Raw genomic sequence first — 288,358 nt, 5'->3', positions numbered from 1 at the left:
ACCCTATGTAAATTTATGATTACACAAATGGTATGCCTTTACGCCATGTACAAATAGAGAAACAACATGTATCCCATTTGTTTACAATAAAAAGAAAAAAAAAAAATAAATTATCCAGTCTCATGTACTCTGTTTCAACAGCACAAAACTAAGGCAGGAAGGAATACAGAATTTCCCATTATCTCTCATTATTATTATGGTAAGCCCACCAGTTGAAGAATCCTAACCCTCTGGAGTGGTGGTTTAAAAAATGATAGAATCAGAATGGGAAAAAGAAATAAGAAATAAAAACTGTGGTCTTGTAACCACATGCAGAGACATCTGTCTCGTTTTCCTTACTGTGTTCAGAATTTAAAACTGTAGCTGTGGTATCTTGCAATATTGTTCCCAAATACTTGCTAGTTCTTCCTGAGGAGAGAAAATGTATTTTTCTACCCTACTAACTTCAGACTTACCAATCTTAGTATCTTTGGCTAGGGAAAAGTGAGCAGAAGTGATATGAATTACTATTAATAGAAATTTATGGCAGAGAGGGTCTCTGTGTCTCTTTTCCTTACACTATGAGATCAGCAATATTCCAGGTAAAGGTTACTCCACTAACATAGATTTCAAAGTGTAGATGATGTGGAGAGTTTAAGCTAACCAACAATAAGCACGTGCTGCAAGTGAGAAATAAATCTTTCTTGTTGGAAACTGCTGAGGTTTTGTGGTTGCTTGTTACTGAAATATAACTTAGTTTATGCTGACTTATATAGTTTCTACTAACCTTAACAAATTTCCATATTAATCTCACTTTTTTTAGATGAGGTTTGTCTTTGTTGCCCAGGCTAACCCTAAACTCCTGGGCTCAAGGGTTTCCCTGCCTCAGCCTCCTGAGTTGCCACCATGTCTGGCTTTCCCAATCTCTATAAAATGTATATTGTTGATAGGTTAACTTTACAATCAAACCAGCGGGTTACAGAGGAATGAAATTGTACCAACTAAACCAAGATTAGGAATAGATGTCATCCAGAGGTCCTGGATTTCACATTGGATACAATAACTGGTAATGTTCATGGGGATAGTTGGTGAACATATTTTTGATCATATAATAGTTAATTGTGTAAGTTAGAAGGGAAAAGTTTGGGAGGTGGAATGTCTTAGTATGAAAAGAAGGATCGATATTGATGTTGGGCAGCCAGAAATGTAGATTGTAATAGACATTTACCATTTTTTTCAGTTGTCTACATATGAGCCCACACTGTTTGTAATTTCCATGATTCCAGTTGAGAAGCAGAGCCTGTCTCCCACCAAAAATGATGAAAATACCATTTGTTACCTTTTCTGGCCTCCTTCAAATCTAGGATATGACCACAAGAGCTAGTTTCCACAAACTAGGTGTATAGCCCTAGACATTTCTTTTTTCTAAGAGTGAGAATTTGACCAGGATTTGAACTTTGATTTTTGTGGTTCTAGTACCCTGGTGATCCTTAAACTAAAACATGTCACTAACAAATAGTAAATAAATGCTTCTGATGCCTGTTGGCTTTTTCATCCTGGCAAGTCATTTAACCTGTTTGAACCTTAGCCCCTTGTCTGCAAATTGATGATAATAAGCGTTGACCACCCCAGAGCCCCTGGGGAGGAATAAACGAGATAATACAAACAAAGTACATCACATGAAGCAATGTGCAAAACAAGGACTAAACATTTGGAAGTTTAGTCATGCAGAGAAACAGAGATTATGGAGAGTGCTCTTTGGGGGTGATGATTGCCAGATATTGGCAGTGATCTCAGCCATAGCCTTTAGTGTCCACGCAGCTCCAGTTGAGGGGCTTCCCCACTAGATGACTTCTGTGGTTTGAGGGAGCTCTGCTCCTGTCTGGGAAACTCCAGTGGGGTTCTTTAGTCTTTCCATTGATTCTGTGAACTGCTTGATCAGCTTTCAGTGAATTCCTTGTCTGTTTATGTCTGCCAAGTCTGGTTTCTGTTACTTGGAACCCTTGCTATTTCAATAGGCCTGGATTTATTCCTAGTAGTCAAAAAAAAAAAAAAAAAAAAAAAAAAAAAAAAAAGCATGAATTTTTAGTCGGACAAATCTGGTTTGAATCCCACTGTACCATTTTTCAGTCCAAGTTAAAATTTCCTGAAATCTTTGAGCTTCCTGCTCCCTTTTCCTTAAATGAAAAGATGATACTTTCTTTACAGGGTACTAATAAAGAGTGTACCTATTACTAAATAATGTGTACCTATTACTAAATCTCATCCTGGATAAGCATGCAGGACAGATACATTTCCCAAATCTAGTATGGATGTCTGTTTCTTTCATGATAGGAATTGGGCTACAAAAATATCATACAAATAACAACTGGCCCTGATATTAAAATGAGTCAATGAGTCTGGGGAAGGAAAATACCTTTGAGAGGACATGGGAAATAATTGGAAAAGGGAATTTCTCCAGCCCTTGGACTGTCTTATCCAAGTAGAAGGAAGGGGGATAGCATAGAATGAAGCGTGCTCTATCTTTGACTGCCTTTTGCCTGAATTCATTGGTAATTGAGTCTGCATTATTTGTAATTTTCTGCATTATTTGTGTCGAGTCCATTAGGCAAGTGCATCATTAGTATCATATTCACAAGTGTTATCATGCAGTTACAGCCATTGGCTACTTAAAGGAAAAATCCACTTGGAATCACATGGACGTTTTCTTTCTCTTTTCCCTATTTCCTTCTTTCATTGTACTGAGTGCACACACACACACACACACACACACCCCACAGGTTAAAACATGTTGTGCATACCCAGCTCTCCCATTTGTTGATAAAAGATCTGGCTGCTAAGTGGTCCCAGGATAATGATTCAGTAAAGGCACATTAACTCACTCACTTCAAATATTAGAAGTATTTTATTTGCTATTTTTTCTATTTAAAAAAATATGACTTTAGAGCAATGGATTTTAAGTTTCAGCGTGAATAAAAATCAAGGAGCTCACTAAACATGCAGATTCCATGACCCACTCAACTGAAGTGGATATTATCAGAACTTCATGCTATAATGTGGAAACTGAGGTACAGAGGGGTTAAATGACTGGGCCACAGTGGTGCACTACTAGGAACTCAAATCCTGCTGTGTCTCATCTGACTGCATACTTCCAACTAAGGACAAGATTAGTTTTCATACATTTTTCATACATGAGCAAATAGCTGCTTAGAGAGACTAACTCTGTTATCACACAGCTAATAATTAGCAGAGCGAATTTATTATTATCTTGCTCCAATTCCATCTCACTCTAAAACCCATGCCCTTAGCTGCCAACACTGCCTGTCTATTTAACAGAATCATAAGTTTTTATGTTCTGGCGACAAGCCAGTAATAAATTCAACAATAACAACAACAAAACTAAACAAACAGATTTTACATTCTCAATTATATTATGGGATTGCTCTGAGGAGCAGAGCTGAACTTCAGTGGAACGAGGAGCTCGGGATCTATTTATGACAGTAACTGCTCTCATGTCAATGACAAAATGGCAGCAAAGCCGCATGCAGGTGACAGGAGCCCCAGCACAGCACTGTTTGTGCAACCTTTATTAAATGGCGCCGTTGGCTACCACCTGTGGTTCTGTAGTTGTGTCTCCCACTGAGCACACATTTGATCTTCCGATTAATTAGGTGCACCTTGGCTGGGAGCCCACGATCAAGCATACATATTTCAAAGCTTAAACTGGGTTCCTCCTAAGATGAAAGCAGAATGTTTCAAAGTGCAGCATAAATCCTCGTGTCATCTTCTTGCAAAATGAATGACATTAACAATATTAATTTATTGATAAAATAAAAAACACTATCAGGGAATGATGCACTTCAACTTTTACTTCTAATTTGTATTTTTATGACAAGATTTTTTTTTTTTTTTATTGGAGAATGGTGGGACTGATCTTTGTGAGATCTTTAATTAGAACAGATGAATTCCATCCTTTCCTGGTTAAGAACACAGGAAAATTGGACTGCCAAAGATGTTTTCTCTAAAATACTTAAAAGTCCACCAACATTCTTCCAGAGATAGGGACACAGTGTTGTATTTTATTTTTTCTTAAATGGATTCAATATTCGATGTGACAAATAGCATTTCCCTATTTAATTGCTATTCTATCCAAGAGAAGTGTCACCGAGTGCTTTCTTTTTTTAAGAGATTCCAACTGTCTCATTGCCAGTTTATTCTCCCTTCCTTTGACTTTCTTCCAAACATGTGTCTTTCATCTCTGCAGTCAACAGTGAATAACCTGCCAAGGCTGTCTCCCCCATCTTCCCCCCTATCTCTGTTCTAAGGTAACCTTAGTGTTCTGAGTTTCCTTTCACTGTAGTGGCTAGAGTACTGCCAGCATGGGAGACACCAACAAGCTCATTTCTAATCTTCGGTCCCATAATTAACAGCAAAGATGAATGGGCACAACAAGGATTCATTTGCAGGGACTTGGTGACTCTGCTTATGCATTATCTAGGATGGATGATCCGTATTTTTATTTTCCTGCTCATTTGCTTACCTTAATAGGGTGCCCTGATAAATGAATAGTAGCAACCAGACACTTGCTCATCAACTTTGTGGTGTAAATCATTCTTTGTTTAAAGAACAAAGTCTGAGGTCATTAGATCCAGTGGGGGTGAGCGAAAAAGATCCATGAACAATATAATAGGGATTGTCCTTTCCATGTCATGTCTTATCAAGTATCTTTAATAAATATTCTAGACTTTTTCCCTTTGGAATTTTTGTGACTATACATAGGCACATATATATATAACATTGCAAAATGTGCATTTCTATATTTTAATATTAAGATTGCAATAATACATTATATATTCTTCTGATTATTCTTCTAAATAACATATGTTCTTATATTTTTCATTTGACTATATATTCATCCAAAAGTAGTCAGTGAATATGTGCTAGGCAGTGTTCCAAGCACTGGGATCATGATGGCCAACAAGTAATTCCTGACCTCATGAAGCACATGAGTGAATCATGGGTCTTCATCATGTTAGTAGACACAGAACCGAGTCATTTAAAAATGACTCAATAATCTTGGAGATTTTCTTTTCTATCAATAGGCATATATGTGTTTTTCACTTTTATTGCTGTAATGTTATATTTAAGCATCCTCATATAGACATTCTTATATGCCAGAACATGTATTTTTATATTTCTATATTTCTTTTATATATTTTTTTCTTTAATAGGGCAGAATTTATTTTAAAAACTGTAATTTCTAGGGAAAACAATCATATACTTTTCATTTAATAGCCGTTGTAAATAACTTTTTAAAGACGGTTGTATCCTGTGCAGCGCTTCCAACATCCACATACCACCAAAGTGTTGGGAGAGTGCTTGTTCCCTCTCATCCTGGAGAGTAATCCTCTTTGCCATTCACAAATTGCTGTTGGTGAGAAATGGAGTGCTATTTTGAATACAATTCACACTTTCCTAATGGCATTGGGATGGAGCTCTTTTTCAGTTTATTAGCCCTTCGCAGGTCTTCTAGACTCTGGTTGCATTTTCTCTCTCCATTTCTTTTCCTTTGTTCTTTGTTACTTTATATATATTAGAGATATCACCCCTGTGTGTCTTTTGTGTTGTAAACGTTTTTCTTAGTTTTTTTGTTTTGGTTTTTGGCACATTTTTTTCACATGTATTTTAAAATTCATTCTGTTGTTGAATGTATTTAATTTTCTGCCTGTGACTTCAAGGTCTCCTGTCTCACTTAAGAAGGTCTTCCTTATGCTAAACTTACTGAAATATTGCGCTAAAATTTCTTCTAGTTTTTTAGATCATTTTACTTTTAGATTCAGATACGTACTGCATTGTGATTTCACTTATATACTTAGTGTGGAGTGGCCTTCAGCTTCATGTTCTTCCAGATTGGTAGTCAATTATGCCAGGGTCAGCTATCACATACTCTGTCTACTCCCCCAGACAGAATTGCCAGCTTGCCATATAGATTCCCGTGTGTACCAGGTCAAGGTCTGCTCCTTCCACCAAGTTATGCAATGTTTTTTATTTCTCTGAGTTCTCCAATATAATCAAGGGAGGACAGTGAACAACTGAGTCTAGAAATGTCATTGTGAATTCATTTTCATTTCTTCCTCTTTAGTAAATAAATGATCACTAAAATGTGATTCTCTGAGGTATAATGAATGTGATTTGAGTACAGTCCCTTCTTTTTACTTGGATGAAATTTCTATATTAACAAACATTGTGTAAAAATCTAAATTCCTTGTAGTTTGCTTCAAACATAGTTAAATTCTTACATTTATCATATGATGATGTTTTATTGCTTTATAAACAAGTGAGGAATATCCAGGTACATTATAGGGTTGCAACTTATTTGCTTCTGACATGTTTTGTAATTGAGTGAATTGACATTAATTTTTTTCAAGTCTATCGTATCATAAAATTCATATAAAATTTAGACCTAGAAAGAGCAAAAAGCCAGAAAATGTCCCCTTCCTGCTATACATTAGCCAGTTCTATATCTCAAAATGTTTGCCCTCACTTTTCTCAAACTGTATGCTGTATAATACTGGATCCCTAGAATATAAATTAACTTTATACATGAAAGAGGTAGTATGTCAAAAGTTTGGTATTAGATCAAAGACATTTAAAAAGGATTTTTTTCCACAAAAGAGTAAATTTTATGATACTACTTGAAGTAATTATTGAAGATAAACAGTTGAAGATTTTTTTATTAATTTAAAAAATTTATTCTAATTAGTTGTACATGACAGTAGAATGCATTTATGCATTCTGATAAATCATACATAAATGGAGAGTAATTTCTTATTTTTCTGATTGTACATATTGTAGGATCACATCTGTCATGCAGTCATACATGTACATGAAGTAATAATTCTGTGTCACTTTACTGTCCTTCCTACCCACAAACCCCTTCCCCTCCCTTCACTTCCTTCTACCTAATTTAAAGTAACTCTATTCTTTCCTAGCCCCACCCCTTTATTGTGAATTAGCATCTGCATATCAGAGAAAATATTCAGTCTTTGGTTTTTTTGGGTTTGACTTATTTCACTTAGCATATTCTCCAACTCTGTCCATTTACCAGAAAATGCCATTATTTCATTCTTCTTTAAAACTGAGTAATATTCCATCATATACATATATACATGTGTATATATATATGTCACATTTTGTTTATCCATTCACCTGTTGAAGGGCAGCTAGTTTGATTCCATAGTTTAGCTATTGTGAGTTGTACCTGTTTAAACTCTAAAAAGAAATAAATTTCTTCCCTCTAAACATTGTACTTCTTTCTTTTCCCCTTGAGGGATCTCTAGACATATGAACATTGAGTGGTTGTGGGAGAAATTTTTTATTAAGGTTTATATTCTGTTATTTGAAACTTATTTGTGCTAAAGTAAGAAAAACTATAGGAGTCTATACATAAAGGACAATTTTATTTCCTTCATTCTCTTAAATCAATATTATAATGAATTCTGTTATCTTTTGAATTTTATCTAATGCAATTTTATTCTATTGGCATCCAGCTGGTTAAAACCAGTGCTTTTTTGGTGAGGATATTCACTGGTTCAGCAATTCAGCACTTTTAATTTTTTATCTAGAGAAATGTGACAAGAATGTTCAAATAATTAACTTGCCTGTCCTGGCTGTCTTACACGCTGGCAAAAGCAAGCTCAGAAGGAGGAGGTGGATTGAGTCTTGATTTTCCCAGGAAAAAATATTAAATTTAAGTATGCCCAAGTATTTTTATGAAAATAAAAATTGAGGTCTAGTAAACATGTAAGCATTTTCTTTTCCTACCTCTATTTCTTCCTTCTCCCTCCCATCTTTTTTTCTTACTCAAACTATTCCATCCATTGAGAGAAGACTTGCATTGCAACTTTAACAGACTTTCTTTTCAGCTAAGAAAGAGAGGGAGGGCAGAATTAGGGAAGTGGTAGCTGTATACAATTGTGTATACAGTTTATTGACACAACTGCTGGAACCTCATTTCATTTTACAAATACTTCAAACGATTTTCTCTATCATTAGTTTTTTCCCCCCAATTTTAGGTGTGTCAGACTACTTATATAATAGCATCCATGATTGGTCTATGCATATCATGTACAAAATGTAGACTTTGACTATTAAAGAACTTAAAATATATAATTTTAGTAAGATTCTAATATAAATCTCACATGCATTAGATAACTCCACAATTGCCTTATTATTCACACAAGTGAATTTGGCACCTGGAATGGGCCAAGCATTGTGCTACCTGTTGTGGAGACAATGATAAATAATACAAATTCTTTTTTTAAGGCAATGTCTACATCAGGAGAATCTGCTATACTTATAAAATCTTACAATTTTTATAAGTTTCTCCCTGCTCTAATTTTGTGAGTTTACCAAAATTCTAGTAGTTTCCAAAGTGTTCGAGTTTATTTGCTTATTTTCCTTTTTGGTGGGATAGAGTAGAAGTTGCATAATTTAAATAATGGACTGAAAATCCAGAAAATGTCTAACTTTCTTACTTTTACATATTCCACCTCACTGTTAATAGTGGCATCAGCTTTATTATTATTATTATTATTTAGCATTTCTGCTTTTCTCTTGAGTATCTTAGCTTGTCCTTTTTGTGTTTCAGACTCACACTTTTGTTTTCCTTGACAAAATTTGATACCTTCGGCTCAAACTGTCTTATTGCCTTTATTTTCTCACTATCACAAATCATATATTTCCTCTGTCTTTAGTTTTGTTTTCAGTGGACAATTTTATTTCCACACAATACCAACTGTTTCCTTCAGGAAATAATTATATATGGTTTTCCTTCTGTACAATAAAGGTACTCCAGGACACGTGAAAGCTACCACCGTATACCCTCATCAGGCTCTTGGTTCCTGCCCTGCCTAGGTCCTGAGCTGCTTTTAGTTTGCTGCAGCCTGTATAGATTGTCTCTAGGGAGTAATATAAGCAAGACAGCAGAGTAAGAGATATTAATCCTTACAAAAAATAACCATTATAGATCTATATACACATGAGAATATCCCTGGGAGATCTCTCTTCTCTTAAGAATCTACAGCAACTTAGTGAAACAAACAAACAAACAAACAAAAAATTGAAAAATAACTACATAGATTGGGATCACCAAGGAGTTTGGAGACCTGAGAAACCTGGAAATGACTAGGAACGAAGAAGAAGGGTGGGGGCTATCATTATCAGACATGCCATGGATTTCCCCAAGGTCCCTGCAGCTTGTTCTGTAAGAGACCCTGGCAACCTTTGCTCCTGAAGGCTTTAACAACCCCCATAGCCCTGCTGCAGCTTTAATAGTGTTCATCAGTGTGGACTCCAGTGGCCAGCTCCACAGAGGACACTTGTAGCTTTCACTACGGGGCTAACCAAGACCTGTCACTGCCATGGATCCACTGGAGAGAGACCCCTGTGCTGCTGTGACCCCTTTCTTAAGAAGGAGTCACTGTTGCAACACCCTGGCACAGGGGTACCCTTACCCCCACCACAATGCATAACCTGGATCCTGCAATCTTAGCTCTGTGCATGTCCTTGCTCCAGACCTTGGTTTTGTGACTTCACTTCATGCACTCGCTCCTCAGACACCAAAAGTACTGCAGCAGCAGGCGTGGAAATGCTCAGATCTCTTACATGTCCATAAGCACCAGAACTTCACATGTCATACCCAGTGCTGCAGTGAAAGCCCAGGCTCTTGGGCTTTGTTACCACTGCCATCTCAGACCCCACTGTTATACTCTATTCATGTAGGCCAATGCTTCAGACCTCAGCTTCTCAGCCATTTCATGCATGCATGCTGCATGTCAGACACTGATGCTACTGCCACCATGTATGTGCACCCACAAACAAGACCTGGAACCAAGAGGAACCATTTGGCCATGATTTCCTCTGTGAGAGAAAAATAAAGCAGTAGGCCCCCAGCAATCTTCACCTGGAAGACCCCAGCAGCCCTCACTGTTGCTAAGGACATCCAGTTTAGGCCACTGAGGATCCCTGTAATCTTCATGAAAGCACACTTTAGCTCACAGACCAAAATGGAGACTCCACCACTGTACTTCACCCAGCCTGTTCCCTCGCACATACCTAAAAGTGAAGGTCTTTCCTTGCTAAAATCAATGTAGGAAGCCTGGGAAAGGTGACTGCTTCCACCAAATGCTCAGATGTCAACACAGGGCAATAATAAAAATGAAAAAAAAATCAACTAAACTTGACCTTACCAAAGGAATCCAGCAGCTTTCCAACAAGTGACCACAGGAAATGGAAAGGTAGGAATTTCTTAACAAAATTCAGAATAAGTGTTTTAAGGATGCTCAGAAAGTTGCAAGGATACAGAGCAAAACAACTCAGTGAAATCAGAAAAAAAAAGGAACAAAATGAAAGTCTAATAAAGAGGAATCATAAAAGCAAACACAAACGGAAAAACAGAAATTCTTGAACTGAAGAATACAGTGAATGAAATGGAAAAATGTAACAGAGTATCTACTGCAGGTTTGATTACAAGAATGAATTCATGAAAGTAAAGACAGGACATTTGAAAATATCTAGTCAGAAGAGGAATGAAAAAGGATGGAAAGAAATGAAGAAAGTCTATAGGATTTTTGGGACACCAAAATTCACCAGAAGGAGATGAAAAATAGGGAGAGAATGCTTATTTAAAGAAATCATGATTGAAATAGCCATAAATCTGGGCAGAAATATGAATAGCCAGGTACAGGAAATTCAATCATCAATTGTTTTCAACCCAAAGAAGTCTTCACTAAGACATATTAAAATAAAAGTATCAAAAAGAAAAGATGAAGATAGGAGTTTGAAAGTTACAAGAAGATGTTCTGTATAAGTGGGTCCCTCATAAAACTATCAGTGGATTCCTTAGCAGACATTTTTCAGTCAAAAGAGGGTGAAATGATATATTCAATACATTAAAAGATAAACACTGTTGACCAAGAATACCGTACCCAGAAAAGTTGCCTTTCAGAAATGAAGAAGTGATAAAGACTTTCCCAAACAGAAGTTGAAGGAGTTGATCATCACCATAACTGCATTCTAAGAAATTCCAAAGGGAGTTTTTCAAGTTGAAATAAAAGGATGTGATTTAATAACATGTAGACGCATGAAATTAACAGTAAAAGTAAGCTCACAAATTCAGTATACTCTACTACTGTAATGGCGTTATGTGGATAATTTATAACTCTAATATAAAGGTTAAAAGACAAAAATATCAAAATAACTGTAGCTAAAATTTTGTTAATAATTATACTATATAAAATATTTACATTGTCATATTAAAACATAATATGTGGACAGGAGGAAAAAATGTAGTTTTTGCATATGAATTAAGTTATTATCAACAGAAAATTCACTTTTATAACCTAATGATTTATGTAAGCCTCATGGTAACCACAAAGCAAAAACTTGTAGCAGTTACACAAAAGATAAAGAAAAAGGAATTAAAATGTATCTCTAAAGAAAATCGCCAAATCACAAAGGATGTTAGCAAGAGAGGAAGAATGGAGCAAAAATCTGTAAATAGCTATAAAAGTTTAACAATAATAATTCTTTACCTGCCAATAATTACCTTGGATATAAAAGTGTTAAATTATTCAACCAAAAGACAGAGAGTGCCTGAATAGATTAACAAACAAGACCCAATATGTTGTAAATGCTTCTGCAAGGGATTTTTCATCTGTATGGACACATATGGACTGAAAGTGAATGGAAGAAATATTCCATGAAATGGCAACAAAGGCAAGCAGAGGTAACCGTGCTTATGTCAGACAAAATAGGCGTTAAGTCAAGAATTATAAAAGGAGCCAGGTGCAGAGGCTCATGCCTGTAATCCGTTTGGCTTGGGAGGCTGAGCAGGAGGATCATTGAGTTCAAAGCCAGCCTCAGCAACAGTGAGGTGCTAAATAGCTCGGTGAGACCCTGACTCTAAATAAATACATAATAGGACTGGGGATGTGGCTCAGTGGCCAAGTGTCCCTGAGTTCAATCCCTGGTACCAAAAAAAAAAAAAAAAAAAAAAATTATAAAAGGAGACAAAGAAGGTCATCATATAATGATAAAAGAGTTAATTCATTAAGTGGGTATAACAATTGTAAATACATACACATACTCCGCAACTAATCCAACACTGGAGTATCTTATTATATAAAGCAAATATTAATAGATCTGAATGGAGAGATAGACAATAGTGTAATAATAGGGGACTTCAATACCCCACTTTCACAAATGGATAGATTTTTTCAGATAACAAAGTCAATAAGGAAATATTGGACTTAACTTCTTTTTTAGATAAAATGAACCTAACAGTCATTCATAGAACACTCCTTTTGACAGTAGCAGAATACACACTTATAAAACACAGAGAAATTCCCATGTCATGTGTTAAATCACAAAACAAATCTTAACAAATTTAAGAACTCTGAAATCATATCAGATATCTTTTCTGACCACAATGGTGGAAAACTATAAATCAGTAACAGGAATAAAACTGAAAAATTCATGTATCTGCAAATTAAACAATAGGTCTTGAGCAACCAATGGGTTAAACAATTATAAAGATACTTAAAATGTCTTGAGACACTGTAAATAGAAATACAGCATAATGAAACTTATGAGATGCAGCAAAAGCAGTTTATAGCAATAAATGTTTGCTTGAACAAAGAAAAAAAAGGAAGATCTTGAGTAAACAACCTTGTTTTATGCATCTAGGAACTAGAGAAAGAAGGCAAAGCTGAGCCCAAAATTAGTAATAAGAAGGAAATAATAAAAACAAATACAGGAATAAAAGAAAGACCTGATAAATAATAGAAAAGATTGACAAACGTAACAGTTGGTTTTTTGAAAAGATAAACAAAATTGTAAACCTTTAGCTATATTGAGAAAATGAAGCAAAAATTCATGGGAATAAAGTCATAAATGAAAGAGGAAACATTACAATGGATAAAGTGGAAATATAAAGGATCATAAGTGACTACTATGAACAATTAAATTTCAAAATTTGAATACCCAAGAATAGAAAAATCTGAACAGAGAAATATCAAGTATTTCTAGAAGATTTAATTAGTAATCAAATATCTCACTTAAAAAATAACATAGGACCTAATGGCTTCACTGATGAATTCTATTAATGTTACGTTTTGGATATCAGATGTCCCCTAAAAATCTCATGTTAGGCAATGCAAGAATGTTCAGAGGAGAAAGATTAGATTATGAGAGCTATAACCTAATTAGTGAATTAATCCATTTGATGCATTAATAATTTGAATGGTTTACTGGGTGGTAACTGTAGGCAGATGGGGCATGGCTGGAAGAAATAGGTCATTGGGACATGATCCCTTGGAGATTATATGTTGTTCCTGGCCTCTCTCTCTCTTTCTCTCTTTCTCTCCCCTCCCCTGCTTCTTGGTTGGGTAAGTTGAGCAGCTTTCCTCTCGCATGCCTTTCTGCCATGATGTTCTGTCTCACTGTGGTCCCAGAGCAATGGAATTGGCCATATTGTGGACTGAGACCTCTGATACCATGAGGGTACAGTAAACTTTTCCTCTTCTAAGTTGATGATATTACCCATTTAGGGAAGCATTAAAATCAATCTTTTTCACACTCTTCAAACAATTTGAATTGGAAAGAATACTTCCAAATTCATTTTATGAGGCCAGCATCACACTGATATCAATGTGAGACAAGGACACTACAAGAAAAGAAAATCACAGGACAAAATTCTTGATTAAAATAGATGCAAAATCCTCAAAAGAGTAGGAAACAAACTTCAGCAGTACATTCAAAGAATTGCATACCACGACCATGAAAGATTCTTCCTGGGATTCAAAGATGTTTCATTGTATGCAAATTGATAGACATCATATATCACATTGACAGAACAAAGGACAAAAATCATATGATTATCTTAACAGATGCAGAAATGCAGAAAAAGCATTGGACAAATTTCAATGTAATTTCAGGATTAAAAACTTAATAAATTAAGTGTAGGAGGAATGTACTCCAACAAAATAAAGGCCATGTATAACAAACTCACAATTAACGTCATATTCAATGATGATGTAAAATTGGAATTTTTTCCTCCTATGACCAGGAACAAGACAAAGATGTCCAAAGTTGCCACTTCTAGTCAATGTAATTCTGATAGTCCTAGCCAAAACAATCAGGCAAAACAAACAAACAAACAAAAAGATAAATAAATAAACCAAAAAATTAGAAGGCATATAATATTATATTATTACAATAATAATAATATATAATTACAATAATATATTATTGTAATAATATAATATTATTATAATAATAAAGGGACATATTATAAGTAGATGATTTTTTGTAACTGTAACTCCTCCAGTGTTAATTGGAATTCTGCTCTGAGGAAGTGTTATCCTTTTGCTCTTATTTATTTATTCAATTATATCAATATGGATTTGTGGGCATTTATTTTATTCTCTGTTTATGACCTACTTCTTTCTTGTTTATTTTGTTATTCAACTTGTCCCAGATTTAACCATTAACTGCTGTTTCAGGTTGATGCCTATCAACATCGTCTTTCATTTTTCTGGATACTTCCTTACATTCTGGTCTCACAAGATTTTCCAGTTTCATTTTGTCTTTTCCCTCTCCAGGACCTTGAGTCAATCCTTTTCTCAAGGATCTCCAGTTTTTATCATAGGTTGGTAATAGAAACCAACATCTTGGACTACAGGTGCTCCTTGCTTTGGGCTGTCATTGTTTCTAGGCTTCTCAAGAAGGAAAACTAGGAAGTATGTGGAGTGTGTGTGAGGATGTGCAGCACACACACACACACACATTTATTTCTACACCTATGTGTTCTGTGTGAATGTATATTAAAAGTCATAATAAGTAAATAAATGTCACAAAAAATAAATCAAAGTTAAAAAATTCTAAGAACTCCATTTAAAATGTTAGAATTAATAAGTGAATTTATTATAGTAATAGTATAAAACATCAACATACAAAATCTATTGCATTTCTCTATAAGAACAACAAATATCTGATTAACCAAGAAAATAATCTTTCTATAATAGCATATAGATAAAGTATTTAGGAATAATTTTAACCAAGGAGGCAAAAGAGCTGAACACTGGAAACTATGACATTGATGAAACAAATTTAAGAAGACATAAATGGAAATGCATCCTGATGTTCATGGATTAGAAGAATTAATATAATCAAAATATCCATATGACTCAAGGCCATGTGCACATTCAAGGCACTCCCTGTCAAATGTTCAATGGAATTTTTCAGAGTTGAAAAAAATCCTAAAATTTGTATGGAACCATTAAGGTCCCTGAAGAGCTAAAACAATTCTGATTATGAAGATCAAAGCTGGAAGCATTATATTTCCTGGATTTAAATTATATCACAAAGCTACCATTTCAAAACAGTATGGTAAAAGTGTGAAGTCAGTTACACACATCAATGTGACAGAACAGAATATCCAGAAATAAACTCATACTTATATGGTCAAATAATTTTTGACAAAAGCTTCAAGAATAAGCAATTGAGAAAGCACAGTCTTTTCAATAAAGTCAATTAAGTCAATAAAGTCAACTAAGTTAATTAAGTCAAACAGCCACATGCAAAACAAGGAAAAAACACTGGATTCCCATTTTCTACCATGCACAAAAATCAACTCAAAATGGGTTAAAGAACTAAACATAGGATCCCAAATCATAACTCTTCTTGTCTAAAACAAGAGAAAAATGACATGATTTTGGTTTTGGTAAATGATTATTTGGATATGACACCAAAAACATAGGCAATGAAAACTAAAGTAAACAATGGAACTACTTCAAAATAAAAAAGTTTCTGAACAATAGAGGAAACAGTATAGGAAAATGAAACAGCAACCCAGAGAATGGAAGAAAATATTTACAAGCCGTATGTCTTGTAAGGGGTTAATATCCAAGCTATATAAAGGGCTCATACAACTCAGTAGTACAAAACCAATGAACTCAACTTGAAAAAGGGTAAAGTATCTCATTAGCAACTTTTACAAAGAAGAGAAACAAATGGCCAACAGGGATGTGAAAAGGTGCTCAGTATCACTAATCAGGAAAATGAAAATGAAAACCATCATGAGATATCACTTCACATCTATTAGAATGGCTATTGTAAAAAATAGTTAAAAAATAACAAATGTTTGTGAGGTTATCAAGAAAAGAGAACCTTTATACATAGTTTGTCAGAATGTAAATTGGTGCAGCAATTATGGCAACAATAGCAATGTTCCTGAAAAAATTAAAAATGAAGTTACCATGTGATCCAGTGATTTCATTTCTGAGTATATAGCCAAAGGAAATAAAAAGAATGCCTTGAAGTGTTATTAGATTTCCTGTGTTCATTGCAGCATTATTTACAACTGCCAATATATGAAAACATCCTTAGCTTCCATTGATAGAATTAAAAAGAAAAGGAAATCCTGCCATTGGTAATGACATGGATGAATCAGGAGGACATTATATCATACGAAATGAGTCAGATACAGAAAGACAGATACTGCATGATTTCAAATATATATAGACTCTAAAAAAGTCAAACTTAGGGAAACAGAGTTCAGGAGAGTTACCAGGGGTAGGGGCTGGAGAAAATGGGAACTTGTTGAGCAATCCATCCAACTTCAAGTTAGAAGATAAAGAAAATTCCATAGACATAACATATAGCATGACAAATAGTTAATGTCTCTGTGACATTTACCAAGAGTGTAGACATTGAATACTCTCATTAAACTAAATGCTAACTGATGGATATGTTAATTTGCTTGATTGCGATAATCATTTTATAATTCGTACGTGTATCGAAGTATCTCATTGTACCCCTTGAATATATATATATATATAATTTTTGTCAATTTGTATTGATAAAATAAAAAAGCTTTGTGATTAAACTTTAGTTAAATATTTATGAAGCTGAATCCAAGTCCATGCAAGCTCCCTTCATTTCTGTGCATATTTGTGTATGTTTGTGTGTGCACATGCATATGCTTGTGTGCACAACTTAGAAGACCCATTTGCTAATATAATCTTGTGATAGATAGTTCCTCAAGATCATGAAGAACATATAAATTAAGTACATCCATCATGGCCTTATTCTATTTGAAAATGCTCCTTGAGACACTTAAAAGAATGTTGTGAATAGTTTGAAAATTACTGCTTTAGGAAATGCACTCATTCAAGAGTCTTCTAAATTATTTCCTTCCCTGTTCCAAAGAGATCATTGACTTTGGTGGTGTTTTTCATTAGAATTGGGACAATTACTCTTAGCTTGCTAAGTGTTTTTGTGAAGACATGGCCGAATCATTGACAAAATAAAAACATTAACTTGCAAAATTAACACCAGAGGAAAAATATCACTTTATGGGAAGAGCAATAGGATAATAATAATGACTGTTGTTTTATTCAGGACTCTTTGATTATAAATGACAGAAATCCAAATGGAAGTAAATTAATCAAAAGTATGATTTATTAAAAAGAATCTTGTATAATTCTCAGAATCAATGGAATTGATTAACTAAGGAAGGGAGGAACATGGGAAAATTCCTTAGAGATTTTATTAGACTGTCATTTGACCTGTTTCAATAGCATGGCTTAAGCCAGTCTATTTCTCATATGTAAAAAGCATGTGTAGGCAATCTAGGGAAAGGAGGTCACCTGATCTATCATCCAAAGTTCAAGTTTCCATCTATCTGGTTGTTTTATCTCCTGCATATTTCATTCTGGGTCACTTCCCATTGCCTACATCCCTGGGCATAGGGAAAAAATGGGGAGGACAAGCTATTCCTTTATAAAAACAGGACATGGAAGTGTGTCACTTCACTTTTGTTCATGTGTCTTTGTTTGAAACTAATTAGTTGTACTGCTGCAAGAGTGTCTGGAAGTATAATGTCTAGCTGGCTCTCTGTGAATCCCACTAAAACTTGGGAGTTCTATTAACAAAAGGAAGAATAGGAGAATAGATACTATTTTAGACAGCTTTTTTTGTTTGTTTTTTTGTTTGATTCTGGGAATTGAACCCAAGGGTGCTTAAACACTGAGCCACATCCCCAGCCCTTTTTATATATCATTTAGAGGCAAGGTCTTGCTAAATTGCTTAGGGTCTCACTAAGTTGCTGAGGCTGACTTTGAACTTGTGATCCTCCTGCCTCAGCCTCCTAAGCCACTGGTGTTACAGGTGTGAGCCATCAACTTTTTTTTTACCACTATGACCAAAAGAACTGACAAGAACAATTACAGGAGAAAAAATGTATTTTAGGGGTTCATGGTTTCAGAGTTCTAAGTTCATAGAAGGCCGGCTCCATTCCTTGGGCTTGAGGTGAGGCAGAACATCCTGGTGGAAGTGTGTGGTAGAGAGAAGCAGCTGGAAACTTGGCAGAGGAAAGCAGAGAGAGAAAGAGAGAGATAGACTAAGTTCAGCTCACCAAATGTGTACCTCAAAGGCAGGTCCCCAGTGACCCACCTCCTCCAGTCATACCCTACCTGCTTACAACTGCCACCCAGTTAAACCCTATCGGGTTCTCATAACCCAATTGTTTCACCTCTAAGATTTCTTGCATTGTATCTCACATTCACTGCATCTCACCTGAGCTTTGGGGGAATACCTCACATCTAAACCATAACAAATACTGAAGACAAATAGTCTCTACCACAGGAATAACAATCCTTGAAACATAGTAAAGTGTTTACTTTTGCTTCTAGTCTCTGTCTCTCTTTACCAGTGGGTTTTATTCTATCTTCCTACAGAGCACAGAGCAAGAGATAGGGCTATCAACAGCTCTGGGTTTACATTTCCCCAGCCTCAAATCTACTTTCCCCATCAAGTAGGTACAATTCTTTTTTTTTTGTTGACCTTATGTATTACTCCAGCAAGGTCATGACTAGAGAGGAAGCAGGAACTAGGTAATGGTAATATTAACTTAAGACATATTTATTAGGTGTGTATATGCCAGGCATTCTAGATCAGAGCCAAATCTTGTCTGCAAATAAAGTTTATTGGAACACAGTTACACCCATTTTTAGACATATGATCTGTGACTTCTTTTGTGATACAGTGGTAAGATTGAATAGTTGTGATAGGAACAGCATGTTCACTGGGCATGGTGGTACACACCTGTCATCTTAGTGAGACTGAGACAGGAACATCACATGTTCAAGTCCAGTCTGGGCTAAGTAGCGAGACCCTGTTTTATAATAAAAAATAGGAAAAATGTGGCTGAGGGTATAGCTGGTGGTAGAGCATCCCTGGGTTAAATCTCTAGTAATGCGCGTGCACACACACACAATACACCATATTCTTGAAGCCCAACATGTTTATTCCTGACCTTTTACTGAAAAAGCATGACAACTTTTGTTCTAGATGTTAGATATGCAAGTATCAAGATGTACAATGTCTCCTTCCTTGAGAAGCAAGTGTATGTGGGACTTGTCTTCTGAGATCCAGTTTTCTTGATGATTTCTATCTCTTCCCAGGGTGTCAGGCAGAGAAAATAATCTGCCTAGTTATTTTTCTAAATGGGTTTAAGATTCCTTTGGAATAGCCCCACACAATGTGGCAAGTCCATAGAAGGAGGATCACACCATCTCAACTTCAGTTCAATGTTTTTATGAATTTATGGAAGATATTTTACAAACATCAAAATGACCTTCATAGCTTTGTCTGTGACTTGTACTTGGCTCCTGGTCCTCTTGGGCCATGGACAACTCAAGCTATCATTTTGTTATGCTATTTGTTCATATTGCTGTTTTTTTTTTTTTGATCCTTACCATTTTCTATATGACTTGCTCCATTTTTTCTTCGTTTATTTTCTCATGTATTTGCATTATTTAGAAAACAAATGTGTCCCCTCTAGCTGAAACAATAGTATCCTTTTTTCTCAATGAAATATCCCCATCCATTCTGTTTTTGTCCATTTTTTTTTCTTAAAATTTTATGGATATGAATTCAGAATGTTGAAATTCTTTCAGTTAGATTGAGGTTACTCATTACAGGTCCCACTCAATCAGCAAAGTAATACAGTACATTAGTTTAATACTCATGCATCCTTTGCTGCAGAATGACACCCCACCAACGTCTGGTTATAAGCATCAAGATTAGAGCCTTTCTGTAACGCAGCCATGGGGAGTTAAGAACTTGTCTTCCTAGAAATATGCTGCCATCAGTAGGTGCATAATTAATATAATGGGAAGTAATGAAGTAGGGGGTAAAGGTATGAGAACCTGATGGCAGGAGAAATTTATGATGGGGAGAACTTTATAATGAGAACATAGCATACAATAGTAAATTTATCAAAAGGTCAGAATTGGAATCTATCAAGTATTGTGCATGTTCATTGACTCCATCTTCAGCCCAATCAGGACTGAGAGGCCTTCTGTGGCCTCATTTAGTTTATTAACTGTGAGCTTCTGATTCTTGACTTTGTGCTTGTCTGGGGTGTGTACTAGTCTCTTCCTTTTTTCCCCTCACTTCTTCCCTTCCTTCTTTGCTTTCTTCATTCTGTAAAAATTATGGACTATTTACTACGTGACAGATTCTGAGTAAGATGCTGGGAATTCAACTGGACAACAGAGACATGGTCCTTATCCTCAGAGAGTTTATCATCTCGCAAGAAAAACAGATAAGGAAAAAGATGATTATTGGAGGATACTGTTGAAGCATGTGGGGAGGGAACCTCAGCCAGGAATAAATAGATTTTTTTTCCCCAAGTTAAAATGCATTGGTAATGATCTAATCTCTTTTTCATTAATGTAAATTTGTTACTTCAGTTTTTTTCTGTAAATGACAATGAACTTTCTAAATGATTAGGTAAATAATTAGTAGCATCACTAGGTGGTGGGGTACAACTGTAATTCCAGCAGCTCGGAAGGTTGAGGCAGGAGGATGGCATGTTCAAAGACAGCCTCAGTAACCTAGTGAGGAACTGAGCAACTCAGTAAGACCCTGTCTCTAAATAAAATATGTTTATATATGGGCTGGAGATGTGGCTCAATGGTTAAGGGCCCCTGGGTTCAACCTCGGGTACAAAAAACAAACAATAACAACAAGAAAAAACACTAGGAGCATCAAAAAACTATAATATGTTAGGGAGAATGTATGATCATGGTCTAAAATCATTAGATTGGTGACTTGACACTGCTAACTACAGATCAAAACAGTTTCTTTTATTAAGGCAACACTGGTTAGCTTTTTGTTATCGTATATAATAAACTTGCATTTCTTTAAAATGTTTGTAGTTCAATATTGTTATTAGTCTTCCTGAAGATGCTCTTGAGCTTTGGCAGTTATAATAGAGAGATGTTTCTTTTACTCCCCGGTGGGATCACTAGAGATGAGGTAGACTAGTAAGTGTGTCACACAGTGTGGATAGGTTCCTAGAAATTGTTGTCACCCTGATTATTTACACCTAAGCCAAGGTGACAGCAGTTCACAGCAATAACAATGGCGGCAGTGATGGTAATAGCTAATACTCATTGTGCCAAGGCCCAAGAGCTTGGCATGGACTAACTCTTCAACTGTCGCAGCAGCTCTACCATGGTATAGGTGGGCTTACTGAGACCCAGCATGGGTCAGTGACTGAGCTGGGAGATTCCAACCAAGACTCTGGATACTCACTGGTATCTTCTATGCTCTCCAGACTTTCATTGCCATTTATCACAGAGCAGTTCTGTGGTGTTGAGACAAGAAGGAAGTCCTAGGAATTAGATTACTTGAGTTCTAATACCAGTTCTCCATTAACAAGTCTTTGCCTTGGTTTGCATAAGACAATTGGGGAAATGGGTTATATTGCTATTCACAAAGTATGTCCCTAGATATGTTCTTCAGAAAAGGGTGCATAGTTGAATAAGTCTAAGAAATGCTGAAAAATATATTCCTCTCTTAGAAAATGTTCAAAAGAAAGTCCTGAAGTAAAGGCAACTGTCTAATCTTGATTGCTATTTCTAAAAATTTGACCAATGGCTGTCCTACAGAGAAGAATGGAAGACATAACACATTTTAACACTCTATATAACTAGTTTGTTATAATTTTAGGAACTCTGAGCCACACAATCTTTAATGTTTTTCAATCTCAAAATTCCTATGACAATAAATGTTAATCACACACACACACATATATGTGTTTGCCAATCTATTTGTATTGACCTCCAACATTGACCCCAAATTGAGAATTCAATGAACCTACACCATGTGTAATGCTATGGGTGGAAAGTATTCTTTACATCCTTCGTAAACACATCCCAGTCGTACCAAATTTACATTTTAAGGCCCTTCCAGCTGGTTTTCTGGAGTGTATTACTTACATTCCCCATCAAGCTAAAGTAAAACCTGCCTGAGCCAGAGCTTATTAGAACCGTTTAATGACAATAATTTTCTGTTGAAGTTAACTGAATTACAGTTTTACTTGCAAATGGGTGTACATTGTAACATCACCGAAGTCTTGGTGTTAATAATAGAAAGTGTTGTTCACAATGTTTGTTTCACCATTCTTTTCTGCAAAGATCTGCCCCTGGAACAACATTCTTTGCTTTTGTTTCTAGTTGTTTCAGGAGTTAAAATTAAAGCTAACATGTAAACTTAATGTTCCTGGGTATTTGTGAAAACACATACAGAGAGGGCTTTCCTGGTTTCATTATACAGTCATAATTGAATGCCTTAAGTGCATCAAGAATTGTTTTTAGAGCAAGTACACTGAAGCCCCTTTATAACACGGGAATCAAGGGTCTTTAGAACCTATGCCAACTTCCCCCACAGTTGAAAAGTTAGAAATTAGAGTTGGCAGGGTACTTCTCCATAAGCATTTAACTTGGTGAAATTTAACTTATGCAACTTATTATCCTAAGTTTTACCCACAATCAAGAAGTAAGAAATTAGACTTGCTAAGTGACAAGATGTCTTCCTGCAAAATTGAACAAATGGCCAATTTGACAAAGTGTCACTGTGATATGATAGGTTAGCTAAGACCGTAAGAAACGAGATCCTCCATAGGGTGAATGAATTCAGCTGGGAAGAAAAGGGGAGAAATACCTTGTGCAGAAACACTAAACTTTCTCTCCTAAAAGAAATTTTATGGTTCTAGCCAACATTGAAAAGAGACTTAATGGGGTAAGTTGGCTTCTTTTATGAAATATTCTGGCTGACACTTCTTCCAATCGTCTGTCAAAATTGCGACTGCTAGTGGTTTAAATTCTTTTTTTTTTTTTTTTTTCAGTATCAGAGATTGAACCCAGGAGTGCTTAGCCACCAAGTCACATCCCCAGTCATTTTTCTTTTTTGTGTTTTGAGATGGGGCTCCCTTAAGTAGCTGAGGCTGGCTTTAACCTTGTAATCCTCCTTCCTCAGCCTCCTGAGCCACTGAGATTACAGGTGTGCATCCCCATGACCAACTTAAATTGAAATTCTTGACAGACAGTTCACCAAGTGTCTTCTCTCTCTTTGTTAAAGACCAAGTGCAGAACTTTGGCTGACCCAGGGGCCCTGTCCCTTTCAGGAAATCCCTTTCACTCACTGCAAGATCTGCCCCAGTGGTGATATTTGGTCTTATGGAGGCTGATATATTAAATTGATCTGAGAAAGATGAGTCACTTGTTAAATATAATCTGAAAGTGATGAGGAGCATGGACATCTGATGCTCAGCCACTATTAAGGGCATTCTTTTCTGTGCTGGTGCAAATAATTAGAGCGTCATCTTCTAGTTCTATCATTGTGTAGTGGCAATTGTGTTGGTATATGTATATACATAGGCCCTTAGCTTCTGTGTTCTCATTTATCAAATAGGGATTATGAAAGTATCCCCCTGGCAGAGATGTTGTAAGAATCAAAAAAAGCAGTAAACATGAGGCACTGGGCATACTACTATCAATCAGAAATGTTAGGTGTGATTGTCAGCAGATGCAGATTCAGATGGTTTTCATGGAATTTGTTAATTCAGGGAAGAATATCCAGCTGGTTCATCAGTAGAGCCTTTGTGGGCACTTGGAAAGAAATACCAAATTGTTTCCTCAAAGCTAAGGCCAATACAATTGTTGAAATTACAGCAGCAGCAATTCTCTTCATGGTTATAATGCTACATTGCACCTAGATTCTTAAATATATCTTTTAGTTCTGCTTATTATGGCCTAAGAACATCAGGAAGAGGAAGAAGAATCAGCATGAGGTTGATGGTCGAGTGACAACTGTAATTTTCCATATAACAGAATCTTTGCTAGTATAACAGCTACCTTCTGGTTATGCAAAAGTTTAATGAAATATAGGCACAAAGTGGTGTTTTCTATCTAACAAAGAACAAGTGTAGTTGCAGAGTTTAGCATGTTGAGTTATTCTTTCCAAAATCAACCACCTAAGGACCAAGGAATAAGATTTAAAGCAGAATTTCTATGCATTCTTTTTTGAGTGAACAAAACAGTTTGTATAGCTAAACTGGGTAGTTACAGTGTAATTTGGTAATGTTTCTATTTGTTGAAGAAATGCCGAATATTTGCAGGAATGGCAAGAAGCAAAACATCGTCCTCATCTGTATGCAACGTAGTCATAACATAAAATTATGAGCTCAGAGATATGATTTCTGAAAAGATTGAATTAACATTGTGAAAATTAGAGCCCCCTCATTTGCATAAACCTGGGGAATGCCGTTGCATGACAAAGCTAGTAATTTATTTGGTAGTATAGGAGAGGAAGTTGCCCAGCTACCCAGTGGAAATCAGCTGTGGGAGTCTGCTCTATATAGAAGGGTCTGGAAATCAGTGTAGTTCAGATATTGCTCCCAGCTCAAAGCTCACCAGAAATAAAAAGGAGGAGCCATGGAAACGCTAATTGAAAAATGACGAGAGTTCTAACATGTACCTATTTGTAGTGAAAATCCCTGTGGGAGAGAAGAATATAATTATCTGATCAACACAAACACTAGTAGCCATCTTAGCTGACGGTAGTTTCCCCCTGGTGACCTCTGATTCCCTAAGCCTTCGAGGAGGAGTATCCAACCTGGAAGGAATCAAAACTTTATCTAGAAACAAGATATTACTGGGATCACATGATCATTTCATATCCAGAAAGTCTTGACTGGAAAAAAGAAATCACTGACATTTACAGAGTCACCACGCTGGTCTCTCTTCTGATATGGCTGATACCTTACACTCAGGAGTAAGATCTTTCCTGTGCATTCACTCTTTTGTTGTTGAACTAATGCATATTGACTGTGAAGGGCATTGGAATACAGGAGTAGTCATGGGTATGGGAGAAAAATATAAAATGGCAGTCACAATGCGACTTTGAAAGGATGGGGGTAAAATGAAATGAACGCATCACAAAGGAACATAAATGTTCTGCTCTATGTTTAAGACAGGGCTGAGATGCATTATACATAAGGGATAATATATCAATGCGTGGCAAGAGGAGTGTCTTTAGATATATGAATCAGAGTTCTCCTGAGAAATAGATCAATAGGAAATATAGATAGATGGATCAATAAAAGGAAATTTATTATGAGAATTTCTCTTGTGATTATGGAAGCTAAGAAGTTCCTATTATACCATCTACACACTGGAAAAGCAGGAAAACTGGAGGTTTAACTCAGGCCAAGACTGAAGGCCTGTGAACCAGAAGCTCCAATATCTGAGGGTGGAAAAAGATGCATATTTCAGTTCAAGAAGAGAAAGCAAATGATCCCTTTCTTCTTTTTGTTCCATGTAGAAGGGCTTTCAATGGATTGGCTAATGCTCACTCACCTGGGGAGGGAGATCTTACATGGAACAAAAAGATCTGACTCAAGTGCTAATCTCTTCTGGAGATACTGTCATGGGCAGATAAACAACGGCTTACTAACTCTCTGGACATCCTTAGTCCAATCAAGTTGACACCTAGAGCTAAGCATTACAGATGGTGGTATCTGAAAAACCAGAAGAGGGAAAAGGACTGGGAGTGAAAAACGCTGAGGTCAAAAGGGACTCTATTTTCTATGTGCTGAGATGATGGTTTCTGCTTCACCTGGGTCTATACTGAAACTTCTCACATCTGGTGAATTACATTTTCCCCACAGATTCCTTTTAGTGCCCAGAGACCTGGGTCAATCTGTGTAACATTCCTTAAAACAAAAGTTAAAAATTGAATTCAATAATTAAAGTAGGTAAAAATTTCTCTTCCTTTCATCCAAACAATTCTCCCTTATTAAAGTCAACAATTTAACAAGTAAACACTGAAACAGAGTGGCATAAAACATATATGGATTCTGAAAATCATATAGAATGGAAGTGGAAATGACTAACTTGTTCACCATATACCAAGTAAAATGGATTATTGGGTTCTAAATCTCTGAATAATTCATAGACCCACATTTTTATGGAGTATGCAATTTATACCAAAGACAATGTGCTGGAAAAGGATAGAATGCTATAGAAGCAAGGAGGATAGGGGAATGAATTTTATCTGGAGGAAGGGACAAGAGGGCAAACTCTACACAGAAGGGGGCATTAAAACTGACAATTGGATATGATTCTGTTCATGAGAGAGAAAAGAAGTGAAAGAGGTCCAGGTGAAGGTCTAGAAGGTCCAAGGAGAGATAGAAGGTTGAGAGTAAATAGCAACAATGTCTTGTGAACATTCATGTCCCATGCAGAAATGGGTGTGGCTAGAACAGAGTATGCAAGAATGAAAAGGGGTGAAGGAGGTAGCTAAAAGGTGAGTTGATTTATACCGTCAAAGGCACTGCAAGTAAGCCACGCTGTTGAGTTTGAATTTCACTAGAGCACAGGGTTTTAATCAGCGCAGGAGTGTGATCAGTCTCTGTAGAGGAAAGAGATATCTGAGATGACTAAATCTGGAGAGAGGGTAATAGGTTAAGAAACTTTAGTTATAGTCCAGATAAGAGAACGGGAAGTCAAAGTATGGTGGGAGGAGGAGAAGGGTCTGAGCAACACTTTAGGAGGACATGGCGACTGACTAGATGTGGAAAGTCAGTTAAAAGCAGTGAATCTAAAAAATATCAAAGATTCCGCAGGTGGGCAGGTTGTTAATGGGTAGGAACATAGGTGAAGGAAACAAGGGGTTTGGGGAAATATTGAATTACTGAATTCATGTTTGGACATGATGAATTTTTATGTTTGTGGGATAGAGGCAAGTGTTCAGTAGGCAACTGGAAGGTGAATTTTGAACTTAGAGAAGATCAGAGGTGGTAGAATAGATTTGGGAGTCACGTTCACACTGGACAATTGAGACATGAAAACTAATGAAACCACAGAGAAAGAGTGGGGAGGGACAGAAGTGAATTAGGGCAGCATGCTGAGGAACACCCAGAATTTGCAGGGAGAGCTAAGGAAGAGGAACCAGGGAAGGAGATTCTAAAAGAGGTGAAAACGACAATAGAAAATTCAGAGTAAAAGTAGAATTTTGGAGTAATGTAGTAAAGCATTTCAAGAAGAGGGCATGCTCCATAGTGTCAGAAATTACAAAAAAATTATAAGGATAAAAGCATCTTTTTATTTATTTAAATTTATTTTATTTATTTATTTTTTGTTTTCAACTGTACTTGGCTACCCTGGGCCATGAATAGCTCATATCGTTCCTGTCTGTGAAACAGAAAACAGGTTGGGAAAGTAAAGATATCTTTGTATGCATCAGGAAAATGAGCCCATCTCTGCAGCTGACGGCACTACTTGGAACTTGGCAAGAAGCACTTTTCTCCCCTCCTTGCCTGGGCAACCTTGCATGAGGCATGTGCTGTAAAATCAAACATGATACTGGGTAACCAGGGAAAGGGGAAGTAAATGAAGATTATAGATAGGACAAAGGTCCAAGAGAAGGATATGAAGGAACTGAGGTGTTGCTTAGTATTTATTTAAAATGGTTGTCCTTAGTCCAAGAGTGGTAGTGTTTGATGTGAAGAGAAGAGTTCAACTGACTTGAATTAATGAGGGAGGAAGTTAGTGGAGAGCTTATGAGAGCAAAGGGCAAAGTTATCAAAGATTCTTAGGGGTGAGAGGATTGATTATAAGATCAATGGGAATAGATCAGGAGCAGAAGTTAGGATTTGAAGTAGAGGATGTCTTGAAATGAGACCAGGATTTGGGGTGTCTCATTAAAATATATGTCAAAATCACTCAGGATGATAATAGGCAATTGGATAGAAAAGGCCACTGATTCTTAAGGAATGTGAGGGGGTGATGAAAGGAGATCACTAAAGAGAGTGAAGTTGAAAATAGGGTCACATACCAGATCTCATAGACGTCTGCTGTTGGCTGAAGAAACAACTTTTTTTTTCCTGAATGAGTGGATTCAATGTATAATTCAACACTTCTTTTGGTAACTAAAAATTTGTAATCTGGCTGTTTTGCCTGGCTATGATGAGAAAAACACAACAGATTAGAGAAAGTAGAGGAAACCCGGGATTTAAAAATGACAACAAGGTAAGTGGGAGGTTTCAGGAGAAATTTAATTTTATTAGTTATAATTAGAGGAATAATCTGTCCAAAGGTGAATATTTTTAACTAATATCCCCTAAGTGGTGAAACTGAATGAGAGTCCAGTGCATTACACTTCGGAAGGTATTTCATGTCAACTAAACTTTTGGTCAAAATGTCCCAATAATAAGAAAATCTGGAATTATCCTGAAGTTTACTAGTGGAAAGATTTGACACTTCATCACCATCATCCTCTAACTTGCTGACTTAATACTTGAAAACTTCTAATACCAATTTGCAATTCTTCCTTGATCAGGATCTTTAATCTGGATCTGTGGTTTACTTGGGAGAGCAGAAAACCCTTAGCTTACCTTGTCTTTCAAGAAGACACACACTTAAGCCAAGTGCTGATAAGAGAGGAAAAGAAGAAGTACAACATATCCTTACAACCAAATGAAATATTGTTTGAAATTCTTTGTCTTTCTCTGCTTCTAAATTCTTAAGTGTGTTAAGTATCAATGAGAAAACAACAACCACCAAAGGAGAGTCAAGGACCTTAATTATTCCCTTATTTACTCTAATACTCAGTGACTTAATAGTTAGACATGGTTCTGGTACAAAATTTGGTGTGGTTCTCTATTGTCAAGTATAGCTCCCTTCCTTTGTCCCTGGAGTCGAGGAAATGGATAGACTTAGCTAAATTAGGTGCAGGTTGTGGTTGCATGGTGGGAAGCTGGCACTTCGGAGAGGCAAGGGTCTAGGAGGGTTTAGGCAGAGAGCTGGAGGGAAGTCTTCCCAGGAACACAATCTCTTTCAAAGATGGGCTGATAAAGGACAGTTGCAAGAATAATTGTGAATTTCTTTGTCTTTATTCCATTGTTTTTGACTAAGTAAAAACAGACTAGGTGTAGGTTTTTGCAAAATTTTCATACTTATTATAGGATTATTTAACTTAATAGATTTTAGGATACTAAAGATCCATTCTTTTTTTTTATTGTAAACAAATGGGGTACAACTTATTTCTCTGTTTGTACATGAAATAGAGGTGTACTATTTGTGTAATCATTCATTTACATAGGGTAAGGTTGTTTGATTCTTTCTGTTATTTTTTCCTTCCCCTCCACCCCTCCCACCCCTCTTTTCCCTCTATACAGTCCCTCCTTCCTCCATTCTTGCCTCCCTCCCACCCCCCATTATGTATCATCATCTGCTTATCAGTGAGATCATTCGTCCTCTGTTTTTTTGAGATTGGCTTATCTCACTAAAGATTCATTCTAACTGAACCAAACTTTCCTATTCACAAAAACACTGCACACCTTACTTCTCTGGAATTAAGTCAGTTTAAGGTTAAGGTACTGGGCTGCGGCTATAGCTCGGGCTAGAGCACATGCTTAGCAAGTGTGAGGCCCTGGATTCAATTCTCAGCACTGCATATAAATAAATAAAATCAAGGTCCATTGACAACTAAAAAATGTTTCTTAAAAAAGGTTAAGTTATCCCCTGTCTAAATGGGTGTTTATTAACCAACTTGTAAGTGTACTTACTTCAGTCATCTTGATGGAGGTGATTTCATAAGCGGCTCTTGTCAGAGTGATGCCACAGACTTGACCTCCAAGAATTTGGAGAGGGGAGAGATACAACCATGTAAACTAGGGATATTATTTTTGAACTCTAACATGTTGTATCTGGACATAGTGTGCATGATTGCTCTGCAACCACCATTCATCTGGCAGTGTATTTTCCACATATGAAAACCCTAATGTCCTAGATCTAAGAATTATAATTCGTTCATTCTATTACTCTCTCCTTTCTTAATCTCTCCTTCTCCAATAGTATATGGTCGGGCTGCTGAGAAGCAGGGAGGTATGGTCATTTTTCCTTGAGCTGGGGTGGGGGAAAGTAGCCTCCAGGCTCTGGCAGCCTCTAGGGAGGGACCCCCAAGAAAAAACACACAGACTTTTTCCAGGAGTTTCTCATTCCACTTTCTCCTACCTGTCCTGCACAACCTAGAGACATGCATGCATGTATTGCTGATTTTGATATTACCTTAACACATGCAGTACAATTTTTTATTTGTCTGGAGAGCAGGCATTCATCTTTGTCTTTTCATCACCCACTACAGTGCTTGGTACCAATCAGTGTTTAGTAACTTTGCTGAATTAAATTTAACCCTTTACCCCACCCCTCGAGAAGATGGAGCTGAAGCAGGGATAAATGATGATAAATTTAAATGCTCGTTACGTTCTAGGAGTGTTCCAAATTCCATACATATTGGCTTATATGAGCCTTGCAACTATCCAACTATCCTATGAAGTAGGATTCTATTTTTCCCATCTTACAGATGAGAAACTTGAGGCTAATTAACTTGTACAAAGTCACTCACCTAGTAAGTATTAGTGGTGGTCTGGCTGTAATGATCTGGCTCCAAAGTCCAAGGTCTATACATAATCTACATTGCTCCTCTCAATTTAAAAAGTGTGGATGCAGAAGGTAGTTTTTGGCACTTTTCTACCCTGTATAGGCTATTTGACTGATGTCTCTTTCCTTCTCCTATGTTTATTAAGTTTTTCTTCTTTAGTATATAACTTTCAGTCCATCTTAACCTAAAAAAAACTAAATAAACTTCTCCTAAGCATATCCGTTCTGTAGTTTCATAGGGTCCACCAAGGCAAAAAATTAAAAACAACAAACAACACCCCCACCTAACACACACCCAAATAACCTGTTGCTAGAGCAGATTTTCCTGAACTGAGACCTACAGAAATGTTTCTGATCAGTCTTCATAAAGAGATACTGTGTGAGGCAGCAGACAACTGCTTTGAGGGCATATTGACAGTGACTGACTGCATTGTAGGACAGTTCCTATAGGACTCCTTATTGTGTTTTGAAGTTACAAAGCATTGCTCATTAAAAGCAATTTTAAGGTGGGATAAAAACACTGTGTTCTGCATTTGTAACTCAAACTCAATCTGATCTGAATGCCTAGTTCTTATGTAACTTACCTGGATATGCTGCATAGTACTGAATACCCCAAACATTTATTATTACCAGGTCCTTATGCAGGTCCTTAAATTCCTGGCTTTAATTAATACAGAGATTAACTTGGAGATTCTATTGACTACGTCACACCCTCTATGCAATAAGACTATAGAAGTACATTAGGGAAATGTGACACAGAAATAGGACTTTTCATTTTTTGTAACTTCCAAACTTAAAATAATAACTGAAATCTCCTCCCACCAATTTCTTCTATGTTCCAACATAATACTAAACCCACATTTGTCTGTCTGCCCAAGGGAAAAGGGGATGGAGGTCAAAAGATGGTATTTACTGTGACTGCTTTTAGGACTTACACAAGTAAACTTTATTTTTCTTATTAAGAAGATATGGGTAACTGATATGGCAGTTAATAAAACAATATTTGTAGGAAAAGGAAAGAAGAAATTGCCAGAGAGAGAGGCTCTGGTGTGATTAAAATTTACATATACATATATATTCCTTTTTAATGAAGTATATAATGAGCTGGTGTGATTTAGACATCCAACTGACTTATAGACTCCTGATTATACAAGTCTGGGAATATTTGATTATATTATTACTTTTTTCAAATAGAATAGATATATGTCTGGGAAGAAAATTGTGTAAACACTGCCTAGAAAGGATCACTAAACTTGGTTTTCCTCCCTGACTTGAAGAAAGTGTAGCTTTTACTTGTAAAGGTTTCCCCAACTGAAAGATGAAATAAGCAAAATTCTGAATTGTCCTATCAAATGTGATGAATATGGTAGATTAAGGTGAGTCTAATGGGTGCTTTCCTTAAACTGAAGAGGGAACCTATGTCAACAACTTATTTGGAAGAACAATGTATGGAAACAGACAATTTTATGTCATTTGTTTAGTTAAAAAGGCATCTAGGAAACAGTTCAAAGTCAACACTAAAGAGTGACATGTCAACTCAATGTCATGGTAGTGAAAACCATTATAAAGCAAAAGACTATATGATGAAGAATAGACTGCAGATTTATAATACTTGGGTTTTAACTTTAACTCTAATTCCTGAGTTTGTGAAGTTGGGTAAGTCACTTGACTTCCCTAAGACTGAATTCTTCATATATAAAATAAAGGTGTTGGGATAGATTGTTTCAAACTATCCTTCCCAATCTAAAATCTCAAGCTTGTTAGAAATATGACTGCATGACCAATGTGATCCTACAATTTGTATAATCAGAAAAATGAGAGATTACACTTCATTTATGTATGATCTATCAAAATGTATAAATGCATTCTACTGTCATGTATAACTAATTGGAACAAAAAAAATAAAAAAAATAAAAAAAACTAAGAAAAAAAGATTATCATAACTTCTACTAGTTAAGCAGCTTATACTTCAATATTCAATCTGTAGAAAATAAAAAATTATAATAAATTAGCTTAAAAAGACAAAATTAGGTAAATTATATGCAGTATAAATAAGCTTTAGTGAGTTGGAAACCCATCTCGTATTACCCAGCTAGCAACTCTGCCACCCATATGTTCATAAAAACACTGCGATTGTTTTATTGTCCTCTCTGGCAATGCCAATCATAGTTAGCACTAATTAATGAAATTCCAGGGCGCTGTTTGCCAGGAGGTTCATGCAATGGGTGAAGCAAACTACAGTGGCAAAGTTTCCATCATTTATATTGCTGTGACAATATTGGCTCAAGTTTCAGAAACAGTAATTCCAGCTCCCAGTCCCTGTGAGAACAAATGTAGATTGATTTATGTTCCGAGCCTCTCTAGCATATTGTCAACACTGAGATGGCTGCCAGAGCTCATCCTACAAAGTGCTGACATTTTCTGGGAATCTGCTTGCCTTTACAGATATTCTCTCCAGTAGCTTACATTTGCACACATTGTTGATTTTTTTTTTTTTTCATTTTTTAAATTTTAAGGCCTAAGGCGTGGGCTATTGATGTTAAAATCAGTCTAACATTATTAACCTGGTTGATGACAATACACAATCTTTTGGGGTTAAGTCATGCTTAGGAATGATCATAAATTTTCTTAATTCATATTAGAATTACCTTAAATAGGGTGACTTTTTTTTTTTAGAAAATTTCCCATCCTACCCTGCTGTTTTTTCCTGGCTGTCTTGTCTACCGACTTTCCTGTTAGTGAAGCTCCGTATTCCTGACCCACAATGTCATTGCTGCAAAGGCTAAGTCTTTTAGGCTCTGTGGTTGCTTTCTGGTTCCAGCAATAGTCTTAAGGAGTTACAGATTTAAAAAACAAAATTCTAGAGAAGAAAAGAGTCCAAATATTGCAATTGATTATCATAGCAAAAGACAGACGTAGTTCAATAATGAAACATCTCTATATGAGTTTGACCAAATAAATTGAGTAGTTCCCTCTATTGTGTTGTGGGAAATCAAGGATATCATGTTGGAGATCTCTAGCATAATTACTTTCTTCAAAACAGGCAGTATTTCAGAGCCTCCTCAAGCAGATCATGGAGATAACTATGGATGCAACATGAAGTTTTATGTCCCATGTTTCCAAATGGGAAAACACTTCTTTTTCATTTTTGAAAAATTGATACGTAATTTAGATAAAGTGCAATCTTAAGGTACAGCTTGGTGAATTTTTACAATCTCACTCCCATCTTGATCAAAATAGAGATCATTTCTCACCACCTGCAGAGTTTCCTCCTCCCCTCTCCTAGTCTCCAGGCTAGTCTGGTTTATGTAGGAGGGTAACAGAAATATTTAGTTTTATAATGGGACATTTTCAAAATTAACATTTATAATAAGCATTTTTATTTTTAAAAATTCCCCCAATTTGTTTGTCAGTAAAATTTCTCTCCCTTTAAAAATACCATTTCAGATTTTTTTCTCTGAAAGATAGTGTAGGAAATGACCCCTGAGCACTGTGTGTTTTGTTACCTGTTAGTCCTGGCTGGATGCATTTTTAGAGCTAAGCATTCTTATTGCCCTTTATTTGATTATTGACAGAGAAGTAGAGGATTTATCATTTTTCTTTTCTCAAGTTTTGGGATTCCTGAATGATTACTTATATGCTTGAAAACAGAATAATTTTACCATTTGTCAGTGGAGATTTTTCCAGTTCATGCACAATTTATTTTTATTGGTCAGCCTTTGGAGGGGGACCAAACTTGACCAAATTTCCTTTGGATCTTCATTTTCTTTGCAGTCAGCCACTAAACTTACAGGTTGCACTCAGATGCTGAGGAAGGGTGATGTGAAAGAGCAATGCTGTATTAGTGGGTCTTTGTAGAGGGATTCTGGAATATGCTTGGGGTTCTATTAAAGAATGAGCCACACTGATAGCAGAAACAACTGGTTATTAGGGGCCATGACTAAGACTATTAATGCTGACCCTTCTACTTCCTTCCATTTTCATTGCAGAACTCTTGGCTCTCCATATTGAATTCCGGTCAGAATCAAACCATAGTTTCCCCTACTTATCACCTTGACAGAATTAGTACTGGACTCTTATACCATACTGTCATAGTTTATAAATTCTATTTCCATATTTTATCATTATTTATTATGACAGCTTTATAAAGTAAGTACTAAAAGCCTATTCTTACTTTTTCATTGAAACTGTGATGTAAAGAGATGAAGGGTCTTTCCCCCCAAGGATAGGCCTTTCCTAAATAGCTTGGTTCTCATGTCAGTCTCTGCAGTCAGAACCCTAAGGGCTTTTGAATTTTATTAATGACTCTGAAGCACATATGAGTTATACCCATATATTCAGGAAATAAGGGAAGGCAGGTAAGATGGCATATGATCCTTTTTGGCTGGAAATTCTAATACAGCATTTATAAAATGGGAGTTAAGAACAGTTCTATCCAGGAGAGGTTCTCACCAACTATTCTTCATGTGATTAGTCTTGAATTACACAGTCAGTGATTTCAGAAATAATTTTTCCATCTAAATATTGTTTTAGTTTAGCTCTCACGACACTCCAGGCTAAGAAAAGCTTTTAAGCCAAAAGTTTTTCAAATTGGGTTCCTTTAAGACTTAAGCCTCTCAGAACTGGATTAATGTATCATTGACTATGATAGGTGACTGATATTTATTGAATAATTGAATGATTCTAACTATGGTTAATTGTTATTTCTTACTATCTTCTAGCAAGAATCAGAGCTTTGCTCATTTCCTAATGCCATTAACACTGGAAAAAATGAATAGGTTCATGATTTTATTCCAGTATTATGGATATGATCAGTAACTACAGCTCTTCCGAATTGTTCTGAAATTCTTGGAATAAACAAAGGCCTATGTTGCCAGGAAATGAAGGTGTGATATTCCTTTCATTAGCAGATTAGCAATGTCAATAGATTATTTTAAAATATTAGTTGAAAAAGAAAGAGTGATGCTTCCTTTCTGCTTTCTCAATTTTATAGAAATGTCATAGTTGGTCTTATTTTCTCTCAGCCACTGGGTATTAAGAACTGTAGATGGCAATCCAACCACAAAAATGACAGGGTTTGCTAAATTTAGTAGTGCGTTTTGCTTTTCCTAGCTGCACAAAATTATGTTGCTCTAGGAGGCCAGCATATCAGAAAAAATAATCATAAAAACAAAAGCAAATTTCAAAGAAATGGAAAACAAGATAATTTTTTTTTGCAGCCTTTTCCTTATAAGTTCCACTACATGTAAGTTTACAAAATGCAATTTTGGGCTCATGAGTTAATCAAGAAATACTGTGAAGGCATTTCAAACTATGGAGAGTAGAAAACCTCTGTTGCCATGGAAACAAGATACCATACATGAGAACAGACCCCATCATATAGAAGATTTAATTACAATGAAATGATAAATGAATAAAGGCATTTTCTTAGCCTATTTGTAGCTAAAGTCCATTAGAAGTCCAGTTTCCAAGGAAACCCATGTCTAAAAACAGTAATAAGAAAAATTATGGAATAAGATGAACTGCATTTGGAAAAGATTTTGAAAAGATAAGAGCAGCTCCTTCAGTTAAGAAGAATATTTCTAATTTTCAAGGAATCACACTGGAATGAACTTAGATTTCTTGAGAGAAGCTTGAGCTATCCATAATAACAATAATGTATGCAATTTCTACACAGAATAATAAAGCACTTGTTTGATTGAAAAGTGTTGAAGAATCTAATTTTTAGAATACAATTAGAATGGCATATTTAGACATGTTTTTATTTTGAAGTGCGTTTTGCTATGATTTAAGAGATCAAAGCATGGCCTGGAAATACAACTTGGTTGTGCCAGTAGATCATTTTGATTTCAAATGTTGTGTTCTATTACCAAATTTGCTGCTGATTTATTCATGTGTTTGGACTGAGTCAACAAGAAATAGACAATCTGGAGGGCCCTTTTGATAGATGAATATGAGCACAAAATATTCACTCCCCAAAGTAGTCTCACTGAGGAGTGGATGGAAGTCCAAGGGGCCCAAATTTTAGACCACCAGTAGTAAGTGGGTCAGCAAAGGACATTAGGGTGGTGGAGAGCATTTATTTTAGGTAGTGAGTTGTATTTTACAGGAGCAGAAAATTACCTCCTCCTTTCTTCTATCCCGGGAAAGGAATACATAAGAAAAGCTGGAATGGGATGGGGGATAAGAGAAACAAGTCTGGTGGGTCCACACCACTCAGGGAGTAGTATGGACAGAGTGGTCAATCTCTGTGCCTTCTGTGTTGCTGCTCCTACTTCAAACGTCACAATAACAGTCCCTGTTGATTTAAACTCTTAGAAAAGATGATTTGAAGGCCAGAAGGTTTGGAGTGAGACCAATATGGATTTAAATCCAAGGTCTATTTTTTAGTAGCTGTGTATCTTTGGTCCAGTTACTTCAACTCTTTGGCCTCCGTATCTCCATCAGGAATAAAATTTCCTGCTGGGTTGTGAGAATTAATATCAATGTAAGTGAAATGAGGTTTCTAAAGTTTGGCACTATCAATACCTGGATCAGATAAATCTTTGTTGAGAAAGCTGTCCTTTGTCTTGTGGATGTGTAGCAGCTTCAATGGCCTTTACCTATTTGATGATAGTAGCAAACAACCTTCCCCTGAACCACCAGTGAGACAACCAGAAACTATCTCCAGACATAGTTAAATGTCTGCTGGGGTTTGAAGTGCAGGGAAGTGAAGTGACATGCTAATAGGAGATGATTAAGAAAAGTGGTAGGTGTACATTATAAGTTGTTGATGTATGCAGTGTGTAGCATCGTGGTTAACTCTGGGGTTAGCCACTCAGTTTCCCTGATAATCCATACCTACCAACACCTTTTTTTTTTTTTTTTTTTCAGTTCTGAAAAGTTCTCAGTCACCATCTTTTCAAATATTTACAGTCTTCCAGTCTCTCAAGTTCATATTCCAATTAAATGTGTTTTGGAAACTCTATCTTCCATGTCCCTTAGCTGATCATTTCTTTCTTTCTGTAACCACCTACATTATGTTCTGGATGTTTTCTACAGTTCTTTTCCATTTAGAAATTCTCTTCTCAGGAGAATCTTTAATTTATTTTAGCCACTGAGGTATTTAAAAAAAATTCAATAACTACAATTTTTATTTTAAAAGTTTGTTTTCCACATTTGCCTTTCATAATATTCTTTCTTTTTTTATGGTTTTGTTTCTTTTTCTCCACCTCATTGGTTGTTATAAAATACAGCTCTGTTAGTGATGGCTTCTGTGCCTCTGGTGGCTTGTCAGAACAATGTATTTTCTTACAATTTTTGTCAACTTACTCTATTTATTGTTGGGGTTTCATAATTCCCTTGATTTGTGGAGCTGACCTTGTTGGAAACGTCATGGTTCACTCTGGAGTAGAACTTCATGTTTGCTCACTCTGGACATGTTAGTAAGCTAGTTTTTCTATCTCTGTGTCCCCATGCAAGTCATGAGAGTTTGGATCTCACACACTTTTGAGATGTAGGCCAGGGACCTTATTTATTGAGGTAGGCTTTTTCCTTTCAAGGATCATTTTCCTGTCATGTCCTTGGTAGGTGGAGCTTTGCCCAGGGGATTTTCTTGTCTGCCTCCTGACTTTATTCAGAGACCCTGAGTGCAGTTTTCTGTTGGAGTATTAATGCCTCAGACACCAACATTTACACTCTATCTATCTGATTTCAATACCCTGTTCCTATAATGTATTCTCTTTTCAGTTTTTGGCATTTACAGAATCACATTTCTTGCTTTGAATTTTTTCTATTTATTTTAGATAAAAAATTCTGCTTTTGATATTTGGACAAAGGACAGAAGTTTTCAATTAGGCAAGAGAAATAAGTTTAAGAGATATGTTGCATATCAGGGTAACTGTGGTTAATAACAATATATTGCATACTGAGAGTAAATTTGAGGTTTTTTTTTCACAAAAATTGGTAAGTATATGAGATAATGCGGATGCTAATTGGCTTAACTTATCCATAAATCCATTATTGTGATTTATCATGTTGTATACCATATACATAATTCTATAAATTAAAAACCTACATATTAAAGGATTGTTTCCCCAAATCTAGTATTTCTATGTTTTGGTGGTAGTAAAGATTTTGGTTTCCTATGTCAGCTTACCATTTTGACTAGAATTTCCCATTTAATCTTTCTTAAACCTCAGTTTTCTTATCTACAATACTCAGATGAAATGACATTTTCATTGTTGGGTTGTAGCAAAGAGTCAATGAAATAATGAATATAAAACACTTATTTAGTGGATACTTAGTAATTGCTTAGTGGATGCTATTATTATGTACATTAGCAGCTGTACTTCTTGTCAATTTTGAGATGCTTGAAACTTTATTTGCTATAATCTATAATTATGCCTATTAGTATAAATCCTCATTTCCTATCTATCCATTCATGATTGGAAACCATATCAAGAACTGTAATAAGAAGTGTCAGAACTATTCAAGTGTCTCTCTAACATACAAGTTGCAGTTGTTTTGAGAATCACCGACATTGGTACTTTGAGTAGCATAGTGGTTTCATATCAGGGGTGATTTTGTCTCTAAAAGAACATTGGGTGTTATATGAAGACATTTTTGATAGCCACGGCATCTGGAGAAGAAAGTTATTAGCATCTAATAGATAGAAGGTAGAAGTATTGCCAAATATCCTATAATACACAGGAGAGCCTCCTTCAACAAAAAATTACCTTCCCAAAATTTCAATAGCCCCTAGACCAAGAAATTCTGAATTAGGCTCTCACACCTCTTCATGTTTCAGATTTGATTTCTTTTTAAACTATTTGACTTGAAAAGGTATTTAAACAGTAATATTTAATGAGTTAATAGTATATAGATTGTTAGTTGGTAACAAAGAACATCAGTCTGATTCAGAGGGATGCTTTACATAACCCAGAATTTCTTTGGCAGTACAGGGTGAAGAGCAGTTACCAAAATCACCTATCTGTGCAGAAAAAAATAAAAAGAAATAATAACAAAAACAATACGATGATATCAGCGATACAATAACAACAACTCACATATAGACACGAACACATACATAAACATGTAGCTACACGCACAAATGCCAGTGGAGTTGGTGTGGGAGAGAGAATGTGAAATCAGCTGGGGATGTCTAGATCCTGGAATAGAGTATCTGACATTTAGACTGCTAACATTTCTGAATTTGTTATAAATACAAAATTGTGCTCCTTCAAAAATCTACCACACTTCCCTAACTGTCTGAAACCTATTTGATATTTTTTTCTTTAGCACTTTTTTTTTCTCTAGTTTTCTGTTTCTTTGTTTCCTTTTGTAGACATCTTTGGGGCATGTACTTAGTTTTATTTATTTTTGTATCCACAGCATCAAGCATGGCTCTTGATGCATAGAAAACACTCAATAAATGTTTCAATTGAAGAATAAAAAGGTGAGTGACCTACACTTCTGCTGAAGTGTACAAATATTTCTAGTGATATTTAAGGATGCACACTCTAAGCAAGGATTCAGAAAATGGATTGGGTCGCTAGTTACAAAGTGGAAGAGAAAAATGAGAGGACTGATGGCAGTCCGCCCTCAAATAATTTGACCAGGTGGCGCAGGGCCAAAACATGATGTCAGCAAATGAAAAAACTTGACATGCAGCAATCCCAAATGAAATTTGAGCAAAGACTGAAATAATTCCTGTTGTCTCAGAATCAGACAAACATCACTAGTCTCTGTAAATAGCAATGGTAGCCCCAAAGCCAAGAACACACTTTGCTTACGTGTGTGCTGATGTTAGGTTTGTGATGATGGGAGCAACCAGCTCATCTTTTCTCAGGCAGAGATCTGCATAGTATCCAGTGTGTTATGTTATACTTTTCATAAAATGGAATATATTCATCTAGCAGCATCCAATCTCAAAAGGACAAATCATTTGTTGCTTTTATGTGTATGTTCAGTTTAGGTAAAGCTGTAACATCATCTCAGATCTAGAGAAATAAACAACTTAGGTGAAATAATTTTTACCTATATGAAGAGTTCTCAACTATTTTTAAAGATTTCTAAAAATCCCAATATTTTCTACTCCTTCTAATGACCCCCATGTAATATATTCTCACAATTCTCTCAAATATTCATCTAGAAATATTTTTTTCCCTCTTCCGGATGAGGAAATTGCAACACCAAGAGATAAAGCAACTGACCTAAGACTTCACAACCTGAAAGAGATGGAACAGAGACTCAGGCCAGGGCTTTCTGCCTGTGTCTTGGCATTGCTGGTCATGGTCAATGATGACCACACTTCCAGTATTTGGTGGACTTCTCCCTGTGGGGATTTTGCCTTTTCTATTTTTAGTTATTCACTATAAAACATATTTGAATATAAAAGTTTCCATTTGAAATCAGAATTATCCAGAAAATTCTTCACACTTTACAGCACTGTAGTGAAGCATTGCAGAATGTGGAAGAATGTGGTATCTTCCTTAAGAAATAATTTTGTTCCATCACTTCTCTGCCTTTTGGCTAAGATCAAGTGAAGAAATAAGTTTGTTCCTTTAATAAATAATTGAATAAATATAAAGATACTTCAGTTGATAATCAGTCTAAATTTTTTTCTTAAACATTTTTTATTTTTAAATTTAAGATTCAAAGGGCATAGGAAAAGCAAAGTCCTCCCTCAGTTTTTAGTCCCATGATCAGGAGTAGCCACTTGAGTTAGTTATTTACCTGGATTCCTCTGCAACAGATTCACCTTCCCTCACTCTGCTTGTGATACCACAGCTGGGGACTCTGAGTCTGCCAAAGGTATCTTCCAGACTGTTTTACCAGATGGCTTCCTGGAAGGTTTTACCAATAGGGAGTGGGAGGAGTGGAGAAGGTACCTCTTAGTTTTTCCCCATTCCTGTCACTATCAGTCATGAGTGGCAATTTTCCCAGCATTCATGCTCTTTGGCAACCCCAGAACGAGCTGCGGGAACTCCATAGAAATGCAACAGAAACAGATGGGGCTTCCTCCACAAATGTCTGAGCACACTCCTCGGAGGCCCTTCCCTGTGTGTGGGTAGATTTGGGTAATGGCATCTCTTCCTTTTTGTTTTCTCACACCTAGGATGGTAGCTCTTTCCTGCAGTTATTATCTCTGGTTTCTCTTAATGTTCCCTCTGCATTTTTTCAGCCTTCTAAATTTTGTTTTGCAATGTAATAAATTATTTTCTATTTTCCTCACTGAAGCCTAATAGATAAACCACCATGATCAGATTGATCTCTATTTTTACAAACACTTGTCTATTTTATTTTTAATACGTTATTGTCATTATCAGTGAACTCTGTACATATAAGAAGAATGTGAAAGGTGACAGTATGGGAAGAGAGTAGCAAGTGCATACCCAGCCGTGAAGGAGAGGACAATCCTGCCACCAACGGAAGCCGCTTTTCAGAAGGAAAGCTGAGTGGCATTTTCAGGTCATAGTCTGGTTGCCACCTTCTCTGACTTCACAGGTGATTCATCTGGGAAGGTAAGTGGGTTCACCCTAGTGGATTATCAGCAGGGTTGTGTGAGCCAGGTACTGGTTATTTAGTAAGAATATGGTTGAGGTTGTGGGTTGCAGCGTATTTTCTGATTATCAGTTTCTTTAGCCTGTCTCCAGGTCTCATAAATGCACCAATGTGTCAAAGCAGAACTTCCTCGAGGGTGTCCCAAGTATCCTCTGCTGATTCGGGGAGAAGGAAATGAAAATGAGAACAGAATTTTGTCAAGACATCTTGGTAACAAGTGCACAATACTGAGCAACTTTAACTTGTGAATGCACATCTCAGATGGATGTGCCCTAGTGCAGCAATCTTCTTGGGAATCTCCATTCACCATTATCCTGGGATTCCCTTTGATTCTTTATTATATTGAGCTTTCTGTGTCCTATGACTCATAACTTTTTTTTTAATTGTAAACAAATGGGATACATGTTGTTTCTCTATTTCTACATGGAGTAAAGGCATACCATTTGTGTAATCATAAATTTACATAGGGTAATGTTGTTTGATTCATTCTGTTATTTTTTTCCCTTTCCCCCACCCCTCCCACCCCTCTTTTCCCTCTATACACTCCTTCCTTCCTCCATTCTTACCACCCTCCTTATCCCTAACCCTAAACCTAACCCTAACCCTAACGCTAACCCCTCCCACCCCCATTATATGTCCTCATCCGCTTATCAGTGAGATCATTCATCCTTTGGTTTTTTGAGATTGGCTTATCTCACTTAGCATGATATTCTCCAATTTCGTCCATTTGCCTGCAAATGCCATAATTTTATCATTCTTCATGGAGGAGTAATATTCCATTGTATATATATGCCACAGTTTCTTTATCCATTCATCAACTGAAGGGCCTCTAGGTTGGTTCCACAATCTGGCTATGGTGAATTGAGCAGCAATGAACATTGATGAGGCTGTATCTCTGTAGTATGCTGATTTTTAAGTCCTTTGGGTATAGGCCAAGGAGTGGGATAGCTGGGTCAAATGGTGGTTCCATTCCAAGCTTTCTGAGGAATCTCCATACTGCTTTCCAGAGTGGCTTCACTAATTTGCAACCCCACCAGCAATGTATGAGTGTACCTTTTTCTCCACATCATCGCCAACACCTATTGTTGCTTGTGTTCTTGATAATTGCCATTCTAATTGGGGTGAGATGAAATCTTAGGGTAGTTTTGATTTGCATTTCTCTTATTACTAGAGATGTTGAACATTTTTTCATATATCTTTTGATTGCTTGTACATCTTCTCCTGTGAAGTGTCCATTTCCTTAGCCCATTTGTTGATTGGATTATTTGTATTCTTGGTGTAGAGTTTTTTTGAGTTTCTTTATAGATTCTGGAAATTAGCGCTCTATCTGAAGTATGAGTGGCAAAGATTTTCTCCCACTCTGTAGGCTCTCTCTTCACATTGCTGATAGTTTCCTTTGCTGAGAGAAAGCTTTTTAGTTTGAATCTATCCCAGTTGTTGATTCTTGCTTTTATTTCTTGTGCTATGGGAGTCCTGTTGAGGAAGTCTGGTCCTAAGCCAACAAGTTAAGATTTGGACCTACTTTTTCTTCTATAAGATGCAGGGTCTCTGGTCTGATTCCGAGGTCCTTGATCCATTTTGAGTTGATTTTTGTGCAGGGTGAGAGATAGGGATTTAGTTTCATTCTGTTGCATATGGTTTTCCAGTTTTCCCAGCACCATTTGTTGAAGAGGCTATCTTTTCTCCATTGCATATTTTTGGACCCTTTGTCTAATATGAGAAAATTGTATTTATTTGGGTTTGTGTCCATGTCCTCTATTCTGTACCATTAATCTACCTATCTATTTTGGTACCAATACCATGCCATTTTTGTTACTATTGCTTTGTAGTAGAGTTGAAGATCTGGTATTGCGATACCCCCTGCTTCACTCTTCCTGCTAAGGATTGCTTTGGCTATTCTGGGTATCTTATTCTTCTAGATGAATTTCATGATTGCTTTCTTTATTTCTGTAAGGTACGTCATTGGGATTTCAATTGGAATTGCATTGAATCTGTATAGCACTTTTGGTAGTATGGTCATTTTGACAATATTTGTTCTGCCTATCCAAGAACATGGGACATCTTTCCATCTTCTAAGGTTTTCTTTAATTTCTTTCTTTAGTGTTCTGTAGTTCTCATTGTAGATGATCTCTTGCTTCCTGTATTTGGTCTTTTAGCTGTTGATTGGTGCGACCATTTAATGCCTGCATTTGCTCTTTCATCTCCTCCTTCAATGTCTGCATTTGCTTTTCATCTCCTCATTTGCTTCCCTGATTGTTTTAATTATGCACATTCTGAACTCCCTTTCTGACATTTCTTCTGCTGTGCTGTCATTGGGTTTTATTGATATAGTATCTAGGTTTGTTTGGGACATTTTCTTCCCTTGTTTTCTCATATTGGTCAGATGTCAGTGGTACTCTGAGATATTGCAGATTTCCTCTATTGACTTATAGTGTCCCTGTAGATTTCCGGTGTATCACCTCCCAGTCTTCAGTAGCCTGAAGTCTTGGAGGAAGTTGAGAATGCAATGCTTCTGAAGAAAGCTGCCCCTAGCCCGCTACTGGTTCCAGGGCTTGGAGCTGGCTCTGTGCGGAAAGGCTCTCACTGGGTGGCCTGCTCCGAGAAGCTGGAGAAGCTGGCCATGTGGGAGGAGCCCACTGCTGGAGTGAACAGGGCTACCTGGGAAAGACTCTAGCTGCCCTGCCCGGCTCTGAGAAGCCGTCCCTATCCAGGCCTGCCATCCAGGCCGAGCTTCACCCGGTGGGGGAGACTCACCCCGTGGCTCTATTTTAGTCTGAGTCTCTCAATGCCTCCCTGTCTTGAATCCTGGGTTCTGGAGCAACTGGAGATGTAGTCACCCTCTAGTCCGCCATCTTGGATCGCCTCATAACTTCTTTATTCTTAGATTATTCCCTCTGTTTAGTGTGCATCCTTTGATAGATTTGAAAAATGGTTAGTGGAAAGTAATTTTCAAACTTCTAATATATAAAAATAATTTTATTCTACTCTCACATTTGATTTATAGTTTCTTGTGTCACTGACATTTCTTCAGATACAGGGAAAACAGGAATCGGTGGACCAACCAAACTCCTAGTTTGGCCAGGAGAGAGACTGGCCACGAGCAGGCTCCACATGTTTATTATATAGGTTTAAACATCAAAAGAATTTACTGTGAGGAAGCTTCTTCTAGATAAACAAAACCAAAGTTGTGAAGGAGAGGGGCCCAATTAAAACTTATCAACTTGTGCCCCTATCTTTTCTACCTCCCGGCAGCTGGTGGTTGAACTCAAGATCATGAACCAATAAATTCTGTGAATTGCACAGAATCCCCTTTGAACAGGGCATCACAGCGGCTGAGCAGTCCCAGCTGGCATGCTTCCACCAAGAGTTCTCAGAAGGGCATCACCTCTGCCTCGGGATGATTCAAAGAAACCGGTAATTCATTCGCTACTCCTGACGTGCTTGCATGTAGAACGACAGATAGGAAGTAATTTTCCTTCACAGTTTTGAAGACAGTTCCCCTCTGTCTCCAGTGTTTCTGTGAGACATCTGAAGGCTTTCTAATTTCTTTTTCATATGAGTTATTTCCTTTTTGTAAAAAACAATTGTAGAGCCTTCTCTTTTTTCTCCCATGTTCTTGAAGGAGAGGCCTTCAAGTCCTGACTAACTAATTTTGTATCCCTCTGACTCCATTTGCCTATTTAACTTCTTTTTTTTTCCATCTGAGTCAGTTTCTTTTGCATTGACCTTGGATTCTAGGAACCATAGGTCTGAATGATAAGTAACTTCATGACAAGAAACCAAAATTACCCCCAAGGTATTGTGAGCCTCACAATCAGGTTGTCCCATATGTGGGAGTAATTACCCCATGATGGTATGGAGGCTGACCCTCTAAGCAGGAACAATTATCTTTCAAATGGGAACCATATCACTCACTTGAGTGATAATGACTTTCCTAGAACTTTGTAGATGCAGATCTAACCAAGATGACCTACTCTGCTGGTTATGCAAACCCCCAACCTTTGCCTTTATTCCCCTTCCCTGGAAAACCTCAAAGTTTCTGTCAGCCTCTTGAAGACAGATCTTTGGTTATTGTACCCTTTTATCTGTTTTTCACAGTGTGGCTACACGGATTAAAGCTCCTTTCCTGCTCTTCAGCACTGCTCATCTCTTTGATTGGCATATTGGGTTTGGTGGCTCAGTTTGCTTTGTTTGATTCCCTGGAATTGTGGTCCTTTCCTTGGGACTCTGGTAAAATTCTGAAATTTCATAATGGGCATCTCGGTGCAAGTCTGTTTGTGTATATTGTAGGTTCTTTCAGTTTGGAGATTCATGTCTTAAAGAGTTCTCAGAAATGTTCCTGAATTATTTATTCAATAATTTCATCCTTACTTTTATCCAATTTCCTCACCTGAAATTCCTATTGCAATATACTTTAATTTCTTACTATTTTCTGACCTATTTTCCATTTGTTTAAAAAATCTATTTGTGTGAGATTTTCTCTGCCTTCTCAATCATTCTTCCTTTTCTCTTAAGTTATTTCTGAAGAGTACATAAGAATACACCATTTTTGGTGCTTGGGGAGTCTTCTTATCTTATTTCCTGCCTCTAAAAAGTTGAGGGTTCTGAAGTTGTTTTACATCTTGAACTGGTTTACTAGCTTTTAGTTTGGGGTGTGGTTCTCTTATCCATTCAGCTCTCATAAACGCTCAGCTGGATTTTTATACATTCGATTCTATTTAATTCCACATGACAAAAACTACACCCACAATTATTTTGAAGACCTGCCTGTCACTCTAGACTTAATTATCAGTACTGTCATATGAGGCTTGTGTGGGACAATAGCCTTAAGTTTCATTATCTTTGAAGTTTGAGTGCTGCTTTTAAGGGAACTAAAGTCATTGTGATTCCTATTCTTTACTTAGAGCCTTCTTTTTTTCCTAAAAGTGTTGTGAAATTTTCTCTTTGTCTCCCAAGTTCTGCAAGTTTTCACTTCTGACACTCCACTGAGAATGAGGCGCAAAAGCAAGTCTTACTGCAGGTCTTACTTAGCTGTTCTATAGTAGGTTAAATCCCATATGTCAAAAACATCCCCTCCCACCAGTTTGCTCCCTGTCCTGCTCCTCTGCCTGAATTCCTGCTTTCCTCTGTTTCTGCCCCTATTTTTCCATTTATCTAGGTCTTGTTAAATCAACACTCTTGGGACTGAGAGATGTCTGAAATCAATGGGATAATTGACACATTACAGATGCCAATGAGAAGAAGGAGCCAGTCCTTGGACAAGTTCTATAACTACCAGCAACAGAACTAGGTAATGGTTAGAAATAAATCTATTGGATCAGAGCTAGGAGTACTTTTTAAGTAGGAAAAATAATGAGTTGTTTACAATGAATGTACATTGGCTACAGATAAGAGGGATAGGATTATGCAAAATGGAGAGAACATAGCAATAGGACTGTAATCCGTGAAGAAGCAATTGCTGCTTCTGGATTAGTCGTGGTTGTAAACTGGATGAGTGATCCTGGAAGTGGTAGTGGAATCAGAGTTAAGGTTTTTAGCGTATGTTTAAAAAATGTGAAGTAATCCTTTGTTTTCAGCCTGTAGATTGTTAACTAATTAACACCCTCCATCTCTGTCTTCCTCCCCTCTGTCTTCCAATCCTGTAGATTACGTTAGGATCATAACTGAGTTTTTCTCTTATCACTCTAACACTCAGGTCTCACTTTTAGTTCTTCTATATCCTCCGCATTGCACATATTATCATCACCATAGTCTTATTATCTTGTTCTATAATTTGTTGCATTTATGTCTCTTCTTTCTTATACCACTATCAGCTGCAAACACCTCTCTCCTCACCTACCACAACAGCCTCCTTCCAGGGGACTGCTGCATGCCCTGTACTCACTTCCAGCAAAATTGCCAGAGTTGTTCATCTGAAGGTCACTCTGACCTTGACCTCTGCTTATAACACTTCAGACTTCTCACTGCTTATAAAGTGAAGTATCTCTTTTTTATTTTTACAGAGTACATTTTGATTTATTGTACACAAATGTGATACATTTTTTCATTTCTATGGTTGTGCATGATGTAGATTCATACCGTTCGTGTAATCACACATGTACATAGGGTAAGGATATCTGTCTCATTCCTCCATCTTTCATATACTTTTGGAAATTTCCATGAATTGATTCCTACTCATCTGTCTCAGTCTACTTGGTCTATAACAAATATACCATGGACCTGGTGACTTAAACAACAGACATTATTTCTCAAAGTTCTAGAGGCTGGAAGTCTGAGATCATGGTGCTAAGGTGATCAGATTCTGGTGAAGGTTCACTTCCCAACTTGTAGATGGCTGTGCCCTTGCCATCTCCTCACATGGTGGAGAAAGGATACTTGGTGTCTTTTGTTCTCTTAACAGGGGCACTAACCCCTCATGGGTGTTAGATATGACAAACCCCAAAATAGTGTGGCCTGGGAAGAGAGAGTGAGGAAGATGGCAACACATTGATAAAATTGATCCTTCCCCGGTATATTCTTTCCCAGTGACAAGACAAACCCTGGGGTGGAGGTATCCATCAAGCTTAGAATGACGATCTCTGGGAAGAGGTCAAAGCATCAATTCATCCCAAAATAAATCCATTTCTAGATACTGACTGCTGACCCCAGACCCTCCATCTTGCCCAGTAAAAACAAATCTCTAATTCCTGAATGCCCAAATTGACACGCTCTGTCATTAAATAAGTCACCTCTCAGTTAACCTATATAAGTACAGACTCCCCCTTTGGTCAGTGGCTCATTTTCCACCAGGAAAGTGGGAGATGTGTGATTTCATCACTCAATAAAGGCTGTGCTGATCATGAAGTTTTCACCTGACTTGTCCTTTGTGCTAACAATGGAGGTTTTTCCCTCACGATGTCATCTAAACCAAAATATTTCCCAAAGGTCCCACATCCTAATACTATTACATTTGAGGTTAAGGCTTTAACATAGGAATTTTGTTGGGCACTAAAACATCCTGTACACCTAATACCTATAGTACATTCCATCAAATATATATTTATACTTATAATATATCATTTATATTTTTATGTCAACTCATAAGCACAGTGCATGGCCCATGAAAGTCACTTAAAAACATTTGTTATTAAACTAACTAAATACAGCATTTTACTTATATTGTTAATCTATGTTGAGTATCTCAAACTCCCTGACTGCTTTGCTGATATCTATGCTTGGAATTTATTTTCAGCATCTGTGTTGAAATACTTCTTGTCCACATTATACTTTCAACACAGTTTTGATATTAGCACTCTTTTTGATAGCCCCACATCACATTATAGCATGCATGGATTTATATGCTAAGACTAAGGGATCTCATTTCAGACATTAAAAGATTGTACTTAAACATTATTTCAGTAGATTCTCAGATGTTGACCAGTGACACAGAAGAACTTTAGATGGGGAGTGTGGTCAGAGAATTTTGTCATAGTTATATCACAGATAAATTGTGTAGATTATAGAGTATGTGTGTCATCTGTATTCTGTAGAATTGGTTTTTGAGAGGCAAAACATAAGACAATGATATTTCTTAAGTAGATCTCTGAAGAGATGACAGCAGGTAAGAGGCCATCTTTTGGCAAGCACCAAAGGAAGTAACACATAGAAAATGATTTCTCAACTATAAAGATGTAAACTATTGCTTATTCTTGAAGTACATATGATTGTTCTTAGAGGCTGTTTGAATGTCTCAGCTCAATGAAATTACTAGGATTGCCCTTTTTGTCTCATGGCTCAAGACCAGAAAATTCCCTGTCATTTGTATTGAACTCTAGTAGCTATTGTTTCTGGCTCAAGAGAACTTCTCATTTTATGATCCTATTTCCCCTTCTGTTTTTTTTTTTTTTAAACAGTCTCCACCATTTGACTATGAGTGTAACTGAGACCTGGCTAAACATAATTCTCCATTCTTATAGTAAGATTAGTTTTGGGGAAAAGAACCCAAGCCAATCAGAGCCTTCCCCTGGGATATACATATGGATGGATATTGGAGATACATATTATCATCATTTCAATGGATTTTTGAGATGTGGTACTTCAAACATGTAATGGGTGTTTTGAGTTGCTTCTGATCAGCTTTTGTGACTGTTGAGGAAATCCATAAGTAATTTTGTAATAACATAGAATTAGACTCAATTCATCTTCTTTCTTGTTTGAATTATGTTTAGTTTCCTTTCCTTTTAACCTGACCATGTTCTCACAAACACATCATTCTGTTCTAAGGTGTTTTGACTACCACTCTCCATTTTGTACTTTTGTCTGGAGCTCAGGTTCACTTGCTTGTGGCTTTGTGGTTAAATATGGGGACACTGAAGCCAGATAGTTTTGAGGGTACAGATTTTGCCTTCTTGGCTTGTATTGACTATGACACCTAGCTTGATCTCATGTTCATGGTAGGCATTCCCTTGGCTTACCTGTTTTCATACCTCACTGGGACATGCCATTTGTGCCTCATTCCTGCCTTATTTTCCTTGATCCATTCTTTGTGCACTTAAATTCTCTTTTGACCTCCTTGTTTGACTCTAGGGTCTTCTTTTCCCCTTCTTGACTATGATTTTTATTCTACTTGGTATGATGCTATTTCAACTCACTGTCCCTCTCCCCAAAACCCTCGGTGAGAACTTTCACTAGTTTTACCTCAGCCCTTTGAACAGAGTTGAATAGTAATTGTTAAAAAATTTACGTTTAAGATATTCCAGAGGGACTGGAGTCATGGTTCAGTGGTAGGGTGCTTTCCTGGCATACATGAAGCCCTGGGTTCGATCCTCAGCATCACATAAAAATAAAATAAAGATATTGTGTCTACCTACAACTAAAGCAAAAATAAAATAAAAAACAAAAAGAAATTCCAGAACGCAATTCAAGAAATAATGTCATAAACTCATAGTGAAGGGGCATTGACAAAGTAATTGTGTGACCTAATACAGGCCTGTTAAACTTGTGCCTCTGAAGCATGGCTCTTCTCTGCCTGTTTTCTCCCTCAACTAATAATTTTCCTTTGTGGCAAGTAAATTGAAAATATTTTTGTATTAAATAAAATGGATATATTCTTGAATACATAGGAAAATTCACATGATACTCACTTCAATTCTTTGACTATTAAGTCTGTAAACTCATATATTTTGGAAAGCTTAAGTAGTGGGACATAAGTGACTATCCTTTGTGATTAAAGATAACTCTGTGGAAACATTTGAGAAGATGATGCCACTGTACATATATTTAGTGTGCTGATGCCAAATGGGGTTAATGTTCACAGCAGCCAATAATATTAGCTATCATTTTGGAATGCTTATATGTCCAAAACTCTCTTCCACACTTTACAGTAACATATATAATATTCATGGCAAGCCAATTTTCAGGAAAGTGAATCTTAAGAAGCTAAATAACTTCAATGAGGTATCAAAATTATTTTGTTTTTGGATTTGGACTCAAATTTGAGTACATAAAACTTTGAAGTGCTCTTAACTACTGTACCTGCACAGCTTATGTAGATTCATTCAGAATAACCTCATTCAAGGTGAGAATTTTATGGACAACTGAAAAGAACAGCTTATATTTATAATATCCAGCATGAAATCATATAGGAATTACAGGGTAAAATAAGGGAGGAGAAAGGAAAGGAGAATAACATTGTGTGTGTGTGTGTGTGTGTGTGTACATATATGTATGTATTTGTACATGTATATAAACATATATATTGTCATTTACATATACATAATGCATATAGTAACTTGCTTGAGTTGAATTGTAAACTGTCCCCATATTTTGAATTCATAGTTATCATTTTACTGTCTGCCAATTCAGTGTTTAAAGCACCAGCCTTTTCAGGAAAGGAAGAAGAGGGATTTTCTTTTTGTAGGTCTTGGTCTATTCAGGTGCATATGATGAATATCAGCATTTTGATGGATACTTTTCCTTCAACATTATCCCTTGGATTACAGTTCTTCAGCTAAAATCATTGAAGAAGGTCAAACAGCCTGCTTTATTGTACATTATTTACAATAGAAAATTCATTAAATACCTTTCTTAAAGACTTATTGCTAGATCTATTTACCACCACCACATTTTCCTTTCCTTTTCTCTTTTGCAAAGGTTGACTTGGCAAGAACCTTATTTCACTTTTCCTTGCTCTGAGTCTTTGGTGCAAATTTTCATTTGTTTTGCAAGTGAACCATTTTGGCTGTTTGGCTTAAAGCAGTTCAGGCTAGCGTTCAATAGGCAACAAGAATGTGCTTTAACATGTTTCTATTGATGCACTTGGACCTCTTGATACACACACATACACACACGAAGCTTAATGCAAACTTATAAGCATAAATTCTCACCCAAGATTCTAATCTTCATATTGATTCCTTTTGTAGGTGTAAGTGCAGAGTCAGGGTGCTTCTCGAAGAGTGGTCCATGAAATATATGTCATTATCACAAAATGTTTGTGAAAATATCTTCAAGTAAGTTATAGAAATGCAGTATAATATACCTTGTCTTAGAGTTTCATACTGTAATCACTATATGGAGGACTCAATTGCAATTAAGAGAAAAACTATTTAACCCAGATTTCCCCAAATATGTCCAAATTTAAGAGTATAGCTTCTTAATTTCTATAGCACTGCTATTTCTTGAAATGTAGTTTGAAAAATACTTATCAATACCCAGGGACTTTTTAAAAAATTAAAAAAAAAATTTTAAAAATTCATTGTACACAAATTTATTGTACACAAATAGGGTACGACTTTCATTTCTCTGGTTGTACGCAAAGTAGAGTCACATCATTTGTGTAATCATACATGTACATAGGGTAATGATGTTTGTCTGATTCCATTATCTTTCCTCTCCCTCCGACCCCTCATTTCCCTCTATGCAATCCCCCAATGGCTTTTAATTCTGAGTGGGCCTGAGTTTAATTTTAGCTCTATTATTTGAGTAGTACATTTGTCTTTAATAAACCCAAACTCCTTTTCTTGGGAATATTTACCTTACAGTGTTGTTAAATATGATAATCCATCTAAAGCAAATAAAATAACATCTAATATAAATTTTAGTACATACTTAATCTCTCTTCCCTCACATTTTCAAGGTCTTGAAATCTCACTTCTTTTATAATTGTTCTAGAAAGATTTCTAGGCCTAAACTTCTTTGAAGTAAATGTACATTTCTCTTGGCTGTATTTTCAGATTTCTAGCACATAGAATGTTTCCTTTTTCAATAAAAACTTTGATTTAAACAATGAAAATGAATTATATCCAGCAGGGCAGAGTTGAAACTCATACCATTCCAGGAAAGGGAGTGCAGAGTATGATTTCTGCTATTTGGTTCCCTTGGTAGCCAAATACTAAGATTATTGGAATAAATCTCAGAAAATATTTTTTTAAAATTTATTTGGTATTTTAAAAATTTATTTATTTTTTTAATTTTTACAGACTACATTTTGATTCATTGTACACAAATGGAGTTCATCATTTCGTTTCCATGGTTGTACACGATGTAGATTCATACCATTTGTGTATCAGAAAATTCTTTGGAGATATTGTGAGTCAATGGAGAAGTGGCCGATAATCCTGGATTTTAATGTTTGCCTTGGCTACTATCATCAGCAAAATATATAGTTATAACTCAAGACCATAAAATACCAGTTTTGCCTCCAGATTAGGATTATGATTGCCAACTACTTTGAACCTTCTGATGTTGTTGGTTCTCAAACTCATCAAACTCTAAAAGTAAAACTGGAAGGCCTATACTTCAAGGGAAATATTTAAGATAAACAAATATAACTTATTCATGATGCTGCTTAAGAGAGAATTCTGAGCGGCCTAAGCAGCAAGCATTGGCCTGTTATTAACCTGTGAGGTCAGAGGTAGTGCAGTCCTGAGAAGAAAAGCAGAATTAGTACTAGAGGGACAGAAACACAGGTGGAGTTCTTTGCATGATCCATCAAGGTGCCCATGGGTTCAGAGAATATGTCTCAGATGCACCAGGTAGTCCCCTTGGTTGCCTCATTGTTTCTTAACTCTGATTTTATCTGTAGTTCCTGACTCCACCCTGCCAAAGTCTTAGTTCAAAATTATCCCAGGAAGGCAGAGATAGACCTCCCAGCTTAGTGCACTTTGGTATTTCAGTTTTCATAAAATGGTGTGTGTGGAGGACACATCTACCTTCCTCTTGCTAAAATTTACTCTATTTTATAGGACAACTTTGGAGTGCTAGTATGCCCAAAGACTCACTTTCTCCTATGGAAGAGGAGAGGAAGTAGTATGAAGTGTGAGAGAGACATGAGTCCTGTTTTCCATCCTTGAATCTTTATGAATTGCCTTAGTGTTTACTTGAGCATTCACTTTTGATCAACTCATTTTTTCAAGAATCTTCTTTAAGGAGAGAAAAGACAGGTATTGTGAGCAGCTTCAGGTGATGTGTGGTAGCTGAGTTGCAGGATGGCTAAAGACGTTGCCTTTGGGCTCAGGGAGACTTTGGAGTATAGACAATACAACTTATTGGCTATGTCACTTTGATCTATGAGATCCAGTTTTCTTGAATTATGTACAGAACAGTAACACATAGTGGCTGTAAGGGCCTTGTGTTTGCTTCTCCAGCATTCATCCCCTGTGTAGGCTTCACACTCCCAGCTCTACACAGGGGCTCTATTCGACAAGAAGGAAACAGAGCCCTTGCTGTAGAGATTGAAGCCAGGATTAGAAATGACCTGGGCCAATGCCAATCAGTTCCTTGCATTACCTTGGCATCTACGATTGGTTATAGCTAGTTCAATCAGAGTGAGGAGCAATTCATTTGCATAAGATACAAACTCTCCTTTGCTTTGAATGGTGAAGTATAAGATGAGAAGTCTTGGAATCTGCAACAGCAGCTTTATTTGTTTTTATTGCCACAAAAGATGACAGTCTATAGATAAAATTAGTATATAGAGGTGGAAATAATAAAGCAAACAATAGGAAATAGAGACTGCGCTTGACCCTGTCCTTCCACAGTTTGCCCTACTTTTGGAATTTCTAGTTTTCTGCATAAATGGATTTCCTTTTGTTTAATCCTGTTTGAGTCTGTGCATTCATTACTTGAAATATAAGGAATCCTAATTAATAGGTGGACTATAAGTATATGCCTTCTGACATATATGTTGCATAGTGAAAAGCAATATAGAGGAAAACTTTTAAAAAGCTGTCCAGAGAAGGAAAGAGAATATTGTAATTAGGGTGATAAATTATTCCAATGGAAGTCAAGAAAGGGCCACTAAGAAAACAAAGACCTGCACTGAAGGCAGAAAGGAGCAAGCTCTCCGGGTGAAGAGTGTTCTTGATAGAAGGAACAAATGCGAGGGCCCTGAGGCAGGACTCTGGCACTTTCTAACACTGGAAAGGAAGCCAGCACAACTAGACTATGATGAACAGGTGGAGAGTATGAGATAAGGGCAGAAAGATAAGATGAGGTGGGTAGACTGAATGGTCTCGAGGCCATTGTAAGGATATTGATTTACGTGACAGGGGAAGCTAATGGAAGGTTAAGAGTAGAGAAGTGGCATGGCATGACCTACAGGGTCTTAAGAGTTATGGTTTTGAGTGTAGACTAAGTGAGGTACTAGGGACAGGTGCAGGAATAGAAGAGGATGGAAACGAGTTGGGAGCTCCAGGATATGAATATTGGGGCCCAAGGACAGAACGCTATAGGCTGAATGGTATTCTTTCCAAGTTCATGTTGAAAACTCTGGTCCCCACAGTCCCTATATTTGGAGATAGAGTCTGGGAGAGGTAATGAAGGTTAAATGAGGTCCTAAGGGTGAGGTTAGGTTTGGTGCCTTTATAAGAAGGGAAAGAGACACAAGGGCTTGTTCTCTCTTGTATAAAGACACAGGGAGACGGTGGTGTCTGTCAGCCTGAACGAGGGCCCTAGTTAGAAACCGACCTTGCCAGCATCCTGATCTTGGACTTCCCAGTCCCCACACCTATGAGAAAATAAAATTCTGCCATTGAAGTCATCCTGTCTGTGATATTTTTTTGTGGCAACCCACCAGATAAGTGCATAAAGTCTCAATGTGGCAATTAGGTGACAGGAAAATTGCACAGATAGTGAACTTGTTTGACATCAGAATGTCCTCGAAGGTAAGCTACAGCAGGGCAAAAAATTTTGCCACCAATTATTAGAAATAATTAAGGATAAAATTCAAGCTACGATCAACATTCCCCAAATTCATGAAATCAGAGTAGCAAGCTGCTGGGAGAGTGGATAATTAAATCTAATGGACTGTAAGCAAAATTGTAAGTGTTCAGTGCCTTTGATTTGTTATTAACCTCTTCCTCTTACTTAGAACCTGAGAATTTTGGTTGAGAGGTAAAGCAGGCTAGATAAGGTATTCTGATAGGGGCAAAACTGGAGGGCAGAGGGAGCAGGGGCTATTTAAAGAATAATTTTGTGCAGGAGCCCTGCCTATCCAGTTATAAAGTACCTCTTTCACATGTCTTTTAGGGTACAGAAATTTCTCCATTTAACCCCTGAAAGCAGCACACAGATTCTCTTACCCTGAACCGATATTAAGAAAAGGCTACTCAATTTTAAAGCAAGAGACCCACTTCTATTTATGGTCACCTCAATTACTTACCAAATAGAGAAGAATGGTAGTGGTTAGACCAATCACAGAATTGGGAAAAATTACTCGTATGTTCAGAATGGTTGTCTGCCGTCTTTATTTTGTTTAATCCAGTCTGTTTAGATTATATTAAAATTTTCTTTCTTATGAACATACTCAGGACAAGGAAAGAAACAAGCTTCAGATGCCACTGGCCACGGGCAGAAGGTGATCTGTTGTGATTACAGTCCAGCCTAGGATAATCCACATTTGGTTTAATTTGTATGTAGAAAATTTTTATACACAAAATTTGAAGCTCCTTTTAATCTAACCACCCCCCATCCCCTTTTAAATTTTATCCAGTAAGCAATAATTAAGCCTCTTCTTGGTTGTTTTCTTTATGGTCTATCTGTGAAATGATCATCAAATTCCCCTTGATTCTGGTCCTCAGAAGACCCCAGTGAGTTGCAGGGTCTCTCAGGTTCTGTTTATTGGACCTTTGTCTCTGACCCCTTCTGTGTAATATCACAGCTCAGTGCCTGTCAATATTCAAACTGAAGCCTTCCATAGAGCTCCCGTTCTTATGTCTCTCCCAGGGATGATTTTCATGGCCCCAGCTCTTTGTGTGACCTCAAAGTCCTGATACTTAAAGAAAGATTGGATGGCATGGTATTGGCTGTGATGATGAAGGTTACTAAAAATGACAAATAACTGACCCTTTAATAAGATTTAAAACAGGTTTATTGAGCTGTGAGGTTGTCAGTGGTAATGAGATTTTATTCTCATTTTCTCACATCTCTTTTAATTTACAGCAGTGTTGGAAAAAATTGTTTTTAAGGGCCACCAAAAATATGATTCATGGCTTCTGCTCATGGGTATCTTAAGCTCATTAGAAAATTATGAAGATGCATAATGCCCAGGGTAAACTAAAGGCTCATAAAACATTTTGCTTAAGGTAAAATTGATTTCAAATGTGCTGGAGGAAGTGAATATTAGTTAGCCTTAGATTAATTCCCTTTAGCTTCAAGCCTACATTGTACAGGGGCAAGGTAGTTCTTTAAATTAAAGATGGCATAATTAAAAGTGCAATAAATTGAGGGAATTACTTTATTTGATATAATTTCTATGCAGCCTGGTCTCACTGTCTGGTTCTGTTATGGCACTATCAATGAGTGGTGACGACTAGGTGCTGATTTTCAACTCTATTATTCTTTACCGTAATCATCCTTTATTATAATACTTATCTGCAAGGGTACATCGATCAGAAAATGCCCATTAATTACACTGCTAATGGTCAGCAAGTGAGAGGATTATGCTAGAATGAATAGGGAAAGAGCTGTAAGCACCTTTGGGATAGCCATGTAACTGTAGTAGTGGTACTAGGGGCGATGCTGAATTGGTAGGCAGAGCTGCCAGCCTGAAGCCAGCAGGTAGCATACATTATTGACCTTTCATTTACTTGGAAAACTGCAGGAGCCTGAAGCCTAATATTAACCAATGATACTCAGTGCTTCTCTGGCATGGCAAGGTACGGGGAATTTAGTCCTCTGATAATGCACAGAGATGAAAATGTTTCTAAATGACTTGGTTTGATTCTACTTCAGGTTTTTGATTTCCTTTCTGCACTGAGTAAAAATGAAATTTGAAACACAAGTCCAAAGTTCTTTATACTTGAATGTAAAATAGGGGGGATAATAGTAATTTTTAGATATGTTGTTTTCAAATATTTTGTAAGTCAATGGGTACATTTTTTAATATACTTATGTATTGAGGTTTTCTTCTAGCAATCCTCATACACTTTAGAATTATAATACTTACTAATATTCAGATGCGGCATATTTTAGGTCATAGAGTCTTAATCCAGTTGTATTGAACCTTGACCCTATTGCCTTTGAAATTAATGCTTGTTTCATGAGAGCTATACTTAAAGTTTAGAATAATCACAAATTTCTCAAATTTTGTGTTATATATGTGTCATGAGGTATGTGGTTGGTATACCTTTTAATTGCCATCGAACTTGAAAGCAGGAATAAGGGGAAATAAAATGATTTTGAACTGACTTTAATAAAGATATGAGGAATACAAAATTCCATAAAATGGAATGATTATGGACAATTCACTGGAGAAATTAGGGCATCAGATGATTTTCATATTTGAAGTAAGAGGGCAGAATAAAAAAGGAGACTGGAAAGCTATGAAAACTCTTGAAAAGCAGTGTAATAACTTTTCCCCTTATTCAACCTCAGGCTAACCCTGAAGGATTGGAACCTTTTTGGACTATTCCTGAGGTCAGTTAGAAGCAGCAGCCATCAGTATGATAAATAAACAAGGAGGTAAGATGCTGATCTTCTTAATATTGCTTTCCAGTGTCTCCTTGATTGAAATGCAAGAAAAACTCACTATATTCATGTTATGACAGTTAATTTCTTTACATGAATAACTTAGTTTTTTAACTCATTCATTTGTGTTCTTTGTTGTACATCTTTTATTTTATTTTATTTTCCAGTTTTGGCACTGAGAAGACAAAGCTTTTGTCTCCTGTGGATGCCAAATGTAGGACAAATTAACATTCAGCATACCTATTAGTGAGAAATTAAAATACTATTACATTTCTTCTGAATGATTTCTTTTATTACAAAGATATATTTAATTAGGCATTTAAAAATGAAGTGTTCCTTGAAATTTGGAAGTAATTTTATTATTTCCATAATTCTCTTGCCAGATTAATTAGATATTGTGGGCCAAATGTGTAGTTTAAAATCATCAGATTAATGCAAATGACACTTTGTATGTAAAATTAAATAGGAGACTTCTAGAGATTTCTTAATTTAATCTGAAAGGCAATTGTGAAAATAGTTCTCTATGCTGAAATTAAAAATGTTATTTAAAATTAATTCTAAAGCTAAAGGACAAGCATTACTTCAGATTAAATGCTAAAGGACAAAGATTAATGGTGAAAAATCTTTAATTAGTAGGAAGGAATTGAGTGGAAAATTATTAACTTGTCCCTTCATAAATCTTTAATACTAATTGATTAGTGCTTTATATTTAAAGATATAATCACCAGAGTGTAAATAAGCAGTGTAACCTTTCTTAATAGTGGGCTAAAATATTCCCCCAGACATTTGAAAGGCATGTCCTTTTTGAAGAGTTTGTCTACTCTATTCCAGGATATTGGGAAGTTCTTTTACTAGGAAAACCAAACTCTTGGGAATTTTGGGAAAAATTGCTAAATTTTAAAGCTCCATCTCTCCCACAAACATAATACTAGCTAGTGCAGAAATAACTAATTTTACCTCTGACACTAAAAAAATGTAATTTCTCAGACTCTCATTAAATAGTCATTTAAATACATCCTTAGGAACTTATTTTTAAACTCTTAACAACTACATTTCTCAGAACTGTCAATACCTTTCCATTTTCATGTTGGCCAGAATGTGAGCACTTTAATAACTAACTGTTTTATTAATGAAGGTTAACTGGGGATAGTTTTCTCATCTTCAGTAGTGATGAAGAAAGCCCAAGAATAAGGACAAAATAAAAACGAGAATATATTTTATTAGCATGTAAAGATTTAAGAAAATTTCTTTATTGGATTTTCTCTTGGGAAAATCATCATCTGAGAGAAGGACTTTAATTCATCAATTTTGGTACATGGGGACACCCCAAGGTCATGTACATGTAATAAAAATTCTCTCACATTGTGGGAATCAAATAAGAAGAACAATTTATCTTGCTTCCAAAAGAGACTCAGGAGGAGGGAGAATAGTTAGAGGGGATGAGTAAACTGTCAGAATGCTGAGCCTTGCAGTGTATGGCCTATTCTTAGGTTCCCCACAGGGCTTCATGTCTCTATTTCCTGTAGGGGTTGAGAAGGTGCTGAAACTTGCAACACCTGTTGATAATAGGTCAGACAGAGATAGTATGCACAGAAATGGAAGGCAAGGGCAGCTTCTAGAACTACAGCTGAAATAGGAGATACAATTTTACAGAATTTTGTTATCAGCACACTAATGAAAAACATTCAATTTGGTTTTTAAAAGCCATGGATGAAATTGAAGAAGAAGGCTGTCCTTAGTTAGAGTGAGCTGCCATAACACATAACACAGTCTGGGTTGTTTAAACAAGGGACATTTATTTCTCACAGTTATGGAGGCTGGCAAGTTCAAGATAAGGGGGCCAGCTGGTTTAGTTCTGGAGAGGACTTTCTTTCATACTATCCTCTAATGGCTAGAGAAATATCATCCCTCTGTGTTTCTTTCTGAAAGTGCTCTGATTCTATCAATGGGCTTCATCTTCAATGTTTAATCCTATTTCACAATCCCCACTCCAAATGTCATCATATTGAAGATTAGAGATTCAATATATAAATCTGAAGGGGCACAAACATCAGTCCATAGAGGAAACATTATTTATAAGAGATGGAAAAGAGTTGATTTTATTATAATGCATTGAAGAACTAAATTTGACAATGCAGTTTCTCATAACCTTTTCTTTAGGAAAATAAACAACGACTTTTAAGAGATCATTTCAAATAAAAATGTGATCATTTCATTGGTCCAAATATTATGGTCATATCTTAGTGATTTCAGGATTGCTATGCAAAATATCATCCATATTAGGAATTATTTCTGGTAGGGAGCTCAACCATGATTGAAAGTGCCCAATTCATTCCAAACAATAACATTGATTGATGTTGTGTTAGCTTTCCATTGCTGTGACAAAATAAACTTATAGAAGAAAATAAACTTATAGAATGAAAGATTTATTTTTGTTTATGGTTTCAGATGTTTTAGTCCATGGTCACTTGGTCCCATCACTTTGGGCCTGTGGTGAGGCAGAACATCATGGCAAGGGCATATGTTGGAGCAAATCTTTCCACTTCATGGTGGCCAGGAAAAAGAGAGAGATCAGGGGAGAAGGGACCAGGATCCCAATGTCTTGTTCAAGGGCATTCCTGTGGTAACCTAACTTACATCTCCTAAAGGTTGTACTCCCTCCCAGTAGTGCCATATGCCTGTGACCACACCTTTAACACATGGACTTTTGGGGGACATTTCTGATCCAAAGCATAACAGTTGTGAATTCAGGCTTAGACAGAATGTCTTGAGGATAAGACAAAGCAGTACTATCATTCTAGTTTCTTCTGTTGATTGATGGACAACCTTAAGGAATTTCCATTTGGTCATGTACAGTTTTAGTTCTTATTTGCGAGCAGTACTATTATGGTCATATAACCTTCTAGCCCAGTGGGCTCTGATTCTTTGAGTGGCTATACAAAATGAAGGGATGGAAAAAGAAAACAAATTCCATTTAATGAATTTGTCACAGGTTAGCTGTTTATCAAAGCCATTTTTTTTCAGGTACATAACTTAGACTATTATTTCCTAGACTCAGTTGAAGTTAGATGTGTCTATGTGACTAAATTCTAAGTAACAGCACATGAACTGAGTGATGTCTTCAATTTCCAGGCCTGTCCCATATAAGCTCACATGCATAATCCTAAATGCTGTTTTGCTTTCTGTTGGCTGGATGATATGAGCACAGATACTTTTATAGCTATGCGCGGAAGATAGTGGAATCATTTATTAGAGATTGGTCATAGATTAGGAATAATTCTTTTGGAATTTAAATGAGGAAGAAATAAACTCTTTCTTTTCCTTTCCTCTTCCCTTCCCTTTCCTTTTAAATAAAATGAAATAAGGAAAGGACATTCTTATTGAATTTGGCTCTATGGATCTTGACATTTATGGAGGTCCTTAGCCAGCTGGAATAGTTTCTGTGGAATGAGAGGAAGATACCAGTTTATAAAGGACTTCACAATGAAAAAGAATTGAGGAATGCTTTTAGGGATTTTAACCATGAAAGGGGACAAAGAAACAAAACCATATTTAAACCAATATATGGGACCTTGAGAATGAATATATATATATATATTTTTTTATGGAATACCTTTATTTTTTATTTATTTATTTATTTATTTATTTTTTAGGCACTGAGGATCGAACCCAGTGCTTCACACATTAGGCAAGTGCTCTGTTTAAACATTTTAAAAATTAAATTATTTATTTCTAAAATCATAGCAGCTACCATAGCACATTGGATATCATGACAGTGTTGCAGTAGAAGGTTGACGATGCAGCAGAATGCTGGTTAAATGATGGATTATGGCTATGAGAAGGAAAGAAGAAATTGGTACCTAAGCATGTGGAACAGGTTACATCTTTATAGGGAGAAAGGACAACACAGTGAGAGAGAAAAGGAAGGATCAAAGTCAATCTGTTTCTAGGAGGAGGGGTGGGTACCTTATGGCTTCAGTTTTCTAGTTCTAGAGGAATTGTTGGAGAAAGGCAGAAAAATGTGGGCAGTATCAAGTGCCAATAGGTCAAGTGCAACCGATCATCGCAGCTAAAATGTTCTTCTCCATTACCAACTAGAATCGATCCTATCAATACTATTAGGAATATGTGACAATAACTTAAGTATAACATAGATTCTGGAGAGAAGACTGACCTTGAATTCTAGGTTAAAATTCTGCCTTTTCCTCTTCCTAGCTGTATGATCTTGGGCAAGTTATTTCACTGCCCTGATCATCAATTATTGTTTCTCTATAACATGATTATTACAACATCTATGTTACTTATGGTAAAAATTAAATGAATCAATGTGTATATGGTTCTGAGCAGCAATAAAATAAAGTACTTAATAATTGGTAGATATTGTCATTATGTATAGATATTTATTCCTATTGTAAAGGTCTCAATGAGTAAGAGGGTTTGTTCACTTGGATCTTTGATAATTTTCATCATCTGTAAGACATTTTGTTTGTTTTTAATTTAGAGCAAACTATGTGGGAGGTTTGGCACCCAAACTCCATGCATTGTCCTGAATTTCTTTATGTCTCCACATCCAAACCCTCAATAACTCCAGGGCATTGCCCTTTCTTACGGGGATAAAAGACAAAATGAATCCCATATTTGGTTTCAATTAATTAAGGAATTTCTGAAGAAATGAGTGATGAGCAGAATTTGGAAAAGAAGCAAGATGTTGATGTAAAGAGCAAGAAATGAATTTGTAGGTCAGTGGGTGGAGGTTTGCATGAGGAGCGATACAGAGATGAAAATGAGCAAATCACATATGGGAGATGGCATGCAGATACTGCTGGTGGCAGTGGAGAGACTGCCATGAGAGGTAATGAGAAATGAAGGTGGGATGGAATCCTGGGGGGTGTGAGATTAGTGGGAAGCCCTGAAGGCCAGAAAAAGCTTGGGCTGTGCATAATAAGTGACACTGCAGCCTTGGAGATTGCTGAGCATGCAGGACATCTGAAGGAAATGAAGTTAGAGGAAAATGAGTGAGGGGTGGGATCTGACGAAAAGAGACTGGAGACACAAAGACCCGCTCAGATGCCACCATTGCCAGTCAGACCTGAGCTCATGGGGACTCTGGACTGGAAGACAATGTGAGTGGAGAGGAGAGGAAAGGGCAAATTAAAACAACGTCATTTACTGTTTGTGGGAGATTGTGTAAAGAAGCACTAAAATGAAAAAGCAATAGGAAAAAATTCAAACTTGACTACCTAGAGTCCTGAGGGAACTTGTACCATACACTGGTTTGGTATTTTGACTGGGAAGCAGGTGGGAACAATGGGAGAAGAGAACAGAAATATTTTAATAAGGTGAAGGACAGGATGACCAATGCATATGTGTGTGAAACTTGCATTTGAATTACAATAATGAAAAACTAGGACTGGGCAACACATTATGGCCTCAAAGAAGAAAAAATAATAAGAAGAAGGACTATCTGGACCCTCTCCAGAATGTGCAGTCTTGGGCAATCCTAGGTCATATAATGTTATTGTTAAATTTTGCATATGGATAGAATAGTATGCCCAAGAGAGATGGTGCATGAGTATGTTTTCCTTGGGTTCATGTGTTCACCTCTCAGTCTTCCCTCTGCAGCATCGCCTTGAATACTTACATTTGGGAATATCAGGATGAGTTTCCATGGCACCTGGTACTCATGAAACAACTTAGAGGTTCCAAGAGTCTCTCTGCAGTTTGTGAACATGGGATGATGCTGGGTCTTCCTGAGACCTGGAATTTTTTGAGGAGATGTCCTAGGTATCAAGGATCCTGAGTTGCCATAGAATCGGTCTCTAAGGACTGACATGATAAATATTTAGCTGCTGGTTCTGTGCTTAATGCTTTATATACAACTGCACTTTATATGTGTGACTTAAACATGGCTACTTTTGCAATTTATGCAAATAGTGCAGTTAATATTGGAAGTGAAATCTTTTTCTTCCAAAAACTCCTGAGAATATCTTAGTTTGAAATACCTTTCTCAACTTTTCTCTATGAATAATAAGAAAAACAATGCCCTTTCAAATTTGATAAGATCACAGAATTATTATTTTTAACACTTTTAAAGGACGTTTAACTTGTGAAGTAAAGTGTAAATTAGAAAGGAAGGTTTGGTTCCCTAAGATAGGAAGGTTTCAACAGTTGATATCCAGCTGGTTTTTAGCTTTGACTAATAAGTGGTCTGTTTTTTAAGTACTGAAAAAACTTTTTAAAAATGATGACATAAATAGTAAACAAAAGGATGCAAGTTCTTGTCACAAAGAATATTGTCTGATTGTTTTAATACACAGTTTAAATACATTATTTTTTATGTAATTTACCAAATAGTATGCGTCTTATATATCTTTTGCACATTGTGGATATAAATATATACCTCTAAAATGTCTGTATCTTTTCTGTTTAATCTATGCAATTTGATGAACTTTAACATTTTATATGCTAACCTTTTTAGCTAAAATATTGTAAATTATGGTTATTTTACTCTAACTTTTAAAACTTCTTTCAGATGGTCTGAAGATATACATTGAATGTGTTTATCATATCAATGTTCAATTAAATGCTTGAGATTTCTATCACTAATGAAAATATTTTACTTTCTTTAGAAATAATTTATAGCAAAAGAAAATAATATGTACTTGGACAAAATGTGTGCAATGAGGGAGTTGATCTTTTTGAAATCGAAATTTGGAAAGAATGTTTCTTTAAAATAATAAAACTCATTAGAAAAAAAATTAATACATTTAATTGGAGAAAAAATGGCTTAAAAATGAGTAAGTCAAAGTATTTTAAAAAATGAGATGCTTTGCTTACCTGACCAACTGTCCATGGAATTAGCTTGGGACTGGAATGCACAGTCATGTGTAGGCAAAAGAAGGCCTTCACTTCAACCTCATTACAGCGTGCCTTCCATTCTTTCAATGGCCATGTGGGCTTGAAAGTGTTTCAAATTGTATTCTACAGTTTTCTAGGGCATCTTTAGAGTAGCTCTTTGGAAAGTAAATGTGATCTTGACAGACCAAGTTCTGTAAAGAAGGGTGAAAACTTTTTGATTCATGAATTTGACATAGACTTCTTTCAAGTCCCCTTTTAAGAGTTTTGTTGCTTGTGAAAGGTCACTGAAGATGCTCCTAGGCCACCAGGAGCTGGTGGTCTCCCAGCTTCAGGAGGGCAGTGGTACCCAGCTTCTCCCTCACCTTCAAGTCTCGCCCAGCTATCACAGCCCTACCCAGCCCCAGCAGCTTTCCTGTCCTTTTGGAAGTTTGGCGAGTCTCCCTGACAAAGAGGGTTCAGCCACTAGCCCTTTACTGCTCAGTTCTTGAAATGACCTTCAGCACATTTCAAACCCAATCCCAGAGTCTTGTGGGTTAAGTTTTCATAAAAGCATTTCTTTCTTTCTTAAAATGATGGGTAATAACCAAAATTAAGGTTCTGAACTGGAAACCCTCACATTTAGGAGCTGAAGTTTGTAGAATACAGGAAATAAAATGATCTTTTAGTAGAGTTGAATTTTTCCAAGGAAGGGAAAGGGTGCTCTGTAGAGAAGTTGAATAAGGAATAAAACCAAGAGGATTAGGAAAATGGAGACGGGATTAACACTATTGACTTGTGGGCTTTACTTCTTGAATTATTATCTCTAAAACCATTCATAGGCAATTTTAAATTTTAGGGCAGAATGGAAACGTTTTAGACTTGTTCATGGAAGAGAAACCCAACTTCTGAGTTATTTTTTTAATACTAGTTTCTTTTATTTTGAATACTTTCTAAAATCTGCTCACCAAGCCCTGGTCAGTCTCATGCTTCTTTCTTATGGTTCTATTTGTCCACTTACATAATAATCAGACAAGGCTTCTCTAAAGAAAAATGGTATTTATTTGGGAATAACAGAGAATTGTAATGGGAATATGTTTGCCATAGTAGACCATGGGTGTATTCAAGAAGGTTGAGTTTTTAAAGGGAAAAAAGGGAGAACTTTAAATTAGCTACTTGGAAAAAGTTTAATGGTCTTGATACCAGGCAGGAGCTGGTATCAGCTGGTTGATGGAAGTGCTGGGCAAGTGTTTTGTCTGGAGCATCTTTTCTGAACTATTGAAGTCTCAAAGAATGGTAAAGACAAACTGTGTTACAGAAATCAATGCATGTGTGCAACCATACAAATCATGCTCATGGGGGCCTTTAGAAAGTCTTTGAGAAGTGTTATCTCAGGCATGCATGAGACCTCCCCCTTCTTTACTTTCAGGCTTGAATATTTTTAGGTCTGACAAGAATGATTTCATCCTGGTATAATATCTCTTTCACTTCTAGACTGGTAGAAGAAGTGACCCAAACCTGCCACCCACCACTTTATGTGTAAAAAGTCATCAGCCTCTTTTAAAGTCAAGCATCAAAACTGTTTCTCCTTCCAGATTAACAATAAAGGCCAATATCTTTACATGTGAGAGATGACTGAACATTAATGCCCAACCACCATTTCTGGATGTCTCTCTTCATTTAATTCACAAATTACGGCTCTTCCTATATTATAACTGATCTTGAAGAATTTGAGTTTGAGTCTTTTGAGGGAATCAGCAATGCTTTTTAGACCTTCTGGAAGGCTGACAAACCTAAGGGAAAGGAGTAGTGGGGGAAACTAGTCAGAGATATTTCAGGAATGAAAATCTCTCTCTAACCCTGTGCTTGGAAACTTTCTAAAACATGGGTAAGGGACCTTAGGATTCCTGGATGGAGACCAAAAAATTCTTAAGAGTTTTTGCCCTTTCTGTTTCTCTCAGGAAAACAAAGGAAGGGAAGAGTCCTCAGTTTCTATAGCATGACTTTTAAAATATCAAGTGCCCAACTCAAAGTAGGCCATTCATTAGCTCATGAAAATGAGAAAAGTCTGGGAATAAGCTCTCTTTGGGCAAAACAGGGCTGAAAAACTTTTCATCAGGACAAGATTTTCTCTCATTTTCTCATTTCTTCTTATAACCTTTCTGGCATTGACTCCATTCACTAATGGACTCCTGCTTTATAGGAAGCATCAGCCTATTACCAAGTATGACATCACTCCTGCTAAGGTTGGGAGGTTGCCTGGAGAGGACCAACTCAACTTCTGTGCTCATACCTGGACTAATCCCTGTCTGTAGGGTGAGGGGAATGGTCTGGTGGAGCAAGCTGGCATCACATGTGGTCCCAGTGAGTGGAAGTGACCTTCACTCCTCAAAAACCATGTGGTCTGTGAATAAAGGGTATGTCCCTATATGAAGATGGGCACACGTCTAGCAAACAAGAATGAGTAGATTCTGGGGAATCAGAAACAGTAGTTGCCACTCTGCTCCTGCAGTAATTTTTCATAAAAGTATATTTAGAGACAGATAGGATATTTCACAAGAACAAGATTCCCAAGTACTAAAGTTATATAATAAAGGACAACTTTTTCCAACTTCCTCTTCATATGCGATTTTTCTACACAAATTAATATACTACCCTGTGCAGCTCAACTCTACTAGATTTATTAATGACGACTCTCAAACACCATGTTTATGTTGTGCTTGGAACAACTGTTGGAAATGTGTGTTAATAAATCTCTTTATAAGAGACGTGGAAGAGCCAACAGTGGTCATTTGAAATTTTTGAAATACTTTGAGGGACTAGACATGGTCTTATGTTTGCTAGCAAAATTTTGAGAAAGGCAGAAAGAACAATAGAAAACAGTAAAGGAAACAAGGGCAATTAAAATAGATATGATTTTACAATCTGTTACTTATCAATTTTTTATTCTTTCAAGATTTCTGCTATTAAAAATGTTTCTGATGTCTAAAGAATATTGTGACATTATTTCTTAATACAGTCCTGAAGCCAAAAAAAAAGGAATTGTAGATTCTGCTGACATCATTTTTATTCTTTAGATTTTACTACTTCAAATAAAAATCTACAACTGCCTATATTTCATCCCTTTTTTCTTTCTTTCTTTCTCAGCTTCTGGGAGCACAAGAACAGGCTTCTATCTCCCCTGTGAATGAGATTTGTATTGTAAACAATTGACCTAGCTTTGTTGACAGCTCAGACAGGCCTTGAAGATTCAGAGGGAAGAAAGAATAGAAAATCACTGCTAAAGTCTATGTGGGTCCAAAAGTGTGAGATATATTTTATGGTGTTGTTTCAGATTAAACATTGCTCTATATCTGGACATCCTAAGTAGGATACACATGTGCATGTGTGTATACATGTATTGTGCTTGATGGAACAACATTAACATTTGAATAATCAGTATTATACAGTTTCCACACGGTTCTGACAAATATTTGTGTAAATGCAAATCTATATTTGTACAGATTTAAACTACTTCTTTATATCCAAATGATCAATTTTATTCCCTTCTTCCAGAGAATTACCATGCAATTAAACTGAACCAACTTAATTGGTCAGTTATTTTGAGGTCATCCAAGACTATTATGCCCTCTTCCATGAAATGATGTGGGTTTGAAGATTCCTCCATTCAAAGAGATGGGTCCTAGACTTTTAAATTTTTGTCAGGGACAATTGGGTCAAAATAGGAATTCAGTTGAAGCAATGACAATAGAAACCAAGGTATCAAAATGGCATTGAGGTAACAAAGCCAGAACTGGAGACAGGCAGTTAGTGTAGAATAGGGAATTGGGTCGAATTGGGTGGAACTGAGAAAATGGAGGGCATCTTGAGGCTGGGAAGTTGGAGACTGCCCCTGGGAGAATAGAATGTCAATGCCTTCAGACCCCTCTGATCACCAAGTTTACCTGCCTATACTACCCCCACAAAAGACTGCAGGCAGGGAATTGCTAATTAATGCCCCCTGGGGCCCTACCTACCTGAATCACTCCATTTGGCCCTTCCCCTGCCAATCTGTTTCTCACCTCTCTCCAGCATCTCCTGGGCCTAGTCATGTAGGCAGGAAGGAGAAAGATAAGGGGTGGGAAGAGAGAAGGAGAACAAAGGAAACTTTTTAATCTAAAACAGGGCAGGGCACTTCTTGGGATACCAGAATACCAGCCATGGCCCCCTTCTCCCTCCTGGGAGAAGCCTGTGTTACTATCTTTAAATAAAACTTGATTCCTATGCTTGTCTGGGCGTGCTTCTGTGACATTATACTTCAACATTTGAGGAAGCAGAACTTTTCACCGATAACCGGTGGTATCAGTACCTCTCAGTTCAAGAGTATGAGGAGGATGAGAAATCACTTCTGGGAAATACTCAAGTAGGTATTAGCAAATGGTCAACTCTTTTTTAAGAGGAGACAATAAGCATCTTCTGCAATTAAGACTATAATTAACATAGACTGTTGCTTTTTCCCTTTCTCTCAGCTGGACCAGGATAAGCCATGTGCTCCTCTATACCTGTTCTCTTTATCCCTAACAAGTCTCTATTGAGTGTCAGCTACGTAAAAAATTGTGCTACGTCAGAATATTAGAAAATAGCAGAAAGCTTTCTTTCTTTCTTTCTTTCTTTCTTTCTTTCTTTCTTTCTTTCTTTCTATTTATTTATTATTTTTTGATGGTACTGGGGATTGTGGTACAGGGGCATGGGTACCACTGAACTACATCCCTAGGCCTTTTTATTTTTCATTTTGATACAGGGTTTTGCTAAGTTACTTAGGGTATCACTAAGTTACTGAGGCTAGTCTTGAACTTGTGATCCTCCTGTCTCAGCCTCCCAAGTTGCTGGGATTACAGGCATGTGCCACTGTATTCTCCTAAGGTTTCTATTCTTGAAGGGCTTCAGAGAAAATTGAGGAAATAGGAAATACATAAAAGCATAAATATCAATACTAAGTAGTACTAGTTAAGTTCATGCTTAATAGTATAATCAAGGGTCAGCTAATAAATATCTTAGACTTTCTGGGGCCTATGATCTTGTTTTAACAGCTCAGATTTTACTGTTGTAACACAAAAGCTGATGCTTGATGTGAATGAGTATGGTGATGATCCACTAAAATTTTATTTGTGGACATCAGAATCTAAATTTCATATACTGTTCATATTTTATGACATACTATTCTTTGTTTGATTTTTTTCAATGATTTAAAGATGTAAAACTTATTCTTAACTTAAAGGCTATACAAAAATGACAGTGAGATTTGGCCTGTGGGTCGTAGTTTGCTGATCCATAGCATAGATAATAAGTGATCTGATTTATTGGGGTATTAGTGTGCAGCATATTCATTGTTGATGTTTCTCTTCTTGAGGAAAGTCAAATATCCAAAGTAATGTACTTGATTTTTAGGTAAGTAGTTTCTGTCTCTAAATTTTTTTTTTTTTTTGGCGATTTCTGATAGAAACTTGCTTGATTAGGGATGAAGCTCAGATGTGCTTGTACCCACTGTTTAGTTTGGCTATGCATAAGCGTTATACATAAGACAGCAAAAGAACTTTAAATGGAAACTAGAGACTTGGATGCTGAACTGAGTAGGCCATACTTCAAGAAAGTGGTGTCTTTGAAGGAGAATGGTCTGATCAGAATTGTGTTTTAGGTGGCTTACGGTGTAACCTGACAGTTGAGAGAAAAGCAGAGTAAGGGCGCGAACGTTGCTGATCTTCTCTTCTATGTCAGACCCTTTTCAGAGATGCATTCAATCATTTATCCATATAGTGGAATGTAGAGAAGGGCCAGTTTGTGAAGTATGACAGGAATGAGAAGAAAAGGGAAATGTTCTAGGAAAATCCCAAGCTCTTTTGCTTCAGATTGAGTGTGGAAAAATAAAGGAAAGGAGGAATCAAATATAATTCAAAGTTTCTGAGCCAGGTGTCTGAAAGAACGATAATAGGGAGTAATGAGGGGTTGATTTTTGGAATGGAGCTTCTGTTGAGAAGCAGTTAAAGAAATTAGGCCACTAGACTTGGATTCTAAAAACTCATGAGTCTCTTAGTAAGTACTATCTAAAAATGACTCAAATGATCTCTACATGACTTAAATTAATTATCCTTGCATAATGGGGTTTGTCACTTCTTTGAGAATACTGGAGTGTGGGACAGATTATTTACATTTTGTAGTTCAGTAAAAATAATCAAATAATTAAAGACAGATTTTTATGAAAACATATTATATATATACATACATATTTGTGTGTGCAAATATACATAAAAGCATAAATATCAATAATAAGTGGTACTAGTTAAGATTATACTTAGATCAATAGTCTATTAATAGACTATTAATTTGCACACACACACATATACAGAGAAATATTGAGACTAAGCTTAGTAGTTTCAGAAATTGTTACATTACAAGTGGCAGTTGTTTTCGTTCCAATTTAAATATGCCAAAATCCATATGTTTAACACCTTTGTTTAACATATGCCTCAAACATATTTTGCTTTTTATTCCCCTAACATTTGGTTTGTGAATAGTAAAATACAGAAGTTAGTATTTGATTCAGAGAAGCTTCATTGTTTTAATTTTCTGAATTGTAGCACCTCTTAGTTTTATTTGGAATAGGAGATTCTTCAAAAGAGCAATAGGCTTTGCCTATCTGTGCCCTTCCCGGGAGCTCCTGTGGAATTAGATGCAGGCACTCATTGCTCCACCCGCCTCCCCTCTGGGTGGCCCCATGATTCTGTCAACTTTGATTATCAATCTGCCAATTCGCTCACATTTTCTAATTTAGAGAATTAGTAGCAATTTCTTGTGATGCCAGTCTTCAGTGATTTGCTTTGTTTGTGTCCACAGATGCTGAAGGAGACTGACTTTCGGTCACAGTTCCTGGTATTTTAATATACCAAAGTCCTGAAGGACTCCTGAGGAGATGCTCACAGAATCAGGAAAAGGCTTAATCATGGCTCTGGTGTGGACTGCATTCAGCCAAGCAGTTACTTTTTAGCTCTCTTCCTTTCTCTCCTCTCATTTCCTTCTTTTCTTCCTTCCTTCTTTTCTTTCTTTCTTTCTTTCTTTCTTTCTTTCTTTCTTTCTTTCTTTCTTTCTTTCTTTCTCTTTCTCTCTCTCTCTCTCTTTTCTTTCTTTCTAGTAAAGACTCATTTCATTTAGGCAAAGGTAAGGAAAACAGAAACCATTTTATCTCCTCCAATTAAGAAGAATGTTAATACAGGGAAATAGAGGCTTTTGCCCTTGTTGGAAGGGCAGAGGAAAGAAGCCAGGGAAGCCATTGCCCCTGGCGTGTCCCCTGAGGTGGAAGACTCTCAAGTCTTTGCCTGGAATCCCCGCAGGGTTGCCTCTGGCAGGGTCCTCTGCAGTTGCCATAATAATAGCTGCTTCCTCAGTTTCCAAGACATGCAATGTCTCACTGGCAGGTTCTAGCTAGGACAATGTGGGAAAAGGAATTCTGGGAGTTAAGAGTTTCAGGCTTTTCTGTAATACAGAGTGCAATATGGATGGGAATGACAATGACAATGAATGCACCACACTCTTGACACATTTGCTGAGCCTTTGTCAAGCCAGACCAAGATGAATGTGACGTTTTTGTCTTCAGGACACTGACAGTCTGAGTAAGTTGACCATATATTCCTTTTCTAAGATGGTAAATTTTGTTGAGCAACGATCCCAGGGCAAGACTGTAGAATCCTGTCACAAATGGATTATTAATGCTAAAGTTGGTCATATCATAACTCATCTCAGGTCCTCGGATCTTCACCACTACTTATAGGAAAGCTTGACACACAGCAATTACTATAGTATGAACACTAGTCCCTAATGTAACCAGGGAAGAGTGTCACTAAATATTTAATGTACACTTTCAAGTATAATATGACTAGTACATCCTCTGAGATAAAATTTGGAGATAAATTATTCTTAGGTTAAATGGGTAAAACTTCCCATTTGTAAGAGGGCTGAAATCTTAAATAGGAATAACTTCATGAAACTTTAGAGCAGCTCTGTTTAGTTTAGCCCCATGTATTCTTACATTACAGAGAGACTTTCAGCAGAATTTAGTGCCTAGAAATTACTGAAAATTCAGAGGAATTGATAAGTTTCCCATCCTAGTCCTGTCAAGTGTGGGTTACCTTGGCATAATGGCATAGGATAGATAGGAGAGATGGGCATCACATGCAATGAGAAATGAAATGTAAAAAGTTACACTAGTCATTTCATTAAATTATGTACTATCTCTGCAAGTTTTGGTTTTCTCAACAGGCTCCACTGAATCTTTGGGGAGAGAGAATTCAGTAGTGGAAAGTTATATTTAAATGGTGCACTTTTGGTAATAGTGAATGATCACCCCTCTCTGTAGCCTCCTCTGTGGTTCCTACTTAGTCAGCAAGGGTTGCCACACAAAATACCATAGAATGAGTGGCTTAACATAAATTTATCTTCCTGTAGTGCTGGTGGGTGGGAAGTCCAAATCGAGGTTTCAGTAGTTTTCAGTTTCTGGTGAAGCCTGTTTTCCTGATTTGCAGAAAGGTGCCTGCTTACTGTGACCTTACAGAGGAGAGGGAAAGGGGAGAGGAAACACTTCCTTTTCTTATAAGACTTTAGCCCCACAGGATTAGGGCCTCACACTGTGACCTCATTCAGCCTTAATTGCCTCAGATAGATCCAAACACCAGATATATAAACACAGCGGCCTACAGCTTTTACTTATGAATTAGGAGCAGGGGTGTTGTGGGAAACAGTGATGGAGAAGCAGCAAGCAGCACTCAGAGAGGGGGAGAACTTTATATTACGCCAGCAGGCCCAGAGGAAAGCAAAAACTCCAAATTCTGAGCCCTGATCCAGTTTCTCACAATATGTATAGGTTATTTGACATCATCTTAGAGCCATCGTATCATTAGGACTTTTTCCTCTTTAAAAAAAAAAAAAAATTACTAGTCTATGTGGCTGAAGGTCTTATGCAGGGTATCTAACATAAAGGCTCACAGGACAGATAAGGAGAAACAGCTCTTTTCACAGAGATCTATTACGCGCAGGAGGGAGTGGTCAGACTCTAAGGGGTTAATTAGGCTTCCTGGAGAAAGACTGGGAGAGGGGAAGCAGAACTGACCATAACGTTTTTGTAATTTCATTTCACAGCCAGGTCAGGTTTTGCCATCTCAGGGGGAACAGGCTTTTACATATGAATTAGGAGCAGGGGGAGCAAAATCAGTCCTTAGCAGTCCCATTGCCACATGCAGGATAAACTCTTAGCTCCACATCATGGCCCCAAACCTGGCCTCTCCAGCCTCAAAATTCGGGGCTTCCTTATGTGACCCTTTTTTGCCTTAGAGATTCCTTAATTTCGTCTTGCCATTTCCCACCTGGAAAGACTTAGACAGTGCTACTTGCTCAAGTTGGAACCCTGTCCTCCCCTTCTGCTCTCCTTCTCCTGTGGTGATACCCAAACCAAGATGATTTCTATTCATTTTTCAGAACTCTGAGTCCTGCCAAGAGCCGTGTCCTCTGTGTTCCTGTGGGACTCAGTTGTGTGCCCCTGCTTGTTCACTGAAATTTTTATTTTCATGATTTGATTGTTTGTAAGTTTTCTGTAAGAGACCAAAAAACTCTTCAAAGACAGAGACTGTTCTTAAGAACTTGGTATTCTGAGCCAGCCAGAAGTCCCAGGACATAGTAAATGCTCATTAGCTGATAAATGAATGAAGGAGCAAAGTCTGGGAGCAGGCAACTTCTAATCACAATGATCAAATGAATAACAGAGCTAACTTTACATTTATCCCCACTTAATTACTTTATAACTGCAAGAGAATTATACCATTTTTATCATAATTCTATAAAAAGGACATGAAGCCTAGGTCTTTCATAATGTTTTGCCCAGTGCCAAGTTTTCTACTGGGGCTTCCAGTACAATCAGCAATTCTTCTAATAATGAACTAAGCTGGCCAATATATATTTTTCCTTCCAATTAATTCACTCTCCCTAGTTTACCTTGCAAACCCAGCTGCCGGGAGAAGCTCTGATGGTTATGGGGTTAAAGAGGAAATGGTCATAATTTTTATTTAGTGTTTTCCATATAAATGCACCTCATTATCTGCTGTACCTCGTTATATATGATCTATTTTATGACCGTTTAGTTCTCCTTAGCAGGCCTATTTTTATTCTGTTATGCTTGCTGTCTAAACTCTCAACTTTATGGCTCTATTACCCTGGCTCTCTGCTGCCCGCTGTCCCACTCCCACTGCCGAGGTGGATAATGCAGCTTTGCTGTTGCCAGACCAGCATTTCTAATAAATTCCTCACCTCCAGACAGGCGGTGGCGCAGGGCACAGCCGCAGTGTCAGGCTTTCATATCACATCACTAGACTCTCATTAGATACTTGTGAGAGAAATTACCACGGAGGCTTCTTCAGGCACAATAGCATTAATGAAGTTAGGAAATGACTCCCACAGATGTTTGACACTCAATCAATCCTCCTTAATTTAATTACACTCTTGAATGAAAGACAGAAGAGATGCTCTTGTAGCCCAACCCTTGCTTTTTATTTTCTCGTATGGTTTTTACCCCCTTCTGACTGACTTAATCCTTGCTGAGAAATGTCAATGTAATTAACTTAAGTTATAATTATTTTAAAAGTGGACTCTGTTATAATACCTGTATCATTTTGCACTTCTCTTCCTCTACCGAGCTGCGTGCACATGAGAGCTCTACTATGTAAATAGAGTGGTGGAGTGGGGAGAAATTGTGCTCTTATAACCTTGACAGTTGAGCCACTTCTTACATCTCTGTAATTAAGGGTCCTGATGACACTGGCACTTACAATTTTGTGTCTGAAATCTTGTTCACTAAGATATTTTCAAGGACTTATTCTTGTAGTTAAACAGATTCTGGGAAATTTTCTTCTTGCTAGTCTTCAAATGGTAGGTTAGGTTCATAAAGTATCAAAATTAAAACAACAACAACAACAACAAAACTACTGGCAATCTATGGTATTTCCTTTTTTTCGAAGTCTGTCCCTATGTATTACTTTCTTTAATCCTTAAAGTGGCTTCATAGGATGGGCACAACTGCCCATCTTATCATCATTAGGGATGAGGGACTTGAGGCAAAGAGTGGTTAAGTGATTACCTGTTTAAGATTTTATAATTAGTAAACACTGATCCCAAAACTTTGACTTTAATTCATTCGTTTGTTTATTCAGCTCATAAATAATTTTATCACTAAATTTGCGACCAACACTATTCCTTGCATGAAAGAAGTTGACAAATAGATGACCATCGACATCTATTTTTTATGCTTGGACAGAGCATGCAAAGGAGGCAGTAAGGAACCTGGGAGGCCATGGGTACCATGGCAGGTGGTGGTGGGAGAGGAGGGGAAGGAGTCTAAGGAGTCTAACATATGTACTGAACTGAAAGAGAATCATCCAGGGACTTTTTCCCTAGTGAGTAGTGTGACCAGTGTGAGAGGTTGAAAAGGTCAGTCCAGCTTTAGTGTGGGTCATGTCCAGGAAAGCCTGGGGGTGTATAGTGCTGCCTTATCCCAACATCATAAACACAGGAGGAGAAGCAGGATTGGGAGGGAAGATGAAATTTTCCACTTTGAGTTTAGTTTTCTTGTCCATGGGGCATCCAGGTGGATATGCAGGCTTATATCTCTGTAGGAGGATTTGATACGGTTTGAGATATAAGTGCTAATGAACTCTCTCACATAGAATGGAGGGTATGAGAAGCAAAGAGGTCTGAGGAAACATCAAGCTCTTGGAGCTGTAATAGTGAATGGCCTGATTCCTTGAAAGGAAACACATCATGAAGGACACTTTCCCATGCGTTTACTCTGTGCCCGAGAGGAAGGCACAGGACAAGGTACAGGGAGCACTGGATTGGCTTCAAAACTCTGAAATCTTGTTCTTCCTCAACCAATAGCTTCTCTGTGGGGACCAGCAGGAGAAACCACACTCCATTCAGAGCCTCGGTTGTCCTATCTCAGCAGGGGAGGGGCTATAGAAGGTTCCTCCTGGCCTTTCTCACCTCTACTGTTGCGTGCAAGAGGCTCAGTGACCAAACATTAAGATGAATGGTAACCTAAAATAGAGAGGAACACCATGAATACCATGCAGTAAATCAGAATTAGCTCTGCCCTGCTTGGGAGGCTGGTGGGGACTAATGCACTCACCTGAAACCCAAACCTTCAGACATTTTCCAAGGAGAAGAGAATTGAGAACTACTCATCAACTTCACCACCTTCCTTATACCACCTTCTTCAGATGGACAGTGAAGTGGCCAAAATGGCCAACAACTGACCTATATAAAATGACCAAATCTTGTATATATACATACAACATTTTAATATCATATATCACACAAACTATGATATTACTATGGTGGGAGGAAACATCTTATGTTCAATATTTACTACCTGTGCTAGCATATCTACAGTATACTTATAGTAGCTCATTTACCCATCAAAATGATCATGTGAGCAGGGAATTATTTAATCCAAGTTTAAAAACAAATTCAAAAAGTTTCTGTTAACTTTCTGAAAGTGCAGTTAAAAGGGAATATGTAGAACCAAAGAAAAATCAAGTCTGACACCAAAATATTATTGTTTTTTAAATTGTTCATATTAGTAAGTTAAGTTAATCATGCTTTAAGATAATAAATTCAGGCAAGCCCAAACTAGGTATCTGGCTTTTATGGAAAATGGCAGTAATAGCAGCAACACTCATATAGCTTACCTGTGGACTTCTAATTTTTTTCCTTCAAAATTTTTATGTGGCTTTTCACTCTATACAATATTTTATCTTTTTATTTTTTACTTCACTTAGGTGAACTTGGCTTTGATTTGATATTTGCCTCAGGGTTTGTCATATATTTATGTTGCTTGTTTGCAGTTCTTGGAAAATTAACATAGCCTGACTGACCTAAATCATCTCTTCCCTCCATCCCCACCTCAGATTACTACCTGTTTTCTGTCCTATATTTTGTCTTCATCTGTGAAGGAAACAAAGATTATGAGGGATTATTTTGGCTTGGAAGAACTCAGTTCAGAGGTGTAAATTGCTTTGCACAGGAGCAAACCTACATGGAGACTAAGGCTGCTAGGTACATACATACAGCCTGGTTAAATCTGAATTTCAGACTGTCAATAAATACTTTTAGTCTAAGTGGATCATGGGTGAGTACTGTGCACAGGATGTGGTAATGTAGGAGAGAAGCCTTATCTTTTTGGGGTGTTCCCTGGGACCTCTGGTTTCTGCTGCCAAGTGGCAGCTAGAGAAGGTCTGGTCTCTTTATGGCCTCAAAGTCCACCTCAGTGGACAGGTCCCAGCTTGTATCTCTTTGGCACTGTTATATCTCAGGAGTGTTTATCTTTGGTTCAGGTGTTTGCCCAGTAGATTCCAGAGTTCCTGGTCAGTACCAGTTGGCTCTGTCTACCACCTCCAGTTGCCTCCTGAGGCTATTTACCCTCTTCACTTACCCAGGATCTTTTGACAAAATGACTACAGTAGGAATACCTGGGCTCAATACTGTAAAAATAATTTCCATTTTAAAGCTCAGCTGACTGAATTCTTAACATGTGGCATACCTATGCTGAACACTTTAGAAATATCATCTACTCTGAGAGGTAAATTAAAAATTAAGAGGTAATTCAAGAGTGCAGACTTTGGAGCCAGATCGCCTATGTTCAAATCTTGACCATGGTAACTACTAGCTATGTGATTTTGGGCAAGTTACTTAATTCACACACCTTTGTTTTCTCTTCTGTGAAATGGGGCTAATGATAGTATTTACCACATAGAATTTTTGCAAGGATAAAAGGAGGTAATATAAGTAGTGCCTCAAAAACTCTGCCTGGCATATTATAGGAACTCTATAAAAGTTAATGTTATTATCATTTCATTCTCAAAAATTTTGTGACTTATTTGTTATTCTTTCTCCCCCTTGTGAATAGATGAGAAAATTAAACTAAGGTTTACAGTGTCCCTTATTCAAAGGTGTATATCTAGTAAATGATGGAATCACAAACTCATCTTGCTTACAATTTAACCCAGATCAGCCTTATTTGGGCAAAAACATAATACTTAGGAGAACTACAGAATCCCTGATGTGTGCAGGTCAGGTGTTTGGAGGGCTCCCCTCCACAGAGGATGGAGGCATGGGCCATGTGTTGGTTCATTATGCTGTTTTTTCCTCCATGGTATTTGTCACAGCTATTTGTTTACATGCCTGTCTTCTCTGCAGGAGTATGAGCCCCTGAGAGCTCAGACTACTGTCTTCTTTCACTTCAGCTTACAGCAGATGTTTGTTGAACTGCATTGGAATATCTTTGTTTCTTTGGAATTTCTCTTGAAATTCCCCCATATTTCCTAACTTCTGATACTGTAGGGTCCCTGGATATCTGGATATAATCATCTTGCTGGTTCCACCTTTCAGAATTCCCTGGGGAAATGTAAAGGAGAAGGGAAGTGGGGGGGGGAGGTGTATTTGCACAGACTGAAACCTTGAGGATGCTGCCTCAGGCCTGCGGACAGAGCAGGATGTAAACCTGGCTAGGCTAGGTCATTTGCAAACTCTCTTCCCTTTTGCAAGTCACTTAACCAACCTTAATTTCAGGGATAATACTATCTTTGTTATAGCACTTTTAATTAATTAAGCAAACATTTATTGAATACTTGCTGTGCGTTAGGTACTGTGATGGAGGTAGACTTGAGTATCTGCCTCTTTCAGTCTCCTGGACAAGACCACTTGCCTTTTCTGTCAATCAATTAGAAAGCTAGCCTAAAGAGGAGCGCTTCTTCTTAGTGGAGGTGAACAACTTGTGATAGTGGGCTTTTGAATGATATGGGGAGACCCTTTAAACCAGCATAAATGGTTTATTATTTCTTTAATAAACTGCTCTATTTTACAATCACCATAGTAACTTTGTAGACTGAGTCAAAAGTCAGGATCAAGGATTTTGAACTATCCTGTGAGCAATGGCAAGGTGCTGGGGTTTGATTAGATTGTCCCCACCAAAACTAGTGCTGAGACTTTATTCCTCAAGGCAGCAGTGATGGGGGTGGGACTGGTGAGGGGTGTTTGTCATGGGGGCAGAGCCCTCAGAAGAGGATCGATGCTATTGTCACGGGCATCTGTTAGCTTTGGTGGGAGTTTGGTCCCCTTATCTTCCCTCTGCACAAGCCTACTCACCCTTCCACCACAAGGCCCCCACCAGAAGCTGGGAAGATGCGAACCCCCTTTCTTGAATTTCTCAGCCTCTGGAATTGTGGGCCAAGGGAAACCTCTTTGCTTCATACATTTCCCATTTCAGGTATTCTGTCCTAGTAAAAAGAAAATGAACTAGAAGAGTTTGTAGAATTTTAAAGCAGGGAGAAAAATGCTCAGATTTACTTTTTAACAGGATTGTGCAGGTTATAGGATGAGGAGTGACTTAGACGAGGATGAGATTTAATGTAGAGATAGAATAGGAGGAACAACAGTTTCCTAGTGAAAATTTGTAGTGATTTGGATCAAGAGAATGACAGTGGGTTTAGGGAGGATCGTGAATTTGGTTTGGACATGATCACACTTATGTGCTTGTGGTATGTGGAAGTGGTCATGATAAGGAAGCAAGATTTAAGAGTCTGGACTGACTCTGTATTGGTCCAGGCTGCACAGCGTGGGCAGCTTGATGAACTGTGGAGTGTAAGAAGAACCAGGTGTGCAAGAGCAGGGTAGAGCCTTGCAGGTTCATTCATTGCTTTTGGTTGGGTGGCTAACTGCTCACAGGGACCAGTTGGCTGGGAAGGGGTCTAACCAGCTGGATTTCCCAATGTCAAATGTCAGGCAACAGATGAAAATTTGACTGGGACCATATAGAATCTCAATTGCAGAATAAGAGCCAAAGATGAAAAGAAGTAAGCTATTTGGCTCTAAATAAAATTATACTCCGTCACTTTGTGTCACACCCATAATCATGTGGCATAAGTCTTACTCATCCTGCAAAAGGTTTCTCGTCATTTTCTTTTCTTTTCATGGTCCTATGTGCTGCAAACCTCCTTTGTTCAACAAGTGAACACCGTGGCTGCAGCACTGTGATTCCTACGCGTTTGACTATTATTATATATTCTCGCTATTTCTGATGTTCCCATTTGTAGAAAGTGACTAATTTGAGAAGGCAAAATGTACAATCAAAGTTTCAGAAATGGTGATAATTATTCCTCTTGTGTAGGAGTAAAGCCTCTCTCTTCTGAAAATTGAGTGAAGTTACATAGTAGCATCAGGGGACAAACAGTTCTATTTATAAGTTAAAAGTTGATAGGTGGCCCTTGAGCACCTGCATGGAATGTTAATAAGTAAGGTTTAGTGTCTGAGCACCGGGCCATTATTTTATTACCACATTTGCTGGCACAAGCAGGACAATTATTAGTTTTAGGGGGAAATAAAGCACAGGTATGGGACTCAAGGGATTGACAAAAAGATTGGAAATAATGACAATTCAGATGGGGCTTATAGCAGATCGCAATGGCCCCAGTGTCCCATCTTCCTCTGTAGACACATCTTCTGCCATGTGGGTTTGGAGTTTATTCCCACTCTTGCATGAGTTTGTCTATATGATTTGTTTTGGTCAGTGTCACCTTAGCAGGGGTGACATGACCAAAGGTTTGTAAAGTATTTGCTCACTTGGGTTTGTTCTGCTCTGTGTTCATCATGAGAAGAAGTTGTGTGGGTCAGTGCTATAATCTGAGGGGACAAAGGACAGGCAGAACAGAGTCAGATTGGCCCTGACAAGCCTGGTCTAGAGAAGCCAACCCTCTGCTGACCTGGAACCACTAAATTTTGTTGTGGTTGGTTAACTAACATGGGAAATTATAGACCCAGAGAAAGACCCTAGCTCATGTTAATAATGGGGGAAAATAAAATGAGAGAGAGACACGCAGAAACTCTCATACACACACAATGCCACACAAAGAGGGAGATACAGAGGAGATAGGGACAGAGAGGGAAAGACGGAGAGATACAGAAGAGAGAGAGAAAGAGAAAGTGAGATGTTGACTTTGGAACTAATAATTCAGTATAGAGATGTTGTCATTGGAACAAATAATTCAGCAATTGTTTTGATGTCTACATGAGAACACTGGTAAAAATCAAAGGCTCAACACTTGAGGAATGGAAATGTTAATATGTTTAGAAGGGGAAGATACAAGGAGATTCAAAGCCAAGGAGTGAAACAAGTCACCAGTCTGAACCACCTGAACATGAAGACGGCAGGGGTTGCTGCAGGAGGACACCTTCTCCTACTTCTCCCCTCCCTCTTTGCTTTAGCCCCTGAGATAGCTGTTCTCTATTCTCCTGAGGTAGTTTTGTGTCCCCATCTCAGACATCTGACAATGACCAGAGATACTTTTTTTTCTTAGAGGTGCTGGGCATAGAACCCACGGTGAAGACACTTTTGATTGTGATGACTTGGGAGGTTGGTGCTATGGGCATCTAGCCTTCTCTGGATAAAGGTCAGAGATGCTGCTAAACATCCTCCATTGTGCGGGACAACCCTCTTCCCCAACAAGGAATTATCCAGTCCAAAATGTCAATTATGCAAAGCTTGAGGACCCTGCCATAATATGTAACCAGTGTGGCCTGACCCTGTGAACTTCCAGAAGTTCATATATGGTCAAAAAAGAAGGCTGAGCAGAAGTCAGACAGCATTATTTTTTATTAGAGGATGTACTATGCACCAAGTCCCTGACTAAACACAAGGAATACAAAGATAAAAAAAAAAAATTGCTGCTCTTGTCTTCCTGAAACATCTAGAACAAGCCATGGAAGAGAGAGAGAAATAAACAAATCTTATAAATATAAAATTGGAAACACCAATGAAGGAAAAGATGTGGGGATGCTTAGGAAAGGTATCTGACTTAGGTAGACTGGTGAAGAGTTTAACAACAGGTGGCATCTTAACTGGTACTTGAAGGATGAGTTGACCTGAGCTAGGTAAGAAAAGGTGAGAGAGCCATTTGGGGAAAGGGAACAGCATGTGCAAAGGCACCGGTACTAGAGGACACCAGTCCTTCTGAAGAACTAAGGGCAAATCAGTGGGTCTGCACCATCTCCAATGAGGGCACGGTGGCCTGGGGTATGGTGGATTGGCAACTAGCTACTAGATTCTGCCATTTTATGGATCTTTTTTGAGGTTTTGATCTTTGTTCCAAGAGTAACTATAGATCACTGAAGGATTAAGCAGGGAAGTTGCAATTACTTTTGTATGCAGGGAAGAGAACTGTGATTGCCCAGTGGATTAAGGTTTGCAATAGTTAGTTGTTGGAGAAACAGCCAAAAAAAGGATTGGTCCTTTTGAGGGTAAGTAGTGCAGTAGTGCAAGTGATGCTGGCATTTTGTTCGTGGTTGAAGGAGCTCACTGGAGGTGATTGGAAGAAACTTAGAAATGGAGGAAGAGGCTGGCAAATGAGGGTGGGAGAGTCAGAGCTTTCTGATACTCAGCAGGCACCTGGCAAGGCTCTGTTTGCTGCAGAGAAGTAAAAACATCGACCCTCTTACTCACAGGAATGAATGGAGAGGCTCCACCTGGGGCTTGTTCCTTCTAGGCTTCTGGTAGTGTCTTGTTAAGTGGGTATTATGGTTTGGATGTGAGGTGTCCCCCAGAAACTCACAGAGGAAAAATGATTGGGTTGTGAGAATCTTAACCTAATCAGTGGATTGCTCCCTGATGTGATTAACTGAGTGGGAGGGTGTGGCTGGAGGAGGTGGAAATTGGGGCGTGGCTTTGGGTTATATATTTGCCTCTGGTGAATCCAGTCTCTCCGCTTCCTGATCTCATATGATCTGCTTTCCTCTGCCACACACTCCGCCGTGATGTTAAGTCGCAAGCCCTAAGGATGGAGACGGCTTACTTTGGACTAAGACCTCTGAAACTGTGAGCCCTCAAATAAACCTTTCCTCCTTTACAGTTGTTCTGGCTGGGTCCTTTTAGTCACAGCAGCAAAAATCTGACTAAAAAAGTAGGCAAAGAAGTTGCCCACTGTTCTGATCAACATCACACTTAGAGAACACCTAACATCTTGCCCTGTCACCTCAATTCTCCTCTGCTAGGGCTTCTAGGTATTGATGATGATTTCTCATTCCCTTTAATTGCTTTAGTTAGCAAATTTTCCACATAGTCATCAGGTCAATTTATATAGATAAACAAGTTTTAAGAGCCTAAGTTAAGGTGCTCTTGATTATGGGCTATTGACCAAACTATTGATGCTCAGTGTTTTACTTTTTATTTATTTAAATTTTTTTTTCATTTTTTACAGACTGCATTTTGATTCAGTGTACACAAATGGGGTACATCATTTCGTTTCTATGGTTGTGCACAATGTAGATTCGTACCATTCGTGTAATCATACATGAATATAGGATAATGGTGTCTGTCTCGTTCCACCATTTTTCATAACCCTCCCTCTCATTTCCCTCTATGTAATCTAAAGTTCCTCTATTCTTTTCTCACCCCTACCCCCCAACCCCAATTATATATCATCATCCACTTATCAGGGAAAACATTCTGGCCTTTGGTTTGTTGGGATTGGCTTATTTCACTTAGCATGATATTCTCCAATTCTATTCATTTATCTGCAAATGCCATAATATTATTGTTCTGTATGACTGAATAATATTCCATTGTGTATATATACCACAGTTTCTTTATCCATTCATCTGTTGAAGGGCAGCATTACTTTGGAAAATTTATCCACAGACTCTTTTTTTTTTTTTTAAATTTATTTATTTATTTATTTTTATTGTAAACAAATGGGATACATGTTGTTTCTCTGTCTGTACATGGCATAAAGGCATACCATTTGTGTAATCATAAATTTACATAGGGTAATGTTGTTTGATTCATTCTGCCATTTTTTCCCTTCCCCCCCTCCTCTCCCACCCTTCCCCTCCATCTATACAGTCCTTCCTTCCTCCATTCCTGCCCCCCTCCCTAAACCCAACTCCAACCCCAACACTAACCCTTCCCACCCCCCATTATGTGTCATCATCCACTTATTAGCGATATCATTCTTCCTTTGGTTTTTTGAGATTGGCTTATCTCACTTAGCATGATATTCTCCAGTTTCATCCATTTGCCTGCAAATGCCATAATTTTATCATTCTTTATGGCTGAGTAATATTCCATTGTATATATATACCACATTTTCTTTATCCATTCATCAATTGAAGGACATCTAGGTTGGTTCCACAATCTGGCTATTGTGAACTGAGCAGCTATGAACATTGATGTGGCTGTATCTCTGTAATATGCTGATTTTAAGTCCTTTGGGTATAGGCCAAGGAGTGGGATAGCTGGATCAAATGGTGTTTCCATTCCAAGTTTTCTAAGGAATCTCCACACTGCTTTCCAGAGTGGCTGCACTAATTTGCAGCCCCACCAGCAATGTAAGAGTGTACCTTTCTCCCCACATCCTCGCCAACACCTGTTGTTGCTTGTATTCTTGATAATTGCCATTCTAATTGGGGTGAGATGGAATCTTAGGGTGGTTTTGATTTGCATTTCTCTTATTACTAGAGATGTTGAACATTTTTCCATATGTTTGTTGATTGCTTGTATATCTTCTTCTGTGAAGTGTCTATTCATTTCCTTAGTCCATTTGTCAGTTGGATTATTTACATTCTTGGTGTAGAGTTTTTTGAGTTCTTTATAGATTCTGGAGATTAGCGCTCTATCTGAAGTATGGTTGGCAAAGATTTTCTCCCACTCTGTAGGCTCTTTCTTCGCATTGCTGATAGTTTCCTTTGCTGAGAGAAAGCTTTTTAGTTTGAATCTATCCCAGTTATTAATTCTTGCTTTTATTTCTTGTGCTATGGGAGTCCTGTTGAGGAAGTCTGGTCCTAAGCCGACATGTTGAAGCTCTGGACCTACTTTTTCTTCTATAAGATGCAAGGTCTCTGGTCTGATTCCGAGATCCTTAATCCATTTTGAGTTTAGTTTCGTGCATGGTGAGAGATATGGGTTTAGTTTCATTCTGTTGCATATGGATTTCCAATTCTCCCAGCACCATTTGTTGAAGAGGCTATCTTTTCTCCATTGCATATTTTTGGCCCCTTTGTCTAGTATGAGAAAATTGTATTTATTTGGGTTTGTGTCTGTGTCCTCTATTCTGTACCATTGATCCACCTTTCTATTTTGGTACCAATACCATGCCATTTTTGTTACTATTGCTTTGTAGTAGAGTTGAAGATCTGGTATTGCGATACCCCCTGCTTCACTCTTTCTGCCAAGGATTGCTTTAGCTATTCTGGGTTTTTTATTCTTCCAGATGAATTTCATAATTGCTTGCTCTATTTCTGTAAGGTACATCATTGGGATTTTAATTGGAATTGCATTGAATCTGTATAGCACTTTTGGTAGTATGGCCATTTTGACAATATTAGTTCTTCCTATTCCAAGAACATGGGAGATCTTTCCATCTTCTAAGGTTTTCTTGAATTTCTTTCTTTAGTGTTCTGTAGTTCTCATTGTAGAGGTCTTTCACCTCTTTTGTGAGATTGATTCCCAAATACTTTATTTTTTTCGATGCTATTGTGAATGGGGTAGTTTTCCTAATTTCTCTTTCTGAAGATTCATCACTTATGTATAAAAATGCCTTAGATTTATGTGCATTGATCTTATATCCCGTTACTTTACTGAATTCACTTATGAGATCTAAAAGTTTTCTGGTGGAATTTCCTGGTTCCTCTAAGTATACCATCATATCATCAGCAAATAGGCATAGTTTGAGTTCTTCTTTTCCTATTCATATCCCTTTAATTTCTTTGGTCTGTCTAATTGCTCTGGCTAGAGTTTCAAGGATGATATTGAATAGAAGTGGTGAAGAGGGCATCCCTGCCTTGTTCCAGTTTTTAGAGGGAATGCTTTCAGTTTTTCACCATTTAGAATGATATTAGCCATGGGTTTAGCGTAGATGGCTTTTACAATGTTAAGGAATGTTCCCACTATCCCTATTTTTTTCTAGTGTTTTGAGCATGAAGGGGTGCTGTATTTTATCAAATGCTTTTTCTGCATCTATCGAAATAATCATGTGATTCTTGACTTTAAGTCTATTGATATGGTGAATGACATTTATTGATTTCCTGATGTTGAACCAACCTTGCATCCCTGGGATGAAACCCACTTGATCATGGTGCACTATCTTTTTAATATGTTTTTGTATGCGATTTGCTAAAATTTTGTTGAGAATTTTTGCGTCGATGTTCATTAAGGATATTGGTCTGAAATTTTCTTTCCTTGATGTGTCTCTGTCTGGTTTAGGAATCAGGGTAATATTGGCTTCATAGAATGAGTTTGGGAGAGTTCCCTCCTCTTCTATTTTCTGGAATACTTTGAGAAATATTGGAATGAGTTCTTCTTTAAAAGTTTTGTAGAAATCGGCTGAGAACCCATCTGGTCCTGGACTTTTCTTTGTTGGAAGGCTTTTGATGACTTCTTCTATTTCATTACTTGAAATTGGTTTATTTAAATTGTGTATGTCCTCCTCGTTCAGTTTAGGCAATTCATATGTCTCTAGAAACCTGTTGATGTCTTCGAAATTTTCTATTTTGTTGGAGTATAGATTTTCAAAATAGCTTCTAATTATGTTTTGTATTTCAGTCGTGTCTGTTGTGATATTTCCTTGTTCATTCTGAATTTTAGTGATTTGGGTTTTCTCTCATCTTCTCTTTGTTAGTGTGGCTAAAGGTTTATCAATTTTGTTTATTTTTTCGAAGAAACCAACTATTTATTTTGTCAATTTTTTGTATTGTTTCTTTCGTTTCAATTTCGTTGATTTCAGCTCTCAGTTTAACTATTTCCTGTCTTCTACTACTTTTGGTGTTGGTCTGTTCTTCTTTTTCTAGGGCTTTGAGCTGTAGTGTTAGGTCATTTATTTGTTGAGTTTTACTTCTTTTATTAAATGCGCTCCATGAAATAAATCTTCCTCTAAGTACTGCTTTCATAGTGTCCCAGAGATTTTGATATGTTGTTTCTTTGTTCTCGTTTACCTCTAAGAATTTTTTAATTTCCTTCCTAATATCTTCTGTTATCCATTCATCATATAGTAGCATATTGTTTAATCTCCAGGTGTTGGAGTAGTTTCTGTTTTTTACTCTTTCATTAATTTGTAACTTCAATCCATTATGATCTGATAGAATACAAGGTAGTGTCTCTATCTTCTTGTATTTGCTGACATTAGCTTTGTGGCATAATATATGGTCTATTTTAGAGAAGGATGCATGTGCTGCTGAGAAGAAAGTGTATTCGCTCTTGGTTGGATGGTATACTCTATAAATGTCTGTTAAGTCTAAATTATTGATTGTGTTATTGAGATCTATGGTTTCTTTGTTCAATTTTTGTTTGGAAGATCTGTCCAGTGGTGAAAGAGGCGTGTTAAAGTCACCTAGTATTATTGTGTTATGGTCTATTTGGTTTCTAAAATTGAGAAGGATTTGTTTAACATACATGGATGAGCCACTGTTTGGGGCATAGATGTTTATGATTGTTATATCTTACTGATTTATGCTTCCCTTAAGCAGTATGAAATGTCCTTCTTTATCCCTTCTAACTAACATTGGCTTGAAGTCCACATTATCTGAAATGAGGATGGATACTCCAGCTTTTTTGCTGAGCCCATGTGCATGGTATGTTTTTCCCCATCCTTTCACCTTTAGTCTATGGGTATCTCTTTCTATGAGGTGAGTCTCTTGCAGGCAACATATTGTTGGATCTTTCTTTTAATCCAATCTGCCAGTCTATGTCTTTTGATTGATGAATTCAGGCCATTAACATTCAGGGTTATTATTGAGATATGATTTGTATTCCCAGTCATTTGGTTCATATTTAAAATTTTTGACACATCTTGGTTCCTCCTTTATTTGACAGTTCCTTTAGGATAATTCCTCCCTTTGCTGATTTGCTTCTTTGTTTTTTATCTCTTCCTCATGAAATATTTTGCTGAGAATGTTCTGTAATGCTGGCTTTCTTTTTGTAAATTCTTTTAGCTTTTGTTTATCATGGAATGATCTTATTTCATCGTCAAATTTGAAGGTAAGTTTTGCTGGGTATAAGATTCTTGGTTGGCATCCATTTTCTTTCAGAGCTTGAAAATGTTGTTCCAGGCCCTTCTAGCTTTTAGGGTCTGGATTGAAAAATCTGCTGATATCCGTATTGGCTTCCCCCTGAATGTAATTTGGTTCTTTTCTCTCACAGCCTTTAAAATTCTGTCTTTATTTTGTATGTTAGGTATTTTCATTATAATGTGCCTTGGTGTGGGTCTGTTGTAATTTTGTGTATTTGGAGTCCTATAAGCCTCTTGGACTTGATTTCCATTTCATTCTTCAGATTTGGGAAATTTTCTGATATTATTTCTTCAAATAGATTGTTCATTCCTTTGGTTTGTTTCTCTAAGCCTTCCTCAATCCCAATAATTCTCAAATTTGGCCTTTTCATGATATCCCATAGTTCTTGGAGATTCTGTTCATGATTTCTCACCATCTTCTCTGTGTGTTCAACTTTGTTTTCGAGGTTAAATATTTTGTCTTCAATATCTGAAGTTCTGTCTTCCAGCTGTTCTATCCTATTGGTTATGCTTTCTATGGAGTTCTTAATTTGGTTTATTGTTTCCTTCATTTCAAGGATTTCTGTTTGGTTTTTTTTCAATATCTCTAACTCTTTATTGAAATGATCTTTTGCTTCCTGAATTTGCTCTGTTAACTGTCGATTGGTGCAATCGTTCAATGCCTGCATTTGCTCTTTCATCTCATCGTTTGCTTCCCTAATCATTTTAATTATGTACATTCTGAACTCCCTTTCTGTCATTTCTTCTGCCATGCTGTCGTTGGATTTTATTGATGTAACATCTAGATTTGTTTGGGGCATTTTCTTCCCTTGTTTTCTCATATTGTTCAGGAATCAGTGGGTCATTAAGATATTGCAGATTTCCTCTATCACCTTATAATGTCCCTGAAGATTGCTAGTATATCCCCTCTTATCCTTCAGTAGCCTGAAGTCTTGGAGGAGGTTGATAATGCAGAGCTCCACGAAGAAGCTGCCTCTCTAGGGGTGGTGACCCTCAGGTGGCGTATATTCCCTGCTAGTGGGCAGAGGTGCTTCCACTTGTTGACCAATGGTCATCCAAAGGGGAACTAGGCTGCGGGCTGAGGCAAGGCCTGTTTGTGCCTATGTCTCTGGTTTTACCGTCCCTGTGGGAAAACCTCCCCCGGCCGGGAAGAGTCACTCGGTGGGGACGTCTCGCTGGTCAGTTCCCCTCCTAGAGGTTCCCCTCAATCTACAACTACCACCTGGGCTGGGCTGTCTTCCTCTGCAACGATCCCAGGGGCCTGGACCTACGTCCTGGGCCTGGGAGCCTCACCCTTCGCAGGCGAGTCTCCTTAGGCTGCCTCTCCCAGAGAATCTGTCCGCCGCCCTGGAAACTTAGCTCAGCCCCTAGGCGTGTCTCTGTGAGGCTCTTCCAGCAAGAAGCCACCTAGCTCCTGGGACCCTGCTCTGCACCAATTGCCTGGCTATGCAGCCCCTCCCCTGAGCCACCACCTGGAGCCCCGTACAATAGCTCCGAGACCCAGAGACCCGCCACACACCTCCTCCTCCGGACAGCCGCCCGGTTTACGACGCAGTCACTAGGAGTCCAAACAACTCACTTCAGGTCTCCTCCTCCCGCCAACCACCCGTAGCCCTAGGCAGTCACTCCAAGTCCAAGTGACCCGCCCTGTTCCTCCTCCTCCTCCTTGGGGTAGCCCCCCAGGTGTTCAGGAGCGGTGTCTCCGAGACCAAGTGACTCACCACGCTCCTCCTCCAGGCAGGCCACCGGTGTTCAGGAGCGGTCGCTTTTAGTCCAATCAACTCACCACTCGCCTCCTCCTCTGGCAACCGCCTGTGGTTCTGATGCAGTCACTCCCAGACTAAGCGTCCCACCGCTCTCCTCCTCCAGGCAGGCCACCAGTGTTCTGGAGCAGCTGCTCCGAGTTCAAACAGCTCGTCACGCAGCTCCTCCTCCGGCAACCTCCCACGGCTCTGATGCAGTCACTCCCAGGTCAAGCAACACGCCGCGCTCCTCCTCCTCCTCCGGGCAACCTCCCGGCACTCAGGAGCGCTCGCTCTGAGTTCAAACAGCTCACCACGCAGCTCCTCCTCTGGCAACCGCCCGTGGCTCTGATGCAGTCACTCCTAGACCAAGCATCCCGCCGCGCTCCTCCTCTTCCTCCGGGCAACCCCCCGGTGTTCAGAAGCGGTCGTTCTGGGTCCAAACAGCTCGCCACGCAGCTCCTCCCCAGGCAGCCACACGGAGCCCCAGCGGCTGCTCGAGTCCAAGCGCTGTGCTGAGCCGCCTCCTCTACGATGATCCCAGTTGTCCGTGTTTACCGCTCCAGCGGTGGGAGGGGGGTCTCGCCGAGCAACTCCACTTCACAAATTCCCTGCGTTCCAGGGCTACCGCCCCATCCGGGATGCCTCCCCTACAGGAGAGACTCACCCAGCAGCTCTGAGTTGGTCCCAAGTCTCTCACTATCTCCTCTTTTGAATCCTGTGTCCTGGAGCAACGTGAAATGCAGCTGCCCTCTAGTCCGCCATCTTGGCCCCTCCTATCCACAGACTCTTAACCTCAGTTTCCTCATCTATTACGTGCGGGTTAATACTACCACCTCAGTGTTCTCATGAGGATTCAATCTATTTATGTAAGAATAGCACCTGGTAAATAATAATCTCTACTGTAAGACTCACTTGAAAGATGACTGTGAATGATCCCTGCTCCCAGTGAATGCACAGTCTAGTAGAGAAGGCAGAAGGAAACACAATTTCAATAAGGTGATTAATGCAATAAAGCAATAAATACAACTTGCTTTCAAAGTCCAGAAGAAATGCGTCTCCCTTGGAGGCCTCTATCTCCAGCCTGGATCGTTCTGCTGAGCTCTTTTATATACCAGGCTGTGAATATTCAGCATCGGCTGTTCCAGGGGAACCAGGCACCACTATACTGTTGCTGGAGGGAAAGCCTGAGTGTCACCTCCATGTTCACCATACACTTGTTCCTAACAACTTCACCTTCCCCTGAGTGATTGTGATAGCTCCCAACTGCTTTTCCTCCTTCCAGGATTGTTTCTTCTGCCTCCTTGTTGTCCACACTGTAGCCTGAGGATTCTTCCCAGAGTGCAGCACTGGGAGTCTTACCTAGTGAAAAAGTAAAAGGCTCCTAATTGCTTTAGCTTGGAGCCCCAGCTGCTCAGGCAGCACAGCAAGTTCTTTGCACCTGCAGTCTCACCTCCTGTTCGTCTTCTTTTCCACAGAAACCTCCAACAGGCTGCAGAGCTTGGCGTTCCCCCAATGTGGCTGTGCTCTGGGTCTCTCACCTTTGGGCCACTGCATTCTTTTCTCCCTGCTTTGACAGAGACTTCACAGTGACTTCTTTCTCGAGGCCTGGAAATCTGGGCAACACTTGTGTTTCTAAAGAACATACACGAGAGGCCATTTTTCTTCTTAGGCCTTCCCACCATTTGCTCTTTTCCCTTTGGTGTGGGTGTGGAGATGCAATCACTTGAAGTAACAGACATTTGAAATTCATAACTGATAATAAATTTGAAAGTAAACACGGAAGAGCTATAAAGAGAGTTTTTTTTTTTTTGTTCTTTGAAGTTTAAGAAAGGTATGCCACATGCTTGGAATCTGTGTTTTAAATTTTTAAAATATTATGTGAATGAATCTTAAAGACATGCTGTTAGAGTTTGAATAAGATTGCAATTATTATATTCTCACGGAGAAGTAGAGTCCGTAGATGTCAGTCATTCCTTACTAACCCACTCTTTGATGGTCTTGGATATCCCCATTATCTAGGATGGTCGATGTGTGTTGTGTCATGGTTTTCCTTCATGTTGGGTTGTCAACCATCTCAATGACATGTACATGGGATTTCAACTGCAGTTTTTTCCTTTGTTTGTTTTTGCTTCTCTCTTAGAGATTAGGATGTTTGTTCAAAGTAAACCTTTCTGAAAGCAAACATTCTTTAGACAATATCTCAGCTTATACTCTATAAGCTTTTATAAATTTTTAAAGAATAGCTATGTCAAGAAGCTTGACCTTTATTTTTTGGATTTAAGCCAATGGTCTGATTAGATAAAGTACTTTTGACAAAATAATATTAAATCACATTACTACTTTAAATTTTGATGAAGTGCATAATTGAAAAAAAAATAAAGCACCTGAAAAGAAATGCTAAAACTTCTCTATGGGTCAGAAATCTAGTTAATGAGAATCAGAGTCCTTCCTCTAAAGGACAGTTATCCTTAAGTAGCTTAGCTAAGTAATGATCATGGGAATAATACACTGGCCTATGAAAAAGGAGTTAATTGAATTTTCTCACCTTCAACTGAGCAGATCCACATATCATAAAATCCACCACTGTATTTTTTCCAGTGTTCAGTGAAGCACCTTGGTTAAAAATGACTTATGTTGGAATGTGATCAGCGATGATTCCTGTGATACTAGTATTGTCAGGACATGCTCTGGAGTCACTTCCACTGGTGATCTTTGTGTTGCAACTATACTTTAGGAATACAAGTCTAGTAAAATGTAGGAACTCACAGAAGCTTTCTTTACTAGCTCCATAGCCCAGGTGGCTGAGGAAAGATACAGTAGTACTGACTGATGACTCTAGAGGTGGAGTATCTGGGACATAAGAAGTGGGTTCTCTGATCTGTAAATGGAAGCAGTAATGTGTGGGGTGAAGGAAAATAGCAGGCCTCCCTAGTGGGTTCTGTTAAGGTCTTTCCTGTAGCAGGACACAAATGATTGACAGGGATATTCATTTTTTACCAAAGACCATTCTCTTTCATCTACATGAATAGTTTATATTCTGATGACCTTACAGATCTTTTTTCTTAGGAAACAGTATTACTGCCCCCATAGTAGTAGGGCATTTGCCCCTTTGTGCTCTGTATTATATTATGAGCTCATATATGTTAGCTGACACCATATACTACTCTGCCCAAATAACTTTTCTTTGCCTCAGGTTTCCAGCCCTTATAGAGGTGTAGGGGAAATTTCACTAGTTTTTTTTTTTTTTTTTTTTTTTTCTGCCACGATAAAAAAGAATGTGGAAGAAGGGAATGGAGGGTAGCTACAGGAAGAGTATCTCCTACCCTTTGAAACTTGTTTTTACCCTCTAGCTATGTTAACTATGCTTTCATTTGTGTTTACTGTGATAAATTTAATAAATTTCAATTATAATTATTATCACACTGATTATAGTATTTTATTAATTTTTGAACATTCAGTGCTTGGCAAAGCACTTGGCATATATTAAGTCCTCAAAATTTTTTTTTGACTGAACAACCAGGGTATCTCTGGCACCAGAAATTTTGTCAGTGCACAATAAATATTAAAAAAAATAAGTATAATAGAGGCTAACGTTTTTCTAGTTCCTAGTGCCAGGCACTGTGCTAAACACTAGAAATTGATTTTCTCATTTAAATCTCATTAATAGCCCTCTGAGTTAAGTATCAAATTATTCATCTTGCAGATAAGGAAATGGAAATGTAAAAAGCTAAAGAAATTTCTCCCACATCATGCAACTTGTAAGTGATTACAGCTGGAGCTAAAGTGCCCATACTCTTAGTCTCTGCTTCAGATAAATGGAGAGAGATGTAAAAATTTACAATACTATGACTAATTACAATGATAGATCTGTATACTTGGCCCAATTCTGGCACAAAGGATAAATGATCAGATTTACTTGAACAGTCAGGGAAGGTTTCCCAGAAAGGGTAGAAAATATTGGTGGGCATGTACCACGGTAAGAACATTTGTGACCTAGTTTTCTTTTTGGTATTGGAACCAAATGTTAGTAAATTAGGCTGACTTTATGTAAAATGTCATGTAACTCACTTGTTTCTGTCCTTATCTGTAAGAGAAGTGGGTCAGAATAGATGACATCTCATCTTAAATATTTTGATTCAAAATGAATTATTTCACCATAGTGGGTACCTTGCACGCAATACAAACTCAGAGACATCTATTAAATTGAATTATTTTACACTAGAGGGACTTCATCCTGTGGATAGAATTGCTGCTGCTAAAACTATCATGTGTCTAGATTGTTATTCTTTCATTACCTTTCATAGCTGAACCTTGGTGAAATTTACATGTAGCATTTTCTCTTTTGAAATTACCAAATGGGAGACATCGTGGTTTATTGTAGTTGAATCCCACATTTGATTGTTTGAGATTTACCATTTTTCTTTCATTTCCAAGGTGCGCTTCATTCACTTGGGATTTGATTTTGTCATAATCCATCACTGCTTCACTTGGTAAACTTCCTTAGAGTAGTCTCTAAGGAAGTTGACTAAACTGTGTATGTTGTTGGCATGTATTAACTCAAGGGAGAATAAATTGTAAACCACTGGCTTGGTGTCAGAAAGAGAATTTTCAGCAAGGGATAATACATTTTCTTACCTATGGGAAACAAGTCTAGTTTCTCATCTAGTTCATCTTGGGGAGAGAAAATATTATCATCGTTAAACTACTTTTAGAGGAGAACCATGATCTCCTTCAGGTACCAGAGGAAAGCAATCATATCTGAGATGTACCTGATGATGAAGATTTATAATTTTCACTGGAAATTGTGTTTATAGGTGGGTGTAGAGGCTTATAAGACATTTCAGTTTATTTTCTCTAGTTTCTGTTATCAATTTTAGTGATTTTTGTTCTTTATTATTATTTTTTCCTTCTGCATGCTTTGGATTTAATTTACTCCTCATGTTTTTTCCAGATCCTTAGGGTGGAAGCTTAACTTACTGATTTAAAAACCTTTCTTATTTTCTAATATAAATATTTAATACTATAAATTTCCCTCTAAGCTACCTTTAGCTACATCCCAAACATTTAGATATGTTCTGTTCTCATTTTTATCAATTCAAAATGTATCTCCCCCTGGTTTCTTGTGACCTCTGAGTAATTTAGTAGTGTATTGTACTTACTAAACATGTGGGTATTTCTCAGGTATTTTTCTGTTGTTGACTACAAGTATAATTCTTTTATGGCCATAGAATATACTCTGTATTATTTCAACTTTTAAAGTTGGTGTGGATTTTTCTATGTCCCAGAATATGATCTGTCTCTGTGAATACCCCATTCTGAACTTGACTATTGAGCTGGTGATCAGTGAAGGAATACTGTGAGCCAAAGGACTCCTTCTGTGTCCATAGTCTAAAAAGGCAGGCCCGTGCTCTGCTTCCTTTGTGCCATTCAACATGGCAGCCATTAGTCACTTGGAGCTACTTAAATTTTTTAAAAAATTAAATAGAATTTAAGTTTTTTAAACTAATAAAATTTAAAAATTAGTTCCTTAGTCATGCTGGCTAGAAGTGGTAAATAGAAACATGTTTGGTGGCTACTGTACAAGATTTTTACCAACACAGAATATTCTTCTGGGCAGCTCAGTTCTAGATACACATGCTGATTTGGGCCTATAAAATTTGTAGTAACAAGATGAGACATGGCAAGACCAACATGAGAAGGGAGTTGGGGGACATGAGCCTCCTTCTGTGAGCCTCAGAGCAAAGTTGTTGTCTCTTCCCTCCCTTCTTCTGACAAGAGTTCTTATCAAGAAGGAGGAAGCCACAGGACTAGTGGGGGAAATGCTGACGAAGGTACTCTATGGCAAAATTATTTATTCTCTATGAAGGAGAAAATATCTTTACCTCCTTTCTTTATATTACTGACTACATGGTGATCCAAACAGTGCCCCAATCAGTTTCTGGTCTGAGATGGTGCTGGTGCGGTGTGACCTCCTCAGGTTGCAACTTGGGAAAAACTGCATTGGCTGAGTTTCCAGATGGGAATCTGGAATCTGATATATGTTGTGTGCTTATTCAATGTCTGTCCCTTCCACTAGACCGTGAGCTCCACTGTGTAACAGCATGGGTCAGTGATACTCTCCCTGTCTCCTCAGGACCTACCAAAACAGCAGGCATCCAAAGGACACTCAAAATATTTGTGAGCAATTGCATAAATCCTACATTGAAAGAGGTTAATTATTATTGGTTATTTTCATACTATATTAATCTGTATTTAATTCATAAAATTTGTTCTGTTAAGCAACACTAGCTCTTATAACTTTCATTACAGTCAATTCTCCATTTTTCTGTTCTCCAAATGCATTGTTTCCAGAATTGTGGGTGCTTTTAAAGAGTTCTGAAGGTTCTTAACTGGAACACTATACTGAGCTCTAGGTGGTTCATGCATGGGCTTCAGGGACCTATGTATATGTGCACATATATATTCTTCTGGGGAATGAATTCTTAGATTACATTAAATATTCAAAGGGGTCACTAAGTATCTCACAAATGCTAAAAACAATTAAATTAGCTGGTGCTGGGCATATTGGAAGTGTTCCTTTTCTATTCTGTCATGTAGTGCAGAGTGAAGAATGCTTAATTGAAATTCAGAAAATATGAGTTTCATTACCTTATAAAATTTCTGGTTTGATTTGGTCTCAATTTTATCACATAGAAAATGAAAAAAGTAAAGAAGATGAAAAATGACTACTTTGGGTCCTTTCACTGCATTGCAGATTTTTTTTTTTATTTATAGCCTGAGTTGCTGGGCTTCCATCCTAGGTCAAGCTTGTTGAGCCTATGTTTGCTAATCCAAAGCAAGTCTCCACTGTTAGGAAAAGTTCACCTGTAAGTCCCCTATGGACCCAGATCATTTACACTTAAAAACATTAGAAGGTTTTGACAACTTGGATTTCTTAAAGGCAGTTATTTATGTGTCCTTCAACTGAAGAGGGGTTAGTTGGCTATGGACATTCTCATTCTATCACAGGCATTTTGAGTTCTCAAACTTATTTCCATAGCACTGGACTTAGTGTAGAGTAGTGGTTCTCAGTGTGTGGTCCAGTGGACCCAAGGGTCCTGGAAACCCCTCCAGATTGGGGGGGGGGGGTCTGTGAATTCAAAACTATCTTCATAATAACACTAAGATCTTATTTGCTGTTTTTTCCTTTCTCTCCCAAGTGTATTTCATATCACAACAGAAGGAATTCAAAAGCAGATTGTAAATCTCCAACTTCTCTTTTTAAGCACACATTAAGGAGATTTACAGAAGTGTAAACCAATGCTACTCTTTTGACTAATATTTTTTAAAAAATGTTATTTTTCATAAAATGTGTAATTTATGTTGATATGCAATGGACTTATTGTTTTCTTTTAATAAATATCTTTAAATTTTGTTTGGATTTCGGATATGGTAAATAGGGGATTCTCAGCAGTTTTTAAGAGTGTGAAGTCCTAACACCAAAAAGTAAGATGGGAGCGGCATTTCATTTGGTGCTTGCATTTTGCTTTAAGCCTTCATTCGACTTGTGCTTTCCTTTAGGAGAGAAGCAATCTGGCTCTGCTTGTCAATGGTCTCGCTCTCTGAGTCTTATAAAGGTAGGGAAAATCACCAAAGATGCCATGAACAAGTTGGCAGAGGCAGGCTCCAGGTGGAGAACTAGCTGGAAACTTGCCTCGGGACTTCTGAGCATGTGATTCTCTCTCCTGCTTCCTACCACCTCAGAGATAATGGATGGACTCCATTTAAAAGCTCTGTATAAAAGTCAGCTTGTCAAGTAATTGACCCACAGCATAGATTATTACTAAGAAATAAGTATAAGGCACCACCTTTTTAGGACAGTGAACAGCCAGAAAGAATTTACGCCAACAATTTCTATAGAAGACCACTTACCCAGAACCCAGAACAGTACCTTGACTCCTGATGTAGCTTTTCTGAGCCAGTGCTTGCTACACTTGGTCTTTTCAAGAATGTTTCATTGAGGAATATTTGAATCATTTTTGTGTAACCATTATTTAAGAAAAAAAAAAAAAAAAAAAAAAAGAATTCCTAGAGGCTTTTCTACCACACAGGACCATCTCTGAGCAATTACTTTCAGATTCCAAGTACTAGCAATTCCCAAGGGCTTGTTGGAAGCAACATTTCTATTATTGTTAATGACGAAAATGTTTGGCTAGGGAGTAGATCCATTTTCCTCTTTGTCATTTATAATAGATTACTCACAGAAGCTCTAAGTGGAAAGCATATTTTTATGACAGTTGTGCTTCAGAAAAGGAACAGGAATCCTGAGTTATTTGTTATTAAGCTTTGCCTATCTATTACCTTCCCATATATGAGTCAACTGTGAAAGTAGAAGGTATTTTAAAAACATCATTTAATTTCTCTGTTGAATTATTTTTACTGTATCTTAAAGTACATGGAAGGAAAATCCGGTCAAATGGATTAATACTAGACCTTGAAAATACAAGCTATATCATGGTAGATTTATGTACATGTGTATACACATAGCAATACATATATGTATATATACATGCATGTGTGTATACATGTAAATATGTGTGCTAAATGTGTGTGTGTGTGTGTGTGTGTGTGTGTGTGTGTGCGGAGAGAGAGAGAGAGAGAAAGAGAAAGAAAGAAATGCATGTGACCAGTTTTCACCAAATCCTTTTATATCCTTTATACTGTTTCAGGAACACCCAGCATATGAGAACCAGCAATAAGGTGACATGACAGATTGATTTTGAAAATTAGACATCTTTTAGGGAACATTATTTCTCTAATGTTTGGAGCTCTGCTTGAGGGAAGTACAAAAACTTAAAAGTAAATTTTCCCATCTTTGCAAGAAAATGGAAGAGAAAGGATTTAATTTATCTCAGTTGCTTTATTAGTTTACCATCTCCAGATTCTTAAAGGATCAATTACAAAAATTTTAACTTGTGGAATAAAGAAGAGTGCTAACCAATTGAATGAGGCAGAGCACAGGAGAGAATTAAAGTCAAAAAGAACAAGAGAAAGAAAAGAAAGGTAAGATAAAATCTGACATTATACCACCTAATGACAAAGGTGCCTTAAGTCCTTTGAAGTGAAGATAAATGAAATGCAGGTGTATAATATAATTTTGGATCACATCCTCATTAAATTTGGTCACAGAATTTCTTAGAGTTTTTGCATATGAAAGCTGATAACAAGAAAATTTTAAAATTGAATTAGCTCAGTGAAAGTTGACTTAAATTAAAATGAGATTGAAATGTTAGAGCAGACATCCTTGTTGTTAATACCCTGTGAGGTCAAAGTGCTAAGTTTGATATGGTTTGTGTTAAAACAAACAAGCAAAACAAAAACAAAACAAAACAAAAAACACCCCAAAACAAAGACCAGAACCCTCAACCTTATTACATGGAAAGGAGGACGGGGAAGAGAAATATTATAAACGTTTTAATGTTATCCTGATTAATAATGTGGCTGGTTTTGGAAAATCAGTCCTGTTTCTATAAGAACTGTGCCTTTTACTTTTTGCACGTGAGCATCCACATGTATGTGTACCTGCATTATATTACTTTTATAGCAGCAAACTTGGAATCTGGCAATGGTTGAAAATTCTATTGTAGGCCTTGATACAAAATGTACACTCTGTTCCAGAAAGACCATGTTCCAGTGTGTGAGAACTACCAGGGGATACCAGTAGACCTAAGAAACAGACAGATCCAGGATTGCATGTAGCACATTTTTTGGAGAGGTGTTTAGTGACAGAATCGTGGTCCTGGGTGGCAACAAGAAAAAATGGATCACTTATTTGGGTCAGAGGAAGGGGCTTATATAGTGGCCAGGTCAATGGCCACTTCATCTCACTCACAATGCACCTAATTTATCTCAAACTAATACTGAAGAGTTCAGGCACAGTCCTAGCACCACCAGCATCAGGGTGCTGTCCTAAAGCTCCAAGTACCATTCTAATGGCTTTGTTTATTTATAGTCATTAACTTCTGCAAAGTTATTCAGGTAAAACCCACCAGGGTTACTGAGGGGCTGTCCCTGTATTTATGACTTGATGGCTGCAGTCCACCAAGCTCTTATTAGAACCCATAACAAAGCAAAATAGCAAGTGAGATAAATATTTGCATAATTAATAAATCTAGCTTATTATTTCCTTACATAAATATAATTCTGCAAAGAGTAAACAATGTTATATAACTTAATGATCAGTATACAATACTTAAAAATACCGTAAAACTTTAGGAAAGTAGTTTCCAAAAGCTTAGAGAAAATATTAGAAGGTGTCTATGGGCAGATATAATAAATAAGAATCAAGGGGTCTAAAACAAGAGTTTTTGTGCGATCATAGATGATCTCAGGAAGAAAGTAGAGGGAACATCAAAAGAGATCAATGTGTCTATATAGAGAGCTTTTCAAGCTCAGGCATGAAAGATCACGTACAAAAGAGGCACATGCCCAAGGACAAACACAAAAGAGTGGCCCATATCTAAAGAGCAGGTCAGGAAGGCACAAGTCCAGAAGGACTTTGTGAGGATGCTAATGACCACAAGAGTCCTAACAGCCTTGTTTGAAGCAGCCTGAAAATCAAGAAAGAGACTCAAACTCAGGGAAAATAATATGACATTAAGAGAAGCCAGGCAGAAAGCAAGATTTTCTAATTCCTTACCTACCTCTATATTTTCTATCAGAGACTAGAAAAATTCTTATTTGTCATCATTTTAGTAATAAAGTTATTTTAGAGACCAAGTGAAATAATTTGTATAATGGTTCCCCAACCTGTAAAATTACTATGAAACTATGAATTGGTATGAATCTTAGTATTCACTACCCACGGATTTCCATGTGCCAATGCTGAGTTAGACTGATCACTCCATTGAAGAGTGATGTGTTGCTCATGCCATGAAGAATTGTTTTCTTAAGCAGTGTCACAAGTATACCATTCATCTGAGCCATCTGTATACTTCCAGCTTTCTCGTCAACATATATTATTCTTTGAAGTGCAGCAACATGGCCATATTTTACCACTCCTCACAATGTCCCTGTGACACCTTCATCTCAACTAGTATTATACCATTGTCTTTTACCAAAACCATCTCATAACTCCTTAGTTTTTAAAAAAACTCTGCACCTTTTCTCTTTGTATCAGTCTGTGTCCATCTGTCTGCCTATCTCTCTCTCACATACACACTCATACATGCTGTTCTACACATAGCATCCAGGATGATAACTCAAAAACAAATAAAATCATCTCACTCCTCCATTAAAAACTCTGGTGGGTTACCTAGACTTTATTGTGGGGAAAAGTGCTGCCAATCATCATGTACTTTCCCTCTACTAGTGCTCCCTTGGATGGTCCTTGGATGGTCCTTTGCTGTCCACCTCTTGGAGGTTTCTTAAATTCTCTGTCATTTGCTTCATAACTTCTCTAAAAATATTGATACCACTGACTCACCTCAGGGTCAGGAGGCCTTATAGAACTGTGGTATCATGATTTCATCTTGTCATCAACATATTGCAAATATCAACATGGCCTTCTTCATTCCCAAATTGCATTTCTAAGCAATAGCTATTTGTAGCAATGGCTACATCACCGTTATTTCAGTTTTGTAGTCTCAGGTGAGCTTATGTAACATAATACCATAGTAATGATGCATGAGAGCAATTTAGTAGAAAGGGATACTTATGCAATGTGGTCAACACAAGACTTTATTTCCTTCTCTGACTGATTCTTTACATTTTATTCCCAGATGAAAACTCAGTCAAGTTCCCTAGATTTTCTTGTCTATCTTGGATAATAGATAGTTTTGCCATATTTCCAGTTTGTATTCACTGCAAAAACTAGGACTACATGCTCTTGAAAATAAAACCTTCAACTCAATTTAAAGTCGTATCTTACTTTCACACTCTCCCAATCAGACCTGCCATGAGTAGGTCCTTTACAGTTGGAGACAATGACAGCCCATCTTTTTTTCTCTCTCTCTCCACTCTCCATTTTTTTCTTCCCCAGCTGAGTGCAGTTTCAGGACCCTCTGGAATGAGCGCATGTGGTGAACAGGGAGTAAAGCAGGGTGTTGCAGTTTGACAATATGACCACACATCCTTTGCTGCTCTTCCAACGCAGAGGCAACACAGGGGTTTGGCACCTTAGGATTGTGGTGGACTTGTGACTTTCTTGACCAAAACAGTATAGTAGAAATGATATATAATGTCTGAGGCTAGGGCATAAGAGACCATGCCATTTCTGCTTGGTGCTCTTGACATACTTCACTCTCTTGGCATGTTCCTTCTCAGAGAGCAGCTACCATACTGAGAAAAATCCACACTACATAGCAAGACTGAGTATGGTTGCTTCTGTTACCTGCCAAGGCTAAACACAGCCTTTGGGCATCCCAATGATACCAGCCCCAGGGCCAGGACAGGTGTAAAATTTAAGGAAGCATTTATTCTCAGATTCTTCCAAGCCCAAGGTAGATAACTTGGTGAAAGTGAGAGTGAGTGCCTCCTTAGATTTTGTAGCCTGGGCACCCTACTCGGTTCTCCTTGGTCTGTCTTGTGCAGTCCCTATTCGTTAGAAATACCCCCAGTCATTCAAGCTTTCTCCTGGCTGAAGTTCCAGATATCATGGAGCAGAAACATGTCATCCCAAATGCATACAGTCTGAACACAATCCATAGCGTAATAAAATCCATGTCTTCTTGTGTCATTACATTCAGGGTGCTGCTACACAGTAACAGATATCTAGAATTCAGGGTAGGGCCTCTTTTATTTGTTCTAAACTTGCTCTTGTCACTTAAGAAATTGTTGTGGTCTCTGGGCTTGGTGAATGTTTAAAATCAACTCTTTCTCTTAGTCATCTTCAGAACTCCCTTTGGATTCTTCCTAGGGGCAATTCAATGATGCAAAGGCCAGTGGGGCCCCCAATACTGTCATCTCTAAGATGTCCCTCACCATAGTCCCTGTTCCCATTGACCTCCCTTACCCTTTTCCTGAAGTGGGTAAAGGGCTCCTGAGTTGTTGACACTCGTGTTGTTTTCCAACTGCTGGCACTTCTGTTGAACGGAGGGTATCACTTTAGCGTTGTATTAAACAGGTTATAGTTTGTTAATTTTTTATTAGTGTTTGTTTAATAGTTTTGTAACTGGCAACCCTGTTATATCTGACAAGTTGAGGAACTGTGAAGGACTTGGGTGGCCTTTCTTGCAAAACACAAAGACTGTATATCTTAGGCCAGTAGGGACATAATGAGAGTGACTCTATTGTTCCTTGTCTGTTTATGGTCTGGACTGCCTAGCAGTGGCACTGGAGGTACAGGGTATGGAGGTCATCATGGCCTATGTGCTGAATGTTTTAGAGTCAGGAACATTTTTAGTGTTGTCACTTCCATTTCTAAGTGTTTACAACTTGCCTGAGAGCTCTAAGGAATAGTGCCTGACCCAGGCATGGAACTTAACAGATTCTCAGTATGTATTTGTTTGATGATTGTGAGTGAGGGTTTAGGTGGTGGTTAGAAAACTTTTTCTGTAAAGGCCAGATGGTAAATATTTTAGGTACATATTTTAGAAACCAAATATTTGGTTTCTGTTGCAACTACTTAAGTCTGCTTAGACATAGTGAAAGCAGAAATTGACAATACGTAAGTGAATGAGCATGACTGTGTTTCTATAAAACTATTATGAAAACAGATGGTGGACCAGATTTGGCCCATGGGTCAACCTGTGCTTTAGATTTAGACAATTCTGGGATTTGGGAATCTAGTTTCACTGTATGTCAGTCATGAGACTTTACAGATCATGTAATTTACCTATGTATAGATTTTCTTATCTGTAAAATGAGAGTAATCATTGTCATAATAAGCAATATGTTAGTATGTACATGAGGCAGTTAGCATAGTATCCAGGACATTCTAGAAATGTTCAGGAAAGCTGTTGTTACTATAATTATCATTTCTATGCTTCCTGAAAACCATGAAACACTGGTCATTTCTTTAATTAGATGCCTATCATCTTAGTCTTTGTTCAGTTAGCCTTGTTGCATAGCAACTGAGGAAACACTTATGCAGAGACTTCTGGTCTACCTGAGTTTCCCTATTTGTGGCATTTCAGCTTACACCATCCTCTTTGATTCCCATCAAATGCCCTTGCCCCTCTAGGAATGTTTCTCAGATTCTCTGCTCCTCACAGTTATTGATCTCATTTAGCTCTTCATCATAGAAACTTTCTTATTGTGCCCTCTCACACCAAACTCAATTTCTCCAATGCATTTTCTACACTTCCACCCAAATTATATTTTAAAAACAGATTATGGCATATCTTCAGTAATTTAAAAATTTTGATTCCAGATGACTACAGAATAAAATGTAAATTCCAAAACCTGACATTGAAGAGGCTACATCTTACTCCAATTTGCTTTTCCAGGTTCATCTCTCATTTTTACCCCTGATGTAATTTATATTCTACTTCTACCAGAATACACACTTAAATCTTTTGATCCTGAAGAGTGTCATGTTTCTCCTTTGCACTTTGATAATTCTTTACATGCATAATTATATTATGATTAGTTTTTACAAGAATCTTTCTCTCCTGATAAATATGAAATTCTTGAAGGTAGAAATTCCTGTATCTTCCTGTCTCTGATATCTTTAGATGGAGAAAAATATGTAAGACACTACAACTGTTCTTTGATCCTTTATTCTTGTATTTCATTTTCCGAAGTCAGAGTTGAATCCTGAGTACAGGTTGAATTGTAGCATCTATGAATTTCTTAACCACTCTTGCACAGGTGAAATTTTTATTCCTCTTTACTGTGAAATGTTACAATATTTATTATACTTCACTTTAATTATTGTTCACTTATTTTTTTTTCCTACTAGATTTGGAAATCACTCAGATGAGGTATTTTTTTTTTTTTTTTAGTATAGTACTAGCAAGTGCTCAAAAAAGTTTTAGAACAGATGGATAGATGAATGGATGAATGCTTAAATCCTCCAGCGATATCTCTTTTAATTACATCTATTAAAATCAGTGTTTTAGTTAATATGTTGAAATTTCTTTCTGTTTCTAAGTATTAAGTAAAAAAAGGAGCTATTTAAGATGACAAACATCTTCAAACATTGCTTCATACTATGAATAGCCTTAGAAAGTCCTGGAAACTAAACAAAAAAGCAATTAAGAGAAGCAAATTGACATGAAGTTTTGAATCATTAAAAAAATAATGGGAGAATTATTTTATGTGTGCAGATGTTTAATGCATAAATGTCAGTGCCAATAGCTTGTCGCCATTCTGTACTTGGAGCATTTTGTGATGTTGAGAAGTACAAGACATTGGAAAAACAGTAGATATTCAGATGAATTACTGATCTGTTGTTTCAGAATGATGTTCTCAGATTAGCAGAATGTGAAACCCTAATTATGATTAGCCTGGCTCACTGCACGTTTGACAGAAGTAACACATGCTTTGGAAATGTCAATTAAAAAACAACTTGCCTTTTTTTTTCCTGCAAAACTGCTGATTTTTAATATTACATGCATTTCAATCCATGAAATATTATTTTTAGTTAGAAATGTTATTTAAAAATAGGACTTACTTGCGTCAAGTATGTGCTGACCTTCAATCCATGTCTTCACTTTCATAAATATGTTTTCCTTAAGTAAATCATAGATATTTAATGATTAAAGTGTTATCAATTAAATAATTTAAAATGTTTGTAAAACTCTTTTTCTAACAGAAATATCAATAGATGTGCTGTTATAGCATTTGTGTTAAAGATTTTAAACAATTTCATAATAGAACATTGTGCTATCTCTCCTTCGTTCTTTATTGGGGATTGTTTTCACCAAATTTAGGAAGTTAGGCTTTCTAAGTAAGATATTTTTAATAGATGTTGAATCTTTAGAGGATGAGTGCCATTTTCTAGTTAATATATAGTATTAAAGAAGAAAAAATTTCATAAAAATTCCAAAAATAATTCCAAACAATGAGAGAGAGAGAGAGAGAGAGAAAGAGAGAGAGAGAGGAGAGAGAGAGAGAGAGAGAGAGAGAGAGAGAGAGAGAGAGAGAGAGAGAGAGAGAGAAAGAGAGAGAGAGAGAGAATACAAGACAAAGTTCTTTGATAAGCATACTGGAGAAATTTTGGTTAAAGACTTTTTTTTCCATAAGCACCCAGTTATGTGGTTATTAACATGGATAGCCAAACCAGAAATCCACAAATGGGATTTTATGTGAAAACTTATGCCACTCTTTAACAGTCAAGTACTCTGCTGAATTTCATGAAGCTACATCATAAGCACTGAAAACACTATTTGTTCCCTCAAAAAATTGAAGAGAGACCTCAGTTGTGGTCTTTTAGGGAGAACCAAGGATATGATTGTGAGCATGGTCAAGAAATTGAAATGCCAAGTTCAGGGCTAAGGTTGGCTTAATTAAAAAGCAGGAGAGTAGGAAATGATATTGGAGGTCTTGGGTAAGGCTGTTTTTTGCCACAGCACCCTACAAACACACTAACTCTTTGATCCTTACCTTATCTTTTCTCTTTTTTTTGGTGGTGGTGCTGGAGCTGGAACCCAGGGCTATGGCAAGTGCCATACCACTCAGATACAACCCAAGGTCTCCTTATCCTGCCTTAGAAAGAAATTACTGTTATCTTTTGAAGAAAGGTGAATAACTGAGATATAGATATTCTGTTGTTTTTCAAGGGTTCTTCAGAAGTCAGTGTAAGCCACAGAACTATAGGCATTTGGCACTTTTAGGATCAGACCCAAATACTTTCTCTTTAAAAATGTCCTCATGGTAATAACAAAAATCCATCTATTCCCAATGACAGAAGTTTTTCTCAAATTGACTCAAATTTCACTTAACTTCTGTACAAATATTTTGAAGAAAAACTGATATTTAGCTGTTTATAGAAATTTGAAGATAAATCATGACTAGACTTGAAGAAAAAAAAAAATCAACATTTAGGTTGGCTAAGGATAAAGTTGTGAGAGGTGTGATTTTCTTCCTTGCCTTCCTGAGTCCCCTACCACCCCTCTCTGTCCACACCTTCTTTAGCAATTTATCTTCCAAGGCTGGGTTAGTATTTCCACCCTGGTGACTCCTGCCCTTCCATTCTAAGCAGAGAGTAGTAGTGATTAGGATATTGGCTCAAGGGGGAGATGATCAAAATCTGCCAACTGTCTGTCTCTTAGGAGCTGGGTGACCTTGCTGAGTTTCTCTCTTGGCCTCTCCAAGTCTCAGTTTCCCCTTTTGTCAACTGGGATAATAATAGTATTTCCTTCAGATCATATATGCAGCAGACTTTGTTTGAATTTCTGAAAAAGTTTAGGTATTAATTAAATCCTAATTATTTTGCTGCTCCTTTCTTTTATTCTTTGTCCTCTTCCTTTCTTCCTGTTGCTATCTTCTCAAGTTCTTAAAACTTGCTCTGATAATTAATTATTACCTAGCTGTTAATGAAGATCTCATGGCAGATTCCCAAAGATAGCTTCACTTAAAAAGAAAAACTTTATAGTTGGTGATGACTAGATCATCTAATCCTTTTTGAATCTCAAGTGCAGTGGTTTGATTTAATACTTATTAGTTCATTATTATTATTTAATTCATGATACATGCAAATTTTTACTTGTTTGCTTACTTTCTCCGTTTCCTTTTCCCACACTACAGTTGCAACTGCTTTAATATACATTCTTCTCTTTGCGTTCTTACACATTTTGTATTTTTATTTTACTAGCACATATCCTAATTTATGTAAATGGTATGCTATGTATTAGATCTCAGTTTTTTTTTTTTTTTTGTGGGGGGTAGCTATTTCACACCACAGGATATTTTTCAGATCTCAGATTCAGCCAAGTTGTTAGGTGCATTTCAATTTCTCATGTTTAACTGCATAATACTAAAGGTGGGCATCAATTCAAAGCTTTTCAAAGTTTTCACCAAAGAATTTCTAAAGGCTGAAGAGAGTAAATTTACACCCTTGTGCCTCTCAAAGGACCCAAAGCTCGAGGCTCTAGCTGCATATTTCTTTGAAATAATTTGATTTATCATTTAAAAAGAATTCATGTAGGTTTTGCACTCTATTTTCTAATATATTCATATTTGTTTACTATAAAAATGACACTTTGGATCACAGTGGAACTGTTTAACTGTTATTTTCACTAAATCAATGCAATCCACACTCTCAGAAGATGTACCAATGTTTTTACTGGTAGAGTTCATGCTTCCTGCACACTGCATGTATCCCAAGATTGAGAAGCATGGTCTTAATCTAAAATAAGCAATTAATAAAAGTAGAATTTCAGGCAAATTTTTTCTTAAGAGACAGAGAGTAATACTCAAATCCCTTCTTACTAGGAACAGCAGCTCTGATTAATATGCTTAGCACTGAATAGTTGAAACTTGTCATTTCCCACAGTAAACTGCTGAGGCCACAGACTTCTGCTCCAACTCTGCTATTATAATAAGAGATAACTAAATTTGCCCCTAAAGGAACAACTTTTTTTGAAGAAAGCCAAACCTTTAGGAGATTTGCTATGTGGTACTGGTAGAACGGCATTGTGGGGTGTCTTATTGGAGAGTTCAAGAAATTACGCCTTCATTTCTGTTAATAATTTCCCAAGTGCCCTAAAATAATCATGATCAAAGTAATGACTTCACATTTCTACTCTTTCCAATCAGATGGTATCCCACAACTATTTCCTTGACAGATATTCTAGAGTAGTCACTGTGTTTCTGCTTCTGGACCTTTGCTGATGATGTTTTAAAGCTTCCCTCTCTTTTACCATTCACCCTTTGTGGTTCAGGATAGGGCTTATCTGTTCTTCTTACCTGATTTCGATTCATTATTCTTTTATCTGAACTCCCTTGCCACTTAATGACTCCTTAATTTAGCCATATTTACATAATTAGTTGTGTGTTTACCTTGATTGTAAACTTCTGTAGGAAAGGATTACATTTTACATGTTTCTGAGAATCTGCCTTGGCACCTAGTACAGTCCACATGTAGTAAGTCTCAGTGTATGCTACTGTCTGGTTGAATTGGCATACTTGGGAATGTTGGGTGGAATTTTAATTGCCATTCAGGATGTGAATCACAGACCAAAAGTATGGACATCACTTGGAGACTGTTAGAAATGCAGAACCTGGGCTTCACCTTGGACTTACCAAGTCAGGGTTTGCATTTGAAGCTGTCCCAAGGGACCCAGATTAAAGTTGAGACATACCTAGTGTTCTTCTAGGACTCTGTTAACAAACTCTTTAAATACTCAAATTTTGGTATCACTAAATGTCATTTAAAACTTGCAAATTTGAAGCCACAGAATGAAGTTTTACAGTATCTTCTTGACACTTGATTTCTAGACTACACCTCAGACCAAATTTGACTTATTCTCTGAGCCAAGAATGGTTTCCATAATTTTAAATGGTTGAAAAGAAGTCCAACAAAGAAGACTTCATGAACATTATATGAGATCAATTTTAGTGTCTGTAAAGTTTTATGGAAGCACGGCCACATCCACTTTTTTATATAATGTCATGGCTGCCTTCGCTGTATGTATAGTGGCAGAACCTAATCGTCATGGCAAGGAACTGATGACCTTCAAAGCTGAAACTATTGACTATCTGGCCCTTTATGGAAGAAGTTTGCTGGCCTCTGATATAATAATTCTGTTTATATAGTAGGAAATTCACAGAGATTTTAGTTAAACTTGGGGAAAAGCAATTGTGAACTTCATGCATTTGTTGACTTTCATGTTCTATGTGCATATAATAGAAGGAGTCATACAGCTGCATTATATTTACATGGTATGAGCAAATCAACTCAGAACATTGCTGGATAACTATTTTGGGGAATAATGACTATCTTTTCTAACCAGTTACAGGAAGTAGGAGAAATAAAAGTGCTTGAAAATATCCAGTATGTCATTGTCATTTGGAACTCAATAAGCTATTACAGTTTTGTCAGGTCCAATCTCTAAGGAGGTGAATGAAAATATATATCTCAGACAATCTGACCCCTATCAACATCATGCATCGTGGCTACCCTGACATCTGAAGAAGAGCAATTCTACTCTGTCAAGCTGGAGACTCAAAGTTGCTGGTAAAGGTCACATGCTCCTTCACCTTTAGCTACTGGATATCAGATTGAAATTAAAGTGAGGAGGGATGGAGAAGGTGTCCTACATCTTCTGTCAAATTAGCCTAATCCTCATTAAGCTGTACTGCTAATTCAGCAAGTTTGAAGGGCTCCTGACACTATGAGAGATGTCACTCTATGACTTTAAAGGACTTAAGGGATATGAAGCTTCTTGGTTTGAGTTAATTCCTCCCTGATGCTTCCAGGGGCTAAGAGAGTGTATGTACCCTTCCCAGTTGCTTACAGGATCACCGCACATCTTTGTATTTTAGGACTACTGAGTGGCAGCCATGTTGGTTAACTGAATATATCATGAGAATATAACACAAGAAATCCAAAGACGTCCTAAAATACTTGTGTTCTTATATCCTCCTCATGCAAGCTTTGTTAGTGCAAAGAAGTGATTCTATTGAAATGAAGGCAGTGTAAAGGGTGACAGATTTTCAAAGGCCTGAACTCTCAGAGTTAACAAATATTCCCACCAGAAAGATCTAATTGCTGAGATTTAAGCTCCTGCCTCAGATCATTCATCTTGAAATGCATGTTGTTGAGTCGACAGTTTGCTATATGACAATCAGAAAAGCATGAGTTACACTCATCTCACTAGTAAAATACTTTGCAAGCCACTTCACTTCTTAGTAATTCAGATTCTTTGCCACGAAAAATAGACTGTGACTTCTTGACTTTTTAAAGAACTGTTTCTATGATGATAAACAACAGCCATAATAGTATATGAATTACTTTAGATAAAAGAGCAAAAATGGAATTATCCAGATAAGCAAAAGCTCAAAAAAGTAAAAATGGAAACCTTCAATGACTTAATCTTTCTTGTGGGTACTTTTTGGGAAGAAAGGGAGAATCAAAAATGTAAGTAATATCAAACTAGAAGCTCACTGAAAAATTTAATGTAAGTTTCCCTAGATTTCACAAACCTGGGGCTGCAGATGGGACCATAATAATAACAACAATAATAACAAGAATGTCATTATTTCTTGCTCCAAACTTTAATACTGAAGTGAGCTTTGATACTGAAGGCAAAATCCTCAGTCTAGCACCACTACCCTCTTCCTCAGCCCTACTGCTTTGCTCAGAAACCCCAGGGTCTGAGGGTGTGCTTCTGCTGCTGTGCCAGGCACTGTGATTGATGTTCTGCAGTTCTCAGGTTCCCAGATCATGGATGGTGCTTGGTGAATCAGGAGAAAAAACTTTTCCTTTATGCTTTGTTAGACTATTTCCAAAGTTCCAGTGTGGTGCTCTTGCGCATCAGTATTTTCAATGTGCAAAAGTCCTTGGAACCTTTACCTACAGGTATGTTTTCTTCTATACTAGAGCCTAGACATGTCTGTGGCTCCATCCACAGGTAGATTTGACCAGTTGCTTCAGTGTTGCATATGTAACAATACCCTCATCCCTGACTTCTTTTCCAGGCCAGTTCATTATTGCACTTTCTTTTTTGCCTCCTTGGAAAAAATGGAACAAATGTCTGTGCATGAGTGTGTTCAGCCTCCCTGCAAATTACTTGACGGAGCTCCTTTACCAAGACACAATGCATTTCAGCTCCCACTTCAGCTGTGAGGCTCCCAGTCCCCCTACAAACTCTTCCATTGAGCCATCCTTCTGCTTTGCTTGTCACATCCAGATCCATCTGACTCCCAGGAATGGACACAATCTCTGCTCAGGCAAGGTGGTCTGTGTGGGCCAGGGGTTTTCTCCTGCTCTGTATCTGCACAGCATTCTCAAATGATGACAAGACCCATGTTATCTCCCTTTACCTGTAAAACCTGAAAGGATAAAATATTTAATATTATATAGCAAATAATCTGTGAAGTTGAGGCAGGTAGTGAGTTCTATTGGAAGTAGCTTCTATTACGCACTGTGTACTATATGCCAGTGACTATTATTATCTAACTTAATCTCCCATTAGTCTGCTTTGCGTTTAGTTTATATCATCAAACCAAACTAAGTAAAAACAAAAATAAACAAAACAAGCAAATAAATGAAAATTCCTGAGATTCAGAGTTTTTATAACCTGCCAAAGTTCCTACAGATGGAAAATGATACATGTTTCGAATCTTGGTACATCAGACTGCAAAGTCCATTAATTATTTTTCACTATAATATAGAGAAGATATGTGTATATCCTATATGTTTTGAAAAATCCACCAGATTCCTCTCTGTATTGGAACTCTCTTTATGCATGTCCTTTCAATTCATTACCCTAAACTACATACTCATCCTTATTTTGCAATAGAAACTTTTCACAATAATCTTCCAGAAGAGCATATCAATCAGCACAATAGAGAAAGAGTCACTATTAAAACAAACAAGTTTAAACAATGCTATCATGCTCAACACCTTGTAGCTGACAAAATTAGCTACTCATATTACTAGCAGAGAAGGCCTGGACACCTGCCATTTCCATTAGTGGAAGATGCTTCTACCCAGAGATAAATTGGTTCTAGTGGCATCTACTGTGTTCAGCCAGGAGACCAGAAACCTCTTTATCACACCAAGAAGTAAGAGCAAAGTAAATGCCAAAAGAGAACAATAGGGCATGCAATTTGGTCCATTGTCCTCTGTCTGTGGACCAGTCACATGGTGTCATAAATACACTCTTGACAGCACTCTGTGAAACTTCAATTATAGAGACAATGGGTACATCTTCTGCGCAACTGCTTTGGGTATTTCAGTATTGTTCTGGATGTTGTAACAAAGAAAATAAGTAATTAGTGGCTTTTTGAGCTAAGTGCTTTAACTCCAATTTGGACAATGTATCTGAAATTTAATTGTTTCAAGGTTAATAATACTTTTTTTTTTTTTTGGTAAACAATTCTTTAGCTACTAGGGAAACTTACTGACAGAAGGTTGAGTGTCTTCCATGCGTTCTTTGTAACTGAATATTTTCTAATCAGTGAATATGTGACTGGCTTTAACATATTAAATGTTAGATTTTGCATATAATATATTAGGGTCAAATGCATGAAATAGGTTAATGACATTGGTTATGAAAATAGAAGCATTCTATTACAATATAAAAGTAGATTTTAAAATTTCAGGGTTGTATATTTGTCTTTGAAAACTTTCAATTGATGTATATAAATAGTGAAACATATTTTCTCATGAAAAATTTTTTACTTGCTCTGGTTAAGTCTAAATAGTTAAGAAACAAGGGAACACATAATATTATATTATATTTTATTCATTACATTAATATGTCCATGGTCAAAGATGAAAGTGTTTTAATTAGTCCCTTATTGTACAATTTGAAGGGGCGTTCATAATTTCTTTGATGTCAGATATGGAAAATATTGGTTGGTAATACTTGACCTCTTTTTCGGTTAAAGGAATGCAAGTTACTTTTTGTGGGAAATTCACATTAAATTAAAATTTACCAACAGTTCATTTCACTCAGGAATTTTACTGTGTGCCTTCAACATAAGAAAATGCCTGAAAGTTCTCCATAGAAATACTTCCAAAGTAGGTTGCATATAAATTACCTACACTATCAGATTTAAGATTCTGTAATCTGAGGCAGGCATGGTAGCATCCTTGGGAGGTTAAAATGGAAGGATAGCAATTTACAGAATGATGGTGGAAATTTAACAAGACCCTGTCTTAAAATTAAAAGTGTTGGGAATGTAACTTAGAGAGAAAGTGCCCCTGTGTACAATTCCCAGTACCAAAGAAAAGACAACTATTATCTGAGGTTTAGGGGTTATATCTATCTATCTGTCTATCTATCTATCATCTATCTATCTCTATTTTTCTTTTCTTTTCTTTCTCTTTTTTTAAAATTTCAGTGCTAAGGGTTGAAAACAGGGCCTACGCATGCTCAGCAAGAGCTTGACCACTGAGTTGTACCCTAGCTCTATACATGAACATTTCTAATAAAGCAATGTGGGTTTTAAAGTAACAGATAAACCACCATCATGTAACAATGAAGCAATGGATATACAATTTCTGTTAATGAAAATAAGATATTTATGGCTGATATTTATACTCAAATTCATAAAATAATTAGAGCATTGTGAATTTATTAATTTTTATATACCATTGAAGCAATGTTAGTTTTTTATTCCTTCTCAATAAAAGTGTATTCCAATTTAATTTTCATTTTTAAAAATTAGAATATTAGAACCTATTGTGGTAGTGCAGATCTGTAGTCTCAGGTGCTTGGGAGGCTGAGGAAGGAGGATTGTTGAGCTCTAGAGCTCTAGGGCGACCAGCAACATAAGATCCTGTCTCGAAAAATAAAAATAAAAAATAAAAATAAATAAAAAGGGTTAAGAACCTTTAGAGAGCACCTGAGTAATCTGAGCATATAAGTAGGCATTATAAACAAAGAGTGGTGGGAGGGTATTTGTCTCTTATAAAGGCATTAAAACCAAAAATACTGCTCTCACTAAACAAAACACAATATGGAATGTCGGGAGCTTAGTTTTTACCTGGCAGAAATCCAATGATTGGCCACGAACCTAATCTGAGGCACAGCAGAAGGAGGCCCTTCACATTCATTGATTCATTTTGCTGTCTTTTTAACATTTATTTATTGAATATCCTCTGTGAATGAAACTGCAGACCAGGCAAAAGTTATTCAACATTGAAATTGATAGAGGTGGCCCCTATTCTCAGGGAGGTTTGGTCTCTACTGAGGTGGTTCTTGATTAAGTGCACTAAATTAAGGTTTTGATAATTCACAGAATAAATTTATAAAGATTCTGCATGCTTTTATTCATATTCACAGGGTTTATAATTTAGATACCCTGGAAACCAATAATTACTTAAATAATCCAAATATGTATGTGTGGTTTCACAAAAAATAATAATGACTATGTCTACAAGTTTATCTATAGGTTGACAAAATAAATGCTAGCAATGCAGAGAAAATGGATACAATTGTTCCTTGATATCCATAGGAGATTGGTTCCGGACCCCCAATAAAATGAAACTCCATGAATGCTCAAGTGCATTATGTAAAATGGAGCAGTATTTTCTTATAACCTATATACGTCATACCCTGTACTTTAGCTTATCTATGGATTATTTTGTAAGTATCTTATTACAAATGAAATGTATGCAATGTAAATCATTGTTAGACTTTATTGTACAGGGAATAATTACAAGAAAAAGTATCTGTACACCTTCAATACATAGACAATATCTCTTTCCTGAATATTTTCTCTGTGATTGATTGAATCTGTAGATGTAGATGCAAATATGGTGGACTGATTGTATTGTTCTCTCAGAAACATAAACTCTCATTCTCTCATACACATGCAAAATAAAGTTCTCCCAATAAAATTAAATTTTAAAAGAAAGCACAATCTTTTCTTATAGTACTTTTGTGTTAGTCAGTTTTTTTTGTTGCTGTGACATAAAGATCAGACAAGAACAATTGAGAAAAGGAAAAATGTATTTATTTTGTGTTCACAGTTTCAGGTTTGAGTCCATGGTTGGCTGACTCCATCTCTCTGGGCCTGAAGTGAGGTGGAACATCATGGTGCAAGGGAGTGGCAGAGGAAAACTGCTCTTCTCCTGGAAACCTGGAAGCAGAGAGAGCTTGAATGCAAGGAGCCAGGGATAATATACTCCTCAAAGGCGTGTACCCAGCAACCTACTTCCTCCAGTCACACCCTACCTACCTATAGTTACCACCCATTAGTCCTTTCAAATTAATTCAGAAAATGAACTAATCCACTGATTAGGCTACAGCTCTCATAATCTAAATCATCACCCCTGAACATTCCTGCGTTGTCTCATACATGAGCTTTTGGGTGACACCTCATATCCAAACCATTAAAACATCTCTTTGAGTATTCAGATAACCAGACATGTGAAATGAAGTTTTGGAGAGTAGATCATATGGATTAGATTGACTCTAACCTTTAATGCAGAGAACAATCTTAGAAGTAGAAAGCCAAAACACTTTCAGTAAAAGGCACTAAAGAGAACTAAATAAAAATATATATGAAGTGACTGTGTAACTCTTAATAGGCAGTATTGGGACCTGGGGAGGCTCATTGAACTACAAAGAGTAAGAACAGCTTGAACTTTTTTTTTTTACTTTTTTATTTGTAAAGATGTGTTTTCCTGGCTAAAACAAAGAATTTTGAGCTAAGATGTTTCCTGTATTGTTAGACCTAATTCTGTCTGAGGCATCTGTCTTGAAATACTAGTTGTGGAAAATAAATTATCAACATTGTCTGGTTTTGAAATGGAAACTATTAATTAAAGAAACAATTTAACTCCAGAATTGCAGCATTTGACCCCAAACCCATAACAAGCTTCATCAGAACAAGATTTTCTTCCTTTAGGAACTACTTTATTAAATTGAAACATAACTCACACTTTCAGTTATCTGGACAAAAGAAAATAGAAGATAATGTGTTTTGTTAAAAAATTAAAATTCATACAAGGGAAGGAGATCACAATGTTACATCAGAGATTATTTTTTGTATTTATGGGAAAGAAGAAATTTCTTACTGAGATAGAAATAGGAGTTCCATACACCTTCTTCCTGTATTCATTGTCTTTCTAAAATTAGAGAAAATCTTGACTTCTCTTTTCGGCATTAAGAACTTTTAGTATTATAAATGTGATATTGAAAACTTATTATTTATAGGAACAGAAAATATAATATAGAAGAACTCATGCTACCAATTCTTTTGAAAAATAATATCAAAATCTTTTGCTGAATCATTAAATGAATACAATTATCCAGGAACAAAAATCAGGTAATGGTCTGTTTGCCATAAATTTTCATTTCCTTTGAAAATGTAAAGATTAAAGCATTTCATGTAAAGCATGCATTAATGACCACCATAGTTATCAGAAAGGGATTTTTAAACTGCTGTGTCCTTGCCCTTGACAACTTACAAAGGACCACTTCTTATGATGCAGCTCTCCCAGGAGTCTGGGATACAATCAGTAATTGATTTTGCTGAGTGATCTAATTGTTTGATAAAAGCATTATTTCATCCTTTAGAAGAGCAACTTTGGGGTAAGAGGTCTTGACCTTCTCTTTTTTAGTTGTCCTGAAAAGAGATGTCTCCTGATTGAATGATACTGCTAGGTTGACTATTTTGAAGTAATTGACTGGCCAATTCAGTCAAGTGGTCAATTCTGTTTTTAAAATTTATTTCCTTTCAGTTTCTTTCCATTTGTTTCCTTTGAGTTTTGCCTGAGCAATGTGAAGTATCGGGCTTCAAGTAGATCAGAACTAGAGTTTTGCATTTTGGCCAGGCAGAGGGCAAAATGCTCAGTCTTAAATGCTCTATACCAGAACTTCATTCTTAAAGACAAACTTTTTTTTTTTCTACTGGGAATTGAACTCAGGGGCACTGGACCCCTGAACCACATCTCCAGCCCTATTTTGTATTTTATTTATAGACAGGATTTCACTGAGTTGCTTAGCACCTCACTTTTGCTGAGGCTGTCTTTGATCTCGTGATCCTCCTGCCTCAGCTTCCCGAGTTACTGGGATGACAGGCATGTGCCATCGCGCCCAGCTAAGACATATTTTTAGGAGAGCAAAAACTCCATTTCTTAGTATATCCCGAAGTGAACTCCTCCTTTTTACTTTCTAATCCATTCCTCCCAGGTCTTCTACCATCCATGACCCCCTTGGTATGATGGACCTCTTTTCACATCACTCCTGCTCAGAAACATCCACTGACTCCCCATTGCTTAGGAGTCACAGGTGTTCCAGCATCTTTGAAATTTGGTGATGATTTCTTGTCACACACCAGGAAGACACTCTATGCCTTTTGCACTGCGTTATCCTTTAGACTTTACTGAAATTACTGTCTTTGTGACCTTTGCTGACCTGGTTCAGAGAATGAAAATATAGTCTTCCAAAAAGCATCCTGACAATTAATTCAGTGCACATTCCTGCTTTATGGATTTGCAGAGCATCTCTAAGCCACTATTGGGAAGACCCTTTACTCCTTGTGTGTCTTCTTTTCTGCATGCTGCCTATATACCACCAGGCCATCCCATAACCTGATTTGTTATGCAGGGATCTAGAGCAGCTGCCCATGATCAAACCTCTGTGTGGTCACTAGGAAACATTCAACTAACTTACACTCATGTTCCTATTTCTTCCCTTCACTACAGCACTAAATATGTTACTTTTTCTTTAACTACACCTTTTGTGCATTGTTCTGAACACTGTAATATATGTCAAGTGTTAAGTCCTCACATTATTACCAATGTCAAAGAACTGTAGAGAAGAAAATTCTCTCCTGCAAACTAAGCAAGTTCTCTTACAATAAATTGTGATGTGATCATCATTACACATGAGATATGTCTATGGTGGTTGCAATCATAAACATGAATGAACTAATTTTTCTGAATTGCTTATGCCTCTGGGATACAGTGCAGAGAACAAAGGAATATTGGACATCTGCAGAGATCAGAAGCATGTACACCATTCAGCAAAAAAATGACTCTGCTTACTTGAGGGCACGATGTGGCCCTGACTCTACATTTGATGAACCCATATCAGTAAATGTCTAGCAGCCTTCATGTTCTATTGATATTTTTCTCATAAAGGGAAAAAAATATTTGACTCTGTATAATGTTTTGTTTTTGTCTGGTCCAATACTACCTATTATGTATATACCCAAACTTCTGCATCTGAAGACACAAATACCTTCCTGCTACTTCAGCCATGAGATACTAATCCTGTCAAATCCTTCCAGTAACTCGATTAGATTGAGGATGAAATTCTTTGTTAAACCTAGTGCATCAAACAGCATTAACTTCAGAATAAGAATCCGAATTTAAATCAGTTAGCACTTAGCATCACACTATATTTATGGCAAGGATATTTTTAATCTCAAGTGAAAAATCTCTAACCTATTATGTTAGGGATAGCTTGGTGGTCTAGAAAAAATTAACTACTACTGAAATAACTTGATCAAGGAAGAAATTTCTGTTACTGTGGATGCTGTCACCTTGGAAGCGGTAGAAAATTGAAACTCCAAGCATTTTCCTATTTGGCTTTCACTAAAAAGCTAAATGAATTGTACTGAGTTGATAAGATTTTTGTGTGACTTTTGAGAAAACATTTTTTTCCCAATTATTCATAACTTCCACTCTGCCAGTCTCAGAATATTTTCAGGCTCACATTAGGAGATTTGAATATTCTGGGTTTGGGTAAACTGGACTTTGTGTGGTGAACTGAGGGACATTTTTATTTTTTCAATATGATTTCTATTTATTCCACCTGTGTATCATTTTAGCTGAAAGTTACCAAAGAAACTTAATCCTGGAGTCAAGAGAAAGTAAAAAGAGCTTCCAAACATTTAAAGAACTAATGCCATTTCTCCTTAAGTTATTCCAAAAAAGAAGAATAATGGAATTTAAAATTACCAGTCTATAGACAATTTTGAAGGCTCAAATTCTGAATTTTAAAAACCCCAAAGCATTATTTTGATCTAATTGGTTTCTTTATAGTAACAGAAGTTTATTGCTTGAGAACATGTCAGCTTTCTCTCAAAAAGCAGTTTATAGCAAACTATTTTGCCCTCAAAAGCTATGTGTGTGAAGGGGGCTTGTCAGTGAGTGGAATATCAGAGGAATACTTTATTTTCCTTAGGGAAATGTAGGCTTTCTCCAAGGAAGAAGTTCTTATTCATTTGAAAACAGTTCATATAATAAGGTATAAAAGTAAAAATATATTGATAAATGTAACACACTATAGTAATATGAATTATTATTTTTAATAGATGTTTATGATTTTACTATACCTATACTTTTTCCATAGCTGATATTGCCTTGGTAGGAAAAACAACATTTTCATAAGGAACACAAATTTGGGAAGCTCATTTTGGCATAAAACATGGTACAGAACCCAGAATTCATGATTCAGAATATCAAAAATTGTAAATGAAAACAATCACAGCTGTGGCAAATTTCCATAGTCAGATATCTGCATACACACACAAACGCACACACACAATATCTTGTGTGCATTGTAGGGGCTTCCAACTTCTTCTGAGGCATAAAATCATAGGCTGTCACCACTCTCTCACTTTCCATTCACTTTTCTGCCCTCAACAGTCTTGCAATTCAACAGTCCTGCAGTTCCATTGAAATTGTTTTGTTTTAGTTTCCAAAGACCTCTTCTTGCTCTTGGGTGTTTGACTTCTGTGCAACATTTTACATCTTGATCCCCTTTTCTTCCTCTGGTTTCATGACAACATATTCTCTACATGTTCTTTAGGTCTTCCTCCTACTGCATTGGCCATTCTTTTTTAGTTTTCCTTAGGTGACTTTTTTCTTTCCATTGTCATTAGTGTTAGATCTAAATTATTTTTTTCATTGGCTTTCTCTCCCATCAATCTTCCCTAAAGTGATCACAGTATATTTTATGTTGCTATAACAAAATACCTGAGGCTGGGTAAGTTATGAAGAAAACAGGTTTATTTAGCTCATGGTTCCGGAAGTAGAAGAGCAGGGCAATGGCATAGGTTTGCATATGATGAGGGCCTTCCTGCTGGCTCATGACATGGCAGTGGGCACACACAAGGTGAGATAGAGATCACAAGCCAGAGAGAGCTCTCTTTATAACAGAGCCACTCCCAAGATAACACATTAATCCACAAGTTCATTAATCTATGAATGCATGAATTTATTTAAGAGGGCAGCACCATCATGGCCCATCCAACTCTTAACAATTCTGCCTCATCTCACCTCCCAAAACTTTATAATAAAGTCCAAAATGAGGTTAGGTGGAGACATTCAACCAGAGCAAATCTCCTTCTCCTCCCTTGGCATCATTATCATTCATATACGAATGGCTCCCAGAGCTGACCTGTCTCCTGAGCTCAAATTAGATGTGGGCAATAAACAACTAAGGACTTTTCTGATGAGGACCTATTTTCTAGGAATGGCCCTGTCTTTCCATTCTCATGTTCACATCCTTTCATTATGTGATCCTTTCCAGTTAATAAAGAATTAATAAGTTACCTTATTTTGTTCAGGGATGGGACTTTGATCAAAATTTAGCCAATAAATTTGCATCTGGAGGATTTTGGGATTGAGGCTGGGAGTCAGGTCAACTCTTCTTTGAAATCCTAGGCTGGAGTCAAGGTGGTCATGCAGGTTTTACACATCAGTGTGCTACCAGGGCCCCATCAATTCAGAATGGCAACTAATTATTTTAAACCATCACTTCTAATTGTAAGGTACAAAGCCTGGGAGTTGCAGGGAGCCATGTTGATTTTCATGTACACCTTTTTAATCAGGGAAGACCCATTTTATGGATCAGAGATGATGAGGTTTATTCTATGAAAATAATATCTATATTTAAGAAAATGGTTTTTAAAGTAAATCAGAAATAGAGAAAAGCAAATGGGAAGTGTTAAGAGAGTACCAAAGAATAAACATTAGGTTCCCACAGGCTCTAGATACTAAGGTACAGCTGAATCCATAGTTCAGTACATTATAATAAGTTGTGTTCTTTGTTACATTTGGCTTGATTGAAATCTGCCACCTTTATCGAAAAGAATTCTAGTTGATAAAGCACCCTCTTACCCAAGAGCCATGTCTGCTTTTGTGTGGTGTCTCTCTCACTCTCTTATCCTCCTCCAGCTCACTTAGCTCACCCTGCTTTCCCACTTCGTACCTCAGTAAATGGTCTATGTACTCATCCAGGCCATGGAGCTCATCATGCTTCTGACTCCTTCTACAGTCATCCTCCTTTCCATCCCATCCGTCAAATCCTATTATTTTTCAGCCTATTTATTTTTATTGACATTTCACCATCTTAATCCCTACTTCATTTGCCTATTTGATCAACTTGTAACTGGTCTTTCTGTGACTAGCCCTCCCATCCTTCAATGAGTTCCTCTTCCAGTGTGATCTCTTCTTTGAATTCACCATAAAACCCATATTGAGAGCTCTGCATGACCAAGTTCATTGCTCTCTCTTCAGTTTCATTTCTTTGTCACCATCTTTGCACTCTTTGCCTGAACCATACTGAAATGCCTGTAGTTCCTCCCTACGGAACCATCTTCCTCTCTCCCTATATGGCTATTGACTGTTCACCACCAGTCTCTGATCTCCCTTGAAGGCAGGGAGAGTGCTGTGCTGCACTGTTATTGTTTTTAACACAGTTTCTGTCCCCTCATGGACACTCAGTGAATATTTGCTGAACAGATGCATTTGTCAGAAGAGCAAACTGCTGCTGGAGAGAAGGACACAGCACAGAAGCATAGATTTGAACTTGTCTGGCAAGGACAAAGCCCCTTTACATGAACTGAGTGTTGGGAGGGAAGCAAGACTATAACTCTGGGTTCACTGTTTCGTGAATTATCACTTAGCAATCTTAATAATCTTGAACATGCAGCTCTTCACGCACTAGTTCGTGCTCATCTCTTGGGACAGGCATTGATTCTTTGACATGCAGCTAGTCAGGTAGAATAGATTTTACTGTCTACAGCTGGTGGCATTTTTCTCTGTGCTTTCATTTTTTTAGCTCCTTGACATGTATTTTTAAAATTTTTTTTAAAAAGATATTGCTGCTTTGATTTTTTTCTGGGTAATGCAATGTGAAAACTATTCAAATATTAACAGTTGTATACTTTCAAGAAAAATTAACTACTTGATTGCATGAATATGATGAGCCTGTGGAGGCTCAGTGCTGGGTTGATTTTGGCAGAACAGGAAAAGCTGAATAATAATATATGTGTAGTAGATCATTAGAGATTTACTGCTGTGTTTGATTTCAAACTACTCAGGCTTAAAAATAGGAGGGTGTAGAGAGATATGTGAAAGCTGATGGCTAGAACCTTAGAAGATCTCAAATCTGGATAAGTCTGTAAGTCTTTGGTGCAGCCAGGTCACTTACAGAGAATGAGTAATTACTTTTAACCAAACTGAGAGCTGGGGTCACCTCACCCCTTAGAATCCAGGCAAGACTGGAGCATCCTCTATTCTTTTCTGTGACTGTCCACTGTCTTTTTGAGGATTCCTATGAATTCCCCAAAGACTTATGCTTCCATGGTCACCCAACTCCCATGTCTTCCCTTCCTAGGCATTCTGTCATTTGCTCTGCCCTGCAGTTCCTTCATCTCTGACCTGCCATTGTTGCTACTCACCCTGCTGGACACGCAACCCCTTCTTGATTCCTCACTGAGGGGTCTGTGGATACTAGACAGTAGTATGGAGCAGAATGGGGTTATTTGTGGAGAGCAGTGACAGAGGATGGGACAGTGGTGAGATTAGGGGTCTCTGATGACCTCATGGCTGTGGCATGCCTGGTGCCTGGGAATGTTCCTGTGCAAGGGCACAGGATGCTTTGCTGCTGTGGCAATGCCCTGCATGAGGAGGCTCTGTGCAAGAGTCCTGTCAGCTCTGACCTTGATCTCAGGCACACAGCTCCTGGGAAGGAAGGAATTCTTATGTTGGTCAACTACAATGTTCCATCAACTCCACTTCTCCAGTTCCTGCTCGCTTTAAACGATAAATTTTCTTGAGAGCTACATAAAACTCCAGTTGCATTTTGCAACTGTGGGTGCAACTTTGGAAAAGCTACATAGATGTCGTAGTTGCTGTAACTTTCCTGAATACAAAGAATAATGATTGTATTGTTTTTAACCTGATAATGAGATATACATAAATAAAGATTGCTGGTATAACTCTTTAGTTCTGCAACTCCATCAGAGAACACAGCTCCACCTGATCCCAGCTTAATCTTCAAGATCTGTGTCTGTGAATCTTTATTTTCCAATCCCCCTCTCCCCCTGGCCAGACCCGAGAGTTTGGTCACACTGGTTGAGACAGTTATTGAAGTGTGCTATTGAGACTTAGCATCCCACAGTAGTCTCCCCAATCTTCCTTCTCTTTATTCCCTTTGGGGAGTTCTCCCTGGCCAGACTGTCTGCTGAGGATTGTCCTTCTGTCATTTTGAGGTACTTCTCACCCTCCTTTCCCAGATTGCCAGAGGGAATTCAGAATTCCCACTGAATTGTGCACAACGATTGGGCTTTCTCTGGTCTTCCTTCCCCAAATCTACCTCCTTTGCATTTGTTGAAACCCATGCATATTCACACAAAAGAAACATGGCCTCATTTAGAAACAGATTTATTTCATTTTCCCTTTATCAGGATTCATTCTCCTTGGACTCCTGTGGTTTAAAATCATCATCCTTTTTTTCCATCTGTAATATATTTCAAGATGAGAATTCGAAGCTATTTTCTGGTTTGTGGGCAAGGAAGTAAAAATTGGAGATCATCAATAAATAAGCTAGTGGCCTATCTTAGGGTGTTCTAACAGTGAGATGTCACCGAATCCATCCATACCCATCCTTAAAGAGCAGAGGAAGCAACAGGACTTCATTATAAGTCCTTTTCACTCTGCAAATTTAGAATTACGTCAGTGAGGATTCTTTTTTCCTACAGTGTTCACCTTCCAGTGCAAGGACAACTGATAACAAACAAATACTTGTTTGCTTGATCTTTTAAAATATTTGTTCTAATTAGTTATACATGACAGTAGAATGCATTTTGACACCTTACACATAAATGGAGTATAAGTTTTCATTCTTCTGGTTGTACATGATGTAGAATCACAGCAGTTGTGTAATCATATATGTACATAGGGTGATAACATCTGATTCATTCTACTATCCTTCCTACTTTCATATACCCCCTCCCTTCACTCTCCTCTGCCTAATGAAAAGTTTCTATTTTTTCCCCAGCCCCTGTGCACCAATTATTGTGAATTATTATCCTCATATCAGAGAAAACATTCAGTCTTTGGTTTTTGGAGATTGGCTAATTTCCCCTAGCATGATAGTCTCTAGTTCCAAATATTTACCAGCAAATGCCATAAATTCATTCTTCTTTATGGCTGAATAATATTCCATTGTGTATTTATAGCACAATTTCTTTATCCATTTATCTATTGAAGGGCATCTAAGTTGGTTCCACAGTTTGGCTATTGTGAATTGAGCTGCTATAAACATTGATGTGACCCAACACTTAAGTATGCTGATTTTAAGTCCTTTGGGTATAAATCAAGGAGTGGGATAGCTGGGTTAAATAGTAGTTCCATTCCAAGTTTTCTGAGGAATCACCATACTGCTTTTCATAGTGGTTGCACCAATTTGCTGTCTCATCAGCAATGTATGAATGTACCTTTTCCCCTACATCATTGCCAACATTTATTGTTTCTTATATTCTTGATAATTGCCATTCTGACTGGAGTGAGATGAAATCTTAGAGTTGTTTTGATTTGCAATTCTTTAATGGCTAGGAATGTTGAACATTTTTTTCATGTATTTTTTGACTGGTCATATTTCTTCTTCTGTGAAGTGTCTGTTCAGTTCCTTAGCCCATTTATTGATTGGGTTATTTGCTTTTTTATTGTTGAGCTTTTTGAGTTCTTTATATTTCCTGGAGATTAATGCTTTATCTGAGGTGAATGTAGTAAAGATTTTCTCCCATTCTGTAGGCTCTCTCTTCATGTTCCTGATTCTTTCCTTTGATGAGAAGAAGCTTTTTAGTTTGAATTCATTCCATTTATTGATTCTTGATTTTACTTCTTGTGCCTTAGGAGTGTTGATAAGGATATCAGTTCCTAAGGCAACATAATGAAGATTTGGGCCTACGTTTTCTTCTATTAGGTGCAGGTCTCTGTTCTAGTGCCTAAGTCTTTGATCTAATTTGAGTTGAGTTTTGTGCAGGATAAGAAATAGGGGTTTAATTTCATTTTGCTGCATATGAATTTCCAGTTTTCTCATAACCTTTTACTGAAGAGATTATCTTTCTCCAATGAAAGTGTTTGTCACTTTTGTCTAGTATGAGGTAATTGTATTTATGTGGGTTTTTCCTCTGTGTCTTCTATTCTGTACCATCGGTTTACATGTCTATTTTGGTGCCAATACTGTGCCATTTTTGTTACTGTGGCTCTGCAGTATAATTTAAGGTCCAGTTTTGTGATGCCTCCTACTTCACTCTTCTTGCTGAGGATTTCTTTGGCTATTCTGGGTCTCTTATAATCATGAATTTCATGATTGCTTTTTCTATTTCTATGAAGAATGTCATTGAGATTTTAACAGGAATTGCATTTAATATGTATAAAACTTTTGGTAGTATAGCCATTTTAACAATATTAATTCTGTCTATCCAAGAACACAGGAGATCTTTCCATTTTCTAAGGTCTCCTTCAATTTCTTTCTTTAGTGTTCAGTAGTTTTCACTGTAGAGGTCTTTCACCTGTTTTGCTAGATCGATTCCCAAATATCTTATTTTTCTTTGAGGCTATTATGAATAGGGTAGTTTTTCTAATTTCTCTTTCAGAGTATTCATCACTTGTGTATAGGAATGTGTTTGATTTATGGATGTTTATTCTATATCCTGCTATTTTGCTGAATTCATTTATTAGTTCTAGAAGCCTTGTGGTGGAATTTTTTTGGTCTTCTAAATATAGAATCATGTCATTGGAAAATAGTGATAATTTGAGTACTTCTTTTCCTATTTATGTCCCTTTAATTTTTGGGGTCTGTCTGATTGCTCTGGCTAGAGTTTCAAGGACAAAGTTGAATAGAAATGGTGAAAGAGGGCATCCCCGTCTTGTTACAGTTTTTAAAGGAAACGTTTTCAGTTTTTCTCCATTTAGAATAATGTTGGCCTTGGGGTTAGCATAGATAGCCTTTACAATGTTGAGGTATAGTCCTACTATCCTTAGGTTTTCCAGTGTTTTGAACAGGAAGAGGTGATGTATTTTGTCAATGCTTTTTCTGCATCTATTGAGATGATCATATGATTCTTGTCTTTCAGTCTATTAACGTGATGAATTAGGTTTATTGATTTCCTTATGTTGAATCCACCTTGCATCCCTGAGAGGAGCCCTACTTGATCATCATGCACTATCTTTTTAATGTGTTTTATGAAATTTGCCAGAATTTCATTGAGAATATTTGCATCGATATTCATCAGGGATATTGAAGTATTCTTTCCTGGATGTGTCTTTGTCTGGTTTTGGTATCAGAGTGATACTAGCCTCATAGGATGAGTTTGGAAGGATTCCCTCCTTGTCTATTTCATGGAATAATTTGAGGAGTAATGGTGTTAATTCTTCTTTGAAGGTCTTGTAGAACTCAGCTGGGCTTTTCTTGTTGGTAGGCTTCTGATGGCATCTTATATTTCATTCCTTGAAATGGATCTGTTTAAATTGTGTATGTCTTCCTGATTCAGTCTGGGTAGCTCATATATCCCTAGACATATTTGTTGATATCTTTGAGATTTTCTATTCTATTGAAGTATAATTTTTCAAAATAGTTTCTAATAATCTGTATTTCATTCCTGTCCATTATGATATTTACTTTTCCGTCACATATTTTATTAATTTGAGTTTTCTCTCTAGTACTTTCATTACCATGGAAAAGAGTTTTATCAATTTTATTTAATTTTTCAAAGAACCAACTTTTTGTTTTGTCAATTTTTTTGAATTGTTTCTTTTGTTTCAGTTTCATTGATTTCAGATTTGATTTTAATTTATTTCCTGTCTTCTGATTTTGGTGTTGATCTGTTCTTTTTTCTAGTGTTTTGAGATGTAATGTTAGGTCATTTATTTGTTGACTGTCTATTCTTTTAATGAATGAGCTCAGTGCAATGAATTTTCCTCTTAGCACTGCCTTCATAGTGGTCCAGAGATTTCGATACATTGTATAGGTGTTCTCATATACCTCTTTTTTTTTATTTTTTTTTATTTTTTTTAATTTTTTTACGTTTACATAGGGTAATGATGTTTATTTTATTTTTCCCCTCCCCCCACCCCTCCCACCCCTCCCACCCCTCTTTTCCCTCTACACAGTCCTTCTTTCCTTCATTCTTACCGCTCTCCTTAGCCTAACTCTAAACCTAACCCTAAACCTAATGCTAGCCCATCCCACCCCCCATTATATGTCCTCATCCGCTTATCAGCGAGATCATTCGTCCTTTAGTTTTTTGAGATTGGCTTATCTCACTTAGCATGATATTCTCCAATTTCGACCATTTGCCTACAAATGCCATAATTTTATCATTCTTCATTGCGGAGTAATATTCCATTGTATAAATATGCCACAGTTTCTTTATCCATTCATCAACTGAAGGGCATCTAGGTTGGTTCCACAATCTGGCTATGGTGAATTGAGCAGCAATGAACATTGATGTGGCTGTATCTCTGTAGTATGCTGATTTTAAGTCCTTTGGGTATAGGCCAAGGAGTGGGATAGCTGGGTCAAATGGTGTTTCCATTCCAAGCTTTCTGAGGAATCTCCACACTGCTTTCCAGAGTGGCTGCACTAATTTGCAACCCCACCAGCAATGTATGAGTGTTCCTTTTTCACCACATCCTCGCCAACACCTACTGTTGCTTGTATTCTTGATAATCGCCATTCTAATTGGGGTGAGATGAAATCTTAGGGTAGTTTTGATTTGCATTTCCCTTATTACTAGGGATGTTGAACATTTTTTCATATATCTGTTGATTACTTGTACATCTTCTTCTGTGAAGTGTCTGTTCATTTCCTTAGCCCATTTGTTGATTGGATTATTTGTATTCTTCGTGTAGAGTTTTTTGAGTTCTTTATAGATTCTGGAAATTAGCGCTCTATCTGAGGTATGGTTGGCAAAGATATTCTCCCACTCTGTAGGCTCTCTCTTCACATTTCTGATAGTTTCCTTTGCTGAAAGAAAGCTTTTTAGTTTGAATCTATCCCAGTTGTTGATTCTTGCTTTTATTTCTTATGCTATGGGAGTCCTGTTAAGGAAATCTAAGCCAACAAGTTGAAGATTTGGACCTACTTTTTCTTCTATAAGATGCAGGGTCTCTGGTCTGATTCCGAGGTCCTTGATCCATAAATCCAATGCATTTTTATACATAAGTGATGAATCTTCAGAAAGAGAAATTAGGAAAACTACCCCATTCACAATAGCATCGAAAAAAATAAAATACTTGGGAATCAATCTCACAAAAGAGGTGAAAGACCTCTACAATGAGAACTACAGAACACTAAAGAAAGAAATTCAAGAAAACCTTAGAAGATGGAAAGATCTCCCATGTTCCTGGATAGGCAGAATTAATATCGTCAAAATGGCTATACTACCTAAAGTGCTATACAGATTCAATGCAATTCCAATTAAAATCCCAATGATGTACCTTGCAGAAATAGAGCAAGCAATTATGAAATTCATCTGGAAGAATAAAAAACCTAGAATAGCTAAAGCAATCCTCAGTAGCAAGAGCGAAGCAGGGGGTATTGCAATACCAGATCTTCAACTCTACTACAAAGCAATAGTAACAAAAACGGCATGGTATTGGTACCAAAATAGACAGGTAGATCAATGGTACAGAATAGAGGACATGGACACAAACCCAAATAAATACAATTTTTTCATACTAGACAAAGGTTCCAACAATATGCAATGGAGAAAAGATAGCCTCTTCAACAAATGGTGCTGGGAAAACTGGAAAACTATATGCAATAGAATGAAATTAAACCCCTATCTCTCACCCTACACAAAACTCATATACCTCTTTTAAATTTTTTTTTTTTACTTTCATCCCTGATTTCTTCTGCTATCCATTCATCGTTCAGTAGTGTATGATTTAGTCTCCATGTGTTGGGATAGCTTCTATTTTTTATTTTGTCATTGATTTCTAAATTCATTCTATTATGATCTGATAGAATGCAGAGTAGTATCTCTATTTTTTGTATTTGCTGAGAGTTGCTATTTGGCCTAACATATGGTCTCTTTTAGAGAAGGGTCTAGACATGCTGAGAAGAAAGTATATTCTCTCATTGATGGAAGAAATATTCTCTATGTATGTTAAGTCCAACTTATTGATTATATTATTTAGTTCTATAGTTTCTTTGTTTAGTTTTTGTTTGGAAAACCTATCCAGTAGTTAGAGAGGTGGGTTAAATTCACCCAGTATTATTGTGTTGTGGCCTATTTGATTCTTGAAATTGAAAAGGGTTTGTTTGGTGTATGTATATGCTCTATTGTTTGGAGAATAAATATTTACAATTGTTATATTTGACTCCATGATTCCCTTACACAGTATAAAATGTCCTTCTTCCTTTCTTCTGACTAACTTTGACTTAAGTTCACTTTTTCTGATATGAGGATGGAAACCCCTACTTGTTTATGTGGTTCATGTGAGTGATGTTTTTTCCCAACCTTTCACCTTCAGTCTGTGTATGTCTTTTCCTAGATTGTGAGTCTCTTGGAGGCAGCATATTGTTGGGTCTTGTTTTGAAATCCAATCTGCCAGTGTATGTCTTTTGATTGATGAGTTTATGCCATTAACATTCAGGGTTATTATTGAGATATGATTTGTAATCCTGGTTATTTTGGTTTATTTGGTTTTTAATTTGACTTAGTTTCTGCTTTGATTGTCTTTTCCTTTAGTGTAGTTCCTCCCTTTTCTGTTTTTCACTTTTTTTTTTCCATTTCTTCTTTATCTAATATTTTGCTGAGAATGTTCTTTAGTGCAGGCTTTCTGGTTGTGAATTCTTTTAACTTTTATCATGGAAAATTGAAACTGTATTTGTCATGAAGCTTAATTTTGCTGAATATAAAATCATTTCAGAGTTGGTATATATTGTTCCAACTAGCTTTGAGGGTCTGAGGTGAGAAATCATCTGAGATCTGAATTTGTTTCCACCTATACGTAAATTGGTACTTTTTTCTTGTGACCTTTAAAATTCTATACTTTTTCTGTATGCCAGACATTTTCATTATCATATGCCTTGCTCTGTTGTAATTTTGTACATTTAGCATCCTATAAGTCTCTTGTATTTGGTTTTCCATTTCATTTTTCAGGTTTGGAAATTTTCTGATAATTTTTCATTGAAAGGTTGTACATTCCTTTGGTTTATATCTCCACACCTTCCTGTATCCCAATAAACCTTAAATTTGGTCTTTTCATGTTATTCCATAATTCTTGGAAGTTATGTTCATGGTTTTTTACCATCTTCTGTTCATGGTCAACTCTATTTTCTTTTTTTTTTTTTTTTTTTTTTTTTTTTTTTTTTTATTTTTTTTACGTTTACATAGGGTAATGATGTTTATTATATTTTTCCCCTCCCCCCCACCCCTCCCACCCCTCCCACCCCTCCCACCCCTCTTTTCCCTCTACACAGTCCTTCTTTCCTTCATTCTTACTGCTCTCCTTAGCCTAACTCTAAACCTAACCCTAAACCTAATGCTAGCCCCTCCCACCCCCCATTATATGTCCTCATCCGCTTATCAGCGAGATCATTCGTCCTTTAGTTTTTTGAGATTGGCTTATCTCACTTAGCATGATATTCTCCAATTTCGACCATTTGCCTACAAATGCCATAATTTTATCATTCTTCATTGCGGAGTAATATTCCATTGTATAAATATGCCACAGTTTCTTTATCCATTCATCAACTGAAGGGCATCTAGGTTGGTTCCACAATCTGGCTATGGTGAATTGAGCAGCAATGAACATTGATGTGGCTGTATCTCTGTAGTATGCTGATTTTAAGTCCTTTGGGTATAGGCCAAGGAGTGGGATAGCTGGGTCAAATGGTGTTTCCATTCCAAGCTTTCTGAGGAATCTCCACACTGCTTTCCAGAGTGGTTGCACTAATTTGCAACCCCACCAGCAATGTATGAGTGTTCCTTTTTCACCACATCCTCGCCAACACCTATTGTTGCTTGTATTCTTGATAATCGCCATTCTAATTGGGGTGAGATGAAATCTTAGGGTAGTTTTGATTTGCATTTCCCTTATTACTAGGGATGTTGAACATTTTTTCATATATCTGGTGATTACTTGTACATCTTCTTCTGTGAAGTGTCTGTTCATTTCCTTAGCCCATTTGTTGATTGGATTATTTGTATTCTTCGTGTAGAGTTTTTTGAGTTCTTTATAGATTCTGGAAATTAGCGCTCTATCTGAGGTATGGTTGGCAAAGATATTCTCCCACTCTGTAGGCTCTCTCTTCACATTTCTGATAGTTTCCTTTGCTGAGAGAAAGCTTTTTAGTTTGAATCTATCCCAGTTGTTGATTCTTGCTTTTATTTCTTGTGCTATGGGAGTCCTGTTAAGGAAATCTGATCCTGAGCCAACAAGTTGAAGATTTGGACCTACTTTTTCTTCTATAAGATGCAGGGTCTCTGGTCTGATTCCGAGGTCCTTGATCCATTTTGAGTTGAGTTTTGTGTAGGGTGAGAGATAGGGGTTTAGTTTCATTCTATTGCATATAGTTTTCCAGTTTTCCCAGCACCATTTGTTGAAGAGGCTATCTTTTCTCCATTGCATATTGTTGGAACCTTTGTCTAGTATGAGAAAATTGTATTTATTTGGGTTTGTGTCCATGTCCTCTATTCTGTACCATTGATCTACCTGTCTATTTTGGTACCAATACCATGCCGTTTTTGTTACTATTGCTTTGTAGTAGAGTTGAAGATCTGGTATTGCAATACCCCCTGCTTCGCTCTTGCTACTGAGGATTGCTTTAGCTATTCTAGGTTTTTTATTCTTCCAGATGAATTTCATAATTGCTTGCTCTATTTCTGCGAGGTACATCATTGGGATTTTAATTGGAATTGCATTGAATCTGTATAGAACTTTAGGTAGTATAGCCATTTTGACGATATTAATTCTGCCTATCCAGGAACATGGGAGATCTTTCCATCTTCTAAGGTTTTCTTGAATTTCTTTCTTTAGTGTTCTGTAGTTCTCATTGTAGAGGTCTTTCACCTCTTTTGTGAGATTGATTCCCAAGTATTTTATTTTTTTCGATGCTATTGTGAATGGAGTAGTTTTCCTAATTTCTCTTTCTGAAGATTCATCACTTATGTATAAAAATGCGTTGGATTTATGAGCATTGATCTTGTAACCTGCTACTTTACTGAATTCACTTATGAGTTCTAAAAGTTTTCTGGTGGAATTTCCAGGTTCCTCTAAATATATAATCATGTCATCAGCGAACAGGGATAGTTTGAGTTCTTCTTTTCCTATTCGTATCCCTTTAATTTCTTTGGTTTGTCTAATTGCTCTGGCTAGAGTCTCAAGGACGATGTTGAATAGAAGCGGTGAAAGAGGGCATCCCTGCCTTGTTCCAGTTTTTAGGGGGAACGCTTTCAGTTTTTCACCATTTAGAATGATATTAGCCATGGGCTTAGCGTAGATGGCCTTTATAATGTTTAGGAATGTTCCCATTACCCCAATTTTTTCTAGTGTTTTGAGCATGAAGGGATGCTGTATTTTATCAAATGCTTTTTCTGCATCTATTGAAATAATCATGTGATTCTTAACTTTAAGTCTGTTGATATGGTGAATGACATTTATTGATTTCCGAATGTTGAACCAACCTTGCATCCCTGGGATAAAACCCACTTGATCGTGGTGCACTATCTTTTTAATATATATTTGTATGCGATTTGCTAAAATTTTGTTGAGAATTTTTGCATCGATGTTCATTAAGGATATTGGTCTGAAATTTTCTTTCCTTGATGTGTCTCTGTCTGGTTTAGGTATCAGGGTGATATTGGCTTCATAGAACGAGTTTGGTAGGGTTCCCTCCTCTTCTATCTCATGGAATAGTTTGAGGAGTATTGGAATGAGCTCTTCTTTAAAGGTTTTATAGAACTCGGCTGAGAACCCATCTGGTCCTGGACTTTTCTTTGTTGGTAGGCTTTTGATGACCTCTTCTATTTCATTGCTTGAAATTGGTTTATTTAAGTTGTGTATGTCCTCCTCGTTCAGTTTAGGTAGTTCATATGTCTCTAGAAATTTGTTGATGTCTTCAAGGTTTTCTGTTTTGTTGGAGTATAGATTTTCGAAATAGCTTCTAATTATGTTTTGTATTTCACTCGTGTCTGTTGTGATGTTTCCTTGTTCATTCCGAATTTTAGTAATTTGAGTTTTCTCCCTCTTTCTCTTTGTTAGTGTGGCTAAGGGTTTATCAATTTTATTTATTTTTTCAAAGAACCAACTATTTATTTTATTAATTTTTCCGATTGTTTCTTTTGTTTCGATTTCGTTGATTTCGGCTCTGATTTTAACTATTTCCTGTCTTCTACTACTTTTGGTATTGGTCTGCTCTTCTTTTTCTAGTGCTTTGAGCTGTAGTGTTAACTCGTTTATTTGTTGATTTCTACTTCTTTTTTTGAATGCACCCCATGAAATAAATCTTCCTCTAAGTACTGCTTTCATAGTGTCCCAGAGATTTTGATATGATGTGTCTTTGTTCTCGTTTACTTCTAAGAATTTTTTTATTTCCCTCCTGATGTCTTCTGTTATCCATTCATCATATAATAGTGTATTATTTAGTCTCCAGGTATTGGAGAAGTTTCTGTTTTTTATTCTGTCATTTATTTCTAATTTCAATCCATTATGATCTGATAGAGTACAAGGTAGTATCTCTATCTTCTTGTATTTACTAACAGTAGCTTTGTGGCATAAAATATGGTCTATTTTAGAGAAGGATCCATGTGCTGCTGAGAAGAAAGTGTATTCATTCTTTGTTGGATGGTATATTCTATATATGTCCGTTAAGTCTAAATTGCTGATTGTGTTGTTGAGATCTATAGTTTCTTTATTCAATTTTTGTTTGGACGATCTATCCAGTGATGAGAGAGGTGTGTTAAAATCGCCTAGTATTATTGTGTTGTGGTCTATTTGATTTCTGGAATTGAGAAGGATTTGTTTGACGTACGTGGATGAGCCAATGTTCGGGGCATAGATATTTATGATTGTTATGTCTTGCTGATTTATGCTTCCCTTAAGCAGCATGTAATGTCCTTCTTTATCCCTTCTGACTAGTTTTGGTTTGAAGTCCACATTATCTGAGATGAGGATGGATACTCCAGCTTTTTTGCTGTGTCCGTGTGCATGGTATGTTTTTCCCCATCCTTTCACCTTTAGTCTATGGGTGTCTTTTTCTATGAGATGTGTCTCTTGCAGGCAGCATATTGTTGGATTTTTCTTTTTAATCCAATCTGCCAGTCTGTGTCTTTTGATTGATGAATTCAGGCCATTAACATTCAGGGTTATTATTGTGATATGATTTGTATTCCCAGTCAATGGACTCATATTTGTTTTTGACATGATTTGGTTTCTCCTTTATTTGGCTATTCCTTTAGGCTAGCGCCTCCTGTTGCTGATTTGCATCGTTGTTTTTCATCTCTTCCTCATGGAATATTTTGCTGAGAATGTTCTGTAATGCTGGCTTTCTTTTTGTAAATTCCTTTAGCTTTTGTTTATCATGGAAGGATCTTATTTCATCGTCAAATTTGAAGGTAAGTTTTGCTGGGTATAAGATTCTTGGTTGGCATCCATTTTCTTTCAGGGCTTGGTATATGTTGTTCCAGGCCCTTCTAGCTTTTAGGGTCTGGATTGAAAAATCTGCTGATATTCTTATTGGTTTCCCTCTGAATGTAATTTGATTCTTTTCTCTCGCGGCCTTTAAAATTCTGTCTTTATTTTGTATGTTAGGTATTTTCATAATAATGTGCCTTGGTGTGGGTCTGTTGTAATTTTGTATGTTTGGAGTTCTATAAGCCTCTTGTACTTGGTTTTCCATTTCGTTCTTCAGATTTGGGAAATTTTCTGTTATTATTTCATTGAATAGATTGTTCATTCCTTTGGTTTGTTTCTCTAAGCCTTCCTCAATCCCAATAATTCTCAAATTTGGCCTTTTCATGATATCCCATAGTTCTTGGAGATTCTGTTCATGATTTCTTACCATCTTCTCTGTTTGTTCCACTTTGTTTTCAAGGTTAAATATTTTGTCTTCAATGTCTGAGGTTCTGTCTTCCAGGTGTTCTATCCTATTGGTTATGCTTTCTATGGAGTTTTTAACTTGGTTTATTGTTTCCTTCATTTCAAGGATTTCAGTTTGGTTTTTTTTCAGTATCTCTAACTCTTTATTGAAATGATCTCTTGCTTCCCGTATTTGGTCTTTTAACTGTTGATTGGTGCGATCATTTAATGCCTGCATTTGCTCTTTCATCTCCTCCTTCAATGCCTGCATTTGCTCTTTCATCTCCTCATTAGCTTCCCTGATCGTTTTAATTACGTACATTCTGAACTCCCTTTCTGACATTTCTTCTGCTCTGCTGTCATTGGGTTTTATTGATGTAGTATCTAGGTTTGTTTGGGACATTTTCTTCCCTTGTTTTCTCATAATGGTCAGTTGTCAGTGGGACCCTGAGATGTTGCAGTTTTCCACTATTGGCTTATAGTGTCCCAGTAGATTTCCAGTGTATCACCTCCCAGCCTTCAGTAGCCTGATGTCTTGGAGGAATCTGATAAAGCAGCTCATTCGAAGAATACTGCCCCTAGCCCCCTACTGGTTCCACGTTTTGGAACTGGCTCTGTGCGGAAATGCTCTCACTGTGGGCCTGCACCGTGTAGCTGGCCGTGTGGGAAGAGCCCACTGCCGGAGTGTGGAAGACTACCTTGGGAAGACTCAAGCTGCCCTGCCCGGCTCTGCTAAGCCACCTCTATCTGGGCCTGCCACCCGGGCTGAGCTTTACCCAGTGGGCAGACTCACCCGTGGCTCCACTTCAGTCCGAGTCTCTCAATGCCTCCCCTTCTTAACTCCTGGGTTGTGGAGCGACCGGAGGTGCAGTCTCCCTCTAGGCCGCCATCTTGGATCGCCCCGTGAAGAGAGCCCGCAGCCGGAGTGGGCAGAGCCGCCTGAAGAGGTCTCCGGCTGCCCTGCCCTTATCCCTGAGGCTGACTGCAGATCGAGGCTCTCCGCTGGTTCTTTGCAGGAGTACACTGCACTGCAGGGGCTCCGGGACTCGGAGCGTGCTCTGTTCAGACAGGCTCTCACTAGGGGGCCAGTTCCGTTCCGAGAACCTGGAGAAGCTGGCTGTGTGGGCGGGGCCCACCGCCGGAGTGCGCAGGACTGCCTGTGGATGACTCTAGCTGCCCTGCCCAGCTCCGATAAGCCACCTCTATCTGGGCCTGCCACCCGGGCCGAGCTTTACCCAGTGGGCAGACTCACCCGTGGCTCCACTTCAGTCCGAGTCTCTCAATGCCTCCCCTTCTTAACTCCTGGGTTGTGGAGCGACCGGAGGTGCAGTCTCCCTCTAGGCCGCCATCTTGGATCGCCCCGTGAAGAGAGCCCGCAGCCGGAGTGGGCAGAGCCGCCTGAAGAGGTCTCCGGCTGCCCTGCCCTTATCCCTGAGGCTGACTGCAGATCGAGGCTCTCCGCTGGTTCTTTGCAGGAGTACACTGCACTGCAGGGGCTCCGGGACTCGGAGCGTGCTCTGTTCAGACAGGCTCTCACTAGGGGGCCAGTTCCGTTCCGAGAACCTCTATTTTCAAGATTATATATTTTGTCTTTGTTGTCTTCCAAGTGGTCTAGTCTGTTGGTGATGCTTTCTATTGAATTTTTAATTTGGTTTATTGATTTCTTCATTTTGAGGATTACTGCTTGGTTTCTTTTCATAGTCTTTATCTCTTGAAGTGATCTTTCATCACCTGAGTTTTATCTCTGATTTCACTCCTTACATCTTCCTTTATGTCCTGGATCAGTTTAACTATGTACATTCTGAACTCCTTCTCTGACATTTCTTCTCCTGTGTAGACAATGGATTCTATTATTGAAGCATCTTGGTTTGTTTGGGGCTTTTGTTTCCTCGTTTTTTCATGGTGTTTGTGTGTCTTCTCATCTAACAGTGTGGATCTGAGGCAGTACAGTCTCTACCCTGTAGTCTTACAGTGTCCCCAAAGGTTTCCATTACCTCCCAGTTAAGGTTGCACCTGGGCTCTTCCTGCTGTGTGCGTAGGTGGCCATCACCTTGCTGCAGGAGTGGGAAAGAGTCAGGCTCTCCCCAGCTCTGCAAGTTCTGACGTGTACAAGGATGAATGGGTCTGGCAATAGTGGGTCAGAATGTAGAATAGGGTGTGAAGGCACCTTGCTCTCAGTTCATCCAGCCAGCTGGTCCAGCAGCCACCAAGTTCCCAGAGCCCACCTGGTCTGGCCCCTGCTGTGCCTGGCACCAGCCTAGTCCACAACTCCCTCCCTAGTCCCACCATGTCTAGCATCAGTCCGACACCCAACAGAGTCTCTGGCTCCCCAATCCTCAGTCTCCCAACCCCTCCCTAACCACCAACCTAGCCCAGCACCTGGTCCTAATCTGCCTATACAGAGTAGTTCTCCACAACAGGTGCACAGGTCCCAGCACTCAGCCCTCAGGACTACCTGGGAGAGAAGAGCCTAATGTCTTAGTAGGAACTATTTGGTTTAAGACTCTATATTGTTTGCATTAGATGCTGTTAATATTGATCTCCCCTCTAAATGTGAGGTATTGAAAACCTTTGGGGACACTACAAGACTACAGGATAGAGACTGTACTGCCTGAGGTTACAGTGCTAGATGAGAAGACACACAAACACCATGAAAAAACAAGGGAACAAAAACCACAAACAAACCAAGATGCTTCGATAATAAAATCCATTGACAACACAGTAGAAGAAAGGTCAGAGTTCAGAATGTACATAGGTGCAACCAAATCTGCAGGCACTTTGATAATGGACTTCCAGGCCCTGGCCAGTGTCCCAAGATGGAGGCTGCCTTATTTCAAGATGGTGGCAGTGGTATCTCAAGATGGAGTGGCTGCCCTTGGAGACGGGGCGGTGGCAGTATTGTGGTTGCATTCAGAGATGGGGCAGTGGCAGGTGGCATGGCAGCCTGTTTGCTTGATCTTTATGCCACTTTCCTGGGGAGGCTTTTCTGACATTAAGAGTTCAGGCCAGGGCCAAGGAAAAAGGAGTTACATTACTATCCAGCACTGAGGCACGTCCTGCAGAAATTACTCCTGCAGGAAGATTGTTAGTGTCTGTCCAGACATACCTGAGGTTGGTTTGCTGGCTTTCTCCTCTGAGGTGATCACTTTTCTCTCAATATTATCCCAACTTAAGAGAAATTGCTCATTTAGCTAGGGCTCAACTATTTAGTAAATGTTATGGATTCCTTAGGGCTTACCGACCAAATGGCTTCCTGAGGACAGTAAGATAATCCAAATAAAGAAAGGAGCCAGGTGAAAACGGACATCCAGGGGAAACAGGGGAGCCCCCTGGCCTGTGTGGAAAATGCAGCATGCTGAGCAGATGTTGAATGTGGTGTGTGATACCTTTATGGAGCTGGGACCTTCCAAGAAACTGAGGCAGTGCAATGACCCCTCTTCAAACCCCACTTCTTGTGATAAAGTCAGAAAGACTTCAGACATGTCACTCAGAGGAATAGGAAAGAGTTTATTGAAGGGATAGTAGAAAGGGAAAGGGGACACTCTCAAAAGAGAGTATAGGTCCTCCCAGAGAGGACAGGGATAACGTGCTTCTCTTGTGCTCCAGTTTTATTGGGGATTCCAGAGAAATTTCCAGAGAGTCCCACCCAGGTCTGTCTCTGGATTTTTGATTGACAGCTGGGTGACTTCAGACTTTCAAGTTACCACTGTTATGGCAACTCTAGGTCACCTTGGTCTATACTGGCCAGTTCTTTTTTTTTTTTTATTTCTTTTTTTTTTAATTGTAAACAAATGGGATGCATGTTGTTTCTCTGTTTGTACATGGCGTAAAGGCATACCATTTGTGTAATCATAAATTTACATAGGGTAATGTTGTTTGATTCATTCTGTTATTTTTTCCCTTTCCCCCCACCCCTCCCACCCCTCTTTTCCCTCTATACAGTCCTTCCTTCCTCCATTCTTGCCCCCCTCCCTAACCCTAACTCTAACCCTAACTCTAACCCCTCCCACCCCCCATTATGTGTCATCATCCACTTATTAGCGATATCATTCATCCTTTGGTTTTTTGAGATTGGCTTATCTCACTTAGCATGATATTCTCCAATTTCATCCATTTGCCTGCAAATGCCATAATTTTATCATTCTTCATGGCAATCTGGATATTGTGAACTGAGCAGCTATGAACATTGATGTTGCTGTATCTCTGTAATATGCTGATTTTAAGTCATTTGGGTATAGGCCAAGGAGTGGGATAGCTGGGTCAAATGGTGGTTCCATTCCAAGTTTTCTAAGGAGTCTCCACACTGCTTTCCAGAGTGGCTGCACTAATTTGCAGCCCCACCAGCAATGTATGAGTGTACCTTTCTCCCCACATCCTCGCCAACACCTGTTGTTGCTTGTATTCTTGATAATTGCCATTCTAATTGGGGTGAGATGGAATCTTAAGGTGGTTTTGATTTGCATTTCCCTTATTACTAGAGATGTTGAACATTTTTCCATATTATACTGGCCAGTTCTAATTGGATTCTTAACCATACATTCTTACAGATTTTATGGTTAGGAGGAATTATCCTTATCTCCAAGAGTTTCAGGATATGGGCACAAAAGTCTCCTCCTTGAAGGTAACTTGGGTTCCTCTTATCAACATTATTTAGGCCTGCATTTCTCCTGCAGTGAGCAGGTAGTTTGCTGAGGAATGTAATATATCCTATCCACATAGACCAGGCAGGGCTGCAGGTAAATTGCTTTTTAGGAAAGAAAGCATGTGGGGGTCAGCACAGTGGGCCCATTGTATAGAATTATTTCCTTAAACTGGTGTTGCCATCATTCACATTTGTATTTTCCCCAGTAATACCATGGGCCAGGGGTGGTAGGTACCATGTCTTTCTTGGCATATCTGGGGGACACCTCACTGATCAGTCAAGAAAGAAGTTCACCTTTTAAAATTTGATCCCTGTTAAATAACACCACCAACAACAACCAAAAACATATACCATGAGAACAACACTGGGCTTCAAGTCACGGTGGGGTCTGACCTGAGAGTCAGGGTTGTTTGACTTCCTCTGGCTGCTCTAACTTTAGAACTTCTGTAGTCATTTTGCTTTTTTCTTCCTCTCTTTTATTTGCATTTCCTTTCTTCACCAATGAGAATACTGGCTCTGATTTTCTTCAGCGTATTTGCTTTTTTATTCAAGACCAGAAAGCACAGAATGCAGCTTTGGAATGACTAGCACACACTGTGGGAGAAGCGAGCCTACACATGCTAGGCCGAGCCCACTATCACAACCCAGAGCATCTCCATCATTCCAGAATGTTCTACCATGTTTATACTGGTTTACATACTACTTCTTAGAATTCTTTAGTGTCATTTCCTCCTAAAGCTTCTCAAGCTTCTTTCGATCTGGGGAAGTCACAAACGCACTGATGTGCTTCACATTAAGCTAAAGAAGGATTTTAGATTAAAAGAATATTCAGGATTGATGGACATTCTACAAAATACCTGACCAGTACTCCTCAAAACTCTCAGGTTCATGAATAAAAAGGAAAGTCTGAGAAACTGTCACATTCCAGAAGACACTAAGGAGATAAGACAACTAAGTGCAATACGGTATCCTAGCTAGGATCCTGGAATAGAAAAGGACATTAATGGAGAAACGGATGAATTCTGAATGAAGTCTGGAGTTGGGATAATAGCAATGAACCAATGCTGTTTTCTTAGATTTGAGGAATATAAAATGATACCACTAGAAGAAGCTGAAACAAGACAAGGGATATTCAGGAATCCTTTGTTACTATCTTTACAACTTTCCTATAGATTTACAATCACTCTAAATAAATTTAATAAAATTATTCAAAATATTGGGTATATAAAAGACATGCAGATTTGGAAGGTTAAGAACCCAGTTTCTGAATCAGATGCATTTGATATCAAATATCGGCTCTGACTTGCAAATATAACTAGGTCTGATTTTTACTCAAGTCATAATCATTTGCTTACAAATATCTCCCTGTACCCTTTTAAGAAGCAATCTCAGTTTTAAATCAAGCACAGTTGAACCTTACAAACTGAAACAATCTTGAACCCATTAACCTCTATGAGTTGTTGTTTTCACATCTGTGAAAAGTAGTAATTCTTATTTCTTAGAACTGAGTAATGGGAAAATATGAAAAATCCGTGTAGGGTAGCCTATGAGCTCCTTAGAGTCAAGAACACTTTCTTGTTGCTACTCTGTTTAAACTAACTTGACTGCACATAGTAACTACATAATGAAAGTTAACTGGCAAATAAACTTATTTCTTATGAAATGAAAACATTTTAAAATTATTTTTCTAGAATCTATCATCATTCCAGATTCTCTTCTTATGGTACCTCTCTGCAGTAACATGGTTAATGGGGCCCATTGGACTCTGTGAACTTTGAACTCCTCCAGACTACGGCAGCTATGCTGTGCACTGAGAATCTTTCCAGGGTCTAAAGGAAACTCCCTGACCCTATATATAACACCACACTCAGTTTCTTGATGTAGGATGACTTTGCTTGTCTTAATGATGAGAGTCATCTGGGCCCTACCATTGGGGACATATTAAAGTATTATATTACTGTATCTATCTTTGAAGTTTAGGTTTGAAAATATTAAAACAGATGGTGATACTTGGAGGGTAATTAATTTTCCTTTGGAGGAATAATCACTTTCCTTAAAAATAAATTAATGCCTCCCTCTTTTTTATAAAGGGTAATGGTTTAGTAAATTGAGCAATGAACTGGGCTGCCCTTGACCCAGACTTAGGGAGAGAGTAGAAATCTTTTGTGAATTGGTTCCTGTCTGGTTGTATGAATTAGAGAACTTCACTTCCTTGGCTGATGGGAAGGATTAAATGAAACAGAGCATTTAAAGCCTTTAGCATGTGCTTGATGCAGAGTGAGGATTCAGGACTGTTAGTCAATATCACTTTCAGAAGTTGAAACATGCACATTATTAACCACTTTTTAAAAAGATTTTGTGTGGACACAGAGTTTTAGCAGGGTATTACATGTAAAAGGCATAAAGTTCTGGTACACAGAATCTACTTGCACAGGTGATTTTTAGAAATTAATTACCATTAATGACAAAATTGTCCTTCTTGTTTCCTGTTAGAGAAAATCAGTTGGAAAACTGTTGAATTTTTCTCTTCTTTCAGGACAGCAATGTTCTACCTCAGTCCTCCCATGGCTTCTGCTCTGTGGCTCTTTTCTCTCTGCATTTTTCTTAAAAGTGCACGTTTATTAAATCCTAAATCATTGGATTTAGGACCCACTTGAATAGCCAGGAGAATTCCATTTTGAGATTCTTAATGGCATCTGCAAAAACCCTTTTCCAAGGCAGGTGTGATGCTGTAATCCCAATATCCTGGGAGGCTGAGGCAGGAGGATTGCAAGTTCAAAGATAACCTCATCAGTTTTGTGAGACCCTGGAGCAACTTAATGAGACCCTGCCTCAAACTACATAAATAAATAGTTGGGGTTGTAGCTTAGTGTTAAATTGCCCCTGGGTTGATCCCTGGAACAAACAACGCAGCACAAAACTCCCTTTTCTAAATAAGGTCACATTCGTCATTTTAGTATTAAGATGTGGACATGTTTTTCTCATGGTTACCATTCAACGTTGGCCCAGATGAGTGCTCTGCAGAAATGTTGGTCTAAGCTAATTTTTAAAAGCTATGATGACAATGGTGAGCCAGCCAGATAGCAAAGAGACAAGGATGGAGGGTCTTTATAGAGGGGCTGGCAGAACATCAGAGGTGGCTGAGAAGTCAAAAGCAAACAGCAGTGCAAAAGGAGCTGGCTGTTTTGTAGAAGTTGAAGTTGGTGATGGACACAGCTCTTGAGTGTGCAAAATCATCGAGGAGAGAGGTATCTTAAAATATCCTGGAGATCAGCAAGAGCAGAGCCAACCTATGGACACACTAGTTGATAAGGCCTTCCTCAATCCCATTTCATTTATCCCCACCTTGCTCCAAACCTGAGGACATAAGAATCTTTAGCTAACAAGTTTGGTAAAGTAAAGAACACTCATGCCACCTTTTTCAAAGACAAAGACATCCTTTGCACTGACTTTCCCTGGGGAAGGTGCTCAGGAGTCTTACCTCAGAGTGTAGGCTGAGTTAAACCTGGAGAGGGAAGAAATTTCTAAGTCATGACTGTTTTCCTTCTTAAACCAACAACAGGACCTTATATTATATGCGAAGGCTGCCTAAAATCTCATCCAGAAACCCAGCAAGACTTCCCTTCACTAAATCATTTTTTTTTTTAAAGTGGAAGACATTAAAACAAAACATACAGCTGAGTTTCGACTGTCTTCTACAAGTCTTCATTGGTCAAGGTGCTAACTACACTCATAAAACAGTATCTGAGAGGTTTAGAACATTATTAAGATGACTAATAGTATTGATTTACTATTTGCTCAGAATTATTGTCACACAGTTTGGAAAAAGAAAATGAGAATTAGATTCAGTTTACTCCACAGACCAATATACAAATGAGTGCTAAAGGATATTCAATGGGGTCTGAGATTGCCCTTCAATTCACCCTCATAGAGAAGACAAACTTCAGTCAGTATGTTGGAAGATACAGCTTGGCTTCACTCTAGGTCTTTTCCATAGGCTGATGGGATACAGAATGTTCTGTACCAGAAGCCCCGCTTCTAGGTTCTGATTCTCAGACTGTGCCACCCTTACACACTGGCTTTGGTAAATCTTTAAACAAACATTCTATGTCCAACAATTATGAGATAATACATATTTTCTCCTCTAATAAAGTTGCAAATGGCAACTTGGGGTTGTTGTTGTTACATCCCCAAGCAATTTGTGCCCGGTGGTATGTGAGTCTCCCTGCAGGATGGGGATCAGTATGTTTTTGTGGTAAGAGAAAGTGAATTTAAAATGTATTTTGGTACAAATAATCATGTTTTTGAATGAAATATTAAATTACATCTCCCATTATATTAAAATATGAATACCATGATATTTCTACTCAATAAATATGTCCCTAGCAGAAGGTAAACCCAGAAAAAGTTTAAGACCATGGTCACACAATAGCTTTCTGCCCAGTGTTATTCAGTTACATCATTTGGATAACTATGAAAATCCAATTACTAAACAACTTTGTGTATGTTTGTGAATATAAAACAAAAAACAAATGTCATCATTTCATGCCTAGTATCCCAGAATTGCTGGAAGTTCAGTTTAGGAAGAAGGGGCATTTGAAATGTAAACACAAGCTTTATTTTAATGAACCTTTAAAAATATATTAAGAACTTTCTCTGATTATTAAAACGGGGGCTGGTGAGGTTGAATTCTCTTAGCTACCAAAAACCGTATGAGGCATGGGGGGGATCATCTCCTAGAACCTTTGCAGGGAACTCAGCCCTGTTGATACCTTGACTTTGGACTTCTACCCTCCCAAACTGTAAGAAAACACATATCTATGGTTTTAAGTGACCAGGTTTGTGGTAATTTGTTATGGTGGCCCTAGGAAAATACCAGATAGCCTCTTGCCTGGGTATCATCCAGGGTTGTACAGTTCTCTCAGAAACAGACATCTCTGCTAACTTGAGGTGCTTTAGCAAGCCTCTCCTCTGGGGATTACCCAGGCTTCTTTGGGACACCCCAAACTCCAGGGGGCACATCTCAATTCTCCAGCTGATTTCCTTTGACTACCTACTCACAAGGCTTTAGGTGAGGAGAGGAGCAGTCCTCACCAAGTTCATTTGAGAAGGACCTTACAGTGCAGCTTTATCCAAAGAGATCCTCTTCAAATCTCTTTCCCATATTTCCATCTCAATTATTTGTCTATTTATTTTTCTTTTAAATGGCATCTAAGTCATCAAACAACTTTGAACACTGAACACACATATCAGTCGTCTCTTGGGTCACTCTGTCTAACATCCTTGATTACAAACACATATTTGTAATATATGGGTCTCTTTTACCTATTGAAACCCCGATGCCAATTCAGATAACACCAAGAAACAAGAAGCTTTGCAGAATTCTAGACTTTTGCTTTAAAGAGGACGTTTTCTTAGTGTTGTTTGCTTCATGAAACTTTCAGGGAACTTGGGTTTTCATAAAGATTTTCTGGAATTTTCAATGCAGCACCTAAATTCTGGGTGCAAATGACCTGGCAATCAGGGTGATCTGGACTCTCCTCATTCCAGGAGAGGTGCTCTTGCCCTAAACCGTTTCCTCTCCTCGGCTAATTTATCACTTCTGGCACTTGTAGAAGAAACATCTCTTTCCCTTTCCTGGTTCCACTTGGATCCCAGCCTGTCTTAAGGTTGGGTGAGGCTAATTTGTGGTTGTGCAGGAAACTCACCAGGCCCTTGCTGGATCTGAGGCAGCTGGAGGAAAACAGTAAAAACTGTCACGACCTGCAAGCCTTTTCCTTCCCCGTTGGTGGGATAAGCATTAATTTCCTGAGAAGAGGAACACCACAGGAAAAAAGAGCTCATGAAGAGTAGAATGTGGTCACATTGAGATGCAGGGTAGCTATTAAATAGGCTGACTGATTTCTATTCCAGAAGTCAGCTTAAAATATGAGAACTCATAATAAAACAGTTTTAATTTCTCTCTTCATTCTACTTCTTTATATGTATATTTTGCCATTTTCTTATCTCGACAATTTATCTATTCATTCATTCATTTCCTTATCTGAACGGACCACTTGGGAGAAGAGGATTTGTTAACACACTTTCAAAATTCTTAGGCATTCTTAGGACCTTGGAAATCTTAGGACCTCCCTTGACTCTTGGGGAAAAAAGCCTATTTGCTTCTCCTTGTGTGAGAGACAATGACCAAGTCCAGACAAAGTCCTGCCCTGGGTTGGACAACAGTGCTTTTACTTTGGCTCAAACTTTCTTAATCTTTCCTTAAATCCATGTAGAAGGCCGTTCCCAGGTAGGTTTATCACATGGATGCAGAAATTCAAAAGAGGAGGAGCATTTGAATTCTTGAAATTGTAAAGAGTCAACCACATCACCACTAAAATCTGGTCCAACAAAAGTTCCATATTTTGACCAATAACATTAATAACTCAGTGCACTGGGTTAGAGTAAGGGGATTCTACTCTGTATAGGAGAAGACAAAAGGGAAAAAGTGTGGGAGAAGGACTCCACAAAATCTGAGTGCTGAAGTCCCCTCCAATCAGGTATATCACTGCCTTCTTGGAAACTATTTTTCCCTTGTATAGACTCATCATTTCAACAGGAAAGCTCATGTGTTGAAGACCAAGTCTGACTGACTGGGAGCTGTGACTCTGTCCTGCTGCTCAGCTTAAGGGAGAGGGAATTTTAATGCATAGCATGAACCTGGGAAAAGATCAAACTTCAAAATTTGAAGTATGGTTTCTAGGTTTCTACAAAAAATGTATTGCTTTTGTACCATCATAAGGTCAGATGTTTGTAATACCTGCTTGCAGGAGGAACTGGGCAGTACCGAGGTGGAACTTTCTCTTGAGAGGGGAAAGCAAACCCTGAGGCCCAGAATTTCAGAGCAGCTACTTGGTCAGGCACACTGAAGGGGGTGAGTAGGCTGTTCAAGACCCTAGACTCAAACCCATCTGTCCCTGCTCTGCAGACATCAAGTACTCCAGTGATTGTAAACTAGTGCCACAGTGAGTATCTATCCTCCATGGGGTTTTATAAAAGTGAATTTGGTCATGTGTTAAGGTTCTGCCTTTTGTCCCATAGTCTCTACCACTCTCTGCACAATTGATATTCCTCAATTATGACTCTGCATGGTCTCTAAAAGCAACTAATCAATTCACTAAACTTGATCTGGTCAAACCACGAGGTATATACCTTTGCGAACTGCAAGACAAGGTATCCTACAGTTTATTCTCTGAGGTTGCCTTAGATATTAATTTTAGTCTGATTTTATCTGGATAAAATATTGGGAAAGGGGTTAGAATTTTGCTCCTACAAATGGTTATTGGCCTTAGGAGATGCATTTCCTTTACCAGGAAGTCCTCCCATAAAAGAGTTCTAGGACCTTCTTTTCTTAGGCAAAAACATGTCCTTTGAAAATATGTTGAAAAAAGAAATTTTTTGTCCAAATAAAAATCTTGCCTTTCACATTTTTAAGTTTCTTTTTTGTTGTTGTTTTTCTTTTAAAAAATAAATGCCACAGTAATGTGGATCTATTTCTTCACATTATGTTATGAAATGGTTTCCTTGACCTGCTGCTTTTATCCAAGGCAGTGCTTATGACCCAATTTCAATTTACACAGTCATAGGAAAATGGAGACAAACTTCAGTGTCTTTATTTGTTAAGCAGTGAACCAGGCTACATCAAGGTTTGCTGGGTGGAGCAGGAACTGAGAAAGCCTCAGCAAAGGCATTCAGGGTCTTCCCACTGTGAAATAGGATGAAGGGATGAAAGAGGACTCATTTTCCTGGGGTCCAGGCTTGGACAAATGCAGGGGTTGGCTGCTGTGCTGGGTGGAACTGACTTGCCCAAAGACTGGAGTTTTCTATACAAAATGAAACTACTCAGCGTGGGCCATGAGGCTCTTTTGCTGGTCCCTTAAAAGATATCAATGAATACAATGTCATAAGTTTCAGTGTTAGTACGGTGCCTGGCACCTAAAAATATCTGTGAATGAACAGACTTACCTTTGATGTTTTTATGAGGAGTGTCAATGTATAGGTGAGAGGGCAGATGTGACATTGCAAAGGATCATTCTTTTGCCAAAGGAAAGTCAACTATGACAAAGTTGCTCAGTAGTGAACAGGCAGCTCCAAAAATGCAATGTGAGACTGTCATAAAACAGAAATTTCTGTAAATACATTCTCTTAAAATCAGAGAACTGTGCTCTATGTCTGTGTGGAAATATCAAAACTGAACCCCATGAACATGTATAATTAATACATGTTAATAAAATAATTTTAAAAACTGATGCAGATCAGATAACATCATCAGTTCACAATTAGTAGATTATTTTATTGTTTTTTATTTATACAGACTACATTTTGATTCATTGTACACAAATGGGGTACAACTTTTCATTTCTATGGTTGTGCACGATGAAGATTCATACCATTTGTATAATCATACATGTATGTAGGGTGATGATGTCTGTCTCAATCCATCATCTTTCATCCCCCCGGCCCCTCCCCTCTCTCATTTCCCTCTACATAATCCAAAGGTCCTCCATTCTTCTCTTACCCCCTTTGCCCCCACCCCCATTATGTATCCTTTACAGAAATACTTAAATTTTCTCTCAGTATCTTTCCTGTTATATCTGTTTTCTAAGAATGAGAACATGAAAATACATAGTTAATCAAACTACCTATAAAAATGTACATATCCTTTATGTACGTAATGTGATTTACTTGAATTTTGAATTGACTTGATTAACCTGTTAACAATGGGACAAGTCACTGTCATCTTTCTTTGCTGTAATACATGTAAGTTAGTCAACCATCTTACCTGATTCACATATAACTTTAACAAGTTTTGATGTAGATTTGATATATCAATAACTTATGATACAATACATGTGAACTGTATAAAATGCCAGTTAGAAACTCAATTGCTTTTTTTTTTTTTTTTTTTTGGTACTAGGGAGTCAACCTGGGTATGTTTTACTACTGAACTACATCCCCAGTTCTTTCTTATTTTTTATTTGAGGCAGGGTTTAGCTAAGTTGCTGAGGGTCTTAAAGCTGGTATTGAACTTGTGATCTTCCTATCTCAGCATCTGAGTTGCTGGGATTACAGGCATGGGCCACTGTGCCCAGCCTGAATTGCTTTCACACTTCTAAATCATTCTTGCTGCTAGAAATTAGTCTCTTTCTTGTCCCTTACTTTTCTCTTTCTCTCCTTAATCCTCTTCCACCTCCTTTCTTGTTTCTGATGCTTTTTTTTTTTATAAATTGCTAAATGTTTGAACTGTCTAAATCAATGGGTACATCATATGTATTGTGCTCCCATTGATAACGAAATGCAGATAACAGAGTTACTGTGCCCTTGAATAAGTGCCCATGATCCATCTATCTTCCCTATGTAGATAATAACAGGAATCAAAACAATCCCACTCGAAGACCCCTCTGTACCAACACAGATGAGAGGAATCACACTTTATTACAGAGTAAGCATTATCAGAGTCACATGCATAGAAGTGACTATGAACTCTGGACACAATGTCACACAAGCATTTATAATCAAGTAGAAAAAGGAAAATTAAAACCTTTCTTTTCTCCTTGAGAAATAAATGAATGCCCCTTGTGTGCCCAGATTACCTTATGAAATAATCAATTTTGGAGGTACGTGTTGATCATTTCAAGAGGACAGAAGGCCCACAACCTTCAACTACAGCATCAAAAAGTCAGGCCACTTATCAGCCCTGTTATATTTTCAAGGAGCCATTCTAAGGAGACGAAGGTAAGGAAATCGCATCATTTTACCCTCATGACACCTGTTGGCAAGGTGCTTCTCTAAGGGACTTTGATTAGTCACTAAGGTAATTCATGAGCCAAGTGAGATGGCCTAGGGAATGCCACACACCACCTGTCCTGCATCCCAGTTGAGCTGATGGGTTGCATATAGGTTCATCTAGTTCATCTGCTGAAGTCTTCTTGGCAGTTTACCTCTTGTCATTCCCGTAGTTCCATTTTTATACAGGCCATTGACTGTGCTTGTGATTGCAGAGCTATTAAGTCTCAGGGTACTCAGGACTTGTCAGTGTTGCTAGGATTTATCTTGGAAGATGCAGGTGGAATAATCTAATCAGAAAAATTTTCAAAAAATGTTCTAAGAGTGGCTGCATTACTGGTTGGCAATCTTTGGCTTATACCTACTAATCAGAAAATTTATGAGTGAGGAGATGATAGCTTCCATTCATTCAAAATGCAAGCTGTTGGGGGCCAAGATGGCGGACTAGAGGGCGGCTGCATTTCACGCTGCTCCAGGACGCAAGATTCAAAAGAGGAGATAGTGAGAGACTTGGGACCAACTCAAAGCTGCCGGGTGAGTCTCTCCTGTTGGGGAGGCGTCCCGGATGGGGCGGTAGCCCCGGAACGCAGGGAATTTGTGAAGTGGAGTTGCTCGGCAAGACGCCCCTCCCCCCACTGGAGCGGTAAACACGGACAACTGGGATCATCGTAGAGGAGGCGGCTCAGCATAGCGCTTGGACTCGAGCAGCCGCTGGGGCTCCGGGCGGCTGCCTGGGGAGGAGCTGCGTGGTGAGCTGTTTGGACCCAGAGTGACCGCTTCCGAACACCGGGGGGTTGCCCGGAGGAGGAGGAGAGGCCCGGCGGGTCGCTTGGGTCTAGGAGTGACTGCATCAGAGCCACGGGCGGTTGCCAGAGGAGGAGCTGCGTGGTGAGCTGTTTGAACTCAGAGTGGGCGCTCCTGAGCGCCGGGGGACTGCCCGGAGGAAGAGGAGGAGCGCGGCGGGACGCTTGGTCTGGGAATGACTGCATCAGAACCACAGGCGGTTGCCAGAGGAGGAGTTGCGTGGTGAACTGTTTGAACTGAGAGTGGGCGCTCCTGAGTGCCGGGAGGTTGCCCGGAGGAGGAGGAGGAGCGTGGCTTGTTGTTTGACCTGGGAGTGGCTGCATCAGAGCTGTGGGCGGTTGCCGAAGGAGGAGCTGCGTGACGAGCTGTTTGAACTCGGAGCAGCTGCTCCAGAACACTGGTGGCCTGCCTGGAGGAGGAGAGCGGTGGGACGCTTAGTCTGTGAGTGACTGCATCAGAACCACAGGCGGTTGCCAGAGGAGGAGGCGAGTGGTGAGTTGATTGGACTAAAAGCAACCGCTCCGGAACACCGGTGGCCTGCCTGGAGGAGGAGCGTGGTGAGTCACCTGGTCTCGGAGCCACCGCTCCTGAACACCCGGGCGGCTTCCCCAAGGAGGAGGAGGAGGAACAGGGCGGGTCACTTGGACTTGGAGTGACTGCCTAGGGCTACGGGTGGTTGGTGGGAGGAGGAGACCCAAAGTGAGTTGTTTGGATTCCTAGTGACTGCGTCGGAAACCGGGCGGCTGTCCGGAGGAGGAGGTGTGTGGCGGGTCTCTGTGTCTCCAAGCTATTGTACGGGACTCCAGGTGGTGGCTCAGGGGAGGGGCTGCATAGCCAGGCGATTGGTGCAGAGCAGGGTCCCAGGAGCTAGGTGGCTTCTTGCTGGAAGAGCCGCACAGAGACACGCCTAGGGGCGGAGCGAAGTTTCCAGGGCGGCGGGCAGACTCTCTGGGAGAGGCAGCCTAAGGAGACTCGCCTGCGAAGGGTGAGGCTCCCAGGCCCAGGACGTAGGTCCGGGCCCCTGGGATCGTTGCAGAAGAAGACAGCCCAGCCCAGGGGGTAGTTGTAGATTGAGGGGAACCTCTAGGAGGGCAACTGACTAGCGAGACGTCCCCACCGAGTGACTCTTCCCGGCCAGGGGAGGTTTTCCCACAGGGACAGTAAAGTCAGAGACATAGGCACAAACAGGCCTTGCCTCAGCCCGCAGCCTACTTCCCCGTTGGATGACCATTGGTCAACAAGTGGAGACACATCTGCCCACTAGCAGGGAATATACGCCACCTGAGGGTCACCACCCTAGAGAGGCAGCTTCTTCGTGGAGCTCTGCATTATCAACCTCCTCCAAGACTTCAGGCTACTGAAGGATAAGAGGGGATATACTAACAATCTTCAGGGACATTATAAGTTGATAGAGGAAATCTGCAATATCTTAATGACCCACTGATCCCTGAACAATATGAGAAAACAAGGGAAGAAAATGCCCCAAACAAATCTAGATGTTACATCAATAAAATCCAACGACAGCATGGCAGAAGAAATGACAGAAAGGGAGTTCAGAATGTACATAATTAAAATGATTAGGGAAGCAAACGATGAGATGAAAGAGCAAATGCAGGCATTGAACGATCGCACCAATCGACAGTTAACAGAGCAAATTCAGGAAGCAAAAGATCATTTCAATAAAGAGTTAGAGATATTGAAAAAAAACCAAACAGAAATCCTTGAAATGAAGGAAACAATAAACCAAATTAAGAACTCCATAGAAAGCACAACCAATAGGATAGAACAGCTGGAAGACAGAACTTCAGATATTGAAGACAAAATATTTAACCTCGAAAACAAAGTTGAACAAACAGAGAAGATGGTGAGAAATCATGAACAGAATCTCCAAGAACTATGGGATATCATGAAAAGGCCAAATTTGAGAATTATTGGGATTGAAGAAGGCTTAGAGAAACAAACCAAAGGAATGAACAATCTATTTGAAGAAATAATATCAGAAAATTTCCCAAAGCTGAAGAATGAAATGGAAAATCAAGTCCAAGAGGCTTATAGGACTCCAAATACACAAAATTACAACAGACCCACACCAAGGCACATTATAATGAAAATACCTAACATACAAAATAAAGACAGAATTTTAAAGGCTGTGAGAGAAAAGAACCAAATTACATTCAGGGGGAAGCCAATACGGATATCAGCAGATTTTTCAATCCAGACCCTAAAAGCTAGAAGGGCCTGGAACAACATTTTTCAAGCTCTGAAAGAAAATGGATGCCAACCAAGAATCTTATACCCAGCAAAACTTACCTTCAAATTTGATGATGAAATAAGATCATTCCATGATAAACAAAAGCTAAAAGAATTTACAAAAAGAAAGCCAGCATTACAGAACATTCTCAGCAAAATATTCCATGAGGAAGAGATAAAAAACAAAGAAGCAAATCAGCAAAGGGAGGAATTATCCTAAAGGAACTGTCAAATAAAGGAGGAACCAAGATGTGTCAAAAATTTTAAATATGAACCAAATGACTGGGAATACAAATCATATCTCAATAATAACCCTGAATGTTAATGGCCTGAATTCATCAATCAAAAGACATAGACTGGCAGATTGGATTAAAAAGAAAGATCCAACAATATGTTGCCTGCAAGAGACTCACCTCATAGAAAGAGATACCCATAGACTAAAGGTGAAAGGATGGGGAAAAACATACCATGCACATGGGCTCAGCAAAAAAGCTGGAGTATCCATCCTCATTTCAGATAAAGTGGACTTCAAGCCAATGTTAGTTAGAAGGGATAAAGAAGGACATTTCATACTGCTTAAGGGAAGCATAAATCAGCAAGATATAACAATCATAAACATCTATGCCCCAAACAGTGGCTCATCCATATATGTCAAACAAATCCTTCTCAATTTTAGAAACCAAATAGACCATAACACAATAATACTAGGTGATTTTAACACGCCTCTTTCACCACTGGACAGATCTTCCAAACAAAAATTGAACAAAGAAACCATAGATCTCAATAACACAATCAATAATTTAGACTTAACAGACATTTATAGAATATACCATCCAACCAAGAGCGAATACACTTTCTTCTCAGCAGCACATGGATCCTTCTCTAAAATAGACCATATATTATGCCACAAAGCTAATGTCAGCAAATACAAGAAGATAGAGACACTACCTTGTATTCTATCAGATCATAATGGATTGAAGTTACAAATTAATGACAGAGTAAAAAACAGAAACTACTCCAACACCTGGAGATTAAACAATATGCTACTATATGATGAATGGATAACAGAAGATATTAGGAAGGAAATTAAAAAATTCTTAGAGGTAAACGAGAACAAAGAAACAACATATCAAAATCTCTGGGACACTATGAAAGCGGTACTTAGAGGAAGATTTATTTCATGGAGCGCATTTAATAAAAGAAGTAAAACTCAAAAAATAAATGACCTAACACTACAGCTCAAAGCCCTAGAAAAAGAAGAACAGACCAACCCCAAAAGTAGTAGAAGACAGGAAATAGTTAAACTGAGAGCTGAAATCAACGAAATTGAAACGAAAGAAACAATACAAAAAATTGACAAAATAAATAGTTGGTTCTTCGAAAAAATAAACAAAATTGATAAACCTTTAGCCACACTAACAAAGAGAAGACGAGAGAAAACCCAAATCACTAAAATTCGGAATGAACAAGGAAATATCACAACAGACACGACCGAAATACAAAACATAATTAGAAGCTATTTTGAAAATCTATACTCCAACAAAATAGAAAATTTCGAAGACATCAACAGGTTTCTAGAGACATATGAATTGCCTAAACTGAACGAGGAGGACATACACAATTTAAATAGACCAATTTCAAGTAATGAAATAGAAGAAGTCATCAAAAGCCTTCCAACAAAGAAAAGTCCAGGACCAGATGGGTTCTCAGCCGAGTTCTACAAAACTTTTAAAGAAGAACTCATTCCAATACTTCTCAAAGTATTCCAGAAAATAGAAGAGGAGGGAGCTCTCCCAAACTCATTCTATGAAGCCAATATTACCCTGATTCCTAAACCAGACAGAGACACATCGAGGAAAGAAAATTTCAGACCAATATCCTTAATGAACATCGACGCAAAAATTCTCAACAAAATTTTAGCAAATCGCATACAAAAACATATTAAAAAGATAGTGCACCATGATCAAGTGGGTTTCATCCCAGGGATGCAAGGTTGGTTCAACATCAGGAAATCAATAAATGTCATTCACCATATCAATAGACTTAAAGTCAAGAATCACATGATTATTTCGATAGATGCAGAAAAAGCATTTGATAAAATACAGCACCCCTTCATGCTCAAAACATTAGAAAAAATAGGGATAGTGGGAACATTCCTTAACATTGTAAAGGCCATCTATGCTAAACCCATGGCTAATATCATTCTTAATGGTGAAAAACTGAAAGCATTCCCTCTAAAAACTGGAACAAGGCAGGGATGCCCTCTTTCACCACTTCTATTCAATATCGTCCTTGAAACTCTAGCCAGAGCAATTAGACAGACCAAAGAAATTAAAGGGATACGAATAGGAAAAGAAGAACTCAAACTATCCCTATTTGCTGATGATATGATTGTATACTTAGAGGAACCAGGAAATTCCACCAGAAAACTTTTAGATCTCATAAGTGAATTCAGTAAAGTAGCGGGATATAAGATCAATGCACATAAATCGAAGGCATTTTTATATATAAGCGATGAATCTTCAGAAAGAGAAATTAGGAAAACTACCCCATTCACAATAGCTTCGAAAAAAATAAAGTATTTGGGAATCAATCTCACAAAAGAGGTGAAAGACCTCTACAATGAGAACTACAGAACACTAAAGAAAGAAATTCAAGAAAACCTTAGAAGATGGAAAGATCTCCCATGTTCTTGGATAGGAAGAATTAATATTGTCAAAATGGCCATACTACCAAAAGTGCTATACAGATTCAATGCAATTCCAATTAAAATCCCAATGATGTACCTTACAGAAATAGAGCAAGCAATTATGAAATTCATCTGGAAGAATAAAAAACCCAGAATAGCTAAAGCAATCCTTGGCAGAAAGAGTGAAGCAGGGGGTATCGCAATACCAGATCTTCAACTCTACTACAAAGCAATAGTAACAAAAACGGCATGGTATTGGTACCAAAATAGAAAGGTGGATCAATGGTACAGAATAGAGGACACGGACACTAACCCAAATAAATACAATTTTCTCATACTAGATAAAGGGGCCAAAAATATGCAATGGAGAAAAGATAGCCTCTTCAACAAATGGTGCTGGGAGAATTGGAAATCCATATGCAACAGAATGAAACTAAACCCATATCTCTCACCATGCACAAAACTAAACTCAAAATGGATTAAGGATCTCGGAATCAGACCAGAGACCTTGCATCTTATAGAAGAAAAAGTAGGTCCAGAGCTTCAACATGTCGGCTTAGGACCAGACTTCCTCAACAGGACTCCCATAGCACAAGAAATAAAAGCAAGAATTAATAACTGGGATAGATTCAAACTAAAAAGCTTTCTCTCAGCAAAGGAAACTATCAGCAATGCAAAGAAAGAGCCTACAGAGTGGGAGAAAATCTTTGCCAATCATACTTCAGATAGAGCGCTAATCTCCAGAATCTATAAAGAACTCAAAAAACTCTACACCAAGAATGTAAATAATCCAATTGACAAATGGGCTAAGGAAATGAATAGACACTTCACAGAAGAAGACGTACAAGCAATCAACAAACATATGGAAAAATGTTCAACATCTCTGGTAATAAGAGAAATGCAAATCAAAACCACCCTAAGATTCCATCTCACCCCAATTAGAATGGCAATTATCAAGAATACAACCAACAACAGGTGTTGGCGAGGATGTGGGGAGAAAGGTACACTCTTACATTGCTGGTGGGGCTGCAAATTAGTGCAGCCACTCTGGAAAGCAGTGTGGAGATTCCTTAGAAAACTTGGAATGGAAACACCATTTGACCCAGCAATCCCACTCCTTGGCCTATACCCAAAGGACTTAAAATCAGCATATTACAGAGATACAGCCACATCAATGTTCATAGCTGCTCAGTTCACAATAGCCAGATTGTGGAACCAACCTAGATGTCCTTCAATTGATGAATGGATAAAGAAAATGTGGTATATATATACAATGGAATATTACTCAGCCATAAAGAATGATAAAATTATGGCATTTGCAGGCAAATGGATGAACCTGGAGAATATCATGCTAAGTGAGATAAGCCAATCTCAAAAAACCAAAGGAAGAATGATATCGCTAATAAGTGGATGATGACACATAATGGGGGTGGGAAGGGTTAGTGTTGGGGTTGGAGTTGGGTTTAGGGAGGGGGGCAGGAATGGAGGAAGGAAGGACTGTATAGATGGAGGGGAAGGGTGGGAGGGGAGGGGGGGAAGGGAAAAAATGGCAGAATGAATCAAACAACATTACCCTATGTAAATTTATGATTACACAAATGGTATGCCTTTACGCCATGTACAAATAGAGAAACAACATGTATCCCATTTGTTTACAATAAAAAGAAAAAAAAAAAAAAAAAAAAAAAAAAAACAAAAAAAAAAAAAAAAAAAAAACAAAATGCAAGCTGTTTTGTAAGATGTTGTAATGATGAGGAGCAAAGATATAATATAATTAATCCCTATTCTAAAAAGAGCTTATAATTTAATAGGTAATATGTTCCATGCTCCAGTATGAAACGTGAAAGTTTATCCAAGGTCAGTGCCTCAGTAATGACGTGGGTGGTCAGATCGTGGACAGATGGCATTTGTCTGAGTGTTGGGGAAGGCTCTATGAGAAGGAGGCACATAGGCACTAGACAGTAAGTCAGGTTCCACAGGCGGTGACACTGGTAGAGAGGAATCATAAGGATACATTGAAGGAAGGGGGAAAAGTCATTTCAACTGGAGCATGTTTAGGTGTCCTGGAGGAGGAGACTAGGGATGCACTTTAGAGGAGTCATAGGCTAGATTAAGAAGTAAATTCTAGGGGCTGGAGTTGCAGCTCAGTGTAGAGTACTTACCTGGCACATGTGAGGCACTGGGTTCCATCCTCAGCACCACATAAAAATAAATAAATGAAACAAAGATATTGTGTCCATCTACAACTAAAAAAATTAAAACCAAAAAAAGAAATCATTTTCAGAAAAACATCAGATAGGTAACATAAACTCAGAAATGCAACCAGATAGTGAACAAGAAGTTCAAATCTCAGTTCTTTCATTTACTGTGGAATTTTGAGTAATTCCTGAGTTAGTTTCCTCATCTTTAAAAGTGGGTAAAAATGCCTACCTTGTCTCTTGCTATAAAGCTTGGAAACTTTAGGAATTTAGAAAATATCATATAAAGTTTATTATGAGATTTAAACTATGTATCTTAGACTCCTTCCATACCGAGATTCATTACTATTCTCAATCTGAGAGGGCAGAACTGGTCTGATTTATCGATTTGAAAATGAATCACATCAAAGATTAGCACTTAGCAAAGATCACCTAATGGTATCCATTAAGAAACTAAATTACTTTTGAGTTGTTTCAAAATTCCAGCTAACACCTTACATTTTGGTCCAGGATTTTTTTTATTGCTTAATACTGTTCTTATTATGTCTCAACAAATTTTGCTCCTCACTGTTAACCCCATGTGGTGTTACTTTTACATGTTGTTTTTCCTACTATTTGAATGAATTGACTTTGGAGCATGCCCAATTCCTTTATTTCCTTTTTAATCCTTTCATGTCACTCTGGAAGTAAGGCTTCAAGATGAGTCCCTGCAGAGATGGCATTTCAAGCAGCCTATGAGGATTAGCTTTTAAATTTTTTTTTTTTTTTAAGCATGCAAACTCAATTTGGGGAATTATCACCTCAGGCATAAGGATGACAGTTCCGGAAATGTCACTCAGAAAGGCATGTGAAATAGTCCAGTTCCCTTTTACAAATAATTTGGTGGGGAGCAAAATACCAACTCCATCAACTAGTCAGTGGGCGGACAGACCTTTGGAAATGTCTGCGAAATCCTCTGCTAGCTGCTAATCTTCTCTCTGTAATTTCACTGACATAAGCAATAAACCCTGTAATTATATTGCACTAATCAAGAACACTGACAATAAGGGAATATCAATCACAGCACTCATATGTAAACCCCGTCAGGTTCAGAGTTCAGTTTTGGCACCACTTAGAGTTTTAGCGCTAAACTCACTAGAGGGCTCGGATAGATGAATGCAAGCTGCTTGAATCACACTCGACTCTTTCTCTGAGCTATCTTGCATATGCTTTTCAAAATGCATCATTCATTAAATTTCTTGCCATGATCTTTGAACATGTTCAGTTTCCTTCATTTGCAGCTTATAACAGCAATAACCTCCCCCAGCACAGGGCACTTCCTGAGGATTAACGGCCAGCTGGGGTTAATGGCTAAAGGTAGAGCCAAACGCTATCAATTCCTTCCCTCTAGTCATTAATTCTTAAGAGATGACCTGTTCTTTCATCATTATCACTTGAGTGTTTCCTTGTCTGACCTTTATATGAAGTGATGTGGCACCGTAGGAATTAATCCTGACGTGGAGGCCACAGAGGATGCATCTACCAAGTGTCCCCTAAACTTATTTTCAGGACAATTACAGTTTACCTTCCTGCCAGATCACAAGAAGTCATGTCCTAAATCTCTGTATATCAAACAAGCAATTTGTGTAGAATGAGCCATTTGCTTTTTTTTTTTTTTTTTTTTTTTTCCAGATTTTAGTTTTTCCGTATTCCTGCTTTCTGATGAGTGGTCAGAACTGAGATTTCGTTTTTTGTTTGATTATTCCTTTTTAAAATGTTCATCTCTACCTGGCTGCTCTCTTTTGGAGAAGTGTCTGGTGAAATGACATTTCCATCCTGCTGTGGGAATTGTTACATGTTTTCCTAGGAACCCTTTTCAAATGTGCACAAAGGCTCTTTCTCCAGGGCCTGGGTAGGTATGTTTGTTCCGCTGAGGGGATGAGGCAGCAGGTCTGTGAGGAATAAAAGGATATTAAACACAAACCTGCATCCACTGAGAGCTCCTGGAAGATTTTGTTATTTTCAGGGACAAGGAGGCCTTTTTTTTCTAATCAGCTCTCCATTATTGTGTCGGTAATTATCATGTTCCCTAAAGATTTTCATTCTTGTATTTTCCCTTGAAAGAATAATAATGGTTAAATTATTTAATAATGTTGCTTTGTCTTTTATCTGGTCTCTCACCTAAGAATCTCAAGGTGCTTTGCAAAGATTAATTATGATTCACAAGACTCACAAAATGGATTATAATTTAAACCATTTTGAAAAGTGTGAGGCCTCAATAAATTAAGGCAATAGAAGCTGAAACCTGAAGTTGGGGCCTTTTATTTGATAGCAAAAGAAAGAAATTTCCTTCTCAAAAACATGGAACATTTTTTCCCCCTCCAGATTAGGATAAAGGATGTAATTAAGGCCAGATTCATGAAAGTGAGTTAACTTTTCCTAAGCTCTGCGAATTAACTTTCTCTAAGCACTTTACCTGTGCTATTTGTCACCAGGGGAACAGTACTGCTTCTTTAGAGTAGTGCATTAATCAGGGCTCTTTGGGTCAGAGGTGACTAAAACCTGGCTAATAATGGCTCAGGTAAGAAAAAGAAAATTGGCTGAGGTAACTGAAAAATCCAGCTAGAGTCTGTCTTCAGCCACACTCAAATTTGTTCATGAGGACTCTACCTCTTGGCTCTCCTTTCCTGGCTGGGCTTCATTTTAGGTTGGCTTTTCTCTATAACGTGATCCCCATGGCTCCAGACTTGTCTCCCAGAACATAGCTACTCTGATTAACAGGGCCTCGCTTTCCTAAAACTTCCAGGAAAACAAACAAAAACAAAAACAAAAGCAAAAACTTTCAGAGTCAGCCTGGCTTTGGACATGTGCCATCCCTGAACCTATTACCCTGTCTAGCAGGATGAAATACATTGACTAGCTGCACTGGTTCCTAGGATTGCCCTTGAAGCTGGAAATGTGGTCAACCATACCCACAACAGGGGCTTTGATTTGGTGGCTAGGGATGGTTCAAGGAATTGTTTCAAGATGGAAGAGGAATGGGTTTTAGGGAGGTTGAAACAAAGTTGCCCATAAAAGGTAGCATGATTTCAGCATTTACTTTTGCTTCTAGAATAGGTACTTGAAGACTTCAGAGAAAAAAATTCAAATCTCTATCATTGATATACCACTTTCAAAAATATGCATTCTGGAAACTAGTCCTATGAGACAGTTCTTTTTTTTTTTTTTTTTGAAGAATTCAATGTTTACATAAATAAGAGGAGTACAGAAAACTATAACCATTGGTAGATACAGTAAGCCAATATGCCCTTGTAACACACAGGTTTTGTTACATTTACATAATTAATAATCTCCTCATTCGTGTGCGTGTGTATGTGTGTGTGTGTGTGTGTGTGTGTGTGTGTGTGTGTGTGTGTTTGCTTGCAAAATGTATGTCACAGGTCAGAAATGGGATATAAAGTATGCTGGTTTCTTAAGGAAGTACGGTACTAGAAAAGAAAGGGAAAGGTTACTCAGTGAAAATGGTCACAGTCATTGGGAGCAGGTCCAAATGCAGAAACTAACTTTGATTCAGTTAGCTAAGCCAGGGAGTACCCATTCCTAAAATGATTACCAATGACTTTCTCCTTGGAAGAACACATAGTATTAGGGAATCTGGGGATCGGCCTATTGTTGTATATCAGGCAAGAATATACTCAGAAACTGTCAATTAAGAAAAATCTGCCTGCCTGAGAAAGCTCCAGATATTATTCTTGATTCCATTTCCAATGAACAGGGTTTGTCTGAATGGGGAAGGGTGGCCAGTTATAAGTTCAGGGAGACTCTGGCACATGGGTGAGTGCAGTAGTACACCAGAAAGAATGAGGGGATAGAATTGTGGACAGATCTTGGGGATTAAGGTCAAGAAGAAAAACTATTGGAGGTGAGTGTTCAGGATGTGTGTGTATGAGAAGGTGGCTGTGACAATATGTGTGTTTCTGAGAATTTAACTTGATACATAGATGGAACTGATTACATGCTGGGAATGTTGCCATGATGTAGTGGATGGACTTTGGAACAGGAAAACACCTGAGTAGGAATCTCAGCTGGCAGAAATTACAAGCTGGGCAAGTTATTTAATTTTGTGTGAACTTGGTCTCATCTGTAGTGAAAATAACATTTTTTTTTTTTGCAGGCTTGTAGCGAATACTGTAGGTGTAACATTTCATGATTAAAATATGGATCATTCAGAAACATATTTTGTCCTTTATTTCTTTATGAAAATATATCCAAAGAATGTGTGTTCCTGTTCATAATTGAGAGAATCAGTGTGACCCATTCATAGTAACTCAGATGCTGGCTGCTTAACTTCATCTATTTTGAATCACCATTCAGGTGAACCAGGGTTTTCTCTCCCTTCTCCCTGGAGATCCTATCATAATCAGATCATATGATGTGAAGGTCTGCTGCCCACGGTCAGCTGTTGGCATTGCTGATCTCTACCATGCATCTGCTGTGGTGTAAGAGGTACCAGGTCTCAGGGGCTTTGGTCCTACTGCAATTGACTTTGATGCCCAATGTTTTTAGCCTCCCCCGTGCCACCCAGATTTGGAGTCTACTTTTCCTTATGGTGACTGTGGGTGTCATTCTGGTACAGCAGTGTTCTCCACTTGTGTGTGAGGTTTAGGAGACCTCTTTCCTATCAGGTTCTAACAGGAGCCTCTTAGAATTCTGTTACTACTCCTCTCACTGCGACATCAGATATGGGGCTTTTCTACACGACTTATATTCTCTAAGGGTACACCCTGGAAAGTGAGGTAATCACCTTTTAGAAAATAGTTTAAATTGTGGCAAAATATGCATAACATAAAATTTCCATACTAACTACTTTTAAATATACAGTTCAGTAGCTTTAGGGGCATTATTGTATAACCAATCTTCAGAACTCTTTCCATCTTTCACAAGTAAAACTCAAAACCTATTAAGCAATAATCCCCACTTCCTCTCCTTAAGTTGTTGGCAACCATAAACCTACTTTCTGTCTCTGAATTTGAATACTCCAGGAAACCCATATGAATGGAATCACATACTATTGGTCTTGTTCTAACTGGATTATTTCGATAATATAATGTCTTCAAAATACATCTGTGTTAAAATTTCCTTCCTGTTTAACTTTGAATAATATTCCATTGTGTGTTTATATATTTAAAATTACAAAATAGAGTGTGTGTGTATATATATATATGCATATATGTTTGGCTGTTCTCTTCTGTACTATGGGAACTCTCAAGACTTATCTGCTAGTCTATTGCAGTTCCTATCATTTCACCGTTTCTCCAGTTGCAATTAATTTGAGTGATGGTGAATGGAACAAGAAAGTGGAGCTCCCACTCTGTTCAATCCCAGGTCATCTCAATCCTAGGTATACGACCTAGTGAAAAAAGGCTCTTGTATCATCCTATAATTTATTTCTCTACTAGTCATCTTTGGTTAATAGGTAATTTCTCAGCTGTGAAATCTTTTGTATTTGGTTCTTGTAAAGTAAAGCCAAGTGAAAGAAAGAAAGAAAGAAAGGGAGGAAAGAGAAGGGAATAAAAGGAAAGAGAAAAAGAAGAAAGGAAGGAATGTTTTTCTCAATTACTTGGCTTTGTAGTCCAAAACTATGGCTTTCAATATTATTATCTCTGTTAAATATTTATATAAGCTTGTTGAAGTGCTTGAAAGTTGTGAATTTGATTCATTTTTCTGATTTAAATACTGAAGTAAGGGCAATATGTATAGACAACCATTGCTGCTGTTTGAATGGCAGGGAGAAGATTATAGAAAAAGGAAATTAAAACAAACAGAAACAAAAAACCAATCACGCACTTCAATTTCAAAGGAACTCCCTTCTATAAGAATTAGAGTTAAAGCATCTGACACATAATGAATATTCACGTAATACTAGCTATTATTATAGGATCTTCACCCTATTTGGCAAAATTTTTGAATGGATTTATTGTATTTTTCACTGGGTATTCAATCTAGGGGTAGTGTACCACTGAGTTATATCCCCATCCTTTTATATTTTTTTAAATTTTTAGACAGGGTCTTACTAAGTTGCTTGGGGTCTTGCTAAGTTGTTGAGGCTGGCTTTGAACTTGTGATTCTCCTGCCTCAGTCTCCTAAGCCACTGGGATTCTAGGCATATGCCATCATACCCAGCCTTGGATAGATTTTGACAGTAAATTTTGACCTAGTTCAAGGTCATAACTGTAGGTGGAATTTTGACCTAGTTATGTTATTTGAGGGACAGATATGGTTTTGAAAAAGTTGCTGTTCTATTTTGCATTGAGAGATAGAAAACTATGCATGTTCAAAAGAAAAGGACCACCCAGTCCTCCTCCATCTGAACCCAATAATTTATCTTTAACATCATGCTTGGTTTAGAATTATTGTTTTAGCAACAAATTCACATATTCTTAAATTATTAAGAATTCTTCCTATTTTAAGAAAATACAATTGTGCTTATCTTTTCTTCATCTAAATGGAACTCCAAGCTACACTGTAATTATGCAGGTTGATGGTGTGGACTCTGGGATGGCAGAAGCTTGGGTTCAAAACCAGGGTCTCCTGTGTACTAGCTGTATGACCCTGGGAACATTATTTAACACCTTGCTCAATTTTCTTATCTATACACAAGGATAAAATATTCTCTACCTTTGAGAGGGAGTGTGAGCACTAAATGAAGTAATAAAGAAACATCTATGCAGTGAATGACGCCTGGTGGGGTTTGACAAAGTTAACCATTCTGATTTCTAAATTCCACATTCATTTGCCAGTCAGTTATACCTTGTCATTCTTTGAAAAATTATACTATCTTTCTTGGCAACCTGCTTTTATTTTCTGTATTGTAAGGATTCTTAGTTCCTACTAGGAGAGCTATCTTGGTTTTGCCCGTGCAGCTCCTCCTGAGCCCAGTGTCTGAAGTTTCCTTCCTCTCTTATAGACATCATTTCCAGGGCCAAGCTGGGACTCTAAGGTTCCCCCATTGTGAAGACTGAGGGCAATGCTGAAGCTGGTGGCATGTGTACTTGTTTGATTTGCTTCTAAGGCTATTCCTAATCCTGACTGGCTTTCCCTACCTGGTACAATTGTTTTGGTTGTGACCAAATATGTTAGTAATTTTTTCCCCATTGTTGTATTTAAAATATCTGTCTGGAAAGATTTTTTTTGGTTCATAGTTTCAGAGGATTCATTCCATGGTAAGTTGGCTCCAAGGCAGAGCATCATGGCAGAAGGGTGTGGTGGAGGAAAGCTGCTTAACTCATGGCAGCTAGAAAACAGAGAAAGAAAGAGACAGGAAGGAACCAGAGACAAATATAGTTCCAATGCCATGCCTCCAGTGACCTGTTTCCTCTAATCATGCCCCACCTACTTATAGTTACCACCCAATAGTCACTTCAGCTCTCATGATCTGATCATTTTGCCCTCTTGAATGTTGCTGTGTTGCTTAAGGCATGAGTTAGGGTGAGGGGGATACCAGATCCATAATACCACTCAAGGGTATGATTGTTGGAGGGTGTCAGTTCTCTGAAACACATCTTTGCTGGAGGTTTTTTTCTCAGATTACAGCAATACTGTACCTTCTTCCTTCTCAATATGGCCTTCGTTGTTTGATTAGTTTGATTAGAGCCTTCATTTTACATTCTGACTCATTTTCTTCCCCTAATCATTTAAAGGAAATCAGACAAAACAAATAGACCAAGAAAAGTAGTCAATATATAACATTTCTAATAGGTTCCAAGTTGGAAAGGAAAGACTAATAAAGACAGTAGACAATTTATTCATTCTATTTTTATCTTTCAGGAGACTATTCCCTGACCCTTAAACTAAGTTAAGTTTTATGGCAATTAATCAAATGAAGAGCAAATATTGCCTCAGAATTCAAGCTTTCAATAGGTGTATAAACATTATTAATGGAATTTTTCCATTATATTAAAAGCATTTCTTGAACAGTCACAATTTATGCAACATTGTGATAATTTCTGAAGACTATTTTAGAGGAAAATAAAATTTGTCCTCACACTGTACTTGCACCCAGTCAGATCTTGTAGCACATGCATACCACCAACTTGAGTCCCATAGCTGTCAGTGCACACACAGTTGACCTTGACCCCATTGCCAGACCCTGCACAGTGCCTTCAGCAGGTACTTGCAATGATACACCTGCATGGTATCAGTCCTGACTCCTACAGGTATATGCATGCATGCCACTGACCCCCAACACCTCATTTATGACTGTAGCAGGTCTCTACAGGTGAGGACATGACTCCAGTCCACATCTCTATCCCTTGATCCCTTGCTGCTGGCCTTAGAGATACCATTAAGAACTCCAACAGCCTTCAGACTCCCCCACAGCTCTTGCTGACAAGGAGCACAGGTGCTGATAATGTAAGTCTAGCCTCCTGAACTGACAAGGCATGGTCACCCCCTGGACCCGAATCACTGCACACCACCTCGGTTGGTGCCCTCCATCACAGCACATCCCAAAGTGCTTTCCACCCCAGGCATTGAAAGTCCTTCCTCACCTGAGCCAGTCTGCAATCCAGAGGAGCTCACTGCTTCTTCAAATGGAAAGGCACTTTTGCAAGGCTACAAGGATCAGAAGAATGAGGGAAACATGATGTTACCAAAGGAACACAATAAAATTCTAGTAACTGATGCCAAAGGATTGGAGAGTCACAAATTGCCTGATAAGCAATTACAAATAATTGTTCTAAAGAATGTCAGCAAGCTACAAGATAACACAGGTAATCAACTTAATGAAATCCAAGGAATAATATAAGAAAAACAGATAAAAAGCAGAAAAGAACCAAACAGAAATTTTGGAATTTAAGAATATAATGATTGCATTAAACATTTCAAAAGTTTCCACAGTCAGCTCAATTAAGCAGAAGAAAGGTTAAACCAAAAACATATTGATCCAAGAAAACCCTATAGCTGGTGAGACAGAGCATGAGATAATTGGCAATATAGCCAATGTGTAGAGCTTTGGTTTTGCATTTTCTTTGTTTGAACAAAGGTATTATGCTTATCTTTGTTCTTTATGCTATGAGAATATTGATGGGTTATCAAAATTCAGCTCTTTATTTTAGTCATAAAATTTTGGTTTGTATATTTATTTTTTGCTATATGTACAATTTTCAGTTTGGGAGCCAAATTTACTTTGCTTTGATAGGCAGCTACTGTTCTTAAGAGTACCAAAAAATGAAGCAATTGAATTTAACTGAGAACAGTTCAATTTAGGATAACAGAAATTGAAGGAAGTCACTTGAGAAAGATGAAAAGATTTGGATATGTCTGAGCAAGAACTGATGGAAGAAAAGGAAAGTAGATTAAAAACTGGTCATGGGGAATAGAAAAAAGGTAGAGAGTAAAATTGTTGTAGTCCTAATACATATATAGGCAGCATTTAAAAAAGAAGTTACAGGGCTGGGGAGATAGCTCAGTTGGTAAAGTGCTTGCCTTGCAAGCTCAGGGCCTCGGGTTCAATCCCCAGCACCGCAAAAAAAAAAAAAAAAAAAAAAAAAAGAAGTTACAGTGATAACCCGAGAGGTGTTTTCTGATATAAGATCTACACAGAGATTTTATTGTGCTTATACAGTGAAAATCATGCTTCTAGATTTGAGTCCAACCTTTATTTGTTATTATGTAGTTCTGTATATAATAATTTTCAGATAAAATGATTCAAAAGTAGATGATCAACTTGATGCATGTGAAATATACCCTGACATTAATAGAGAGAAGCAGTTAAGCCTAGGAGAATCCTTTTGTAAGTATGAAATTTGTTTAAAAATGATCTCTAGTTGAGGACTAGGTTTTCAAAGATATGAAGCAATACAAAATTATCTCAATTTGATTAGAATCTGACATTTTCTCCCTTAAACCTAGTTATACCTTATATTAAGGGAGGGAAGTAAGAGCATAAAGAATAAGAGCATAAAGGTAAGACTCAAGATTTCAGTGCAAAATTTGTCTTAATGATGACCAGCTAGATGCTGTTGGAAAAAATTCCTTGGTATCTATGATAACATGATTGAAAAGTGTTTCCAGTTCTTTGTTATCCCTCCATGCATGTAACTCTGTGACTCATCACAGTAAGTGGTACTATTTCTTCACCCATTGACTGGAGATTTGACCTCATAATTGCTTTGGCCAAAAGAGAATGGCAACAAAATGAGTAGTCACATACACCTCAGAGCTCAGACCTCTAGCCATGTATACACATTAAGAACAAGTGTTGCCCACTAACAAGGACCAATTTCCAGAGGGAATTAGCACACAAGTAGATGTACAAGTTCAGCAAATGTTTGAGGGAACCCAATAGGTTCCTGAAGAATTTCTCATCTGGAACCAATCTCCATTATTGACTTGTGGACTAATGAAATAAATAAATGATGGTTATTGTAAATCACCAAATTGATTTAAGGAATCCTTGAGATTCAGGTACCATGTCTATAAATGGAGATGCCTGTCCTAGGGGTTTGCTATGAGACCTGAATGTTATGAGAAATATTAAAAGCTTATCACATGGCTGGCATATAGCTTGGGTCTAATTAACCTCTGTTACCTTTCCACTTCTTCTATCTACTCCACCTCCCTTTTCACCCCTTCCATCCTTACAATTTTTCCCTTGGTTCAAAAAAGCAAGTAGTCAACCTTTGGAGGGATTTGATTGCCACATAGATGGCTAAGGTGCTGTGAATATATAATTAAAATGATGAATGCTCAGCTCACATTAGAATAACAGGCATGGTGAGTGCACCAGAACATATCTTGATTAGACCCTTTGATCCACGTGCTTACTTAATGGCTGCAGACCAAAGATTGAGTGGAGATATGTGAGGTTGATTGACAGGCTCTGCAATACTCAGAGAGGAATGAGTCTGGAGCAGCTGGTTTCATTAAATGCCACTCATTCATATTTGGCATTTCTGGGTAAATTAATTATTGAAATGTGTTTTAGAACACAAGTTTTATTAAGTTTCAATTATTATACCTCTGAACTAACTGGGGTATGTTTTGAAAGTAAATCAACATAAGTTGATTTGACCAATAAATATATTGGAAATTTATGTGTATCATGCATAGGGACACAGTATAGACATACACTTGTCTTCATGGAGCTTAACTATGTTCTGTTCCTTAATCACCTCCCAAATACAGGTCTCCTCATCCCTCAGGACTCCTTGGTCAATTTTCTGTTTGGAAGGAGAGATGGAAGTTCATTGTTCAGCATTAACTCAGTCTAGTGGTTAGATCTGTTATAACCACATAAGAAAGGTTGAATGTAACTGGGTTTAATCTTCTTTGGACTAAATTGCAATGAGATTGAATAATGCCTCCAGGGGCTGAATAATATGTGTTGTCCAATGACTGTGTTATACTGATAGTTGCTGTTAGACAATTCATCTGCTTGCACTGCTGATTGCCTGCTGTTTGGAATTTTCTCAGATGCCCTGAATCTTTGATTTATGTCCATTCACTTATTTCTGTAGTCATTTATTTACTCATTCATCAACTTATCAAACAAATGTACTTCAATGTGCCAGACACATACTCTTTGCTCTAGAGAAACTTCAGGCCTAGTGAATTAAGGCAGGCATATTAGCAAGTACCTAGAACAAATTGTTATATCAGAAGTTTTCCAGGGAATTTAGGAAGAGGGACAAAGAGTCAAGGTGACTGTAATGGAGGCAGCTTGTTTTGATCTTCCCTGCCTGAGAAAATTTATCATAGCTCCAGGTAGCAAACCCTGCAGCCAGACTTTTTCTCATTTCCACATCCCAGTCTTGGGATTTTCTAATCTTGCGTCTCTCTGCCTGCAGGTGTTGAAGGTACCATTTCTATCCCCCCGAGGCTTAGTTATGACTCTCTAAGTATGGAAACCTTTTTCAGACTTATGAAGAAGATGCACATACAACCATAGAATGGGTTAGTCTCATTTTATAAGGAATTATCTTAGTGATATTTCCATTTTGTTAAGGTAACATTTATGGAAAAGTGATCTTTTGCAGTAATTCCAGCATTTGTATCTAAGATGTGCACATTGCCATGAATTTAGGAAGTTAGTAGTTGTATTGATTTGCTAGGGCTGCCATAGGGAAGTACCATGCCCTGGGTGGTTTAAAAACAACATAAATTTATTTTCTGACCATTCTAGGAGCTGGAAGTCTGACAGCAATGTGGCAGGGGGGTTAATGTCTCCTGAGGCCTCTCTCAGCTGGCAGATGGCTGTCTTTCTTTATGTCCTCACACAGTGTTCCTTTTATCTGTTTTCTGTGCCCTAATCTCCTAAGGACACCAGTTGTATTGGATTAGGGTATACACTAATGACCTGATTTTAACTTAATCACTTCTTTGAAAGCCCTCGCTCAAAATGCAATGACATTTTGAGGTACCCCCAGTACTTCAAATGTATGAATTTTGGGGGACTACAACTCAGTCTGCAACAGAGGTTTCCACCGAAAGAATTCATTAAAATTCAAACATTCATAGCCAGCAAATAGTCATTCTATTTTTTAAACATAGTTCATAAAATGCATCCAGATCTTTTAAAGAAAAGAGATCTGCTGTTTCATGACACTCGTTCTGTTTATATATAAGCTTGATTGACTCATAAGGGAAGGAGAGAACTCTGAAGTTTCTGAGGATGCCAGAAGCAGTGTGAAAGCCTTTGTGTTGCTCTGAGTTTCTGCATTATAATTTTCTTAGTTCAGTCATAAAATTATGGCGAATGATTTGAAGACAATTGCCTAAAATATTCTTCCCTGAATTGGCAATTAGCCAGTTTCTTCTGTACCGTCAGGAGCATTTTATCTTCTCCTTTCTTTGCTTTATGAGCTCTCATTTTGATTTCTGTTCTAGTAATGTATCTTTTAGCTCATGGTGTCTTTCTCTGTCTGCTTCTCTGTGTGTTTGTGTGTGTGTGTGTGTGTGTGTGTGCGCGTACACGCACATTTGCGCCCTCATGTGCCTGAGGTAGAGAGAGAGGGAGAGAGAAAGAGAGACAGAAAGAAGGACTTGCAAAAGCAGAAGAGAGCACATTTATTTTGGATTAGTTTATGTCAACTCTTGTTATCCATCTGGAAATTCAGAGAGAGAATTATCTAAGGGAAGAAAAAGAGGATTTATTCACTGAATTTACACATAGGATAAAGAATACTTGGGCTATGCCCTTTAAACATTTGAAATTGTGTTTACACACTAACATTTGGAGGAAACTAACAGAACTTAAGTCAAAAGCAATGCTGATACATATAAAATAAACTTATGGTAAGAGTTAGCTACGTCTTATTTCACAATTTAGTGGGCTGTTAGTAAAACCATTTCTTTTAGATTTAGGCAGACATGAACACTTCGTAGATGCACATGCTAACTCTTGAAACCTACTCCTGGTCGTTGTTATGATTTGTTTTACAACAGAAATATCATAAATGATTTGTCTCATTAGCAATTCAAATTAGATGTTAATAGACTTTTATCTTTTTTGATAGCTACATTCCCAATATACTGAAATTGCTTTTATTATCCAACAGCTTTCTACAGAGCCTGTGGACTTGAACCTCTTTGTCTTTGTGCTTACTGGGCTAGTGGGTCATCTGTATCAGGAAACCACAGAATGGTCCTGACCTCTTTCTGGATCTTTGATGTTTTAGACAAGGCATCCTAATTTTACATGAACGTCATTCAGACACTGTGACCCACACTGAAGCAAAGAAGTCCCTCTAGACAGCTTTAGCAATGCCTTGTTTTGTGCCTATATCAATACTTGTACTTTATTGTCTTCAAGGCATTTCCCAGAGAAAAAGAAACAAACCCACATCAATTTAATTAGCCCATTTTTCAGAAATTTTCTTTCTATGAGTAGATATAATCAATATTTTATACTTCAAAATACCTTTCTAACAGTAACTTGCAATGTCAAAAATATAATTTAAATGTAGATGTGACTTCTGATATTTGAATGTTGAATTACATATAAATAAATGATTTTGCATCATAGAAGTTTGAGCTCTGACATTGTAAATGATCTCTTCATTTCTTGGATTCTGAATATTCCTAATTTGGGCAACTGAATGTTAACTTTAACTTGTAAATTTTCAACATCATTAAACCCAATTTTCCTCCTAGCAGGTGTGTTATCACAATTTCTGTTACTGTGATAAAATACCTGAGACAGTCAACTTATAAGGAGAAAAGATTCATTTTTGCTTTAATGTTTTGAAGATTTCAATCTGTGATTGATTGTCCCATTGCCTTTATTCCTGTGTTAAGGCAGTTCCTCATGGTCATAACACATGCCAGAGTAAGTTGCTCACCTCATGGTGGCCAGAGAGCAGAGAGAGAGGGAGGCAGGGGAGGCTGGGATCTCAGTATCCCCTTCAAATGCAACTACCTAATGATCTTATCTTCTTCCCATTAATCCTCACCTTTTAAAGATTATACCATCTCCCAATAGCACCCTAGGTTGACAAAGAAGCCTCTTTTTAAAAATTTTTAAAAAATTTTTTAATTTTTACAGACTGCATTTTGATTCATTGTATACAAATGGGGTACATCATTTCATTTCTATGGTTGTACACGATGCAGATTCATACCATTTGTGTAATCATACATGTACCTAGGGTAATGATGTCTGTCTCATTCCACCATTTTTCTTACACCCCCCTCATTTCCTTCTACGTAATCTAAAGTTCCTCCATTCTTCTTTCACATCCCACCCCCCACCCCCATTATACATCATCATTCACTTATCAGGGACAACATTCAGCCTTTGGTTTTTTGGGATTGGCTTATTTTACTTAGCACGATATTCTCCAATTCCATCTATTTATTTGCAAATGCCATAATATTATTCTTCTTTATGGCTGAATAATATTCCATTGTGTATATATACCATAGTTTCTTTATCCATTCATCTGTTGAAGGGCATCTAGGTTGGTTCCACAATCTAGCTATTGTGAATTGAGCTGCTATAAACATTAATATGGCTGAGTTACTGTAGTATGCTGATTTTAAGTCCTTTGGGTATAAACGGAGGAGTGGGATAACTGGGTCAAAAGGTGGGTCCATTCCAAGTTTTCTGAGGATTCTCCACACTGCTTTCTAGAGTGGCTGTCCCAATTTGCAACTCCACCAGCAATGAAAAAGTATGCCTTTTCCCCACATCCATGCCAACATCTATCATTGTTTTTTTGATAATGGCCATTCTAATTGGAGTAAGATGAAATCTTAGAGTTGTTTTAATTTGCACTTCTCTAATTACTAGAGATGTTGAACAGTTTTTCATGCATTTATTAATCACCTGTGTGTCTTCTTCTGTAAAGTGTCTGTCCACCAAAAATACAAAGAACCCAATCAAATCAATGGACCAAGGAACTGGACAGACATGTTTACAAACAAGCCTCTTATACATGGGCCTTGGTGGGACTTTCAAGATACAAACTATGGTGTCTGGAGATGGACAACATCTTACTAGCTTGATATAGACTTTCCTTATTCCCAGTCCTAACCTTAGGACTCTGTTTCCTGCTTTCCATTGTTGTAACAAACACTTGAGATAAATAAATCTGAAAAGAGGAAACATTTATTTTGGTTCATGATTTTGGAGGTGTGAGTGCCTGCTGCTTTTTGGTTAGAAATATGTGCACTTGGAGCAACTATTGTGGTTCATGAAAAAGTCATCTCCATCAAAGTTCTAGGCAGAACTAAAGGACTGATAAATGTGCTCAGTAGAGGAGCCCTTTGAAATGAAGATCTGAGTAAAGAAATAAATAATTGAAGTTTACTATTTGGTTCAAGGAAATGGGTCAATGCTAGAATTACTCCTAATACTCAATATCCATCGTTTCTTTTTCTTCCACTCTCCTAGTCTAGGGCAATGTGCAATTGGACTAATAACTTACTTCCAGTTTTTGTCTCCCCTCAGTTTGTTCTTTCATTCTTACGGTAGTAGTCGGGTATTTCTAAGAGTTGAATTGTCTCATGCCGTTCCCTTGTTGGCTGCCAATTGCTGTCCATCACGCATCTAGAGAAAACGTCTTTCTCTGGCCTCTGAGGCCCTGCAGGATCTGCTCTCTGCTTACCCATATGACTCTCTGATATATTTATCCCAGTCCTCTCTGCTTCACGTTCTTCATCCTCCTTTCAGCTCCTAGGAGAGTCCAAGTTCTTTTGAACATCAGGGTCTTTGAACACATTGTTTCCTCTGTCTAGAAATAATTTCTCCAGGATCTTAAATTTTTTTCTCTTTCTCACATGTTCGAAGTCAACTGAAGTGTTTCCTCCATAAAAAGGCCATCCCTACCCTCTAAAGTTGGGACTAAAGTAGGTCTCCTCCATCTTGCTCTATCCTGGCTTTCTGTGGTTTTATAACATCACTATTTGTAATTATTTCCTTTATATATTTGTTTCTGGATTTCTTCCTCATGTAGACTAAAAAATTTATGACAGCAGAATTCTTGCCTGTCTCATTTCCCATTGGACCTCAGTACCAAGAACAGTACCAATAAATAAATAGATATTTACTGAAGGAATGAATGGTTGTCACTCAGTCTAGGGCAAGATGATTTTTAATTGACACAAAATAATGATATCTATTTGTGAGGTACCAAGTAATATTTTGGTCCACGTACACAGTGTGCATGTCGTTGTGTTTCTGTGTGTGTGTATGTGTTTTGATTGACAAAGGGGCATCATGGTTTTATCGAAATTTATGTACAGTACTGAAGGTATGAGTTACTAGTAGCAATAGTAGGGGAGTTAGCATTATACCTTTTGTTCTGGTATGAGTGGGTGCCAAAGGCCTTGGATTTAATGGTCAATACCATTTGTGAAGATCTTAACACCTTAAAATTAAAAGTGAGCAGGAATCAGTAGCACCCAGTGATATATTTCAGTGGAAAAGCTGCTGATGAGGCATTGGCAATAGTACATTGTATTACTTTAGGAATCTGATGTGGGAAAGGAGAAGACATATTCCCTGTAATGATGGAAAGGACCAATCTGCTGAAGATCACTCCCTAGAAAGTCCCAGAGTTACCTGGAAGAAACCAAAGAAAGGGATGGCTAAAGAACACAGATTTAGAAATGTGATTTTTGCCTGTGCTTAAATTTTTTTTTTATGACCCTGTTTATTCAGTCTAGGCTGATCTATCCTAGGAAGCATGCATTATTGTAAAAATAGGTACTGTCCAAGATTAACTAAATGTTTAGGGCTGCTACGTTTTATCTAGTTATTGCAGATATTTATTACTGTATAAAACTATTTTTGCATACAGCTCTTGTGACAGGAGGAGATAAGTAAGAGCAAATCAAGATGGAACACAAAAAGTGCTGTGCTAGGGAGACATCAGTGTGCTGTAGTGCACATGGACGGGGGTCCAGTCTAGCCTGAAGAATAAGCAGAAGGTGCCCTTTGGAACTTTAGTGAGTTGCAACAATCATTTAATCTGCTCAGTGTCTTCTGGGCCAAGAATTTGAACCGAGCTTCTGAGTAGTTCTGCTTCATGTGACGTTAGATGAGGTGATGAGATGGTTGGAGGGTCGAAGTGACCTCACTCACATGCTGGTAATGGTGCTTGCTCTCGGATCTCAGTGCGGCTGTCAGCCAGGAGTCTCAGTTGTCCATGTTATCCTCTCCACGTGTCTGCTTGTGCTTCCTCATGGCATGGTGATCAAGTATTTTTAAAAATGCTATAAGTAGTAGAGTCAGAAGCCATGCAAATGCTTTAAGACCTTACCTCCGAGGTTCTCTAGCATTGCTTCCAACATATCTTATAGTTCAGAACAGATGATAGGAGCAGCACATCTTCAAGGAGAAAGAGGTTCCCCCTGCTGATGGGAGAATGACAGGAGCACATTGTAAACAGACGTGTCAAGTAAGAGCTATTTTTGTGGCCATGATTGGAAACATAACCTACCATGTTGATTTAAAATCTCTCAATATCTTACTTACTTTTTGTGCTTGAGTTAGGAAGAAAACTGACACTTTCCTCTTAACAATGACCTTTCAAATTCTTTAAGAAACTGTCTAAAGAAAATCATCTTTATCTTTTACTTGACTATGTCCTTCCACCAATGTTGGATTAAATCTTATTTTGTGCTGGGCATGGTGGTGCATGTCTGTAATCTGAGCATCTGTGGAGTGTGAGGCAGCAAGATCACAAGTTCAAAGTCAGCCTCAGCAACTTATTGAGGGCCTAAGCAATTTAGTGAGACCCTGCCTCAAAATAATAAAAATAAAAAGGACTGGGGATTTATCTCAGTGGTTATGCACCTTACAGGTACCAAAAAACACAAAACAAAACAAAACAAAAAAACCAAAAAAAACCCCAAAAACCCAAACCAACAAACAACAACAGTAAATAAAACCCCTTTTTTGCAACTTAAATAACTTTATTTTCTTTTTTATTTTTTAGATTTAAAGCTTTCATTTATTGAACCTATTCTGTGACAACTACATTTACATACTTTAACATTTGATTTTTTTTTATCTTTTAATTTTTTACAGACTACATTTTGATTCATTGTACACAAATGGGGTACATCATTTTGTTTCCATAGTTGTACACGATGTAGATTCATACCATTCGTGTAACCATACATGTACATAGGGTAATGATGTCTATCTCATTCTACCATTTTTATACTCCCCTCCCTCTCATTTCTTTCTACATAATCTAAAGTTCCTCCTTTCTTCTTTCACCCCCTACCCCCCCAACCCTATTATATATCATCATCTACTTATCAGGGAAAACATTCAGCCTTTGGTTTTTTGGGATTGGCTTATTTCACATAGCACGGTATTCTCCAATTCCATCTATTTATTTGCAAATGCCATAATATTATTCTTCTTTATGGCTGAATAATGTTCCATTGTGTATATATACCACAGTTTCTTTATCCATTCATCTGTTGAAGGACATCTAGGTTGGTTCCACAATCTAGCTATTGTGAACGGAGTTGCTATAAACATAGATGTGTTACTGTAGTATGCTGAGTTACTGTAGTATGCTGATTTTAAGTCCTTTGGGTATAAAAGGAGGAGTGGGATAACTGGGTCAAAAGGTGGGTCCATTCCAAGTTGTCTGAGGATTGTCCACACAGCTTTCCAGAGTGGCTGCACCAATTTGCAACTCCACCAGCAATGTAAAAGTGTGCCTTTTTCCCCACATCCATGCCAACATCTAATATTGTTTGTGTTCTTGATAATAACCATTCTAATTGAAGTAAGATGAAATCTTAGAGATGTTTTAATTTGCACTTTTCTAATTACTAGAGATGTTGAATACTTTTTCATGTATTCATTAATTGCCTGTATGTCTTCTTCTGTAAAGTGTCTGGCTAGTTCCTTGGCCCATTTATTGATTGGGTTCTTTGTATTTTTGGTGTAAAGTTTTGTAAGTTCTTCATGAATTTTGGAGATAAGTGCTCTATCTGAACTGTATGTGGAAAAGAGTTCTCCCACTCTGTAGGTTCTCTCTTCACATTCTTGATTGTGAAAGCTTTTTAGTTTGAGTCCATCCCATTTATTGATTCTTACTTTGATTTCTTGTGCTTTGGGAGTCTTGTTGAGGAAGTCTGATCCTAAGCCAACATGATGAAGATTCAGGACTACTTTGTCTTCTATTAGGTGCAGGGTCTCTGGTCTAATTCCTATGTCATGGATCCATTTTGAGTTGAGTTTTGTGCAGGGTAAGAGAGATTTAATTTAATTTTACTGCATATGGATTTCCAGTTTTGCCAGCACCATTTGTTGTACAGGCTATCTCTTCTCCATTGTATATTTTTGTCTCCTTTTCTAATATGAGATGACTGTATTTATGTGGTTTTGTCTCTGTGTCTTCTATTCTGTACCAGTGGTCTGCCTGTCTATTTTGGTGCCAATACCATGCTGTTTTTGTTACTATTGCTCTGTGGTATAGTTTAATGTCTAGTATTGTGATACCTCCTCTTTCACTTTTTCTACTCAGGATTGTTTTGGCTATTCAAGGTCTCTTGTTCTTCCAGGTGAAGATGAAACAATCTTCATGATTACTTTCTCTATTTCTATGAGGAATGTCATTGAGATTTTAATTGGAATTGTATTGAACTTGTATTGCGCCTTTGGTAGAATGACCATTTTGACAATGTTAATTCTGCCTATCCAAGAATATGGGAGATCTTTCCATCTTCTAAGGTTTTCTTAAATTTCTTTCTTTAATGTTCTGTAGTTTTTTATTTTATTTGAGGCTATTGTGAATGGCGTGGTTTTCGTAATTTCTCTTTCAGAGGATTCATCACTTATGAATAGAAATGTATTAGATTTACATGTATTGATTTAATATCCTGCTACTTTGCTGAATTCATTTATTAGTTCTAGAAGTTTTGTAGTGGAGTTTTTTGGATCTTCTAAATATAGGATCATGTCATCAGCAAATAGTGACAGCTTGAGTTCTTCTTTTCTTATTTGTATCCCTATAATTTCTTTGGTGTGTCTAATTGCTCTAGCTAGTGTTTCAAGGACAATGTTGAATAGAAGTGGTAAAAGAGGGCATCCCTGTCTTGTTCCAGTTTTTAGGGGGAATGCTTTCAGTTTTTCTCCATTAAGAATGATATTGGTTGTGGGCTTAGCATAGATAGCCTTTACAATGTTCAGGTATGTTCCTACTATTTCTATTTTTTCTAGTGTTTTAAGCATGAAGGGGTGCTGTATTTTATCAAATGCTTTCTCAGCATCTATTAAAATAATCATGTGATTCTTAACTTTAAGTCTATTAATGTGATGAATTACATTTATTGATTTCCGGATGGTGAACCAACCTTGCATCCCTAGAATAAACCCCATTTGATCATGGTGCACTATCTTTTTAATATATTTTTGTATGCAATTTGCCAGTATTTTGTTAAGGATTTTTGCATCTATGTTCATCAGGGATATTGGTCGAAAGTTTTCTTTCCTTGATGTGTCTTTGTCTGTTTTTAGTATCAGAGTGATACTAGCCTCATAGAATGAATTTGGAAGGGTTCCCTCCTTTTCTATTTCACGGAATAATTTGAGGAGTGATGGTGTTATTTCTTCTTTGAAGTTCTTGTAGAAATCAGCTTAGAATCCGTCTGGTCCTGGGCTTTTCTTGTTGGTAGGTTTCTGATGGCATCTTGTATTTCATTCCTTGAAATTGATCTGTTTAGATTGTGTACGTCTTCCTGATTCAGTTTGGGAGAATCATATGTCTCTAAAAATTTCTCAATGTCTCTGATGTTTTCTATTTTGCTGGAGTATAGATTTTCAAAGTAGCTTCTAATTATGTTATGTATTTCAATGGTGTCTGTAGTGATCTTTCTTTTTCATCATGAATTCTAGTAATTTGAGTTTTCTCTCTCCTTCTCTTCATTAGTGTGTATAGATGTATATCAATTTTGTTTACTTTTTCAAAGAACCAACTTTTTGCTTGTCAATTATTTGAATTGTTTCTCTTGTTTCAATTTCATTGATTTCAGCTCTGATTTTAATTATTTCCTGTCTTCTACTATTTTTGGTGTTGATCTGTTCTTTTTCCAGGGCTTTGAGATGTAATGTTAGGTCATTCAGTTGTTGACTTTTTATTTTTTTAATGTATGAGCTCAATGCAGTGAACTTTTCTCTTAGTATTGCTTTCAGAGTGTCTCAGAGATTTTGATATGTTGTGTCATTGTTCTCGTTTACCTCTAAGAATTTCTTTTTATTTCTTCCCTGATGTCTTCTGTTATCATTGTATCATTCAGTAGCATATTATTTAGTCTCCAGATATATGAGCAGTTTTTGTTTGTTATTTTATCATTCATTTCTAATTGCATTCCATTATGGTATCCTGATAGGATACAGGGTAGGATCTCTATTTTTTTTGTATTTACTATTGGCTTCTTTGTGGCATAACATATGGTCTATTTTGGAGAAGGATCCATGAGTTGCTGAGAAGAAAGTATATTCGCTAGATGATGGATGAAATACTCTGTAAATATCCATTAAGTCTATATCATTATTATATTATTTAGTTCTATAGTTTCTTTGTTCAGTTTTTGTTTGGAGGATCCTTCCAGTGGTGAGAGTAGTGTGTTAAAGTCCCCCACTATTAATGTGTTTTGGTCTATTTGAGTCTTAAAATTGAGAAGGGTTTGTTTGATATACATAGATGCTCCATTGTTTGGGGCATAAATATTTAAAATTGTTTTATCTTGCTGTTTTATGCTTCCCTTAAGCAGTATATGAAATGTCCTTATTTATCCTTTCTGACTAATTTAGGTTTGAAGTCCACTTTATCTGATATGAGGATAGAGACCCCTGCTTTTTTACTGGGTCCATGTGCATGGTATGTTTTTCCCAATCCTTTTACCTTTAGTCTGTGGATGTCTTTTTCTATGATATGAGTCTCTTGAAGGCAGCATATTGTTGGGTCCTTTTTAATTCCAATCTGCCAGTCTATGTCTTTTGATTATTGAGTTTAGGCCACTGACATTCAGGGTTATTATTGCGATATGATTTGTATTCCTGTTCATTTTGGCTTATTTTTGGTTTTTAACTTGACTTGTTTTCTCCTCTGATTGGCTTTTCCTTTAGGGTAGTTCCTCCCTTTGCTGACTTGTATTGTTGCTTTTCACTTCCTCCTCACAAAATATTTTGCTGAGAATGTTCTGTCGGGCAGGCTTTCTATTTATAAATTATTTTAGTTTTTGTTATCATGGAAAAATTTTATTTCATTGTCAAATCTGAAGGTCAATTTTGCTGGGTATAGGATTCTTGGTTGGCATCTGTGTTCTTGCACAGCTTGAAATATATTGTTCCAGGCCCTTCTTGCTTTTAGAGTCTGGGCTGAGAAGTCTGCTGATATCCATATTGGTTTCCCCTTATATGTAATCTGATGCTTTTCTCTCACAGCCTTTAAAATCCTATTTTTATTTTGTATGTGAGATATTTTCATTATAATGTGTCTTGGTGTGGATCTATTGTAATTTTGTGCACCTGTTGTTCTGTAAGCCTCTTGTATTTGATTTTCCATTTCACTTTTCAGATTTGGGAAATTTTCTGATATTATTTCGTTGAACAGGTTGTTCATGCCTTTGGTTTGTAGCTCTGTGCCTTCCTCAATCCCAATAATTCTTAAATTCAGTCTTTTCATGATAACCCATAATTCTTGGAGGTTCTGTTCATGACTTCTTAACATCTTCTCAGTTTATTCAACTTTATTTTCAAGATTAAATATTTTGTCTTCATTGTCTGAGATTCTGTTTTCCACGAGATCTATTCTGTTAGTGATGCTTTCTATCGAGTTTTTAATTTGGTTTACCCTTTCTTTCATTTCAAGTATTTCAAGTATTTCTGTTTGTTTTTATTTTCAGAATCTCTCTTTGTTGAAGTGTTCTTTTGCTTCCTGCATTTGCTCTTTTAACTCTTTACTGGAATGTTCGCTCATTGCCTGCATTTGCTTTCTTTTCTCGTCCTTTGCATCATGGATCATTTTAAGTAAGCAGATTCTAAACTCTTTCTGTCATTTCTACTGCCATGCTGTCATTGGATTCTATCACAATAACATCTTCGTTTGTTAGGGACACTGTCTTCCCCTGTTTTTTCATATTGTTTCTGAATGTTCCCCTCTAGCAGTGAAGATCAGAGATACTGAAGTTACCCCCTTGCAGGCTTATTATGACCCTGCAGTTTTCCACTACCTCTCCTTTGAAGGGGAGATTAATACCAGTAGCATCCAATACAGAGAAAATGCAGCCCTGAACCAGATAGCCCCTATGAAGACTTTAACATTATTGTAATGAACAGGATCAGTTTGATTACTATTTACAGTATTTCTACTTGTGAATAAGAGGATGGTGAAGGGTGTAGGATGTCAATGAGTAAATAGAGGTACCTGTCAAAGGACCTCCAGTCTCCTGTAGGTGTCTCAGGAAGGGAACCACCCTTCCAATGATGATGGCCACACCCTCAGGAATAAATCAAAATGCCTACACCAGCCTCCAAAGAAGCTGGTGAGCCCCAGCAAGAGTACACTGAGTCAGCACGGAGACAGGCACAGTGTCCCTCAGTAGTAGGGGGGCAGGTGGGCAAGCTCAGCTACCAGCCTCCGTCTTGGTGTGGGGGCGGGCTGTGGGACTCAGTGCTGGTCAGACCTCAGTGTTGGGGGGCAGGCTCAGAGACAGCATCAGTCTGCAGTTGGGGGACAGGCAGGCAGGCTCAGGGATGGCATCCAATCTCGGTCACAGGGGTCTTTTTTATTTTGATTTTTTCGTACTGGGGAATGGACCCAGAGTCACTTTATCACTGAGCTATATCCCCAGCCCTTTTTTACTTTTTTATTTTGAGACAATTTCTTAAATTGCCCAGGCTGGCCTCAAACTTGTGATCCTCCTGTTTCAGCCTCCTCAGTTCCTGGGATTATAGGTGTCCAGTATTGCACTGGGTTCAGTAATATCCTTAAAAGTGGAAAGGGAGTTGGGTGTGGTGGTGGTGCACATCTGTAATCCCAGCAATTTCTAGTTATTTTCTACTTTGGGAATTTGTCCAATTTCTGTATGTCTTTTAAGTCAACACATTATATAAGTTACTTGACCTCTAGTAAGAATTCATATTTAATATGTAAATACCAAAGGACATATTGTCCTCCTAGTTTGTACTAGTAAATGTGTTCCATTGTCAATATGATGTCTTGGAATGAATGATATTGTTGTAGTTGGGGTCATGGTTTTAGTACTTGAATTTTGATCACTACCCTGTAGTACTTTGTGCAGGTCACATGTTTGGGACTCAGTTACCTATTGTAGAGTTAGTATTTCAGACTTGGTATCAAAGGCAACTTTAACTTTAAAATAATATGTTCAGAGAAATTTGTTGATTGTTAAACATGTCTGATGGTTATTCAAAAGAGTTTGTTTAGTAATTAAACTTGGAAAGAAGTTACCAGTTCCTGTGTGTGTGTTTCAGTAAAATGGCATAAATATTTAAAATATCATTTTTTTTCACATTAAGATCTGACCATCAATTATTTCTGGCTAATATTAAATTAATTTGACACTTTAAGTATTTTAAGTTGTGCCTATTAAGTGTAAAATATATTGAATTATTTTAATGCTAAGAGATAGGACCCTTGGTTTTCACTGCTAGTTGGTTTTGAGTTTGGGAAAGGAAGCATTTCAATGGCATATGAAAGAGACAGAAATTCTTAGAGCTTGTAGATCATTGCAGAAGAGACAGATTTGTATGCATGTTCCATTGTTGGATTTTCTTAGCCATTTTTCCTCACCTCTAGATTTACTATGTGACATCATTTAGTAGACACTATATAATTTATTTCTCATAGTAATTCTATGGGATAGGTGACGTCACTATTCCCACTTTACAGGTGAGGGAGTGGAAGCTTAGAGAGACCTAACGAGTTGCCCCAAGGCCACATATCTCGTAGTTGGTAAAGCTGGGAGTCAAATTCAGGGACTTTGATTTGAGAGTCTGTTTCTTAACCTCTGTGACACTCATTTCTTTCTGGTCTTGGAATCACACAACATTTTTTTTTTTTTCTTTTCAGAAATTCCAGCCATAAATTCAATAGGGTGTTTCCAGGAATGAGGCTGTAACACTTGGGTACTAACTCTAATGTATCTTGGAAGCACTGAATCATTTGTATAATGAATCCCAGACTGAATGATGAGACAGATATCACAAGGTTTGGGGCTTAATGGGCTTCATCTCCAACATGTTTAAGAACTTCCCCTTGTACATCTGTCATCCTTTCACAGTGCTGTTAAAACATCATTATTCTACCCACTGCCTGGCCAGAAGCTTCTCTTGCAGTTCGGTTTTTCATACTGTATGTTGCTTCAAAGGAGTAGAATGATAAAATAACTTAAGTCATATAAAAAAATCTAGTAACAGGCTATTAAAAATAGTACAAATTGCATAGGACTGCTAACATGTTTTATCTTGAAAATTTATCTGGAACATTTGCTAACTGGAGCAGTTTTGCATATTCACTTCCATCTGCCTATGAAATATTCCTTTGGATAAAACTGCTCCTTGTTTGAATATTCAACATTAACTTTTTCCCTTGGCTCTTTAATGAATTCACATGCTTATTGCAAACACAAATCAGGTAGTATACAGTGTGTGTGTGTGTAATCTATTGTTCAATACATTTTTAGTTTAATCTGTCATTTATTCATATATATTGAAACCACATGTGAATAAATCATCTGGAAAACAGTCTCCAAAACACTGAAACCAATGCACTTAATTATTTTGTGGGTTCATTTTCAGAGTTCACTGTCTCTCACAAATGTGGGAACCAGTGTAACATACGTTTAGGGTACTTTGATTTGAACTTTTCTTGGATGGTCTTACTGTTTGAAGAATGAGGTTTCATTTTCTCATTTGTGCCCTTAGTTAGCATTTATGACATTAGATCACATTTTTCCTTGGTTTTGACAGAGCATAGAGATGATTGATATTGCACACGTAGGTACCTGCATGGTTGTCACACCACCTTTATACTCTCAGTGCCTCTGTGCCTTTACCTCCTATGCCTTATCCTGAAGAGAGAGTTGCAGTCCTTCAAAAAGCTCTAATTCCTTGTGAGAAGAAAAAGTTCCAGATTCTACTTCCAGTGCTGGTTGTAATCAATATCCTTCTATGCCCAAGTCTCTCTCCCCCTCGTGGCCCTGTCAATACTTGACTTTTACCATCCCAGTGTGTAGACTTTTGGATGTAACTGTCTATGGGATTAACACTGGATGGTTGGCAGTGGATTGTGGGTGTCTGTGATGCTGTCTTCTGTTTCCACTTTTACGTTGCCTTTGTCCATTGTGCATTTGTGCCAGACCACCGTGTGGGTGGTCCATAACCTTCAAACCCACATCACCATCTAAAATCCCAAGAACTGCTTATCTAGGTGTAAGGCAGACAGCCAACACCTCTGGGGCTGCAGAAACAAAGAAGACTGGTACATAGACTCTGTCCCAAAAAGCAAAAATATTTAGTGTTTTTCTAAGGCAATAAACTGAGAGTAAATGCATTCATAGAACTTTGTGAGGACCCAGGAAAAGCTCATGGAATTGAGCCACCCTTTTTAGAAACAGTTATTTGAAAGATCACTTGAAATGATTCTTAATGATTTGAAGGTGGTAACTAGGTGGAACATGTATCCAAAGAGAAGTGGATTTTATTTTAAGACATATCATAAAGTCCAGAAAACAGCATAGGATTAGTAAAGAATATAAACACTTAGTTATTGTCAGAATGTAAAATGTAATGTTAAAAGGCAATAAATAAATATATAAATAAAAGATGCTGAAGATGGCAGAGTTTGATCTTGGAGCTGGCAGAGGTTAGATCTTGAAGACTGTATGCCACAGTGGGAAACACAGACCTGCCTTGTATCAATAGAAGGTCAGTGCTTTAGTTTAGCTATTGTGAATTGAGCTGCTCTAAATATTCATGTGGTTGTGTCACTGTAGAAGGCTCATTTTAAGTCCTTTGGGTATAAACTGAGGAGTGGGATAGCTGGGTCAAATTCCTTTTCTGGTTCCTTTCCAAGTTTTCTGAGGAATCTCCATACTGCTTTCCAAAGAGATTACACCAATTTGCAGTCCAACCAGAAATGTTTGTGTGTACCCTTTTTCCCACGTTGCTTATATTCTTGATAATTGCCATTCTGACTGGAGTGAAATGAAATCTTAGACTAGTTTTGATTCACATTTCTCTAATTGCTACAGATGTTGAACATTTTTTCAAATATTTGTTCACTGATCATATTTCTTCTGTGAAGCGTCTGTTCAGTTCCTTAGCCCATTTGTTGATTGGGTTATTTATTTATTTTTTTGGTGTTTTTTTGAGTTCTTATATTTCCTGGAGATTAGTGCAATCTAAATGCCCTTTAACAGATGAATGGATAGAGAAAATGTAGTGTATATATACACAATAGAATATTACTCAGTCTTAAAGAAGAATGAAAATATGACATTTGAAGGTAAATGGATGGAGCTGGAGAATGTCATGCTAAGTGAAATAAACCAGTCCCCAAAAACCAAAGCTCGAATGTTTTCTCTGATATGCGGATGCTGATCCATAATGGCGGGAGCAGTGGTGGCTAGAGAAGAACTGAGGAACTTTATATTGGGCAGAGGAGAGTGAGGGGAGAAGGGTGTGGGGATGGGAAGGATGGTGGAGTGAGTCAGACATTATCACCCTGTATACATGTATGATTGCATGACTGGTGTGATTCTGCATTGTGTACAGCCAGAGGAATGAAGAGATGTGCTCCATATGTGTACAATGTGTCAAAATGCATTCTTCTCTCATGCATAACTAATTAGAAAAAGAAAGGCCGCCTGAGACACAGCAAAAAGGTGACTATCTGAAAGCCAGAATAAGAGCCCTTGCCAGAAACCAACCCTGCCAGCACATTGATCTTAGACTTCTAGCCTCTGGAACCATGAGAAAATAAATGTCTGTTGTTTATTTTTTATTTTTTATTTTTTGTGGTGCTGGGGTTTGAACCCAGGGCCTTGTCCTTGTGAACATTCTACCAACTGAGCTATCTCCCCAGCCCATGTCTACTGTTTAAAAAAAAAAAAAAAAAAGCCAGTGCTTATAATACTCTGCTGTTTTATGTTTTCCTTACCTACTTGACATCTACATAACTCTTCTCCTGAACTAGCAGTACAATTTGGTTTTGGAGACTCCATTCATTCCCTCTTTTCCTGTCCATGGTGTTGGATGATGTTGAGTCCATCCCAAATTCAGGCACATTATGTAAGACATAGCAGTAAGAACACAACCTCCCAGACATCTGACCACACTGGTTCCTTATTCATCTCTCTTTTTCCTAAATACTTGCAGTAACAGAGTTTCCTAAGGTAGTATGTATGCCTGCAGCACGTGGAACAGGGCTGGGTGATGAGCTGGAGAAATGGAAGGAAATAACAGTCTCTAGCTGACTCACAGAGAAGACCTACAGCACAACCAAACTTCCCAGTGCCTGCCTGGCAAAGATTCTATGACTGCAACCTGGGACAAAACCACCTCTTTTCCCCTTCTTTAAGGATTGCAGGTTCCTTTTGTTTCAAATGGCTAAGCATGGATAGATCATCAAACTGGATTTTTTTCTCACTAATTTTATTTATCTTTTAATTATCATGAATTCTTTTAATATTCTGACAATTCTGCAGTTATGTCTTCATTTGCAGTTATTTTTCCTGAGAAACTGGGAAGTGTTCCTCATATAACCCCAAGATAATATAATTAAAAATGTAGACTAGTAATTTACTCCTTACAAATAAATTTTCCCATTCAAGAAACTATTTAATTTGTACATTAATGTTACAAAATTGGTAATAGAAAATTTTCCTCTCATAGAAGAGAAAGAAGTAACTGAGTGGCTCAGTTCACACAGTAGGTTGAGACATGAAGGAAGACTTCAGAGTCTGGCTTTTTCTCTACATCACGACAGGTCTCCATACTTCTAACAGTAATTTTGGAAGATGACCTTGGGAAAATGTTTACCTCCTCTTTTATGCTAATAACAGAGCTGAAACACCAGGGAAGACAAAATAATAGATAGAGCTGAAATAAGAGATGAGCACAGATCTTTTAATTTATTAACTTGCAAACGTTCAGCCCCAATACAGGATTTCTCTTTGCATAACTATATAGCCAGTTTCTTGACACACACATAACACAGATTGGTTTTGTACCGCTGGGCTATTCTTCAGTGATCTTTTGTCTAATACTGGGACACAGCTAGGAATGCTTTTCACACTGTATTACCAGCCAGGATGGGAATATGACTTCTTTAACACAGACGTGACTGCTATTTATCAGATTTAGAATCTGTATATCCAAATCGTATTTTATCTGCAAAGTGCTTGTGGTGAGCACCCAAAATATACATTAAGGCACATGTAATGGTAGTGGTTTGACAAATAATTCACATAAACAAAGCTTCCAAAATATACTTAAATTGAAATGGTTTTGGAACTATAATTATAAGCAGAGGCCTCCCTGGCTTTCAGTTCACCTTGGGGTCATAATTTTATATTTTGAACATTCTCTCAGAGAGTATTACCGCTGAATGGGTTTTCTTAACAGCTTCCCTGTTGAACTCTGTTGAGTCCGGAGTGTGTCAGGAAAATGTTTTAACTTCATCCTATTTCTGCTTGGCTAGAGAAAGCTTTTAATCTCTGGAAAGCTCACATTTTAAAAAATGTAGGTTATAAAGGAGTTTCTTTAAGGGAAAGAGAATATCATTGCTTTCTAAATATGAAAACAAATTATATGGCTTAGATACATTTGGCAGTTTTATATCAACACACCCATCTCTGGAAAGTGCTTATTATTACATGACTACAGTGCCTTATTCCAGGTTCAATGTACAGGTTCAATAAATAGATATCTGAGTGTTTTATACAACCTTCTGAATTTAGTCTCAAAAAAAAAAAAAAAGACCTAATAACAGTTCTAAGTAATTGGAGGTTCAAAGTAATCCATTTATGTGTGTGATGTATAATATGTATAATATTGTGTTTAATAATTAAATTTATGTTTGTGACAGAAACATTAGAGGTAAACTTATGAGGAGAGTTCAGTTGAGCATGTTATTAGTTATTGCTAATTCATGTTTGATTATGTTACCCACAGACCACAATTCTATGCTTGTGTTTGTTTCTTAGATACAATATGGTGCCCATCTTGATTTATTTAAAATGTATTTCTGCCTTTATTTTCCTACTTAGAGTGTTTCACTTTAAGCTGCTGTTTTTCCTTTGTACAGAGATACCTTTCAAGAGGGAAGCTACACTAGCTGTCTTTGAATAAATAAATGATGGGCTTTTCTTCTACAGAAGAAAATACCACATTAGTTATGCTCCTACAAAGTTAGAACTGGTAAGATACTTAGTCTTGTTCTGATCGCTGATCCTAACTCACATAAAAATTATACTTTATTTTTAACAAAATTCACATAAACAGGCACCCCTTTACGGTCCACCCACCCACACACAAATGTTTGTATACATGTGGATAAAACTGAAGCAAGTTTTGGGAAAAAGACTTATGCTTTATGTGATGTATCAAGGTATTTTTTTTTCTTTTTTAAAAATTTTAATTAATTAATTACTTTGTTCTCTTAGATATACTTGACAGTAGAGTGTGTTTTGACATATTGTACATACATGGAGTATAACTTATTTTAATTAGGATCCCTTTCTTGTGGTTTTACATGATGTGGAGTTTCACTGGTTGTATATCATATACGAACATAGGAAAGTTCTGTCCAATTCATTCTAGTGTCTTTCCTATTCCTACCCCCCTCCCTTCCCTTCATTCCCCTTTGTCTAATCCACTGAACTTCTATTCTCCCTGCCCTTGTTGTGTTTTGGATCTGGAGACTATCATGTCAAGTGAAATAAGCCAATCCCCGAAAACCAAAGGCCTAATATTCTCTCTGATCTGTGGAGGCCTTTTCTTTGCTCACCTAGTTCCCTAAGGAAAAAATGTTAATCCCAATTTACCAAATGGTTCTCAGTAGCAGGAACAACTATGTACTTTGCAGTGCCCAAAACAAGATGGACAGCAATAGAAGATCATACATTTGAGGGTGGTGCCCTTCTTAGCATGCAGATTTCTGAGCAAGTGACACTGCACAGTTGTCTACCTGTGAGGTCAACCTTGCTGATCACCTGTGACTGGGCTGTACACTTAAAACACACTGCCCTAGAGCAACTCCTTCCTTGTACAGATGCAAAGACTGAGGTCCATTGAAATTTAAGATTATTAAAGCCATTTAAGATCAAAAGTCGATTAAGTGAAAAAGAATGGCAGTTCTCTGACTTCTGTTCCAGTGGTCTCATCTCTAATCTCAACTACCTCAGTCTGGGTAGCATAATAAAATTATAAATGCTCTTCTTTGTCTTCTGTGAGTTATATCCTCCTCTGATCTCAGTTGATGTTGAATGTTTTTCTAATCTCACGTCGTCTATTTTCATGCCTTGGTGAGAGACAGTAATTATTTCTTTTTCCTTTGAGGCTTTCTGAACCATCAACTTCTATTGTACAGCATTGTAGTTGTTCAAAGGTAATAGAGAAAAAGAACCAGACATAAAGTTCACATTCTGGGTCAGAGAAGAAAGCCTTAATGAAGAGGGACTGGTTGTGACTTATGGAGACTGAGAAGAGTGGTGGAAGAGAGAAGTAGAGAGGTTAGGTTTACAGAGGGAGGGCGTCTTTTCTCTCAGTCTGAAGGGTAGGATGAGAGGGAGACTGTGTGTCTAGAAAAAGAAGTATCAATGGTCTGTATTCTTCCCAGAAATAACACCCAGGGGTGTCATGTGATAAGGACAGTGTATGGGAGACAAGGCAGAGTAGAAGATTAGATTAGAAAGGCACCAGGTGAGGCTGGACAGCCTGAGGGGTTGTGGTTGTGTAAAAGGATCATATAGAAGTTAGATAATGTGAACATAATCACATGTCTATCTATATGTTCAATCGAATTTAATAAAGCATATTAGTGGATTATAATAATAAATGCCATGTAAGAATACCAATAATAATCACTTAATTGATTACTAGGTTAAATTCAACCTATAGTCTCAAAGCAAAAGTGAATCTGAGCCAACTAAATAAACTGAGAAATTTAAAGTTGATCCCTGATCTGAATCCACAATGTTTGTGGGTGTGTGTGTTTGTTGGGGAAGTTGATTAAACTATTTTTGTGGTTAGATCTATTTCCTTCCATCAATGATTTAAGTAATGATTTAAGTAATAGCTATTTATTTGTTTGTTTTTTGTAATACTAGGGATTAAACAGGGCCTCCTACATGCTGGGAAAGCACACTGCCACATCCCCAGCCCCATGTTTATTTTTAATAGGTCAAGAAAGGTAAAAATGGAATGTAATTGAAAAAGAAAGTTAATGAAATTTTTAAAAATCAATATGTCATCAGAAATGGGTTGTTTTCTGTTAAAATCAGAGTTTGAGCTGTATAGTTAAACCATGAGGGAACGTCATTTCAAAGTGTGAATGAATGCTAAACACTTCTTGTTCAATATCCAGGTATAATTCTATACTACAATAGCAGTTATTTATTAATAAAACTCTTTGAAAATAAAACTCTTTGAAATAAAATAAAACTTTAAAATGCAACTCTGGAATAAAACTCTTGTCTCATGTAGCTTAGCTACAAGACAAACTGCATCAAGACTGTTTCTATATTTAAAATTTCTAAGTTATTTTCATCCACATCCTAAATTTCTTCCTTTCACCTCAAACTTAAGTCTTTTACTCCCTTTCCCCCCTTTGCACACTTCTTTCTCGATTTCAGGCACACCTAACATAGACACTGATGAGAACTTTGAGAAGTCCTTTCATCCAACTTTGTGCTAGGGGCTTTCACTATGAACATGAACTTTTCACTATGAACTATGAACATCTACATGTGTGGGACTAGTTTTTCATTTTGATTTACTGGCCCTAAAGAATTTGAAAATTCTTTGGCACAAATATAGAATTGTGAATTCTTGACATGTATTTCTTGAAAATAGTAATTAACCTGAAAAAAGGATTCTTCCATGTTTATCTCTTCCACAAGATCAAGAGATCAAAAGTTAACATTTCTTAGGAAGCTCTTTGATTTCATCCTGATGTCCTTTTCCATGATCAATGTTTAGTGGCACACAGCTACATGAGGATTAAAGTTCTTTGCATCTCTTTATGGGGACTCCCAGATGTTAAAAGCCCAGGCACACTGTGCGTATGAAATATCTCCTTCAATGTTCATGGCTAAAAAGAAAATTAATAAATTGAATGCTTTCTATTGATGACTTTACTGAGAGAGCTATTAAAAATATTTTCCCCTAATAGTTTGCATATTAATATCTTAGAATATCCTAACTTTTTGATTAAATTCTGGTCATCTATGATCATTTGTTTCAATAATTTTAGAAATAGCAATCCCTTTAAAAGATCAATGGTGACCGCATTTAAGATAAATGACTGCCTTCACTCCCAAACTATTTTTCAGGAGTTTACTTAATTTAGGAAGTAGTTCAAGGGTTCTCATTGGTTTAATTAAAACTTAGATCAGTAAAAATATCTAGAACATTTTTCAGCATGTTAATTTTTGTTTGTTATATCAAAAATTATGTTATTAGAAAACCTGTTTGGGTTTGCATCTTAAAGTCTCCCAAAGGCCCCATTTTGAAGGTTCGGTCACCAGCCTATGGTGCTATTGGAAGGTGGTAGACCCTTTAAGAGGTGGAGCCCACGGGAGGAAGTTAGGTCACTAGGGGTGTGCCCTTGAAGGACATATTAGGACCCTGGGCTTTCCTCTCTTTCTGTTTTCTTCCTGGCTACCATGATGTGATCAACTCAACTCTTATTATGTGTTCCCTACCATGATGTTCTGCCTTGTCACAACAATGGGTACAAGCAACCATGGGCCGAAACCTCTGAAACCATGAGCCAAAATAAATATTTGCTCCTTACAAGTTGGCTATTTCATATATGTTGTCATAATGATAAAAAGCTGACTAACCTTAAAACTCTGGAGAAAACATTATTTATTATGGTTGTTTTTGCTAGGATTTCTAAGAGTCTTTAAAAATGATAGTATTCATTTTAATTCTCTTGGGGAGGGGGTTCAGTGGATATAGCCCTTCTATACTTGTTTGAATACTTTTGAGAAAAATACCTTAGGGGATCACTTGGTAGACTGTTTTGTAAAAAGCTGATTTAGAGGATATTTGAGCTTCTGTTTAAACATTCAGGAACACAGAACACAGAAAAAAGTGCAAATTTTTGTTATGTTATAACAAAATGTGTTATCTTCTAATGGAACAATCTCATGTGAAGTGGACAGAATGTAAGATATTGCCAAATGTAAAATAAAACCCAAACCAAACCCAAACCAAAGCCCTTATTTTCCTGCTGTCTTGTGGAGTAGTGAGCTAATAGGTTATCTTTGAACAAGGTGTTTTTTTTTTTTTTTTTTTTTGTATGGACTTCACTTACCATATTGAATGAATGTAAAAATTCTGGTCATTTTAGCAGGGAGGAAAATTTTAAGTGTCACAGGAAAATGAATGTCATAGGCAGGAGAGTTATACTGGGCACCAAGGGAAGAACTAGTTTGGATTCTATATGTCAAGGCCTGTGACCCTGAATCACTGGGTTGCAGAAGATCTCAATCTGTCCCAAGCTAGACTGAGATTGTACCTAAATCATTTGTTCATAGAGCAACCAGATGATATATCTCTAGTCTGATTTGATTTATATTATTATACAAAGTAACAATATAGTAATAATAGACCACAGTTTTTAGTGCTATGTGCTTGGTAATGGGCTAAAGTGCTTTACATGGGTTACTTCATGTCATCCTCCAAAAAACACAGTAAGTCAGCAAAATTGCTGTTCTTGTTTTTAGATGAGGAAACAAAGGAATTGGGAAGTTACTTATCTTTCCCAGATTTCACAGCAAATATGTGACATTGCTTGGGTGTGAATGTGGGAAGTCTGACTTCCAAGCTCATGTCCTCAGCCATTGGAAGTTGCCTTCTATCAGTAAAATGTTTCTAGAACAAGGTAAGTCATTGGCAGTACCCTTCTTTATTAAACGAAGGCACCTCTGTGGTTGCAGATGTCTGAGTTTCTGCATGCTCATTATTTACTAATTGCTGATTAAATACAGAACTTCCTTAGAAAGAAATTCTCCTCTACGTGATGACACTGTAACTTGTGCTTGCATCTGAGGCTTGGGGAGGTAAGAGATGGCCTTATCTAAGGAGATAGAAAGAATATTTTTGGAAAAAAATAAGAATATTTTAATAACTCCAAGGATATGCCAAGCAGCATAGTGGGTTACAGGTGGCAATACTGTTAACGTGCTCTGTGATTTTAAAATTAGGTTGAACACACTGTGGTCCTGTGTAGTGGAATCCATCCATTCTGGTGGTGGCAGAATAAGCTTGCATTTGCTTCAGGAGCAATCAGTGCTTATGCTCCTGGAGATGCGACGCAATCGAGTTAATGGAGGTATCACAGCTGCTGTGATCCGATCAGTTACCACGGGTGATTCCTAATGGGTTCAGAGCTCTGCATTCTTCCCTAATTTCTCATTTCCATTCCCACTGTCATAGTTCAGGCCCTTATTACCTCTTGTCTGGACTACCAGCTGGTCTGATTGACTTTGGCCTCACATCTCTCAAAATCACCTACAGAGTTTAAGGTTCTTAAAGTTCCCTTTTTATCATGTCACTCCCCGGATCAAAAGTCTCCAGTGGGTCTCTGTCACCTACTGAATGAAGAGTAGCCTTTGTAGTCCGGCATCTAATAGTCTCCTGAACTGTCTGCAACCCAACTGTCCTCCCTTCTGCCCCCTGTTAACTTACACATGCCCTTCATCCACGCCTACACACAGCGACCAGGAGCCTGGATTTCCTCACACCGTCTCCTTTGCTTTTGCTTTTCTATACACTAAAATAACTCTTCCCTTCTTTCTCTTCCATCAGCATTATACATATGCATTCTTTAATTCTCATAAAAAGTGTCTCTTTCTTCACAAAGTTCTCTGATCATTTCAACTGTGAGAGACTTTTTCATCTTCTGAACTTTATGAGCTGGATTTGTGATCTCTCTTCTATGCAGCGACCAAATTTTTCTTTAGATTATAGCTAGAGCACATCTTTATACTGGATTTTGGGGTTATTAAGTGCAGAGGCTGTATCCTAGTCATCTCTGCACCCCACAGTGACTAGCCCAAGGACATAATATAATAAATGCTCCAAAAGTATTTGCTGCACTGGGAACTGCTGGTTCCCACCATTTCTGAGAAAGTTGTTCACAAAATCGTAAATCCCGAAAAGCAAGTGTCGATAATGTTTCCTCTGACCTATTTGTTCTTCCAAACACTCTCTACTTTTCTTTTGAAATGTCACAGTTGGAATTAAGATATTAGTTCATATAATGATTTCTTGGCTGCTGGTCTTTGTAAGGACAGACACTGTCGGTCTAGCTTGCCATTGCATCCTCAGAGCTAACACAGTACCTGGAGCTTGGGAATCGAGTGGTAAATGGTAATTGAATGAATTAATCAGTTTCCTAATATAACCCAATTTCTAAATCATAGCTATTTATTCAAAATCATATATCGGGCACTTACTATCTTGAACACATTGCTAGAATTGAGGAAATGAATTTACAAGTAACTTCCCTCATTTACGAGAGTGAAAATCCTTATTCAAGCCAGCCAATGAATGAAATAAATTAAGCTGGCTGATTTGGCTTTAGTCAACACCAAAAGATCCACCCCAGCTCTAGCTGGTCCATAAAGAAATCACAAAATCTCTCTAAATCTGATCTATTCCTGGTAAAAATCAATGTATCTTTGTCTTCCTTGGAAGGATTATTTGACATCTTTAACTAATACTTGATTGGATATCAGAAACCATTTCTTCTGTGTCACAAATTTTTTGACCTTATGAGAAATAATGGCAGTGAACAGGCAGGAGATATGGACTCAGTCAACAATACAGAATGTATCCACTTCAGACACTTACTAGATGCCCCATATTCAAATAGTCTGTCAGAGAGTCCTGTTGAAAGTTCAAATGATGCCTAATATCAGAATAGATACTTATTATTCAAGCAAATCACTCTAATGGGCATATTTTCCATACATTTCTCCTGACTTTAAACTTTATTCTGTATCAGGTTAATTGGTATACTGGACTATGTACTATAGAACAAAATTTTAAAACTCTTAGTTGTTTTGGAGTCAAAGGAGAAATAGCAATTAAGGATATTCAATACAGATTTATTTGAATTTTGAATATGAGGACTTTTTAATTTGAATTTAGGGTTATGATGAACTTTATACACTGCTAAGTAATAACCAGAAAGTTCAAAACTAAACTTTTGCTAATATGGCAACTTCCTTTGTCTTGTTTTTTATCCTATAATTACTTTCTCTCTCCCTTCCCACTTATTGCCTGATTCATTTTTTTCTGTGCTTTTGAAAATAGTTTTCCTGTATTGATTACTTGCATTGTGGTTAGAATCAATTATTTCTGGATGTAGTTGGGGGCATAAATAAATAATGCCTAAATAAATAATAGACTTGTCTTTAGGCATCCATATTCTTTCTTACAAACATTCATTGTGGGAGTTAATTGGAAATGGAACTAAATATTGCTTTGATTAATTAGCGTTCATTAAGCTCCCTTGGTGTACTTTATAGAATCCATGAAGCTCCTGGTGTCTGCTCTAACACAGCTTGAATGGTACTTTTGGTGAGACAGCACTGAATTTTCCTGTATTTTAATGAGCATTATGTATACAGATTAATTTTTTGTACAACATCCCATATTGTTCCTTTTGCTTTGAAATGAAAATTGCAAATGCTTAAATAAATTAATTGCAAAGCTGTTTACCATCCTTGTAACTCGTATACATATTTTCAAGTCCTCAGCTGAAATTCAATTTTCTAAAGTCTGACACAGGAAATACTGTTTAATGAATCACAACTGAGTACTTTTAGTACCTTAAACTGAGGAAAAGAATGAAATAAAACTTCCTTCCTTTTCCACTTACATGAATATTTTTAAAAATGTAGAATTGTAGAGGCTGTTCAAGACCTAGGAAACAATCCCAGATTTACATCCTTGCTGGTTCTTCACAGGTCCAACCACACTTATGGTTTTCTGAAAGCATAAATATCAATTTCTTCTTGCGTTGGAACAACAATAGCCCATTGTTCTAGGAACATTAATTTTTTTTCTAGGAATATTTAGATACACTGACATGACTAGTCTTGGACAAAATGGATTCTACCAGAACCTCTTCAGGCCATTCTGGTTTTTGATACCTGCCTCTCAAAAAAAATTTACCCTAGGTAAGGTTGTATTACCTAGACAGTAAAACACTCTTTATTAAAGATACATTGTAGAAATGGGGATTCTTGATTTGGCACATGTGAAAAACACTCCATAATGTACCTTAGAGAGTCTCAATTTCTATTAGTGTCAAGGCTCTGAGAACTCCTGATCTCCACTGCCTCTGACTGACTTAGTTCTCTAATTATTTATCAATCTGGATATTTGTTCATTTACTTTGCGAATGAATGTTTAGTAGGTGCATATACTATGAATCATGTGCTGGGCATATTTTTGGGAGGTCAAACAGACAAAGTTCTCTGTTATGGAACTCACATTTCAGGAGGGGAAAACAAAAAATAATTAAACAAATGAGATAATTTCAATGATAAATGAAAAACAAGTGAACAACAAAAACCACAACAAAAAATAGAACAGAGGATTTTAGAGAGAATGTCTATGAGGAATTAATAGATTTGATGGTCAGAAAGTGACCTCTCTGAGGACATAGCTTTGAGGCAAGTCCTCAATGACTTGTCCTTCTTTTTAGGCTTTTTAGGTTATTCTCCTTTGGTCTGGTCAGACAATGTTTGTACTCATTATTTCCTTGTCCCCTTTACTGCTTTGACTCTGTTTTGGACTCTCTTGGCTTTGCCACTTTGCTTATGACTGTGGATGGGGAGACATCTACCCCATAGTACCCCTACACATCACCTTTGTCACTTTCTGGACATTCCTTCAGTTACCAGCCCCCAACTCTCCCTCCACCCCGTGGACTCTACCAGCAAGATTAAAATATCTGCCTACTGTACCTTCACCAGTTCTATTCCTGAACAATTCCTTACAAAAGGAATGTTACCTTTTTTAAAGCAGAATTTTCCATCTCTGAAATGTCCATAAAGAAAACCTTTAAAAAATATAATAAGCAGAATTTAATTTCCCTATATTTTTCCTTTCAATTGTACCATTTGGGGCAATAAAGAGCTCATCTAGTTTCTCCATATATGATGACTATTCAGATATTTGATGACAGTCACCATGTCCTCAAGAACTCCTGCAAGATCTTTGACCAAATTTTCCTATTACCTTTGGATCGATCATTTCCTCTTGGATATGGTTTTGAGTTTTTTCTTTCTCTTTCTGTTATGGTTTTGATCTTTAATGTCCCTGGAAAAGCTTATGAGTTAGGCAATGCAGGAATGTTCAGAAGTGAAATGATTACATTATAAGAACTCTTAGAGGTGGGTTAATCCATTTGATGGGAAGATGAAAATAATAAAGAGAAAGAGGAGGCTGATCATTCATTTAACTCAACTTGAGTTTTAAAAATAAGATTAGTATTCAAAATAATTGATGGCTTAACAATTTGATTGGACTACTTGTTGGTAACTGTAGGCAGGTGGGGGCATGACTGATTATCTCCGGTATTTTATCACAGTAACAGAAAGCTGACCAATGCACTTAGATTCAAATCCCTAGAGTAAGGCTTCTCCACAGAGGAATAATTGGTATTTTGGATTGGTACTGTGGGTGACTGCCCTGGGGATGGTAGGACGTCCAACAGAATGTTAACTTGGTTTTTTACTCATGAGATAACAGTAATATCTTCTCAGTTCTGATAACCTAACACTTCTCCAGACCTTATCAAATGTGCTCTAGAAAACAAAATTACCGCCTGTTGAGAACCCCTGAGCTATAACATCTAATATAATAGACACTCAAATACTTGTGAATGAATTTTAAAAACCTGAAAGAAAAAAATGCTTCCTGCTTTCCACATTTGTATTAATTCTTTGTTCTCTAATACATTAATAACTCAGGGATAGAGTTAGAAATCAGACCCCAAAAGAACTTTTTTTAAGTACTAATGTGATCAAGAGGAGCATGCAGTTGGGGTCTAATCCAAATAAAACAGCAAAAACTCTTGCTTTGTCTGGAAAACCCTTGGATTACCTGCTCATCAACTCTTCTCCCTGGATGGTAACCAAAACTTCACCATTCACACCTTACTTCTTTACTTTGAAGTTCCATTTTCCTGAAGAACTCTTTTAAAATTAATACTCCAGGAAGCATTAATTGGTTAATCTTACTGTTAACAAGAATGAAATTGTGCAATTGATTTTCTCACTCATATAATACGAGATTTGTACACTGGGGGGAGTCCTGGGCTTTTGAAGCTTTTAGGGTTCATATTATAAAGAGGAGGAAGTAAAGGCAAACTTCACTAACCTCTGAATTTTACAAATGGTTCTCACCAACGTTATTTGTTTTCAAGCATATGCACACAATCCTTAGCCTACTGTCTTTGCTGGCCTCTGCTTCAAGGACATGCAACAAGTATGAAATACACCAATGTTCAAGATCATGATACTCAAAGTACTTGCTTACTGCTGTAATTGCTAAATTTATGACTATAATAAATGTTTTTCTTAAGTAGTAGTTAATTTGAAGATAATATTTTTTAATTTCATATTTCCAAATTTGTTGATGTCTGTGAGGAACTAGTGCTAAAGCCTCTCAGATCTGTCACAAGAATTTTTGATCGAGCCATTGTTTTGGAACATAGTTGCTAAAATACTTTCTTTAGAAAAGGCACTGGTATCTGCTATTTAAGACCTTGCCTGAGTTGATTTCTGCTTATTATTCATTAAAATACATTTGTTAAAGTATGTTTATGCAGTCCCTGGATTGTGTCTCCCACCTGGAAGCTGTTACCCTCATCTTTGAAGCAGAATTGCAGTAATCATTTGTACAAGAGAATGAAGACATTTCTTTTGGCCAGTACATAATTACCCATATAGTCATTGCTGTGCAAGCAGCAGGGATATTCCCCACAAAGAAAAAATTCATATGAAACAAATTGAGCTATTCATTGCAGTATATGGTTGCACTTCAAGCTATCCCTGGGATAGTGTATTCATTTCAATTCAACATTTACATAGGTACCTACTGATATTGAGGCAAGAAGATTCTATTAAATAAAGTTACTTGCTGGATAGAGGAGTAGATGTTTTTTCTGGCCATTTAAATACTATTGGCCTTTATTTTATGTGTTTACTCACACAATTAGATCTTTTTTAAAAAAAGGTAATTCTAACAACATTAAGAAAGACTTCACAACTGGGCACAATAGTGCATACCTGTAATCCCAGCAACTTGGGAGGCTGAGGCAGGAGGATTGTGAGTTCAAACCTAGCCTTTGCAACTTAGCGAGGCCCTGAGCAACTCAGCAAGACCCTGTCTCTAATAAAATATAAAAAAGGGCTAGGGATGTGCCTCAGTGGTTAAATGCCCCTGGGTTCAATCCCTGGTACCAAAAAAACAAGACAAAACAAAACAAAGGAACAACAACAACAAAAAAAAAGACTTCACAATCAGACCCATCTCTATCTCCATAGCCTCTTTGGTATATGAACCACATTTAACTTTACATTTATAGATGTCTTTCCAAAGTCTTCATTTATTTGTGTAGGAAGACTTTCTGAGGAATGATCTACTACTGGAAACATCCATAATGCTGGTAAATATCCTCACCTGTCACAGTGGCATCTCTTACAAGAGAAGAAAGGGTGATTTTTTAAGTTCTTTATTAATTTCTGGATTTGCTTGTAGCTCTAGGCTTTTGTTGATGATTTATGTTCCAAACTGATGCCGTGAACTTCCCATAGGAATCTGCCTGCTGGATCACCAGCATGTTTGTCTTGGGTGTCTTAGGATCTGCTTTGACAAGGAGGACGTGCTCTGCAGTTTGCTCAGAAGTAATACATTACAATGACCAAGGTTCTACATTGCAATGACCAGGATTCCATGCACACCCTTTTATTTTCACTCACTTAAATTGCTAATTTTGCTATTCCAGATAAAGCAAGCTTTGGCAATAAAGCCAGAAGAAGAAAAGAAAATTCAGTAACTCCAGTTAATTTTTTTTTCGACATTATCTGTCATCAAAGGAAAGAAAGAGTATTTGAAATGGATAAGTACTCTGTGGAATGAAAAGCATAGAAATTGACTGATTGCCTTTGGAGAGTCTTTGAATTTCTTCATGGTAACAACTATAGTCTTCTTAATATTTTTATCTGAGGCATCAAGGTATTTATCTAATTATAGATATAAACTCACAGAATCAAAAGATCCTTTACCATGGATAACAGACATGACTCAAATGCTCCATTAGACAATACACAGTTCCTAGGAGCATTGTTCTCAAAGGACAAGCTACCAGTTGTGTTACCTACAAGTTTTGTGGATATTCCTACCCACCATAGGGTCAAGTAGCTTCCCAGGCAGATGGCAACAATGGTTTCTGCCTCTTACCTGGGTCTTTTTCTACACTTCCTTCTACTTTCAACCCAACTATATAAGACAGCTTTTAACTACTTTTTAAAATCAAGATTTCCATAGAAGGCATTTGGTTGCACAAAACTGTGGTTGAGGCATGTGCCAATCATTGGCTCCTGTTAATTGTAGGTGGGTCACAGCAAAGTGATCCACATTTGCATTAGGTAGGCTGTAGTCCTTTAGAAATAACTCAGTGGCAACATCCATTTATGATGTAGGAGAAGACGTGGAAAGCTGCTCACTTAAATTTTCTTATCTGCAAAAACTTTTATATCAGTGTCCTCTTTCCCATAAATCCTAATCTTATCTTTTAGAAGAGTGGAAGAAGAGTTAAAGCTGTTTTCAGTTTGGCCAGAATTGTCTTTGGAAATATACTTGCTTGACAACAGAGTGTATGTGCAGCTGGGATGTATGCTTCGTGGGAAAAAAAAAATTACATCTACCATGCAGTTAGAATAAACTTTCCAGTGAATATATTAAATGCAACCCAAGAGGAAACATTTTTTTCTAGTGAGTTTTGTGACACATGTCAATGTGAAGCCTGTGCGAGTGAGGTTGTTTTCCATATTTTCAGTATATGAATGTCAAACCTGAAACCTTTTTTTATGGTAAAAGTTGGCTCCACAGTATTAAATAAAGCTTGCATAGATTATGACATTCATTCCACAGCCTAAAAGTTCATTTTGAAAGAGGTGAACTTGTGTTCTGTACCTGAACCTTAGCTTGCATGTTATACACACACACTTTCATAAATATAAGGCAAGGTAAACATCATTTCATTGTAACCTTTTAAAATTTTTTAGCATAATGACTAGCTATGACATGAATAAGTATGCAAAAAAAATTCAACTAACCTATTCTCATGCATCATTTACATTATTCCCAGAACACAAATAGTAAGATATTAAAACTGGGTAAGACTGTCAAATGAGATTCACTCACCTGACAGTTCTGTCACTTGAAATTGCTTTGTTGTTTATGCCACACTTGCAATCTCAGTCCTGTTACTTGTTAATTGCTTAGTCAATGCAATTGTATCACAACAAATTTATCAGAATTTTAAGAGAAAAACTGTCGCCCGCTTGGATATGAAATTACTTTGATGGATCGAAGGTGATTATTATCATTAAATGGGACAAGCACAAAATAAAAATTCTGGTTTTAAATTCCTCTGCAGTGAAGGCATAATAAAATTCTATTTGAAGCCCTTCAATAAAGTCCTTCATTCACATGAGCAGATGACCATCAAATCCCACTGAAGGAAATATTTATTGAATAACTGAGAAATTCAAATTCAAACCTTAAATGTTTGCCACTAAAAACAAATGCATTATATTTATTTGCATGTAACTTCTGAATGTATTTGTGTCTGTTTGCATGGTCATAGTTGATCAGTGTTCACTGGGGCATTAGCATTGAGTTCAGAGATTAATTAGACCCTGGACATGTAGTAATCCTGCTCTTCATTTTGAATTCAGCTTTTGCCATATACAGACTCCTACCTGTTTGCATCTTCGTTTACATTATTTTCTTTAATTTGCAATTAAATCCTAAAGAATTCAGACCTTTAGCAGGTAGAGAATGTAGTAGAAAGAGCACCAGATTGTGACTAAAACTGAACTCATTATCTGTCCCAATCCTACCTTCTGTATTCCTTTCAAATCTGATTATTTTCTTAAATATTCATGCTATTTGTAGATGTTCTATATTTAGATTGTTGGCCCAGGCCCCAAATCTCATCATATTTTATTTATTGTTTTCCCTTATTGCACATCTGCAACTCATCACCAGACCTTTTTTATTCTACATGTCTGATATTTCTTCTCCATGCTCATTTTTCATTTTTAGTTCAATTTCTCACATTAACTCTACTTCCCTAATGGTTTCCTGATTGTCTTCAAACTTTATCTCTAACTCAGCCTTTATATTGTGATACCAAAGGAAAATCCATAACACTTAGGTTACACTGTCACAACAGCAAAATTTGATCTGATTGTGTTACCTGCTTTCTTAAATATACTAATAGATTCCTATTAATTACAAGGTCAATTCCAAAATTATCTTAGAATAGTTCTTCTTGACATTGGCCCATTCCAGTACTTTTAACATTTTCTTTCCAAAATACCTTCACTTGTTCCTGAGCTTTAAAAAGTATTCCTACTTATTTGCTTCCTCATTTCTCATATGATCATCATATGATCATAAAAATGTGGGTTCATCTGGAAATATATAATACTGTATTATCCTGGATTATATTTAGTTGCTTTATCCACTATTTCTGAAATGCTCCTTGAAGCTCTATCCAGTATTCATAATAGCAATTGATAATTGTATAAGTACTTATCATGTGCTTGAATGGGTCTATATGATTCATTTAATTTTTACTAAATTATAAAAATAGTACAAATTGGAAGTTTGTAGTTCCTGTTCTTATTTTTTTCCTGTTCATATTTTTAAGAACTAGAGAAAATAAGGCCTGGAGAAATCCAGAAACTTGCCTACTATGGAAGACAAACCAGAAATAGTGAGATTAGTATTTGAACTTAGTGGTTTTACAGGTATTTTAACCTTACAAATGTGTTTAGTGTGATGGGCGGACAGGTCTGACTCCATGAGAATGTTCTAGGCCAGACTCTAAGGGAAATGACTACACAGACTCCATTTGCTCTGAGACTCCATGTTATGTAGGAAATAAGCTTCTCCCATGGGAATACCCTGCCTCTGTGCCCATCATCAGTTACTTAGTGTGACATGTTTAATAATATACAATAGCAGCTCCTATGTAAATAAAGAATTGCTCTCTTTTGATTCCTATTGCTCCTAAACAATGCACCATGTGAACAGTGATTGTGTGGATGTTAGTAACTATTCTTTAGTTTGTACCTAGGTAAGGGTCATTTTGACCCACTTCCCCCTGTCGATGATCTCATGACATCAATGTGTAATTTCGAATCATAGCAACAGACACTTATGATTAATGTGATTTTTGGTATAAAAACCCTGTGGTCGAGCTGTTCTCCCAATAGCCATTTTTGGGGGCATTGTGTGAAACAGTCAGCGGGCTGGCTTAATAAAGACTCTCAAATTTGGGCTTCTCAGTGGTGATCGGTCTGTTCTTAAGTTGCACCCCATAACATTTAGCCCACTGGAAATGATTTCCAATTAATATATTTCCTTTCCTGGAATGGGAATTCCTTATATTCAGGGACTATTCTTTATGTTTTTATTTCCTGATCTTGGAATGGAGCTGGATTTACAACAGACATTCATTGCATATGTTCTTGATAAATGATTGGGAATTTGTCATGAGTTCATTTTCTATCTTTTGTATCCTTGGAAAAACTTATTTGATTCTCTTGAAAATCAAGTTCTTCCTCATATGCAAAATTGGAATAATAACACAAACCTATTTCAGATCACTGATGTGAGAAATAAATAGTAAAAGTGAAAATGTTTGAAAAAATGGAGTCATAAAAATGAATGGGACAAAGATTTTATGAGAGATAATTCAAACTTGTAAAGACCTACTGTTTTAGTCAGTTATTTTGCTGCTGTAACAAAATGATCCCATCAACACAATTACAGAGGAGGAAAGGTTTATTTGAGGGCTCACTATTTCAGAGGTCTGAGTCCAAAGAAGACAGGCTCCAATGTTTGGGATTTGAGGTGAGGCTGGACATCAAGGTGGAAGAGTGTGGCAGAGGGAAGCAGCTCACATTGCAATCAGGAAGCAGAGAGAGAGAGAGAGAGAGAGAGAGAGAGAGAGAGAGAGAGAGAGAGAGTCTTCACCTTCCAGATACAAAATATATACCCCAAAGTCATGCCCCAATTCCCACCTCCTCCTGCCACACCGTACCACTTCAGTTACCACTCAGTTAATCCCTATCATGGGATTAAATCACTGTTTGGGTTAAGATTCTTACAACCCAATCATTTCTCCTCTGAGCCTTCTTGTATTATCTTACACATGAGCTTTTGGGGGATACCTCACATCCAAACCACAAACCTACTATGTCTAAGAATGTATAATATTCTAAAATTGACACTTGGAGAGATAAATGAATTAATGAATTGTAGTCCTTTGCTCTCAGGTGCTTAGAATTAGGAATCACCTGGAAATTACAAATGTGTTTCCCAATTATGTAATTTTAACAGAAATTAAAAATGTGTTTCCCAATTATGCATTTTTAACATCTGTTAAAATGATCTTGACTCTAGATCATCTGAGTCAAGACATATTTAAAAAAATATTTGATTATTTCATTCATTTATACTTTTTTCATTCAATAAATATTAACTCTGTCGACAATGTGCTAGACACTCTCTTAGGCTCTGGGAATGCAATGACAGAGAAATTAAGCAAAGCCCCTGCTATGTAAAGAGGAAAGGTTATAATCACAAACACTCATACTACAAGAAAAAAGAAAGTAAAAGGAAAGAAAGTGATAGGGTAGGTGGAACTGAATTAGGTTATCTTCTCTTTGAGGAGATGTTATTCTTAAAATTTTTAAGTAAACAAAGGAATACTCTATTATATGATATCCTTTTGGCATGACTATTGACCTAGTAGGGTACAGTGAATACTGTTTAATGTCTGCCAATATCCCATTGGTTCTCTTTACCATTTCTGGTCGTACCAGCTTGATTTGAAATGGTCAAGATCTATAGCACTGCTCTCTTATACTTTGGTCAGAAGTATCTAGTCATGAATTGCCCCCTTGAAGTGGCCTTTCATCAACATATGTACGGTAGTATAAATCTCTCAGCTCTCTCTCCTCCTTTGGCCAGGATAATTCTTATGTATGCATTTATATCATTTCTCTGGTATAAAGCTTTAGTTGCCCACCATGGCAGGTCCCTTTAACAATGCACTCCTGAGTTGCATCAAACAGGCCCTAACTCATAGTACATAGCTAAATAGCTGCTAATGTGGTTTTCCATAAATCCATAGATTTCGATAGTAAGGGGAAATAAACCCAGATGGATTTAGAGTTCATTCCTTAGACATATAACAAAAGGAAGAACAATCTAGTGCCAATTCCCCTTGTCCCTGATCATATCATGGGACAAATAGTACCAAAGGGCCAAATGACAGACCTCATAGGCAAAGAGTTGCCTTGTCATTGAGAAGCCAGGCCTAAATTAGAGCCAGATGGTATGGTAGGTTTCAGTTGTACCTAGAAAGTCCCTTGTCTTACCAGAACATTTTACAAGGTAGGGTCCCTCCTACAATATGGAGACATAGATGAGAAGTGATTGCACTAGGTGGCTCTTCATCTCTGTGACAATACCTGAGAAAAACAACTTAGAGGATGAAAGGTTCATTTTGTCTTACAGTTTCAGAGTTTCAGTCCCCCTTTGACTGTCTCTATTGTTCTGGGCCTGAGGTGAGGCAGAAGATCATGGTAGAAGGGCATGGTATAGGAAAGCTGTTCAGTTCATGGTGGTCAGGAAGGACACACACGCACACACACACACACACACACACACACACACACTCACACACACACACACACACACTCACACAATATACCTAGTCTCCAAGGGCACGCCCCCATGACCTACTTCCTCCAACCATGCCCCATCTACCTATAGTTACCATTACCTCCCAAGAGTCCATTCAGCTATCAATGGGTTAATCCACTATTAAGGTCAGAACCCTTGTGATTCAATCACTTCCCAAAAGCCCCACCTTTAAACATTGCTACACTGGGAACAAAGCCTTCAACATGTGATTCTTTGGGGGACACTTCATATCCAAAAATAACAGTAATCATATGATAGCTTCTCATAAAACTGCTTATCTTATCAGGTTCCATAGAGGATTACATGGTGTTCCACTAAGATTGGGATTGAATGATGTTTGTGTGGCCTATGTGGAGACATATGAGGCCACCACAGCAGCAGGGCAGAACCATTCCCCTACAGCTCATCACTCATCCAGCGTCCCCCCTCCACACCCCAGCATCCCTAACTCCCCTCCTAGTATTTCTGCATCTCCCAAATAACCTATCTGCCCTTAGGTTTTGCCTCAGGAACTACTTTAGGAAGGATAGGGGACCCCACCAAGAAGCAAAATTGTATCTATAACTGTATCCAAGAAAGTCAAGAATGCAGAACTGCTCAGAATGATCTTGTTATGTTCCTGTTCTCAGCCTGGGGACAGTGGTTCCAAGTGTCACCTTGATGTGGGCTCTAGAATGCACCTGTGTCTGGGAAGGAAAATGATAAGAACAATAACTTCATTCCACAAAATATTTGTTCTGTGAAAAATAGAATCTCATTTCCTTTTCTGAAAGAAGAGAAAGACTTTTGAATAGAAAATTTTGGCATTGGGGTTTACATGAGTGATTAGAGCATTTAGAATTACTTTAAGAAAAAAATAAAGCAAATGTGCACTGTGTAGACATTTGTGGTATAGACATTTATGAAAGGATTGCACAAGGAAAGTTGAAGTAAGGCTTTTGAAATCTATCATAGTAACAAACCTCATTTTCGGCAGAGGGTACATTTTTTCTTAGCACTGTCGACACCTGCTGTGCCCAGGTGGTCCGGGCAGTAGGGGGTTCTTGCATATAAACATTATAATTCAGATCTAACTTTAAGCATACAAAGTTTACATAGTCTCAGATTCCCAGTTTTAAACCAAAGTAGTTCTGATTTCAATTCCCCTACTTTTTGTGTTTTACTACACTTCTTGTGGCTATCTGTATTTGGAACAATAGTAGCAGTGGTAATAGCCAACATTTATTGCACATTTACTTTGTGCTAGACACAATTCCCAATAGTCTATGCATATCAAACCCTTTAGTTCTCACAGCAACTTTTGATGCAGTTTCTATTCTATTCCTATTTTTTTTATTTTAGGAAACCAGAGCATAGAGAGGCTAAGTTACCCATTCAAGGTCAAAGACATACTAAATAGTGAAGACAGTATTTAAATCTGCAAAGTTCCATGGAGACTGAGACTTAAACACTACCTTTATATTTTATCAGATTCTTTCAAATAATGTATTAAATGTACATTTTAAAAACTGAATTTGATATTGTAGAAATTCTTTCTCCAGGGTACATGTTATAATGTTTTACATTTTGAGCTATGTATAAAATTCAAAAGACAAGATCATTTAAAACAGCTTTATTTAATATGCAATGTCTGTATGTAGAAATCTTATTATTTGAGAATTGACCACTAGAGAGAGCCTAGTGCTGATTAAAAATACATTGATTAAAAATAATAAAAACTGATTTTTAAATGCATCATTTCTCTTGAGATAAAATATTAATAAAAATGCAACTGTTACTGAGTTTAAAAACATGCTATTTTTCTCACATTGCTATTGACTCAGTGTTTAAAATAATCAGTATCACTTTGAGTTTAAAGTTGCTAACTGCAAAATTTTTAGTTGAAACCAACTGTTAAAAAAATATTGGTTAAAACTGACTTGTCTGGCTTTGCACTGATTATGATTGGTAATTTGAATGGTGAACCCTTCAATATGAGATTAGATTTCTATACCTAAATGTCAATAGCATCCAAGTCAAATTATGGTCATGGCAGTCTGGATGAGGAGGGGTGAGGAAGGTTGAATACAGTTAAGAGATGATGATAACATAGACACAGATAATATACATAATACAGAGAAACAGTTAGTTGTATATTGGTTTGGTTGATCACAAGAAGCCGAATCACTCAGAAACATTCTACTGGTGCATACTGAACAAATTGAAGCTGAGCCTCAGCTTCCAGTGTGCAAGATTTAGGGCTGGACATTAGCTTAACCAATTTTCTTGGATCCACTTTACCACCTGTGATCCTTTGGAGTCATATTCCCCAGTAAGTAATGTATCGGACTGGGACATATTGAACCAACTATTTTAGTATCACTTAATTCATCATAAAAATAGACTAAGTTAGAAGGGGGAAGCAGATGGGCTGATTCCAACTCATGAAAAAAAGGAAAGAAACTCAGCAGGAATAGACCTAGAAAAAGATCTTGGAAATTCTAACTTCTGCCTAATAATGATAATCACCAGAGTGAGCAATATTTAATAAGCATTGGTATATAATAAATGCCCAGTTGGACATTCCTGTTCTGGTCCAATAACAATTGTCCTGCATTGCAGCCCATGAGCACAAACTTCCTATTGACCCTATTCTAAAATAGAGGCATAGTTTTCTATCAACCATTTCTCCATGGCACATAATAGAAATAAACTCTGGCTAATTTTAGCAAGATAGAAATACATCAAAGAGATAGTAGGGCACTCTTGTGTAACTGGAAGGAATGAAGAATCACACTAAATACTTGATCACAGGACTTACAGCAAGCCACACCTCAGGAGTGGACTGATGATGAAACTATGTCTACCACCACTGAGAATAAGGTGCCACAGTTTGCACTCTGCTCACAGATCAACTTCATTGTAGTTGTTAATGTTGCCAAACATAGAGGCCATGCTTCTTGCACATTTAGCTTCTAGATTAAAAGACTGACATGGATGCATGTGATTGGCAGAGTCTAGGTCTATTATTTATAACTAGCTTCAAGGGATCCATGGAAGTGAGTGTCATATATTTTCTTACTTCTGGGATGGGGATATATTTCTTCTGCTATGAAGACTCATAAAGTATAAAAGTGCCCTACCTAGGAAGAATGCTGAGATGCTAAGTGGCCAAAAAGAATAATGATTGTCTAGTTTATGACATCTTTATGTAAAACCATTTTGAAGGGCTCTGGCCTCTGGCCTTGTCAGAAAATCAAGTTAAGTTGTCTCGAAATTTGCTCCAAGGATTCTGACTTACAGTATATTTCTGTTGTTCAAATAATGGTCCTTTCAGAGATATTGACGTGATCTTGAATTAAAGTTCCTACACTTATCATAGGGAGATGAATATCAGTAACTACCAATACAGAAATACCATGAGTTAGAATGATATGTTTGATGTATGATTATTCTTGTACATAATGCCACTATGAACGCAAGCAATGACCAAATATTAAAATTATTTTTTTAGAAAGAAAAGAGGTGATAATTTTACCAGTATGTTTTATCCACAGTCCTGAACTTTCTAGGTTCCTTTTAAGCTTGCTTTTAAAAAATATTCTCAAAAAAATTCTTAAAGCAACAAGAACAAAGAAAAATATTATGTTGTCTAGCACCTTGAGATTTCTGCATACATGTATTATACTTGATTTCACAGAAAGCATCTGTCTTGAAATTCAATTTTTCACCAGATATAATGTATTATGTGTGAAATAATACAAACATAGTCTCAAAATTTGTTCTAAATCAAGAAACAATAATCATTCCTATTTGTGATATGTGTTTCTACAACATTGACTTGGGGAAATGTCCAGTCAACGAAATTTTTGCAAAACGGTAACTGGATTAACATTGGTGTTGTTTCTGTAATATGTTTTGTATGCTCCCAATATTTAGGCAATATACACATATAAATTAAGGGGAAACTGAGCAACAGAAGGAAATCAATTTTGGAAATAGATAGGCTTGTTTCTAATGTTTTATGTAATAGTTTCCTGCTTAACTACTTACCCTCTCAGTTTGTTTCCTTGTCTGTAGAAGTGAGAATGATGATATCTTTTGCAAAGGATGGTGGTAGGAACTAAAGGACAGACTTAATGTGTGAGTGCATTGCACAGGAACTGGTGTTTTGTGGTCTCAATAATGCTGGTGATTATTTCCATGTTTAGATCAGGATACTTTAATATCAGTAAGGGTCCAAAGGTAATATGAAATCACCTTCAAGATACATATGACACAGATTAGTATCTCTAATGAAATGAAGAAGAGTTGCTTGGAGACTCCATATTCTGTGATCTACAAGCATAGTCCAGGCACTTATTTTAAGATATCAGGATATGCACATCAGGGTCATCACCAAGAAATAAAGTTAAAATTGAGTGACATAACTGAAGCAGGTAACCATGGAGCATAAATGGTTAGATAAAAACAGGATAATGGTTGCAGCTACTGAAACTTTTTCCCAAATCAAGTAACCAGGCCACTGGAGTTCCTATTTGACTTTTGTGTGTCATTGATCTGGCACCCAAGGCATCTTTTTTCTTATATCAGAAATTACAGAGAAGGAAAACTGACACTTTCAAAAATAACACTATTTAGTAATTTCAGCACAAAAGTTAGGAGCTAGATGAAAAGGACTTGGAAATTTGTGTGTGTGTGTGTGTGTGTGTGTGTGTGTGTTGTGTGTGTGTATGTGTACATGTATAAGTGTTTATGAGACAGAGAGAAATGAGAGAAATAACATTGAGAGTTGAAGACATTGATTTACATTGAGAAATTTGTCTTGAAATCCTTTCCCCAATTTTTAGCTGTGTAATCTTGGGATTATAGTTTACCTCTTTCTTTATTATTATTGAAACAAAAAATTTGTCCTTTTCAGGAAAATTTCAAGGAGGGTTAATTGTATATGAAAACATTAGAACATTCCAGGTAAATACTTGGTAATGTTGAGTCTTCAAATGTTATCTACATGTCTTCATCTATTTAACATACATCTGTAGCTAAACATTTATATGTCTTTATCTATGTAACATTTGTATATCTAAATATCTATTTATCTATCCACCAATATATATATCTGTCATCATACATATGCTTTGAATGGGAATGGTTAATGCGTGTGATGAACAGGTACCTAAATAGTTTGAATATCATCAAATTATTGAAATACATTTTAGTACTTTTATTAAATTTTATTTCTAATAGTTAAGGCATTCTGAATGTCAATGAATTTTTCTAGAAACAAACCAAATGCTCTTTTCCAGACACTCTGTGTTCCTCTTCTCCCTCTTCTCATGGCTCATTGGTCTTATACATGACATTCTTGTTATATTTTAGCTCTTTCCGGAAAGTTCAACAGCTGTTTCTGCAATGGTTCCCTTTGCATGCACTGCTTCTCTTCCTGATTGCTGTAAAATGTTTTTGAATTATTTATGGCAGTCAGGTTCCCCGAAGTAGAGAGTGAGAGGGGCTACTAGTATCTCTGGTCAGTAGAAGGCAGTACAAAAATAGAGTGTTAGAAAATAACGTAGTAGAATGGAAATCAATCATATTTTTTATTAAATGCCCTTAGCTCAGGACTCCAAAATGTTGGGAAGAAGGCATCTAAAACCTTTGGTCTGTTCACTCAAGTAGAGGATGAGAAAATGCTCTTTCCAAGGGCATCAAGGCAAGGAATCTAGTTAAATAACATTGAATATAAGATTCTGGTTGGAGTGGACACCTGAGATTCCTTTTATTATTTGCATGAATGGACCTGATAAGAACTCAACTCCTAAAGACAAAGCATGTTAATTGTGCTGTTTGGTTTTGAAGGTAATAGATGGGAAGTTAATAAAGTCCAAGAGATGAAGAACACAACTAAAATAATTTTGTCCATCCATGGTGGAAACTTTGAGAAAAATAACAACACTATTCTACTGTGAATGATAGTAGTTTCTTCCTACATTTCTTACCTATAAATATTCTATGCTTATTATTCAATAGAAACTACATGGTTATTTTTTTTATAGGCCTAAAGTTTCTCTATAACACAAAATTTTGCAGCTAGTGCCCCAAGCAAACAGAAGTGGGGAATATTTTTAGTTCCTACTTGTTTTCTGGGAGATTTTCTAAAATACAATTTCAAAGTACTAATTACAGTTAAGCGTGGTAAAACCAAAGGGCAAACCATTGTGTTGAGTCAATGTCACAAGAGATCAAGGTTTCAGTGAGAATTTAATTAATTTTCCCTCTTCTGCAGGTTAAGTTACTATCAGTATAAAGTGAATTGAAGTAACATGGGTCTATTTTTTTTTTTCATTGAATCAGTTTGCAAAGGTGCCTCAGAGAATTTCCAAATTGAAAAGGAGAGCTGTGAATTGGTATTTCTTAAAAAAAAGAGTCCTCCATGGCTGGATCAATGCAAATCTCTCACTACCCATGGGAAATAATTCATAAGTGCATGCTCAGCCAGTAGTGGGTCATGAGTATTATCTTCTTTTTTTAAATTTTTATTATTATTTTTTATTTTTTTATTGTAAACAAATGGGATACATGTTCTTTCTCTGTTTGTACATGGAGTAAAGGCATACCATTTGTGTAATCATAAATTTACATAGGGTAATGTTGTTTGATTCATTCTGTTATTTTTTTCCTTCCCCCCACCCCTCCCACCCCTCTTTTCCCTCTATACAGTCCTTCCTTCCTCCATTCTTGCCCACTCCTTAACCCTAACCCTAAACCTAACCCTAACCCTAACGCTAACCCCTCCCACTCCCCATAATATGTCATCATCCTCTTATCAGCGAGATCATGAGTATTATCTTCTTAAGAAAAATAACATATTACGCTTAATTCCCAGTTTCATTGTTCATTCTGGTTACCTTAGGCAAGTCACCTGCAAGAAGCAATTTAATAAGGAGAAAATGTCCTTGCCTAAGTTTGGTTAAGGGCATATTTCACTACTTGCATTATTCCACTCCATAAGAAATAATTCAAGCTCTGTGCTCCTGTCCAATTTATGTTGTACTTGGAACCAGAATTTAAAAGGACCTATTTACTAGTTAATTTTACTTGATACTTGGTGTTCTAAATTTATTGCAACTCCAATTTTAAATCCATAAACTTCCAGATAAAATTGATCTCTTAAAACATATTCTTTAATATGTGTACTATGCATTACACAATGCATCACATTGTATTCCCTTTTTCCTTGTCCTAAATTGTGTTTTATTTTATTCTCTGCATGATTTGGCTTTCACCTAAAATTATTTACAGAACATATGGTGTTCATTGTTACGAAGATAGTGTCCAAATTTTCTTTGACTTCTCAAAGCCAAGCGTGACCCCGTCTTAGTTCTTTCTGCATGCTACTACAAAATGTATTGGACTGAGTAATTTATAAATGACAAATTTTCCCCTTACTGTTCTGAAGGCTGGAAAGATAAAGATTGAAGCATCAGCTTATTCAGTGTCTGGCGAAGGTTTTGTCTCTGTGTCCAGCACAGTAACTTCTTGTGATGTTTTCACGTGGCAGAAGAGCCAAAAAGGGACCACAGGCTCCCTTAATCCTTTTTGAAAAGGACACAATCCCATTCATGAGAATGGAACCCTCATGACCTAAAGACTCCACCTCTCAATACAAGTACCTTGGGGATGAAGTTTCAACATGAATTTTGAAGGGACATGAACAACCACACCATAACCACCTTCTCCCACAGTGCTTAAGATCCTGGGTACAACTTTTTCTATACTTCCTGCACAGTCACATCCTTTCCAGGGTCTTAACAACAAAGTAAAGCCTCTAGCCCTCAATTTTATATCCGAAGCTCTTTTTCCTGAGCTTTGGATCTTTGTAGAAAAGACATTTATACCTGAAGGATCAACACTAGTTTATCTACCTTCCATCTCTCTTCTATTCTAGTCCTTACGGACTTCTTCTCAGTCTCTCTGCACTTGCCTGATTGATAAATACATTGCCAGATCGGCAACCCAAACAAACTCTCAGCTCTTTGTTCTTCCACCCCTGTGTCCAGGAACTACCTTCCTTGGAGTTGGCTTTGTCAATCATTTTTATTATCTTTCTCTTTCCTACTTCCCTGCTGTTCTTGTTCTCTTTAACTATCATCTAGTCTAGCAATCTTCAAAGATGTACACACCTATACTTGATGATGGCTATGGACATCAGGGAAGAACATTTTAGAAAGTTTCTGTGTATTAAATAAATAAAAATAAATATTTATTTTGAAAATTACATTTATTTATTATCTTTAAACATTTCTTTGTGGCCTTATAACATAGTTCATGTGAGTATCTCAAGATGCATATGCATATAAAAGCAGATGCATATAAAAAGGGATGCATGATAAGAATTTATGATAAGAAATATTTGGAGGCCACTGATCATTGCTGGAACTTTCTACCCAGGAGCTTTGCCTTTGTACTTAAATTCTCCCACCCATTTTGCGTAGTTATTTAAACAATTTTCTTATACCAATTGGATAAAGTCATATTTTACGGGGGGTGGGCTGGCAGGGGAAGCTGTGTCCTCTGTGAACTACCCTAAATCAACTTTTCCTTTTTCATCTCATAATTCTCCCAATCACCCATCCTCTGTATGGGGCCAGATGAACATCTGTACTCTGCCAGATATTTTCCCACGACATGGCCTCTCTCTGTATAGGCTGAGCATTTTCTTCTTCATCTAGATAATCCATGCTCTTTAAGATCTTGGTCAAAATTATGTCCTCCTGCAGCTTTCCCCTGAGTTTGGAGGCAGAGAGAGTCATTCACTTTCTTTTGCACATGAAGTAACTCATGTTCAGGACTGTGATGGCATGAGTTGGGTTACCATTTCCGGTGTCTGAGATTTCCTCTCTCCTCCCAGACAATGTCCTCAGAATCCATCCTATTTATTCGCATGCTATCTGTTGCTCCAGGTTCACAGTGATTGTCATACAAGACAATTAATAAATTATATTTAGTACATATGTTAGTTCAGAGGGAAAAAAACAAGAGTTACAACGTCAGACAGTAGTATTAAAAGTCTCTCATGATTTTGACATATCAGCTATGAATGAAGAAGTCAGACTGGCTGTCAAGATGGAGGAAATGGTCCAGTGGTACTGAGTTTTTCATTCTACTAATCCCTGAATAAGGCCTAGTTTTCCTATTCCAGGGGTGAATTTGGGTAAATTCTTTTACTTCTTGATGAGTATACCTTTTGACAGAGACATCTACCTATACAATTAAAATAGGCAAGATTATTCAAGCACACTTAAATTTGAATGCTGTTCAATACTGTCCTCTATTGAACAAGACTCTGTTAGAAGAAAGAGAAGGATCAAAGGGGGTGAACTGGGGCTTTCTCACATTTCTAGGTTCACTGAACTGACAATAAAGGTAGAGGTCCTATAGGTACAACTCTTTTTTCAATCAACCATGGGTTCTCAGAACTGTCTGGTCATTTCCTATTCAGCAGAAGAAGTTCATCTCTGGTAGATCATATCATTTGTTATTGGACAGATGTATATTCACTTAGGAAGTCCCAGGCACTGTCTTCCAGGTCCATTTAGGGTCAATAAGAGGCACCAGTATATCTAAGCACATCAAAGGTGGTCAAGTGTAGGGAATATTCCTCAAGCTTATTTGTCAGCAGTCACTGACACCATGGTCTAAATAAACCAAACAGTCTGGATGGAGAAACTGAGAAAATGGTAAAGACTCGCCATGGATTGTAAGACTTTGCAGTTACTGAGGCTGAGATAGGAGCCCAGGGAAAGCCTCACTCAGCAGGCATCACAGCAAAAGCTGTGTTGTGAGTTTGCTCGTGCTGCCTTGCCTCATGCTGTGTGCTAGAGCTTGCCCTTCCCCAGGCCCTTTGTCTCAGACTTGTTGCTGAACAGAATCACTTAGGATACTTGGTTTGTTTACATTTGTAGGATGTATAGCTTACTTATAGGTTGGTTCTGTTATGTTTTAACAAGCGTCTTAACCTGATTGGATAATGTGCCTATATATGTCTTGTACAATCATAAGTAAAATTAGATCTGTGCCTTCCAAGCTTGGTCTCTGATGTTCGTTTACTGGGAAGACATCTTTGTCACTCACTCTCAGCGGGACCCCCATCTCCAATAACAATGGTCAAGCATTCATAAAACTCAAAATTTATTTTAAAAGTAGAACAAAAATCTTTTTAAAGTTTCATTGAATCATTGCTGTTTGAATAGCAGTGTTCACACCACTTTCAACAGGTTGAATCATCAAGCTCTACGTGCAGTCTGTAGGCTTATCAACTGTAGGGAGTGATCTGATGACCAGAGTCTTACCACAACACATTGTTTTCTAAGAATGCCATCAGTCATAGGTAGGGGATATCTGAAGAATAATCAAATAACTTATTAAGAAACTCAGTCATCTTCGTTTAACTCCCACAGGAATACTTTTATTGAAGAATGAGAGAGGAAGGTTTTTTTAATTTTTTTAAATTTATTTTTATTGTAAACAAATGGGATACATCTTGTTTCTCTGTTTGTACTTGGAGTAAAGGCATACCATTTGTGTAATCATACATTTACATAGGGTAATGGTGATTGATTCATTCTGTTATTTTTTCTGCCCCCCAACCCTCTCCCCCCTCTTTTCCCTCTATACAGTCCTTCCTTCCTCCATTCTTGCTCCCCTCCCACCTCCCATCCGCTTATCAGTGAGATCATTCATCTTTTGGTTTTTTGAGATTGGCTTATCTCACTTAGCATGATATTCTTCAATTTCATCCATTTGCCTGCAAATGCCATAATTTTATTATTTTTTTATGGCTGAGTAATATTCCATTGTATATATACATATATACCATGGTTTCATTATCCATTCATCAATTGAAGGGCATCTAGGTTGGTTCCACAATCTGACTATGGTGAATTGAGCAGCTATGAACATTGTTGTGGCTGTATCTCTGTAGTATGCTGATTTTAAGTCCTTTGGGTATAGGCCAAGGAGTGGGATAGCTGGGTCAAATGGTGTTTCCATTCCAAGCTTTCTAAGGAATCTCCACACTGCTTTCCAGAGTGGCTACACTAATTTGCAACCCCACCAGCAATGTATGGGTGTACCTTTTTCCCCACATCCTCGCCAACACCTATTGTTGATTGTGTTCTTGATAATCGCCATTCTAATTGGGGTGAGATGGAATCTTAGGGTAGTTTTGATTTGCATTTCTCTTATTACAAAAGATGTTGAACATTTTTTCATATGTCTATTGATTGCTTGTAGATCTTCTTCTGTGAAGTGTCCATTTCCTTAGCCCATTTGTTGATTGGGTTATTTGTATTCTTTGTGTAGAGTTTTTTGAGTTCTTTATATATTCTGGAAATTAGTGCTCTATCTGAAGTATGAGTGGCAAAGATTTTCTCCCACTCTGTAGGCTCTTTCTTCGCATTGCTGATAGTTTCCTTTGCTAAGAGAAAGCTTTTTAGTTTGAATCTATCCCAGTTATTGATTTTTGCTTTTATTTCTTGTGCTATGTGAGTCCTGTTAAGGAAGTCTGATCCCAAGCTGACATGTTGAAGATTTGGACCTACTTTTTCTTCTATAAGATGCAGGGTCTCTGGTCTGATTCCAAGGTCCTTGATCCATTTTGAGTGGATTTTTGTGCAGGGTGAGAGATAGGGGTTTAGTTTCATTCTGTTGCATATGGATTTCCAGTTTTGCCAGCACCATTTGTTGAAGAGGCTATCTTCTCCATTGCATATTTTTGGCACCTTTGTCTAGTATGAGAAAATTGTATTTATTTGGGTTTTTGTCCATGTCCTCTATTCTGTACCATTGATCCACTTGTCTATTTTGGTACCAATACCATGCTGTTTTTGTTGCTTTGTAGTATAGTTGAAGGTCTGGTATTGTGATACCCCCTGCTTCACTCTTGCTGCTAAGGATTGCTTTAGCTATTCTGGGTTTCTTATTCTTCCAGATGAATTTCATGATTGCCTGCTCTCTTTCTGTAAGGTATGTCATTGGGATTTTAATTGGAATTGCATTGAATCTGTATAGTACTTTTGGTAGTAATGCCATTTTGACAATATTAGTTCTGCCTATCCAAGAACATGGGAGATCTTTCCATCTTCTAAGGTTTTCTTTAATTTCTTTCTTTTGTGTTCTGTAGTTCTCATTGAAGAGGTCTTTCACCTCTTTTGTCAGATTGATTCCCAAGTATTTTATTTTTTTTTCGAAGCTATTGTGAATGGGGTAGTTTTCCTAACTTCTCTTTCTGAAGATTCATCACATGTATAAAAATGCATTGGGAGAGGAAGGTTTTGGTTAATATTTTAAATGCCGAGCATCTCTACTATAGAAAAGGGCTATTCCACTATGGCAGAGGTCTCCTTGTGCTGTCTCTTTATAATCAAGCATACCCATCCCTTCTTCCACTACCTTCAGAACCTCCTGATAACCTAGGATATGTTCTTAAGTCCTATAATCTTGTTATTTTAGGAGTGGCATATAATTCATTCTTTTTAATCGGAATGGTATTACATAGTATGAATGCACCATAGTTTGTTTAATCATTCAGTTTTTGTGGGACAATTTTCTTGTTTTCAGTTTTTGGCTCTTTCATATGAACTTTTAAATAAATCATGTATGTTTATTTTAAGTTATTTTCTACCTGAGTATTTTACAGATCTATTTCTGTTGACTAATTTTTTCTCCTGAGTATAATCTCATATTTTCATGGCCTAATTTTAAGTTACTCCTTTTTTTTCATTCTGTGTACATCACCATATCTCATATATCTCATATTTTCTCTACATTTGATAAAAGAGTCAGATAAGGAATTCCATATGGGAAATTATTCTTTTTGATAATAAAGAAATCCCTGTATTTCAAGTCTTGGTATTTTAAAAAAATTCTTAAATATTCTAATTTCAATAGTAAAAATTTCAATTCATTTTTACTAAAGTTGCAGCTCAAAATTACTTTCACTTTGAAACAATTTCTGAACTCTGTGGCAGAGGTAATTATTATAATTATGACATCTCAAAGATTTATAAATATATCTATTAGAATATTAATTATATTTATTATATTGATTGATTATAATTATTTTAGTTATACAATAACTCTATGGGGAGGTGTGAAAAATTAAGAATCCATTTTATTCATTTCTGCATTTTTCAGTGTCTTGAGCACTACTTATTGAACCAGGACATGTTCAATAACTATTTTTAGAATAAATTGTTAATTAAATATATGAATTAGTGCATGGAATTATGATCTGTGTTTTCCACAACATCCTAAACAGTATCTTGAACATTATAAGTAACTGAGAATTATATGAGGAATTATTGATTTATTTTATGGAAATACCTTTAATTTTATTGATTAAAATCTCCCCTGCCATGACTGTTTCTTGTGACCTTTATGTATAGAGGGAAACAACAAGAAAGGCACTAACTAACAATTGATTTTAACTTTGATACTTATTTTTCAAAAAAATTCTTGTATATTTGGGAAATTCATGTTTGATCTTACAGCCGTCAGAAATTTTATGTGGAAAGAGAAGACAAGATCTACCCTGCACACTTCCCAGGTTGTGCTGAGAATGGAATGTTCTAATTGGAAATACTTTGTAAATGAAGGAATCTTACACAAACATTTAGAAATCAACAAACATGAGTCTGCCTTTAGTTAATGGCTAAGAATAAGTGTTGTTTTTGAATTCACAAAGATATTTTGATACATCTTAGAGTTTTAAAATGCTACACACTTTAAAATTCTGATTTATGATATGCTATGTGTCCTGGTGAAGGTTATAAAACTTAGAGGTATCAAATATTTCTTTCTGAGGCAGAGATTATAATCAGATCTTTACATATTTTACTATATTTTTCACTAGAAGAAAATAACATTTCCTAAATTTCAGATTAATAGCTGATGTTAGGGGTAATTAAGTTTTAGACACATATAAATCTAAAATTCCAGGTTAAGGTCTTTGCCAGAATTTTTCACTCTCTTTGGCAATTTTTGCCTTTTATAGGAATTTGCAGTCTGTAGTTTCAAAGTTTCTTTCAAGTTACTAAAGCAAATTTCAATAGATTTCAGTAAATTGTATTCACCAATTATTTTAATACTTATATTTAATTAAATTTTAAAAATTCATGCAAAATTTGTAGCAGACATCTAAATATAAGGCTCCCTGGGAATTTCTGAAAGACTAGACACAATGATAAGAGTAATGAAAGACTTATTAGCAACATCTTTAAACTGAAATTCTGAAATAATCATTTAACTTAGGTTAGGATTTAACATAACTGCTCTTGAACTGATTGTGACTGTTAGTAGTAGTAAAATGATATATAAGGATTAGCATTTAGTAATTTTATGAAACATACTTGTTTTAGTCAGCTTTTTTTGCTGTTGTGACTAAAGGACCCAACCAGAACAATTGTAGAGGAGGAAAAATTTATTTGTGGGCCCACGATTTCAGATGTCTTAATCCACATAAGGCTGGCTCCATTCCTTGGGGCTCGAGTTGAGGCTGAACATCATGATGGAAGAGTGTGGTGGAGGGAAGCAGCTCACATCATGATCAGAAAGCAGAGAGAGAGAATCTCCACTCTCTAGATACAAAAAAATAGACCCTATGCCAGGCCCCAATTCCCTCCTCCTCCAGCCACACCCTACCTCTTCAGTTACCACTCAGCGGATTTAATCTCCTATTGGGTTAAGACTCTTTGAACCCAATTATTTCTTGTCTGAATCTTCTTGTGTCATCTCACATGTGAGCTTTTTGGGGATACCTCACATTCAAACCAAAATAATACTCTATTTTGAAGTGGATATTTTCCCCAAATATGTTTAAGGACTATTTAGAAAAAACTTCCACTTTATTAAAAAGTCCTATTGCATATCACTGTGTTCAGTAATTTGTTGACCTAATAGAATATCAGAATAGCTATTGCAAAGTACTTTTTGAAAAGAGTCAATATATGTTAGGATTTAAGTAATTTAGCAACATTTAAATTTGTTTTAGGGACACATTACAACTCTGATGAACAATCAGAACTTGAACAATCAATCAGCATTTATTGAACATCTGCTGGATAGTACTACATTAAAGACATACCATGAGGGATTCAACAATGTAAAGTATATTTTATCTTCTTTCAAAAATGCCCAAATTAAAATGAGAAGAATGTAAAATTGGAATAAATAAAAAACAAAATAGGTCAGATAAAATACTAAGTTGAGAAGAAAATGCAAAATTACATCTGCAGTAACTAGGGGACAATTTATGAAAGAATATTTTAACTAATCCTTGGAGTATAAAATATAAAACCATATGAAAATTGGAGCAAAAAACCAAACTTGAATTAGGACAGCTTGAACAAAACTACAGGAGGAAATTGTGGGAGCAATTTTGGGAGTCAGTAAAAAGTAATTTCTTCAGTATTGGCAAAAGGCAGATACCCGGTAGGGTGAATTAACTTTCATTAAATACATTACTAACTTCAACATAGCTATATAAATATGAATTTACAAAGCTAATTAATGGAGGAATGATTAATTAAAATGCTAGTAATATTTCCCTTCCTAAATAGTCGTCACATACTTCTTTAACAAGCACCAAGTTAACAAAGATTTTATTCATATATAAGGCAGATTTTCACATAAAGTACTCCAGACAATGTATGTACTTTGTGAAATTAGGTCAACTATACAGTTAACATCTAAGAAATTCTACCATTCAGTTCCTTTACTTAATTTGGGTTCATGGAAACATAAATTTCATGTCTTTATCTTTTATTGATTAGTTTTATCTAATTTTATCCTTATCAGAACTTTGAGTCTGAATCATAGCAATCAGAAGAAAGGGTAGGCTTGTGAATATAATATTTTGCCAAAATTGTGAGGAAAACAAAATCAATTAAACAATGATAATAATATCAACTTCTTAATTTAGAGTTACAAAGAGAGTTCTATAGCAGAAGCAACTTGAAATTGAAGTTAGATTAGGATTTTCCACTTTGTACCTTAAACAATGTAAATTTTCTGAGTGTCAATTTCCTTGACTAGAAAACAGATCTATTAATACCTATGTTTTTTGATTATCATGTGAATGAACTACGGTGACATAAAAAATGTATTTGGCACATAATAGAAGCAAAGCAAATATTGTTCATTTTTCATATACATTATCATAAAACCCTGTAAAGTAGATATTAGTCATTCATACTCATTTATTTTTTAATTTAAATTTTTATTTTTACAGACTGCATTTTGATTCATTGTGCACAAATGGGGCACAACATTTCTATGGTTGTCAACAATGTAGATTCACACAATTCATGTAATCATACATTACATAGGGTAATACTGTCTGTTTCATTCTACTATCTTTCCTACCCCCACCCCTTCCTGCCTAATTTTCCTCTACACCATCCAAAGTTCCTTCATTCTTCTCTTTCCCCCGCCCCGCCACCCCCCAGTCATGTATCGTCATCCACTTAGAGAAAACATTTGGCCTTTGGTTTTTTGGCCTTGGCCTATTTCACTTAGCATGATATTCTCCAACTCCATCCATCCACTTACCAGCAAATGCCATAATTTTATTCTTCTTTACGACTGAGTGATATTCCATTGTGTATATACACTATAGTTTTTTTTTTATCCATTCACCAATTGAAGGGCATCTCAGTTGCTTCCACAGTCTAGCTATTGTGATTTGACTAGCTATGAACCATGATCAGACTGCATCACTGTAGTATACTGCTTTTAAGTCCTTTGGGTATAAACTGAGGAGTGGGATAACTGGGTGAAATGGTGGGTCCATTCCAAGTGTTTTGAATCTCCATACTGCTTTCCATAGTGGCAGCACCAATTTGAAACTCCACCAGCAATGTATGAGTGTGCCTTTTCCCCCACATCCACACCAACACTTATTATTGCTTGTGTTCTTCAAAATAGTCATTCTAATTGGAGTTAGATAAAATCTTAGGGGGGTTTAATTTGCATTTCTCTAAATACTAGAGATGATGAGCACTTTTTTACATATTTGTTGATCACCTGTATATCTTCTGTGAATGGTCTGCCCAGTTCCTTAGCCCATTTATTGACTGGGTTCTTTGTACTTTTCAGACATCATATATTTTTTGAACTCCTACTCAAATGGGCCTTGTATCGGTATAGAAAAGCAGCAGAGAAAATAATAACAAACATACTACATTTTTCAAGATTTCAATGATAGAAGGTTGGGGGAAAGACAGTAAGTAAAGAAAAGAATAAAGGGAATACGTAGTAATTTTTCCTGGAATTTTGACAATTCTCCTAGGATATGCCTCAATTTAGATTATTTGGCTTTGCTTTATTTTAAAACAATTATTTCTCTTTTGATCTGTGGACTTATTTTGTTCTTGTATTAGTGAGTTCCCAGAGAATCAGAACTAATCAGAGCTCTGTCTCTCTTTCTCTCTTGGACACACACACACACACACACACACACATACACACACACAAGCACATACACACACGTGCACACATGCACAAAAACCACAGAAGAGTTGATGCTGTAACCCAAGTCTCCAGAATTCCTTCTCCATTAGGCAACTTCAGCCTCTCTCATAAAGCCTTCAACTGATTGGATGAGATCTATCCACATCCTAGAGGATAATGTACTTTATTTAACTCTACATTAAAATGTTGAGTTCAACTAAAAATTAGCTTTATAGCAACAACCTATGTTTGATGAAATATTTGGTTACTGTGACCTAAGCAAATTAGCACATAAAATTAACCTACACAATTTTTTACTTTGATGGAGTTTTATTTGATGACTAATTATATTCTCTTTAGCATTTATTGTGTCTCCAGCAAACTTTTGAAATTCAAAATTTAATAGGTGCAGCTTGGTTAACTTGTAAAATCACATATGACAAATGATTATACTAGTGAAAATTACATAGAGATCATATTTTAAAATGAATTTCAAAACAAAAATGGAAGAGGAAAAATATATGATATAGTACATAAGCACACTCTTAAAATACAATTTTTGTTTGGTTTTATGAACCTGTTTTGGTTTATGTACAGAATTTTACACCTTGCTAAGATGGATACCCTCAACAGATATTAACCCTCAACTATATAAGGATTCAAAATATGTAGCAATGTTCATACATAATAATACAGATTTCTTCTCAAGAAGAAGAAAAATAAAAATGGGAACATAAGTTTTTATTTAAAAAGAGAATTAGCTATCATTAAACAGAAAGTTTGGACCTCACCCCCCAAAAAATCTAATCATGGACTCGGTTATTATTCCTTTTTTGTATTTATGAGAAAACTTGAAGAAATAAAATACTTTGGAAAGCAGAAGATAAGCAATTGTCTATGCCCTGACTAATCGCACTGAAGTGAAAATTCCATGTCTGACTATATTTGACTATTCAGTTCTATATCAAAGGTAATGATATTTTTTGGTAAATTTCCTTAAAATATGTTTTGAATACATTAGTATTCTTTTTAAATAATTTTTAAATTTTATTTATTCTAATTAGTTGTACATGACAGTAGAATGCATTTATCCATTTTGATAGATCATACATAAATAGAGTATAATCTCTAATTTTTCTGATTATGCATATTGCAGGATCACTTCAGTCATGCAGTCTTACATGTACTTGAGGTAATAATGTCTGTTTCACTCTACTATCCTTCCTGCCCCTGTACCCCGTCCCCTCCCTTCACTCCCCTCTACCTAATATAAAGTAACTCTATGTACTCTTTTGTGGTTAAGTTGTTTTATAAAAGAATCTTGCTCTCTTTATCTGAAATGCAAACTCCTATATTTGCATGGATATCAAGGCTTGTGAAACATGTTTTATATAATTACATAAAGTCATAATACAAGGAGAGATAATTCCCAAGTTGTACCTGTTGTTAATCACTTCAGATATAATTGAACTCAGTCAACTCAGTGAGCTTGTTTTCCTTTCTTTCTTACCTCTCACAGAGTTCTTTGTTCTACACAGGATATAAAAATTCCTGGTATCCTCTGGCATTGCAGATGACTGTTAAGTGTTACCTCCCTGCTGGAACTTCTTCTGAAAAGTAAAATTAAGTAAAATGCTTCCCAGTAGTTTCTGAACCTAAAGCATAGTGAGGTTTCTTATATGACAGCAACCAGAGTCTTTGATAAACAATAATCATCCCCTTCCACATTATCTGACAATTAGAGACAAATGAGTGAGGAAAAGTTGATGGTGGCAAAAGTTGATGGTGAAAATGAAAATGTAGCATTCTAAGATAAAGTAACTCCATAAATTAAACCTTTGCAATGGGGAAAGGAGAAGAAAAACAATTAACCAAAATAGTAAATAGAGAATTGCTGATTTTCTTACCATTCATAGCACACAGTCAATTAAACTCTTCAATACTGATACATTGAGGTAAAAAAAGGAAGAACTGATCAATATTTTTTACAGTAAAAAACAAGCATTCCTAATCCCCAAATCTAAAATTGAAAATGCTTTAAAATTTGAAATGTTTTGATTATTGATATGATACCACAAGTGGAAAATTGATACCTTGTTTATTAAAAATGAGTAATATGTTTTAATTTTACTGCAATGATCTATTCTGTCATAATATATCCTTTAAAAATGTACAGCATTGGTGTTTCCTAATTTTGGTGATTTTTTTACTTCTTGTTTTATTTTTGAAAGTTTTTATAATGATCATTATATTTTTAAGAAAAAATATTATTCTTTAAAAAGAGGAAGAAATTGAGAATGAGAGAAGTTAAATAACTTGGAATGTCATATAAAAATATCCTTTTAGGAATTTTTTGGTGCAGCTTTCACCTAATTGGCATAAGTATTTCAGAATTTTAAAAAAAATTCTAGTTCCCCAAATCACCAATACTTGGCACAATATTTCAAGATTGTCACTTTTATATTCCTTTACTATTTAATAAATGGAAAAAGTGTGAACAAATTACATATTTTTGTATGTTTCAAAATGACCAAATAAGTGTAATTGACAATTTCAGGACACTTAAGTTTTAAGTTTGATAGGAAGAAAATTATAAGCTAAAGCTTGTCTTTCACTTTGTCTGTTTCATATATATATATGAATATATATATATATGCATATATTTGTAAGTCTCTGGAAGGAGAAAGGAGGAGATGGAGGAGAAATAAAATTAATAATATTGGAATTGATTATTGATTAAAGGTTTTTGCTACTCTACTGAGTCTTTAGTTCCTTCTGACATAATATTCCATTTTGAATTCTCTCAGTATATATGTATGTATATGTTTGTATGCATATGTGCATGCATATAATTTAAATTTTGAACCAGGATTATCTGCACATAAATATTCAGTCTTTATCTATAGAAGGTTATATAAACTAGAAAACAGAACATATATTATAGACTAATCTATTTTAAAGCACCTTTAAATTGTATTCAACATAACAGTTTTATTAAATTCCTTGATTTAAAGTATTACTGAATTATCCTGTGATCTACAATTCTCAGGTGAAGAGACAAAAATCCCATCAAGTTGAGGAGATGGGAACCTAATTCCACAGAACAAATCGTGGTTTTAATAAACTCTGACAAGACAGGCAAGAAAAAGAAAAACGTTTAGAAGGCAAAAGATCCAGGTTCAGACTAATGAAAACATTCAATCCACATGTCACGACCAAATAAAATAGAAAGGAATATGGTTGGGCACCGACCTCTCAAGAATGCTTCTTTTCTACCATAGCAGACCCACCTGGAAGAGAAATGAATCCCTGGTAAACATTTATTTTACCCAGAAAAGCAATAAACTGGTTAAAAGAATATACTCCCAATACAGCAGCACATGAAAGCAGCCTAGCAAAAGGAAGATGCTTTACACAATACAGAAGGTAATACCTGTTCCATTACAGCTCACGTCTGGGCATACAAAGCACATACACATAGACCAGAAAGTTGTGATGTGGGTCTTGTGTTTCCAAACTCTGGTGCTATTTGAAGCTAAAATTGTAAGTTAAATATTGTGATAATAAGTAATAAATTTATAGAATTATAGAAAAGTAAAATTAGTAGAAAGTACAGTTTAGGAAAAGTAGCTTACATCCTGGAGATAATTAATATTAACATTTTATGCATTAACTTTGTAGGATTTATTCTTTGCATTTTTGCTAGGACCTTTTCATTTCTGTTAATGGAAGAAAGGCAAGAATACTTTGAAATCTCTTTGGTTTATATTATGAACTATTTTCCAAATGGTCTATATTTATTTATGTAGCTTTAGAAGAAAGTTACCCCTCCTGGGATTGAGCTCATGTTAGTCATAATTTTCAATTTTTTAATAATTTTTTAGATTTTAAGAACACCTCATTGCATTTTTGTTTATTCTAGGTTAAGCTGATCATGTTATATGCATTTTTTTCATTTTTACAACTGTTTGTTTTCCTTTTTTTTTGATGTTTTATTTCATTACTGGTTGGACTTTTGATATAGTAAAGCTCATAGCTTTTGTCTCTTACCTTTTTTACTTTCTCATTTCCTTATCATTATCTATTTCCCTGATGGTAATTATATTATCCTAACCATCTGTGTTAACCTCCCATTGCTAACAATACCTGAGATCCCCCAAAGCAGGAAAGATCTATATTGGTTCCTCATTTCAAGGTTTTCAGTGAGTCCACAGCTAGTTGTCTTTGCTGCTTTTGTGACAAGGCAGAACATCTGCTTTAAGGACATGAAAGGGAGCACTTAGTGTAGCAAAGCTGCTCACTTCATAATATCTGTGAAGCAGAGAGAGAGAAAGTAGGGAAAAGACCACCATCCCAAATTCCTCTTCAAGGGCACTGCCCTAGTGACCTAACTTCCTTTCACTGGGCACCACCTATTAAATGTTCTACCATCTTCCAAAAGTGCCACAGGCTGGTGACTAAGCCTTTAGAACATGAGCCTTTGGGGACAATAACACCATCCAGATATTTATTAATTATTTTTTGTATAAATTATTTTTCAACCATTAAATTTGAGCATACTCTATTAAAATTCCCAATTACAGATGTGTTTCTAATTCTGTAGCATTAATAATGTTGCTGCTGCTGCTACTGAATAGCATTTAGGGAGTGCTTTCTCTGTGTCTGTACTGTTCAAAGTGTTTTCTATATTAAGTAATTTGATCTTCACAAGGACAAGTGAAGAAGGTCCTACAATTAAGTCCATTTTCAGATGATGGATTGGAGGCAAAGACTTTAAATGACTGGCTCTGTCTTACCTGATAGAAGTTCTTACTCAAGCAGTTTGGTTCTAGAGTTCATGTTTCTGGATATGGTGTTGGGTTTATGATGAGCTTATCTTCATTGTGTGTTGGCTTTTTAACCAATTGAAGTCTAATCTCCTTTGTAACCAGTACAGGGTGATTGAACAGACTAAACTGTGTGAAGTACAAATGGCAAATGGTTTCATTTTTCTCCAGTCAGTGCCTTTAGCCATGCTTTACTGACTCTCCCCCCACCATTTTTTTCTCTTTATGATACTTACTACTACTTTTATCTGAAGCAGATTCCATGGCACTTCCAGAAAGACTCTTTCTGGTCACTGTGGTATTAAAAAGACCACCCTCTACGCAGGTTACTTATGTGAAAGAGGAGCTCTAGTTCAACGCCCACCAAATGCCCCTGCTCTCTTTCTTGTCAGTATATCCCATTGTCTCTTGCTGCTGAGCCTGGTGGCTGCCTTTCTGGGAGATGTCCTCGCACAATGCACAATCTTCACTACTTTTTGTAGAGTTCATGAGACCTGCTGGCAATGTATTCTCTCATCTGTCACCATGGGGAAGATCAGGCTTCAATGTATCTCTATATTGTTTCTCTAAAATTTTTTGTTAAACCAAGAGGTTTTCGGGTAGAAGTGGTATACTGGCAGCTTAGCCAATCCACTACATAGACAGATATCCAACTACAAGTGAGTTGCCTGTTTCCACTAATCATTTCTAGTTTCCATAGTGAGTCTCAGGACCTTCACCTTGATTTCAGGTGAGGATTCTCTTTTTCTCACAATTATTCTCTCTCTCCTCCCTTCTACTCTATTTTCCTTACTTCTTCCCTGTCTTTTGTTTATACAGACTGATGAGGCTAGGGGGTAAGTTGGTTGGGAGATAGGTAAAGATACCAAATCAACTCCACTCCCCCTTATTAAGCCCTGGAAATGATTTCTGGTTGCAGCTAATTAATTATTTTACTCTTTTTGAAATGTTATGTATGCCTTACATTTTTGCCTTATTTTTAGATTCTTGTTTTCAACGTGGGCTAACCAGAAAAATCCTGTCATTGTTATATTGTTTTACTCAGGTTTGTTGTTGTTGTTGTTGTTGTGATCAAAAGACCTGACAAGAACAATTTTAGGAGGAAAGGTTTATTTGGGGACTCACAGTTTCAGAGATCTCTTCATAGAAGGCTGGCTTGATTCCTTGAGGTTCAAAATGAGGGAGAACAGCATGGAAGAAGGGTATGGTGGAGAAAAGAGGCTCAAGACATCACACCAGAAAGCAGAGAGAGTGAGAGGTACACTCACTGGCTACAGAATATATACCCCAAAGGCAAGCCCCAAATGACCAACCTCCTCCAGCCATACCCTACCTGCCTTCATTTACCACTCAATCCATTTCAGGGAATTCATTCATTGATTGAGTTAAGGCCCTTATAACCCAATCATTTCACCTCTAATTCTTCCTCCATTGTCTCAGCCATGAGCTTTTGGGGGATACCTAATATCTAAACCGTAACGCATATTTACTTTTTTAATTTTGTCTTTAATTTACTAGCCTGAATGAGTGTTAGTTAGTATGGTATTTGGTGTTTGCCTAGATTGTATGTCATTTGCTAAAGCAATGTTTCCTGTAAGCAATATTCACTTCTACTTTTTTATTTTCAATTTTTTTATTTTTACAGACTGCATTTTGATTCATCGTACACAGATGGGGTACATCTTTTCATTTCTATGGTTGTGCATGATGTAGAGTCATACCATTCATATAATCATACATGTACATAGGGTAGGGATGTCTGTCTCAGTCCACCATTTTTCATACCCCCCTCTCATTTCCCTCTGCATAATCTAAAGTTCCTCTATACTTCTCTCACCCTAACCCTCCACTCCCATTATATATAAGCCAAAGTTATTTTTAAATAATACATTAAAACACCGCTTTTTAAGTCAGCTAGAAATCTGTCTCTTATGACTCAGAAACCTAAATGATGTGCCCTAGTCACATCATTAGTGAGAAGCAGTGTCAACATTCTCTCCCAGGTGAGTCTGCCTACAAAGAAAGTGCTCCCAACATACTTATCCTATCTCTCCAACAGTGTGGACCATATCATGATCTCATTTTTTCTGGTTATTTTCATGCTTTTCCAATGTGGCATGAAAATCTGTCTAATTCAAGGATAACATCACCAGAGTTGACTAGATAAATACACTTTCTATTACTTCCGTTCCTGCAGCTCAAAATCTTTCTTAATTCTGTTTTCTAATCAGGTTAGTGATTAATTTCATGAGTCTTGGAGTTAAAGAAACTTGGTTTCAAATCTCAACTCTGACAGTGTCATCTATACGGGACTAAGACAACCTAGTGGAAATTATACTGTGAGTTTTACCTTAATGTATTGGTGGTGTTTAAACATGTTGGGCCATAACTGGAAGTTGTCAAAACAAGTCTGGTAAAAGTCAGTGGGGAGGCAAGGATACTTCTTGGACAGAACTTCTGCATTCCTGGAGTCCAGTCTTATGTGGATAATTATGGGTATCAGTGATTTGATTTAGCAAAAGTTTATTTTTATGGGTGGGGCTTGTCATTCACTTGTTTTGGTAACAAATGAAGCTGACCACAAAGAAGGTCTAATCATCATGATTCTGAGTATAGTGTGGATTTTTACTCAAATCTGTTTTCAACCCAATATCCAGAAAATATTTCTATCTGAGATAAAAGAAGTGAAAGTAAAAACTGAGGAACTGTTTTAGGAAACTTTGACTTTTGGAGCACTAGTAACAGTACTTTCAAGATCTCTGAGAATATATTGTTGTGGGCATACAAAAGAAAAAGAATGATTTTTTCCCTTCTCTCTGCCACATTTTGCTGCCAATCCCAGTGCCTGGTGGAGACACACCTAAGTAGTAATGTTGTAGGCATGGGACCACTTTTCCCAGATGAGTAGTTATGACCCCGGGGTGCTCAGGGCATCAGTAAAGGGTGAGGAGGAATGAGGGAGGCTGAAGGAACAGTGAGATGGGGAAAAGGCTGCAAGTACTCCAGTTGCCAGGTGAAGTAATAAAGGCACATACCTGCCCCAGAGCCACCTACATAGAGCTGCTAAAGCCAGGCAGAGTAGTGGAAAAGCAGCAGTGCACAGGTTTATGCGCAGGTACTCCTGATTCCCCATCAGTTCTGCTCCAATCATCATATTCTACAGGTAAGTAGGTGGTAATTCCATCCTTCCAGTTATTTGAGTCTAAAGTATAGAGTCATCTTTAATTTTTCTCTTTCTTCCTCATTCCATATTCAGTCCATCAGAAAATACATTGGTTCAACTTCCTAATATATCCAGAATCCAAACCTTCTCACCCTCCACTGCAACGATGCTGAGGCTGGCTCCCACCACTTCCCACCTGGATTATTGCAGTAATCTTTTCTCTGCCCATTAGTAGCGTTCTCTCAACACAGTAGCCAGAGCAGCCTTGTAAAATGAAGGTCAATCCATGTCCCTTCTCCCATTAGAACCCTCCAAATGATTCTTGATCTCACCAAGAGTGAAAATAAAGTCCTTAGAGTGTGTTACAAGAATTTAAACATGATCTGATTATATTAATATATAATATTCAATAGATCACAAGTAATACTTAATATATAATATAACCTATACCTTAGAGTGTTATTAAGACCATTATATAAAGTAAGACATGGAAAAAACTTGGAAGATTGTCAAATAATAAGTGTCTAATAAATTTGCAGTATTCTTGTATTTTGAATATTAGCAGGAGGGTGGAAGCATAGAAATTACTGGATCTCCAATTCAGGGATAAAAAGTTTGCAGCATACAAAAATTGAGAGACTTAGCAAAAACCATTGCTAGGATGTGGTAAGAACAGAGATTCAACACCACATCTCTTGACTCTCTGTCCAATCTGTTTACAACAAATTATTAATATCCTGTATATTTCACTATAAAAAATGATGTCTTGAATTTGTCTTTCATTGTTAATTTTATATGAACTTTCTAGAATAAAGGGAGTTGAAAAAATCCTAGCTACAACTTATGCAATATTTCTTACAGTATTGTAACTATGATAATATATTTGTGAATTAATGCTTCCATGTCTCCTAAAATTAAACTCATTTAGAGGAAGTACTATGTAATTATAATTTTTGAGTCTTTAAAGATTGTAAATCCAGGACTAAGAAAATAAATAAAGGCATAGCAATGTGCATATTTATTTTCATTGATCTGTCAATATTGATTTAAATTACTGAGAAATAACCTGAGTTGTCTTATCACTTGAAATCAGTTTCCTATAATCTACCTGTCTTTTCTTTATCTTTGTTTCTTTATGAGTGTTTGTGGGTCTTTTGAGTTTGCAATGCACATTTATTTATATTACAACATTTTATCACAACTAATTCCCAGACTTGACATTAAAAATTGCATCTCACAAAAGCATAGTCGTTTCTTTCACAGGGTGACATTCATATGAGTGAAAAACACTAACTCAGTTCAAGAGCTCAAACTAATAAGAATAAGATTTATATACTTTCTTAACCCAGACTGTTTCTCCACTGCTAGAAATTAGGACAAAACACCACAAGCAAATGGAACCAAAATGATCAAGTCAATGTAAGTAACACTTACGAGCAAGTCTATTTAGGAAGTCCATTCTACTTATCTATATACCTTTGAGTGCCCTATGAGATTATATAGGCATTTGCATTAATTTAAAAAATATTGGTGTGCTAGAAAGCCAGGATTGCAAGAACACTTTATCTTCAGGTTTAATTTGCTATATTCAGTGACTGGGCTATCAGGGATAATGATCACGTTAGTTAAGGTGAATGACTATTTTTCAAGGGATGAACTTTTTTTTTTTCACACAGAACATTTAAGATGAGCATAAATATCAAACTGCAGGGGCCTTTGCTGCTGCTGGCAATTGCTAGCACAGAGACACAGTGAGGCAGCAGGATGGCAGAAGGAGGGAAGCACAGCTTGATACCATTTTCTCCGCCCAACTCCTACTGCTTCAACAGAAGTACTAACAGCAGCCCTAACTTTCAAAAGATTAGAATATTATTGAGAATATTATTGGGTTTTCACTTGTTTACTGAAAGCATTGCTTTCTTTCTTTCTTTCTTTTTTTTTTTACACATAATATATGTTTTAATTCATGTGATTTTTACAGAAAGCTATTTTATAAATAACAAATCAGACACGGAGAAGTTTTATAACTTGTCAAAGCAGGTGATGCTATCTTTCCATTGTGCCCGACTAGCACAGAAGCATTTTCACTTCCCAAATCTAAATGGTAGAGGGAGTGTTTGGCCTTCCTTTGTTGTCTAATATCTCAGGTTTTGAATAATGGTCAAGGAAGATTTAGTGATTTTCCAGCAAGAATGCATAGATGGATACAATATTCAAACTCAAAATAGCAGTTTTTACATTGTCTCTTTTGTTAAAGGTATATTCACTTATGTAAACCAAAGTTAATTTTTTTCAACATTTTCCCCAAAGTATTAAATACCATCATTTTCTTTAGTCAAATTTGAAACCTCCCATGATACTACCTACTATTACCTCTAACTTTTCGTGTCTGAACTCCCACAGCGTTCTATGTATTTGATGTAGATATTATTTATTATCAATTATTTCCCAGACCTTCTAAGTCTTGGTCTCTACCATTTCCAGTACCCAAATTCTTCATTCAGTATGTTTTTTAATGTATTCCTAACTGCCAGAGAGGGTAAAAAATTTCCAGCATCTAAGTTTGAAGGTTAAAAATTTATACCATCTCCCATTAGAGAAGCCAAATAGAAAAATGATCTCTGAGGAAAATTCTAGCTAGCTTTTTGATTTTATGGTTTCAGATAATAAGTTTCTTGAAGTTTCTTGAAGTATGTGCCCAGTTGACTATAGTGATTAAAATCAGTTTACATTTATCACTGGGGAATTGATGTGGCATTGAGGAGGAGGCAATGATGAGAAAAAAATCTTCTATGACATCAATTTCATGTTGAAACAATGTGACAGCTACTTTCCCTGGGATTTTCAGGTGTTTGTTGGGTAGAAAATATCCTAAATATGTAATAGATTGGTATTAAACAGGACTTTGTAAATTAACTGTAAAAATAACAATCAGATTAATTTGTAAGTACAAGTTCATTTAAGAACTGTGTTTTATGAAATTTACACATAGAGTCTAGAGGCTAGTGATACAAGACACACTATGGACTTTTTTTCTGATCATTAGGGAAGATTTTCTTCCTTTCCTGATGCTTAAAAAATGGTCCTTGAAAGTTTTGTTAAATAAGATAGATCTATTTATGTAATATATTATTATATGCTATCAAGAACATATAATTCTAAAAAACTGATTCTACTTTGTGACTATCTTTCACCATCCTCATGGTTCCTGAGGGACAAAAACAAGCAAAGCCAGAAATTCTAAAACTCTTAAACTTCAGAAAGTATCTTAGGCAGGGATATTGAGAAGGCTCAATTGAACTAAGAGGTGGAATGATTTAGTTTTTTCTTGCTAATATCATATCCAAGCCTAGAGTTTAACATTCCCCACATATTCCCTACATATTCTATAAAATATGTACACTATGACAGCTAGCAAGAATGGTTCAAAAGCAAGTAGAGCTAGTTGAAGTCAGAGACCTTTTTCATTGAAGACCAGGACATAGTCTTCCCTATTTAACATCCAAGAGAATTCCCACATGCAGAGACTGAAAATATCTACTCCCCAACCTCCCTCCACCGGGACTGTGGTTCCCCCAAATATCAAATTTGTTTCATTCATCAGATGTGTCTCCTTACATGTAGCAAAATTCAGCATACAGGTATGAGTTGGTGCTATGGCTTGGATTGGTTTGTCCCCCAAGGGTTCATGGGTTGAAATTCTTCTCTCCAAAGTGGGAATATTGAGAGGCAGAGGAACTGTTAAGAGGTGAGGTTTAGTTCAAGGTATATAGGCCATTTGAAAGAAATTAATGTAATTTTAATGCAACCCATTAGTTCCCGTGAGAATGGGTTGTTATAAAATAGCAAGACTAACCCTGTGGTTTTCCATCTTGCCCTGTGATCGCTCTCACACAACCTCCACCAACTGCATTGCATTCTTTCATGTGGCCCTCACAAGATCTGAGCAGAAGTTGGCACTATGACCTTGAACTTCATGTTATGATTTGGATGTGGGATGTTCCCCCAAGTCTCATGTACTCGGAGGTAGGGATTTGGGAAAATGATCAGGTTGGAGGGCTTTGGCCTTGTCACTAGATTAATCCAATGATGGCTGAATGGATTACTAGAAGGTGGGAAGCAGTTGGAGGAAGAAGTAGGTCATGGAGGAAGTGCCTTGTAAGGGTTTATCTTCTCTCTAATACCTTTATCTTTCTATGCTTCCCAGCTACCATGAGCTGAAGCTCTTTCCTCCACCATGCCCTTCTGCCATGATGTTTCTGCCTTGGAATAAGTCACTTGTGGACTGAAACTATGAGTCAAAATGTCTTTCCTCCTGTTCTTGTCTGATGTCTTGGTCACATTGATGAAAAACTAACACATTCAGAATTTTATGTTAAACAAACTTCTTTATATGCTATTCAACCTTATTTTGCTATAAAAGTGGAAAGTCGAATAATATAGTTAATGGAGAGACTTGGAAACTTTCCTTACCCATTTGGCCCTATAATTAGATTGAGAAAAGATGAGCTGATGGCCAAGAATCTTTACTTGTACTAGAAATTTGTGTTTTGATTGTTTTTCCAGAAATGTCTTCTACTTTTCTATCAACAGATGAAGGATAAATGAAATCTATTCCTGCCAGTCCTATTGAATGACAAAGACTCTGGTAATAAGAAGAAGGAATCAATATGAAGGCAAGCAAACAATCACAAAAATAAAAAGTCAATAAAAACCAAAAGAGTATTATTTATTTTAAGACATGTCATAGGATTTGTTTTATATTTGCTTTGGGTGCAACTTAACAAATAACTCTGAAAGGCACATTTCTCAAAATTCAAGCAGCCTATGGAAATCCCAATTTTGAAATTTGGAACTTATAATAAATATCAGATTTTGGGATATACTGTCAATGATTTAATTTCATTAAGAGTATTTATAAAAGCTTGGTTTCCCATTAATGTTGGGAGGGCTTCTTTTTCTCAGGTTTATAACCCTAAGCTTATGTTTTTAACTTTGTGGGCACTATTTTTTTTTTTTAATCTGGGACACAGAAACACTTCTTTTCCTAACCTGCCCCCCAAATACATCTAAATTTATGAAGAATTAGCTTAAAACCACTGTTCATAGTCCTGATCGTTCTGGGTGGTGGTCTCTAACCATAATGTACTGATTTACTTAAATCATCTTCACACCACAAGATATGAAGTTTTTCCTTCTGGTATGCTCTTTTTATGAAATGGACTAAAATTCTCAAACATCCCATTTTCCTAAAGGTCAATTCTCTGCTGCATCTAAACTGTAGTTCCATTTATTTTCTCCAACTATAATATCAGTTTTATATTTAAAAAATTTCAGCTCTCTGTGTTTGGTAGAAAATTCAGCAGAACATATGTTATCTGTCTTCTCTTGAGATTCTGAATTTTTTCATAAAGCTGGATTAGCAGGGGAGACACTATTGTGCTTTGTAATCTTAACTTATCGTAGGAAAGTACTCACCATGTCTCATGTTATTATTATAGCCCTGGCTTTGGGGTGCAGTGCAGGGAGGTTATGGACCTAGTGTATGCACATCATTTATTAACTTTTAACAAGTTTTGATTGCTGTCTGCCTCAATTTCTTTATATGAAAAATTGGACCAATAATTAATAATACCTCACAGGACACCATGAGGATTTAAAGAGGACGGGTTAAAGACTAGAATTAACATATGTAACATGCTTAGAATTCCCAACATATTATAAACACTAAGAATACTTTATTTATTGCTATTGAAGAAACTTTCATGTGTAATCCAGAATAATTTATTTATATAGTGCTATCCAAAGTTACTTTTCTTTCTGTGCTACTTCTTTCCAAAAAGAACTCTGACCAGCAAAGATGCATGTTATATAGTAAGATAGAAAATGGTGAGTAAAATTGAAGGAGGGGAAACAAGAAGATATGGGTGAGAGCAGTTCACAAAATAAGATACCAGCAAGAGCAAGAGCTGAATAAAATAAATGTAATGTCAAGCAGCTTATCACTTCAAAACACATACAAATCAAAAGTGAGAAGGAAAAAACCCAAAATAAGTCATATTCCAAACTTGGTTTTCAGGGATGGCAGGGTTAAGAAAGATGGGGAAATAGAGTATTTTTGAAACTTTGGTTTTAAGTAAATTAGGGTCCTTAGCAAAGGAGGGAAAATGAGGTAAATGTACTAATCAGAACAACTTAGTAGTTTTGTTTCTGTAGAATTCAAGATGCAGTTAGTTATCTTGGGTTGTAGAGTTGAAACTATATAAATAGAATGGCTAAATAAGTCTTACAATTTAGCTTTTTTTGGGAAAAAAGCATAAAATGAGACTGCATTGACAAATCTGGTATATTGAGACAGGTTTCTCTGGAGAATCAGAACCAATAGCAGATTTATCTATCTATTTAGATTGATTTATTTTCAGAAACTGGTTTATAACATTTTGAGGGCTAGCAAATCCAAAAACCTACAAGGTAGCCCAGGACAGCTGATGTTTCGGTTTGAGACTGAAGACCACCTGCTTTCAGAATTTCTTCTTTCTCAGAGGAAGTCATTCTTTTTCTTAAGGTCTTTAACTAATTGAATGAGACCCACCCACTTTATTGAGGGTGATCTGCTTTACCTAAAGCTTAGACATTTAATTATTAATCTCATCCAAAACATTCTTTCACACCAACATCCAGATGTATTTGACTACATACATGAGCACTGTAGCCCAGTCAAACTGACACACAAGATTAACCATCACACCTGGATAAGGTCAATGAACACAGAAATGATGCACCCAACTGAAAACACTAACTCAATTTATCCTCCAAGCATAATATACTTACCTCAGGATTTTAAAAGTTTCCTAGTCAATATTTTAAATCAGGATTACACCATCACACAAAACATATTCGCCTTTTTTGTGCCTTTTAACCAGTGGTATATCCATCCCCACTGGTTCTTCCTTGCCTCATGGCAACATATGAGGTAAATCACAGCTGCTTCCTTAGCATGGAGTGTGTGCCCCTGCTCTTTCCCCACAGTCCTTGCTTTGTCACATTGCTTTGCTTTCTGCATCCTGACACCTAGGTCTTTTACATACATGTGTTACCTGGATCCTTTAGGCATTTAGGTTTTGAATCCCGATCATACCGCCTGTGTGTGGCAAAGATTGTAGAAACAATCCCTTAATGTTTGTTACTGTTTAGATATGTCTCCCAAAAGCTCATGTGTGAGACAATGCAAGAAGGTTCAGAGGAGAATTATTAGATTATTAGAGGTATAACCTAATCAGTGGACTAATCCAATGATATGGATTAACTGGGCTGTAGGTAAGCAGATCGGTGTGACTGGAGGAAGTAGGTCACTGGGAGTGTGCCTTTGGGGTTTTCATTTTATATCTGGTGAGCTGACCTCTCTCTTCCTTTCTCTCCTTCCTGGATTCCATGTCCTGAGCTTCACCATGCCCTTCCACCATGATGTTCTGCCTCAAATTAGGCCCAGATTTATGGAGTCAGCTGACTATGGACTGAGACCTCTGAAACCATGAGCCAAAATAAACTTTACCTCTTTTAAATTGTTCTTGTATTTTGGTCACAGTGATGAAAAGGTAACTAAAGCAATGTCTCTCATGATAGTTAAAGACAATATTAATGAAATAAACTGGAATGATTTCAGCAATTCTGGAAGAGCACAGCAGCCTTGGATGGGGCCCATATTCTAACCACAGATACTTAGGATAAGTGATCTTCTATAGTGAGCACCTAATTTACCTCAGGCTTTCAACAGTACAAGCAATAATCAGGCTGATTCTTCTCTCTGTATTGCTTATTGTCTGAGGAAAGCCAACTTACAGGTTTATCTGGTCTATAACTATGACTTATATAGCAATTTTAATGGAATATAGAGTCTAAACTTTAAGATAAGTCATATGGAAAAATAAAAGTATTGACTAGTTCTCTTTAGAATTGTCCATTCAATATTTCTTTTTTATTCGAATAGAGACTTTTATAAGTAGGGCAGATGAAAATGTATCTGTGTGTTATAGTGAAAATATGACTTTTAAGTTTTTGACATTCTAAAATTTCTTAATGAGATTCACGGTTGATATGTGATGTACTTCCTAGGTCATGTATGTGAGTAATATGAGCTGTATTTCTAAGGGTCACTGCTTTCCTGTGACCCTGTTTTAAAATCCTTTTAAGAAGCTTTTTTTGTGAATTGACAGAAAATATAAAGTATCTTAGAAATCCATATATGAGAATCTATTCGTGGTATTAGCCATTCAGTTGAGCTAATGTGCTGTTTTTTTTTTTTTTTTTACCTGTCAAAAGCTTTTAGGGGAGCAGGACTCCTATGGAAAACATTGCCAAAGTCTAGAACAATGAACTCCTCCCTTTTTCCTAGTTATTATTTTCTAGTCTCTTGGAATTTAGTAAAAATTCGATTTCTCCTTAAAAGCCTTGATTAATTAACTCCCTACCAAATTATAGGACAAGTCATAGGGAACCAGGGCTGAGTCTGCAGAGAATCCTGTCTTTCATTGGTGCCTGTTGAGCCATAGGAATTGAGTTATGTGAATAGATACATGTGTTTGGCTTTTGTTTTCCTAGTTTAAGAATGAAAGAGAAGAGAGGAAGTGAGTGCAGCGTGTCTGGTGAGAGCACAATGGGGCAACACTTGGTCTTCGGCGTGGCCTTGGGCTAAATCTGAATGGAATATAAAGGAAGTATTATTTTCATTTTATGTCTATAATATAGTTTGTCTTCATCACAGTGATATTTAAAAGTAATGTAAAAATTTGTCATTGAGAGAGGTTTCCTCCTTTGGAGTGTACCAGGGGAAAATACCTGTCAGAGCAATGACAGGGGACTTGAGTCCTTATGGTCGCTGAGGGTATGTAAGACAGTTGACCACAGTCAATGCTAAATAGAGGTTTGTCAGTAGAAGTCTCTTAAGGTGTGTGTGAGTGAGAGAGAGAGAAAGAGGGGGGCAACAAAAGGGAGGATCTTGCAAGGAAACTAACTTTTGGAACCAATGAAGATGTGGAGTAGGATCAGAATCATAGGATTCTAAACGAGTACTAACCTGACTGCGTAAAAAATACCATTTTCCAAGTGTTCTCTGTTTCTAGACTCCCACTACAATCAACTGTGAATCAAAGAAAGCCTCCGGATCACACAGTGCACAGCTAGACCTGTGTCCAAAATTTCTTCAAGCACTTTACTTCCCCTCTTTAAATGTAATTTTTAGTGTATATATATATATATATATATAAATATATTTATATATATATATTTACTAGTATACACTATATATATGGTTTTATATATATATATATATATATATACATGGTTAAATATATATATATATATATTTATTTATATACAGTTAAATTTCTCTTTTGGAGTCCTGTTTCATGGGCATTAATAATTGTATATAAAAGTGCAATAATCAACAAACACGAAAAGTACCATGGCCCCAAATTCATTGATGAGTCCCCTTGGAATCTATCTCATTCCTTCCCCTTCAATTTACAAATAAAATGTTTCTCCAGGTTTCCTAAAATATAAACAATTTCTTAGCTGGAAGAAATTAAATAGACCTCTGTGGTCACCTCCCATTCCTTTGCCCTGACTCTTGGTTAATAAGTGAGATTCTTCTGCATTTTTAACCCAGGATGGCCAGAGTTACATGAGTAATTAACCTTTATCTAGCTAAGTCTCTGCTCTTCAGAGAGTGGGGAATGCCTGCAAGTTCCACTAGAGTGTAAATGAAGATTTCAAAGAGCTTTGCTAGTCTCTGATCAAACCACCAAAAATATGGTTTGTTAAATAAGTAAGCCTTCCCATGGGAAGGTGTTTAGGCTCTCCACTTCTGGACCTGTGAACTGTTGAGGAGTTATCAGAACATGCCTAACTTCTTCTCTGTGCCTCCAGCCACTCTGGTTTTAATAAGCCTTCCAGAGCACTCCAGGAAAAAAAGCAAAACAAAACACACAAAACAAAACAAAACAAAACAAAACAAAACCCTGACCCCTAGGTGCATGGATCATCCCTCATCTTATCACTTTTGGCTTAACTGACGTAAAAGTGATTTTTTTAATTACAAAAAAGTTAGCAGCTCATTTCTTCTTGTTTTCTGGTTGCTTTTTTTTGAAGACAACTTTTCAATTGACAATGAAGTGATGTCATACCCTTTGGATATAACAATGAAAATGCAAAATAAAGGAAAATACAAAATGCAAAACAAAAAAGATGTATGAGGGTCCTGACTGGAGTTAGTGACCAGGTTGGAAGTCTCATGGAGATTATGCATCCTTCTTCTTTTGGGAATTGGGTCTTAAAAACCTTGTAAGTAGAATTTACTTGTTGCCTTATTTACATCAAAGCATCCGAGTGTAGTGGTTTTTGCCTCTCCAGGAAATTGTTCACATATATAGCAAATTATTCAGTTATAGTGTAAGGAAAAAAATAGGAATCTGACTTATTTATGGGAGGTATTAAAAAAACTTTTAAATTTTAAGATTTACATTTTTCCTCAAAGAGAAGAAAATATTTTTTAAAATAGCTATTTATAAACAGATGGAAATGTTTCCAAACTGTACTATGCTTTAGTAATTTTGTAGGAGGGGTGCTTATCAATACACTACACTTGTAGATAATAGAATTTCACATATTGTCAAAATATTTTGATACATATTAAATCCTGAAGAATAAAAATTTAAATCTAAGCTTTAAATATATGCACAATCTTTCCTAGACCTTCTATTTCAGAAATTTGAATTCTATTGAATATTAATTGCTATAGATATATAGCAATTAATTATCTTCTCACACTTGCATGTAGGTAAAATAACCTTAATGACAACAATTGCAAATGTACATTTTGCTTTACAAAACTTTATGAATTTAAGCATTCCTGTAGACAATCCTGTAGAAAATATGATTTGACTCAAAATAAATGAGAACCAATAGGAATCTTTCTCCAAGAGAGTAAATAAAAAACTGGGGTATGATTGGAAATGTCCTATTTTCCATTATGAAAATAAACTCACCTCCATAATATTTATATTTCAGAGATCAAGTCTTGGAAGGAGCAAATAGAGAAAACTTTGCATTATGCTGTATTTTTTGTGAATTATGCCTATTCTAGAAGGGACTTGTACTAGCTACAGGTAGTAATAATAAAACTATAATAATAATGATTTCAATTTTCCAAAGTAGAGATTGAATTCATATAGCCCCATAAAGAGGAGTCCTCCACAGGCATTATATGGAAGGAGAGATTAATAAACACATTTTATGAGCGGCATTTCATGCTGTGTCTATGTTCCCACTGGGACTAGTCACAGGATAGAGCCCCAGGGAGTTTTCTTCACAACTGATCAAAGCCTGCACTTTAGATTTATGGACTTTGTCTAAAACTGGATCCATTTTCTCTTTCTCCTTGGATCTGTGTTTCAGTGAATGGCCATACTGTCTGCAAGTCTCCAGCTTTCACATCTACTTCCTCATTGTCTTTCTACGATAATATCTTGGTTCAGAACTCAATGTTTCTTTCTTTAATCATTTTCCTCTACTTTTAATTTCCTTAATATACTTCTAGTCTCACTGCAATCTCAATACTTTTTCAAATTAAAATTATGATCATGACATACCTGTCTTTACTTCCTGCTTCATTCGTTCAGTAAATATGTATTGTATGCTTATTAGGTATTATGCTGTGTGCAGGAAATGCAATTGTGAACAATTGAGTTAAGTGTCATGTTTCCAGGATCTTTCTGTGAGGGGGTATACACAGTAAATACACAAAGTAAATAAATGTATGAAGATTCAGATATGGATAAATGGATAAATGCTATGCAAAGCAAATGGGTTCACATAACAGAGTATATTTAAAAAGCAGTAGGCATTATTAGGTAGGTTGAACAGAAAAGTCCTCTCAGGTGAGTGTCAACTGCCATGTCAGTGAATAAGCCATGCATGTGAAAGTCAGGGCAAGAACACCCTGGAGGTAGGAAATAAGAAGTGCAAAGGCCCTGAGGAAGAAATGAGAATGTACTTGAGAAATGAAGAAAGTCAGTGTGAATGGAGTACAGCAAACAAGGCAGAGGTAACAGGAGATGATGTTAAGATCAGAGAATAAAGCAAGATCCTTCCTGTTCATTTGAGAGCTTAAAGACCCAAACCACGGTCCATGGTTAACATTTTACTGATGTCATTGTTACCTCTGTGACCTCTTTGGCTCCACAATAAGCAAGATCATATTGCATAGCTTTGAACATGGTATTTCCCACTCTGAATGATCCTCAGTGTCAGAATCTGGGATTCAACTTAGATGTTGAATCATTCCACGAAAAATGTTGTTCCTTACTCAAAGGAACAAAAGCACATGTGTGCTTTGTTGCCACATTATTCACTTATTGCTTCCCTCCTTCATTTATTTTTAACAGCATTTTTAGATCTACTATACAAATTGGGCTGTGAACTTCTTAAATGCAGAAATTGTATCTCAATACAAATGGCCTAGTGCCCAGAACCTACGTAACACAGCATCTGGCATGAAGTAGGCATTCAACAAACATTTGATAAAATATAAATAAGCAAATAGTGAAAAGCTGCAGTGCAAGAGGTAATGCTGAATTGAGCATCAAATTGATTAGTTCAAGCCTGGATCTGCTTCAGTGGCACGTGGAATAAAAGATCTCCAGCTTTCTCATTGCTATCAGTATCAATCCAGACCCCCTGCTTTGGAATTCAAGGCTCATCAAGTCTGGTTCCCATTACAATTCTATCTTACAGGACATTTTTCCCCAACCCTCAAAAGCTGCCAAAGTCAAGACTGCTTTCTGCCCTTTCACAAAACACCTTTCATGTCTTCTGGTCTTTGTAAATACAGTTCAGTCTCTTCATAATTTATTTACCACTTTGGCTTTTTGGGTAGCTCCAATTTATATTTCATGACTTACGTCCAATGGCACTCCGATAAGTGAGGAGACTCCTGTGAAGAGTTATTTTGCTTTTTCCCCGTGTTGCTCAGTGGTCCTTTTTTCATTTCCCTGTTACAGCACTTGCTACGTCACTCTGTTCATATCACCAGCCCAGTGCAGTCTGATTATTTCTGTGCATGACTTTCCACTACCACAGGGGTTCCTATTGAGTCAAGAATGGTGGCTCCCTGGTTTGGCTTCAGTGCTTGAGCTGATGTGCATAAAATTGATGCTCAACAAACAGTGGTTGAACAAATAAATTTCAAATAAGAATAAATAGGTAATTCTAGAATAGATTTTATTTTTTGATGCTAAGATCAATACTTTCCTGAAACATTAAGATACTCCATAAGACTTCAAATTAAAAAAAAAAATTAACATGTCTTAAAACATATTCACATATGTACATTTCTCCTTGGGTTACCTTGGCATTTTTTCACATAGTTAAAATGTTTTCCCTATAAGATATTTTTTAGTGCCTAAGCATTTCCCAAGGATTAGTCTGCCTTTATCATTTTAAGTCCTGGGGCACTATTTCTGTGTGTGTGAAAAGCTAATTTACATGCAATTATGTTCAGCCTACAACATAAAATAATACATCAAGCATAATATTAGTTACTCATAATCTGATTTTTATCCTTTGAAAATCTGTCTGCTATAATGTGTATAATTTCAAGTGCCCTAATTCTACAATAGCCACATTTATTTTTCCTTTCATGTAGTGGGTGGATGGAAGTTCTCTTAAGTCTGAATTATTTTGGGTAACAATCTGATATTAAGAGTTTAGGACACAATTCCAGATAGGTCAATCTGTTAACTCATTAGTATGGCTTGCTCAAGGTACCTTAACTAATTTTGAGAAATGTTTAATTATATAAGACTGGGACAAAATTCTCCCTGAGTCCCTTGGGTTTTTTCCTATTTTGCATGTGAGTCATTTGTTACCAGACATCCAAACAGCTTTTAGAAATCAAAAATGGAAGATGAAGCTATTGTTTCTCTTTAGAGACAAGATCAAGCATGTTTATTGCCTATTACAAAAAGATTTAGGTTTCCATAGTTCATATTTCCTCTTCTGTAACACAGTCCACTACAGGTATCATCTGGACACCTTCACATTTTCCTGAAGGCACTCATTATTTAGGATATGACAATGAATACATTCAAAAAATAAAGTAAAATTAAATTAAATTAATTGATTCTCTGACTAATGCTACTGTTGTGTATAGCAAACTATTCTTTTTCTCTGATCCAGGAGTCTCATGTCTTTTATCAGCATCCATGAAATTGTGGCAGATTAATTTGTTAACTTGCAAGTGGTTTAAAATTTTAATCTAAGATACTTCATGGTTGTTGGTAGGAGGCTAGTTGGTCCTTCTTGGACATGTAGTGAAATTATAATTCACAGCCTGTTTCTGCTAAGTATGATTATGTTACTAAAGTCTGGTTAACGTATTAGAGGCATGTATACTAACTCCACACACTCTTTCTTTCTTTGTCTTCTGACTAAACATGGAAAAATCTAGTAGGGGAGCTGTAAGTTCTAGGAAATTATAGGGTCACTAGATAGAGTATTCTGGATCCCAAAATGACTATGAATAGAGCCTGCTGGCATCCCTCAAAGGACTGTAATGAGGTTGTAGAAAAAGAACATCATCTTAATTAAATCACGCTTTTCAGATTTGGGGGTAGTTTGCTACAGCAAGATAACTTCTTGATTAACCAATTTTGGCCATTGCCCCAGATGTGGAACACCTATTAAAAACTGAAATATAGCACATAGTATATAATTACACAATAAGAATATAATTATTATAATATTGGTTAATTTTAGTTGATGTATTTATTTTCAATAAATTTTAATACACATGGGCTAATTTTGTTGAACTACTTACAGAATTGAAAACTTGGAACTTAATGGGTTAATATGTACAGTATGGTAAAATTCCTATTTAAAATCATTCTCAGCTATTAAAATAAATGTAAGAACTATTTAGAAACTTATTATACTAGTGTTATTTTAATTTTGTTCTGTCTTGCACAGGGAGTTGGTAATATTTCTTGACCCAATTAAGGCTAACTAGTTCCACGTCTCAGTCATGCTGTTTTAATCACTTGCCCTCCTAGTTCTTCCTCCTTTGTTACTTCCTGTCCTCTTTTATTCAATTCTTTCAATAATTTTCATGTTATTTCAGAAAATATGCATCCCTCTAAATCACTCTGTTTCCAGAGTAACGGGGAGAACTTCCCAGCCAACCTACAGAGCCCTAAAACTGTCTTCCCCTTCCATCCACATACACGTTTTTTACAGTTTTCCCCAAATATCTACACTTTGTTGGAGCTGTATACTGTGTTTATGAAATATTCAGTTTTTGTTGTCATTGTCATTTTATGAAGTTCTGTTTCCTACTGAATCATTCCTTGTATATTCAGCTCTCTCAAGGGCATACTTGATCAAAGTGATATTATTATTATTAAACATTCTTCTTATTATATCTCCAGATGGGTGCCATGATCTATAGCCAAATGTATTAATCACTTAGTCAATACTTATGGAGTACCTACATAGAGTTATGCACTAGAATACAAAGTAAATAAAGCCAACGAAAAGCTCTAAGGACCAAGAACTTAATATCAGTGAAAGAAGACTCAATAAACAAACATTAAATGCATGGAAATTCAGAGAATAATGCTTTCTTTATAAGAAAATTAAATATGAAAGAGATGAGGGAATGCTGAGCGGTAGGTGGGAGGGATTGTACTACAATCATAAATGAGTAGGTCAGGGAAAATCTCACAGAGAAAATGCATCTGGGTAGAGATACATAGGAGGGAACGGAATTAGCTGTTCCTGTGCCTGGGAGAAGAATAGTATGGACTCAGAGAATAGCAAAGGCAAGACCCTGAAGTATGATTCCTGTGGTGTGTTCATGGAGCAGGAGAGGCTCAAATAGAAGAGCAAAATAAGGTCCAGGAGGTCTTGAGGGTTCAAACTGATCAGGCTTTTTTACTGTCTATTACACTTCTGCCTTTTAACATGAGAGCATTGGGAAGCCACAGGAGGGTTCTGAGCATTGCAGTGACATCCTTTGACTCATATTAGTAGGACAAGTGTGGCAGGTGGAAGCAAGGTGAAAGATGGAGAGGACTTTTCAATGATCTCTTTGTAGCTTGGGAAAAGATACTAGAAATGAATGTGGTGAGAAGTAGCCATATATGGGTTAAATCCTAAAGGAATAGCTGATTGGATTTGCTTATAGATTGGTTATAAAGTATGAGAAAGAAGAGAAGAAGCGAAGATGACTCTAATTGTTATGCTTGAACAATGAGAAGGATGGTATTGCCACCATTTAGATTTGGGAGATTGAAAGAACGGGAAGATACAAGAAGTTCAGGTTTGGCAATGTGAAATCTGGGATGCTCAACAGACATTTAAGGTGGACATGTTAAGTAGCCAGAGGAGGTTCACAGGGGAGTTTGTGGCTGAGGAAATAAAAGTTCAGGAGTGGTCAATGCAAGGAGAGTACTTAAAGCATGAGGCTGAAAGAACTTGCTTTGGGAATAGACAGATTGAAAATGTATGGAGTCCTTCTGAGTCCCAGTGCACTCTTCCCTCACTAGGGGAACAGTGTGGTGAGGGGAGTTCCATAAAGGTGGCTTAGAGATACAGGTCCAAGCAGCAGAAGGTGGTGTTTTCCTAGAAGTTGAATGAATTAAGTGAAAGAGGAGAAGGGTATCAGCTGTGTCTAATGCTGCTGCTCAAACAAATGAGGTGAGGGCTGAGGACTGACCTTGGGGATCAGTAGTCTGGTGACACCGAGGAGAGCAACTTCAGTGGAGTTGGATGGGTTTTAAATGTGAAGTAGGAGAAGAAATGGTGACAATGAGCACACCTAATGCAAGGTCTTTGTCACAAAAGAGAGTAGAACAACAGGGCAATGGCTACAGCAATGTATGAGAGTACAAGAGGCATTGTTTTAGGCAGGAGGAGTTTGCATAAATGTGTGCTTATTGGAATAATTCATTGAGTTGGGAGAAATAGTGAAAGAGAGGAGGAAGAGAATTTTGGAGAAATACATTTGATTAGGTTGGAGGGGATGGAATAAAATACAAAGTAAGTGATGATTTGGAATCATAATAATGCAGAGGGCTAAGCACATGCATGCCTGTAATTCCAGTGGCTCAGGAGGCAGAGGCAGGAGGATGGCAAGTTCAAGGTCAGTCTCAGCAACTTTGCAAGGCCCTGAGCAAATTAGCGAGGCCCTGTCTTAAAATTAAAAAATTAAATTGGGCTGGGGATGTGGTTTAGTGGTTAAGCAATCTGGGTTCAATCTCCAGTATGAAAAAAAAAATGTCACATGCCATCAGTGCAGGCAACACCAAGAAGAGAGTGACAAACCGACTGCAGGGTCAGGTTTCTTGGTGGAGGATGGTCAAATCGAACTTTGATGGGGAAGAACTTTCCAGGGAGCAAATTCTACTGCAAGGTATAAATGGAGAGATGAAGAAGCACAGCTCATTGAGAACTGGAAGGGGATGAGGCTGGAGAGGTCAGTAGGAGTCAGATTATGATAAACCTGATGGGTAATGTTAAGGAGTTGAAATGTGTATGTATACATGTTTATATATGATTATGTGTAATGTATATGTATAAATATATATCATAATGTTTAATACTGTTTAATGAAGAACCTGAAGGATTTTATGCAGGAGAGTGATATACTTTGATTTTAGCAATATAACTCTAGTACTAATGTGGAAGATAGGTTGGGGGAACCAATTCAGGTGAGAACTGAATTTTGAACTAGCAATGCAGCAGTGTGGAAGAATCTGATTAAAGATAATCAAATAAGCAATTAAATGACAAATTAAATATAGAAAGAGAGGCAGAACCAAGGGTGGTTTCTAGACTTCTGGCATGTGTGATGAACAGTTGTGGAAAATCTGAGTAGAGGAACGGCTAGAAGCATAGGTCTGGTTTAGCATTGTCTGTATGGTATGAGGGACCTGCTGGATATCACAGTGGGAACCACCAGACAATCAGAAATGGGAATCTTCAGTTCTGGTCTGGAGATGGATTTGGGTATATTTCTGATAGTTGATACCTGGAAATAAATGAGAAAGCATAATAGGAAAGAAGGAAAAGACAAGGGTGCAACAGCTAACTACAGGTACTGATAGGAATATGACAATAACATAAAATTTGGTTACCTAAAATCCAATAATTTAGCCTTGAAGTTAACTATAATCCTTTTGTGTGTGTTAGAGAAAGAAAGAGAGAGAGAGAGAGAGAGAGAGAGAGAGAGAGAGAGAGAGAGAGAGAGAGGGAGAACGAATAGATTTTAAGGGTAGCAACACTATAAATCAATATTTATCAATAATACAGACAGTCCCTGACTTTTACAGGTTGGACTTAAAATTTTTTTCTTACCTTTTCAAGAATTAGAAGGTGAGATGTATTTAGAAGAAATCTCACTCCAATTCTGAATTTGATCTTGTTCTAGGCCAGTGATAAGCTCTGTGATATTCCCTTATGACTGGGCAGCAGCTCAGCTGCAAGCTGCTGTTTCCAGTTGGCGATGTGATCACCAAAGTGAAGGACCCCAACTCCCCAGCACAGTGTACTGTGTTGCCAGTGATTTTTGGATACAGGTACTTAATAACTATGTGAGATATTCAACATTTTATCATAAAATAGACTTTGTGTTAGATGATTTTGCCCAGCTGTTGTTCAATGTTGTGTTCTGAGAGTTTTAAGGTAGGCTAAGTTCAGCAATCAAGTTCATAGTTTAGGAGTATTAAATGCATTTTGACTTACAGTATTTTCAACCTACAATGAGTTTATTGGGATATAACCTTACTATAAGTTGAGAAGTATCTGTAATAATAACCATCAGTATATCCTTAAGTAAGCCAAATCTGGTATGTATTTCCAAATTTAAGACAGCACAATGAAAATAAATTTTTGTAATGATTAATCTAAAGCATTTCAAGATATCTTTCATCAAGGAATAATGAAATTTATATGGTCAGTACTACTTAGAAAATTAGGATGCTAAGTAGACAATTTAAAACAGATTATTACCAAGGGCAGTAAAATAATTTTTAAAAATTTAAGCACAAACAAGTCAAACAACTGTTTCTCAATTTCTAAAGATTTTCATACAGGTTTTAAAATATGTTTTTTTATTATCAAGATAGCTTTTATTTCAAATTTTGAAGAATGCTGTGTCAATGCAGGCACTGTACATTTTTTTTTTTTTTGTTGAGCAGGTAACCAAGGAGCACAGTCACTTTCTATGTGTTCGACAGGCACACTGTGGAGACAGCACTCCTCAGCACTTTACTAGTCATGCAAAGGTTAAGTAAACTTTAAGAACACATTCATTTTGCACTATTCGACTTCCGACTATATCACAATTCTTACCAATTTAATGCCATATCTTTAGATTCTTCAGAATAAAATAAGTGACACATTTCACAGGCAATGAGGAAGCAGAGGTTCTGAAAAACTTCTCTGCTGCCTGTTTGCCACTGCCTTCTCCCTCACATCAGGACTGGGGCTGCTGAGGAAATATAAGGAGACTTAAGATTAGTCCTGATGCTTGGAGCATGAGAACACTGTGCTAATTTCTCTTCTTTCAGAAAATCCACTTTTTCTGGAAGGACCGTAGTATTGACCAACTCTGTACAAATAGAATTTTGCTAGAATCAGGTCTGCTGATCTTAGAAAATTGTGGGTTCATGCAATGCTAATACGAGAGACTTTGGGCATTTACTTCTGCAAGCGACAAGGAAAGAAATATTGAAGTTAATCCTTCCCTGTATTTCTTGTTTTGTTCAGCTCCTCCTTCTTTACTGACTTTCTGGAGTACTAGCAAATTGAGAATGTCATGCATTGTCTCCCAGGAGGTCATGGATCTGTGCATCGAGGCTTTTCTGAAGAATAACCTCTTCATTTACTGTGTATGGCAATGTCCCCGTCCCACAGAGAAAACTCACTCCTGTGGTTTTCTACTCTTTATTTTGTTTGCCTTCTTCCCACTATACATCATTCCTTGTGTTTTCTAAGACCATGCTTCCTTTTGGACATAGATGTGAGTCAATGTATAAAATAGAACCACAGCCTTTAGAGATGGCAAGAAAAAAAATTAGTTAGAGACTATGTAGTTGAGATGCTTCATTTTATAGATGAATTAACTCAGATCCAGTAAGTAAGGGATGTGGCTTGAGTCACACAGTTCATTGAACTGCAGAGTTTGGACTAAAATTCACATTTCCTGATTTTCTGTCCAGTGATCCACCTAAGCAAAACCATAATTTTGCATGCTGTTTGTTCAAGGGTAAATAGTTTTCTTTAGATGGCTTTTACTGCCCATTCTTCTCTTTTTCCTACCCTTTCATCTTTCTGACAAAGGTGGTAGACCTGGCATGATTCTTCTTTCCCTCTAGATCATTCAGAGGTGTGTAAGTTCTACTCACAAGCACATTCTCTCCAAGCTAGACACACAGGGTTAAGATGGAAGGAAGTGCAAGATGCAATGAGAAGTGACCTCTGTAAAACTAGATTTAGGAATGTGAATATATGTCTCTTATTAAGAGATGCCAAATGTGATTTTTTTTGCAGAAAATTTTGAGAAATCAAAAAATGTGAAACTTAATTAAATATTCCCCTCAATATGAAACACACTGAGTCTAAAAGCCCAGATTACAGTAAAAAAGGGGCCAGTGACTTTTTTTAAGTGCATGGAGGTAGCTGTTTACCATCAGGTACAGATCGCTTTTGTGAATAAGTACAAGGCAGACACTAGTTTAGACATGAAACTGATTATCAATTAGTTATTTGAAACAAATTTATAAATTTATAAACTTAATCCTAGAAGCAATTTTTTTTTAAGAATTTCTTTTCTGAAAAGCTGACATTTACTCATCATCATATGAAGAACCAGAAACATTTAGAGTCAAAATGTTTAGTTTGGGTCCTGAATCTGCTTGGAAGTTTGTGAACTTGTATAGGTCTGATATCTCCCTCAGCTTATAGCATCACCTAAAAGTTGGCATTAATACCTATTAATATCATATTTCAGATGTCTGGGAATAAATGGAAAAAAGTACATGTAAAAGATGCCAAATTCAGGAAAGAAAATAACTGTACCATCATTACTAGCATGATAGAAAGAGATTCACTTGAAGGCTTCCAAAAGTAATTTGGTATTCTAAAATAGAACTCCTTTCCCAATACATCAAAAGGGACAGTTATCATTTATTCTGACTTTCCTTCCCCCCAAATCTCAGTATATTAAAAAAAAAAAAAATCTGACCTAACTTAACTGAGTCCAGGATGGGTCTAGGTTTTTTTTAAAGGCTGAAACACATGCAATTCTGAGGGACCTCTTTAAAGAAAAAAATACAAAATTTAGAACAAAAGTAAATGTTCATTTAGAATGAAAAACAATTGCAACAGTAAAACAAGACAAAGCTAACAAATCCAGAAACATTGTAAAATTCAGAAAAATAACGTATAAATAATTTTAACTACCTTTTTTTGCTGCATACTTTTAGAACATATGGCAACAGTTTGGTAATATCAATACTGATAAAGATAACGGGCTCTAGATAGAGGTTTTCCTTTAGCATAGTCAATGGCAATTTCTGTTTTGTTATTGAGAGTGGAGTTGCAGAAGACATGTGATTCACGTACAGATGTTCTTGCTGTTTACAAGATTTTCCTGGCTTCGTGGCCCATGAACACACAGAAGCTAAAGCATTCTTTTCCTTGTGATTTCTACCAAAACATTGTAGAGTGCATTTGTAATCACATATGCTGCATTATCATAGATATTCCTGACAGAACAGAAATTTCATTTTGACTAGGAATCAATGAGAATTGAAGCTTACAATTTTACATATCTTATTGGAAGAATTATTTTCAGACTAGTTTCTGGCTCTGCACATTTCAAGCCATGATTTCTGTCCTCTCCCAACATACCTCTGATGTTAGAAGTCTCAGGACATTACCCTATCATGATGCTGCCTAGACCTGCATTTTGGGGTTAATTTAGAAGATTAGTTAGCAAAGTTGTTAGTAGAGGAGCTTCCTGGACCAACCATTCCTACAGCAGGACAATTAACCATAACAACATGCAAATAAACAAGAACCACATTAATATAACCAAGTGATCCCAAATGAAACATATCCTTATGTTACCTTCCCATTAGTTAAATCCTTATATCTTCTGGGCACATCAAATACCATAAAAACAAGGGGCAATGGGCATGGAAGAAATGGTAGAGTGGAAGGAGAAAACAAACTCAACTAATTGTGATCACAATATCTTACTTATATAAATTGCATAAAAACTTATGACCATATTAACATATGGTTGGTGCCTTTCTTTGGAATGGACTTATGTAAGTGAGGATCCTGAAATTGCACTGTTTGTAGCTTCTTTGTGATGTTTGGTCTTCCAGAGAGAATCTCTTATTATAGAGCATGTGTTCCTCTTCAGGTGTGGGCTCTTCATTGCATTGACTCCCCGGGGCTGCCATAACAGAGTTCTACTAGCTCAGAGACTAAACGCAATATTCAGAGACATGGAGTTAGAAATCAAAGCAGAGACAGAGTCTTGCTTCCTCTGAAGTCTCTATGGGACAATCCTTCCTGTCTCTCCAGAGTCTGATGACTCCAGGCACTTTTAGGTTTGCATCCATGTAATTCCATTTTCTCCCTCCTTTTTCACATAATTTTATCCATTTTGTATGTCTTCTTTTCTGTCTCTTATAAAGACATTTCCTTTCAGATTTAGAGCCCACTTGATAAGCAAGGATAATGTTCTCTCAAGGTTCTTCATTAATTACATCTGCAAAAACCCTTTTGCCCAATAAGATAGGTGCGGGGGTAAGACATGCACTATCTTTTAAGGGAATACTGTTCAACCCATTACACTGCCTTTAGCAAATATCACCTGGGAACCATCAGAGTATTGGTCTAACTACATTACTAGAGGCGGAAACTCCATTGTTTATACATCATTGTATTATCCATCCATTTCCTAAAAATTCAGATATACCTATTATCCAGATTTTAAACCAGGCAGCCTTCCAAAAATAGTTTCATAATAATTTTGTACCCAACTTTTTAGAATCATCCAAAGTAAAAGCAAACTTGACTATTTAATAATTTGTATATCATGGCATATGAATCTAAGAAATGCCAGGACAGCCTGAAAAACCTAGCCTGTATTCGGAATGGCTAATCCAATTATGAAGGCAATAGGCCTGTGGCTTGTCAGTGGCTTTGTAACCTTGTATGTTTTCATTCAACAGAATGTGGTCCCCCTGTGAAAACATTTATTAGTAGGAGATGTAAGTGCAGATGTATTTTCTAATGGATGTTATGGGGTAGTACTATCTGTCTGGTTCCACAGAATCTGTGACTTAAGGCTACACTAAAACAAGTTTATGAGACCTGCAGGCGAGCTCAGTGGCAAGATTACAGTCAAATCGAGGGATATATTACTAGGATGTGGACACCCATGAAAAATAACAATTGCAGAATAGTGTTAGGATGTGCACTGAAACATTCCCTTCTGACACCCTCTGAGCAATTGATCTGCAGCATGTTTTTACTGGATCAATCTCCACAGTCAGGTATAGAGGTAGGATGAGGATTATTTGCAGGCAGGAGCAACAAAGAAGCATTGAACTGCTCAAGGCTTGACTTTCATTAACACTGTACTAATTGGCAACTGTGCATATCTCACTCTGATAAAGCAATTGCTCACAAAATTTTTTCCAGTTCCTTTTAAAATTTTAGAAACATGCTTTCTTAATCTTTGGTAGCGTGTTTCCTCCATAATAGTCAAGGTTTAAAAGTAAGTGTTCTGTGTGATCATTTGTAAAGTGAGTGCATAATGAACATAATTTGGATGAAAAGTACAGAAATCTCAGAACAGGTGGAATTGTTAAATCAATTCCTTCCTGTTTTGCAGTTGTAATTTACTATTGAAAAAGATCATCAGCAATGCATCAATCTCATCTTGCAATAAGATCATATCCTTACCCCTATCTGTAATTTCGTATACAGCTTGAGAGCAAAAACAGTTTTTGGAGAATTTGTATTTTGTTTATTTATTCATTCATTTCTTATACAAATATTTATGGAGATTCTAATATGTGAAATTTCATTTGGGGCAAAACAAGTTTAAATGAATTTACATGCCTTGAGTAATGAACCTTTCTTACATGGAGAAAAAGAAAATAACAAGATTCCTTTGTCTTTGTTCATTAAATATTTATCACGTGCCACTATTTACCAGGCACTGTGCTGAGGCTACTACCTCATATAAGACAAATTGCCTGCTTTTAATCAGCTTACTCTCTGGAGAGAGAGAACAAGACAAGCAGATGTAAGGCGTAGTTTGGTAAGTCCTACCACGGAGGTGTTTACAGGGAGGCATGAGAGCACAGAAAAAAGTATCTCAACCAGTGTATGTACATCAAAGACAGTTTCTTGACAGAAGTAGCATATAAGGTAAACTTAAAAGAAAGAGTTTGAGTTAGATCTACAGAGGAGTAAAGAAAGGACCTAGGCAGTGGAAGTCACCCAAATAAAGACATACATGTCTGACAATGCACTACCATGCTGAAAACTCTTAATGTAGGGAATTTCATAATTTCTGGAGCACTTTCCTATATAAATCTCACAAACTTGGGGTGCTAAAGCCCAGGCCTATGATTTGCTGCCTATAGAAATAATTAAGAGTTGATGACAGAGTCATAAACAGGAAGAACTTGTCCTGTGATGCAGTGGGAGTGTGGACGAGAATTAGTTTTAAAAGCTACATACTTTACAGGACTCACAATTTCTTCTTATGGTCTATAGCCAGAAAGTGATATTGAAGTCACTGTACAATGAACTTTCAAAAAGATGTACACATCAATGTACATAGCTCAATAAAATTGTCTGCTAAATGGGCAATGTTGGCCCAAAAAACAAATAGAATGAATTTTCATAATGGTGTTTTTCAGAGAAGCAAGTTTTTCTTAGCACCATTTCTGGGGATACATTTGGTAGAGGAGAAAGGAGGAATCGAATTGTATTGTGAGCTTGAAATTGGAATGTAGAAAAATAATCCTAACATTATATGTGCATCTGCACAAATATGAGAAAATACAATTGTAGGATGATCAGAACAACATTCTTCTGTAATACATGACTCAGTATATAGGAGAAAGTGAAAAATGACAAAACAGAATTCAAATGAATATAATTATATGTATACATTTACATCTGAGGACTCAATAGCCCACTGTCTGAGAAAATGGTCTAATAACTGCAGTAGAGAAGTTTGGAGCACAAGTTTGCAACTGTCATTTATGACCACTTCACAGGGCTATTGGGAGGTGCCATAAATATAAGAGAATTTCACCCTGCTATATAGCCCAGCAAAATTAGGTACTTTAATAGGTTAAGTGAGTCAGTGCTAAATCAATACAAGAATAGATGATTTGGGTTCATAGGCTGGTCAGCCAAGTTTATTTCCCAGGGATAGATCTCCCTACAAAGAAAGCAATTAGTATGTTCACCAAATCAGGAGGGTACCTTTATAGGGAAGAGGGAGCATGAAAATAGATTTCTTGGGCTACAGATTTCATCTAAAAGTTACCATTACCTGCATTTAAGAGCAAATACAATCCACATGATGCTCTGTTCAACTCCAAGTGATGATGAGCTCCTCATCACCAAATTGTAGGAATCATACAGTGTTATATTAAGGCCATTGTAAAATTCTCAGGGAATCATAAAGGGATGTCGGTCCAAAATTCTTTGGCCAATAATGGTATTATCTTGGGCTATTAGCACACATCCAATTTTGTAGGTCACAGGTTTTAAAGGGTTCTTCCCTGCCTTAATTCAACTGTATTTTACAATCATCTTCAGACCAATCAAATTGGACCTGACCTAAAAGCCTCTGTACACAAAGAAAATGAATGTCTCCTACTTCGGAAATAATGATCAAATAGCACAAGGTCATATCCTACCTGCACCTCAGAGTAATAGAGAAAGCAACACAGAGTTGGTAATCTTTCAGCACTCTTAAGGAACTAGGAGGAGAGGGCATTCCATGAAGCAGGAACAGGATATGCAAAGACTTGGAGCATGGATGAACTACATAGGTAGGAATGAGAGATGGAGATGAAGTTGGCATGGTGCTTGTGAGTCAGATGCTGAACAGGTGGCATGCTGCCTTTAACTTTGGATTTTATCCTGCAGATTATGGACCCTTGAACAACTTTTAGCAGTAGGATGATTTTAGAAATTGTTTTGATCCATCAGTGTTTGCTGCCTTTGGAGAGAACTAGGATCATGTCTCCATGAAATACCTAACTCCTGCTAAACATGCTAACCACATACATCAAGGATTGCATAAATACCCTAATTCAAATCTCACCAAGTTATAGTGAGTTTGTTATGGATTAATATGCACATATATATCTTACTTCTCTTCACAATTCTCAAGGGGTAGATATATTGTGACTCCCCTTAATGATAAGGAAATTGAGAATCAAAGTAGTTAATTTTCTTTTTCCAGCTATTGGAGGCAGTCAAAGTAACACTGCAGAGACAGAAATTCTAATCCAATGGTGGTAGTTTACAGGCTTAATTCACTAATGACAGCTTTGCTCTGATTCTCTGCAGAAGTTTGCCAAACCCTCCAACCATGTACTCCAGGATGCAGAGTGCTTAGCTATTACCTCTTAAGCTGCCCCTTAGTACCAGTGGAAGAAAACAGAATTATATAAACATTTTATTTTTACTTATATTTTGCTTCATATTATATCAGTGGAAAAAAAGCAAGTATTATTTTAGAGTTGAATAGACTTTGATAACAGTCCTTTTATAAATTCCTTCCATACTACAGTACAGAAAATCTTTCCCTAAGGACTTTATATATAAATGTTAATAAAGAAGAGCAAACAGCAAAGAGTTGCTGAAACAATTTTAAAGAAGAATAAGGTTGTGTTCCTGGAAAACTTTGAACACTTAGAAAGTATATAAAACATGTGGAAATGAGAAGTGTAAAATTGGGAATCTTTGCCCTCCATTTCCCTCTGGGTATGCCCTTGCCCTGAATATCTGAATGACCCTTCCTTCTACCTCCTTCAGATGTCTGCTCAAATAAAAGGAGACTTTTAAAACAGTATCTCTCCTAAGCCCCTGGAACTCCTCTTCCTGTCATGTTTTATTTTATTTTCCATAGTATATATTAATTTTTAGCTGACTATATGATCCATACTATCTACAGTTTGTTATTGTCCATCTCATTGACAAGAACAAAAGCTTAATGAAGGCAGAGAGATTTGTTCCATTTGATTTCTGATGAGTTCCCAATCTCTAGAAATATTTCTGACAGGCAGTATGTGTGAAGTCATGTTGATCATATGAATGAATGAAAATAGGAATCAGGAAGACCAGACAGCAAGACCTATTATCAGGTAACAGAAATTAAGGCAGTGTGAGCTGGTGATGAAGATAAATACCAGGCTCAAGAAACAGAATAGAGAGCCCAGGAAAAAAAGCAGATGCAAGCTTATGTGGAAACTATATAAAAAAAGAGAGGGTAATTGTAGATTATTGGAGGAAGAAAATGGACAATTCAGAATATGGTGCTATGAAAGTTTGTTATCCATATGGAAAATATAAATCGTTATATCCTATCATTCCCAAAATGAGTTCTAGGTGGATTAGGCCGCTTCAAGTAAAATAAAAAATTTTAGTAAAAATTAAATTTATGACCAACAATTGGGGAAGAATTTTAAGTAAGACACAAACAGCAAAACATCATAGGAGAAATAAATGATAAATTTGTCAACATAAAATTTAAACTCTCTATATTTCACAAGGCACCATAAATAAAAGTGAAATGGCAAGCCACAAACCCTGGAGACATTTGCAAAACATAAAGCTGACATAGAATTAGAACTCAGTGTATATTTTAAAAAACTACCCATCAAAGAGAAAAAGACAACTTGATAGAAAAATGTGCCACCAGCAACAAACACTTTAGAGAAGGGGAAATACATGGAATAGCAGTGACCCCCATTATCACCCTTGGAGAGGCAAATTAAAACCACAATAAGAGGTGATTTCATGCCCACCGAGTTGGCAAAAATGACAGACTGACAATATCAACTGTTGGCAATGATGTGAAGCACAGCTAATACAAGTACATTGCTAGTACAATTAGCACATTGTAGAGGAACTTTTGAAATTACTACTAAAACATTACATTGATATTCATTTATATTAATGTGAAATAAAATATCCACTATAATTAAAGATACAATCCAGTTTTTCTGTCTAAGCCCTGGGGATTAAGTTCCCCTGCTACTGTGATGTTGGGCTGAGTTGTCAGTCCTGCACTGGCCAGCAAAATGTTAGTGGAAGTGATGCATTTCATCTTCACATCTGTACTTAGAAACTATTAGACTATTATACAATACTCGTGCACTCTCTTGTTCTGCTCCAGGAGTCCTGTGCACTTATGGTGATGTGGATTTACGATAAAATCAAAGCATTTTGAATTCTGAGTCTGTAGCTGGAGGGTAGCTACCCTGGAGCATCACTTAGACAAAAAAGTTGGTGTGAGCTAGTTCCCAACAATTGTGTGTTGAACTATTGAAATTTTAAAATTATTAGTGGCTACATCATGACTAGTTCATGCTGACTGAGACTCCATAGCCTAGAAATTCTGTCTTTATGTGCACTCCATAAAACTTCTTGCACATGTACATAAGGAGACATGCTTAATGAAGTTTTAAATAGGAAATGTGTCTAAAATAAAACATTTAGAAACAACCTAAAACTTCTGTCTAAACAAAAAGTGCGATATTTTGGTATAGGCATATAGTAGAATAGTATTAATAAAAGTGATTAAATTGAAGTCACGTATATTAATAGCCATGCATCTGTAAAGCATGGTATTAACTAAGATAGGCAAGTTGAGAACATACAGAGTAGTATCCATCTTGTAGGTATCTAAATTTATCAATCATCTATATTAAGATTGTGTGAACACACAATCATAGTACCTATTTCAAATTCAGATATTTGAATTAAAATAATAAGGAAATATATAGAGATATTAAAAAACAAATTCAAGAGAGTGACTCTATCAAGAAAAGACAAAACAAATGCGAGGCCAACGGTTCCTTAAAACTTCAATTGTAGTGAGGATGCTTTGTTTCTGAAGTTGGTCTAAAGGTATATGGAGACGGGTGTTAAGTTCTTCATCTACACGTCTTATAGTCTTCTAAATATGTACACAAACACATAATATACAAGCAATCATGGGCTATCTCGCTGTCAGTCTTTGTTCTGTGGTCTGACTTAAACAGGAGGAAGTTTGGGGAGCGGTGACGCCCGTGCTCCCAGCTAGCGAGCGGAGGGGGGACCAGGACGAGGAGTGCGGGCTGGGCCGCGGATGTCACGTGGCCTGTTTTGGACCGTGGTGTATACCTATGCTCCCTATGTCACATCCCTGTGGCCTTTGTGGTCGGGGCTGTGGGCTGCCACCTGGAATGGTTCATCAGGGGAAAGGATCCTCAGCCGATGGAGAAGGAAAAGAGCATCTCAGAGCACCGGGAGGATCACAAGCTGGATGAGCTGCTGGCAAAGACCTCACCCAGGTGGTGAGCCTTAAGGACAAGCTGGAGTTTGCCCCTATAGCTGTCCTGAACAGAAACCGCCCAGAGAAGAACTAATGGAGAACGTAGGGCCCTATGGTCCACAGGGCTGTGACTGGTTCTGCCACCATGTCGACCCAGCCCCAGAACATACATCTGATTTGCTTTGCTGCTTATTCTGGCCCCTCCTGCACCCCACAGCCACACTGTACTGGCTGTTCCTTTATGGCCGGGCAGGCACAACAGCAACTGAGGGGCCAGCAAAGAGGAAGGCTGCATCTGTTGAATGAGGTCCACAACTGCTCAGGCTTCTGGACTAAGTGGGTGTAGTATGCAGAGGAGTGTTTTGAAGTGAACACTGGTTCTCAGACTCCCTGGGGAGGTGGTTTGGTCTCAGGTGAGAAGGACTGGGATTCGAGTGTTACCTTTAGGAGGGAACCACGCATGTCAAGTTCTAGTTTGCACTGGGTAGAGTTCTAGAATTTACCTGGTTTCCTCAACGGGTTCACCTTATCTTTCAGATTCATTCTTCCTGAAATTCTGTTGTCAGCTCAGGAATGGGATTCCTTAGAGAAGGAAAGCATTTTTTTCTGTTGTCAGAAGCTCAGGCCGTTCACCTTGGGGCAGGGAGGAACATGTGCCTGGTGAATTTGCTTGAAAACAGTCACCGTCTTTCACCCCTCATTACTATGTAGTGAAAACCTTGATTAAAGTGGCTTCTGAGAACTTGTTTTAAAAAAAAAAAAAAAAGAGGAAGTTTTAGGAAATAACTGTATCCCAAGTAAGCAAATAAGAAAGGTCCAAGTATAGCTAGAGGTATTCCTCAGAAATTTCATGAGAACTCCTAAAAAGTGTGTTCATTGGTAGTGTATAGAAATGGAATATAATAAAAGCCAGAATCAACAACTGGGATAGATTCAAACTAAAAAGCTTTCTCTCAGCAAAGGAAAACTATCAGCAATGCGAAGAAAGAGCCTACAGAGTGGGAGAATATCTTTGCCACTCATACTTCAGATAGAGCGCTAATTTCCAGAATCTATAAAGAACTCAAAAAACTCTACACCAAGAATACAAATAATCCAATCAACAAATGGGCTAAGGAAATGAACAGATACTTCACAGAAGAAGATGTACAAGCAATCAACAGATATATGAAAAAATGTTCAACATCCCTAGTAATAAGGGAAATATAAATCAAAACTACCCTAAGATTTCATCTCACCCCAATTAGAATGGCGATTATCAAGAACACAAGCAACAATAGGTGTTGGCGAGGATGTGGTGAAAAAGGAACACTCATACATTGCTGGTGGGGCTGCAAATTAGTGCAGCCACTCTGGAAAGCAGTATGGAGATTCCTCAGAAAGCTTGGAATGGAACCACCATTTGACCCAGCTATCCCACTCCTTGGCCTATACCCGAAGGACTTAAAATCAGCATACTACAGAGATACAGCCACATCAATGTTCATTGCTGCTCAATTCACCATAGCCAGATTGTGGAACCAACCTAGATGCCCTTCAGTTGATGAATGGATAAAGAAACTGTGGCATATATATACAATGGGATATTACTCCGCAATGAAGAATGATAAAATTATGGCATTTGCAGGCAAATGGATGAAATTGGAGAATATCATGCTAAGTGAGATAAGCCAATCTCAAAAAACTAAAGGACAAATGATCTTGCTGATAAGCGGATGAGGACATATAATGGGGGGTGGGAGGGGTGAGCATTAGGATTAGGGTTAGGTTTAGGGTTAGGGATAAGGAGTGTGGTAAGAATGAAGGAAAGAAGGACTGTACAGAGGGAAAAGAGGAGTGGGGGGGAAAGGGAAAAAAATGATTCAAATATCATTGCCCTATGTAAACGTATGATTACACAGATGGTATGCCTTGACTCCATGTACAAATAGAGAAACAACATGTATCCCATTTGTATACAATAATAATAATAATAAAAAAAGAAAGTGACAAAAAAAAAGAAATAAGATGCAGAACTCAAAAAAAAAAAAAAAGAAATGGAATATAAATCAAGAAAGTTCACGGGACTTTTAAGGCAGTTAAGAATCAGTATCAATTCATATTCAGATTTGCAAATGCAATACATATGTATTAATCAGGGTAAACTAGCTGATATGAAAAATACCTCCCAACATTTCAATGACTCAACACCATAGAAATGATTTCTTATAGTAATTCAAAATGCTGTATGGCAAAGACTTGTGTGAAGAAATTTAGAGACTAAGTTTCTTCTGTCTTTTGGCTCTGGCTTTGTATGATTCTTTCTCAGAGTTCATTTCTTTTAGCCAGTGAATAGAAAAAGCATGAAAGATCACACAGGGAATCTTAGACACCAGCCCTGAAACAAGCGGGGTGGGGGCGGGCACCACTTTTTACCACATTCCAGAGATCTGATAATGGAAATATTGACACCCTTGATTTCCAAGGAAAAAGTGAAATGAGTTTGGTAAAGTCTTATCCAGCCTTGACTGCAGCTTATTTGATACAAATAGTAAAATTAGATAATGGGTTAATTCTGATCATCAGTGATGGATCATCCAACAAGCAGCACTGATATATACTACATTACTAGTTAATCAGACAATAAAGCCATTCTCCCAAAGAATTTGATGTTTGATATTACAAAGAAGTCACCAAATAAGTAATCACAGGAAAAATAACCCTTTAAACCTACTTACGCATGTTCTATATCTTAGGATGATTTTAGTTTTAAAAGCTTGGGGATACTTAGGGTCTCTGAATACATATACTTTTACATTAAGTCTCTCTGGGCTGGTTATTTATGAAGAGGGAACTCTAACCACTAAGAGATGGAGGACAGCAGTAGGGTATCCAGCATGCAAAACAAAGAGAGGCAGCAGAGTGAGTGGAATGTCAGTAGCAAATATTGAAACTGTATTTATGCAACTTCAGCCAGGTCTTAATGCAGATTTCATTAGTCACGGAATTGTGGGCAAGAAATTTCATCTATCTATGTAAAATTGCCTCCACAATACAATGAGGGGATAGGATTGCATATTTTCTAATGTTCTTTCTAGTGTTAAGGACAGTGTGTTTGTCTGTTGGGGCGGCTCTAACATAAACCTTTCCACATCAGAAATAGCAATTTAATAAAATATGCCTGTTTCTGAGAAGAGACGATGAACAACTAGTAGGTACAGTAGACAAATAACATTTAAAAGGCTTTGTGGATAGTTGATTCCATTACTTTCTTTTAGGGTATGTGATAAAGAAAGATAGGCATTTTTAGTTGCATTTGCACCTAACTATAGGAGATTTCAGAATTTCTGGAATCTTCTCCATTTTGTAATCCTTAAACATGATTTTGTGATTTATTTTTCTCAACCAACAATGTATCAAGATATTTATTTAGTTATGCTGATTTCTTGTACTAGAAAATGAGTTCAAAGAGAAGAGAGATGTTTGTCCATTTTATTAATGTTACATTCTCAATGTCTAGAACAATATTTGGCACATAAATTAAATTCAATAAATATTTATTGAATGAATAAATTACAAAACTGTGGATACCTCAGAAGAATCAGGAAAGTTTCAAGAAACTCGAGGTGAATATTTTCGCAGTCTGAGTGTGAAGATCTATTTGAGAAAAGTAACTGGATTTTTACATTGCTTATCTAACTTACAGGAAGTAAACTGAAACTGGAGAAGGACAAACCCTTGCGGGAGAAATTTTTTCCAAGTTGGAAACTTTTGTAAACCTCAGACAGTGCATTTTAATGTTGTCATGAAAGATGGATAACATTCTATAAAATTATATCAATAGGAACTAGTCTAACAATATTTAAATATTAAGTTAACAGATTCTTTTGGGTAAGATTTAGGAAGAATATTCATGAGGATTCTAACACAATTCAAAAGTAGCAAACAATTCTTAATCTGTTCAGTATAAAATAAAGTAGTAGGACAAACTAACCTCCCTGCCCCCACTTCAAATCTCATCTAATTATCCATGTTTTATATTATTCCAAGTTCTCATTCATCTAACTCTCGACCACTATTTAATCATGATGAATTGTGATAGCAGCATTGTTTGTGGTACGGGCTATGATCTGCTATGATTCCTCTGCAAAATTATTATGATGAATCACACTTGTCAATGATTTTTGAATGAGACAAATCCAAACCTAATTTTCTATCTGTGATCCAGATGTAATAGGCTTTGTATCATAAATCTTCTATGAAAATATTCTTCAGTTCCATTGCTGTCAACAAACAAAAGTGTTCTTCATAGTTCACTCCCCCAAGAAAAACAATAGAGTATAATTAGAAGGGAAGAGAGAAAGTGCATAGTGGACTTGAATATAAAAACAGAAAGTGCCTGGATCGAATTGGCTGTACAAATGAATCTCTGCTATCACAATCTTTGTAAATTGCCTCTCTTATTTTTGGTCCATGGACTCCATACTTTCAAATAGCCATAAAATATTCTACCTTCACACTAAGTTGTGGGAATTTAACAATGCTTATAGAGTGCACTACAATTTGAAAATAGCTTATATCTTATTTATTTTGAAATACATAGAAGTTCAGTCACAAAATATCAAGGGGGAAAAGATCATATTCATTATTGCAGTAAGGTGGACATATAAGTTTTAAAAGTTTTGCTTTATTCTCTGGAGGAATCTTTGGCCACTAATTAACTATGATACAAATAAATTATGGACTATGATTTCAAATCACATACAGGTCAGAAAGCTTTGTCCTCTGAAATGTTTATTCCCACTGGCTCTGTGTCCTGTATATTCCTGTGTGTGAGTATGTGTGTGTGTTTGTGTAATATATCAAGTGAGTATCTTTGGAAATGCAAATAGTTGAGAAATTCTGCACTAGTATAAACCTGTCATTTATGTTTTTTTAAAAAATGTTTTAAAATGTTTCCTTTATCAGTGGTGGGTCAGCAACCTTTCTCTCTATGTATGAAGCATAGAACTCTTCATTATGTAAATTGCCAGTAGTAGTATAATACATCCTGATTAAGTATATGAAACAAGGAATTTTGACCAATTAAATCTCAGAAAGCATAAATATACCCGTTCTCAGAAGAAAAACAAATCTTCTTGAGATGAAATGTGTCTAATCACAAACCTCATTTTTTTCCCTATTGTACATTTCCTTGTGCTATTCTTCATCTGATCCATGCTTCCAAACTAACCTCACATAATAACACCATTAATAATACGTAGCACTTATATAGTGCATTCCATCTCAAAGTACTGAGCAAACATTAAATAATTAATGTACATTGAAAGAAGTCAGCAAAAGTGTAGAATTTCCAAATTCTTATTTGGAACAAAATATTTCATTATTAACTTTCCAATGATGAATTTTGTTTAATCTACTTCAAAAGAATATTTTTAGTTTGTCATATAAGAGGAATAATGTTCATGGTGGGGAAGTATATGAGCCTATAACTGGCTTTTACAGATGATTAAATGATCGGGTTGAAGCCGATAACTGCTAGAGCCATTTATGACCTCATATACTACTCTACTGTGGAACATTAGGCCTTAAATAACATCAACCTTGTTCTTTTATTGAAAAGAGGAGAAAGAAAAATAAAATGCCCTTTCAGATGAAGAAAAAATACATATAGAGAACCCTATGGAAATGTCATAAATACACATGAATAAAATTATATTTAGTAAAGGTTCTGCAATAGATTTGGAGGCCAGGGTATGCTGTGACAGCTGTCTGGGTAGTCTCTGGGTAGAAAAGGCATAGTTCTTTTACTTTCAGGCATAAAGAGTGCATTGGGTTTGTAATAGGCCCTGGCAGTAGTCACTGCTGTATAGAGGACTCTAACATTCACACAAAGTGACTTGGTGCTTACAGTACTAATCTGCTTATATTGAACATGGTCATGGTCTCTCTGACTGGGCATTTCGCCAAAATCACATCTAAAAGAGACCATTGGATGGGTGATGTCATGCAAAGGCCTATAGAGTGAGAAGCTTAGTGGCAAAGCGTGGTTAGAGAGCCCCCAGGAAGCAAAAGAAAAGCACATATGTTGTTTTCAAATGTATCTAGAGGAATGCAAAGATAATTGCTTCTCAGGTTGTCCTTTAAAACATATTTAGATGTTCATAGAATTCTTTGTCCTTGCTGTAGCTTTCCTGACCTTTAAGTAGCTACTACTGAATAGCATTTCTTGGGTTAAAAAAAGAAAGAAAGAAAAAAAGGCCTAGAAGGAGGAAGGTCTACACATATTGATTGACTTACTCATCTTGACAATCCTTTCAAGAAAAATTGGGTTTACTTTTATTTCACAGATGAATAAACTGAGACTTAGAGACTTTAATAAAGTCCTAAGTGGAAGAGCCAAGATCTAAAGCCAGTAGGTCTGACTGCAGACATCCTACTTCTATCATCATGCCTTGCCTCAGGCAATCCTGTACCACTCACAGGTACCACTCACTGACAGGCGTTCTCATGTACCTGTCATTAAAATAATTTATATAGAAACCCTAAAAAAGATGGAGTCCCAGAAAGTGAGGAGTAAAACTATAATTCACATTTGTATGTCTCTGATCAGTACACATCAACAGTGAAGTTTAACTTGGAAGGAGCTTCTGCAGTTTCTAATGTAGACCTTTTATTATCACACTCATTAACGAAAAGAAAAGTGAGCTGCCAAAAAGTCCTATGGAAAGGTAGTGTCAGAGCCGGGATGAGAACTCCATTTTTGTAATGAGAGTACCTTTTCCCCCACACCTGCAGCATTGTCCTTTGGTATCTCCAAATAGAAGAAGAATTCCTAGACATGAATCAGTAACTGTGTGGGAAGCTCTCTCATACATTGTCTTTGTACTGAAATCTGTGAAAAAATAATACTATTTCATTTAATGATCTTAGTTGTTAATTAATGTTAAAAACCCAATGGCTGCTACTCTCAAGGGAATGCCTAATGGTTCTAACAGATAATCATAGACGGCCAAGTAAATGATTTATCTACACACCCAGCATCTTTGAGTGCTTACCGTGTGTGCAGGCTGTGTGAAATCATTCCATCCTCACAGCAATCATAAAACATGGATAGTCATTATTCACCATTTTACAGGTGGGGAGACTGAGTTACAGAGAGGTTTAAGAAGTTTGTTCAATGTTACCCAGTAGGTTAATGTTGGAGCCACTAACCTTGTCTGTCTGACTCCAGAATTCACTCTCACCTCAACTTGTTTGAAACTGTCTTTTGAATATATTTCTAATGATTTTTAGCAACAATCGGATATTTAATGCCAGTGCGTTTCTCCTGGCCTCAAGGGAATATACAAAAATTTTTAACAAACATACATGTTATAAGAACTATCTAATTTCATCTAACTCCAATTAGGATGGCTATTATCAAGAACACAAGCAATAAGTGTTGGCATGGATGTGGAGAAAAAGGCACACTTTTACATTGCTAGTGGAGTTGCAAATTGGTGCAGCCACTCTGGAAAGCAGTATGGAGATTCCTCAGAAAACTGGAAATGAACCCACCATTTGACCCGGCTATCTCACTCCTTGGTTTGTACCCAAAGAACTTAAAATTAGCATACTACAGTAAAGCAGCCACATCAATGTTCATAGCAGCTCCGTTCACAATAGCTAGATGGTGGCACCAACCTAAATACCCAGTTGATGAATGGGTAAAGAAACTGGTATATATACACAATGGAATATTACTGGGCCATAAAGAAGAATAAAATTATGGCATTTTCTGGTAAATGGATGGTATTGGAGGATATCATGCTAAGTGAAATAAACCAAGGCCAAAAAAATCAAAGGCCAAATGTCTTCTCTGATAAGTGGATGATGATACATAACTGGGAGGTGGTGGGGTAGGCAAGAGAAGAATGGAGGAACTTTGGATTGTGTAGAGGGAAATGGGGTGGGAGGGGGTGGGGGAAGGAAAGACAATAGACTGAGACAGACATTATTACCCTATGTATATGTATGCTTACATGAATGGTGTGAATCTATAATGTGTACAGCCATAGAAATGAAAAGTTGTACCCTATTTGTGCACAATGAATCAAAATGCAGTCTGTAAAAATAAAAAAAGAACTATCTAAGAAATACCTTAAAAGTTCTGAAAATGACATCACCCCTTAGATTATTCCTTGTACTTATTTTCTTCAACATTTTCGACTACCTAGAGTAACACTGATTTATTCCAATATCTCTCTGCATGGAGGAATAAAGATCCACAGTGATTTCCTTTTCCTTGTTCAGATTTTTGATATTAAAAAAATATTAATTCGGTTTCTATAAGTTATGAGGAACAGTGATGTACCTTATATTAGTTATTAACATATGCATAGGCATTTATATACTTAAATAGCTAAAGGTGTGTACCCAATTGACTTCTATTTATAACTATTAAAATGATCATCATTTTTATTTATGTAACCTTTTTCATTGCAAAGTGACTTATTCTCTTATTTTCAAAAAAGGACGGTTCCTGCAGTAAAATGTTAAAGATATAAATTTGATTCTACAGACAGATGTGCAAACATCATTAGTATTCTATTTAATGTTAACTGCATTCTACAGATAATTTGTTGGATAGCTCTGCTTAAAAGTGCAAATGGCAGTCTCATACAGATGTTCACCATTTCTCTGTAGCTCAATGGGATATGTGATATGTGTACATCTAAGTGTTTTACGCAGAATAAAAAGTTTTTGCTACTTTCAAGCATATGCCCAATAAATGAAGTGCAAGGGCAGAACTTGATCAGTAAAGCATCAACTAACCTCTGATGTGTGTTTCTAACGCAACAATAGAATATGGATAAATTGAGAGTGGTAGTAATTTTATGCTGTTTACACATCTGATAGCCTTAGGTGGCTATCAGAGTTTTTGTTTATTTTAATTTTTTTTAATGTTTTATTTTTATTTGATCTTTTAAGATATGCAGAATGGTAGAATGTATTTTGACATGGTTTAACTCATTTTAACTAGGATTCCATTCTTGTGGTTGAACGTAACATGGAGTTACACTGGTCATTTATTAATTTATGAGCATAGAAAAATTATGTCTAATTCATTCTACTGTCTTTCCCATTCTCATTCCCCCTCCCTTCCCTTCATTCCCTTCTCTCTGACCCAATGAACTTCTATTCTTCCTCCACCCCACTCCTCTTAATGTGTATTGGCATCCACATATCAGCGAGAACATGTGATCTTTGGTTTTTGGAGATTGGCTTCTTTCACCTAGCATGACAATCTCCATTTCCATCCATGTACTGGCAAATGCCATAATTTCATTCTTCTTTCTGCATCAGCAATATTCAACTACATATATGTATGACATTTTCTTTATGCATTCGTCTGTTGAATGGCACCTACATTGATTCCATAGCTTGACTATTGTGAATTGAGCTGCTTTAAACATTGATGTGGTATATCACTGGAGTATGCTGATTTTAAGTCCTTTGGGTATATAACTGAGAAGTGGGATAACTGATACACATGGCGGTTCCATTTCAAGTTTTCTGAGGAATCTCCAAACTGCTTTCCAAAGTGGTTGCAAAAATTTGCAGTCCCACCAGCAGTGTGTGAGTGTACCTTTCTCCTCATATCCTTGCCAACATTTAGTTTTAATTTGCATTTCTCTAATTGCTACTGATGTTGAACATTTTTTCATATATTTGTTGGCTAATCATATTTCTTCTGTGAAGTGTCTGTTCAGTTCTTTTGGCCATTTATTGATTGGGTTATTATTATTATTATTTATGGGGGGGTGTTAAGTTTTTTGATTTCTTTATATATCCTGGAGATTAACACCCTTTCTGAGATGCAGGTAGTAAATAAAGATTTTCTCCCAATCTGTGGGCTCTCTCTTCATGTTCTTGATTGTTTCCTTTGCTGTGAAGAAGTTTTTTAGTTTGATACCATCCCATTTGTTGATTCTTATTTTTACTTTTTGTGCTTGTTAAGGAAGTTGAGGAAGTTGGTTCCTAAGCTGACATGATGGAGAGTTGGGCCTACATTTTCTTTTGGTCCTTGATGCATTTTGAGTTGAGTTTTTTGCAGGGTGGGAGATAGGGGTTCAATTTTATTCTGCTACTTATGGATTTCCAGTTTTCCTAGCACCATTTATTGTAGAGGCTATCTTTTCTCCAATGTATGTTTATGGCACCTTTGTCTAGTATGAGATAACTGTATTTATGTGGGTTTGTTTCTATTTCTTCTATTTTGTTCCATTGGTTTTCATGTGTTTTAGTGCAAATATCATGCTGTTTTAGTTACTATAGCTCTGTAGTATAATTTAAGGTTTGATATTGTGACGCCTCCTGCTTCACTTTTCTTTTTTTTTTTTATTGTGAACAAATGGGATACATGTTCTTTCTCTGTTTGTACATAGAGTAAAGGCATACCATTTGTGTAATCATACGTTTACATAGGGTGATGTTGGTTGATTCATTCTGTTATTTTTTTCCCCTTCCCCCAACCCCTCCCATCCCTCTTTTCCCTCTATACAGTCCTTCCTTCCCCCATTCTTGCCCCCCTCCCTAACCCTCACTCTAACCCTAAAACTAACCCCTCCCATGCCCCATTATGTATCATCATCCACTTATCAGCGAGATCATTCTTCCTTTGGTTTTTTGAGATTGGCTTATCTCACTTAGCATGATATTCTCCAATTTCGTCCATTTGCCTGCAAATGCCATAATTTTATCATTCTTTATAGCTGAGTAATATTCCATTGTATATATATGCCACAGGTTCTTTATCCATTCATCAACTGAAGGGCATCTAGGTTGGTTCCACAATCTGGCTATGGTGAATTGAGCAGCAATGAACATTGATGTGGCTGTATCTCTGTAGTATGCTGATTTTAAGTCCTTTGGGTATAGGCCAAGGAGTGGGATAGCTGGGTCAAATGGTAGTTCCATTCCAAATTTTTTAAGGAATCTCCATACTGCCTTCCAGAGTGGTTGCACTAATTTGCAACCCCACCAGCAATGTATGAGTGTGCCTTTTTCCCCACATCCTCGCCAACACCTGTTGTTGCTTGTGTTCTTGATAATCGCCATTCTGATTGGGGTGAGATGGAATCTTAGGGTGGTTTTGATTTGCATTTCTTTTATTACTAGAGATGTTGAACATTTTTCCATATGTTTTTGGATTGTTTGTAGGTCTTCTTCTGTGAAGTGTCTGTTCATTTCCTTAGACCATTTGTCGATTGGATTATTTGTAGTCTTGGTGTTGAGTTTTTTGAGTTCTTTATAGATTCTGGAGATTAGTGCTCTATCTGAAGTATGATTGGCAAAGATTTTCTCCCACTCTGTAGGCTCTTTCTTCACATTGCTGATAGTTTCCTTTGCTGAGAGAAAGCTTTTTAGTTTGAATCTATCCCAGTTGTTGATTCTTGCTTTTATTTCTTGTGCTATGGGAGTCCTGTTGAGAAAGTCTGGTCCTAAGCCGACATGTTGAAGATCTGGACCTACTTTTTCTTCTAGAAGATGCAGGGTCTCTGGTCTGATTCTGAGGTCCTTGATCCATTTTGAGTTTAGTTTTGTGCACGGTGAGAGATATGGGTTTATTTTCATTTTGTTGCATATGGATTTCCAATTTTCCCAGCACCATTTGTTGAAGAGGCTATCTTTTCTCCATTGCATATTTTTGGCCCCTTTGTCTAGTATGAGGAAATTATATTTGTTTGGGTTTGTGTCCGTGTCCTCTATTCTGTACCATTGATCTACCTGTCTATTTTGGTACCAATACCATGCCGTTTTTGTTACTATTGCTTTGTAGTACAGTTGAAGTTCAGGTATTGCAATACCCCCTGCTTCATTTTTCCTGCGAAGGATTGCTTTAGCAATTCTGGGTTTCTTATTCTTCCAGATGAATTTCATGATTGCTTGTTCTACTTCTGTAAGGTACATCGTTGGGATTTTAATTGGAATTGCATTGAATCTGTATAGCACTTTTGGTAGTATGGCCATTTTGACAATATTAATTCTGCCTATCCAGGAACATGGGAGATCTTTCCATCTTCTAAGGTGTTCCTTAATTTCTTTCTTTAGTGTTCTGTAGTTCTCATTGTAGAGGTCTTTCACCTCTTTTGTGAGATTGATTCCCAAGTATTTTATTTTTTTCGAGGCTATTGTGAATGGAGTAGTTTTCCTAACTTCTCTTTCTGAAGATTCATCACTTATGTATAAAAATGCATTGGATTTATGAGCATTGATCTTGTATCCTGCTACTTTACTGAATTCACTTATGAGTTCTAAGAGTTTTCTGGTGGAATTTCCTGGTTCCTCTAAGTATATAATCATATCATCAGCAAATAGGGATAGTTTGAGTTCTTCTTTTCCAATTCGTATCCCTTTAATTTCTTTGGTCTGTCTAATTGCTCTGGCTAGAGTTTCAAGGACGATATTGAATAGGAGTGGTGAGAGAGGGCATCCCTGCCTTGTTCCAGATATTAGGGGGAATGCTTTCAGTTTTTCACCATTAAGAATAATATTAGCCATGGGCTTAGCATAGATGGCCTTTACAATGTTAAGGAACGTTCCCACTATCCCTATTTTTTCTAGTGTTTTGAGCATGAAGGGGTGCTGTATTTTATCAAATGCTTTTTCTGCATCTATTGAAATAATCATGTGATTCTTGACTTTAAGTCTGTTGATATGGTGAATTACATTTATTGATTTCCTGATGTTGAACCAACCTTGCATCCCTGGGATGAAACCCACTTGATCATGGTGCACTATCTTTTTAATACATTTTTGTATGCGATTTGCTAAAATTTTGTTGAGAATTTTTGCGTCGATGTTCATTAAGGAAATTGGTCTGAAATTTTCTTTCCTCGATGTGTCTCTGTCTGGTTTAGGTATCAGGGTGATATTGGCTTTGTAGAATGAGTTTGGGAGGGTTCCCTCCTCTTCTATTTCATGGAATACTTTGAAAAGTATTGGAATGAGCTCATCTTTAAAGGTTTTGTAGAACTCGGCTGAGAAACCATCAGGTCCTGGACTTTTCTTTGTTGGTAGGCTTTTGATGACTTCTTCTATTTCATTACTTGAAATTGGTCTATTTAAATTGTGTATGTCCTTCTCGTTTAGTTTAGGCAATTCATAGGTCTCTAGAAACTTGTTGATATCTTTGAAATTTTCTATTTTGTTGGAATATAGATTTTCAAAATAGCTTCTAATTATGTTTTGTATTTCAGTCGTGTCTGTTGTGATATTTCCTTGTTCATTCCGAATTTTGGTGATTTGGGTTTTCTCTCGTCTTCTCTTTGTTAGTGTGGCTAAAGGTTTATCAATTTTGTTTATTTTTTCGAAGAACCAACTATTTATTTTGTCAATTTTTTGTATTGTTTCTTTCGTTTCAATTTTGTTGATTTCAGCTCTGAGTTTAACTATTTCCTGTCTTCTACTACTTTTGGTGTTGGTCTGTTCTTCTTTTTCTAGGGCTTTGAGCTGTAGTGTTAGGTCATTTATTTTTTGAGTTTTACTTCTTTTATTAAATGCGCTCCATGAAATAAATCTTCCTCTAAGTACCGCTTTCATAGTGTCCCAGAGATTTTGATATGATGTGTCTTTGTTCTCGTTTACCTCTAAGAATTTTTTAATTTCCTTCCTAATATCTTCTGTTATCCATTCCTCATATAATAGCATATTGTTTAATCTCCAGGTGTTGGAGTAATTTCTGTTTTTTGCTCTTTCATTTATTTCTAGTTTCAATCCATTATGGTCTGATAAAATACAAGGAAGTGTCTCTATCTTCTTGTATTTGCTAACATTAGCTTTGTGGCATAATATATGGTCTATTTTAGAGAAGGATCCATGTGCTGCTGAGAAGAAAGTGTATTCACTCTTCGTTGGATGGTATATTCTATAAATGTCTGTTAAGTCTAAATTATTGATTGTGTTATTGAGATCTATGGTTTCTTTGTTCAATTTTTGTTTGGAAGATCTGTCCAGTGGTGAGAGAGGCGTGTTAAAATCACCTAGTATTATTGTATTGTGGTCTATTTGGTTTCTGAGATTGAGAAGGATTTGTTTGACATACATGGGTGAGCCACTGTTTGGGGCATAGATATTTATGATTGTTATGTCTTGCTGATTTATGGTTCCCTTAAGCATTATGAAATGTCCTTCTTTATCCCTTCTGATTAACTTTGGCTTGAAGTCCACTTTATCTGAAATGAGGATGGATACCCCAGCTTTTTTGCTGGGTCCATGTGCATGGTAAGTTTTTTCCCATCCTTTCACCTTTAGTCTATGGGTATCTCTTTCTAAGAGATGAGTCTCTTGCAGGCAACATATTGTTGGATCTTTCTTTTTTATCCAATCTGCCAGTCTATGTCTTTTGATTGATGAATTCAGGCCGTTAATATTCAGGGTTATTATTGAGATATGATTTGTATTCCCGGTCATTTGACTCATTTTATTCATTTATTTGCTTATTTTTGACACGACTTGGTTCCTCTTTATTTGACAGTTCCTTTAGGATATCTCCTCCCTTTGCTGATTTGCTTCTTTGTTTTTCATATCTTCTTCATGTAATATTTTGCTGAGAATGTTCTGTAATGCTGGCTATCTTTTTGTATATTCTTTTAGCTTTTGTTTATCATGGAAGGATTTTATTTCGTCGTCAAATCTGAAGGTAAGTTTTGCTGGGTATAAGATTCTTGGTTGGCATCCATTTTCTTTTAGGGCTTGAAAAATGTTATTCCAGGCCCTTCTAGCTTTTAGGGTCTGGATTGAAAAATCTGCTGATATCCGTATTGGCTTCCCCCTGAATGTAATTTGGTTCTTTTCTCTCACAGCCTTTAAGATTCTGTCTTTATTTTGTATGTTAGGTATTTTCATTATAATGTGCCTTGGTGTGGGTCTGTTGTAATTTTGTGTATTTGGAGTCCTGTAAGCCTCTTGAACTTGATTTTCCATTTCGTTCTTCAGATTTGGGAAATTTTCTGAAATTATCTCATTGAATAGGTTGTTCATTCCTTTGGTTTGTTTCTCTAAGCCTTCCTCAATCCCAATAATTCTCAAATTTGGCCTTTTCATGATATCCCATAGTTCTTGGAGATTCTGTTCATGATTTCTTACCATCTTCTCTGTTTGTTCGACTTTGTTTTCAAGGTTAAATATTTTGTCTTCAATATCTGAGGTTCTGTCTTCCAGGTGTTCTATCCTATTGGTTGTGCTTTCTATGGAGTTCTTAATTTGGTTTATTGTTTCCTTCATTTCAAGGATTTCTGTTTGGTTTTTTTTCAATATCTCTAACTCTTTATTGAAATGGTCTTTTGCTTCCTGTATTTGCTCTTTTAACTGTCTATTGGTGCGTTCATTCAATGCCTGCATTTGCTCTTTCATTTCATCGTTTGCTTCCCTTATCATGTTGATTATGTACATTCTGAACTCCCTTTCTGACATTTCTTCTGCCATGCTGTCATTGGATTTTATTGATATAACATCCAGATTTGTTTGAGGCATTTTCTTCCCTTGTTTTCTCATATTGTTCAGGTATCAGTGGACTGCAGAGATGTTGCAGATTTCCTCTATTGACTTATAATGTCCCTGAAGATTACTAGTGTATCCCCTCTTATCCTGCAGTAGCCTGAAGTCTTAGAGGAAGTTGATACTTCGGTGTTCCCCTAGGTAGCTGCCTCTCTAGGGGTGGTGGTCTTCAGGTGGGGTATATTCCCTGCTAGAGGGCAGAGGTGCCTCTACTTGTTGACCAATGGTCATCCAAAGGGGATCTAGACTGCGGGCTGAGGCAATGCCTGTTTGGGCCTGTGTCTCTGGTTTTACCGTCTTTGTGGGAAAACCTCACTCGGCGGGGAAGACCCTCCCGGTGGGGAGGTCTCGCTAGTCCGTTCCCCTCCTAGAGGTTCCCCTCAGTCCACAACTACCGCCTGGGCAGGGCAGCCTTCCCAAGCAACGTTTCCAGGGGCCTGGACCTACCTCCTGGGCTTGGGAGCCCTGCCCTTCGCAGACAAGTCTCCTTAGGTGGCCCCTCCTCAGAGAAGCTGCCTGCAGTCCTGGAACCTTCGCTCCACCCCTTAGCTGGTCTCTGTGTAGTTCTTTCAAGAAAAGGTGCTTAGATCCCTGGCTCGGACCGTGCTTTGCACCTAATCGCCTAGCTATGCGACCCCTCCTCTGAAGAGTCACTTGGAGCCTTGTACATATGCTCCAAGCCCCAGTGACCCGTCACTCGTCTCTTCCTCCAGGCAGCCACCCGGTGTTCTGTGTGGGCACTTGGAGACCAAGCCACTCACTGCGCACCTCCACCTCCTCAGGACAGCCCCCTCCCCGTTGTTCAGGCGGTTGCTGAATTCAAATAGCTCGCCACCCAACTCTTTCTCTGGCAGCCCCCGGAGCCCTGGCAGATTGCTCCAAAAAACCAAAAAACCAAGCGGTGTGCTGCTCGGCCTCCTCTGCAAGGTTCCCCACTTTCCGAGCTCACTGTTCCAATGGGGGTAGGTGTGTCTTGCTGCCTGGGCAGGGCAGCCTTCCCAGGGGCCCAGACCTACCTCCTGGGCCTGGGAGCCTCACCCTTCGTAGACGAGTCTCCTTAGGTTAGAGAATCTGCCCGCGGTCCTGGAAACTTCAATCTGCCATTTTTCGCTCCGCTTCGCTGTCCGTTTTTACCGCTCTCGCGGGGGAGGGGCGTCCCGCCGAGTCACTCTACTTCACAAAGTTCTCTGTGTTCCGGGGCTACTGCCCCATCCGGGACGCCTCCCCTATGGGAGAAACTCACCCGGCGGCTTTGAGTTGGTCCCAAGTCACTATCTCCTCTTTTGAATCTTGAGTCCTGGAGCCACATGAAATGCAGCCGCCCTCTAGTCCGCCATCTTGAACCTCTCTCTTCACTTTTCTAACTAAGGATTGTTTTGACTATTTTGAGTCTCTTAGTTTTCCAAATCAATTTCATAACTACTTTTTAAAAATTTCTATGAAGAACATCATTCAGATCTTAATAGGAATTGCATTAAATCTGTATACTGATGACATAAATCTATATTTAGAAGACCCAAAACACTCCACCAGAAAACTTCTAGAACTCATAAATGAATTCAGCAAAGTAGAAAGATATAAAATTAACACCTATAAATCAGTTGCATTCCTATGATGAGTCAACTCCAAGAGAAATTAGGAAAACTCTTCCATTCACAATAGCCTCCATAAAAATAAAACACTTGGAAATCAATCTAACAAAAGAGTTGAAAGACCTCTACAATGAAAACTACAGAAAGAAATTGAAGAAAATCTTAGAAGATGGAAAGATCTCCCATGTTCTTAGATAGGCAGAATTAAGATTGTCCAAATGGCCATATTACCAAAAGCGCTATACTAATTTAATTTGTTTTTGCCACAACATTCTTAAAACAAAGAACAACATCAATAGCCTTTATTCAATTACACTTCTAAGGTAGTTTATTGGTGGTCCTAATTTTGGTTGGTTCACTCATTTCTGGGTTGGCAAGCTCATAGATGATCTGTAAGGGCTTCTTGAGTGATCAGTTCAGCTCGTCTGGGCTCCATGGGTGTCTCTTCTGTCAGACCAACTTGGGGATGCCTTGTTCATATGGTGGCACAGGGGAATAGCAGGGGCAAGCACAGTTGTGTCATGCTACTCTGAGCTTCTGCTGTGGTTATTCCAGTGGAACTCAGCCACCAAGTTGTGAGGAAGTGAAGTCTACAAAGTCCAACAAAGATATATCCAATAGATGTAGCTTTGGTCCTAAGACATTTATCATAAGATATCTTAGTGAAAAAATCTTCAGAAAATTATAGTCCCTAGACTTTTGCTTCTTCAGGGGGATTTCCAGAGATGACCCCCAAAATCCACAAATATAACAAATGTTTGTTTTGTGCCCCTCACTTAAGAAGATAAAACTACAGTAAATACTTGGATTTGAAAAAGTAGGAGGCACCATGGCAGTCAGTAGTCCATACTAATTCTGAAATTCCTATAGGAAAAATGTTGAATCCCTCTTCTTTGGAATGAAGTCTGCTCCTTGATTAAACTTTAGTTCTGTAGACTGAGAAAGGCAAGCCCCTTTAGAACAAGTTGGTGCTACTTTTCTAAGTATGATTGTCTTTTTTTGTTTTGTTTTGAAATGTTATTTATTTTGCAAGTGCAAGTATCTTAAAAATTCTGGGAGTTTTCTATGTATCAAATTTAAGTGCACAAAAAGGTATATTTCTATTGTTTTCAAGGCATACTTACCCCTATAGACTTAATTTTTGGTATACTTTTACAAATTAGGCTGTTATGAACAATATCATTAACATTTCTAGTAATACATTTGTCCAGATCAGTGCACCAATTTAATTCTCTTAAGAATGCATTAATATGGGAATATCTTAGTTGTTCGAAAAACTGGAGATGACAAAGCTTTTAGTTTTTAAACTGGGAATTTGCATAATACCTGTGCTCTTCACATGTCTGCTAAATGCTGGTTGGAACTGGTCAGTCCTTTGTCCTCCATTTCTTTTTCTGGAAAATGAACAGCTAAGGACAATCAAAAACTACTTTTAGTGCTTTTCTTGCATATGTCTAAAGACTCACAGTTCTTTATGTTCACTTTGCAACTTTTGGGTTACATGCACTAGTTTTATTAATGTGGCAAAACTTCCTAATACAGGTAGCATGTTTCACTTTTCCTGTAACACATTGTTTTTCTAATTTTCCAGATCTTCTCTAATTGTATACTTACCACCTGTTTCATGGTGCCCAAATCAATGGATTTGCATTTTGTTACAGTTAGTATCCTACTTTCAGCACACATTTTTTTCATTGTATATCTAGTAATCATGACGTGGAAGAGACACAAAACTACAGAACTTCTGTGGCAAATACCCACCATAATTTATTGCTCACATGAATAGAACAGTCTTAGTAACTGCTGATCATGCTTAGGAGGTACCTGGTTATTAGGGGACCTAGCATGACCTTGCCCAGGGAAACTGGGAAACCTCACCTCTTTTCCATGTATCTCTTATCTCTGATCAGACTATTCTAGGTGTGCTCTTTTGTGGCAGTAGTAAAGGCAAGTGCGAGAATAAACCCAAATATTCTCTATAAGCCCATTTCAATGTTTTCTTTGCATCACACTTGCTAACATTTCATTGGCTGAAGGGATGCACAGCTGAATCCAGAGAAAGAAATTTGCCGACCCCTAGCCCCATAGGAAAGATTTGCAGAGTTGTGCAACAAAGCATACAGATATAAGAGAATGGGGCAAACAAATCATTAGGGTCATTTTGGCAACCTACCAATTCTAGATCTTCCAGCTTCAAACTTTGAAACCTTTTGAACAAGCACAAATATATGTTTTCAGTTACTTTACATTTTATTTGAAATGTCTAAGTGTTTCACTTTAGATTTTGCCAGGCTTATACTTTTTTGTACATTTAAATATGTTAATTAAAGTAAAAAGTTTCCTTGTGAGGAAAGTTTTCTTTATGGTCTTAGTTAACAGATGAAGAGACCTCAGCAGAATGTTTAAGACACTTGCTAAATTTCTTTTCCTTCAAGGACAAATACTTACTGGTATTCAGATTTGGTTCCATTTGCCAACTAAGACATTCATTTCTGCAATTAAGCCATATTAAGTAATAGTGAAGTTTTTTTTTTTTTATTTTAGTTGAGGAAATTTTCCCTGTTGTCATTTTACAGATATATGTTATTTCCTTATATATTATGTGAATGAATGAGATATTCCCAATAAGACAGAACCAGATAATGTTTTCTACATATTAGGAGAATATAATATATAAGTATATTCCCTCATGTACAATGCATGATTGTATATATTTTGATCCATCAGGATCTTTTCCTGAAGAATAAACTGAATCATCATTGGTAACATCATTAGGGTTAACATGATGGACAGAATGATAGTCACTAGCTGTTTCCAAAACTGTCATATAGGAAATCACACCCCTGATTTACAAGTCCACTTTATTTTCTTTAAACACATAGTAGTTGAAATTTATGGGAATCTTTTAGCCTTCTGTGGTCTTTTATTTCCCAAAGTGGTCACTAACGAAAAATTAATTAATATTCAAGGACAGGGATATAATATTTTTGTGACTTTCAACCCCAAGAGCAAAACCCATTAGTAGCTATAGATTTTTCTTTGCAGCAATGAGCTAGTGTATAATCAATTCGTGTCAGTCTAGCACTGTATATCAAGATGGTAAGTCTTCCTGGGTTTGTGCCTCTGCTTCCTACCAGAGCTTGTACCAGGCTGTACATGAAGAGATGAGGCATAAAATGGAATCTCAGTGGTTATAAAATAATCCTTTGTGTCTGACCCTACTCACCTTCTTAACAGTCATCAGCAATAAACATTTATTCTAATCAATAGCTTCCCTCTAGGTGAAACTAGGTAATCATTAAAACTTCTGCTACTTTTCATGAACTAATACTAAAAGTAGGCACATATTTGTTCAATGTTTTCAATTCTCTATTACTTGTTTTTTTCTCTTCGTTTCTTGATTTCTTTCTGTTGCTGTCTTATTTTTCTTTAAGTTATATTGTCAAGTGTTATTTTTCCTTGGAGCATGCACACTTTTAAACATTGAAAAGTGTTTCATGTCATCTTATTGCAAAGAAGTTAGTCTCGCAGAATATTTAAACCATTTGAAGGTATAATGCACAACCTATAATTTCAAGCCTGAATTTTCCACTATATTCACTAATCAAAAATGTTTTCCAAATTTTTTTCCATGATATAGTTTTGCTGTTTATGGTTACTAATCCATGATTTGTTGTTATTGTTTTTGTTGCTATGCAAATAGACAATTTAGTGTGTTGGAAATTTTCTGCTACCTTGAAGCCAAAAGTTCTGGTTCTGTAACCTTGCACATATCATTTTAGCCTCAGGTTATCATCTCTCAAATTTAAATAACAATAATATTTCCTTGTTTCTTGACTCCAACAATAGTTCATGAGGATAAAATGAATGAGAGTCTTCTGTGCAGTATAAATCTTCCCACAAATGCAGATACATGAGCCATGGAAAATAGATACATTTCTCTTCATATAATTTTCTAATAAAATACTGTAGCAAGATTTAAAAAATAATTCTTCCCCTCCCTCTGTTGGGGTGGTGTGATAATCAGAATTCTGTCACTGTGACAAACTACCTGAGATTATCAACTTATAAAGAGGAAAGGTTTATTTGGCCTCACAGTTTCGGAGGTTATAGCACATGGTCAGCTGCCTCCATTATTTTTAGATCTGTGATGAGGTAAAACAGCATGGTGGAAAAAAACTGTTTATCTCATAGTAACTGGAAAGCCAAGAGAGAGATGCGAAGTGACTGGAGTGTGAATACCTCCTTCAAGGCAAATTCTCAGTGACTTATCTTCTTCCTACAGGCCCCACCATTTACAGGCTCAACCACCTCCCAAAAGACCACCAACTGGACACCAAACCTTTAACACACGTGCCTTAGGGAGACACTTACTCAAATCATAACAGATGGGGTGTACTACATCTACTTACTTTTCTTTCTGAGGTTATGGGTCAGTCCAAAATAGGACTAGGTTTTATTAAAGTGGTTGGAACCATTTTAACTTTTGAATTTTGCTAAAGAGGTAAGAAATATTACTAGGAAAAAAGAGATCTCTCTGTCTGGTAAATTCATTGAGTCATCCTCAGACTACACAGAGGCATGCTTTTCTGTGTCAATTCAGTCAAAGGCCATAAGAAGCCTCTGACCCTACTCAACTCCTCTGGTCTCTCACCGTGGTGGAAGAATTAACCATCCTACTAGAATTAATTTTATGGGTGTCTCAGGCCCAATGAAGAAAATATGGACTCCACAAGAATATAAATGAGTTAAAAGACTACGAAAGGGCTGGGGAGATAGCTCAACTGGTAGAGTGCTTGCCTCGCAAGCACAAGGCCCTGAGTTCGATCCCCAGTAACACACACACACACACAAAAAAAAAAAGACTATGAAAATCAAGATGGAAGAAAAATAAAAACAAAGCAAAAACACATGAGAGGGAATCCTTATGATAATACACACTGACTTGGTGTATACCAATTTGTCATTGGAAGGGCAAAATTAAGGGACTCTTCTTCTATATTTGAACTTACTATATGCATTGAAGAATAATAAAATAAAACTCTTCGGAAATAGAGTTTTCCTTCCTGCGTATAAAAGGCCTAGTCCAGAGGCCATGATATTTGCACTGAAATCATGAATACACAAGCATCTAATCCTTTCCTCTTTTTCATCAATAAGATCGATGAGGTAGAAAACATATTTTCTTTAATCAATTTATTAATATATGACCAAGCAAATTTATCTTTATGTTAATTAAGGTGTTGCTACTATTTATTGGATGTTTACAAGGTATTATCAGGCAATGGATTGGGAAAATAAATTACAATTGCCATCTTATAGTGATTGTTAGTTAAAGAAATGGTAGAATACAACTCATACACTTTAGTTAGAAACAATGAGTCAATACATGCTACAGTAGGAAATATTCTTCCTTTTTTAAAAATAATTTTATTTGTTCCAATTATACATGACAGTAGAATGCATCTATGCACTTTGATATATCATACAGAAATGGGGCATATTTCCTTATTTTTCTGATTGTACATGTTGTAGAATCACATCTGTCATACAGTCATATATGTTCATCAGGTAATGTCTGTTTCATTCTACTATCCTTCCTATTTCCATATCACTTCCCCTATTCTCCCTTTTTTACCACAGCAACTTCTATCATATAACACACACACACACACACACACACACACACATACACACACACATGAGTACACACCACACTTTCCTATTTTTAAATAGGAGATTTAAAATATTTTCTGTTTCCTAACTGATCCACTAATGCGTATTTTTGTTTAGAAAGCCTTTTGTTCAACAAAGGTTCTAGAAAATTATATATCCATTGGTGAGAGTAAAACATGAACCTCAATTTAAATCTCATACAAAAATTAACTCAAAATGGAAAGCAGGCTTAACTATAAAATGTAAAAGGTACCTGTTAGAAGAAAACAAAAGAGAAGGTCTTCAGAACCAATGATTTGGTGAAGAATCTTTAGGCATGATATTAAAAGTGTTATTTATAAAAGAAAAAAAATTGTAGTTTAACAAAGTTCAATTTAGAAGAAATATTTGTAAAACATGTATCCAATAAGATATAGGAACATATAGAACTCAATATTACATCCAGTTAAAAATGGACTGAAAATTTTTCACCAAGGAGAAAATGCAAATGATTAACACATCAAAATGCCCAATGTAATTATCCATTTGAGAAATGTAAATCAAAACCAACATATGATATCATTTCACAATCATTAAGATGGCTATAATTAAAGAGACAGTAACAAGTGTTGGTGTGGATGTGCAGAAATTGAAATAGTCTCACTACTAGTAGGAATGCAAAATAGTAAGTCTACTTGGGAAAATAGTTGACAGTTTCTTACAAAACTGAGCATACTTTTGTCTTAACATCTATCAGTGAAACTCCTTGGCATTTATTCAAATGAGTTGAAATCTTATATCCTTAAAAATATATGCTCAAATTTTTATAGCAATTATACTCATAATATTTAAACTTGGAAGCAATGAAGATGTTCTTTAAAGGGTTAATGGATAAACAAACTGTAGTACACTATACAATGAGGCATTATTCAGTGCTGGAAAGAAATCGAACCATTAAATTATGGAAGAACATGGAAGAAACTTAAATGTGTATTTCTAAGGGAAGGCAGTTGATCAGAAAAGGCTACACACTATGATTTCAAATACATGATATTTTGGAGATAGCAAAACTGAAAACAGTGAGAAAAATCAGAGGTTGTCAGGGTTTAGGATAACTAGGCAGAACACAGATGAAAATATTCCACATGATAATGGAGAGTTTGTAATATTATGTATTTGTCAAAACTCATATAATGTACAAAACATAGAGTGATCCCCAAAGTAAATGATGAACTTTATTTAACATGTTATCAATATTTTGGGTTCTTCAATTTTTTTCCCCAAAAGTACAACAGCGTTCTGTTTTCATCAGAGACAAGGAGATGTTGGCTCACCAAAGGTAACAAATGTACTACTCTAAGTCTTTAATAATGGGGAAACTATGTGAGGGTTGGAAAAGGATGAATTA

At 37.1% G+C, this 288,358-nt stretch overlaps 1 pseudogene; it reads left to right on the top strand.

The window, feature by feature from the left end:
* The first annotated feature begins 263,995 nt into the window (after positions 1 to 263,995).
* LOC124994289 (small integral membrane protein 12-like) lies at positions 263,996 to 264,275 on the top strand (annotated as a pseudogene).
* The last annotated feature ends 24,083 nt before the right edge of the window (positions 264,276 to 288,358 follow it).

This window comes from Sciurus carolinensis, chromosome 10, assembly GCF_902686445.1.
Source record: "Sciurus carolinensis chromosome 10, mSciCar1.2, whole genome shotgun sequence".
Classification (NCBI taxonomy): Eukaryota; Metazoa; Chordata; class Mammalia; order Rodentia; family Sciuridae; genus Sciurus; species Sciurus carolinensis.
The sequence above is the reverse complement of the archived record's forward strand: the minus strand, read 5'-3'. Positions and strand labels throughout refer to the sequence as shown.